The sequence below is a fragment of the Aotus nancymaae genome, unplaced genomic scaffold (genome assembly GCF_030222135.1).
Source record: "Aotus nancymaae isolate 86718 unplaced genomic scaffold, 86718_ANA_hifiasm-v0.15.2.pri h1tg000088l, whole genome shotgun sequence".
Classification (NCBI taxonomy): Eukaryota; Metazoa; Chordata; class Mammalia; order Primates; family Aotidae; genus Aotus; species Aotus nancymaae.
Window position 1 is genome coordinate 1,495,612 of NW_026988503.1, and position 288,358 is coordinate 1,783,969.

Consider the following 288,358-nt stretch of genomic DNA (forward strand, 5'->3'; position numbering starts at 1 on the left):
TGAGGCTGGGCAATTTATTTAAAACAGAGGTTTAATTGGCTTATGGTTCTGACAGGAAGCATTGTACCAGCATCTGCTTGGCTTCTGATAAGGCCTCAAGGAGTTTTTGCTCAACACAGAAGGCAAAGAGGAGCAGGCATGTCACACAGTGAGAGAGAGAGAGTAAGAGACAGAAGGGGAGGTGCTAGGCTCCTTTGTAAATAACTAAATCTCACATAAACTAATTACTGTTGGGAGGGCACCAAGCCATTTATGAGGGTTGAGCTCCTATGACCCAAACACCTCCCACCAGGTCCCACTTCCAACACTGGAGATTACATTTCACCATGAAATTTGGAGAGGACAAACATCCAAACTATATTATTTAGCCCCATCTCCCTGAATCTCATGTTCTTCTCACATTGCAAAATACAATCATGCCTTCCCAACAGCCCCTGAAAGTGTTAACTCATCCTAACATTGCTCAAAAGTACTTGACAGAGCAGGAGTATCTCAATCTTAGACAAGCCCCTCATTCTAAAGTCCACCTTAATTAAAAAACCACCTAAATCCAAAGGGCATTAGCCTAATGGCTAAGGTCAGCATGACCATAAACCACAAATAACATCTCCAACCAGAAACATTCTAAACTCCTTCCAAATTGGAGACATGTTAGCCCTGAGATAAACCCCCCTCCAGCTGGGAAGATGGTAACCACAAGGTAACCCCACTTCAAGCCCTACTCCAGACCAGAAAGATGTCTGCCCCAAGATAACCTCCCCTCCTCCCAGAGAGATTCCAAGCCTGCCAAAAACTTCTCCACACACACATAAACATTCCAAGCTTCTGATAAGCTCTCTCACCCAAAAACCAATATGTACACTTAGTCTGTAAGAGAAAGTGCTCCTTTCTGAAATTGGCCAGAAGCACCTCTCAGGTTTTTGTCTGAAGAAAACCTGTCTTTCATTGCAAGCTATGTTTTGTGTTTCTTTTCTCTTTCTTTAACTTTTACAGTACCAAGTTCAAAGTCTTATCTGATATTTAAGTCAAATTCCTTCTGTCTATGAGCATATAAAATAAAAAACAAGTTATTTACTTCCAAAATGCAATAGGGATACAAGCATTGGGTAAACATTTCCATTCCAAAAGGGGATATTGGCCAGAAGGAAGGGGCAATAGGTTCCACACAAGTCTGAAGTCCAGCAGGGCAGACATTAAATTTTAAAGTTCCACAATAATCTCCTTTGACTCTAAGTCCCACATCTAGGGCACAGTGGTGTGAAGGGTGGGCCTCAAGGCCCTTGGGCAGCTCTGCCTCAAAGGCTTCACATGGTACAGCACCTCCAGCTGTTCTTGTGGGTTGGAGTTGAGTGCCTATGATTTTTCCAGGCTTAGAGTGCAGGCTGAGAGTGGCTCTACCCTTCTTGGGTCTGGAGTGTAGAGACCCTCTTCTTCCAGCTTCACTAGCAGTGTCCTGATGGGGACTCTCTGTGGGGGCTCCAAATCCTCATTTTTCCCAGGAACTACCCTGGAAAAATTTATCTGTGAGAACTGAGGGACTGTGTTAACTTCTCTTCCCAGGTCCACAAGGGGTGTGGTTTCAAGGCAAGAACTTCCCAGTGCCATGCCTCCATCCACCTCCCCATCAGGGAACCTAGAGCTCTTTGTCTAACTGTCCCTTCGTGGGCTAGGTAAAATTCCAGGTGAGCTTCCTTTGTTCAGAAAGCCCGCCAAAAGCCCTAGAAGGAGGGGCTCTGCTGTGGGCCCAAGCAACCAATCTGGAATCAAAGTCAAAGATCAGTCACTCCAGAGGAAGTTTGAAAGAACTCCTCTTATTGGACAAAAACATGAATGGGGCGGGAATAACTTCAAAGTTAAAACTCCACTACACCTTACCTGCTGCGATTTCCCTCTCTGGGATCCTCTTCCACAACAGCGTGAGAGCTTTCTCTCTACTTCTCTCTCTTTCTCTCTCTGCCTAATAAATTGCTCTCTGCAAAACTCTTTGGGTCAGATATTTACTTGAGTGTAAGATTTAAGCTTACACAGCCGCCAGGTCCTCTTCCCCATTCCTGAGGCCAGGGAGACCAAGAACCTGTGACACATCGGGAAAAGAATTGGACTGGGAGGGAACTGAGTTTATCCCCTCCCTATCAGGGAATTGGGAGCGTCTTCGGGAAGCCTCTCTGCTCTACCCTGCGGCCCGCCACCCAGTTACAGAACTCCATCTTTATGGCAGGCTTCTCCTCAAGCACCCAGATTTTTTCAAACTTCCTCTGAAATGTAGGGAGAAGCTGCCAAGGCTTCTTCACTTTTTCATTCTACACACCTTCAGGCTTAACACCGCATGAAAACTGCCAAGGCTTACAGTGGCTTGGCTTTCCAAAGCAGCAGCCTGGGCTGTGCCTGAGGCCCTTTGAGCCATGGCTGGAGTTGGAGCATCTGGAATGTCAGGATCAGTTCGCTGAGGCTAAGCAGGCAGTGGTGCCCTGAGCCTCGGCCTTGAAACCATTCTTTCTTCCAAGGCTTCTGAGCCTGTGATGGGAGGGGCTGCATCAATGATTTCTGATGAAACACCTGAAATGCCTTTAGGTTTTTCTCCATTGTCTTAAATGTTGGCACATGGCTCCCTTGCAGTCATGCTAATTTCTCTAGCAAGTGGTTGCTCCACAGCCTGCTTGTATTTCTCTCCTGAAAATTCTTTTTCTTCTTCTGCCACATAGCTCTGCTGCAAAATTTCTCAAACATTTAAGCTCTATTTCTCCTTTAAATATAAGTTCCAACTTTAAGTCATTTCTTTACTGTCATATCTGATTGTAGCCTATTAAAAGTAGCCAGATAACATCTTGAATGCTTTGCTGCTAAGAAATTTCTTTATCCAGATACCTGAGGTCATCAATCTTAGGTTCAAAATTCCACAGATTCCCTAGGGAACAAATACAAACAGTCAAGTTCTTTGCAAGGGAAGAATGAAGGTCACCTTTACTCCAGTTCCCAATAACTTCCTTATTTCCATCTGAGACCTCATCAGTCTAGCATTCACTGTCCGTATTTCTGTCAGCATTTTGGTCACAACCATGTATTTATTCCATAAGAACTCTCTTTAATCCTTCTATTTTCTTCCGTTCCCTCAAAATTCTTCCAACTTCTGCCTGCTACCCAGTTCCAAAGCCACATCTACACTTCTAGGTATCTGTGTAGCAACACTGAACTTCCTGGTAGCAATTTTCCGTATTAGGATACTTTATTGTTATGAAGAAATATTTGAGGCTGGTAATTTATATAGAAAGAAGGTTTAATTGGTTTGTGGTTCTACAGCCTGTACAGGAAAAATGGTGTCTGCATCTGCTTAGCTTCTGATGAGTCCTCAGGGAGTTTTACTTATGGCACAAGGAAGCAGACCTGTCAAATGGCAAGAGAGGAGCAAGAGAGGGGAGGGAAGTGCAAGGATTCTTTTTAAACAACCAGATCTGGCATGAACTCATTACTGTGGGAAAGACAACAAGGCATTCATGAGGGAATCTACCCCGATGACCCAAACACCTCACATCAGGCACTGGGGATTACATTTCAACATGAGATTTGGTGGGGACATACATCTAAGCTATATCAGTACAATATGATGAAAATCATGATGTAGAAACATTTATTTAAATGCATTTTCAGTTATTAAAAAAATGTATTACGTATTAATCATATTGCTAAGTATTTAACTTAGATTAGTATATCTCATGTTTTATTTAGGTTGGCATATTAATTTCCATATTATCAAGAAATTATGAGGCTCAAGGATTTATTATTAAGAGGTCATAAAATAAACGTATTTGTTTTCTGTTGCTGCTGTAACTAATTTTCACACTTTGTCACTTAAAACAACATGCATTTATTTTCTTACAATTCCATAGGTAAGAAGTAGGGTTGCAGGGATACTTGCTGGACTGCCTGCTTAGAACCTCACAAAATTGTGTTTCCTTCTGAAATCCCTGCTGCCAAATCTGCTTCATTTCTATTGTTGGCCAAATTCAGTTCCTTGTACAATTGTGTAACTGAGGTTCCATTTCCTTGATAACTGCCAGCTAGGAGCCTTTCTTAGAATCTTAAGACATTTTCATTTTTTGCTCAACCCATTTTAAAATCAGTAATGATGGGTTTACTCCTCATTCCAAATCTCTTTGACTTTTCTTTTTTTATTTTATTGTACTTTAGATTCTGGGATACATATGCAGATCATGCAAGATTGTTGCAGAGGTACATTCATGGCAAGGTGGTTTGTTGCCACCATCCCCCAATCACCTATACTTGACATTTCTCCCCATGTTGTCCCTCCTTTCCACTATCCTTCCCATAGCCCCCCCACAACAGACCCCAGTGTGTGATGCTCCCCTCTTTGTGTCCAAGTGTTCTCATTGTTTCTTTCTTCTCATCTCTCTGACTGCAGCCAAGAAAGTTATCTGCTTTTGAGAACTCATGGGATTAGTTTGGGCCAGCATGAATGATGGATAATCCAGGATAATCTCCCCATTTTAAAGTCTATAAATCTAATTATATTTTCCAAGATTCCAGGGATTAACATGTAGATTTTTTTTTTTTCTGGAGTCATTCTGACTACCAGAATTAGTACATAACCTAACTGGAATTTTATTTTGCTTTCTGAAAAGTACTGGCCTCAAAATAAAGGGAATATTTTCTGAAATTTTAGGAGCCATCTAGTTTTGCTTATTATCATGAAGAAATTAATCCTTCACCTTAAATTTCTGGAACTAAGCAGAACAGCAATGTTGCAAAATAGCTTTGGGGCTAGCTACATTTATCTACCTTTCATTCTTCTTGGCTCACTTTTGTGTTTCAAGTAAATTATCCTGGCACTGAGAAAGTGCAAGAAGCCAATTGGATAAATATGAAGGAGGGGAAAAAGATGAAAATGGAAACAGAGATCAAATTTTATCATTTCTCCCAACCTTGGATTTACAATTTTGTGTGTGTGTGTACATATATATATATATATATTAGCTTACGATCATTATTTTCCCACTATGGATAAAGATAATTCACAATAGAGATAGTTTTGGCTTGGTTTCTTAGTCCTAATTGTTATACTTAAATTCAGTAAAGTAGGTTTGGGTTTCAAGTTCCATTATCCCAGAATGGATGTAATAAAGCAGTAGCACCAATGTGGAAATTCATTTCATTTAAGTGCTATGCCTTACCACCTGTAGCTAAGATGAGGGATCGATTTTTCTGCTGAACTTCAAATCAGGGATACTTATTTTCTTTCCTTGGTTCATCTCCTTTTTTCTGAGACATGGTCATAGAAAGAATCGCTGAATTATTATTTTATCCAAAAGAATATTAGGCCCAATATTCAACAGATTAATAATTAGAAAATGTAGTATGGTTTGAATTTGTGTCCCCACCCAAATCTCATGTTAAATTGCCCCAGTGTTGGAGGAGGGGCCTGGTGGGAGGTGATTGGATCATGGGAGTAAATTTCCCCCTTGCTGTCTATGTGATAGTGAGTGAGTGCTTATGAAATTTGGTTGTTTAAAAGTATGTAGCACCTCCCCCTTGTCTCTCTTCCTCCTGCTCCAGCCATGTAAGTCCCACCTCCTTCCACTTTTTCTTCAGCCATGATTGTAAGGTTTCTGATGCCTCCCAGCAATGCTTCCTGTCAGCCTATGGAACTCTCAGCTAATTAAACCTCTTTTCTTTATAAATTACTCAGCCTCAGGGAGTTCTTTATAGCAATATGAGGACAGACTAATACAATATGCTTTAGTGGAATCTTTTTAATCAATAGAAAAATATATTTTGTTTATTATATATTTAAAAGAAAAACATGTACACTAATCCCTAATTACTAATATAGCTATTGTTTACATTTTACATGTAGAAAATATGATAAGAATGTTTGACAGAGACAAATTTCAATTTAGCAGAGTTACTTATTTATGCTTGAACTTCTAAATTTAGATGAACTTTAAAACTATTTAAGATACAAAATGCAGCTTTTGATCTATAATATAATCTCAAAGCCAGGACTAAAACATACATTATCACATACAGAAATTAACTAGAGATAAAATATACTTTTAAAAAGTTGTATTGTTAATTGACCAAAAGATGTACATATTTATGGTGTACAATGTGATGTTTCAATACATGTACACATTTTGTAACTACCAAATCAAGATAATTAGTGTATTCATCACCTTAAACATTTGAGACAAAATGATTTTTTTTTGAAAACCATATTGTGAAATTTTTGCCCCAAATCTAGCTATATCACTTTTGGAACATATGAATAACCTTAGTAATTCAACAAAAATAAAGTATAAAAGGGATCTAAATTACTTTCAAATTCATGTATATATAGCAAAAATGTAGAAAATACATACTATTCAAACAGCATAAAAGAGCTAGAGTATACTGATAACAGACAAAATGGATTTTAAAATATGAAATGCTAATTTCAAAAGAGAAAATTCTTAATGGTAAATGAATATATAGTGAAAGATGATTTAACATTTATAAATGCATCTGCAACTAATTACAGAGTGTCAAAATTCTTGAAGTAAACCTCACAGAGTAGAAAAAAGAATTATAGATAATTATAAACCATATTTCAATAGTTTTATTTCATAACTAAAAGAACAAGAAGATAATATTTCTAAGAGCATAAAAGATTAAAACATTTATAACTAAACTGACCTAATTAACATTTATAAAATATTCTATCTAACAACTTCAGGATATATATTTGTCCAAGTGATCATGGTTCATTAACAAATATAAACCACATGCTGTCATAAAATGAGTTGTATTAAATTTGAAGGATTTGGAAGACCAATTAATAACAGGGAGAAATTTAGGAAATCCACAGATATGTGGAAATCAAAACATTTATAAATAAAACATAGGTAAAAAATAGAAGAAATTAGAAAATATGTTGAATTAAGTAAGTAAAGACAACTTGGAAACTTAGAGCATTTAATGTTTCTATTATGAATAACAGTAACTTGAAGTCAGTGTTGTAGGCTTCATCATGAAAATTTGAAGAAAGAAGGACAAATTAAGCCCTAAGATAAGCAGATAGAAGACAGGAAATAATAAAGATCAAGTTAGAAACTGATAAAAAAGAAAAAGAAGCAATTTATAAGACAAACACATACCACTGAAATTCAAAATGGTTATTTAAAAAAATCAATAAATTAAATAAAAGTTTGACTGAATTTTATCAGTTATTTTACTGATCTCAGAATAAAAGCAAGGACCTCAGCACAGAGCCGATGGCCGTTAATTGGTAAATAAATATGGTAAAAAAGCTTCTCTGCTAATTAACATTACAACAACTGCTTCAAGAAGAGAGAGAAGACATAAATAGTCCTATACCAATTAAATCAATTTAATTATTCAACAGAAAATCACCCCACAAAGTAAAATCTAGTTCTAACTCTATCACTGGTGAATTTTTCAAATCTTTTAAATACAATTTTTTTCCAATCTTCCCTAACTACTATTTTCAAATACTAATGGAGAAAGAAACACTTCTTACTTAGCTTAAGAGAAAAATGTTACCTTGATGTCAAAACCAGTGAATGACATCACACAAAAAGAAAATAGAGTCCAATATCTTTCATGAGAATAGATTAAGAATCATTAACAAAATATTAAACAATAAAATTGATTCATACATGCAAAAGAAAAACAGAACATAATCAAGTGGCATAGGATAACATTTGTGGAAGAGAAGTGTTCTAAAAGATAATTTTGGTGTTGTTGCATCACTGTACAAATATGCAAAATACAAATGATTGTTTCTTTAGAATATGTGGTTTTGGTTTTATATAAATTACATTTCAAACTAATAAAAATCTTTGTAACTACCTAGTCAGTAATTATTTTTATTTATACATTTTATGTATTTATTGAGACAAGAGCTTGCTCTGTCACTCAGGCTGGAGTGCAGTGGTATGATTATAATTCACTACAGCCTTGAACTCCTACGCTCAAGCAATGCTCCCACCTTAGCCTCCCAAATAGCTAAGACTACAGGTGCATGCCACTATGCCAAGGTAATTTTTATTTTATTTTATTTTGGTAGAGATGAGGGTCTTGCTATATTGCTCAAACTAATCTCAAACTCCTGGCCTCAAGTGATCTTTCTATCTTGGCCTTCCAAAGTGCTGGGATTACAGGTGTGAGTCACAGTGCCCAGCCCTAATAATTTAAATAGTTTTGGACTTATCATTTTGTTAAGAATTATGGTTGACAGCTAGGATGCTTAATGTCAAAACTTGCCCAACCTTATAAAAAGTACAACTTGTATAAATGTTAATATAAACATCTGCCATTTAATGAAACAGATACTTCAATTAAAAGACATGATTTTTTTTCAGCCAAACAAAGCAAAATAAAAGATATGCTTAAAACAAGAGAAAAGCTTATAAGACACAGAAAGATTAAAAATAAAAGAATAATGAGGTAGATTACAATATTTTTAGCAAATATTTATACTCCTTTCCCTTAAGCTTTATAATGATATTATCGTTCTTATCTCAATGATGTCAATATTGCCATATTAGTTGTCATGATCAATACAATGTGCATGAATATGACTTTTACTCCATCCAAACAGTGGCTTTAAATACTTTTGACAAATGTAATCTAATATCAGGCAAAGCAGGTTTTAAGGTATAAGAGACAAAATAGATAATTTACAATGATTAGAGTACTATTACACAGAAAGTTATAAAACTCTAGATTTGTAAAATCTAATAATATTATTTCACTAGATATGAACAGATTCAGCAGAGTTCAAATCTAGGCCTACTCTACTTTCATAATGGATGACATTAGCACCTATCTTTCAATTAACGATTAAAAGAGCAGGAAAATTTAAGGACATCAAAGTTGTCACAAAGTTGATTAAGAATATTTATGTCATTGATCTAGATTAACAAAATAGAGCATTCAGCAATGACCAAATGCATCTTTCTTTCATCTAGTCAAAGATCATTTAATAATATTGATCTTTTCTGGATCACAAAGCAGGACCTGGCATATCTCAGAGGATGTACATAATTCACAGTATATTTTCTGACTACAGTTGAAATCAATCGTACATAAATAACAAGAACAATGATAAGTAAAAACGCAATATCAATTAAGATATACACTCTTAAATAACTCATTGGCCAAAGTAGAAATAGAATGGAAATTAGAATATTTTAAAACTGAATAAAAATAGAAGATGCACAGACTTATGAAATATGATTAAAACTGTATTAATAGAGTAGAAAGAAAACTATGGTCTTCAGTGGATATATTAGAAGGAAGATGCATGAATATCCCTCTCAAAATATTAGAACATGAATATTATGTTAACCAAAGTAATAAGAATAAAGAACAGCCTGAAGATAAAAGCATAAGTAAATGAAAAAATTAAACTATGTTGAAATAATTAACAAAGCTAGAAGCAGTTCTTTGAAATAATAAAATGTTTGTACCTCTAAGACAAGTAAACAAAAAATGCAGACAAAATATGCACTAGTAGTGTTATGAAAAGAGGGGCTCATCATTACAAATCATTCAGATATTAAGAATAGTTTAAAGTATACCATTAACAACTTTATCTCAACTAATTTGACAATGACTGAAATGGACAACTCCCTAGAAACATACTAATTACCCAAAGAGACACAAGATGAAATTAAAAATCTAATTACTATCAAATATATTTAATTAATTAGATGTAAAATAAATATATTTACCAATATACACCTCCAGAATCAAAGAGACTTAATTACTGAACAATCCAAAATATTCTAGGAAAAAAATACAACAAAGCTTTGAACAACTCTTCCAGGTGTTCAAAAAAAGAATGCTACTAACTTGTTTAATGATGCCAGTACAAAACTTAACAAGGAAGCATTGTAATAGAAGGAAGATTATAGCACAATATCCTCATTATTTTAAATGCAAGAAAACTAAACACAATTATTAACCAAATCTAGTAACATATGAAAGTACAATACATCATATAAAGTAGAATTAATCCTTGAAGTGTAAAGTTGGTTTATATATAATTCATCACATTATTAATCCTATCACTTTGGGAGGCTGAGGTGGGAGGATTGCTTGAGACTAAGAGTTTGAGAACAGCCTGGGCAACATAGCGAGACCCCCATCTCTACCAAAATAATTTGCTACTCCATAGGCTGATGTGGGCTGATTGCTTCAGCCCAGGAGTTTAAGGCTGCAGTGGGCTATGATGGCACCACCACACTCAGCCTGGGCAACAGAGCCCAGAGTCTGTATGACAAAGAAAAAGTGCATGCCCTTGCACAAGAGAGAAATCATATAAATATGTAGTGTCCAAATAGGCTCCAAAAGGTATCCATGTAAGATTCATGGAATCCATGAATTTTACTTGATACAGGAAAATAAATGATTAGGTTCAGGTTGGTGAGAGAAACAAACTGGATTATCTAGGTGGGCCCTAAATCCAATGACATGTACCTTATAGGAGATAAGCAGAGGGAGATCTATAAAGAAACAAAGAGGAAAAAGTCATGTGAAGATGAAGGCAGAAATTGGAGTTACATAGCCACAAGTCAAGGAATGCTAGGAGCCACCTAAAGCTATAAGAGGCAAGGAAGAATTCTCCTCTGGACTATTTCAGGATATACAGCCCTAATGATACCTTGATTTCAAGAAACTTCTGGACACTAGAATCATGACATAATAAACTTCTGTTGTTTTAAGATACTAAGTTTGTGAAAATCTGTTATGGAAGCCCTAGAAAGATAATATAATACCGAGGATCTTTATAGACACAAACATTTGCTGATAAAATTTGGTACCCATTCATTACAAAAATGGGTGCTGAGAAGACTAGAAAAAAAGTCAACCTCCCTTTCATGAGTACCTAAGAAAAAACCTTGACCAAGCAATGTATTTAATAATAAAATAGTAAAAATGTTTTCAAGTTAAGTATAAATGGTCTATTATAACAATTCTTGACCAACATTTTTATCCTACACTAAATTGGCTGTTCTAACCAGTGCAATAATATAAAAAGTAAATAAGAATTGGAATGGAAAAAATAAATTATAAACATTTGCTATCAACATGATTGTGTATATAGAAAGTTCAAAATAATTAACAGACATCTATTAAAATAGATACATGGATATAGCAAGATCAATATAAAACAATCAACTGCAATTTTATTAAGCAGCAACTAACTAAAAGAACATTCAATTTAAAAATAAAACTGATATCATCACTTTGGAAAGTTTTTTTAACAATGTTCATTAAAGTTGAACAAATAACTTATGATCCAGTAATTCCATTCTTAGCTTTATGTGCAAAAGAAATGCATACATATATTTGCCAAAAATGCAATAATTATCATAGAAGCACTATATTCAATAGCCAAGGACTAGAAATAAACTAAATTTTCATTATTATTTTAAAATTATGGTTAATTTATAAAATAGAGTATCTGAAAGTAATCATAAATAATTATCTATTGTTACTTACAAAAATATGTATAATGTATAGGAAAAGGAGTCTCACATAGAGCAGTGAATGTTGTTTGTGAATATTCATTCATAATATGTTCCAAAGCAGGCAAAAGTAATTTACAGTGATTGGAAATAGCATAATAACTGCCTTGGGGTTGAGCAGAGAACAGGAGGGGACATCAGAAAGCTTCTGAGTTGCTGATAATACTCTTGATTTGTGTGTTGTTTAAAAGGACTTTCACTTTTATGAAATTCCTGTGTCCTGAAGGAATTAAAGCATATGATATTATGTGATCAATAAGGGCATACATTAATTCTACAACTACTAAAAATATATTACAAGAATTTAGGAGGTAAAATAGACTAAGGGGAACCTTTATGTTTGTTCAAATTGTGCTACTACCTTGGGGTGAGGGCTAAGAGAATGGGGAAATAAAAAACTTTAAACAAGCATACAGAGAATGTGTGTCCCTAGATAGAGACCAGGGGGTTCATAGGACCACAAAATTAAATGTCTGGGTTGGTTGTTGTAACCGAGTTTTTTGGGGGTGTTGAGGCATGGTTCCCCCGAAAGAATGCTGTGGATTTTTGGTTTTTGCTTTTTGAAGAATAAGAGAAGGGACTACTGCAGGTGCACTGTACTCTTGTAAAGTAAATACCGAACCCAAGAAGTGATGCATAAAGGTGATTTTATTTAGGTAGAGAAAAGAGGAAAAAAGAAGGAGAAGAGAGAAAAGCTTCCACGAGAAGTGTGGAAGGGGATTCCAAAGGGAAAATCCAAGAAGGGAAAGAGAGCTCCCACTATGTGGGAGAGGATCCCAGAGAGCTGGAAATCCGGTGTGGGTGAAGGAGCGGGGAACTTATCCTGGGAAAAATTCCCACCTTCCCAAGTTCCTCTGGCCAATGAAAGGAGTTCCTTTAATCTTCCGCTAGGTGATTGACTCTTAGTTTATTCCCGCGCCCGAGAAATTCAAACATAAACCATTAAATCTGCCCGACGGAGAGAGATGGGAGGGGTGCATGGTGCTGGGAAATTCTTGCCCTTAAAACTACGCCCCCTCATGGACTCAGTAAGAGAATACATTCTCTCACCGTGACAGCACATTATAGAACTTCCACGTAGCCTTCCTTGGTGGGGAAGAATAGTGGGAACAGCATGATTCTCTTATTCTGAAAAATCATGAAGTTATGAAAACGTATTAGTTCTTACACAAGTGTATCAAATGCAATCAAATCATTGGATTTCAATGAGGCAATGCTTTTGTTAATTCGCTAGTCTTCACCACTCCACATCCTTTAAAACATAATGTTGTACATAATAAATATATGATTTTATCTGCCAATTAAAAAAATGTCTGTGTATTGTCAACAACCATAAATTCATAAACTCCCTGAGAAATCAATGTCTGTCTTGTCAACTATTTTAAATCTGGAGTCTGGCTTGGAGCTTTGCATCAAGTAGAGAGCAGATCCCACTGACTTTTTTGCTCCATATCTTACTGGCTCACCTAAGTTTGTCTAGAACTAAAGGCTGCTCATAACAAGAGCATCTGTGTGTTTCTCTTCTCTACCTAAGAACTTTCTCTAGTAGAAAGGGTGCTTCCTGGGATAAATACAGGCATACCTAAAAGGCAGAAAAATGTGACACCTCTCAGGTGACCCTCACCTATGGGATGAAATCAGTGAATAAATGACTCAGCCTTCCACTATCATTAGGCTCATTCTAAGACTTGTTTTACATGTTATCTCAGAGTGTCACTAATCAATACAGCCTTGATACCCCTTATTGGAAAACAGATCATTACCATACACCTTACAGTTTAGCTTACTTTTACTAATACATTATTTATATTTCTCAAGATATCAAATGAACTATCGTGACTTAAGTCCTTGTCTCAGAAAATACTTTAAGAAGTGATCCAACTAAGATAATAAATATGATGGCATTCAAACACAGAAACTCATTGCTATCATCCCACTTCGGATGCTATTACCAACATAGTACTTCTGAAACCAGAAGCAACCGTCAGAGTACCAGTTATAAATGGGGGAAAAAAAGGAGAGAGGGATGTGTACAATAACATAAAATAGGTATTTAAATAAGGCAAAAGAGACAGACTTTTGTATTGTCAATTGTGCTCTGGATTAAAGAAGAAATTTACAGTGAATAAAATGGGGAGATAAAGGAATGCATGACAAAGAAAATTGCTTTAAAGTTTGTTTTTAAGTGATCCTCCCTGTTTTAGTTGTGACAATTTTTGTGTGGCACCTGTTTAAAATGGTTATCAATAGAATGCTTAGTAATAATCAACAACTTCCCTTTTCTCTAGATTTGCTCTCTTTTTCCCAAAGAAACGACAAAGGAGGAGAAAAGAGTAAAAAAAAATCTTTGCATTTCAGCAGTTTTCTGAATCACTACATTATATTACATTTGTAGCAGTAGATGTTAGCTAATTGCATATTGAGGTTATTAGTTTTAACATGGATAATTTTAATTGTAATATTGCTATGGCAACGCTAGCAAAGGTGACATATTAACTTAATCATCATGGTTGGCATCCAAATATGAATATTTAATCTAGGCATAGCTATGATTATGCAGGCTCCTAATTGCTCATGAAAATTAGTTAGTTTGGTGTTTCCTTAAATCTGACTGTGCAATCTGAAAATTACTTGGACTCCTTGAAAAAGTGATAGTGGTGGGGGGATTAATATTACTAAATCAAAAATTATGTTCTTTAAAAAGACAAAAAATGTTAATGACTGTGTGGAGTTGTTTAATCCTATGTTGAAAAAGTGACTATTTTTAATAATCATTTCCCTTTTTTTCTTACCATTTAACTAGGAGACTGAAAAAAGTAATGATATTTTTTTGAAAATCATCAACATATTTTACTGAAATATGACAATTTTACTGGTTTCAAAATGTGCTAAACTTACAAGCTGTTGTTTGTCTCTCACAGAAGAACAACAAATTTTCTACATTTTAATTAATCTTGCATTTGGAGAAAACTGATTAAATGCTAAAAACAATTGATACAATAAATTTAGAATTTATAAATAAAATCTATTAAAATATAATGATATTTAATCATTATATTTTTATCATATTCTAGTAAGTTGAAATTTAAAATACAGCAAATTTTCATTGCTATTTTTATTACAGATAGAATTTGAATGATACTCTGAGCAGTTAACTGCACAATGTAATCTGGGAGAAATTTCAAAACCAGCTCCAATATCTGATCATTGGAATATGTAATAGGTACAGAAAAATATATATAGATGTTGAAATATTCATATTCTTCTACCATCTCTTTACCTCAAAAAAAATCAAACAGAGAAACTAGATTCCAATCTTTCGTTGAAGTGATACAACTGATGATGAACTTACTGTCTAATATACTACAAAAAATATATTATTTGTTTCATATATTCTTACTTACCATTTTATTTAAGCCAGTACTGGAAAGATATTTTAGTTTTTTCTAAAATCTTCAATGTTTAGGTAGAAGATAAATTAGTCACACAATTTATCAAAACCATATTAAAATAGAGTTGTCAAATTATCAAGGCAAGAACAGAACATGTTTAAACTTGCCACTTTTTTATTTTAGTCTTCCGTATTGCTTTTTTCAAATTCTTTTCTTTTTGTTTTAATAATATAGACCAACATTTAGAATATATTAAAAATTTTATTCTGATATCTAAAGAAATCAAATAATATATATTTGAGATTATACACTTATCAAATTGTTTTTGCTGTCATTATCAGGTTTATTAGACACAAACTTTCAATCCTATGTTCTTATATGTTCTCAATTTTGAATTTTGCTCTCCACCCATTTTCTAGATTGAATTATAAGTGTTTATTTCAAAAACCTTGTTTTGTTGAATTGTTTCAATTTTCATTATTTAACATAAACTTACTGGGATACAAACTACGTCTAAAGTTTACTTTTGAATCTCCTCAGAAGCTGTTCAATTATTATATGATTCTTTGTACAGAAGAAAAGGCTAAAGTAAACCTGAAATTAATGTATTTACTTTTAAGTTTGCCTTTTTATATGTTCCTTCTTAGGTTTAGATTCAAATATATATATTTGAAATAAACCACAAAGATGTGTGTAAATATAAATATTTTATTCTACTACTGAAATTGGTAAGAAATTTTATTACTGGCATATGGGGATTTTTTTGTTTTAGATTTGATACATTTTCTTCTATCATATCTGCACTTTAAAAAATAAACTACAGTGTGGAAGACTCAATGTTGTTAAATAGAAATAGTATGGACATTTAACACCTAAACATGAACTATTAACCATATGAATTTGAACAACAATTTAACCTTCCTGAAGCTCAAGGTTCTTGGAAGTTATGATATATAGGGATTATATACTTTAAACAATGCCTGACCCTGCATGTATATGTTTGTGTGTGTGTGTGTATATGCATTATATATACATTGTACATTTATATATAATATACATTGACACACAGCTGTACATATGCACTATATGTAAATACATGACTGTAATATATAAGTGTACATATAGATATACAAAAGTCATGTGTTGCTTAAGAAGAATACATTCTGAGAGATGCATGTTTTGGTGATTTGGTCATTGTATAAACATCATAGAGTATACTCACCACAAAGCTGGTTGATACAGCCTACTACACATCTAACCTAGAAGATATAGCCTCTTGGTCCTAGGCTACAAACCTGTATAGCATGTCACTGCATTGAATAATGTAGGCATTTGTAACACTATGACAAGTATATGTGTATTTGAACATATCTATACCTACAAAGGTACAATAAAATTATAGTATACAAGATTTTTTTAAATGGTACACCTGCATAGTGTGGTTACCATGAAAAGAGCTGGACTGGAAGTTGCTTTGAGCGAGAAGAGTGGTGAGTGAATTTGAAGGCCCAGGACATTACTGTCCAGTAGTACTGTAGAGTTTATTAACATTATACACTTAGGGTACACGAATTTTACTAAAACTATTTCATCAATGATAAATTAACCTCTTACTGTAACATTTTTGCTTTATAAACTTTAAAATTTTTAAAACTTTTTTACTCTATTCTAATAATGTAGTCTAAAACATAAACATTATATAGCAGTACAAATTTTTTAAATTTTTTTATTGTATAAGCTTTAAATATAATATATTATATTTATATTATATATCATTATATTTATATTATATATTATGATTATATATAATATTTATTATTCATTATTATATTATATTTATTATTATATTATATTATATTATTATTATATTATATTATATATTATTATTATATATTATATTATATTATTTATATTATTATATTATTATATAATAAATATATTATTATATTTATTATATTTTATTATTATATTTAGTATTATATTTTATTATTATATTATATTATATTATATATTATATAAATATTATTATATTAATTATATTATTTATTATTATATTATATTAGATAATATATAATATATATAATAATATATTATAATATAATATAATAATATTTATGTAATATATAATATAATATATAATATAATATAATATATTATATATTATAATATATAATTAATATATTATATTATTATATATAATATATTATTATTTAATATAATATAATAATATAATTATTATTATTTTTATTTTTTAAACATTTCCTTTTCAAACTAAGACACAAACACATACATTAGCCTAGGCCTATGCAGGGTCAGGATCATCAGTATCACTGCCTTCCACCACCACGTCTTGTCCCACTGGAGGGTCTCCAGGGGCAATAACACACATGGAGCTGTCATCTCCCATGATAACAATGCCTTCTTCTGCATATCTCCTGAAGGACTTGCCTGAAGCTTCTCTTGAGAGGTATCAACTCGTTTTAGAAATATGTTTATGGTAGTTTGTTTGGTTTAATTTTTTATCATATATTTGCCTGCAAGCAGATAATACACCAGGAACATTCTCTATTAGTGAAATCCTTTCAGAGTTAACGCTCATGCTTTCAAACCCTTCATGTAGCTTGTTGAGATCTGTGAAAGCTCTACTAAACCGTTCACTGTGAATTTTCTTTAGGGCTCTTATATTTCTTCTCTTGTAATTCCATTTTCTCTTGACTTTTCTTCTGTATTTGTTTCTGTTCCAGTTCCACCAACTTCTCCTTAGTTAATTCCTCAAGAACCACATTTAGAAGCTCCTTGATGTCATCCTCAGGCACTCTCGAGTTGAAATTATTTGCGATCTCAACCACAGCCTTGTTGATTTTTGTAATCTCCACATCTTTGGCAAATCCATTGTACTTGTGGACAAACATCTTGAATGTCTTCTTCTGGATGCCATTAGTAAACTCCTGGTGACATCACCCCAAGCACAAGTAAGGCTCCTGATGCAGTCACAGATGTTGTAGTCCTTTCAGAATTGCTTCAGTTTCTTCTTCCTCAGTGTCAGCAATAGTTTGCGCAAAGATGCTCCTGAAATTGTAGGCCTTAAAACAGCTGCTACAATTCCTTGTTCCATAGGTTGGATCAAAGAGGTGATGTTTGGAGGGAGAAACACCACTTTGATATTGGAATGAAGATCACCAATAAAAAGAAGATGTACGGGAGCATCCGTCAACAACAAGCAAAATCTTAAAAGGTAAATTTTTCTCCAAACAGCACTTCTCCATTTGGCTGGCATAGCAATTCAGGAGGGCAACTTGAAAGAGAAACTCAGTCATCCATGATTTCTCATTGCTGCTGTAGTACGTTGGCAGTGTGTTCTTATTAATATGCTTGCAGGCCCCGAGGGTCTCACTGTGCCAGAGCACAAAGGGCTTCGATTTGTATCCTGCAACATTTCCCTCAAACAAGACTGCTATCTTATCTTTAAAGTCTTGAAACCTAGCATTGACTTGAATTCTTTATGGGCAACAGTCCTTTCACACATTTGTTTCCAGAATAGAGAGCTCTTACCACGTACTGAAAGATCTGCTCTGGCAAGTAATATTCCTTCAAAATCAGCTTAACTAGTTTCCAAAAGTTCTTCAGCTACCTTCACATTGGCACTTGCAGATTCACCACACACTTTTATATGAAGTAGGAAATAATGGTTCTTGAATTCTTTGAACCACTCAGATCTTGTAGTAAATCCAACATATTATTTGGGGTGAGTCTTTTCTTCAACATAGCAAAATTTTTCTTTTGGCCATGATCATCATGATGCTGAAAGGGACACACTTCTGTGTCTTGTCTTCAACCAAGGACATTAGAAGTTTCTCCATATCTAATACAGGCCCTTCTGAAATTTTTGTTAATCTCCTTGTTCTAGTTCTTCAAGATCATTGCTATCATGGAATGGGACATGTCTGACTGATGAGTAATAACTATCACTTCATAACCCTTAATCACTTTAAATTTTGTGTCCAGATCTGTCACTCAACTTGACCTCTTACTGGGAACATTAACAGTGGATTTTTTTTTATATTTAGGGGCCCTGATAAAATTACAAAAGATTAAATCAAGCACTAGAGAAATAATGCCATCCAGAGGTGAGTTAAACATGAGATGTTTAAGGCTGCTGCTGGGGTAACATGACACACTTTTTACAATACACTTTTTAAAACTCAGGCCAGGCATGGTGGTTCATGCCTGTAATCCCAGCACTTTGAGGCCGAGGAGGGTGGATCACTTGAGGTCAGGAGTTCGAGAACAGCCTGACCAATATGGTAAAACCCCATATCTACTAAAAATACAAAAACATTAGCCAGGCGTGGTGCCATATGCCTGTAGTCCAAGCTACTCTAGAGGCCGAGACAGGAGAATTGCTTGAACCTGGGAGGTGGAGGTTGCAGTGAGCTGAGATTATGCCACTGCACTCTATCCTGGGTGAAAGAGTGAGACTCCATCTCAAAAAAAAGTAGTACACTCTAAAATAATGATAAAAAGTATGATAATGAATACATAATCCAGTAACATAGTCACTTACTATCATTATCCATTATTATGTACTGTACCTGAGCATATGTGTTATATTTTGTTTTGTTTTCGAGAAAGGGTTTCACTCTGTTGCCCAGGCTGGGAGTGCAGTGGTATAATCATAGCTCACTGCAGCCTCGATCTCCTAGACTTAAGCAATCCTCCTACCTTTGCCTCTCTCCCAAGTAGCTGAGACTACAGGCATGCGCCACCAGGCCTGGCTAATTTTAATATAGTGTTTATAGAGATGAAGTTTTGCTATGTTTCCTAGGCTGGTCTCAAACTCCTAGTGTCAAGTAATCCCTCGGCCTCCAACTCCCAAAGTGCTGGGACACAGGCATGAGCCACTGCACCCAGCCTGTGAAGAAGGCTTATGTCTGGCAGAGATATCAGTTTGTTTACATCAGCATGAACACAAACACGAGTCATATGTTGCACTATGAAGTTATAACAGCTTTGCTGTTCCTAAGTGATAGGAAATTTCAGGTCCATTATTATCTTGTGTAGTCTGTCATTGACCAAGATGTCATTATGTGGCACATAACATGTGTGTGTGTTTATGTGTGCGTATTTACAAGACATAGATTAGGTCTTTTAATATAAGGTAAAGACTGTTAAGTACTACACTGGATAACTACACTGGGGGGTCACATAGCTTAAGATTTGTTTAGGTACATTATGATATATCACTCTGCTCAGCTTGATAGTGACAATCCAATTCAAATCTGGGCATCCTCTCTTTGCCTTAGTTATAGTGCTGAGAGGAGATTTTGGAGATTTATTTTAGTCATTGACCCTTGATCCTGTAACCCAAACCTCTCTTATACTGGCTGCTCAAAGGGTACCTAGGCCAATGCATATTCCTAGTTTCCACAAACTATTAACAGTGAGGCAATTATTTTTTTTTTGGTTAGAAAAATAATGAATTGTGAGATGTTTGATTTCTTGATGCTTGGTGGTTCTAATGGAAGGCAGAAAGAGGGGCAAGTATCTTGTAGCATATCCTGGAGATCCAGGCAAAATTCTTTCTCCATTTGTGGCCATATTTGTGTCCACATCTTCATTTCCTTCATTAAATTCCCCATCATTTTCAAACTAGAGTATCAAAACTAGTTCAAAACTAGCTTTACAGAATTGTCTTAGACATTTAATTGCCTATTTTTTCAGTATATTTGTGGGAATTTTTTATTTTTTAAAAAAATTCTGGATATTTTCTTAAATGGGCTATATATTTTATTATTTCCTTCTTATTGGCATTAATACATTTCCCATCAGTTGTTATTTTTCCCATTTTCCTGTATTTCTTCTTTTAAGTTTTTATTTTTTCATTATAGAATCTATTACATATATTTTTGCAGGAAATATAAATTGGGCATTTTTCCCCTTTCTCTTCTACTGCAGAAAAATTCATACTTTTTATGAAGATAAAAATATGGCAAGAGAAAAAATTATGATTACAGTTTCTTTATTTCTATTAAAGAAAATATTTTATAATGTACCTATAATTGAAGGCTGACTATGTCTTTATATACTACAGGGATTACCAGGAAAATGGTCACTTTTTAATATCATTCTTTCTAAGTTTGTAAATACATTAAGACCTAAATGATTTTTATTTTTCAGAGTAAAGAAAGAACTTGCTTTTTTTCAGTTTCCAAAAGAACCATTGAATATGTTTAACTTAAAGTGGCTAACAAGCCATTCCTATATCACAACTGCTCAAAAGTCTTCATCCTGCTTTTATGTTATTTTCAGATCTTGAAGAACATGGAAACATATTTTGGGTGTTTATTATTTTATACCAATATAATTATATTACATATTTGTGTATACTACTGCATTCTATACATACTACCCCAGTTATGCAAAGCTCTGGACAGTGAAACGTGGAAAACAAAAATACAAAAATATTTTTAAAAGTACAAAGAAATCCTTTGGGAGGCCGAGGCGGGTGGATCACGAGGTCAAGAGATCGAGACCATCCTGGTCAACATGGTGAAACCCCGTCTCTACTAATACAAAAAATTAGCTGGGCACAGTGGTGCGTGCCTGTAATCCCAGCTACTCAGGAGGCTGAGGCAGGAGAATTGCCTGAACCCAGGAGGCGGAGGTTGCGGTGAGCCGAGATCGCGCCATTGCACTCCAGCCTGGGTATCAAGAGCGAAACTCCGTCTCAAAAAAAAAAAAAAAAAAAAAAAAAAGTACAAAGAAATCATCACAGATAAATCAAAGCATATGTAATTATTCTGGAGGAAAAAAACCATTTTATATTATTATCTCTTCCTGCCCATCTAATGTGTTTAGGTAATCAAATGCTGAGCTTCAGTGGATTGGATGGGGGTAGAGCTTTGTTAAGAATGGATATAAACCTTAATGATAGAGGAGAAATGGTATGAAGAGTTTGAAGATGTTTAACAAATATTAGCATTTACTCACGTGTTCTGCCATGTGAAAATAAGAGAACAAAAAAACCGTGTGCCTAGATTGCCTGTTAGCTAGTATTCTGTGTGGCAATTAGTTTCTACAAATCAGGTGCACTTATGTAAGATTTATGTGGTGGAAATGAATCATAGCCCAATTGTCTGTGATTATTTTTTTCTGGCAGTTAAACTTGTGATGATACAAAGTTTTGCTTCAAAAATATTTTAACGTGTAGTCTCCAGTTTTGTGGATGTCTTAGATTCCTGATTTTTGAATTGATTGACGTTGGTGATTATGGGGTTTTTAATATTCATCTTTCTAATTTTATACTGAATGCACACAAGATATATTCTGAATCAGAGGCAGATTTCTTATTAACCTGTCATACGAAATAATAAGTGTACTGGTTTCCTCTTTTTGCCATTGCTTACCCCTAGGGTGATACAATGGAGTCAGTGAAAACTTGTCCTATCCCAATATCTAGACACTCCATAGGCAAAGGGTAAATAGAAATTATTTGTCCCTCCTCACAAAGGAAGAGGAGGCAGCTGTCGCCCTCCCTTCCTGAAAGGATCTCCTTGGAAATGCAATGGGGCTAAACTCTAACTCCAGCTCTTTGGTCCCTCTACTTCTATGGCCTAGTGTTCTGGCGTTTCAACCCTTTTGAAATATAAATACATAGATAACACTTCAATCTTTCTGGCAACCTGGGGCTTAACCTAGGGACCTACTCTGAGCTGCAACCAACTAATCCTCTCAGGGAACTAAAAGTTTCAGTATCTTTTATATCTGACATATTAACCACATAAATGGTGGTTATAGATCTAATTCTTTTGACCCATGAAGAATCTCAAGAGGCTAGGGATTTTTTAAAGTGGACACTTGAAAATTTCTCCACAATGGTTGTAAAATTATAAAGCTGATTAAAATGATTTTCTCCAGAGAATCCTTTTATATGTAGGATAATATATTTAAATTCATCTTATTATTACACAGTTGAGAAATGACCTATTAACCAAGCTATTCTTTTTAATTCCATTAAAACACTCTCGATTTGTAAAGTTTTTCGCTCAGATTTTTGACACCTAAATATTGGACTATAAACAACACAGGAAATTTCTAAAATGCCTGATGCTCTTTTCTTTTTCTCTCTTAATATTGGCTATAAACATATGCCATCAGTTGCCTACAACTGGTGTTCTCTGAGCTGTAATTTTAAGGAAATATTTTAAGATATAAATATTAACAAATATTTTTACTTATTGACAGTAATGTTGAATATACTACTCCTTGTAATTCTTTTTCATACCATAAGAACTGTACATAATTAGTAAGTTCGAATACCAATTGCTTTACTGTTTACTTTATTCATTTCTTAAATATAGAACAATTATTGTGTATTAGCTAGAACTAATGTAATAAATAAAACAGATACATTGACTCTCCTCATTGAGCTTACTTTCCATCAGAATAAATGCATAAATTACATGACACTATAGAAATCATGTCCTATGGAGAAAAATGTAAAAGATGAGCAAGATAGAAGATGCAAGGAGAGTCCCAGCAGCCAGAACAACTGACCAAAGCCTTGAAAAGAGAAGAGGGAGGGATTATCTAGAGGAAGTATCTAAAGGAAGGATATCTCATGAGGAAAAACATATCAAGCCCCAAAGCTTCAAGGTGACTTATTGAGTTCAAAGGCAGAGAAGTGAGTAACAGTTTTAATGTCTGCCAGTTGAAGTCAGAGAGGATTTCTGAAGCTTCAGGTAAGATCTGGTGCTTGACCTTTACATAAGTAAGATGAAGAGGATTATGAACAGAAGAGTGACATGATCTGGTCATTAGTTTACAGATAATTACTGTGTTGACAATAGATTATAGCATAGAGGTGGCAAGGGTAGAAGTAGAAATACTAATTATGAGGGGACTAAAATCATCAGAATAAGAGTTTGTGGTGACTTAGACCAATGTGATAGTAATGGAGTAAGAAGTGGTCAGATTCTGTATACATATTCATATCATATACATATTTCAAGCCATGAGACTGTGTGAGAAGACTAAATGAGTAATTATACAAAGAGAGAAGAGAATAGAAAAAAGTTCTGGGTCCTGGGCAGCCAAAGGGCATGGGAAACATTTTAAGAGAATTTATCTGTCAAAGAGATGAGAAAAATATGCCAGAAGCTATATGGAAAAGTGACTTCAAGATACATATTTAAAAATGTGGAGGTAATAACAAGACATTTGCAAATGGATTCTTTCTTTACCCACTTGCAGTGGAAATTTTTCTTGATTGCTTTTAATTATACAGCTGATGCAACATTTTCACTTTATGCTTTATTCCATTTTGAAAGAGTGGTGTTGCCAATGGAAATTTTATTTAGAATTTTTTTTTTGGCCATTTATACCCATACCCTCTTACAGGAATGGTTTTATTAGTTTATTTTCATGGTAGTGTGTGGTTTTCTTAGATTTAATAATTTGTTCTATGAAGTAAAAACAAAAAGAGGAGGTTATATACTAAATAAAAGACATTATAAACATCACATTGACAATATTATAGACTTAGAAACTTTAAATTTATTCTGTAAAATGTGATATATCTTTTTCAGTTTACTAGTAGTGTTTCTTTGCAAACTGTTTAATACTGAAGATGTCTGCTTCAATAGAAAAACAAAACTGTGTTTCCATAACAGACAAGGTAATTGTTAATTTGTTAACAATATTATGCAACTCATTTTCAATGTTCAATTGGGTATTTTCGATACTTTTCAACTTGTTTTACCTTGTGAAATAATTACTAAATAACTATATTATATTATTATAATCCTAATACACATTTAGGATTTAGGATTACAATAAATGTAACAGATATAAAAGTACATTTGTACAGGCATGTTTTGTTGGTGTATCATTAGTGTATTGACATCATTAGTGTATTGCTGTCAGCAATAAAATTTTTTACAAAACACTCACATTGGCACATAACAATCCAAGAGACTGAGTCATAAAAAAAGACAAAAAGTATCATCAGTAAAAAGAAGAAATAAAAGTTATTCCTGATATAAAGAAGCCAATGTGTGGAGTCGTAGAAATCAAGACACTTTGATGCAAGAACAAATAATGCAATATAGCAAGAGTGATGATGTAGGGATTTGGAGACTGAAAAGCTTACAGGTTTGTGATAAGAAACCATGGATAGCTTTAATGCAAGGAAATGATAATATCACACTATAAGTCAGAAATATCACTCCAACTATAAGAAATGAACTGAAATATAGCATGACTAGATGCAGAGAAATAATTTATCCATCTACTAGACTAGTCCAAGAGAGTAAATGGAGGCTGAGATTGAAAAAATTTCACTAAGTTTTGGGGATGGTGCAGATCTTAGGGCGGTTACCCACAAGTTGAATTTTGACTTTCAGTGCTTCTCCTCCTTTTATGTCTTATAAAAAAGGTGACTATTCATATTCACTAAAAAAATCACATTGTTAGACCAAGTCATTCTACACAGGGAATTATAAACTCAATTTTGAGTTTCATATTTATGTGAAAAACTTCTAATAAGACCCCAACTGACACAAAAGAAAAGCAATCAAATTATCTTTCGACTGAAGCATATAAACTGGAAATGAAGCCTACATAGCAAGATCTTGCTCCATGTAGCATATAAAAAAGTTATTTAGAGAAAATTAAATTGAAGTATATTCAGTATAATGTTAATTGATATAGAAAATGTCAACATAAGTTGCTCATAATAGTTAGAGATGAGCAAATGATTCAAAGTAATTTGGGTTATGATGATATTGATCACTCAATTTTTTTTTTTCACTTCAATTCACTTTATACTGTGTCCTTGGGAATGCAGTAAAATAATAATAAAAAGAAGGAATTTAAAACATACTTAATCAAGTCTTTATTTTAGGTGTTCTGGATTTCTTTTGACCTTATTAGAAGGAAATATACTTATAATCTTTTAAAGTTAATATAGGTAACACTGTCAATTCTGCAAAAAGAGATAATGATTTTTATTTGCTGACTACCTTCAGCTTTTCTTTTTCTTAATGAAAATTATAACATGTAATGTAAAAAAACCATAAAAATAAAGACATACTATATATAGGTATTATATATTAAATCTATATAATAGGTATCAAGGTTAGTCTGAATACTAATGTGTTTATTAAGTTCAACATTTCATATCGATCCTAACATACTCTTCAAGGTACTGACAAAAAAAAGAAAATTTCATCAAGACAAAAATGCCTGAAAATAAGTCTTTTAGTCAAGTTGTAGGAAAAAACAATAATTATTAAATACTTTACACTTTAGTAAAGTCACAGTGGCTGACCCATAACGGCAGCATGCAAAATGAGTGAGTTAAAAATTTATCTGTTGTTGAACGTTTGCTATTGCAGCACTGCTAACAGACCCAGAGAGGTTGTGTAAAGGGAAGAAACAGAAGGTGCATTTCAGGCAGAAGAGAAGGAAAATATCAAAACTCAAGGCTATGACACCTTTAATGTCTGAAGACCTAAAGGCAATTAAGACAGATACAAATCTAGTACAAGAGGTGGTGTTGATGAAGGAGCATTTGCCTGAAGTGGTCAGTGGTAGTAATTGCCTAACCATTTCATAAATTTTTTGAAATAAGAAACACCCTATCAAAAGATCTGAAGTAAATACAATAGCCAGATTATACAATGCTAGGTAAAGAATTTCCAAGAGGGAGACAAACCTAAATACAGACGGGCTATTACAGTAATCTAGATGGACCTAAAGGAGAAAACCAACCATCAAAACAGAGAAAAATCAGATTTAAGAGAGTGGAGCATTTAGTAACTAAGTGCCTTAGTATTTGAGGTGAAATAAGTGAAGGAGAAAGGAGTCAAGCCAATGTAAATCCTTGACTCTCAGGCTTCTTTTAGATAAATGTTGTCATCTAAAGAACAACGGAGAGAAATGGAAGGATAATTTTGAGGGTGGAAGGGCAAAGGTTAGGAGCACAGTTTTGGATGGGTTACTTTCGGGCCACAATTATGACCTTAGTGAGATCATTTTTATGTGTGATCTGAAACTCAGGAGAAAGATACTGGAGGAAATATAAAATTAGAATCTATTAGCCCATGAATGCAACATGAATGCAACATGCTAGACAGTGTATGTAGAGGAGAAGAGAATAATAGGGTTAGGCATATGGTTCTTATAACACAAGCATTTGGGAAAAGGCAGAGTAAAATATTCTGTGAAAAAAACAAAAAGTGCCTGAACCTCAAGTGTAAAATGAGAAAATAACAGTATTATGGTAGTAAAGTAAATAACAAAGCAAATGGTATATTCAGTGCCTCAAATGATATTGAAATATCAAATATAATAGGGAAAACAAAGGGCCATTGCTTTTTATTATAAAATAAAGCTTATATAAGTGATGCAGAGAAAAATTATGAGTGGGTTTAGAAGTAGGAAGTTAAGACTAGAGGACTGTGATTTCATAAAATATTTCAATAAAATTGGCTCTAAAGAGAAGTCAAATAACAGAACGGTGTAATAAACGGGATTTGGGTGTTTTGTTATTGTTTTGAAAATGATTTGATGCTAATAAGAAGGAGGAAATAGAGACTAAGAAATTGAAGATGTAAGAGACTACAAGGAAAATTAATGGATATCACCAAGCAAATCAAGGAGATAAAACGCAAAGCACAGAGAAAGGAGCTTAGATTGGACGGAGGTGTGCAGAAATGAGGAAAAGCACCTTCTAGGGAAGAAAGGGTAACCATAGTATAATGAAAGGCTAATATGAAGTAGAAGTAATTAGCTGAGAGTAGGGGGTGGGAAGGGGCAGGGATGTCCAAGAAGGCCTAGCATTTTCCCTCAGCTTTACCAAACTTTAGATAGATTTCTTCCTATGTGCCCTGGAATGAGCATTTACTCAAGAAGACTTTAAATTCTAAATCCTTTCTCTTACCTCTTTGGGATGGAAGGCTTCTCCCAAGCCTCTTGGCAGTTTTACATACCAGGAAAGTGTTTCCCAAGAACCTGGGAGCCACCACTTTGTCGCAGTCTCTCAGTCTCTGTGAAAGGTAGGAACCTAGCTTCAAGGAGCACCATTTAGCAAATCAGATGGCCCAATCACATTCACGAATCTCCTACCTGACATCCTGCAGTATTTTCCTCTATCTCATCCCACTGCTTAAGGACCCTCATGCCTTTTGTTTCTTCAAAGTTAACTTCAATTCTCTCCTCTATTTTAACGGTCTTAAATAAAGTTTTCCAGTTTAACAGGCTTAAATAAAGTTTAACACTCTCTGGCCCATTTTTTCTTTGACAGTTTAATCAGGAAATTAGAAGATGCAGATAAAGAACTGATTGGGCCTGCCTTTGTGGAATACTAGAAAAAAAGTATTCCTAAGGAAACGAAGAAAGCTCAATGATGAAAACAACTGGAGTTACACAGATTTATTATAGCACTTATCTCTACAGTCTTATAATACATTAAACATAATATCTATCACAGGTATGAAGAAGTCAGATAGCTGGATTTACTTAGGATTGGTAAGCTGCATTTCAGAGGAGACAAAATAAAAATAGGAAATAAATTAGAAGGTTTTAGCAAGATAATAAAGTAATAGACCCTGGTAATTCTGTTGAAGGAATGAAGATAGGAAGGTATTGGATCTTTGAATTCTAGGATCTTTCGCAATTGAAGTAATTGAGTAAGAATGCTAGAAAGATAGAAGGTTGGTTCCATCGAAGTCTAAAAATCCCATGATTTAAAAAAAAAATTCTTAAATCTGGTTGCTATTTTCAAACCCGTCATTACTCCTTAACTCTCTTTATGCTGTTGAGCTGTGTGTTTTTTACATTTTATTTTATTTTGTTGTGTTTCTTTTTTATTACTAAACAAGATGTTCTATGACTCAAGCAGTTTCACTCCTAGTCGATTTTTCCTTTTGACGATTTCACTGCTGCCCTAATCCTTTTCATTGCAATATCTTGTACAGATTTAGCAATGTCTTTTGGTAGCTCAGCACATTACTGTCTTTCAGTTATTATTTCTTCTTTTATTTATTTAGAGAAAAAAATTATATATTTTTGGCTATTGCTGGAGTTTGCCTAAATATTTGCCTGATGTTCTTTTCTCTTGTAGTGTTGTGGTAATTTTTTCTTTTGTTTTTTTGAGACAGAGTCCCATTCTGTTTGGAGCACAGTGGCACAATCTCAGGTCACTGCAACCTCCACCTCTCAGGTTCAAGTGATTTTCGTGACTCAGCCTCCCAAGTAGCTGGGACTACAACTACACGCCATCACAGATGGTAATTTTTTGTATCTTTGGTAGATACGGGGTTTCACCATGTTGCCCAGGTTGGTCTGAAACTCCTGAGCTCAGGCAATCTGCCTGCCTTGACCTCCCAGAGTGCTAGGATTACAGGTATGAGCCACTGCTCCCAGTCATATTATGGTAATTTTTAAAGAGGACACAAATACATAATTTTTATAAACTTGATCAATGTTGTTGATGGTCTTGTTATTGTGGTTCATATTTTTCTTGTTTACTTATTTGATTTTTGTGATTTTGTAGCCAGTAGTGATGAAGATAATTTACTTACTTCTACAATCCAGTAAATGTACCACATTGATGTGCACTTAGGTTGATTCCAGTCTTTGCTATTGTGAGTAGTGCTGTGATGAACATATAAGTGCAAGTCTTTTTGGTAGAATAATTTGTTTTCTTTGGGCATATGCCCAGTAATGAGATTGCTAGGTGAAATGGTAGTTCTAAGTTCTTTGAGAAATCTCCAAATTGCTTTCCACAGTGGTTGAACTAATTTGCATTCCCACCGTGTATAATAAATAAGAAATAAAGCATTCCCTTTTCTCCACAGCTTTGCCAACAGTTGTTGTTTACTGACTTTTTAATAGCAGCAACTCTGGCTGGTGGGAGATGGTATCTCATTGTGGTTTTGATTTGAATTTCTCTGATAATTAGTGATGATAAGCATTTTTTCACGTCTGTTGGCCATGTGTATGTTTTCCTTTGAGAAGTCTCTGTTCATATCTTTTGCCCAAACACCATGGAATACTATGCAGTCATAAAAATGAATGAAATGCCGATCTTTGCAGCAACATAGATGCTGTTAAACGCCATTTTCTTAAGCGAATTAACACAGGAACAGAAAACCAAATACAGCATGTTCTCACTTATAAATGGGAGCTAAACATCAGGTATTCATGGACTTAAAGAGGAGGAATTACTATATGATGGGAAAAAGGGGGGCTAAAAGTTCAAAAATTGTTGAGCACTATTCCCAATACCTGGGTGATGGGTACCACAGACCTCGGCATGCTTCATACACTATACCCAGGAACAAACTTTCACATGTATATCCTGAATCTAAAATACAAGTTGAAAAAAAGAAGAAACAAAATAATCCCTGACTTGCAAAAACAAAAACAAAAACAAAAACAAAAACAAAACAAAACCCATTATCTAGTAAATATAAAGAACTCACATTTTCAACAAGCAATACAATTGGTCCTCCACATTTGCAGGTTCCACATCCATGAATTTGACAAAATGTGGATCAAACGTATTTGGAAAACAATAAAAATATGACAATAAAAATAATATAAATTTGAAAATACAACTATTTCTAAAGCGTTTACCTTGTACTAGGTCTTATCAGAAATCTAGACATGATTTATAGCATGCAAGAGGACTTGCATAGGTTATATGCAAATATTACACCGTTTTATATAAGAGACTTGAGCATCTACAGATATCATATGTACTGAAGAATGACTGTATTGTTATATTTTTTTCAGTGAATATCTGCCATATATGCTTTTTTTTTTTTTTTTTTGAGACAGAGTCTTGCACTGTTGCCAGGGCTGAAGTGCAGTGGTGTGACATTGGCTCACTGCAACCTCCGCCTCCTGGGTTCAAGTGATTCTTCTGCCTCAGCCTCCTGAGTAGCTGGGACTACAGGCATGCACCACCATGTCCAGCTAATTTTGCATTTTTAGTAGAGATGGGGTTTCACTGTGTTGGCCGGGATGGTCTCAATCTCTAGAGCTCATGATCCATCTACTTCAGCCTCTCAAAGTGCTGGGATTACAGATGTGAGCCACTGTGCCTGGCCCATTTATGCTTATTACAAAATAACTGTTGGATGTGGGAGTGAGCAAGCAGCAGTTTGGTTTTGATAACTCAGAAGGCTGTTCTCAAAAGTCTTAGTCAATTTCATAGCAAAGACAGGACAATGACAATTATTTATTGGCAAAATTTGCAAACCCAGATTTAGCTTTTCAATAAATCTAAGGAATTAAACACTATCTCATGATAACTCACTCATGCAAATCTCACCTCTGATCATACACTTAAATCAGGGAAAAATATAGCATTTAGGCAAGGTAGAATTTTTAAACCTTTAACCTCCTCAGAACAGCAAGTTTGATTAAAAAAAAAAGTCTCTTGGCAATTAGAACTGGGCATTTAATTTGCAAGGCTCAATGCAAAATAAAAATCATTTTGTTTTTGTTGTTGTTAATAACGTATGGTAAAATGTGGTAATAAAGATACCAAAATTGTAAGCTTTTTTCTCATTTTCTACAACCTTTAAATTTGTTACGTTTTTTAATTTGCTAACTAATGTTATTCTAAGTAAAGAAAAAATAAAATGTTACTTTATTACCATGAAGTTTACTGTTCATCTTTATATTGTATAATGTCAGTATCAAAATGCAAATATAAGAACATTTCACTTGGTTATGGATTCAAGGAAATTACACAGTTTATATTTTGTAGTTCATATGTGCGTATGTATTTTGTTATTACCAGAAGAGTGAAAATGCTGCAGAAAACTAACTCAACTGTCTTACTTTGTGCTGTGCCCACAGACGACCAACACTCCACAATCTGCTTACTGATGAAATGGAAGAGCCCAAAGGAAAGGACTGTCCTGTCTTTGACTTTCCTTCTCTATCATTTTCAGTGTAATTCATTGGCTAATACAGTAAACTAACATGAGTAAGAAAGTTTATGATATTGTTTCTTAATCGTTTGTGTTTCTTAGAACATCTTTTCCTTCTGTTTGCATTCAAAGAAAGTTGTGGTTCAAATAGGAATTGTGCCATCTCAGGGCAGTAGGGCTGTCTACATTCTCATCCTCCATATTCCAACATAGACTTAACTCTCTTACTTTGAATGAACGCTTGGGAGTTCATTTTGACTCTTACTGAACTCCCAAGCATTGTGGTTCCACTGGAATTCTGTGCTCATGGGGCATTGAAAACATTGTAGGTAAATGAATGGCAATTAATAACGGTAAAACATCATATTATGCTTATCTCTCTACCAACGTGAATCCTTCATCACCCTTTTAGGTTTCACTTACAAAATGCAAGTTCAAAGACAACAGTATTCAGAATTTTAATATGGCAAAGGCAAATAAACAAATCCCAGTCTCTTCTGTGTACATGCCTATAAAGACCCCTTGCTAGAATCAGGTAATAAAAGGCTTCATAATGAGTTAGAGACAAGGTTCCCTACCAGAGGCCCCCAATGATCAGAAGTGTATTCTCTGGCATCTTCTCTCTTTGGCTCTTGTAAAACCTTCCCAGGATCTTTGTCTTTACTTAGAAAGCTAACCCAGGTTCTTTGACAACATGAATCCTTGCCTCCACACTCTCACGTAGAGCTTGTATCCTTCCCATGCTACGTGTCCTAACTCCATTATCACCTCCTTAATGCGGTACCTCCATAAAGGAACTCACTTATCCCCGATTATCTTTATTTTTATCAAAATTGGACAATTGTTCAACCTTCACCACAAACCAATGTCAGAACATTTTAGTTACCCCAAAACTTTGCCTGGCAATCATGAATCTACCCTCCCACATACCCTCAGCCTCATACTGTCTTTGATCTTTCTTTCCATCACTGTAAATTTGCCTCTGTTGGACAATTTAAGTAATTTGAATTAAACAATATATAGTTTTTTTGCATCTGACTTATTTCAGTTAGACTAATTTTGAGGTTTATCTATGTTGCAGAATGTATCCATTGTTGCTTTTTTTTGTATTGTTTTATTATTTTATTTTCTATGTTCCAGGTATATGTGCAGGATGTGAAGGTTTGTTACTCAGGTAAACCTGTGCCTTGGTGGTTTGCTGCACCTACCAACCCATCACCTAAGTAGTAAGCCCAGCATCCATTAGCTCTTTTTTCTAATGCTCCTCCCTTGCCACACTTCTCCAACAGACCCCAGTGTGTGTTATTCCCCTCCCTGTCACCACGTGATCTCATTGTTCAGTTACCACTTATAAGTAAGAACATGCTGTGTTTGGTTTTCTGTTCCTGTGTTAGTTTGCTGAGGATAATGGCTTTCAGCTTCATCCATGTCCCTGCAAAGGACATGATCTCATTTCTTTTTATGGCTGCATAGTATTCCATAATGTAAATGTACCACATTTTCTTTATCCAGTCTATCACTGATGAGCATTCGGATTGATCCCATGTCTTTGCTATCGTGAATAGTGCTGCAGTGATCATACACATGCATGTATCTTTATAATAGTATGATTTATATTTCTTTGGGTATATACCTGGTAATGGAATTGCTGGGTCGCATGATATTTCTGGTTCTAAATCTTTGAGGAATTGCCACACTGTCTTCCACAATGGTTGAACTAATAACATTTCGACCAACAGTGTAAAAGCATTCGTGTTTCTCTGCAAACTTGCAAGAAACTGTTGTCTCTTGACATTTTAATAATTGCCATTCTGACTGGCATAAAATGGTATCTCGTGGTTTTGATTTGTATTTCTGTAATAATCAATGAAGTCGAGCCTTTTTTCATGTTTGTGGCTCCATGTATGTCTTTTCTTGGAAATTGTTCGTGTCCTTTGCCCACTTTTTAATGTTGTTGTTTGTTTCTTTGTTGTGAATTTGCTTAAGTTCCTTGTAGCTTCTGGATATTATACCTTTGTCAGATAGACTGCAAAAGCTTTTACCCATTCTGTAGGTTGTTCATTCACTCTGATGATAGTTTCTTTTGCTATGAAGAAGCTTTTCATTTTAATTAGATCCTATATGTCAATGTTTGCATTTGCTGCAATTGCTTTTGGAGATTTTATCGTAAAATCTTTGCCCATGATTACATCTTAAATGATATTATCTAGATTTTCTTCTAGTGTTTTTATAGTTTTAGGTTTTACATTTAAGTCTTTAATTCATCTGGAGTTAATTTTTGTATAAAGTGAAGGGAATAGGTCCAGTTTCATTTTTCTGCATATGGATGACCAGTTCTCCCAGCACCATTTGTTAAATAGGGAATTCTTTCCGCATTGCTTGTTTTTGTCAGGTTTGTAGATCAGATGGTTGTAGAAGTGCGGTTTTATTTCTGAGTTCTTTATTCTGTTCCTTTGGTCTATGTGCCTGTTTTTTTTACCACTACCATGCTATTTTGGTAACTGTAACTTTACAGTGTAGTTTAAAGTCAGGTAGTGTGATACCAAAAAGGAGCTTGTATAGCGAGGACAGTCCTAAGCAAAAGAACAAAGCTGGAGGCATCAGTTGTTTTTTATTGCTGAAAAGTATCCCCTTATATGGATATTCCACAGTTGTTTATCCATTCATTCATTTTTTATTTGTCATCTGGATTTTTTCCAGTTTTTGGATATAATTAACAATGCTGTTATGAATACTGTGCACATACCTGAGTATGGTTTTTTTATTTTTTTTTATTTTTGAGTCAATTCCTAGTAGTGTAACTGTTGCGTCAAATGGTAAATTAGTGATTAACATTTAAGAACTTGCCAAAATATTTCCCAAATGAACTATACCATTTTATATTCTCACCAATAATATATGATGGTCCTGACTTCTCTGCATCCTTGAAAACATATTATTGCCTGTCGCTAATTCTAGCCACTTAGTGGTATATAGCGATGTCTCATTGGAGTTTTAATTTGCATTTCTCTAATAATGTTGTTGACTGTTTTAATGTGTTTATCAGCTATTGATATTTTTTGGTAAAATATCTATTCAAATTTTTTTCTACTTTAAAACTGAGTTGTTTGTTTTCATAATTTTAGTGTTATGCAATTTTTTATACATTCTGATTATGTTCTTTATCACAAATTATTTGAAAATACTTTTCCTCAATGTGGCCTATATTTTCATTTTCTTAATGGAATCTTCTGAAGAATGTTTTTATTTTGATAATTTCAAATTTATCTTTTTTGATAGAACAACGTTCTGATGTTATATATTAGACTTTGTACCCTAATTTATGGTCACAAAATTTTCTCCTATATTGTCTTCTATATGTTTTAGATCTGTGTTCCATTGTTTATTATGGTACAGGTTAAAAGTATAAATTCAGTCTGTTTTAATGTGGACATTTACTTGAACACACAGTTTGCTGAAAAGACTATTTTTCACAGTTAATTTTGAAACATTTGTTGAAAAATCAATAAAAGTAATGGTTTATTTCTGGATCTCAATTCTGTTACATTGATCTATACGTCTTATCTTTATGCCAGTATCACACACTGCATTAATTGCTATTGTTTCATAGTAAGTTTTGAAATCAAGACGTTTAAGTCCTCCAGCTTTGTTCTTCTTTTACAATATTGGTTTTTTGCTATTGTAAGTGCATTGGATTTTGATATAAATATGAGCATCAACTTGGCAGACTTTAAAAGGAGACTGAGGAGACGACTGGATTTTTGTAGAAAGAAGAAAAAATTAAAATTAAATATGAAAATTGTCATCTTGATAATATTGTGTCTTCCAATTTAGGAACATGGAATGTTTCTCCATTTATTTAAATGTTCTTTAATTTCAGCAATGTTTTGCAGTTCTGATTATAGACTTACAATTTTTGTTAAATTTATGCATTTATTTTCCTTTTTGGAGCTACTGTGAATGGAATTGCTTCCTACAATTTTTTTTTGCCATTTTCTCGTTACTAGGTTATAGAAATACAGTTTATTTTCATGCTAATTTTGAATCTTTCAATCTTACCAAACTTGTCTTTTGGTACTAATAGTTATTTTTTGATTCTTTAATATAGTATTTTCTTCATATATTATCAAGTTATCTGGGAATAAAGAAAGTTTTAATTAATTTACTTATGCCTTATTGTACAAAGTAGAGTCTCCAGGACACTGTTGAATAGAAGTAGTAAAAGCAGACATTATTTCCTTTTTCTTGATCAGACAATGTATCCTGTTGTTATCATTGCATAAAATGTTTGCCATGAGGTTTTTGTAAATGTTCTTTATCAGAATGACAAATTTTTCTGCTTTTTCTAGTTTGTTGAATTTTTTTGCTGTGTATGAATATCTGATTTTGTCCATTTTTATGCATTTATTAAGATGATTATGCAGTTTATTTTCTGTACTCCTTGTATTAATATGGTTATTACATTGATTATCGTATTGCAAAAGAACCTGTACTCCTTGGATACCTTCCACTTGGACTTGGCATATAATTATTTTGCGAGTATATTAGTGCTTATGTGTTTATATTCATAAAGGATATTGATGCTCAGCTATCTGTTCCTGTGATGTCTATGTCTATGTATCAAGGTATGAGATGGGAATTGTTCCCTTCTCCTATATTCTCTGAAATAAATGGTGAAGGAATATTATTATTTAACTTTTGAATATTTGAGAGAATTCACATGTCAAGTCATTTGGGCATTTCTTGTGAAACTGGACTCATCAAATTTTATGCCCCAACTCATTTAGCTCTTCCACTTAAATTTTATTAAACTCACAGGACTTTCCTTGTCTAATTTCTACCTGCCTTTCAAGTCTCAGCTTAAAAGGCACGCCCTTGTAAGAACAGGATTTAAAACACTTTGCAGTATTACAGAATAGTTTTTCCTTATTTCCTAATGATGCTATGAATGTTTATGCATATGAATAATTTAATTTTTATTCATTTAGTAATTTAAAGAAATCTGAAAAATTGTAAAGTTTGTGTTTATATTGCATTTTAACAGTTTCGTCAAGAACTATTATTTAATTCATCCACAAATCACATCTAATTGTGATCTAAATGAGATTTTTTTTTTCGTTTTTTTTTTTGTTTTGAGATGGACTTTCACTCTTTTTACCCAGGCTGGAGTACAATGGCGCGATATTGGCTCACCGCAACCTCCGCCTCCTGGGTTCAGGCAATTCTCCTGCCTCAGCCTCCTGAGTAGCTGGGATTACAGGCACGCGCCACCGTGCCCAGCTAATTTTTTTGTATTTTTAGTAGAGACGGGGTTTCACCATGTTGACCAGGATGGTCTCGATCTCTTGACCTCGTGATCCACCTCCCTCAGCCTCCCAAAGTGTTGGGATTACAGGCGTGAGCCACCGCGCCTGGCCCTAAATGAGATTTTTTAAAATGACTTTCAATTGATACTTTCTTGATTCATTTAGAATTTGCTCCCCTATATTTATAGGTGACATCTGTCCTATTGCTCACCAGCCAAGTTTACCAGAAACCAATCAGAGGTCTAACAAAGACCAAACATTATAGGGTTGGTAGGCATCTTAGAAAGAGGTGCTTTTTATAGGATTTGGGGATGTATTAGACGATTTTAGGGATGATTCAAGGAACCAGGTACTTTAGGATTGAGTGCAGATAAGAAGCAGTGGTAATTGTACTATCAGGATTGTCCAAAAAATAAAAATTTACATCTGACATAGTTAAACAGGCAAGAGAGACTTTATCAGAAACAGTTGCAGTTTGGGTCAAGACTATTGCATTAGAAGAGAGAGACAGAACTCAACTCCACTGAAACAAAAGATGGAAGCCTTTTTTTTAATGCTGAGGTGATCTATCTAAAGGTACTGGAGGACATTAGGGAGAAAATTGGTCAAGGTGATTAGGCCATCTGTGTTTGCTAATTAGTGAAATTAGGCTTTACACTCCCACAGAGACAGGGAGATAGGGGTGCTATCTTTCTTAATTGCTCTCAGGTCCTTAAAAAAGACACTTCTGGGTTATAGCATTGGTAAGAGGCTGGGAGAAGATTTATATCTCAATGGGTCAAAAAAAGAATGTAAAATGGAAAATTTTCTGAAGTAAATTCTCTGAGAAAAGTGAGATCAGGGCCTATAGTCAGGAAGTAGCCTGTCTAAGCTTTAGTCAAGCTGAGCAAAACCTTAAGGAAGTTTGGGTTTTCTAAAAAGATGAAAACAAAAGAGCAAGACTAAAACCGTAATTTGTTAAAAAGCAGTAGGCACTCATGGAAGCCTGGAAATGAGGCTATTTGGCCTTTTTTGTTCCTTGGACAGTGTTTTTTGTTTGTGCTCGGAAGTGATTACAGATAAATGATTGTTTGTTTTCCAACATCGTTATAGAGTGGCCTTATCTGATACTGGGAATTTGTGAAATTATTCATGTTCAGTGGAACACCTAACAGTTGTTACACCAGCTATGAGCTGACAGCTGTCAAATATGTTTATTTCTGTCTGTAACTTGATATTTTAGTGTTCGCTTTTGTTTTTGGAAAGAAGAGACATGTATTTCTGTAGATTTGGAAAAGTATATATATTTTAATTTCTCCTGCATTTTATATAGATTATATATTACCTGATGATATTTTGAATTCCCCTTATAGAAACCAAATAGAACTAAAATTTTATGAATCACCCCTATAAAAACCATACAATTTAGAGTATATTGTTTGACAATTTCTTTTTCTTTTCTATTGTTAGTATTTTCTCATTTCTTTTCTTAAATTTCTTTCAGTATTTAACATTATCATCACAATAAACATTTTATCCAGAATTAGAGTAATATGATAATTCAAAAAGCATTTAAATATAGTTGTAATTATTTTCTCATTTCAAATAAGTTGCTAATGTTTCTCTCTCATTTTTACTTAATTATGTTTATCATACATTTATTTTTAACAAATAAACAATGCTGCATATAAAGCTTTTTTATGTTTTTATCATTCTCTCTCCAGTCCTCAAGTTTGTTAAAAAAACAACTCATCACAGGACTGAGTGCTTTGCAAAATAGACTTTAGTTTTATACTTGGGCTGATTATTTGCATGAAGTGCAGCAACAATAATTATTTTTACATACGTTTTTTTTTTTTTTTTTTTTTTTTTTTGAGACGGAGTTTTGCTCTTGTTACCCAGGCTGGAGCGCAATGGCGCGATCTCGGCTCACCGCAATCTCCGCCTCCTGGGTTCAGGCAATTCTCCTGCCTCAGCCTCCTGAGTAGCTGGGATTACAGGCACGCGCCACCGTGCCCAGCTAATTTTTTGTATTAGTAGAGACGGGGTTTCACCATGTTGACCAGGATGGTCTCGATCTCTTGACTTCGTGATCCACCCGCCTCGGCGTCCCAAAGTGCTGGGATTACAGGCTTGAGCCACCGCGCCCGGCCTACATACGTTTTTTTGGATTGGATTTGATGTAAGTTGCTCCCCTAGGAATCTCAGATAAGACCTTTTAAAGCCCAGCCCAGCTATGAGTTGATCCTCAAATACCTGTGAGTTGGGTGATCCTCTCCTCTTAAGGTTCCATAATAAATTTGGAGCTCCTGGACCTGTTAGAAAGCAACATTCTTCGCTGACCACAGGTCAGGGACCCTGTACAGGGACTGTGTAGACAAGAATATGAGGCCAGTTTCCCCACTGGGCTTTTATTGGCTCTGCAAGTTGAAATTGACTCCTTAAAGGGAAGTATACCCTTCCAGTCAAAGACTTGATAAAATAACAAGTTTGACTCCTTAAAGGGAAGCATACACTTCCAGTCAATGCCTTGATAAAATAACAAGTTTCTCCAATTGTGTCCTGTTGCAAAAGAAAAATGGATTCTTATGTACTGGTACAAGTAACCATATTGCTTTGTTAAAAATACTCAGTTTCAAAATTCTAGAGGAATCAGGCAGCGAGAAACAAACATGCTTCAAATTTTGTTCATAGGAGTATAATTTACTCAATCATTAAAAGCTGTAAGTAGTTCAAAATAAGTTTCCTTGACTATGAAAAATCAAATGAGGATCAGCAATATTCCAAGCAAACGTCAAAAAGTTTGCTTCAGCTTTCTGAGTTCAGTCCATGTAGTTAATTCTTGTTTTGCTTGATATTCATGAGAATTTCACCTCTTCATGAGTCCCATATATTTTCCTTTATTCCAATGTACAACCTCTAAAGTTATCAGAAGCCTGTATTTGAGAGCATCTGTTAAAATTCTAAGGCTCCTTATAAATTATCTTTGAAAAGGATTAAAACAAGACAACAATTGTCTGTTAATAGCAACATGTCCAGGGTAGTTACAGTTAGAAACTCAATTGACAAGGAAGTCTGATTATCTCTGTGATTTATAATAACTTAACATAGCAACCTTAATTATAACATATACTCAGATATTAGAATTTTAGAAATCCCTTACAATTTGTAATATATATTATCATTATTCATCAAGATATAACCTAAAGAAGATTGAACATTATTTTGGCAATCCCATGTACCAAAACATGTCAAATAATCCTGTTTTCCTTTCTTGTCTGGACACTTCATAGGCCCTGAAGTACTTGAAAAGCCAGATGCGAGGAAAGACAAATTTGAAACCAAAGTTTGATTTTGGGAAGGCTTTTTATATGTTCAAGGTTTAAAACACTTGATATTATGAAATAGAATTCCAGGTTGCCATATTACTTATTTTGCCAAAATGAAGACTCAGAAATTATAAAGAGGCAAAAACTTTTATAACCCTTTACAAATTTTGCCAAAGAGCGTATTAGCATCTTTAAAAAGCCTTGTTATATTTTTATTTCAATATCCAATTTACAGAAAAAGCATATAATATCCTTTCTTGAGTTTAGTCAATATGTTCACACAGAGAACCTCTTCTAGAAGATTAATTTCCACAATTCTTCCACCACTTCCTTGAATCTTCAGCTTCTTCTTACATAACTTAACTCAAAACAATCCTTTAATTCTAGGCAAGTTTACATTTCCATGCCTTCTTATAGCCTTTTACTAAAAAACACATTATACTGTTCTTACACACCTTGTATGTAAATCTATTTCTAGTAGTTTCAATTAACTCCTGGCAATTTTTAAGGTGAAACTTGGTAAATTGTTTTGTGTGCTAAGTGCATGCAAGGTTTGCCTTCTAAATTAAGGGTATAGTTAGTTCCATATGTCCCCAGGCCTTACCAGTTGTGAAGCTGGCAAGTCAAATGGTTCTCAAAGCTCAAAAAGCAGTTTGTAACCTCAAAACATTTAGCAAACCTTGCATCTGAGCTGCATTTTACCAATGGTCTTTAGGGCAATTTTTATTTCTTCAAGATTAAAGTCATGTAAACTGTAAAGGTACCACAGCATTTACCTTCCCTTAAAAAAAGTATTTGATCCAAGCACTTGTCTTTCTTTAGGCCAAATTAATTAGAGTTCTTTTTATCGACATCACACACAGTATATACGCAGGCAGAAGAAAACGCAGCCACTGGGTGGGGCCCTTTAAGAGACAGGACTAGAATACCGGATTGCTAAACAAAACCTTGCCAAGCAGTTATCAACCATGCTTTCAGGATGTAAAGCAAGATGGAGGCTTGATTTCAAACCAGAACCTTTCAGAGAATACAGCGATACTTAGGGGAGAGGGGTGGGGGTTAGTGCTATCCTAGTAAAACATCTTCTAAAAGAAAAAAAAAACTTCTAAAAGTTAACTTGCTGATGGGGTAGAGAAGGGGAAATAAAAAGTGCTTGGGGAAGAACCTCTTATTCTTACGCAAGTGGTTCGTCCATCAGGGAGACAAATTTAAGCTTAATTACGGTCCAGTAGAATTAAACCCCTTTGCCAGAAAAGGGGAAGGCTGGGGCAGCCCTGAGTGGCTGGGAACCAGCCAGCCAGCTGTGCTGCACCATTAGGCCATGCGTCCCAGACCCAGCAGAGAGTAGGGAGCAACTGGGAGCTGCATCTCACTGGTCCTGTCCCAAAAAAGAAGGAAAAGACCATGAAAAGACCCTAGGAGAAAGGCCCCGGGAGCTGGTCCTGTCCCAAAAAGGAAGGAAAAGACCATGAAAAGGCCCTAGGAGAAAGGCCCCGGGAGCTGGTCCTGTCCCAAAAAGGAAGGAAAAGACCATGAAAAGGCCCTAGGAGAAAGGCCCCGGGAGCTACAAGGGGTGGGGCATGGTTTCCCAACCCTCAGCAGTCCAAGAACAAAAAGGCTTAGAAACAACAGTGAGAGGTTTGAGTCCCCATTTCACTTATCCCTCTCAAGCCCCCACGTTGCTGCCAAAAGTGTTGCAGGACTTTTCTTTAGTTCAGCAAAAAATGGGGTTTTTGTCTGTCTCAAGGCCACAAAAATTTAGACTCACAGACCATTTAAAGGGTGAATAAGACAGGATTTTATTGGGTGAAAGGGGGAAAAAAGTGGAAGAAACAAGGAGAGTCCCTCTGCTAAAGCCTTCCTGCCAACTGTTCAAATCCCAGGTTCCACCCAGGAAGAGGAGGGCCTAGGCTCCTTTTTGCTGCAAAGAGTGTGAACTTCCCTAGGCTCCACCCCAGTGGTCAGGCTGGTTGGAGTTTCTCCAGGGACCCCCTCCCACCTGGCTGTCACAAAATGTCCATAATGAGCCAGTGTGTTTCCATTCATATCACCTTCATCCAAGATGCAGATTAGCCAGTCATTCTTCATGAGCATTACTCTTCTAAGTGGAAGAAGGGGAAGAAATCATGACCTGTCATGTGCTGACTCCTAAATAGCCTTCAACATATTAATTTTGGTAAAGCAAGTCACATTGTGGCAGGCCAGGTCTCACTAACACAGGCCTCCATAACAACTGTTTTAGTACTGACTGAGTGGCTAAGTTAAATATTAAAAGCAGAGAGAGTTAGTGCCATTACACAAAAGCTGGAATGTAACAAAAGCCCACCAAGAGTTTTGCCTAGGCCTTTCCTGGGCCTTGAAACATGACAAGATAACAAAGGAATTCTTAACAGGACCCATTTAGGATTAAACAGGTTATATTGGGGGTCTGAAGAAACTCCCTAGGCCTTCACAAATAAGTTTATTGGTACTCTAAAGGAACTCCTTATATCCCCATGATTTAGCAGGAGACAAGAGAAGGGTAATCACCCAGCACCTGGACCCATTTAGATTAAGTAAATTTACTGAGACTCCAGAGGAAGGTCTTCAGGACTCAGACCTTTGTTATAAATTAGAAGAAGTTAATCACTTATGTCTTTAAATGAATGAACACTTACATGTAGACATATAGCTCAGAAGGTATGTAAGCCCTGTAAAACTTTGTAATTTTGAGTTTCTGGTGGTATTTCTCAGGCCTTCTCCCTGTAACTGGTTGAAGAAATAAAAACTCTTTTCCTCCTCAGTTCATCTGCATCTGCTTTAGCAACCCAATCCTCAGTTTGGTCCAGGAACAACATGACCAATCTTGAGGTCAGTCAATAAGACAGGTAAGCATAATTTTATCACAGGAAAAGGAAGAAATAGTGATAAGTAATAATAGTATGGCCTAGCCTCGAGTAGCATATTTAAGCCACAATAAAAATAAATCATTTGCTTTATTTCTTTATTCCATTTATATGCTTTCAAATTTGGATTGTTCCTTGTTATTTCCTCTTTAACTTTTTTGATATATAAAATATAATTTTTCTGCTTTCATCATCTCTATAATTTTGGTATTTGGAGATAATCTATCAAGCTTTTAATAAGCATTTTTTATCATATCTTCACTAAAAAATAAAGAGTATCCTATTTTGGATACAGATTTTATTCATTATTAAAATAGCTAATCCTTAACTATCAATAATAAAAAGTATATAGTAATTAAAAATATTGCTGCTATTCAAATAATCTAGCAATGAGTCACTTATGCCCAAATAGAACACTAGTGAAATGGTAATAAAGGGTTTGGTAGAGTTGAGCTATAAGCAGGAAAACATATGGGATATTAATATTGAATAGATGATTTAGAAACAAACAAAGAATTTGAGTTTTATATTGAGATTCATAGCCTGGAATTTTTGTGCTCAAAGCTACTTCAATTAGAACTGAGGAGTCCTTTTGGGATTCACACACTGAGGGAATCTAGTTTCACAGCTGTCTGGACAATATTTCTTTCTTTTTAACTGTTTTCTTGAATTAGATAAAACTATGGGCTTATGTCATGCATCTTTTAATGTGGGAAATGAAGCCACAATAAAAAATATTTAAATTCACAGGTTTTGAATCTTTTTTTTTTTTTTCTTTTTGAGGTGGAATTTTGCTTTTGTTGTCCAGGCTGGAGTGCAATGGAGCGATCTCGGCTCACTGCAACCTCGGCCTCCAGGGTTCTAGTGATTCTTCTGTCTCAGACTCCCTAGTAGCTGGGATTACAGGTGCATGCCACCATGCCTGGTTAATTTTTGTATTTTTAGTAGAGGTGGGGTTTCATCATATTGGTCATGCTGGTCTTGAACTCCTGACCTCAGGTGATCCACCAGCCTTGGCCTCCCAAAGTGCTGGGATTACAGCCCTAAGCCACCACACCAGTCCTGAATCTTTCAATTCTATACTAAGTGGCTCGACCATTTCAAGTTATCATGGACAAATTACCTAAATTCTCTAAACTTCCGTTTTCTGTCTATAATTAGGGAGTCATTACAGTTTATGTGAAAATTTAATAAATTTATAAATGAAAAATGTCTCAGTCCCTGGAATATAAGGAACTTTCCATAAATATTTCCTGTTCTTATTATACAAGCTAAACAAGGTAAAGCCTGTGATGTATTTTGCTGAAATTTCAGATTCTTAAAATCATATGATCTATTCATAATATAGAAGACAACCATAATGTACAACAAAATGTACATAAGGGCTAAATGCTGAGAGTGTATAATGAGAAGAAGTGAGGCATCCTCTCAGCAGGGTACTGAGACTTGGAGAGTATACAAAATTTCAGAATACAGATTGATTTGAAATTATATTTGAGATTTATTTTATGTTTCATAACTACACAATTATTTTTTTAAAATGTATCTACTATGAAGGCACTAAAAATTTCTTAAGTAAGTGACCTACTGCTCATGGGATGGAAAATAGAGCTTCACTGACAAAATCATGAAGATACTGCAAGCCAATTCAGAGTCTTAGGGCCATTCAAAAGGCTGTTTCCTGACAACTGAGTATTTTAACAGTACATTTTTACAATTAATCACATGGGGAATATGCGATTTTAGTCTTTATTGAATTGTATGACATTTTGTGTGGAAAGAAGTATGGATTTGACCAACACCTGGAAACAGAACCTAGGTTAAAAAGTGACATTTTCAAAATCAAATTGAGAGTTATTTATAAGATTTGATATTTACAGCTATGGAAATACTGAATTCAACTACCTTTTTTTTTTTTTTTTAAGGAAAACAACAAGACAAAATTTAAAGAACAATGTTTTTATTGATGAGATGACTCTCTGGAATCATGTTGAAAGGAAGTAAATGAATCAGGAATATGCCCTGTTATCTGCTACCATGAGGAAAAATGGCTTTAAAAAGGAAAGTAAAATGTGGAGAGATAGGAAAGAGAAACCAAGATTGAAAGATTACAATTTAGCTGACATTAGTATTAGGTGCTTAATGGTTTCTCAGAAGAAGTAAATTTTAATAGATTAGCAAATTAAAAAGTGAGAATGCAAGGTCATGTAATCAGAAAATAGAGAATTCAAAATATAAAGGCAATATATGTAATTATTGGAAAAAAGTGATAATTGATAGCAAGGAGACCTTCATTTTCTATTATTTAGCAGACTGTTATTCAAACAAACATTATACTGAAAGTAACTAAAACTAAGTTGCCACAAAAGCCAAAATTCACAAATGGAATCTGATTAAACTAAAGAGCTTCTGCACAGCAAAAGAAACTATCATCAGAGTGAAGAGGCAACCTACAGAAGAGTCTTAAATGAAAGTTAACAAGTGCTAAGGGAAAATATTTTTAAAATTCTAAGAATTCTAAATAGAAAACTATAAAATATAATTTGAATAAAGGTAAAAGATTAAAAATAGTGATATATATGCAATGGTCAATGATTCAAAAATACATATTGTCAAGATGCCACTTTTCTTTACATCGATAGAGTCTATGAAATTCCAATCCCAGTTAGCATCACAACATGCTGTAAAAGGAAGGTTGATCATTTTTTATTAACAAGAAAATTAAAATCATAATGAGGTAGACTGGTAATTAAATGAAATTAGAGAAATCTCATCTATTGTGTTGAAACTGTAACTTGTACTAAGCAGTTTAATAAATAGTATTTCATTAGCTACTAAAATGTCATGGGCCTACCTTGTGACACACAAACACTGGTCTAGAGAAACTCACCAAGGAGCATGTATTCCAGGAGAAATTTAGCAGAATATTTGTAGTAACTGTATTGGTAATTTAAAAAATAATAATCATTCACATGTAAATCAATGATGGAATCAGCATTGGCTTCATGAGCATATAACCTATGCAGACTTTCAGGTGCCCACACTTCAGTATCCTCTACTTGATGTAAGGCTCTGCTGTTACCATCTTAAAATTTTTAATACTTTGGAACTGGGGCTTTCATACTGTCATTTTGAACAGAGCTTCACAAATTATATAGCCAGCCCTGATAGAATTGAAAAAAAATTGATATGTTTATGCAGTGGATTATTACAGCAATGAAATTAAATGAAGCACAGCATTGTGCATCAACTCAGATGTAGCTCAGAAATTAATACATCCAGTATGACTCCACTCTTATAAACTTGAAAAGCAGAAAAAGAACTAATATTTTTCAAGAATTCACAGATAAGTTACATATATACATATATATATGTATATGTATGTATGAATGAAGATAATTTTATCCAATAAGTTATGTACTGATTATATCTAAGGAGAAGAGAATGACATGTGATCTACACAAGAGTCTTCTAAGATTTGGGACAATTTTTTTTAAACCAATGTTACTGTAAAGTAGGTTTTTATTGATTCTCCATATGTGGTTTGTACACTCTTGTTTATGTATAATTTATTCCAAAAAAATTAAAATGAGATTAATGCAAAATATGTGTTGATTAGAATTAAATGACATCCATCCTTGAATATGGGGAGCAGTAGCTCTTAACTTTATGTTTGAGTGGAAGGGAAGTTAAGTGAAAGAGAAGTAAAAGTTCAAGACAGAAGAAGCAAGTTAAAGAGGGTTCATTTAAATTTTACTTCTCAACTGATTCCCTAGAACTGGATTCTTCAGTTAGTATACTGTATTTTAAGTGATGGATTGGGAAAGTATTTATAACAGTGGTTTGGGGAGAACTGATATCAAGTAAACTTTTGTTTTGCATTTTTTAGGTTTTCAAGACTAGAAAATTTCAGCAAACTTTAGACAAAGAACAAGAAACCAGTAAAAAATGTCAATATGGAGCATATATGTCAATATGCCTTGGGCTTGTGTTTACCTATTTTATTTTTCCTCTAGTAATAGCCTAGAGAAATTTGTTCTGCTCCTAATGATACTGAAATTGCCAAAGTCGACCAACTAATGAAATGTTTGAAGAAATTCTAGCAAAGTGAGCATTCTAGCAAAGTGGGCTATTAGTAGCTATGCAACCCATAGTTAGATTTTTTTCTTACCTCAGTTTCTCCCAGGATGTAACTATTTGCCTGCAAACCATGTCCTGATAACCAGGCTAATGATAATGCATGCAAACTAGAGACTCTCATAGTGTCAACTACCTCAGGAGAAGAAGCTAAGTAGTTTAAAGCTGGATTCAATTTTTCATACCACAGGGTACTATTTATTCTGCTGGCTAAATAAGTATGAGATAAATGTGTGTTTACCAGAAAAAAACACTATGATGATTAAAACTATTGCTTATCATTCTAGCTACAGGGCTTTTATGATTAACAGCCTCAATCATCCTAACTTCTTGTAATTGCCTATATGGTAGCAAAAAGACTGCATTATCAGTACTCAAGCTGCATATTATCCTACAGCACTATTGGGGATAACTGAGAAAAAGATATAGACCTTGAAAAGACCTGGCTTAAAAAGTAGTAATTGTATAAATTGAGTTCACTAATGTCTTTAATGAAAATATTTTAGGTCAAAATCCTCCAGAGAGAAGCAGACAACAAATTAAAAGCAATATATTTTAACTACTCCTTCTAGAATACCCCAATAGTAAATTGTGCTGCTCTGGTGTTCGCTAAATCATTGTTTTCTTCCAAAAGCTGTCACACAATTTTCAAAATTATCTCTTGAAATTTACATTTGCATTTATCTGATAGTGGCATTTATAATATGTGAACACCTTGAGCAAAGTTTTCTGTCTGCCAGCTTAGTAATTTACCTTTTAGAAACTTTGTTTCACTTCAGATATTCAAATACATTTTGCCATTCATTATAGCATCATGTCCAGAGGTATATTGTTTTCTGGAATGTGTCAAACATCTCAGCAATCTTACTTTAACTCAAACAATACTCCAGTACATTGTAACATAGTATGATTTGGAGGATGTCAACATCATTTCTGCCTGCAAATATCTTCCCCTTCCAACTTGTTCTAAAATTCTAAACTTACTTATGTTTTCAGACCTTGAATGTCTCACCATGAGACTGAAAAAGTGCATTATCTAGATGGTCATCTTGTAAACAAAACTGTTACCCCAAAAAGCTGCAAGTAGATTCCCTTTGTGTGCTTTGGATATTTTGATTAAATTTAACAGGGATGATTATATTCCCTCATTTAACAATTAATGTTTAAAAATTGAGTGAACTTTTCTAACAAGACATTTTCCAGAAAACCAGTGTCCTGCTGAGACTCAGTTCTCTTAAATCTGAAGGGATGAAGGAGAATGAGAGGTTGTGATGAGAATGCATTTCTTTGAAGAATACATCATAAAGCAGGAACCATTTAAAAAAGTAAAGACAAATATCTTATTTCTGTAACTAAGCAATATAATCATCTCCTAAAGTTTATTAAGCACCATAAAATTATTGTTAAATAACATTTAACCATCCCTATCTTAAGAAGTTACCTCAATTAAGAGAGGAGACAGCATGTTTACTAAATATAATGTTATATTTTAAAAATCTAATTGTTCAACAGATTACTGAGAAATAAACATGTCTTTATCATTATAACTTTAAAACCCTGTAACAATTTTCAGTATTTTTTAAAATTGTATTTTTCTATAACTTACAGTTTTATGTTTAATTAGAGCTATATGATAAATATTTTAGCACTAGATCTACTCTGCTGGATACAAATTTGATTGTGTCAAGCTGTCCACTCAGAACACTCAGTTCCCAGGATCAATGTGATTGATTCAGGATTAAACACATTACCCAAGTGAGGAGAAACAAGGGCCCATGTGAGACTTCAAGGCTATTGGGGAAGAATCAAACTTGCTTCAGGAATTGATGACCTCTAAGTAGAAAAGCCTGAGACTGAAAGATAAGTTTTTTTTTGCAAGTTTTCCTATTGCAATCGTATATATGTGTATGGAACTACAGGAACAGAGTTTTGTATGCTATTGAAATTTAGTTGGTATTAATTAGAACTGGATTATTATAAGTTTAGAATGTTAAATGTAATCTACCTGGTAATTAGAATTAGGTAAGTGTAAGTTTGAAATGTTAAAGGTAATCTACCTGGTAACTTGTTACTTAGTATTTGCAGGTAGATTACATTTAACATTCCAAACTTATAATCTAGTTTCAATTAATGCTAACTAGTACTCTGCTTCTATACAGTTCTGGTTTCCCCTCCCACCTTTATGTTGACTTAAATTATAGTTGTATCTATTCTGTGCTCAGTAACATGGACTGATACTTATTTATGCATTTGTCTTTTAAATCCTATAGGAAATAAACTGTGCCTTACAGACAAATATACTTTTGATTGTCTTGACTTTTTTTATTATTTAAGTGGGAAGAACTTGCTATCAAGGTCTAAGTGCTAAACTGGAAAAACTGGTTAAATTGGTTATCATTTTATGAAAAACAACACATGCTTGGAGCACATGCGGATGCTAAAAAGTTATTATTTCTAAGCTAAATATTTGTTTTCTTAATTTAGAAAATTTTTTTGAAGATTATCTGTATATACATACAATGTAAATACATGTGTGATAATTATAATTATGTCTGTTATTTTATTGTAAACAGAGAATATGTGTCTCTGTTTTCAGTTAATTTCAGTTTATTACCATGAATATGTATTAAAGAAATTACATAATATTTTTCCAACCTGTCTCACGCTTTCAGATCACTTATTAAATCAGCAAACATTTACTTAATGCCTATTTCACACTTCCTGAGGACTGTGTGTATTCAGACCCACTCTTCCATGGTTGTGCATCCCAGATTGGCTGCATTTACCCAAAGACGTTCTGTTTTCACATGAGGCCTGACCCATTCACCAGAAAAATGTCTGTCAGGTTACATATTAAGAAGCATAACACAGAGGTTGCAGATGAGGCAAGACATGATAAAGAATTAAGTCATTGAAGCAAGCTTTCCTCCGGTTGGGGTAGTCAATACGTGGAAATTTTCCATTAGCAAGAAATTTGGAAAGCAGAAGAAAAAGGGTATTTCTCTCCATTCCTGTTTCACATTACTAGGATCTAGATGACTCCTGCTTCTCCTGGACAGGCCCATCAGAGTTTCAGCTCCTGCCAGGTGTTACTGTCATCTAAGCTCCAATGCAAGATGGTGTTGCTGAATTTTACAGGAACTATTTTGCTGAAGAGATATAGAAGCCATGTTTGAGATCAATAGCATAGAGAATAAAATACAAAGAACTAAAAACAAAAATTATAGATAAAAGTTATGGGGAATTTGGAAGTAGTGGAGAGAAAATTTGGGTGGTAGCTGGCTTGTATAATAGGGCTGATATGGTTTGGCTGTGTTCCCACCTGAATCTCATCTTGGATTGTAACTCCCACAATTCCCACATGTTATGGGAGGAACTCAGTGGGAGGTGATTGAATTATAGGAGTGGGTCTTTATTGCACTGTTCTTGTAATGGTGAATGAGTCTCATGATATCTGATGGTTTTAAAAACAGGTGTTTCACTGCACAAGCTCTCTTTTTGTCTGCTGCCATCAAAAGATGTGACTTGCTCTTCCCTGCCTTTGTATAAGACAAGAAAAATAATAGATTGTATTTTGATAAAGATGATCCAGTGAAGAGAGAAAAACCAATAATTTCAGTAAAATAAGTAGAATTTCTAGGGGGAATACTCTTTATTATTCAAGGGTAGAAGCAATCTACTGCAACGTGGAGGGATTAGTCTTGGCCAAAGGCATGAACAGTGTAAGCTCTGGAGTACTAGGAGGGGAAACAGAGCATATGGACACTGATATGGGTAGGTGAGTTATCAAACTAAACATTTTCTTTTGGCTTTTCTTTTTATTTTCTCAGTGGAAAAGATACAGGGATACTAAGATTCCAGATAAGGTGAGACATGATGAAGGTTTGAGGGAAAAGGGTCAAGTATAAAGTAGTCTTAAGTGTAAGTAAATAACTGAAAAGATTTAAGAAACACAGTACATTTACCTGGCAGATTTAAGGGTCATTGAAATTGTAGTCAGGCCAGCAAGCAAAATTGTGTGTCATATGAAGAATTAGAAACTCAGGCACAGCAGCTCATGCCTATAATTCCAGCATTTTAGGAGGCCAAGGCAAGAGAATCACTTGAGGCCAGGAGTTTAAGACCAGTTTGGGCAACATGGTAAGACTCTGTCTCGATAATAATTTAAAAAATTAGCCGAATGGTAGCACACACCAGTAGTCAGATACTCAGGAGCCTGAGGTGGCAATATCCCTTAAGCCTTGGAGTCTGAGTTACAGTGAGCTACAATTGTACCACTGAAATCCATCCTAGATGACAGAGCAAGAATCCATCTCCAAAAAGAAAAAAAAGAGAAAGATGGTGGAGTAGATAATATAAGACATATTGCCCCAAAGTAACAAATACGTAATTATACATGAATAATAACAATCTTGAAGGGTTCATTTAAGAACTTGCTGCAACACTATAAAGTAAAAAAGCCCAGAATAACTGCACAGAAATGGTGGCTGGAAAGACTGGCAGACATTAGATGTGTGGAAATGTCTAGGAACAAAGAAGTATGGGGGTTATCAATATCAGCCACATGAAGATGACCATTGAAGTCCACAGTGACGTGCTTAATAGAGGACATCATCAGCTTTTGTCACTGAGGTAACCAACAGCCATCCTCATTGCAAACCATCAGGAAACAGAGATGCTGCTGCTTCCCACCACCCTCGCGTGAAGGAGACATTGCTGTGCCCACCCTTCCCAACACTGCCTCCATACCCTGAAGCCATGGTTGCTCCATGCATGGCCATACCCCTGACCCAGGCTTCATGGCTGCCCCATATTTGCCCATGTTCTAGGTCCCCACTCACAGGACTGTATTCCTGTGTACACTTGCACAATACATGTTGGCTCCACAGGTGCTCCATGCATGCTCACATCTCTGATATAAGAGCCACTGCTACAGCAAGCTAGTCTCTCAAGACCTCAGACTCACACTTGTGTAGCTTCTTCCATATCCACACTCCAGATCCAGCTCCATGGCTGCACTGTACTACGTGCTACCGCCACTTGCTGAACGCCAGAGTCACTGCTGCAGCAAGTTAGAATAACCTGAGACTTTGGAGCTTCTGTAGCTCTGGATATGCCCATGATCCAGAACACAGCTTCTTGGTTGTTCCACAAGCACCATGCCTTGGACATCATTACCAAAGTGGCAACACGGAGACCTGTGCCCCAGGCACTGGTGCCGCCACCACCCAGACCCTGGAGACTTGGTTCATCACCCTGTGCCTGTGCTTCAGACCTCAGGTCTATGGTCTTCACTGGCACCATGAATCAGACAATGACAGTGCTGCTGCCACTGCAAACATGCCCAGAAGTTGGTTCTAGTGCCGAAAGGGATTCCCATGGTCGTGAGTTCTTCAATGGGAGAAAAAGATATCAGGAGCACCCTAGTAACCTTTGTCATTTTAAACCTCAACTGCCTTTGCTGCCACTAGGGACACCTAAACCTTTTACTGCTGAGGACCCCTGCAATCTTAGCCAACAGTGACCTCAGCTGACAGAACTACAGAAAAACTATGCTGTTGAATCCTCACTGGAACCTAAACTACTGCGCTGCTTACAGCCAACATTCTCAAACCCACTCATAGGATAAGATCTTTGCCTGCTGAAAACAGTATGAAAAGTCTGGAAGAAGTGACTGCTTCATATATGCACAACATCAAGGCAAGGCAACAAAAAATATGAAAAACTAAGGGAATAGACCACCAAAAGAACACAATAATTTCCTAGTAAATGACCTCCCCAAAATTGAAATCTTCAAATTGTCTTACAAAAAGTTTAAAATAATTATTTTAAGGAGGCTCAATGAAATTTAAGAGGGCACATTTTCTTGATTTAATGAAATCAAGAAAACAGTAAACAAACAAAATGAAAAATTTAACAGCAAGATTAAATTTTTTTTTAAAGAGTCAAACAAATTTTGGAGCTGAAAATAATGAATTACATGAAAAAATGCAATAAAGACTTCTGAATCATCAGTGGAATTAATCAGCCAGAAAAAAAGAATCTGTGAATTCAAAGACAGTTTATTTGAAAATATATAATTGAAGGAGAATGAACAAAAAAAAAAAAGAAAAGAAAAAGGGATAAAGAAAGCCTATGGGACAGCATTAAGAAAGCTAACTTTCACATCTCGAGAAGGAGAAGAAAGAGAGAAAGGAATTGAAAGCTTCTTTAAAAAATAGTAAGTAAAAAATTTTCAAATCTGGAAAAGGATATAAATACACAGGTACAGAAAGCTGAAAATTTTCCAATCACAATCAAGCCAATGAAGACTAAACGGAGGCATATTATAACTATCAAAAATTAAAGAATTTTGAATTCAACAAATGATTCTTCATATACATGAACAACCACAAGGTTACCAGAGGATTTCTCAGCAGAAATTTTGCCATGCAAAGTCAGATAAGGATGATACTTTCAAAGTGCTAAAAAAAACCCCTGCCAATTAATAATATCATAAACTGCATAACTGTTGTTCAGAAATGAAGGAGAGATAAAGACTTTTCTAGATAATAAAAGCTCAGAGAGTTCATCCTAGAAGACCTGCCTTATGAGAAATGGTAAAGGGAGATTTTCAAGCTGAAACAAAAGGAAACTAATTAGTAACATGAAAACATGAAAAAGCTCAGTGGTAATGGTAAGTACATGGTCAAATTTTAGAATACTTTAATATTGAAATAGTGGTATATAAATCACTTATGTCTCCAGTATAAAGGTTAAAATACACAACACTATTAAAAATTCCTGTAGCTGCAGTAACTTCTTGGTGGATAAACAATATAAAAATTTATAAATTGTGACATAAAATGTGTGTCTGGGAATAAAAGTTTAGAGTTTTCATATGTGATCAAACTTAACAGCCTAAAATAGCCTGTTACATCCATAAGATGATTTATGTAAGCCTCATGGTAACCCAAGGAGCAAAGATCTGTCCAAGATACATAAAGATAAAGACAAAGAAATAAAAAATCATTAAACTGTAAAGGAAGACAGAGAGAGAAATGAAAAAAGATCAATAAAACAACCAGAAAAGTATAAACAAAATAGCAGTAATAAGGACTTACCTATAAATAATTGTTATTACTGTCAAAGGGTTTAAATTCTTCAATCAAAAGACACAAAGTGGCCAAATGGTAAAAACAAACAAACAACAACAACAACAAAACCAAGACTCAATTATATATGCCCTATGAAAGACTCATGATTCAGTTCAGCGTTAGTGACACAGATAGACTAAAACTGAAGGGTTGGAAATTATGTATGCTTTATGAAAATGTAACCCAAAAAACAATAGGGGTAGTTATACTTATCAGACAAACTAAGGTTTATTTCAAAAACAGTAGAAAGAGGCATAAAGGGTAATGTTATAATAATAAAGGGTCAATTCATTAGCAGGATATAACAAAATTATAAAATATTTGCACCCAATATCAGAGTACCTAATTACAGGAAGCAAATATTAATAGATCAGAAATGAGAGAAAATAATGCAATAATAGTTGGGAATTTCAATGCTCCACTTTTAACAGTGGCTAGGTCAGCTATCGAGGAAACAGCAAACTTGGACTATACTTTAAATCAAATTGATCTAAAAGACATATACCAATGATCCCATCCCACAGCAGCAGAATACAAATTCTTCATCAAAGGATATAAAATATTCACCAAAATGAATCATATATTAGGCCACAAAATCAGTTTTAAGACATTTAAGAAGATGGAAATCATATCAGGTATCTTTTTTGACCACAACAGGATTAAACTAGAAATTAGCCAGGTGCAGTGGCTCACGCCTGTAATCCCAGGACTTTGTGAGGCTGAGGCGGGCAGATCACAAGGTCAAGAGATGGAAACCATCCTGGCCAACCTCATCTCTCCTAAAAATACAAAAATGGGTTTGGTGGCGCTCGCCTGTAGTTCCAGCTACTTGGGAGGCTGAGGCAGTAGAAACAATTAAACAATTAGCAAAGTTTGAAGGAAACCTAATGAATGGAATAAAATATGTGCAAGCCATATAATATGATTTGAATATTCATGTCATATCCAAAATTTATGTTGAAACTTAATCTCTAAGGTAGCAGTATTGGAACATGGAGATTTTGTGAGGTGGTAAGTCATGAAGACTCCACATTATGCATGAATTAATGCCTCATAAAATAGGCTTCACACAGTGTTTTTCCTTTCCACCCCTTCTGCTATTTGAGAACACAGCATTCTCCCTTCTAAACAATGCCCCAACAAGGTTTCATTTGGGAAGTAGAAAGCAGCCTTGACCAGAAATTGAATCTGCTGGCACCTTGATCTTGGACTTTTCGGCTTCCAGACTATGAGAAATATGTTTTAATTGTTTACAAACTGGCTAGTCTGTGGTATTTTGTTACAGTAGATAAACAAACTAAGATATCATAGATCTGATAAGATGCTAATACCCCAAATGTTAAGGCATTCAAACAACTCAACAGCAAGAAAACAAATAACCCAATATTAAAAACAGCCAAAGGACCTGAATAGACATTCCACAGAAAGAAGTCACACAAATGACCACCAGGTATATGAAAAGGTACTCAATATGATTAATACTCAGGGAAATGCAAATCAAAACCACAATGAGACATCACTCATACCTGTTAAAATGGCTATTCTCAAAAAGACAGAAGAAAACAAGTGTTGGTGAAGATATGGAGAAAACAGAACCCCTGTACATTGTTTTGGGAATGGAAACTAGTACAGCCATTATGGAAATGGCTGTACTAGTACAGATGCTCCTCAAAAATTAAAAATATAGCTGCCATTTGATTCAGCAATCCACTTCTATGTATATATCCTAAGGAAATTTAATCAGTATGTTGAAGAGATATCGGCACTCCCATCTTTAATACACATATAGCCAAGATATGAACCTAAGTATTCATCAACAAATGAGTAGATAAAGAAAATATGATATATAAACATAATGAAATACTATTCAGTCTTTAAAAAGAAGGAAATCTTGTCAGGTACCACAGCATGTATATACCGTTTTATCCATATAACTTTTCATATACCTGTTGGTCATTTGTATGATTTCTTTTTGAAGAAATGTCTATTCAGGTCCTTTGGCCATTTATAAAATTGGGTTATTTGTTTTCTTGCTCTTGAGTTGTTTGAAAGACACAAAAACAAAATTACTGCATGATCTGACTTATATATGGAATAAAAATAAGTTGATTTCATAGAAGCAGAGAGTAGAGTAGCTGTTACCAGAGACTGAGGAGGGTATGGGTGAGGATGTTGGGGAGAGGCTGGTCAAAAGGTATGAATTTACAGTTAGATAGGAGGAATTCATTCTGGTTCCTTGGCACAGTAGGGTGACTATAGTTAACAATACTATATTGCATATCTCAAAATAACTAGGAGAGAGTATTAAATGTTTTCAGCACAAAGAAATGTTTGAGGTAATGGATATACTAATGTTGCTTATTTGATTATTACACAATGTATACATGTGTCAAAACACCACAATGTACCTATAAATAAGTATAATTATTATTTGTCAGTTGAAAGTAAAAGATAAATAAAAATAAAAGACCTCATTTTATAAGTATTTCTTCAAAACATTGTTCTCAGTTTTAAGATATCCTTTGAAGTGGCAGGTGAGAACAGCTAATTAATAGACCTTATCCATCTTGAAATAATTAATAAATGTATATGTTGAAAGCTATTATTCTAGGATTTTGTTTTATACACTATTTTGTACTACATTTCTTAAATTGTTAATTGCTGTATATTATAGTATTGATTCTTTTTGCTTTATTGTTCTTTATCGTTATTATACAATTATTAGATTTGTGTAAAACTATTGATCTGGCTAATTTCAAAAATAAAACAACTACATTTACTCTGAATTAACTGGTTAGCCAAGGAGAGTTTATGAAGCCTTCCAGAGAACCAATCAGATTTATCACTATTAACTATTAGACACTAAGAGTAATTCTTAATGACAGTCCAATGCAAACCATTTTTTGAGATACAATTACAGGTTTATTGCCTGAAATAGTAACAGTTTATTGACATTAAAAGTCTTTGAAAATGTCAAAATGTTATATATATTTATATGTTACTTTTATTTGTATACCAGCCATACATTCATGCACATATACATGGTGCCATGGGGTTTAAATACTCTGCAGTTAATAATCCTAACTAGTATGGAAAACTTTGATTTGGAAAAATTGTTCTTGGTAGAGATTCAGAATTTTACTCAGCAAAGCATTTTACTACTTGTAAATAACAAGTGTTGCTATTTTAAAAGAATTAATGAATAATGAAATGTCAATATATAAATTATATATTATATAATATATAACATATTACTTATAATATATATACTAATATACATATTATACATACAGAAGTTTTATATATTTGTACATCTACTAGCCATATCCATGGGTCCCACATCTGCAGATCCAACCAATCAAAAATATGTACACGAATAAAACTGGTGATTGTGTCTGTACTGAACATGTACAGGTATTTTTTTTGTTATTTCCTAAACAATACTGTATAACAAATATTTACATAGCATTTACATTGTATTAGATATTACATATGATCTAGAGATGATTTAAAGTATACAGCAAGATGTGTCTAAGTTGTGTGCAAATATACCATACTAAGTAAGCAACTTGAGCATCAATGGATTTTGGTGTCCACAGGGAGGTCCTAGAACCAGTTCCTCAAGATTACCAAGTGACAGCATGTATACAGCAATGTAGGACTTCTGGTGGCCTTAGTCAGTCAGAAGAAGACTATGAGACTCTTGGAATAGTGGAGGTGAGTGTGTGTTTGCATATAGGGTAACTAGACTTTGACCAATAAGTGTCCTGGGAACCCAAAAAAGGAGGACACTATCATAGCAATATATTGTAAATTGACTTATTGTAAGTCCTGTAATTTAGAGAAACAGCCCATGTACTTCTGGTATGCTTTGGAAAAATCAGAAAGTTTAACTCAGACAGTAAGTATTGATGGTTCATTACTTCTTCCTGGATTTGCTTTGTTCCTCTTAGATATTTTTCATTCTGGCTAATAACTAACAAAATAAGTACCTAAAAATAAATACCAAAAAAAGAGAGGCCATTTTATTATCCTTTTATCTTAGGAAATAAATGTCTCTAATATGCAATGTCTTTTTATGAGATAATGAATATATACACTAGAACAAAGGTTTTAAAGTAATATTTAATGAGGTACAAGAAATTGTGCTTAAGTTAATAGTTCTGTAATTAAATTTGAGAATAATTGCTTTGGGTATATAGCATGGTATTTGAATATTATATGTTATCAGTAAATTATATAACAGGCTAATTACAAATAAAAGTAAATAGCTTCTGAATTTTGTGAATCATTACAGTTAGTCTATACATCTCATGAGTAACTTAATCATCTAAAAACTTTGTGTCACCACATAAAAACCAAATTTGTTTTATATTATTTTAATAGGAAATCACTATTATCAGTTTAATAATACATCCTAGAAATAATTTTCTTGTTTATGATGATACATCGGTTTGTCTACTTTATTACAATTTTACTTTATTTTAGTTACGTCCTCTTCCCAGGAGCTTTCTGTTGTCAAACTATAAAAGATGTATGCTCTGAGACTTAAGCAATAAAGACTTTATATGAATGAATATATGATAGATGTGAAAACCTACTTTTTAATCTTTTTAAAATAGCTAGTAATAGGAAGATTAGTTAAATAATGTGTTTCTGTGTTTTAAATTCTTTAATTATCTGACAATTTGAAAGAAAGATGAACGAGAAAGAATATTGAGACTGTTCTTTGTTAACCATTTTACATTTTATAAGAACTCATGCATTCATGTCTATAATCTGTGGTATTTTTGCAATTAACAAATTATGAATTTTAAAAAATAAATTTCATTAATTGTTTTCTCTTCCTTTACTAATTGCAATAACAGTTAGCACCTACATACTGATCACTGTCAGTTACTGGTTGATACAGTTTGGGCCTGTGTCTCCAGCCAAATCTCATGTTAAATTGTAATCCTCAGTGTTGGAGGTGGGCCTGCTTGGAGTTGATTGGGTAAATAGGGGTAAATTTCCCCTTCGGTGCTGTTCTCATGAGTTATTTCAAAATCTGGTTGTTTAAAAGTATGTTGCACCTCTCCCCTCTCTGTCTTACTCCTCCTCCTGCCATGTAAGACATGTTTGCTTCCAGTTTGCCTTCTATCATGACTGTATGTTTCCTGAGGCCTCCCCAGTTTCACCTCCTGTACTGCCCAGGGAACCATGAGCCAAATAAACATCTTTTCTTTATAAATTACCCAGTCACAAGTAGCTTTTTTTTTTTTTTTGAGATGGAGTCTTGCTCTGTTGCCCAGGCTGGAGTGCAGTGGCACGATCTTGGCTCACTGCAACCTCCGCCTCTTGGGTTCAAGCAATTCTTCTGTCTTCAGCCTCTCAAGTCTGGGATGACAGGAGCTCACCACCATACCCAGCTAATTTTGTATTTTTGTAGAGACAAGGTTTTGCCATGGTTGCCAGACTGGTCTTGATCTCTGACCTCAGGTGGTCCACCTGCCTTGGTTTCCCAAAGTGATGGGATTACAGGTGTGAGCCACCCCCTCCTGGCCACAAGTAGCTTTTTATAGTAGGGTGAGAATGGACTGTTACACTGGTGTTAGCACCTTACCTGCATTAACAACTTTAATCTTCATAACAGTTGTTTAAGGTATGTACCCCTTAATATATTATCATTATTTTTCAGATGATAACATTAAGGCATAATGAAGTTAGGTAACTTATTCCACAAGACCCAGCTAGTAAGTGACAGGAGTGTGATTCTAGTCTATGTGTTTTATTTGTGAAGTCTTAACTACTACTTAGTATAAGTTTTAAGCCTAATAATATCCTTTATTGCAAGCACATAAGACCTACATGGTAAAGAAATGAGAGGAATAACCAGGAAGGAACTAAAACACTCAGTTGAGCAACCCTTAAAGGATTGAGTCCAAGATGTGAGTCAGTTTGGAAGTGGCACTTCCCTAAGTTGAGCCTTTACATGAGACCACAGCCCATACTGACACTTAGATTACAGACTTGTGGTAGGTCCTGAAGCTTCCTGACTTATAGAAACACTAAGATAAAGCCATGTGTTTTTATAGGCTACCAGGTTTGGGGGTAATAGTTTATGTTGCAATAGATAATACACAAATCAACCTTGATACTACAGGGAGGTAAATGCACAAGGTTGTGAAAAACAGAGGTAGAAACATTTGGGGTCATCTTGAAAGCTGACTGCCTCTCTCCCCTAATCATCGGTATCACTCATATTCAAAATAAATCCACTTTCACTCAGAGACTGCAGAAATCTCCAAGACCTCCATTATAGGATCAGCTCAAAATTCACAATTTTTTTATCTAAATTAGGTCCAGGTACAGATGAGGCTTTTTGGGTGGAGTTCTATTAGGTATAGCTGTATAAATATTCTCTCTTTACTTAATAAACTACTGAGACAAGTTATCAAACCTCCATACACCCAACATACAAAGAAAAGAACAGAACGAAACAGCTAACATAAAGATTTCCACTCACAGAACGAACTGCCATTCACAATTGCTACAAAGAGAATAAAATACCTAGGAATACAACTAACAAGGAATGTAAAGGACCTCTTCAAGGAGAACTACAAACCACTACTCAACGAAATAAGAGAGGACACAAACAGATGGAGAAATATTCCATGTTCATGGTTAGGAAGAATTAATATCGTGAAAATGGCCATACTGCCCAAAGTAATATACAGATTCAATGCTATCCCCATCAAGCTACCAATGACCTTCTTCACAGAACTGGAAAAAACCACCTTAAACTTCATATGGAACCAAAAGAGAGCCCGCATAGCCAAGTCAATTCTAAGCAAAAAGAACAAAGCGGGAGGCATCACACTACCAGACATCAAACTCTACTACAAGGCTACAGTAATCAAAACAGCATGGTACTGGTACCAAAACAGAGATATAGACCAATGGAACAGAACAGAGGCGTCGGAGGCAACACAACATATCTACAACCACCCGATCTTTGACAAACCTGATAAAAACAAGCAATGGGGAAAGGATTCCCTGTTTAATAAGTGGTGTTGGGAAAACTGGCTAGCCATATGCAGAAAGCAGAAACTGGACCCCTTCCTGACACCTTACACTAAAATTGACTCCAGATGGATTAAAGACTTAAACATAAGACCTAACACCATAAAATCACTAGAAGGAAACCTAGGCAAAACCATTCAGGACATAGGCGTAGGCAAGGACTTCATGACCAAAACACCAAAAGCATTGGCAACAAAAGCCAAAATAGACAAATGGGACCTAATCAAACTCCACAGCTTCTGCACAGCAAAAGAAACAGTCAATAGAGTGAATCGGCAACCAACAGAATGGGAAAAAATTTTTGCAGCCTACCCATCTGACAAAGGGCTGATATCCAGAATTTACAACGAGCTAAAAAAGATTTACAAGAAAAAAACAAACAAGCCCATTCAAAAGTGGGCGAAGGATATGAACAGATACTTTACAAAAGAAGACATACATGAGGCCAACAAGCATATGAAAAAATGCTCATCATCACTGGCCATTAGAGAAATGCAAATCAAAACTACATTGAGATACCATCTCACACCAGTTAGAATGGCAATCATTAAAAAATCTGGAGACAACAGATGCTGGAGAGGATGTGGAGAAATAGGAACACTTTTACACTGTTGGTGGGAGTGTAAATTAGTTCAACCATTGTGGAAAACAGTGTGGCGATTCCTCAAGGACCTAGAAATAGAAATTCCATTTGACCCAGCAATCCCATTACTGGGCATATATCCAAAGGATTATAAATCGTTCTACTATAAGGACACATGCACACGAATGTTCATAGCAGCACAGTTTACAATAGCAAAGACCTGGAACCAACCCAAATGCCCATTGATGATAGACTGGACAGGAAAAATGTGGCACATATACACCATGGAATATTATGCAGCCATTAAAAACGAGGAGTTTGCGTCCTTTGTAGGGACATGGATGAACCTGGAAACCATCATTCTCAGCAAACTGACACAAGAACACAAAATCAAACACCACATGTTCTCACTCATAGGCGGGTGTTGAACAAGGAGAACACATGGACACAGGGAGGGGAGCAGTATACATGGGGGTCTGTTGTGGGGGAGTGGGGGGGACAGCGGGGGGGTGGGGAGTTGGGGAGGGATAGCATGGGGAGAGATGCCAGATGTGGGTGAGGGGGGGAAGGCAGCAAATCACACTGCCACGTATGCACCTATGCAACAACCTTGCATGTTTTTCACATGTACCCCAAAACCTAAAATGCAATAAAAAAAAAAAAAAAAAAAGATTTCCACTCATAAAAAAGGAAATGAGGTACATAAACAAGTCACCAACTCATCGCAATTTTGAAATTAATTGGAATAAATCTTGGGATTATCTCGATTGTGTTCTAAATTCTGTGAAAAATTCCCCATGAGTCTGCCTTCTTCTGGGCTTTTAGTATTCTCTGATTCATCCATCTTTTTTCATAAAAGGGAGAATGTGTTTGCAACTGAGTAGTTTTCTCACCAGCTGCCTGCCTATAGAATTTTGGGAATCCAAATTCCTTTTTAAAATTTTGTACTGTTTCTTCCACTTTAGTCTAAGCTTATGATATTTATGTAAAATATATATATTTATGTATATTATCCTCCTAAAATCTTGTTACTATTCACTCCATTAGACAGGATTTCCCAACTTCAGCACTATTGGTATTTAGGTTTTGAGCCGAATATTTTTTTATGTATGTGTGCATTTTTTGCAAACACATTATAAGGTGTTTAGCAGCATCTGTGGTCTCTAACCGTTAGATAATAGTAGCACTTCCCCAAATTGTGATAACTCAAAATATTTCTAGACATTGCCAAATGTCCCCTATGGTTGAGGAAGCAGAAATTCTCCTAGTTAAGAATTATTTGCACTAGACTGCGATTCTTCAACATAATCGGTTTTATACATTGAGACCTTGAGCTCCTTCTAAGGGTTGAGAGACAATGTCCTTAAACTGCTTATGAGCTGTACTATAGTATGATAGATCTCTGAGATGTACTCCTATCTTTTAGGGAAACTTTTATCTGACTGAATGGTTCTTCAGTTCTTCAGTGATCTGAAGAAAGATGTTGGAGTCACACCCTTGACACAGTCTTGGCTTCTGCTTTCCTGGCAATTCCCTGGATGCGAGCCTTGCTTGGAAGATATTCTTAATGTTAAGGTTGTTCGCTACCTGGGAAGGCTGAGAATTTTCAAAACTGTTAATCATTATTCTCTCTTTTTTCATTACCTCTTCCTTAGTGTAGCTCTATTTTCTTGCATTTTATTATAAGCAGCAAGAAGAAACTGGGTGGCATGGTTCATTCAATATTTTGGTTGGCAATCTTATTATCTAGATCATCAAGTTCATTTGAGACATTTTCTACTCTTCACATAATTTCAGAAAGTGATGTTGCTAAACTTAATTCTGTTACATAGAAAAGCTTCTCCTTCCCTCAATTTACTGTAGTATTTACCTTAATTACTAGATTCCCTCACCCACAGTCTTGTCAGAGACCAGGAGGATTCAAGTAACAGTTTCTTCCAATTACTTTTGTCTTTCACCAACATTTGCTGCAAAGCCCTCATTCCAGTTCCAAAACCAATCCTGTTTTTGTTATAACAGCATGCCACTTTCAGGTACCCAAGCATTCATTATTTATTGTTGCTCAACAAACACAAACTTGCAGATTAAAACAACAAACATTTACTATTTTAAAGGTTCTATATGTCAATGGTCTAAGACCTTCTTAGCTGATTGATTCTGGCTTAGTCTTGCCTAAGGCTGCAATGGAGACATCAGCTATGGCTTTGACCACCTGAGGGTTGACAGTGTCTGGAGGATCCTCTTCCAAGCACGCTCCCAAGGGCTGTTAACAAGATGCTCTAGTTCCTTGCAACATGGGCCTATGCATGACTGCTCATATTATGTCTTCCACTAGAGCAAAGGCTGCACAAGAGAAAATGATTTCAAGATAGAAGCTGCAGTGCATTATAACCTATATATTGAATACACCATTACTTCTGCAGTATCCCATTCACCAAGCACAACACTGGAACAATATGGTTGAACATTATATAGGGGAAAGATTACCAGCAGGCAGGGATCACCGAGGTATGTTGAAGTCTGGCTACTCCATTAGTATAGGGGAAAATTATTCAACCCCTAGAGACTACCACATTATAGCTATTAAACAAATATTGACTGAATAAATTCTTGATGGCAGAACAGTCAGTGAGAATTTCATTTCCTTCTGAGTTTTATTAATATTGTTAGATAAAACACCTTTAAATGATATTTCCTAATTTCTTTCACTAGATGATGACTTATCCTTATAGTAATCATAGTAAGTTTGTGAAGCACAATTTCTACTAAATTTATTTTTTGGTGCCTAGTTACTGTCAATTATAACTTATCTGATTTATGTTCATTTAACTGTATTTCTTTTATACTTTCAAATATTTTAAAATTTTTCAAGGCAAAATCCCTATTTTATATGATTATTTATTCATATATATATATATATATATATATATATATGTATCCCCATAATAATTGAAATCAGGATCTCAAAGAAATATCTGCACTCTTATGTTAATTGCAGCATTAATCACAATAGCTAAGATATAGAAACAACCTTCATTTTCATTAAGGAATGAATGAATAAAGAAAACATATACGCATACAACTGAATATTATTCAACTTTAGAAAAGAAGATCTTACCATATGAAGCAACATAAATCAATCTGCAAGATGTTACGCTAAGTTAAAGTCAGTCATGAGAGAACAAATACTGCATGATTCCACTTTTATGAGCATCTAAGATAGTCAAACTTATAGAAAAAGAGAGAATAACTGTGGTTTATAGGGATGACAGCAGGGAGACCCAGGAAGTTGTTCAACAGGTATAAAATTTTCATCATGCAAGATAGATAAGTTCTAGAGATCTGCAGTACAACATGGTTCCTATAGTTAACAATATTGTATTGTACTCTGAAAAAAATTTGTAAAGAGGGTAGATTTTAAGTTGTGTTCTTATTGCAATAAGAAAAATAAATAAAATAGAGAAAGTATATGAAAACAGAATATATGACAAATCTTAGTTCATAGAATCTGAAAATACGTTTGTGTGTGTTTATTTTCTGCGTAGGAAATTATTTGCCCTAACTTTTTTTAACAAGCAGACTGTAAAGTGTTCATATGATGTGAAGATATTAAATATGCTTTCATAAACAATCCCAGGAGTCTTATTTAAATATATCTATACAAAATAAACATAAATGTAGTTAAATAAATAACTTTGAAAAGGAGAGCATTAAAAATTCTTACTCTCCAAATCGACAAAATTTAAACAAGAAATTCTTTAAAAACCCAGCTTTGGACTCCAGTGTTGATGAAGCACCACAAAAGGATGCATAGGAAAAAATATTTTTATGTAAGATATTTTACTGATTTTTGAATGAAATTTCCATATTTCTACCAGATAGCACACTTATGCATTTGTAGTAAAATTGTGACTTATGCTTTTTATCAATTGCTGCATTGATCATAAAGTGTTGTCCATTTTCATTCAAAGACAGCTATACTAAACCCTAAGTAGGATCAAATAAAAACCAGACAACCTTGAAGGTGGAAAGAACAGAATTTTCTCTAACACAGAACTAAGAAAATTAGATTCAACTTAATGGACCGAGAAAACACTTACTAGAAGTAGAATGGTATTGCGATGCTGTCTCAAAGAAATTAGTCAGATTATTCAGTGTGCCCATTGTTTTGGATTAGCAATTCTACATTTTACCATGTTTCCCTTACTTATTTCTAGAGTAAAATCTAGTTTTATTGTGGCCAGTTTTTATGTGTATAAAATTTGGATTAAAATGATATATTTTATATTAGGCTAACACACAACACTGAACCAAGATTTATATCTGTAATAAAAAGAAAATACACACAAACTCATAGATGATGTATAATTATATCTTAAAATGTATCAATTATAAACAGGAATCTTCCATTTTATTGTTAACCAAGTAAGATGAATTCTATGTCCTCATATATGAGAAGGCAGAACATATTGGTGTCTTTTCCTTTCAGTGTGCTGAACCTTTAAGCCATAACTCAGTAGGAAGGGGGATAAAAATCAATGGTGCAGATATGTGCCAATACAGTATAACTATTGAGAAATGGAAAAAAATGTGAACTTTTTCTATTACTTGTAAATAGTGTCTGCTTATTATATATTTTTTGACAATTTTCCCAAATAAAATATTTTAAAAATGTTTCTTAACTCAAAGAAGCATTTTTTGCGGTGTGAGGGGAGGTGATGTATTTTATATTCTCCACAACAGTTTTTCTATGGAATATTATTTAGGCAATTCATGAGAAGTGAAAGAAGTGACTTAGAGAAATGATGAAATGCATTTTTGTTCTGTAAGATTAAATCTGTTTGAATAAAATCATGTTAATTAATCCACTCTGTTCACATAGTAAATTTAAACAAATTATAAAGTCAGTCTAACACATAACTCATTGTACTGCATAAGACAATAATTAAATAAGTAAAAAGCATCATTTGGTACTAATCATGGACAATTTACAGTGCAGAATGCACAGAGCAATAGTTGTACTCGCCCTCTTCATAACAATGTCAGTGACTCACAAAAGACAGTTCAACAGCTCTGCAGAGGCTCATTCATGAGGAGCAGAAGCAATGTACTTATAAGAGCTTGTTCTTTTAAGAGAATGAATTAAATGACAATGCCTGTGATTATATCATAATGATTAACTTAAGGGAATATAATGAAGCATGTAGTGAATTTTTAATATTTGTTTCAGAGCAAGTGGTTATCCTAGCCTCCTTTAATCTCGGTTATGTTCAAAGTGTATTCTACTAAAAATGTGTGGTTTCAGGAATCAAAACATTCAGGCATCATGTGGAACAAACATGAGAAGTGTAAGATAAATGTTTGCTGGCATATTCATTAAGGTTTCCAAAGTAGACAGTTTTCTTATTCTCTGGCAGTTTTTTCCTCCACATTTCATTTTATGGCATCATCTTTCTTGTACAAAGGCACATTTATTATACACATGAATTGAATAGACATGGCACTTCTTAGCTCCTTATTTCAGCTGTTACCATGACTGACATAGATCTCTGCCTGGCTAATTTGGTGAGAGCAGTCACAACCATCGTGAAGGTTTTAAAGGAAAAAAAAAAAACATGAACTGAATAGACATGGCACTTCTTAGCTCCTTATTTCAGCTATTACCACGATCTCTGCCTGGCTAATTTGGTGACAGCAGTCAGTACCATTGTGAAAGTTTTACAGGAAAAAAAACTGGTCAGTGGGGATTGCAACCTGTCTGACTGCTGTGAGAAGACAATGGTTTAATATCGCAATAACTCACCCCTAAATATACAGTACTCCTGAGGTTTATGTTGCTATTATTTCTAAAATAGTCAATATTTTGAATTGTACATGAATATATAAGCTTTAATGCTTAATAAAATATTAAGAGTAAATATAATGGCATTCAGAGCATGTAAAACAATCGAAGTTTTTTCTTGCATTCTTACTTTTTCATTTTCTGCAGCTGTTATTGACTGCTGAGGTACAGATTTCCATTGCCACAGACTTGGCCATAGTTTTCATCAGCTGGCAAATTAATTGCTGCTTATTCCTAATAATATCAACAGAAATTGGACTAGGAAGTTTCTCAATATTTTTATAGTTCTTCTTTCTTTGTTTTTCATATTTACTTTTACTGAGTGTTAACCTATTTTTTCTAAAAACAGACCAAGTAGTGAAAATGCAGTCCTGGCTCTAGACTGGGATTTTAAATCTAGGAAGTGAAGTGAATGTAAGCTGCATAAATGGTTTGTTTGACCAACATAATGTTTTTAAAAACATTAAATGCATCAATAGATGACATACATTCTTCAATTTCGTCTCCAGGTTTTCATTTCATCTGATCCTGAAATCACTGCAGTGTTTCATATGAGCTGCAACCATCCACATTTCAGAATTACAGTATCTGTAATTCTGAATTCAGAATCTGTAATATCTGTAATTCTGAATGTAATACATTATATATTCTATTCAAATTTTACTTTTAACTACTGGTAAGAAATGTGTAGAGGCTAATAGCTCTAGCCAAATAATTTTCTACTTAGAATAAGCAGATAATTTAGATGGGAATTAAAGGAAGTTTTAATTTTTATCATATTTTGAGAACATTCATTATTTTATGATTAGGGAATGGGTTTTTTTATAAGAAACAAATACAATTATAAGACACTACATATGCATGGGTAGAAATAACCACTACAAAAAGTTATAGGTAATGTCTGACTTCCTAACACAAGTAAAGCCCTGACTCTTTATTCTAGGGTTTACAACAGATATAATCTTTTGTATCTTTTTAAAATATGCAGATGCATACATATGCATGTAAATTTGAAAAGCACACATTTTAATTTATTATGCACACTCATATGTACATGACATTTTCTTAGATTTTCCTACATACCATTTCTTGGTATGCAGGAAAAGAGCTATTTAGTAAATATAAAATGTTTACGTATATGTGATTGAAGTGTTGAGTTCATTTATATTTAATGTAATTAATGATATGGTAGAATTTACCTCTGTCATTATATTCTTTGTTTTATATATGAGTCATGCTATTTTTTTCCTATCTTCCTCCAAAACAGTCTCCTTTTGTGTTAAATAGGTATTTTCTTGTATATTTTATTACACTTGTTTAATATCTTTGGAGTTATTTTCTTAGTGGGTATTAAAATCAAAATTTTAATTTAAAACAATCCATTTCAGAGGTATGCCAACCTAATCTTAATAATATACAAAAACTTGGGGCCAGGTATGGTGGCTTACACCTATAATCCCAACACTTTGGGAGGCTAAGTCGGGGCAGATCACTTTAGCTCATGAGTTCAAGACCATCCTGGGCAACATGGTAAAACCTCATCTTTACACACATACACACACACACAAATACAAAAATTAGCCTAGCATGGCGGCATGCGCCTGTTGTTCCATCTACTCTGGAGGCTTCCTGAGGAAGGAGGATAGCTTGAGCCTGGGAGGTGGAGTTTGCACCACTGCACTCTACAATAGAACCAGACCTTGTCTCAAAAAATTGTTTCTTCTAATATTTACTTCTGTAGTTACTTGTATTGGTGCTCCGTATTTCTTTGTATGTATTCAAGTTACTATCTAATGTGCTTACAGTTTAGCCTTAAAGACTCCTTCGGTGTTTTCTGTAGGGCAAATTTTCAAACAGCGAATTCCCTCAGTTTAGTTTATCTGAGAATATGTCTGTTCTGTCTTCATTTTGGAAATATAATTTTGCTTCACAGAAGACTCTTAGTTCATTTTTTTCTTCTTTCAGAAATTTAAGTTTACATGTCAATTTAAGGGAAGCCCTGCTGTGTGCAGCCTCAGGTTTGGTGCCCTGCATCCCAGTCACTCTAACTCTGGCTAAAAGAGGCCAAGGTACAGCTCAGGTCATGGCTTCAGAGGGTATAAGCCCCGAGTCTTGGCAGCTTCCATGTAGTGTTGAGCCTGTAGGTGCACAGAAGTCAAGAATCGAGGTTTGGGAACCTCTGCCTAGATTTCAGAGGATGTATGGAAACACCTAGATGTCCAGGTAGAAGTTTGCTGCAAGCATGAAGCTCTCATGGAGAACCTCTGCTAGGGCAATGTGGAAAGGGAATGTGGGGTAGAGCCCCCACAAAGAGTCCCCACTGGAGCATTGTGTAAAGGAGCTGTGATAAAACAGCTACCATCCTCCAGATGCTAGAATGGTAGATCCACCAACAACTTACACTGTGCACCTGGAAAAGCTACAAACACTCTATGCCAACTGTGAAAGCAGATGTGATGGGGGCTATGAACTTCAAAGTCAAAGAGGTGGAGCTGCCCACCTCTTGCATCAGCATGACCTAGATGTCAGACATGGAGTCAAAGGAGGTAATTTTGGAGCTTTAAGATTTAACTGCCCCACTGGATTTTGGACTTACATGGGGCTTATAGCTCCTCCATTTTGGCCAATATCTCCTATTTGAAATGAGTGTATTTACTCAATGCTTGTATTACCATCATATCTAGGAAGTAACTAACTTACTTTTGATTTTACAGGCTCATAGGAAGAAAGGATGTGCCTTGTCTTAGATAAGACTTTGGATTTGCATCTTTGGGTTAATGGTGGAATGAGTTAAGATTTTGGGGGACTAATGGAAGGGCATAATTGTGTTTTGAAATGTGAGGACATAAGATTTGGGAGGGGCCAGGGGAAGCATGATATAGTTTGGCTGTGTTCCCACCCAAATCTCATCTTTAATTGTAGTTCCCATGATTCCCACATGTCAAGGGAGGGAGCTGGTGAGAGGTAATTGAATCATGGGGTGGTTACCTCCATGCTTTTCTCATGATAGCAAGTGAGTTCTCATGAGATCTGATGGTTTTGAGGGGATTTTCTCCTTTTGTTTGGCACTTCCCTCTTGCCTGCCACCATGTAAGACATGCCTTTGCTCCTCCTTCGCCTTCTGCCATGATTGTGAGGCTTCCTCAGGCATGTGGAACTGTGAGTCCATAAAACCTATTTTTTTAAATAAATTATAGAGTCTCAGGTATGCCTGTATTAGTGTGGGAGAACAGACTAATACACTAATCAAGAGAAAAATTCTTCAGCAGAGTGCACTTGGGAGTTGTCTTTGCTCCGACTTTTCAAGAAAAACATGGAGAGAGAGAAGAATAAGCTCAGAGACTTGAATTCCCAGCTTAAGCACCATACAAATATACAGTCTTCTATATTGGTCCTAAGAGAAACCCCTATCTCTTGTAGCCATACGTCTAAGATTACTGAAAAACAAACCCAGACTATCAATCACGCTGTGAGTCGCTAAATTGGAATGCAAATAGAAATCCCAGCCACACAAGATGTCTACTATTAAAGTAAAAGCAAGAGGCCAGGCATGGTGGCTCATGCCTGTAATCCCAGCACTTTGGGAGGCTGAGGTGGATTGCCTGAGCTCAGGAGTTTGAGACCAGCCTGGGGAATGTGGTGAAACCCCATCTCTACAAAAAATACAAAAAAAAAAAAAAAAAAAAAAAAAGCCAGGCATGGCAACATGTGCCTGTAATCCCAGCTACTCAGGAGGCTGAGACAGGAGAATCACTTGAGCCCAGGAGTCAGAGGTAGCAGTGAGCTGAGAGCCCACCATTGCACTCCAGCCTGGATGACAGAGTGAGACTCAGTCTGAAAAAAAAAAAAGAAAAAAAAAAAGTAAGATCAAGGTTGAGAAGGAATGGAATCTTGAAAGTTAAAAAAGAAAATGTGGGAAGACTGTCACGAACCTAGGGACATTGAGTTTCTAAATCTGATAAGTCTTCTTTGCCAGAAAAATCAGCCTCTCTACTTCTAATTAAAGTTGCCTCTCAGTCTCTGAGAGAATTAAACCTGAACTGTCTGAGGAAACTCTAAGTGCCTCCTCTGATACAGTTGCCTTGTAAGACAATGCTGATTCTTTTTAGGTCCCACCTTCACCATCCCTCTTTGCTTCTAGACCTAAAACTAGATTCAAGTCCTGGCAGATGTCCATGAGGTGCAAAGTTTGACCTATGAGGAACTTTACTACGTATCCCCTCCAGAAAAACTGCTTAAGTTTTCTAATCAATACAGACAGAAATCCAGGGTATATATAAGAGTGTGGCGTAATAGTTGGAGGAAGATAAAATTGGATCAGGTCAAATTCATGGATATGGGCCCACTAAGCAGAAAATATACATTTAATGCTGTGGCCTGAGACGTTAGAAACAACTCTAACAGTATGCTTCATTGGTTGGCTGAAACATGTACCAAAAGGTGGCACAGAATGAGAGAGCTAGAAGTGCCTGATATGCCTGGGTTTACTAGAGATGAAAAGATTCAGAGGCTTAAGGACATTGGAATGTTAAGAGTGGATTTGCCATTGAAGACCTACTTACTCAACGTGAGAGGTCTAGAAGACGCACATTTCACCACCATTGGAAGAAATACATAAGTGAGGGAGGGCCCCAGCATCCTTTAACGGCTCAGTGGTATCTCTTTTCTGTAGAACAGAACTAATGGTGGGAATGGTAGTCACTGAATTAGGAAGCTTAAATACATTGAGAATAATTAGATCCCAGGATAAGAGAGGCCATGTGGCAGCACTCAGCTGCCAAAAGCAAGATGGGCACAGTTATGATAATGAACAGTAGAGTCAAAGCAGTAAAATAATTTGCACAGACCTGTAGTGTTAGCTTTTTGATTATTGTGTTCCCAAAAATAAAATAGATGAAAAGCTGACTAAATTCTTATCTGATCTGTACAAGCAGAAACTTACTACGTCAAGTGAATAAAAATCTAACCAGAATCATGAAAACAGTGTATCATCTCTCAATTCCAAGACGAGCTAGTTTACAGACCCAGAATCCTTTGAATAAAGTGGAGGCTGTGTCCCCTTGAAAAAGGATTCTGGTACACTATCAAAAATGTACATTGTTAATGTTTTTCCAGGACTTCCCAAAAGGATGTTTTGCAAGGTAAACTGTTCGCTGGGGAAAAGAAAATAATCAGATCTTTCAGAGACTGTTGGACACTGGTTCTGAACTGACACTAATTCCAAGAGACCCAAAAACATTACTGTGGTCCACTAGTCAGAGTACGTTCTTATGGAGGTCAGGCGATCAATAAAATTTTACCTTAGGTTCATCTAAGAGGGTACCCAATGGATCTCCAAGTCAATTCTCTGATTATTTCTTCAGTTTTGGGATGCTTAATTGAAGTGGATGCATTCAACAATATGCAGAATCCCCACATTGTTTCCCTGACATGTGGAATAAGAGCTATTATGGTGAGAAAGGCCACATGGAAGACACAAGAACTTCCTTTTCCTAGAAAAATAGTAAACTAAAAACAGCACCATATTTCTGGAGGGATATAAAGGGATTCAAGTGCCACTCAGATATTAGTGCCACTGTCAGAGACTTGAAGGATGCAGCAGTGGTGATTCCCATCACATTCCCATTTCACTGTCCTATATGGTCTGTGTAGAAGACAGATGGATCTTGGAGAATGACAGAGGATTAGCTAAACTAATCAGTTGGTGAAACCAATTGGTTTTATTGCTTGAGCAAATAACACAACTTATAGTACCTGGTATGCAGCTATTGACTTGGTGAATTGTTGTTGGTGTTTTTCATCCTAATTAAAGATCATAAGAAACGTTTTACTTTCAGCTAGGAAATCCAATAATACACCTTCACTGTTAAAAACCAAGGGTTATATAAACTCTCCAGCACTATGCCATAATTAATTGGCAGATATTTGATCAACTTTCTCTTTCACAATATATAGCACTAATCTTATTACACAGACCAATACATATATCACACATATTCTCATATGTAATAACACTATGCTGATTGAACCTAGTGAAGAAGAAGTAGCAAATATTTATGTTTATGTGCCAGATGTGGGAATTAAAACTAACAGAAGTTCAGGGGACTTCTACCTCAGTGAAATTTCCTGGATTCCAGTGTTGTGGGGTGGTGTGGAGCATATTGAGATGTCTCTTCTAAAGCGAAGCTTAAGTTGTTGCAGCTGGCACCTCCTATAGCCAATAATAGAGGCATAGCATGATTCTAATGAGCCTCTGTGGTCTAGTGAACCTCTTTGGATTTTGAAAGCAACATATTTCTCATTTGGATGTGTTGCTCTGGGCCACTTACTAAGTGATCCAAAAAGCTGCTAGTTTTGAGTGGGTCCCAGAACAAAAAAATAGGATCTGCGACAGGTTCAGTCTGCTGTGCAAGCTGTTCTGTCACTTAGGCCATATGATTCTGCTGACCTAATGGTGCTTGAAGTGTTAGTAGCAGATAAAATTACTGTGCAGAGCTTTGGGCAGTCCCCTGTCAGTTAACTGCCATGCAGCCATTAAGAATTTTGAAGCAAAGCCCTGATACCCCCTGGGGATAGCTACTCATCTTTTGTTAAATAATTTTTACAAATTATCTGCGCCTTTGTAGAAACTGAAAGATTGAGCATGGGCCACCAAATTACATGGGACCTAAGTTGCCTATGATGAATTATGTGCTTACTGACTCACCAACCCATAAAGTTGGGCATGCACAGCAGCATTTAATCATCAAATGGAATTGGTATATATATGATCAGACCTAAGCAGGCACTGAAGGCACAAGTAATTTACATGAAAAAGTGACCCAAATGTCCATGGTACCCATTTCTGCTAAACCACATTTTCTCCTTTCACCCTTACCCATGGTCTCATGGAAAGCTCCTTAACATCAGTTGACAGAGAAAGAGAAGACTTAGGTATGGTTTACAAATGGTTCTCCATGATATCCAGCACCGAATGATAGTGAACGGTACAGCACTACAGCCCCTTTCTGGGACATCCCTGAAAAATAGCCGTGTAATTGTTCCAGTCAGCAGAAAATTGAGAAGTGCACCTGGTTGTTCATTTCAAGGAATTTCACTGAGGAAAAAATGGTGATCTTCCTTCAAATGGAAAGAATGTGCAAATAATATACTGAATCATAAACTGTGGCCAATGGTGTATCTGGATGATCAAGGGATTGAAAGGAACTTGACTGGAAAATTAGTGACAGGAAAATCTGGAGAAAAGATATGTGAATAGGCATGGCACAGTGGCTTATGCCTGTAAACCCAGCACTTCGGGAGGCAGAGATGAAAAGGTTGCTTAAGCCCAGGGCTTTGAGACCAGCCAGGCAATATAGTGAGATCCTGTCTATAAAAAAATACAAAAATTAGCTAGGTGTGGTGGTACATGCCTGAAGTTTCAGCTACTTGGGAGGCTGAGCAGAGAGGATTGCTTGGGCCCAGGGGTTGGAGGCTGCAGTGAACTATGGTCAAACCACTGCACTCCTGCCTGGGCAATAGAACAAGGAAAAAAAAAAGATATGTTTTTTAGGCCTCTTTGCATGGTGAAAAACATAAAGATCTGTGTATTTTCTTTCAGTGCCCACCAAAGAACAACTACAGCAGAGGAGGATTTTAATAATCAAGTGAATAAGATGAACTATTCTGTGAATTCCTGCAACCTCTTTCTATAACTTCCTCTCTTTTTGCCCAATGGGCTCATGAACGAAGTAGTCATGGTTGCAGGGATAGAGTTATGCATAGGCTCAGCAATATACACTTCCACCAAGGCTGACCTGGCTATAGCCATTTCTGTATACCCAATATCTGCCAGTAGCAAAGACCAACGCTGACCCCTTCACCTATATGTGGCATTTCTCCCCATGCTCTCTCTCCCCAACTCCCCACCCCCCGCTGTCCCCCCACTCCCCACCAACAGACCCCAGTGTATAGTGCTCCCCTCCCTGTGTCCATGTGTTCCCATTGTTCAATACCCATCTATGAGTGAGAACATGCGATGTTTGATTTTGTGTTCTTGTGTCAGTTTACTGAGAATGATGGTTTCCAGGTTTATCCATGTCCCTACAAAGGACGCAAACTCATCGTTTTTGATGGCTGCATAATATTCCATGGTGTATATGTGCCACATTTTTCCTGCCCAGTCTATCATCGATGGGCATTTGGGTTGGTTCCAGGTCTTTGCTATTGTAAACTGTGCTGCAATGAACATTCGTGTGCATGTGTCCTTATAGTAGAACGATTTATAATCCTTTGGATATATACCCAGTAATGGGATTGCTGGGGCAAATGGAATTTCTATTTCTAGGTCCTTGAGGAATCGCCACACTGTCTTCCACAATGGTTGAACTAATTTACACTCCCACCAACAGTGTAAAAGTGTTCCTATTTCTCCACATCCTCTCCAGCATCTGTTGTCTCCAGACTTTTTAATGATCGCCATTCTAACTGGCGTGAGATGGTATCTCAATGTAGTTTTGATTTGCATTTCTCTAATGACCAGTGATGATGAGCATTTTTTCATATGCTTGTTGGCCTCATGAATGTCTTCTTTTGTAAAGTATCTGTGAAGCAATGGGGAAAGGATTCCCTGTTTAATAAGTGGTGTTGGGAAAACTGGCTAGCCATATGCAGAAAGCAGAAACTGGACCCCTTCCTGACACCTTACACTAAAATTGACTCCAGATGGATTAAAGACTTAAACATTAAGACCTAACACCATAAAAACCCTAGAAGGAAACCTAGGCAAAACCATTCAGGACATAGGCGTAGGCAAGGACTTCATGACCAAAACACCAAAAGCATTGGCAACAAAAGCCAAAATAGACAAATGGGACCTAATCAAACTCCACAGCTTCTGCACGGCGAAAGAAACAGTCAATAGAGTGAATCAGCAACCAACAGAATGGGAAAAAATTTTTGCAGCCTACCCATCTGACAAAGGGCTGATATCCAGAATTTACAATGAACTAAAACAGATTTACAAGAAAAAAACAAGCCCATTCAAAAATAGGCAAATAGTTGTATTATGTTAAGTGAAAGTATAACCTTGTTACTGTTGTTATTTTGGAGATCAATTACTGCTTAAGAAGAGGCATATGGGTGCCAAGTTGACAAGGGGTGGACTTGTGAGGGTTAATTTTATGTGTCATGTTGGAGTGTGTTTGAGATGAGATTAACATTTAAAATAATAAAATCTGGGCAAAGCAGATTGCCCTCTATAATGTGAATGGGCCTTATGCAATCAGTTGAAGTCTTGAAAATAACAAAAAGACCACACTCCTCAAGCAAGAGAGAAAGTCTCCAGCAGACTGCCTTTGGATTTGGCTCCATCAGCATTACTGGGTCTCCAGGCTTCAAGTCCACACTGTAAATTTTAAAGTTTCCATCTTCCATAATCACACAAGTTACATCTATATAATAAACCTGTATAATCTACATAAATAACTTGTAATACATTTGTTAAGTATATAAATATTCTGATTCTCTGAAGAACCCTGACACACTATTCTATTTCCTTCTGCCTCCCAGTGATTCTGATGAGAAGATTAGCTGTTATTCTTATTGGGGTTCATTTGTACATGATAAGCTGTATTTTTCTTGCTGCTTTCAAGATTTTTGCCTTTATTTTTCAACATTTTTATGATGTGTCTTTGCATTTCTTTGAGTTTGTTCCATGTCTTGGATATTTAGATTAATGTTTTTCACCAAATGTGAGAAGTACTTGGCCATTTTGTATCCAAATAGTCTTTCTGACACTTTATGGACCTCTCAATATGCTAATGTTGGTATGCTTAATGATATGTGCAGGTCTCTAATGTTATTCAGGTTCCCAGAAATACAGATTCCCAGAAATACATTGGAGGTTTATAAAACCCACCATGGACATCTCATTTCTTTCTTTTTTTTTAATATTTTGGTCAGCCTGTTGTTAGGTATAATTGATAACAGCAGCTTAGGAAGCTAAAATATGAAAGAATTGTCTCTATTTTTAATAAGCACTCTTGTAATAAGGCTGTTCACATAGAGCAAGTTTTGATTCACATCAAATAAAGACAAGTCCTAAGAATGAAGCTTTTAGCAAGCTGCTAAGCAAACCAAATAGTGTTGATTCTCTGGTGATCTGAGTTTTATGGAAGGCCAGAACCTTTTTGCCTCTTCCAGTGGCTCCTAGGTGCCAGGTTTTCACAGCTACTGCACTCATTAGGCTGTAGGTATTCAAGCCTACAAGGGAGCTGGCAGAGAGGGATGAGATTAAGACAAATCAAAATGCTATAAATACGCCTGCTCTTGTTACTTAGATTTAGCCATTTATCTTATGTAAATATTCTTCATATTGCTGGATCCTTTGATTTCCAAAATTATGAAAAAGTTTTTGACTTTCTTTTCAGTGTTATTGTTATATAATTGTGGAATAGCCTATTGTTGCTTTTATTAAAGCTAAATTTTAAGAGATTTTATTCTAGTATTCTGGAAGTGTTTTCCTCCTCTATCAATGTGTATTTCCTCAGATATTTATTCTAGGGTTATAGTTATTCATTGAGTCCTTAATTTTCCTTACATTATTTCCATCAACCTTTTTATTCACATTACTTCTGTTTGAAAGATAATTGTCATGCTTGCTTTGGCAGCACATATGCTAAAATTGGAATGATACAGAAAGATTAGCATGGCCCCTGCTCAAGGATGACATACAAATTTGCGAAGCATTCCATATTTTCAAAACATCATGGTACTGGTCCCACAACAGAGATATAGACCAATGGAACAGAACAGAGGCCTTGAAAGTAATGCCACACATCTAAAACCATCTGATCTTTGACAAACCTGACAAAAGCAATGGGGAAAGGATTCCCTGTTTAATAAATGGTGGCAGGAAAACTAACTAGCCATGTGCAGAAAGCTGAAAGTGGACCCCTTCCTTACACTTTATACAAAAATTAACTCCAGATGGATTAAAAATTTAAACATTAGACCCAACACCATAAAAACCCTAGGAGAAAACCTAGGCAAAACCATTCAGGACTTAGGCATAGGCAGGGACTTCATGACTAAAACACCAAAAGCAATGGCAACAAAAGTCAAAATAGACAAATGGGACCTAATTAAATTTAAGAGCTTCTGCACAGCAAAAGAAACTATCATTAGAGTGAACCAGCAACCAACAGAATGGGGAAAATTTTTTGCAAGCTACCCATCTGACAAAGGACTAATATCCAGAATCTACAAAGAGCTAAAACAAATATACAAGAAAAAAACAAACAACTACATCAAAAAGTGAGCAAAGGATATGAACAGGCACTTTTCAAAAGAAGACATTTATGCAGCCAACAAACATATGAAAAAACACTCATCATCACTGGGTACTAGAGAAATGCAAACCAAAACCACATTGAGATACCATCTCATGCCAGTTAGAATGGCAATCATTAAAAAATCTGGAGATAATAGATGCTGGAGAGGATGTGAAGAAATAAGAAAGCCTTTACACTGTTGCTGGAAATGTAAATTAGTTCAACCATCATGGAAGACAGTGTGGTGATTCCTCAAGGATCTAGAAATAGAAATACCATTTGACCCAGTAATCTCATTACTGGGATTACACCCAAAGGATTATAAATTGTTCTTTTATAAAGACACATGCACACATATGTTCATCATGGCACTGTTCACAATAGCAAAGACTTGGAACCAACCCAAATGCCCATCAACGATATACTGGATAAAGAAAATGTGGCATATATACACCATGGAATACTATGCAGTCATAAAAAAGAATGAGTTCATGTTCTTTGCAGGGACATGGATGAAGCTGGAAACCATCATTCTCAGCAAACTGACATAAGAACAGAAAACCAAACACTGCATGTTCTCACTCATAAGTGGGAGTTGAACAGTGAGAACACATGGACACAGGGAGGGGAACATCACACACTGCCATCTGTTGGGGGAGTGAGGTGCTAGGGGAGGGATACCAGGGGTTGGGGAGATTGGGGAGGGATAATATTAGGAGAAATATCTAATGTAGGTGAAGGGGGGATGGATGCAGCAAACCACTATGGCATGTGTATACCTACGTAACAGTCTTGCAAGATCTGCACATGTACCCCAGAACTTAAAGTAAAATTTAAAAAAAAAAGAAATAACTACAAAAAGAAAAAGTCTGGAGACAACAGATGCTGGAGAGGATGTGGAGAAATAGGAATGCTTTTACACTTTGTGGGAGTGTAAATTAGTTCAGCCATTGTGGAAGAGAGTGTGGCAATTTCTCAAGGATCTAGAAATAGAAATACCATTTGACCCAGCAATCCCATTACTGGGCATATACCCAAAGGATTATAAATCATCCTAAAAAATAAAAGAAAGAAAGATAATTGTCATGCATGTTGTAACTTAGCTATACCCTCTACACAATCAAATATCAATTTTATTTTTACTTCCTTACTACAAGTATACAATTGTTTCCACTTACCTCAGGATAAAAAAAAAAGTAACTTATCTTAAACACTCTTACAATATGACTTCCAAGACATTTGCTACTAACACCCCAAGATATTGGATATAAATTAGTAGATGAACTTATCTTCTGACTTTGAAATTAGTAAAAGCAACACAATTAATTGGAATTATATACGTCTTGCCAGTTGTGACATATTAATTAACACACCAAGTCTGAATTCACTGAGTAGGTATTTGAACCTTGGGCAAATATTTTGCATTTATTTATTTATTTATTTTTACTTATATATTTTTTGAGATGAAGTGTCACCCTGTTGCCTAGGCTGGAGGGCAGTGGTGTGATAGCAGCTCACTGCAACTTCTCCCTCTGGGTTCAAGTGATTCTCCTGCCTCAGCCTCCTGAGTAGCTGAGACTATAGGCATGTGCCACACACATGGCTATTTTTTTGTATTTTTAGTAGAGATGGGGTTTCACCATGTTAGCCAGGATGGTCTCAATCTCCTGACCTCATGATCCACCTGCCCCAGCCTCCCAAAGTGCTGGGATTACAGGTGTGAGCCACCACGCCTGGCCTAAATGAAATTATCTATGTTTTGTCATTTGTGACATTAGATAACACATAAAATCTGAGTTCACAAAGTGGGCAAATATTTTGCCTTCTTGGGTTCAATTTCCTGAGTTTCAGTGTAGGTAGTAGCACTGCTGTGAGAACCAAGAATCAAGAAAGTTAGAAAACACAACTCAAATGTCAGTTAGTGCTATTTGCTAAATATTATATATTCTAGAAAAGATTTATAAGCAAAAATTTGATGAAAAGTCATTATCTTCCAAATCAAATAAGACAGCCAAAACATTATTACAATTTAATGGAAGAATCTCATACTGTGTCCTTAGAAAAGAGTAACTGGAAATAAGTGATGTGAAAAGCTTTTCAACACATATAATTTTTTCCTGTGCTTTTATACAGCAGACCGGCATACTGCATTCCCTCTTGAAAATGGAGAGTGGATGGGCAAACATTTATCAACATTTTTTTTTTTTTTTTGAGACGGAGTTTCGCTTTTGTTACCCAGGCTGGAGTGCATTTTATCAACATTTATAGAGTCATTTTCCAAGCAAGAATGATACTGTTTCTTCTTCCAATTCTGAATATTTCAAGCACAATTTTGCTGTAAAGCAGTTTATCAGCTTCTTCATATTTTAAATAAAATATCCCTTTAAACACATAATCGCTCTCACCCAGTATCTAGGCTGTTCTTCTCTCCTATAGTAATCAAAAGCCTATTATTTAGATGAACTCACAGCCATGTACAATAAAGGCTATTTAACGCTTTACTTCTTTCTCTGAATGTTGTTTACAACATAATATTCTGAAAATTATTTTATTTCCAAAGTATTAAAATTCTTGGGCAGGTTTATACAATTCTCAGGAAATAGAAGATTTCCAGAGAATTGAGACTACTTATTTTGCTGGAACCTCTGCAGTTAGTGTGTCTTTCTTATGTTCATAAGAACAAAAAAATCGAAGTGACAACCTACTCAACAACTCATGGGTAGTTCGAAGGCACTTTACGTGCAGTATGCCAAACAAATGGATCATCACTCTCCTTCCTGCAAATTAGTCAGTTTCCTACATTATTTAATCAGCGCATAATACTATCATCCATCAAATTGTGGAAGAAATTATCCATTACTTCACTTACTTATCCAATCCACTAAAATTTCAGCTTATGTCACCTCCTAAATATTCATATCTGTTTGTTCTGTTGTGTCTTCACTGACATTATCTTAGATTAAGTTAAAATTACTCATTTCATAGATACATCCCCCTAACTAATGTGTCTGTAGGTATAAATTTCTTCATCCAATTCATTCTTTTTACTGAAGCTGGTGTGGTATTTTGAAAGTGTAAATAATAATGTCCCAGGGAGGCTTAAGTCCAATCAGTGCTTTTCCATTGTTGCTAATGTAAAGCTTAAAATTTGTAAGACAAGGACTTATCATTTATTGTATTTATTTATTGTTCTGGGCTCTGCCTACCTATTATTTAATAATGTTATTTCCTTTCCTTTCTAGCTTTGAAACTAGTGGTGTATTAGGAAACGGTTAACAATTAGTTTTCTGGGATAAATGAAGCCAGGATTTATATTATTTGCCATTATCTGTGGTGTAAATCATCGTATGTGGCTGGTATCAAGTTAACATGACATCAATGAATGTAAGGATGGGAAAAGATGAACACAATTAACTTCCCTGAGCAAGTCCAACTTAACTCCTACACACAACTGGTTCTAAACACTTGAGTCTTTGCGTATGTTATTTCCTAAGCTTAGACCACTGCCCCATCTCCCTGTTTTCATTAATCTTTGTTTCCAGGCAAATATTAAGTTCCTATTTCTTCAGGAAAACCTTCCCTAACTCACAGACTAGGTCAAAACATTTTACAATGTAATCTTCTAACATCTGCATTTTGTAAAATTCCTCTCTTGTATTTTCTATCATAATTTTTAACCTATTCACTAATTATCTAACTAACATATACCTATCTCCCAACAGACTATGCAAACAAAGGCAGTAGAGATCATTATTTTGTTTGTTTTCTTTTGCTTTTCTTTACTTTTGGATGTCTAGACTAAGTCTCTGTCACAGTGTATATTCTCATTAAATATTAGTGGGATGTATAAATAAAATATACAAAGAGAAAAGAATATATCAATGATGCATCAAAATACATTTATTTGTCACTTTACCAGGAAAAATGCATGGAAAAAAAATCAGATTATAATTGTCTTAATAGCTGCTTAAATTCTCAGAAGCCAGGCAGGCTTTCTACAATAAAAGCAATTCTCTGTTAATTACATATGTAATAAGAACTGTGAATTGCCTTTCATAACATCCATTCCATCCTCTTTTAGTTACTGTTTTTGGACCTCTAAAAATTACATATTTGAATCTTCTCTACAGTAAGGGGTCTGCATGTAAATTGCTTTCCTCTAATAAGAAAAATGCCCAGAGAGGAAGTCAAATTGTCTCTGTTTGCAGAAGACATAATTATATATTTAGAAAACCCCATTGTCTCAGCCCACAATCTCCTTAAGCTGATAAGCAACTTCAGCAAAGTCTCAGGATACAAAATCAGTGTGCAAAAATTACAAGCATTCCTATATACAATAATAGACAAAAATAAAGCCAAATTATAAGTGAACTCCCATTCACAATGCTACAAGAGAATAAAATATCTAGGTATACAACTTACAAGGGATATGAAGAACCTCTTCAAGGAGAACTACAAACCGCTGCTCAAGGAAATAAGAGAGGACACAAACAGATGGAAAAGCATTCCATGCTCATGGATAGAAAGAATAAATATCATGAAAATGGCCATACTGCCCAAAGTAATTATAGATTCAATTTATAGTTTACTTTGGGCCATACTGCCCCAAGTAATTTATAGTATCCCCATCAAGCTACCATTTACTTTCTTCACAGAATTAGAAAAAAAAAAACTACTTTAAATTTCACATGGAACCAAAACAGAGCCCATATAGCCAATACAATCCTAAGTATAAAGAACAAAGCTGGAGGCCTCACGCTACCTGATGTCAAACTTTACTACAAGGCTACAGTAACCAAAACAGCATGGTACTGGTACCAAAACAGAGATGTAGACCAATGGAACAGAACAGAGGCCTCAGAAATCATGCCACACATCTACAACCATCTCTGATCTTAAACAAACCTGACAAAAACAAGCAATGGGGAAAGGATTCTCTATTAATAAATGGTGCTGGAAAAACCGGCTAACCATACGCAGAAAACTGAAATAGGACCCCTTCTTTACACCTTACACAAAAATTAACTCCAGATGGATTAAAGAATTAAACATTAAACCTAAAACCATATAAACCCTAGAAGAAAACCTAAGCAATACCATTCAGGACATAGCCATGGGCAAAGACTTCATAATTAAAACACCAAAAGCAATGGCAACAAAAGCCAAAATTAACAAATGGGATCTAATTAAACTAAAGAACTTCTGCACAGCAAAAGAAACTATCATCAGAGTGAATAGGCAACCTGCAGAATGGGGGAAAAATTTTGCAATCTATCCATCTGACAAAGGGCTAATATCCAGAATCTACAAGGAACTTAAACAAATTCACAAGAAAAAAACAACCCCATCTGAAAGTGGGTGCAGGATATGAAAAGACATTTCTCAAATGAAGATGTTTATGAAGCCAACAAACATGTGAAGAAAAGCTCATCATCACTGGTCATTAGAGAAATGCAAATCACAACCACAATGTACCATTAATTTTTAATAAATTCTTGGCCATCTACAATGATCTCTGTCCATATTATCAACTTGCCTGGCTTTGTACTGCTGGCATTTCCCCTTTATTGATTACCTCCTGTCTTTTCTCCAGTTACAGTCAATTCTCATTTTATCACATCATTCACCAGCTTAAAGTCCTTCAATTATTTTACATTGCCAGTAAAATAAAATTAGAAATCCATTCCGCTGATACCCTAAATATGTCCACCAACTTCATCTCTAACAGTTCTACCTTTATTCACTTTGATTCAACAACAGAACTATTCTGATAGGCCTCATAATTTATCCAATAATTGTGTCCTTAAGTATATTGTATTTCTGTTTCTTCTTCCTCCAGTAATTTTCAGAGGGCTTTTTCACAGTTGTACTATCATCCTCTTTCATGTCTCAACATAAATGTTACCTTCTCCTAATGTACTTCTCTCATCCTATTAAATAAAGTTGAATTTTCCAGGGCATTCATCCCAATTTGTAGTTATTTACTTACTTTTTTATTTTTCATATTCCCCAAAAGAATATAAGCAGCTTAAATGCAAGGAGATGCTCTATCTTGTTTCATGTTGTTTTACCTGGGTTGTGCACATATTAGGGGAACCATACATATCTTTGAATGGCACACCATCTTTATTGTATATGTGTTCAAAATATCCTTTTAGAAAAAACAGTCAAATAACAGAATATTAATCTTGCTAAAATGCATAACATTTTCAAATGCATAACATTTTCTTTGTGAAATTCATAATTTTATATTGTTAAAAGCACATGAGATAATATACATAATGCTTTTAAATTTGTTACTTTTAGTATGTAGGACACACTTATTTGGACTTCAGGAAACTGCTATCAGGAAGCCTCATCTACATGGAGGCCTAATATAAATAATGAAACGTTGGGTTTTAAGACTGCAATAATAGGATGAGATTTTTGCAAGTATCAAGAGTGGGTGACTGTATTTTGCACATGAGAATATAAATAGAGTGTAGCTACACGGTATTCTATAATAGGTTAATGATAACTGCACATTCTTTGACACTTTCTATCAAGAGGTGAGATTTACGTCACTTCAACTTCAACTGAATCTGGAAGGGCATAATGACTTATCTGAACAACTAAAACATGGTACAAGTGATTATGTGCCATTCTTGGTACAGATAGCAAGAGACTGAAAGTTTCCACTTAAGGTCTCCTTGAATACTCTTACAGCTTAGCCACAAGCATGTGAAGAAGTCCAAGAATCCCTACAGAGAGCTAACATGAAAAAATAAGCCCCTGGAGAATAGCTAGAGTTGAGCTTCTAGTCACCAACCAGTAATGACTTACCAACTATGTGGGTACACCACCTTAGAAGTGGATTATCCAGATATATGTGAGCCTCCTCTAATAATATCATCAGAGATAGGATGTCCCAGTGGAGTCACGCCCCATTTGAAGATTTGTGAGATAAATAAAATGGTTGTCATTTTTTAAGCCAATATATTTCAATGTAGTGTCTGTTGTAGAAAGAAGTAACTTGAATGATGGAAAACTAAAGGATTATACTATTATAAGGATTGTTAGGAGACAGTATCTATTAACTTTTTAAAATAAAATTCAATTATTCTTATTTACATCTCTGCCCAGAAAATGTAGGGGTCTAATTATTTTCTTTATTGAAAAAAATAGTAATTTATTCAGCAAAGAAGTGTGTTTCCCTAGTATGTATTAGGCACTGTACTAGGAAATGACAGTTGAAAGATCAATGTGATTTGTCCAAAACACTAGTATCCATCATTGTTATTATAAACAGATAAACAGTCCTTGCTGCCTAGGAGAAGGCTTTTTCAAACTCTTTTTCATACACAATGCCAAAATAATTGAAAAGTATAAAATCAGTGATACATGCAATTTGGTATGATGTAACCAAAGTCACAGTTGTCATTGTATAAGCTGAATTTCATTATTTCACTTAGTTGGCAGGTTAATTAACTGAATTGGCCAAAAGATTGTATGTAAGTCCTAACAAAGAAATTATTAGCCCAAATTAATATGTATCAAGATGAAAACAGTTTAACAAACCACTAGATAATATTATTGACCAGCATAGAAATACATGTAGAAATTATTAGCATAAGACATGTTTCACATGTTCAATTCTTATTATATCTTATAGTAGATTTTATTAATGGTATAAACATAAAAATGATAATTTATTCAAAAATATTATCCATCGGGGATAGAGGCAAGATGGCTAAATAGAGGCAGCCTCGGTGTGCAGCTCCCACCGAGAGAGACACGGCAAGAGAGTGATCAAGGCATCTTCAGCTGAGGTACCAGGTTCATTTCAATGGTGCTGGTTGAACAGTGGGCATAACCCAAGGGGGCTGAACCAAGGTGGGGCAGGGTGCTGCTCCACCCAGGAAGTATATCTGGCTGAGGATCGAGGGCTTCCCCTCCTGCCCCACAATCCAGATACAGCACTTCACCAAAAGCCCCTGAATCCCGCAGAGTGAGAGATTTTTGCCAGGCTAAGAAAATGCCGTGAATTACCTGCGCAGAGTTGAATAGCAGCCATGAGCCATGGTTTCTCAGCAAAGATCGGGGCAGACACATTGGCTGGCCAGGAGAGCCAGCGAGATGGAACTGCTGGCCCACTAGAGAGAGGAGGAGCTAAAAGCAGGGAAACAGGCAAAAAGGATGGGAGGTTCCCTCCCCCACAAAACCCAACAGTCTGAAACCCTCCTACTTGAGGGTTTTGCAGACAGTGGCATCCACCATTAAAGAGATGGGCCTAATTTTCCTGTATAAACAAAAGACACAGGAAGCAGGAAGCCTATGCAACAACTGGATGGAGTCCGTGGCAACTCAGCAGCACCTCCACAGGCAGACAAGGGACAGACTCCCTCCTCAAGCTGCTCCCTGAGATCAAAACTAGAAAAACCCACAAAGATGGGAAGAAACCAGTGCAAAAAAGATGAAACCATCAAAGACCAGAATGCCTCTTCTCCTCCTAGGGATCACAACTCCTTGCGAGCAAAGGAACAAAGCAGGATAGAGAATGAGTTTGACAAATTGACAGAAGCAGGCTTCAGAAAGTGGGTAATAACAAACTTCTCTAGGCTAAAGGAACATGTTCTAACCCAATGCAAAAAAACTAAAAACCTTGAAAAAAGGTTTGTGCTAACTAGAATAACCAGCTTAGAGAATAACATAAATGACTTGATGGAGCTGAAAAACACAGCACAAGAACTTTGTAAAGCATACACAAGTTTCGATAGCCAAATTGATCAGGCAGAAGAACGGATATCAGAGACTGAAAAATCAACTCAATGAAATAAAATGAGAAGGTGAGAAAAAAGAGTGAAAAGAAATGAACAAAGCCTCCAACAAATATGGGATTATGTGAAAAGACCTAATCTACACTTGATCAATTTACCTAAAGGTGACCAGGAGAATGTATCCAAGCTGGAAAACTCTTCAGAATATTATCCAGGAGTACTTCCCCAACGTAGCAAGTTAGGCCAACATTCAAATCCAGAAAATGCAGAGAACACTACAAAGATATTCCCCAAGACGAGCAACCCCAAGGCACATAATCATCAGATTCAACAGGGTTGAAATGAAGGAAAAAATGCTAAAGGCAGCCAGAGAGAAAGACTGGGTCACCCACAAAGGGAAGCCCAGCAGACCTCTCAGCAAAAACCCTATAAGCCAGAAGAGAGTGGGGGCTAGTACTCAGCATCCTTAAAGAAAAAAAACTTTCAACCCAGAATCACATATCCAGCCAAACTAGCTTCATAAGTGAAGGAGAAATAAGATCCTTTACAGATAAGCAATTACTGAGAGATTTTGTTGCCAACAAACCTGCCTTACAAGAGCTCCTGAAGGAAACACTAAACATGGAAATGAATAACCAATACCACCTACTGCAAAAACATACCAAATGGTAAAGTCCAACAACACAATGAAGAAACTACGTCAACTAATGGCCAAAACAACCAGACAGTAACAAAATGGCAGGATCAATTCAAACATAACAATATTAACGTTAAATGTAAATGGCCTAAATGCCCCAATCAAAAGACACAGACTGGCAAACTGGATTAAAAAGAAACCCATCTCACATGCAAAGACACACACAGACTCAAAATAAAGGTCTGGAAGAAGATCTACCAAGCAAATGGAGAGCAGAAAAAAGCAGGAGTTGCAATCCTAATCTCTGATAAAATAGACTTTAAACCAACAAAAATCAAAAGAGTCAAAAAAGGACATTACATAATGATAAAAGAAACAATGCAACGAGAAGAGCTAACTATCCTAAATATATACACATCCAATATAGGAGCACCCAGATATATAAAGCAAGTTCTTAATAACCTACAAAGTGACTTAGACTCCCACACAATAATATTGGGAGACTTTAACACTCCACTGTCAATATTAGACAGACCAATGTGACAGAAAATCAACAAGGATATCCAGGACTTGTACACAGATCTGTACCAAGTGGTCCTAATAGACAGCTATAGAACTCTCCACCACAAATCAACAGAATATACATTCTTCTCAGCACCACATCACACTAATTCTAAAATTGACCACATAATTGGAAGTAAATCACTCCTCAGCAAATGCAAAAGAACAAAAATTATAACAAACATTCTATCAGACCACAGTGCAATCAAATAGAACTCAGGATTAAGAAATTCACTAAAAACCAAACAACTATATGGGAACTGAACAACTTGCTCCTGAATGTCAACTGGGTAAACAATGAAATGAAGGCAGAAATAAAGATGTTCTTTGAAACCAACGAGAATGAAGACACAACATATCAGAATCTCTGGGACACATTTAAAGCAGTGTATAGAGGGAAATTTACAGCAATAAATGCTCACATGAGAAACAAGAAAAAACCTAAAACCAACACCCTATCATCAGAATTGAAAGAGCTAGAGGAGCAAGATCAAAAACACTCAAAAGCTAGCAGAAGACAAAAAATAACTAAGATCAGAGCAGAACTGTAGGAGATAGAGACATAAAAGACCCTTCAAAAATTCAATAAAACCAGGAGCTTGTTCTTTGAAAAAAATCTACAAAATAGACAGACCAGTAACCAAACTAATAAAAAAGAAAAGAGAGAAGAATCAAATAGATGCAATAAAAAATGAAAAAGGGGATATAACCACTGAAGCCAAAAAAATACAAACCATGATCACAGAGTACTATAAACAACTCTATGCACAGAAACCAGCAAATCTAGAAGAAATGGATACATTTCTGGAAACTTACCCCCTCCCAAGACTAAACCAGGAAGAAGTTGAATCCCTGAATAGATCATAACAGGGTCTGAAGTTGAGTCAGAAATTAATAGCCTACAAACCAAAAAAAGTCCAGGACCAGATAGGTTCACAGTCAAATTCTACCAGAGGTACAAAGAGGAGCTGGTACCATTCCTCCTGAAACTGTTCCAAACAAAACAAAAAGAGGGAATCCTCCCTAACACATCTTATGAGATCAACATCATCCTGATACCAAAACCTGGCAAAGACACAACCAAAAAAGAAAATTTCAGGCCAATATCCATGATGAACACTGATGCAAAAATCTTCAATAAAATACTGGCAAACCAAATCCAACAGCACATCAAAAAGCTTATCCATCATGATCAACATGGCTTCATCCCTGGGATGCAAGGCTGGTTCAACTTACACAAATTGTAATCCATCACATAAACAGAACCAAAAACAAAAACCACATGATTATCTCAATAGATGCAGGGAAGGCCTTTGACAAAATTCAACAGCCCTTTATGCTAAAATCTCTCAATAAACTGGGTATCTATGGAACATATCTCAAAATAACAAAAGCTATTTATGACAAAACTACAGTCAATATCATACTGAGTGGGCAAAAACTGGAAGCATTTCCTTTGAAAACTGGCACAAGACAAGAGTGCCCTCTCTCACCACTCCTATTCAACATAGTATTGGAAGTTCTGGCCAGAGCAATCAGGCAAGAAAAAGGAATAAAGGGTATTAAAGTAGGAAAAGAGGAAGTCAAATTGTCTCTTATTTGCAGATGACATGATTGTATATTTAGAAGACCCCATCATCTTAGCCAAAATCTCCTTAAGCTAATAAGCAACTTCAGCAAAGTCTCAGGATACAAAATCAATGTGCAAAAATCACAAGCATTCCTATACACCAATAACAGACAAACAGAGAGCCAAATCATGAGTGAATTCCTATTCACAATTGCTACAAAGAGAATAAAATACCTAGGAACACAACTAACAAGGGACGTGAAGGACTTCTTCAAGGAGAATTCCTCTTCAAGGAGAACACTGCTCAAGGAAATAAGAGAGGACACAAACAGATGGAAAAACATTCCATGTTCATGGTTAGGAAGAATCAATATTGTGAAAATGGCCATACTGCCCAAAGTAATTTATAGATTCAACACTATCCCCATCAAACTACCATTGACCTTCTTCACAGAACTAGAAAAAACAACCTTAAACTTCATATGGAACCAAAAAAGAGCCTGCATAGCTAAGAGAATCTTAAGAAAAAAAAAAATCAGGAGGCATCATGCTTCCTGAGTTCAAACTATATCACAAGGCTACAGTAATCAAAATAGCATGGTACTGGTACCAAAACAGATATATAGACCAATGGAACAGAACAGAAGCCTTGTAAGTAATGCCACACATCTACAACCACCTGATCTTTGAGAAACCTGACAAAAACAAGCAATGGGGAATGGATTCCCTGTTTAATAAATGGTGTTGGGAAAGTGGGCTAGGCCTATGCAGAAAGCTGAAACTGGACCCCTTCCTTACACGTTATATAAAAATTAACTCCAGATAGAGTAAAGAATTAAACATGATACCTAACACAATAAAAATCCTAGAAAAAAACTTGGCAATACCATTCAGGACATAGGCATAGGCAATGACTTCATGATTAAAACACCAAAAGCAATGGCAACAAAAGCCAAAATAGACAAATGGGATCTAATTATACTTAAGAGCTTCAGCACAGCAAAAGAAACTATCATTAGCGTGAACCTGCAGCCAACAGAATGGGAAAAAATTTTTGCAATCTACCCATCTGACACAGGGCTAATATCCAGAATCTACAAAGAGCTTAAAGAAATTTACAGCCAGGTGTGGTGGCTCACGCCTGTAATCCCAGCACTTTGGTAGGCCAGGGTGGGTGGATCATGAGGTCAAGAGATTGAGACCATCCTGGCAAACATGGTGAAACCCAGTCTCTACTAAAAATACAAAAATTAGCTGGGTGTGGTGGCATGCACCTGTTGTCCCAGTTACTCAGGAGGCTGAGGCAGGAGAATTGCTTGAACCCTGGAGGTGGAGGTTGTAGTGAGCCGAGATTGCGCCACTGCACTCCAACCTGGTGCCTGGTGACAGAGCGAGACTCTGTCTAAAAAAAAAAAAAGAAATTTACAAGAAAAAAATAAAGAACCCTATCAAAAAGTAGGCAAAGGATATGAACAGACACTTTTCAAAATAAGGCATTTATGCAGCCAAAAAACATGAAAAAGTCCTCATCACTGGTTATTAGAGAAATGCAAATCAAAATCACATTGAGATACCATTTCATGCCAGTTAGAATGGTGATCATTAAAAAATATGGAGGCAACAGATGCTGGAGAGGATGTGGAGAAATAGGAACACTTTTACACTGTTGGTGGGAGTGTAAATTAGTTCAACCATTGTGGTAGACAATGTGGCGATTCCTCAAGGATCTAGAAATAGAAATATCGTTTCACCCATCCATCTCATTACTGCGTATATACCCAAAGGATTATAAATCATTCTATTATAAAGACACATGCACACGTATGTTCATCGTGGCACTGTTTACAATAGCAAAGACTTGGAAACAACCCAAATGCCCATCAAGGATAGTCTGAATAAAGAAAATGTGGCATATATGCACTATGGAATACTATGCTGCCATAATATAGGATGAGTTCATGTCCTTTGCAGGGACATAAGAATCTGGAAACCATCATTCTCAGTAAACTGACCCAAGAACAGAAAACCAAACACCGTATGTTCTCACTCATGAGTGTTGGGCAATGAGAACACATGGACACAGGAAGGGGAACTTCACACACTGGGGCCTGTTGGGGGGTGGGGGAGCTAGGTGAAGGATAGCAGGGGTGGGGGGATTTGGGAGAGATAACATTAGTAGAAATACCTAATGTAGATGGCAGGGAATGGATGCAGCGAACCATGATGGCAAGTGTATGCCTATGTAACAATCCTGCATGATCTGCACATGTACTCCAGAACTTAAGGTATAATAATAAATAAAATAAAATAAAATTCTCCCTTGAAAAAAATGAAAAGAAAAAGAAATATATTATAATGTTAGTGAATACAATATTATGGAATATATTTCACCTATAGCAAGGTGGTATCTCAATGTCACATCTGTGTTTTGGCTAAGGTAAGAGTAAGAAACCAATACTGAATATTTCTTGGATGGTATTATATTCTCTGTGTCATGAGTTCTCCATACCTTATTACAGAATGGGAAAATAAATACAGCAATGATGAAATAAAATTCACCAGGATGAGATTTTTATGGTTTCCTTCCTTCATTGTCTTCTCTTCTCTTCCTTTTTTATTTCCCCCTTTCTTATTTCTTTCATTTCTTCCCTTTTTTGCTTGGCTTTCATTTTCCCCTTCTAAGATTCCATTTTTTTCCTCCTGTATCTTTCTCTCCTTCTTCTGTTCTAATATATCAGGACTTCATCTGATATTTACGGAGAGCACCTGCTGGACAAGCACATGTTCTGTATTAATACCTGACAAGATTGAGGCAGAACTAACGGCTCCAGGGAAAATAGCTCCAGAAGACAAAACTCCGGTTACATCCTAGGTCTAAATTTATTAGGAGAAACGTGACACTTAGGAGGGAAATTTTGGAAACATATTATTGACAGGCACATGGAGAGCAAAGCAAATGAAAAATGCAGGTAAACATTGCCTCCAAGGAAAATATAAATAGAAAGGAATTATAATCATTATATACTTCAAGACTCAGATTTGGATTATGTTTTTCTAGCTTTAAAAACATAAACACTGATTTTAGTGAGATGAGTTGGGGCCCAAGGATGAGAGCTAAATGTTTATATTCTATAATGACTAATTAACAGATGCTTAAAATAACAATAATAAAAAAGTAGTAGGGCATAAAAGAAACTAAATACCAAATTATATATGCCATGTAACCGCATATCTATGAAGTTTAAAGACTGGTGAAAATAACAAATCACAATGATAGGAGTCAGAATACTTGTTACCCTTGTGCAAATGTATTGAATGAAACAGCATATGAGAGAACATTCAGGTGTGATGGAAATTATCCAGATCTAAATCTGAGTGTGATTACACAGCTATATATGATATAAACATTCATCAGCTTTAGAGTTATATACCTTGTGTTATGTATTTTATACCAATAAAAATAGGAGAAAAATAATTACACATCTTATAATGTACTTTGCTATCTTAGTCCACTTTTTATGACCACCTGTGAGCACCGTTAGCTTTAAGCCTAAACTAAAGAAATTTAAGCAGTTATAATGCTTGTTTCATTTTCTCTTACCACTCATGCTTGAAAGAAAAACTGGCATTATTTTGATCTCATTTTCCAAAATTTCAGGCAAGGGTCTGTGTTTAAAGTATGTTTTATCTTCCCTGAGTCCCATCTTGATTGCCCATAAACTTCTAAGTGCAATGCCTTCTTAGCCTCTGTCTTGCCACATCATTCACATGAGAAAATACAAACACAGCATTTAAGAGTAGAAAACAGAAAGAGAAAAAAAATTTTTCAACTTCAGATTCTTTCTTAACAGCTTACATTTCTCACTAAATCTTCTAGGTTCCTCTCACAACATTTCAGTTTACTCTGACTTGGCATCAAATTTTCTGCATAGAGATTGTTTTTCAAAAGTCTATGATAATAACATTATTAGCATTTGTGTGTGTGTGTGTGTGTGTGTGTGTTAGTAAGGTAGTAAGGTACCAGTGACAGTTTTAAGCAAATTAAAGCAAATTAAATGTATATTGTCTCAATCTACCTATGGTTATCTATCCTAAGCACAAGCTTGGAATAAATAACCATATACCTAGAACTTTATATAGCTATGTTTCTCTCAAGCACTGTAAAATTCATGGGGCACATTAATGCCAAAAAACTGCTTATTTGCAAATGGTATAGGATAAATTATGCTAACATTTTCATCTCTAGATGTGTAAGGATCAACTGTTAAACTTGTTCGAAATATGGTTCTGATTATACTTACCCCAACAACTACCAAAAAAAAGATAATGAATGAAATCAAAACTATGTATTGAAAATAAGTGACTTGTGCATACAGCCCTTGTATTTTTCACTGAGCCTTATTTTTGGCAGTAGTGTTATCATCAGTGCAATTGGTATAATCCCCACAAAATTAAAATTTATTTATTTCATATTGCCTTTTAAAAAGAATCATTGTGCTTTCACTTCTTAAGAGCAAAGTGTTACTAGTTCTGCAGTTTTTATCAAATATATACCAGAAATTCTCATTTTACCATTGGGAATATAAATTTCTCAATATAGTAAAACATGGATTTTATTGTATCCTGATCCCTTTGGTAGCATATAAAATATAGCTGAAGATTCTGCAACGCAATAATCTTCATTCCTCTAAACAACAATTGTGTTTTAAATGTTTAATGTTTAAAATAAACGTTCTCTAGGAATACCAACAAAAAGCATGCAAATATTATTTAAGGCCAATGAGGAGCCTAAGGAAACCATTACACACTATTTGTGCAGCATAGTTTGAAAACATTAAGCTTGTGACTCCAAACTTGATACTAACATTTGTGAAAACAGGTGACCTTTAAAAAATAAAAATTAAAAAATAAATCCTCCTTTCCCCTATGTGTGTGTTTCTCTCTGTGTATATGCGTGTGTGTACAACTATCTATTCATGGCATATATACACCTAACATGCATATACAGCTATACAACTATATTAGTTATTAGACTTAATAACTAAGCTAATTTAAAAGTGGCAATAATCCTGACATGGTTTGGCTCTGTTTCCCCAGCCAAATCTCACCCTGTGGCTCCCGTAATTCCCACGTTGTGGGAGGGACCTGGTGGGAGATCACTGAATTATCGGTGGGTCTTTCTCATGCTGTTTCCATGTTAGCGAATGGGTCTTATGAGATCTGATGGTTTTAAAAATGGGAATTGCCCTGCACAAGGTCTCTCTTTGCCTGTCACCATCCTCGTAAGATGTGACTTGCTCCTCCTTGCCTTCCACCATGATTTAAACTTCCTTCTTTTGTAAATTGCCCAGTCTCTGGTATAAATCCTCTCTCTATATATATCTTAGAGAAAGTTATCTCTTTATAATCTAGAGAGTCCCAAAATCAGCATATTTTAAACTAGCATGCAGTATGTTCTCATTCATAAGTGGGAGTTGAACAATGGGAACACATGGACACAGGGAGGGAAACATCGCACACCAGGGCCTATCAGGGGATGGGGGCCTAGGAGAGGGGTAGCAAGGGGGTGGGGGCTAGGGAAGGGATAGCAGGGGTGTGAGGGGTGAGGGGAGGGCTAACATTAAGAGAAATACCTAATGTAGATGTCGGGGTGATAGATGCAGCAAACCACCATGGCACATGTATACCTATGTAACAAACCTACATGTTCTGTACATGTACCCAGGACTTAAAGTATAATAAAAAAAAAAACTAGCATACAATAAATAATGAACATTGAGTATATATACATATATGAAATATATATACCTACTTCAACTAATACATACCTAAATTTGTACACATTATTTTTGCTCACATTCTTTTGGTCATAACTTATTCACAGGGCTACAGCTAATGGAAGAAGTGCTATACAATGTAAGATATAGTTGGAACAACATGCATACAGCTAAAACTCAAAGGCAGGTAGCTTTTAATTACCAAATGAAAGGAGAGAGGGAGAAATGAATCCTAGTGAACAATTTGCTATCTCTTCAACATAAAATGTTCTTCATACCTCAATATTTTATTTTCATCAATAATGTTGCAATGTGAATTGGCATATAAATCTTAAATTTTATAATGACTAATGTGAAACACCACAAATATTTTAAGGATATACTTCAGTTTCTGGATAAAAATCTTACTAAGTCACTTATGGGTAGTTTTTGAGAAATATTTGGCACTCAATACTCTTAACTAAGTTTATAGATGAAGGAATTTTACTTTAAGAAGTTATGTTTATGTACAAAATATGATAATCAGAGAACAAGTAGCCTTGTCTCTGAGTTAAGAATCACCTTTTGGCTTATCAAAATTTATGCTATTGTATACCAGCGTTCAAAAAGAATAGAATTCATTATGCAATCACAGTACTTTCTGTTACACTTGTCAGAGCAAACATAAAATATAGAGTACATATTAGTATTGATGACAAAAGTTTTCTGAGAAACATAAAGTAAGGGAGTGAAATGGTGAGTTTTTTAGTAGTCTTTTCTTGTGGCATTCAGGAAAATCAGTAAATTATACATACATTCCTTCAAAGGAGAGTCTAACTTTTAGAGAGAAGCAAGGAGAACACTTATCTAAGAGATTCCCAAGCATCTGTAATATTTCAAATATTTCTCATATTTTATGTTTGAAAAATAGATCACTCAGTAAAAAGCTCAAATACTTTGTCTGTGGTGGTCAGATGGAAGAGACATGCACTTCAAAGCTGGTTTCTGGTTCCCTAGGAATCAAGGCCATGGTCAGACCAGTGGTCCTGGATCTTCAATCCACTCTATAGACAGGTAGCTTATAGTGGGTATAGGGCTTGGCAACTGTTCCTTTGTTCCATAAACTGTTTGACAGGATATTAAAATTTGAATTAGAAAGATTTACCACAAGAGTATATGAGAAAAGTAAATGATTTTTAAAAAATAAATATCTTTCTTTCATTTCTTTTGAACAAATGAACAAAGAGAATTGTTCTTCATTTACTTTAGATAATAGAATGGAGCCTATGGTGGGGGAAGGGTGAAGAATGGAGCAAAGAGGTCTTTCTTTTTTTAATTATACTTTAAGTTCTGAGGTACATGTACAGATTGCGTAGGATTGTAATGCCCATTAATAATAGACTGGATAAGGAAAATGTGGCACATATAAACCAGGGAATACTATGCAGCCATAAAAAAGAATGAGTTCATGTCCTTTGCAGGGACATGGATGAAGCTGGAAACCATCATTCTCAGCAAACTGACACAAGAACAGAAAACCAAACACCGCATGTTCTCACTCATAAGTGGATGTTAAACAATGAGAACACATGGACACAGGGAAGGGAACATCACACATCAAGGCCTGCTGGGGGTGATGGAGCTAGGAGTGGGATAGCAGGGGGTGGGGGCATTGGGGAGGGATAACATTAGGAGAAATATCTAATGCATATAATGAGGGAAATGGATGCAGCAAACCAAACCACCACGGCATGTGTATACCTATGTAATGATTGTTTTTTAAGCCTGGAAGACTTTTTCATTTTTGTCTTTTCTGTGCAAAAGAGTGTGTGTGTGTGTGTGTGTACGTGTGTGTGCGTTAGAGAGGAGATTGTGAGTGTGTGAGAAAGAGTGAGAGGGAGATATTGAGACACTGTGTATTAGTTCATTTTCACACTGCTATAAAGAAATACCTGACACTGGGTAATTTAAATTTGTTTAGTAAAGTATAGAGGTTTAAAGTAAAGAGGTTTAATCGACCCACAGTTCCACATGTCTGGGGAACCTCAGGAAACTTACAATCATGGTGGAAGGGGAAGACGAAGCAAGCACCTTCATCACAAGGTGGCAAGAGAGAGAAAAACAAAGGAATAGCTTCCAACACTTATAAAACCATCAGATCACCTGAAAACTCGCTATAAAGTGAACAGTGTAGGAGAAACTGCTCCCATGATCCAACCACCTCCTTCTCTGGACATGTGGGGATTATAGTTCCCTCCTTCCACACATGGGAATTACAATTTGAGATGAGATTTGGGTGGGGACACAGAGCTAAATCATATCATTCTGATTCTGGCCTCTCCCAAATCTCATGTCCTCACATTTCAAAACCAGTCATGCCTTCCCAATAGTCCACCAATGTCTGAACTCATTTCAGCATTAACTCAAAAGTTCATAGTCCAAAATCTCCTCTGAGACAAAGCAAATCCCTTCCACCTATGAGCCTGTAAAATCAAGGGCAACTTAGTTACTTTTTAGATACAATAGGTATACAGACATTGGGTGAATGCTTCTGTTCCAAATGGGAGAAACTGGCCAAAACAAAGGGGTCACAGGCCCCATGAAAGTCTAAAATCTAGTGGGGCAGTCATTAAATCTTAAAGCTCCAAAGTAATCTCCTTCAACTTCCATATCTGACATCCAGGTCATGCTGATGCAAGAGGTGGGCTCACATAGCCTTGGGTGACTCTGCCACTGTGGCTTTGCAGGATACATCCTCCCTCCTCTCTGCTTTCATGGGCTAGCATTGAGTGTCTATGGCTTTTACAGGGACAAGGTGCAAGCTGTCAGTGAACCTAGCACTCTGGGGTCTGGAGGACAGTGGCCCTCTTCTTACAGCTTTGCCATGCAGTGTGCCAGTGGGGACTCTGTGTTGGGGCTTGCACCCCACATTTCCCTTCTGTACTGCTCTAGCAGAGGTTCTCCATGAGGAGAACCTGCCCCTGCAGCAGACTTCTGCCTAGATATCCAGGCATTTCCATACATCCTCTGAAATCTAGACAAAGATTCCCAAACCTTAATTCTTATGCACCGGCAGGCCCTATACCACGTGGAAGCTGCCAAAGCTTGGAACTTACACCCTCTGAAGCCATGACCTGAGCTACACCTTGGCCCCTTTTAGCCATGGCTGGAGCTGGAGCAGCTCGGATCCAAGTCCCTAGGCTTCACACAGAAGCAGGGCCCTGGACTCCGCCCATGAAGCCAATTTTTTCTTCTAGATCTCTAGGCCTGTGATGGGAAGGGCTGCTGTGAATGTCCCTGATATGTCCTGGAGACATTTTCCCCTTTGTCTTGGTGATTAACATTTGGCTCCTCACTACTTATGCAACTTTCTGAAGCAAACTTGAATTTATCCTCAACAAAGGGGTTGTTTTTTTTCTATCACATTGTCAGGCTGCAAACTTTCCAAACTTTTATACTTTGCTTCACTTTTAAACATAAGTTCTAGTTTCAGATTCTCTCTCTCAAGTTACAAGTTCCACAGATCTCTAGGGAAGGGGCAAAATGATGCCAGTCTCTTTTCTAAAGCATAGCAAGGGTGTTCTTTGCTCCACTTCCTAATAAGTTTCTCATCTCCATCTGAGACCACCTCATCATGGACTTCATTGTCCATATCACTATCAATATTTTGGTCAAAACCATTCGACAAATCTCTAGAAAGTTCCAAACTTTCCCACATCTTCCTGTCTTTTTCTGAGCCCTCCAAATTGTTCTAACCTATGCCCATTACCTTGTTACAAAGTTGCTTCCACATTTTCTGTATCTTGACAGCAGTACCCACTCTTGGTACCAATTAACTGTATTAATTCTTTTTCACACTGCTAAAAGGAAATATTTGATACTGGGTGATTTATAAAGGAAAGAGGCTTAATTCACTCACAGGTGCACATGGCTGAGGAGGCCTCAGGAAACTTACAAACATGGCAGAAGGCAAAGTGGAAGCAAGCACTTTCTTCACAAGGTGGCAGTAGAGAGAAAAATGAAGAAGGAATGTTCAAACACTTATAATACTATCAGCTCTCATGAGAACTGACTATCACGAGAACAGCATGGGTGCAACCCCCCCATGATCCAATTACCTTTCTCCCCATGATCCAGTCACCTTCCTCCTTCAACACATGGGGATTTCAGGTCATTCCCTCAACAGTTGGAAATTACAATTTGAGATGAGATTTGGGTGGGGACCAAGAACCAAACCATGTACTATGGCTGAAGTATAAAAATTATGTACTTCAGGCCTCAGATTTCAGTTTCCATACAAATTCACATACAATGGTTATTGTGAAGGTCAAATGATAAAATGCATATAAAGGTGCTGGTCAGTAAAGCTGACATGTGGTTTAGGTTAGTTGAAGATGATACAATGAAAAAGTAGCAAATTTGAATTAGGACATGAAACTATAGCTTTAAAAACAAAAGTTTAACCACTGGCATTATTGCTTTTGTTGTTGTTGTTGTTGTTGTTGTTGTTGTTGTATGCTGTTGGTATATAGCTCTGTTTAATTTGTATTTGAAACAATCAGACTGGCCAGATTTGGGAACATTTTTCTAATAATAATTGTTTATATATTTTTGTATTTGCCAAATTAGAAATGAAAAAGCATTTTTATAATAAATGGTGTTTTATTTAAAATAAGTCCATAACGTAGTTACATGGCAGCAGAAGATATTCAATTGTGTTTGTGTTATGTCTATGGGAAATATTTCTACTGAAGTCCAAGTGTGCCACTTGTACTTTTACAGAACATGGAATCTAAGTAATCATGAAAAATTATTGTAATTTGTTCATCTTCATGTCTTTAACCCCCTCATGGCATTATGTTTTGTTGTGATGTGCTTTATATTCTACACTGATAAGATAAATAATTCATTTATTCATATTTAATGACTATAAACTCCCTCTTATTTTTAAGATACAATATAATTTATATTTGTGTTTGAATTAAACCATCAATTCTATATAGATTTGAGTGAAAGCAGGCCTGCATACATTGCATAGCTCTTTTCATTACCTATAGCACATAATTTTTCAGTAATTTATTATGATAACCATAACTAGTTTCAGGCAAGAATCTAACATTCTTTAATTAATCTTGGAGTCTTGGAAGACTAGGTAAAACAGCAACACATTGCCTAAGATTGTCAGGAAAGATATTCACATACAATTACAAACAAAAAGTCATCTTATTTAGTAATTAGATAAGAGTGTGAACATTAGCCTTCTACCACTTCTCAGATCTTTTCTCAGGAGGGATATGTATTACCCTGCCCTCGTTTCTCAGAGAAAGGCTGATTCTAATGCTTGTAGGGTTTCTCTCTCACTGAAAATGGCCCATCAGGCCTACAGCCTGAATATGTCACATTTATACACTTTTCTCTGACAGCAAGTACTTATTTCAAAATTAAATACCCTGCGTCCCATTAATATGAATGCACTGTTTCTCAGACAGTATCTTGACACTAATTAGAGGTTGGAGCTCAAAAACAAATTTAAATTATCTACTTCTGTGGCCATGTTATATTATTTTTTAATGATGGCATTTTACCAAAGTCAGTAATTAGAAGGGCAAGCATACTTCAAGCATGCACAAGATTTAGATAATAAACAACAGCAGTAATTCTTTATGAGCACAATTATTTCCTTCATAAGCAGAATTTGCACACTGGAAGTTTGGACAGGTTGTATATCTCCTACATCTTTTAAGAAGAAAAGCTAGCCCACATGTAGTTATGATATTATTGAATGTGTATGTATGCATTTAATGTAGACAATTGCATTTCTAGGGAAATGGAAAAAGACTGGCTCTAAGAAAAGTTTTAGCTAGGCAATTCTTTTTGCATCTGGGACTGCACTAGCAATAATTCCCATGAGGGAAATTTTATTTCCCTTTGGCCACTCTCCCAGAATCAGCTGCTTTATTCTGCAGCCACATTCTTCATTCTGAAGTGTTAGGCAGCTACTAGCATGTGTGTGCCAACATTATGTATAGGAAAATATCTACAGGGCATTGTCAAGGGTGCTTGACTATTTTCCTGCAGGATGCTATGTTTCCAATCTTGGTTTGCCATTAATTTCCTTCTTTTTGTACTTCCGTGGTCAGTGTTACATACTGCTGCTGTATATGCACATGATGATATAGGGCATTAAGCAAAATGCCATTCTACTCTTGAATAACTCTGTGTGTACTTACCGAGGTTCTAAACTTCACATAATTGTAGACAAGTTTACCCTCCATTTGTGGATAGAAGTAGAGTGACTGATAATCATCATTCTCCCCCTAAATTTTCTATTACTCCCAAAATAATGTGAACATTCCTTTATTACTTCTTTCATTTGCTAGTATTTGATTAAGAACTTACAATATTCTTGGCTCTGTGTTTAGCAGCAGAAGACACCTTTTATATATATTTCAATAATTTTATTCATATTGAATATTTTACCACATTTAATGCATCAAAAATACAGAATAGTTATCCTTTTTTTTTTTAACAATTTTATTTATTTAAGTTGGCAAGTAAAAGGTTTGTATACTTATGATCTTTTCATAATGTATACATTATGGAATGGCTAAATCCAGCCAGTTAACATATGTATTATTTCACATACATTTTTGTGATAAAAATATTTAAAATCTACTCTCGGCAAAGTTCAAATATACAATATATTGTTATTGACTATAGGCACCATACTGTATAACAGATCTTTTGAATTTTTTTCTAACTGTCCAGCTAAAATTTTGTGTCCTTTAACCAGTATACTCTTAAAAATGATACTATTATGAATAAATAATAATAAAATAATAAATAACAACATGAATAGTTTTGGTTAGTGACAAAGACCATATACTAACTTTATTGTTGCGATTTTATGGTGGTTGTTTTTGGAATTTTTAGTATTATATTTCTATTCCTCACAACTTAACAACTTAATTGAAAAAATGCATATATATATTGAGATGGAGTCTCGCTCTTTCACTCAGGATGGAGTGTGGCGGCACCATTTCGGCTCACTGCAACCTCTGCCTCCCCTATTCAAACTATTCTCCTTCCTCAGCCAACTGAGTAGCTGAGATTATAGGCGTCTACCACCACTCTCGGCTAATGATTTTTTTTTTTTTGTCGTTGTTTGTTTTGAGATGTAGTTTCGCTATTGTTGCTCAGGCTGGAGTGCAATGGCAAGATCTCGGCTCACTGCAACCTTTGCCTCTGGGGTTCAAGCGATTCTCTTGCCTCAGCCTCCAGAGTAGCTGTGATTACAGGCATGCGCCACCACACCAGGCTAATTTTGTACTTTTAGTAAAGATGGAGTTTCACCATGTTGGACAGGCTGGTCTCAAACTCCTGACCTCAGGTGATCTGCCTGCCTCGGCCTACCAAAGTGTTGGGATTACAGGTGTGAGTCACCGCGCCAGGCCTAATTAAAATATTATTTGCTTAAACATTGCATGTCCATTAAGAGAGTTATTCTTAAATAATTAGACAAATAAACATTTCAGGTAGTGATGTGTTTTTCATTCTGGCTAATACATTAGGACCTCCAGACATTGGCTAATTTATTTGTTGATGCCTCTGTCTTGTTTTTCAGTCTATGAACCACATTTGAAAGTTTTTAGCTTTTGCTTAGACAGTTAAGAGGCAGAAAACGTATTTCGATTTAATTCCTAAGTATGTTTTACATTTTCTCCTAAGTATGAATGCACAGTTTTCTAAGGCTAGGATTCTGAAGGACTTAGTTTCAGATGGTCCTTTGTGCTTTGAGGATGACAAAGAAATATTGACTTGAGCTTTATAAAAAAATTAATTAAGGATTAGTGTGTGCTTTTTCCTGATCCTGCATTCTTTAGTCAATGTAACTTAAGTGCAAATACTGCCCAATATGTATGGGCACTGATATTACTAAACAGACACTCACTAACTCATAACACTCTACTAGCTTTAGAAATAAATATCTCATAAAATATTTATCAAAAAGTTAATACATTACAACTAAATAAAATGACAATATCAGATTCTGTAGAATTTTCCACAAATACCATGAATAAACAATGTTCATGTTTCAATAAGCTATGGAGTTAGTTTAAAAATAATGAATTTAATTAAAAGAGCTATACCTGATGCCATATAATCTTGTATACATGCAGCTTTGGAGGTACATCAAATTCAATTTTAAATCCATATGTATGAATACAAGTTAAAAATGTATATATGCACAAACAGATACATAAAAAACACATTCTAGAGAGAATAACAATTCTCTAAACTCATTATTCATCCAGTACTTCTTATATGGCATTTGCTTAAAAGAAGATTCACCTACAAAATTAATGAGATCATATTAAATCAATTTTTATTTGTTCACCTTAAACAAAGTAGATGACCTTGTTGAGTCTTGACGTTTTATTTCCACCTTACATAAAAATAGTTAGATTTGATGTCAAAGAGTATTTTAACTAAAAATTACTAAATAACTAAATAAATATTTTATTTTCATTATATTTAAATATGAACTCTAAATAAACTCATTTTATTTATATTTTAGAAAGTAATATAATTAAATATCAGGTTATAGTCTCATATTTAATTGAATATGTTGATTTAGAACTATACATTTTTTTTAAGAATGAAGGCATTTTGAATTAATATAAGAAGAGAAACTATGTACCAATATAATTTTTAAAAGCTCATATTAATTTTAGTACCAATAGTGTAGTATTTTATGGTTTCAATATCTGTTTCAGTGCTGTGTTGAAAAGTCCAACTGTCTAAAATATCTAATAACATGCTTTATTCGTACATACAAACATGTCACACTAAGACACATACCACACATATAATTTTAAAACACACAATTAAAATACATGAGTGAAAAACCTTCCCCAAATATTTATGGCTTTTTAAAATACTAAGAAAAAATTGTAAATTAAAGCATCAGTCAGAACTCTACTAGAAATGTAACTTATGGATTTGGGAACACAGTTTTCCTACCTAGTCATTAAATCTGGTGTCCATGGAAACTATTATGCTTTGATATCAAAGATATGCTATTTATTCATATAATCTGCATGATCAAAAATAATTTAATCATACCCTTACCTACATATCAGTTTTCTCTGCACACACCAAAAATTACATAATATCTTCTTCCTATTTGAAGAAACTTGAAGAAAGTAAAATTTCTTTAAAGTTTTAACTATGCATGCATCATGGATTTTATGTTCTCTGGCATAAAACTCATTTCTCACATAAAGATCCTCCATATTTTTATATATTTATCTTTCTGTGACCTAAAATTTGCAACTAATACTACATGTTTTGAATTCATTACCTTTTTACCTTACTTCTAAAATAATTATCAAGGAAGATATAGGCCAATCTTTTTTCTGGTTTATGAAGTAACTCATTAGACATATAGAACCACACATATATTATAGGATATAATTCTACTTGTAATTATTACCAGAAAAAAACACTGTCATCATTTTACTATATAAGTATTAAAGTAATGCTTATTACTGCCTATTGTTTAAAAGGTAGATAAATGTCAGTAAATTTTGTGATTAAATGTTAATGCCCCACTAAAAACAACAATCCACATTAACTATACATAATGACATAGAATATATACTAATTATTTAAACTATATTAATTTCCTTGTTCCTAACTAGATCTAGCATACCTGAGTTATAAAATTTGCATAATGTTCAATTTTCACACCAAAAAATATTTTGATCAATAAACTAATAACAGTAAAAAGAAAAATCCATCAATTTAGTCTGTCACCTTCAGGTAAGATGATATGGTCAAACTAAAGGGAAATAAGAAGACACATGCTAAATGTATTAGTTCATTTTCACACTGCTGAAAAAGACAACCTAAGACTGATCAATTTACAAAGGAAAGAGGTTTAATTGGACTTAGAGTATCGTGTGGCTGGGGAGGTCTCACAATCATGGTGGAAGGCAAGGAGGAGCAAGGCACATCTTACTTGATGGCGGCAGGCAAAGAGAGGAGCCCTTGTGCAGGGAAACTCCCATTTTTAAAACTATCAGATCTCATGAGACTTGTGTGTTATTATAAGAACAGCCAGAGAAAGACCTGGCTTCATGATTAAATTATCTCCCATCAGTTCCTCCACCAACAAATGAAAATAATGGGAGCTACAAGATGAGAGTTGGGTGGGCACACAAAGCCAAAACATATCATGTACTAACTGTAAAATATATTAAATGTTGTCTGGGTATGCAATACCATATATATTTTTCTCTGTGTTAGTATACCTATTTAAGATTTTACTCAGAAGGAATAGATGTATCTTTATTATGGGAGGAATACCTATCAAATTCTACAATAGCTAAATATGCTGAATGATCCAACCTATAGTACAGATGGGAAGAATAAAAAAACAAAAATGAATCATTTAATAAGAAAACTGGCATTTTAAAAAAAACAATGTTTTTAAAAATATATAATGGTGGGAGGAGAGAACTGTGAATCAGGAAACTTAATCACTTATGCTTTAGTTGGGACAAGTGCTCTGGCGAATAGTAATTAGTGTTACTCTTTGTGTACGACTAAAGAAACTTATGATGGAAGGCAGTACATTGTGTTTTGTCTTTAACTTTGATGAAACAAGAATCCATTTATTAGAGCCTGCACTCATTTTTGGTATAAATATACATGAAAAACATGAATGGCATTTTTGCAAATTCCAAAATGATTTGGTGAAATAAAAATATAACTTTTACATATTGGAGATTAAAAAAAAAATCTTGCCACAATGATAAAGAACTCTCAGGATTAGTCTCAAATTCCCCCAAAATGCAATTCACAATGTTAATATACTTACATAATTATTTTTAAATTTGTCATATTAAACTTACATGACTTTTATTTGTAGAAAGTATACACATTTCATATTTTATTCTTACAAATATAAAAAAATAGAAAATTGTAGTAAAGTAGATTTTCCACCTTTATTGAGGTATCTTGACAAATAAAAATTGTATATATTTAAAGTGTATCTAGTACAACGAGATATTCTGATATATGTATATATTGTGAAATTATTGCCATGAACTAATTAACATATCCATGACTTCACATAATTATGATTTTTTGTGTGTGATGAGAATATTTAAGTTCAACTCTGTTAACAAATTTCAAGTATACAATACAGTATTACTAAATATATATAGTCATAATATATATGATATATATAATGCATATAATCATGGTATATATTAGTTCCCAAAACTCATTTATTCTGCATTATTGGATATTTGTACTCTTTCACCAACATCTCCCCATTTTCCTCACCCTCCTCCTGCTAACCACCATTCTACTATCTGCTCTTATGAGTTCAACATTTTTAGATTTCACATATAAGTGAGATCATGCAGTATTTGTCTTTCTGTGTCTAGCTTATTTCACTTAGCATAATGCCTTGCAGGTTTATCTATGTTGTTGCAAATGGCAAGATATTCTTCTCTTTAACGGTGAATAACATTTCTTTATTTATATATAAATACTATATATATATCACATTTGCTTTATATCTTCAACTGATAGACACTTTGCTTCTATCTTAGTTATTGTGAATAATGCTTCAATAAATATGGGGTGCACATACCTCTTTGAAATAATCATTTTATTTCCTTTGGACACAAACAGAAGTGTAATTGCTGGATCATATGGTAAATCTATATTCAATTTTTGTAGAGACCTCTATACTGTTTTTCATAATGACTTTGTAAGTTATACTCATCGCAAGAGTGTATAAGCATTCTCTTTCTCTACACCCTCACCAACAAGTATCGTTCATCATTTTGGTAATAACTATTCTGACAGGTGTGAGGTGATATCTAATTGTGGTTTTAATTTGTATTTCCCTGATGATTAATGATATTAGGTACATTTTCATATACCTGTTGGCCATTTATATGTCTTCTTTTGAGAAATGTCTCTTCAAGTTCTTAGCCCAGTTTTAAATCAGGTTTGCTATGATCTGAATATGTGTGTACCCCTCAAATTTATATGTTAAAATCCTAACCTCCAAGGGGATGTTATTAGCAGGTGGGGCCTTTAGGAGGTAATAAGGTCCTGAGAGTAAATCTCTTATGAATGAGATTCATGCCCTTAAAAAAGAGGCTCCAGAGAACTTCATTATTCCTTCTGCCATGTGAGGACAAAAGGAAATGACAGCCCCACACCAGACATTGAATTTGTCAGAGTCTTGATCTTGGACTTCTCAGTCTCCAGAATGGTGAGAAGTACATTTCTGTTGTTTTTAAGCCACTCAATCTATAGTATTTTGTTATAGAAGCCTGAATGGACTGAGATGGGATTTATTTATTTATTTATTTATTTATGCTATTGAGTTTTTTAGTTCCTTACAGATTTTGGAAATTAATACTTTATCAGATACATGGTTTGCAAATATGTTCTCTCTTTTCATGGGTTGACTTTTTACTCCATTGATTTTTTTCCTTTGCTGTATAGCTTTTTGATTTGATAAAATCTCATGTCTATTTTTTATTTTGTTGCCTGTATTTTTGGGATCATATCAAAAAAAGAAAGAATCACTGCCCAGACTACTGTCAAAAAGACCATTCATTATGTTTTGTTCTGGTAGTGTTATGGTTTTAGATCTTAGTTTTTAAGTCTTTAATTCATGTTGAGTGGTTTTTATATATGGGGCAAGATAAGGCTCCAATTTCATTCTACTGCAATGTGGATCTCCAGTTTTCCCAGCACCATTTATAGAAGAGACTATCTTTTCCACATGATGTGTTCTTGACACACGTATTGAAGAGTCATTGAGCATAATGCATGGATTCATTTCCAAGCTCTCTGTTCTGTTCCAGAAGACTATGTCTGTTTTTATTTTAGCATCGTATTATTTGGATTACTGTAGCTATATTTTTAAATCAGGAAGTGTCATGCCTCCAGGTTTGATCATTGTTAAAAACTGTCCAAATGTAAAATTTAACAATAGTAGACATACTTTCTCACACCTGTAATCCCAGCATTTTGGGAGGCAGAGGAGGGTGGATTATGAGGTCAGGAGATTGTGACTCATCCTGGCAAACATGGTGAAACCCCATCTCTACTAAAATACAAAAAATTAGCTGGGCATGGTGGTGCACACCTGTAGTCCCAGCTACTTGGGAGGCTTAAGCAGAAGAATCACTTGAATCTGGGAAGCAGAGATTGCAGTGAGCCAAGATCGCATCACTGCACTCCAGCCTGGAGACAGAGCAAGGCGCTGTCTCAAAACAAACAAACAAACAACAACAACAACACAAAACAAAGAAATAAACAAAAAAAAAACACAGTATTTTCTTTTTTTAAAGTAAAAAAGAAATTGAGGTTTGAGTTTTAGATTTCTTAAAATTCATGTCATGCAAAATTATAAAAAGCTATGCTATTTTGAATTTTATTTTTAAAATGTGTTTATCACATTCTCAAATATCATGCAATGGTAGTGAATTTATCTCTCCAGAAAAACTATGAATTGTCACATGCTTAACACAAGTTGGTAAACAGTTGTCTGAAGAGTCTGTCTCAGAAGCTGGAATTCTTATTCTAATCATAGTGTATCAACTTCAGATTTTCTGGGTCATGTTTTATAATGTCAATGAAAGACATGTGGCATGATTCTGCAGAGCAATATGTCAGTCAGATATTCTTAAAGTTTTTGGAAGTAAAGTCAAGGTAATCAGTCAAGAAATTAAAAAACATGTAGGCCATGCAATCCTACCCTTGTGAATATGTTTCACAAAACTAAAAAAATCAGTAAGTATTGGTGTATTGCATTGATTTCCTATTGCTGCCTTAACAAGTTACTGGAAATTCAGAAGCTTAAAGCAACACACATTTATTACCTTATAGTACTATTGATTGAAAGTCTCAAAGGGGTCTTACTGGGTTAAAATTAATAAATTTTGGCATGATCTACATACCCTTTTGGAGGCTCTAGGGAATAATCAATTTCTCTACTTTTCTGAGTCCTACTCGCCTTTCAGATTCCCTGGCTTGTAACCCCATACCTGCTATTCAAAGCCAGCCACAGTGCATCTCTCTGTTTCTTTCTTCAATAGTTACATCTCCTTCAAACTCTTTCTATCTGCTTCTCTTTCTACTTTTAAGGATTCTTGTGATTACACAGGACCCATGTGGCTAACTGAGCTGATTAGCAACCATAATTTCACCTGCAAAATTCTTTTGCCACATAAGGTAACATATTCACAGGTTCTAGGGATTGTTGAAACTTTAATGTGGATATCTTCATACGTAAATATAAGTAAATAAATATATTCACAGAGTAGAATACAGTGGAATGCAATAAGAAAGAATAAAATCATGTCTTGTCAAGCCCATTATATTAAGTGAAACTACTCAGAAACATGAAGTCAAATACCACATGTTCTCACTTATAAGTAGAAGCTACAACATGTACACATGGACATACAGTATATAATAATAGACCCTGGGGACTTGGAAGGGTGAAAGAATAGGAGGGAGATGAGTGATAAATTACTAAATAGGTGCAATATACATTACTCCAACAATGGTTACACTGAAAGACCAGACTCACCACTATGCAATATATCCATGTAACAAAACAGCATTTCCCCCCTTAAATTTATTTTTTAAAAGCTCTAGAAAACTTAGAGCAATGTCAACTTTCAATATAAGATTATTTTTGAATAATTTATAGTATGCTCACAATATGGAGCATTATGTAGCTTTTACAAATAATTAATTATAAATATAACATAAAGTACATGGTTTTCCAAAAAGCATTATTGCATAAAATGAAAATAAGATATAGGGGTAATGTGAAAGCATACACATTTGTAAAAACATATATATATATACTTATTGTAATCAATAAACATTTATATATATATAAATCTTTCTCCCGTCATTATTATCTATGTATCTATCTATCTCTATGTATATGTACACAAACACACACAAAATATCATAAGTACAATGAAGACAATACTAGTTTGTTTACATGAGTTACCTGGTTATAGGGAGTGAGGCTTTGAGTAAGAGAAGGGCACACAGGAATTAAAAGGGAGAGAATGTAAGAAATGCAAGTTTCTCTCCCCAAAATAGGAAATAGTATTAATTATATTTAATTATATAATTACATAATTCTCTACAGTCATGTATTCAAAAATTTGTTTCTGATGGGAAATATGTCCTAGATGTATAGAATATTGAGAAGAGCAGTGTACTTGAAGAAAAATAATCATGGCTTTAATCTTTGTTTCTTCTACTTTATAGCCATGTAATACAAAGCAAGTCCTCATTCTCTCATTGCATATTACCATTGGCAGAAAGTTCTTTGATATGTGTTGAAGGTGTCTATTTCTCCTTCTCTTAAATCCAGGCTGGCAAGTGACCACTTTGACTAATAAAGCACAATAAAAGCCATACTCTACTCTGGATGAGCACTAGAACTTCTGCTGTGACTTTTTTAGAAGGCAGCTACCAGATGAGAAATGTTACCACCTGAGACCACCATGTAGTGAGAAGCCCAAGCTACATGGAAATGTTCTGAGAAATGAAATGTCATGTGGTGGAAAAGAGAGGCAAAAAGCAGAATAAAGAGGTTACTTATATGTATATATTGGGAAAGTCTTTTAAGCTTTCTGTGCCTCAGCTCTTAAAACTATCAAATGAAGATAATAATAGTGCCTCCCTATTACGGTTGTTACAAGGGTTAAATTAGTTAATATCTACAACACTTAGAGTAGTATTTTACACATGTTAAGTCCTATGTATCTTATGCTACTATTTTCTCATCTGTAAAATGAAGATTGACATTATAAATTTTAAAAAATTATTTAGCTATTATTAATCACTACTCATTGATAGAGCAGTTACTATGTGTCAAACACACAGGGTCATCTAGTGCAGACAAAAGAGTGAATAAGATGGGTCAAGACATTCCCTTAAAGATTCTAATTTAATATGGTAAAGACAAGAAAATAAGCTTGTATAATTAGATTTCTTTCTATTTAAGCACTTTCTTCAGGAAGACTTTGCTAAGCAACCTATGCCAAAACATACATTAAATATTTTTCCTTTGGATTTCCAAAGCACACAGAAATTACATCATCTTAGCACTTAATGCAATGTACTGCCAGAACTTAGTACATTACTATGTTGATAACTCCATCTCCAAATACTCTAATGAATTTACACTTATGTCCTAGGGAAAAGAAGCACGTGATGGATGACTTAGGCTTTCTGTTTAAACTTTAGAGTGAACTCCTCTCTTTTTTCCTTGGCTCAGTTGTCCTTGGAACCAGCTTCAGTTGCCATTTCTTGACATCATGGTAATTGTAATTCAAAAGCCAAGGTCAAGAGATGGACATGCCCCATCTCACTCCAGTGCTTTCCCTTCTGCCTAGATTCTTCAAATACAGAAGCAATAAAATCTGGTCATGAAAGTAAAAAGTCAAGAAACAACAGATGTTGGCAAGATTGCAGAGAAAAGACAATACTTACACACTGAGTATAGCCTCTATGGAAAATACTGTAGTGATTTCTCAAAGAGTTAAAAGTAGAAATATCATTCAATCCAGCAACCCCACTATTAGGTATCTACCAAATGAAAAAGAAGTCATTGTTTTAAAAAGACACCTGCATGCATATGTTTATTACAGCACTATTCACAATAGCAAAGTTATGAAATCAACGAAAGTCCCCAACCACAGATGATTGGATAAAAAAATATGGTATCTATACACCATGGAATAATAACTTTTTTAAATCACTGTTTATTATAATCCTGAGTAGCTGGGATTACAGGCACCCACCAGCAAGCCCAGTTAATTTTTGTATTTTTAGTACAGATGGAGTTTCACCATATTGGCCAGGCTGGTATCAAACTCCTGACCTCATGTGATCTACTCACCTCAGCCTCCCAAATTGAAAAATTTGTAATAGTTAAAATTTAATAGTTATTTTACATCTGCTATCCACTATAGCACACTGATATAATTAAATATTTTATTATTTTTAATTGGCTGTCCAAAGGAATGGTTCTCAGCATTCAGACAACAGCAAGTCCCAGTTTTATCACTGTTTATTGTTCCATGGTGTATAGATACCACATTTTCTATATCCAATCATCTGTAGATGAACACTTGGTTGATTTCATGACTTTGCTATTTTGTATAATGCTGTAATAAACATATACATGCGAGTGTCTTTTTGAAATAACGACAAGATGAAATCCTGTCTCTTGCAGCAACACAGATGGAGCTACAGGCCATTATCATAAGTAAAATAACTCAGAAACAGAAAATCAAACATTGCAGTAAGATTATTAGGTAGAAGCTAAACAACAGGAACACATGGGGAATACAGAGGGAAATAATAGATACTTGGGCTACCAAAAGTTGGGGACATGGGAAGGAGATGAGGATTGAAAAGTACCTATTGGATACGATTTTTATTATTCAGGTAATGGCTTCACTAGGAGCTCAAACCCTGCCACTACACAATGTATCTATGTAACAAACCTGCACATGCACTCTTTGAATTTATAGACATTAAAAAATAAATATTAAGGGTTTTGACTCATTTTGCATAATAGGTACAGCTGGTATCCAAATCTCCTGTTTCCCAGATAGATATCACCATGATGTAAAAATAAACAGAAAACAACTCAATTTATCAAAAATTTCAAGATGCCAATCACATATTTGAGCTTCCCACCTTTCCCAGAGAATCTCAGTTCAACTTCCTGAAATGAGAATTTATGTTTGATAACTTCTTGTCACTTTTTTATTCTCCACCTCCATGTCTGTACCATTTGTGTATTTACTTTCATCACCTTCTTTCCTTTGGGTGCTTCTAGAGAAGGATTTTACATCATTCTTTGGCAAGGCTAAAATGATCACTTGTGATTTTTATTCATTATATTTTCCCACTCAGAGAACGTTTATCTATGCTTTTAATCTATCTTGATATTTCTATCTCTACTATCTTATAAATTTTAGCTCCCAAATACATTTATGTCTTCCTAGTTCTAAAAACCTTTCATTAAGATAACTTATCTTTAAACTCTGACAGGACTTGAAAACTTGAAATTTCTACATCATCAACTTCAATTCCTAAGCCAACTACAATATGACTTCTGTACTCATAAGTGTACTAAACAGATATTGATTAAAGCAACCAATACACATTTTCACGTCAAACCTAACAGTCTTTACTATTATGAAATCAAACATTCTGTTCTGTGAAGACAATGATTCTTTTTCTACTTTTCTTATTGAACTATGTTCACTATTACTGTTCTATTTCATTGGGAATTCTGGAAATATACATTTTTATGTATTTCTATCTATAATCCCTCTGCTTTATTAAGCTTCCTCACTATCCAGGTTACAGCTTATGTTCACAATTGTAACATCACTCCCTGAATTCTCAATTTCCTTGTTCCTTGCTTTTTCATTATCCAGTCTGTGATTTTATTGACATAGCCAAGGGCAGCTGGAAAAATTTCCCATATAAGGGTAAATTGTTATCAGTATGCATTTATGATTCACAATCTAAAATAGACCCTTATCCCTGAATATCTGAATCATTTTCATCTCTTTTCAAATGCAGTATTGCCATTATACATCAGAACAAAACTCCTTAACAATGTAACTAACTTCCCAATCTGTCTCCTTCTACATCAGTGTTTTATTCCTTTCCTTTTATAATAGTAAAGAAAATGTTGCTTCCCTCTCTATCCCTAATTTTCTTCACTTCCATTCTCAATAAAATTGAATAATCAATTATTATTTCATTATTCTCTATATTCAATCTCTTTTTAATGGAATCTCTAAATCCTTTCCAAAAACATTTGATAATTTTGAAGTCCTGCTTATCTCTAAAAAAAGGAAAGAAGAAAATTATTATATCACATATTTCACTTCAGCTACTGCTCAGTTTCCCTGCAGACTTTCAGAGCCAACTACACAAAATAGAATCAATAGTCAGTGAAGCCCTTCTCCTTCTACAAACAATCCTCAATCCATTCAAAACCACCATCGTCGTATGGAACACAGCTTTTCCTGTGGTCTACAGTGAATCTGTTTTCTTCATCTCATTCTGTAATTTAGTCTTATCTCACTTGAACTCTTAGCAATATTTGACAATGTTGAGCCCCTGCTTCTTTCTGAAACGTGATCTTTACTTAGTTTCCATGACTACACTCTCACTGGAATTTCTCCCACCCATTTGACAGATCTATTTAAATCTCATCATTTATTCTGACATTAAACATTGGGGATATCACAACAGCAAGTCCCAGGTCCTCATGTCTCCATATGCCCTCTCATTAATTCTATTTTCTCACTTATATAACTAGTCTCAATATTGTATATGCACCAATGATGTCCAGATTTATATCTCCAACTTTCAACTCTTTTCTAAAGTTCTTGAACAATATGCCCAACTCACTACTGGATATTTTTATGTAGATGTTCCAAATAAAACATCAAATCAAACATGTATCAAACAACCTCATATTGCTTATCCAATAGAATTCTCTCTTTTTATCTATCTCAGCAAATGATACACCAAAGACCCAGTTATTTAAAAAAGAAAACTAAAAATTATCATGGTTTCCATAACCCTGAGATTTTATAGTAAATTTATCAAAAAGCCATATCTATTTTATTTCCAAATACCTCCCAAGTTCAAGTAGTCTTTTTCTATTTCTAGTACCTTAATGTAATTAAACATCTCTCACCTAGAATACTTCAATTCCTTTCCACCCATTCATTCTCTAACCAGCTCCTTCAATATAGACTCAAGTCACAAGGAAAGCAGTCTTTTCAGAATTCCAGTTTGATATTATCAAAATAATTGTGACTTCGAAGACTTCAATTTTGTTTCAGATGAATATCAAAATACTTAACACAAACGTCAATGCTCTGTGATGAGGCTGCTGGTTATAAATACGAAGCTTATTCTCAGGTATGCCTTTCCATTTTGGTCCAATAGACTGTTTCCAGTTTCTTAAAGGAACTATGCTTTCTGCTGCCATCAAGCTTTGCACATGTTGTTTTGGTCTGAAATAAAAATTCCTCCTTTTTCCATCTATGCAGCTCTTTCTCATCTATGCAATTTCAGCTCAATAATTTACTTCTTGAGGAGCTTTGTCCTGAAATCCTAAACTAGAAATAATTTGGTGTTATGTATTTTCATAGCAGTATATATTTTTTCTCCATAAAGATTTATAAAATAATTTATCTATATTTACATTTATAATAACTTTATTGAAAATCATAATTCAGAACCCTGTCTTTTGTGCTCAACATTAAAAACCTAGTGCCTGCTATAGTGTCCGGCAGGTTCTAGTTAGAGAATAAATAATTTTTGTACAATTTAATTTAGTAGTAAAACATAAATATCTAAGTTTCTGATTTATAGGGCTAATGTTCATAATTCATAAGATAAATTGATTAGTATGCTTTAAAATGTATGATTTGCAGCAGAGATGATAAATGAGAGAGAGTTACTGCCATTGTGTCTAGAACATTCCTACTAAACTTAATTAATATCTATTATTCCACCTCAGTATTATTCAAAATAATAAACACACAAGGTACAAAATTACGATAAATTTTAAAAAAAGAACTTGCAATTTTTTTTTTGTTTGAGATGGTGTCTCACTCTCTCACCTAGGCTGGAGTTCAGTGGTGCCATCTCATCTCACTGCAACCTCTGCCTCCCAGGTTCAAGCGATTCTCCTGCCTCAGCCACTGGAGTAGCTGGGATTACAGTCACCCACCACCAGGCCCTGTTAAATTTTTTATTAGTAGTAGAGATGGGGTTTCACCATTTTGGCCAGGCTGCTGTCAAACTCCTGACCTCACATGATCCACTCACCTCGGGCTTCCAAATAGAAAAATTTTTAATAGTTATTTTATATCTGCTATCTACTACAATACACTGATATAATTAAATATTTCATTTCCTTATTGTCTGTCAAAAAGTGTTGTTCTCAGCATATAGGAGATTCTCTCCAGTTTTTGCATAGAGTTCTCTCATCTTTAAGTCTAGCAACATAATATCAAATTCTTAAATCCTTCTTATGGTTGAATCTTTCCAGTTTTCTCCCCCTGTTGCCTCTTGAATAACATTCTGCTTATAAAGGGCTCATGTGATTACCTTAGGTTTACACAGATAATCTGTCAAACCAAAAACTTAGTAACATTAATTATATTGGAAAAATTCCTTTACAGTAGTACCTTCTTTAATGTTTTAATAACCAAAGGCCAGCGATCTTAGATGACCATCTTGGAATTCTGCTTACCACAAATATTATACCTATTATTTCAATTTTATTTTTAGTTTAAGCTAATGGACATGTGAGCACAGAAATATGTGCCTGGGAAACAATGTTGAATTGATTAGAATGTAAAGTAGACATAGGTATTCCTAATATGTAAACCTAAATAACTTAATGATTTTTCTTCACTGAATTTCTTAGAATTCATTTTTTGAATAAAATAATTACTTATGCTATGAAAATATTTTAAATACATTAATGCCATTAAGTACCATGAATCTTAGAGAATAAATTGATCACTGTTCATAATCAAGGCTATCCAAAGCTCTGAATAGTTAGAATCAATGAATGAATATTTTTTTTAGGCTTCATGTATTTTCTAAAGGTAGACTTGCAACTTTAAGAGAAGAAAATGAAAATATTCATTAAATAATAATTTTGGCAAAATTTCAGAATTTATTATTTAGTACTGACATCTTTTTAAACATCTTAGTTGTTGGATTCATGGTATATTGCAATATAGCATGTGAAGCTTGGATTTCACCAAGGAAGTTACATAAGAATTCATGTAATACTAGCAAACTCAATTCAACAGCACGTTAAAAAGATCATTTGTCATGTCAAGAGGGGTTTACTCCAGGGATGCAAGGATAGTTTAACATACACAAATATATAAATGTGATATACTGCATTAACAGAATACTGGATATCAATGTGCAAAAAATGTAGTTGGATGCATGTCTCACACCATATAAAAAAATCAAGTCAAAATGAAATAAAGATTTAATTAAAGACTTAAGTATAACCCTGCTACAACGAGCTCTCTCCTCACACCTGTCAGAATGGCTATTATCAAACAAATGAAAGATAACGCATGTCAGGGATTACATGGAGAAAAACCCCACTTTTGGAGTGATTGTAAACTAGCACAACCATTATGAAAAACTTAAATATAATTTTCTTTAAAAAACTACATTAGGTATCTTTTTCTACTCAGAACCTATATTTAGGTAAAAATCTAAAGGATTTGAAATCATCATTTCAAAAAGATATCTACACTTCCATGTTTATTGCAACATTATTTACCATAGCCAATATATGGAACCAACCTATGTGTTTATGAATGGATAAAGAAATTCTGTATAAATGTACACAATAAATACTATTCTGTCTTAATTGAAAGGGAAATTCTGTCATTCAAGAGCAACATGGATGAACCTGGAGGACATAATGCTAAGTGAAAGCAGGCACACAAAGACAATCCAGGCCCACAAAGACAATTATTGCATGTTCTCACTTATAAGTGGAATCTAAAACAATTAAACTCATAGAAGCAGAGAGTAGAATTATGGTTACCAGAGGCTGGGACTGGGGGGGATAAGGAGATATTAGTCAAAGAGTACAATGTTTCAGTTAGGAAGAATAAGTGATGAGCATTTGAGGTGATGCGTATGTTAATAAGCTTGATTCATTCATTCCACATTGTATACATATCATAGCATGACATTGCACCCCATACGTATATACAATGATAGTTTTCAATATTTCAAAAGAAAGAATTCTTGTAAATTATAAAATAATAAATTATGCAACCATTTCTTATATATTACATGCTTCAAGTTTGACAAAAATACCTATGTTCTTCATGTGGCTTGTTTGACCATGTTTTGTATATGAGTATTGAATAAATAAATAGAGTTATGGTAATTCTTTTTTTTTTTTTTTGAGACAAAGGTTCACTCTTGTTGCCCAGGCTGGAGTGCAATGGCGCAATTTTGGCTCACTACAGCCTCCGCCTCCTGGGTTCAGTAATTCTCCTGCCTCAGCCTCCTGAGTACCTAGGATTACAGGCATGCACCACCACACTCGACTAATTTTTGTATTTTTAGTAGATGTGGTTTCAGCATGTTGGTCAAGCTGGTCTTGAACTCTGACCTCAGGTAATCCACTCCCTTGACCTCCTAAAGTGCTGGGATTACAGGCATGAGCCACCTTGCCTGACCCTGGAGTAACTCCAATTTTAACAAAGATACTTAACTTTGCCTTGTAAAGAAAGAAGATACATCTGTTCAAAATGACAGATCTAAAATGACCTTTAAAAATGACATTTTTGGATTCTGGGATTTATAGAGATGATAGTGGCATGACATCCTATTGGTAACAAGGTTTTGGAGGGAAATATCAGTGCAGACTCTGCTGTACATTTAATTATCAGATCAAGATGAGGGGAAATTAAGGAATGCAGGCACATACAAATGCTAAACAAGATTTCTGTTGACCGTAGGTAAATATTTCAGCTTTGTTACAATATTATTAAAGATACAGAATCATAAACTCATGAGAACATATTTACTTGAAATTGCTTTTATATATTTTTAATTAAATATAGATATTTAAAGATATATTTCTTTCCATAATTAAAATAATAACCAAATATGATTCAGTGTTATGGATTTGGCTGTGAAATGCATTCACTGTTTAAACTCCCAGATTATGATTAAGCAGAATCTGAGCAGATAAGCTGCTCTCGGGAATTAGATTGCATATGTTCAACTATAAATTCTGCTACTTAAAAACCATATAACACTGAGAAAAATATATAACATCTTTTCCTCCTTTGACAGGTAGTATGAGAGTTGAAACATAAGTTAATACAAACGCTTACAACAGTGACTGACACAGAGCAGGCACTCAAAATGTGGAGAATATTTCTACTATAACTTATTCAGTGGCAATAGAAAACTCATTACATCTCTCTGAGAAACAAGTTTTAGTTTTGTTTTGCTTTCTGATTTAAAACTTTACCCAAGAGTGGGCTATGTACTCTGATTAAAATATATAAATTCACAAATAAGAAGCAAAAGAGAAAAAAAACTGTCACACTCTCCATAAAAAATAATAAAAAATGGAATAAAATCTTTGAAACTAAACAGACAGCAGAGATTATAATGCTATGTACATAAAACTCAAGGACCTGTAGCTGCAATTTTCACTGGCAAAGCAAGAAGGCAAATCTGCTATAGACATGGATAAGGGGAAAGAAAATGAACATAACTTCTAACAAACGTTTAATAGCTTCATGTAGGCTGTCACAATGGATTAGAATCCAAAAGAGTCAAGCCACAGACAGAATCCTGGAACTAAAAAAGATGAGATTGGAAGTGGATCATTCCCCTAGGACATCCAGAAGAGACAGACTCACCAGTATCCTGATTTCCACTGAAAATCCAAGACATGCTGAACTTCTCACTTGTGAACTAATAAATGGAGCTGTTTTCTACCACTATGCTTATGGTAACTAGTTACACAGCAATTGGAAGCTAAGAAACATCCTGTTACATGAATAGTGTTATAAAATATAACAAATTTATTCTGGTTTTCAGATTATTGATGGAGAAAGACAAGAATTTTGCTTAAGCACAGTGAAATGTTAAAAATCAAGTCATTCATTTTTATATAATTTGGTTTATGTTGCTTGGATGCCAGTAGCTTTGCATTTTTTATCTGTGTTATAGTTTATAGAGTAAAATTAACTCTTTGTGTTACAGTTTTAGGAGTTTAGGCAAACACATGTTGTCATGTAACCACCATTGCAATCAAAACATAGAACAGTTCCATAAATTTAAAAGTTTTCTTGACCTGTTTTAGTCACCTATCCTCAGTTCTCTGGAGGCTACCGATTTGTTTTTTGTTCCTCTAGTTTTACTGTTTCAGAAAGCCACGTAAATGGAATCATAAAGTACAAAGTCAGTTGAGCCTAGGTTTTTGAATTAGCAATACACATTTGAGATCCATCTGTATTGTTTTGTGTATCACTAGTTCATTGGAGATAAGTCTATTAAATGCTGAACAGTATTTGTTTGTCTGGATATACCACCAGCTGTGGAATATTTGCGCCATTTTTATTTTTTGGAGATTATGAATAAAGGTGCTAAAATATTTTCACACGTTTTTATGTAAATAAGCTTTCATTTCTCATAGATAAATACCTACAATTGCTGAGAATATTTGTATGATAAGAGTATGTTTCATTTTGTGAGAAACTGACAAACTGTTTTCCAAAGTGGCTGTGCCGTTTTCCATTTTCACCAGAGAGGCATAAGACACTCGGTTGGTATGGATCCTTATCAGTACTTCACATTTTTCAAAATCACGTTTTTATTCCTTCTTATTACTGAATATTGAGAGTCCTTTGTATATTCTTAGTACGAGTTCATTGTTAGATATTCTATTTTAAAGTAACTGGTGACTTGTCTTTTCATTCTCTGTTTTTCATAGATGACATCTTTTTTATTTTGATGAAATCATATTTCTCTTTTTCTTTTGTGGGATTGTGCTTTTGCTGGTCTATCTAAAAAAAACCTGACTTGATCCAAAGACACGTATTTTCTCCTATGTTTTCTTTAGAAGTTTTATAGTTTTAGAATTTAGAGCTACATCTATGATCCATTTGAGTTAATATTTGTACTTTATGTGGTGTGTGGAACAAAGTTCAGTTTTATGTACATGGATATCCAGTTATTCCAGCACTGTTTGTTAAAGGGACTATTATTTCTCCATTGACTTGCCTTTGCACCTTTTTCAAATATCAATGGAACATATTTATGGAGATCAATTTCTGGGCTCTCTATAGTATTTCACTGGTGTTTGTGTCTATCTCTTGCCAACATTAAACCATCAGGATTACTGTAGTTTTACAGTAATTCTTAAGGACAAGTAATGAGTTGTCTACTGCTTTGTTCTTTTTCAGAATATTTTGACTGTTCTATTATTTCACTTTTTCCTGTAGTTTTTAAAATCAATTTATAAAATCCACAAAAATATTTCAAATTATTCTGCTGGAATTCATTTAGGCAGTTTAAAATTTATTTCATTATTGTTTTGTAGTTTTCAGCAAACAGTTTTCTCATATTTTTGTTAGATATGTAATATGTTTTTGATACTATTGCAAATGTTACTTTTTATCATTCAATTTCCGGTTGTTTATAGTATATAGAAATACAGTTTATTTTTAAATATTGACTTTTAATCTTGAAACTTTTCTGAATTCACTTATTAGTTCAAGAATCTTTTAAAACATTTTTATCATTTCTTCATATTTTCTCTAAAATCACTCATTTCACCTGAAGATAGAGACACTTTTATTTCATCCCTTTCAACTATTATGAACTTTTTTCTTTTGATTTCCATATTGTCTTACCTGCGACTTTCAGTATAGTGTCTGGTAGGAGAAGTGAGATTTGACACCCTTGTTTGTTACTGATCTTACAAGGGAATATTAAATTTTTCATCATTATATACGGCATCAGCAATAGAATTTTTGTAGACGTCTTTTTATAGGGTTATATAGATTCCCTGTTCTTCTTAGTTTGCTGAGAGTGTTCATCATGTACAGATGCTAAAATTTGTGAAGTGCTTTTTTTGTTGAAATGATCATATGGCTTTTCTTTTTTTTAGCTTGGTTTCATTAAGAATTGTTTACACTAATTTTCTGTTGGTGAACCATCTTTATATACCTAGGACATCATTACTTGGTTGTTATGTAGAATCCTTTATACATATTGCTGGACTCAATTTGGCCATGTTTTAGGAAGAATGTGTCTGTATTTATGAGACATTTTTGTCTTTAGTTAACCATTCTTATAATGCTGTTGGCATTGTTGTCAGGATAATTCTGACCTCATAAGTTTGGATGTGTTCTCTTTATTTTTTCTGGAAACAATTTTGCAAATTTGATATTATTTCATTTTAAAATATTTGGAATACTTCTCATTATAGCCATCTGGGTCATTAGTTTACTTCATTTAATTTTATTAATTGCTCTTGAGCTATTCAGCGTATCTATTGCTTCTTGAGTGAGCTTTGGCACATTATTTCAAGGAATCTGTCCAATAAATTTTTCAAAATCACAGGCTTAGTTTTTTTCATATTTATTTTTCCCAGCTTTACTGAGGTAAAATTGACAAATACAAATGGTACATATTTAAGAAGTACAATGTGATAATTTGATACACAGATATGTTGTGAAATGATTGCCACAATTAAGCTAATTAATCTATCCCTCTCATATAGTTCCATATTTTTATATATGTGATGAGAACATTTAAGATCTACTTAGCACATACCTAGTGTACTACATAGTGTTGTTAACTATAGTAACCATGCTCTACATTGGAGCCCCAGAAGTTAACCATCACGTAACTAAAAGTTTGATCAACGTCTGTTTCCCTCATCTCTATTTTTTTATTATTATGTAATGGCTGTAGGGTCTTCAGCAAAGTCGTCTGTTTTTTTTTCCGGAAATTTCTCTACTCTTTTCTTCCTAGTTACCTTGCCTAAAGGATTATAATTATTGACTTTTTTCAAAGAAACAGTTTATTTTCATGTTTTAAATTGTTTTCCTTATTGAGTAACATCTATTTCTGGTCTCATCTTTATTATTTTCTGTTTCATATTCAAAAATTTTCAGAGTGTGATGTTAAGATTTCTCAGTCAAATGGTGGAATATAATCTTGAATCTTGATGGAATTTTAAAGCTAAAGCCAGTAAAATGTTGCTGCTTTATTTCCAAAACCAGGTCACAAAAGGCACTATGGCTCCCAAACAACTCTGTTTCTCTCATTTCTCTTTGCTTAAGAAAGCATGCCTTATAATCCAATCACAGCATTGTGAGAAAGGTCAGGCTATATAGAACAACCTTGTGCCAAGTATTGGTGTTATGTCTGACCTAGGCCTCTAGGTGATCCTCTACATTATCTGCTAGACATGTGAATAAATGAGATTTCACATTACTCTAGCCTCAGCCTTCAAGTATTACTCCTGAGACACTGTCATGCAGGTATAAGACATTCTCATGTGTTCTGTGTGAATCCATGGCTCACAGAAACTAAAGACAACCAGTTTATTGCATTACATCACTAACTTTGGGTTTATCTGTTTTGAAGAAATGGATACCTAATACATATGGCTCATTTATGAAGTTTAGTTTTTTTCTTTTCAGTATCACACTGAAGATATTGCTGGTTGATTTAGTGAGTGTTCATCTTGTATTCTCAGTCTTCTGCAGAGGAAACCCAAACTTGTTTCTCTAAAAAAGTGTTTTCTACAGCCTCGCCTGCAATCTTATACATCTTTTATGTAATGAATATGTACACTTTTACATTTGAAAATTCAAAATCAATAATTCTATAATTTAAAATTTAATCGTACATATTTTCCCAATATTTGCTATTTTTTCAGTTTCCGAATTTTTCTAGTCATTGTATACAGAAACATTTATTTTGATATACTCTTTTAGGTACAAAACAAACTAAATGAATTCTACAACAAAATATGTATAAAGACTTCCTTCTTTCTAAGGCCTTCATTGTCACTCATATAATTTTATTATGGTTCTAGCTTACTAATATGGCTCTGGTATTGAGTTTACTCCCCCCCACCCTATCTGCCTCAATCCATTCTTTTCTTTAAAGTTAGAGAAATCCTAAGGCACAGCTTTATCATGTTACTCCTCTCCTTGATGTTCTTCACAGATTCTTTACTGTCTACAAATAACTTTCCAAGTTCTTTACTTTAAATAAATTAGAATGAATCTTATTCATGCTTTCCCCTATTTTATCATTCTACCTCTAAAGAAAGATCTAAATGTGTGTTAAGTATGAAGTAAGCTCCTTTAGAAGAGATTCAATTTTTCATTTTCTGTAAACTTAGACGAAGGCATTTCTGAGTAGTAAGTGATGGCTGAGTTTGGTATGCCATTATGTATTGTATGCCGTGTGTGTGTGTGTGTGTGTGTGTTTGTGTGTGTATAATTGATATGGTTTGGATTTGTGTCCCCACCCAAATCTCATGTTGAATAAGAGGAGGGGCCTGGGGAGAGGTGATTGGATAATGGAGATAGATTTCTCCCTTGTTGTTCTTGTAATTGTGAGTGAGTTCTTATGAGATGTGATGGTTTTAAAACAGGTGGTACTTCCCCCTTCTCTCCCTGTCCTGCCACCATGTGAAGAAGGCTGTTGCATTGCTTCCCCTTCACCTCCCCCCATGATTGTAGGTTTCTTGAGTCCTCCCAGTCATGCTTCTGGAATTGTGAGTCAATTAAACCTTTTATTCATAAATTGCCCAGTCTCTAGTAGTTCTTCATAGCATTGTAAAAATGAACTAATACAGGATGAATATATATAATTTAATTTACTTAATAGATTTAAATTTTTTTCAAATACTTCTATAATATAAAGTTATATTTTAAACATATATCAATGTTTACTGGAAATATCTAAACAAATATACAAATTCTCCTTGAGCTGATCTTGTATTAGCTCATGCTGCCATAACAAACCACCATAGACTGGGTAGATTAAACAACAGAAATTTATTTCTCAAAGTTCTGGAGGCTAAAATCAAGATTTCAGTTTCTAGTGAGGACTATTCCCGACTTACAGATGGCATTTTTCTCACTGTGTCCTCATAAGCTTTCCCACATATTTTTCATATGTGGGGGCGGCGAGGTAGTGGGTGGTGCGTAGAGAGAAGCTTAGCTCTCTAGCATCTCTTCTTATAAGGACTCTAAACCTGAATTACTTCCTTTGAAGCTCTGTCTTCATATACAGCCAACTGTGAGTTAAGGATACAGTATATATGTATTGGATGGACACAAAAGTAACTTCATAACCTAGGTATCACTTTCTAAATGCATGACTAAAAAGGTTCTACAGGAGTATCATCTCTTTTTTTCTTTATATCATTCTGATTCCTACTTCTAAAAACTTTACTTTTTAATTTTCACTTTTCACTTTTTTGGTTTATGGTAAAATCCACTGGGTCATTGTGTGATGATAAAATGGACTTTAAAAAGTTATTTCAACTTTAAATTCATGGTCTACATGTGCAAGTTTGTTACATTGGTATGTTGCATAATGCTGAGGTTTAGGGTACAGATGATCTTGACACCCCAGTACTAAACATAGTAGCCAATAGATAGCTTTTTAATCCTTTCCCTCCTCCTTGCATCCCCCATTTTGGAATTCCTAATGTCTATTATTCCCATCTTTGTGTCCATGGGTACTCAATGTTTAGCTCCAATTTATAGGAAAGAACATGTGTATGTGGTATTTGATTTTTTGTTTCTGCATTAGTTCACTTAGAATAATGGCTTCCAGCTACATCCATGTTACAGAAAAGGACATAAATTCATCATTGATTTGGCTGCATAGTACTGCATGGTATCTATGTACCATATTTTATACAATTCACCATGGAAGGGCACCTAGTTTTATTCCCTGTCACTCCTTTTGTGTCCTGAACAAATGAACACATGTTTAAATGGTGCTGCAATAAACATATGAATGCATGAGTCCTTTTGATAGAATGATTTATTTTCCTTTGGGTATACTCCCAATGATAGGATTGCTGTTTCAAATGGTAGTTACATTTTAAGTTTTCAAGGAACCTTCAAGCAGTTTTCCACAGTGGTTTGACTAGTTTACATTCCTACTAACAGTGTGCAAGCATTTCATTTTCTTCACAGCTTCACCAACATCTGTGTTTTGATTTTTAAATATGTGTCATTCTAACTAGTGTGAGATGGTATCTCACTGTGGTTTTGATTTGCATTTCTCTAATGATTAGTGATGAAGAGCATTTTTTTTCATGGTTGTTGGCAGCTTGTGTGTTTTCTTTTGAGAAGTGCCTGTTCATGTTCCTTGTCCACTGTTGAATGGAGTTATCTAGATTTAGCTTGTTGATTTAAGTTTCTTATAGATTCTGGATACTAGACCTTTGTCGGATGCATGGTTTATGAATATTTTCTCCTATTCTGTAGATTGTCTGCTTACTCTGCTGAGAGTTTCTTTGGCTGTGCAGAAGCTCTTTAGTTTAATTAAGTCCCAATAGTTCATTTTTTTTCTTTTTTTTTTTTTGCAAAGACTTTTGAGGTCTTAGCCACAAATTATTTGCCAAAGCTGATGTCAAGAATGGTATTTCCAAGGTCTTCTTTGAGATTTTTATACTTTCAGGTCTTACATTTAAATCTTTGATTCATCTTGAGTTTCTTTTTGTATATGGTGAAAGGTAGGAGTCCAGTTTCATTCTTCTGTATATGACCAGCCAGTTATACCAACAGCATTTATTAAATAAGAATTCCTTTCCTAGTTGCTTATTTTTTTCAGCTTTGTCAAAGATCATACCACTGCAGGTACACAGCTTTATTTCTGTGACCTCAACACTGTTTCATTGGTCTATATGTCTGTTCTTGTAGAAGTACCATGCTCTTTTGGTTACTATAACCTTGTAGTACAGTGTTGTAATGCCTATATTACACATTGAATTTGGGTAGTGTAATGCCTCCAGCTTTGTTCATTTTGCTTAGGATTGCTTTGACTGTTTGGGCTCTTCTGTAGCTTTAGATGAGTTTTAGAATAGTTTTTTTCCCCAATTCTGTGAAAAATGATGTTCAAAATGAGTTCAATTGAAATAGCATTGAATCTATAAATTGCTTTGGGCAGTGTGACCATTTTACAATATTGATTCTTCCAATACAGTAGAATGGAATTTTTTCTATTTCAGTCATCTGTGATTTCTTTAAGCAGTGATTTGTAGTTCTCCTTGTAGATATCTTTTATGCATTTGGTTAGATGTATTCCTAGATATTTTACATATTTCTGTGGCTATTATAAAGGGAATTGTGTTCTTGATTTGGCTCTGAGTTTGAATGCTATCAGTGTAGAAATGCTGCTGATTTTATCTACTGAAACTTTAATGAAGTCATTTATCAGTTCTAAAAGCATTTTGGTAGAGTACATTCTTCTCTTGTTCCTGTTCTCAAGAAAAATGCTTCCAGCTTTTGCCCATTCAGTATGATATTGGCTGTGGATTTGTCATAGTTGGCTCTTATTATTTGACGAATGCTCCTTCAAAGTCTAGTTTGTTAAGGGTTTTTATCAAACAGTGATGTTGGGTTTTATTAAAAGACTTTCCTGAATCTATTGATATGATCATATAATTTTTGTTTTTAATTTTATGTGGTAAATCACATTTATTGATTTGAATATGTTGAACCAGGCTTGCATCTTGGGAATAAAGCTTGGTTTTGATGAATTAACTTTCACTAGCATTTTCCTGAGAATATTTGTGTCTATGTTTATCATGGATATTGGCCTGTAATTTTCTTTTTTGGTTGTGCCTTTTTCAGCTTTTTGTATCAGGGTGATGGTAGCTTCGTAGAATGAATTATGAAACCACCTATCTTCCTCAAGTTTTTGGAACAGTTTCAACAGAATTAGGGTCAACACTTTTTGTATATCTGGCAGAATTCAGCTGTGAATTAATCTGATCCAGGACTTTTTTTTTTTCTTTTTGATTCATAGGGTTTCTTTAAATTACTGATTAAATACATGATCTTGATATGTTCAGGCTTCCAATTTCTTCCTTATTCAAACTCAAGAAGTTATGTTTCCAAGAATATAATCATTTCTTCCAGAGTTTCTAGTGGGTGTGCACAGAGGTGTTCTTAATACTCTCTGAGAATGTTTTGTATTTCTGTGGGATTGGTTGTATTGTCACCTTTGTTGTCTCTGATTGTGCTTATTTGGATATATTTTATTTTTTTCTGTTAATCTAGCTAGCTGTCTGTTGATCTTGCTCTCCTTTCAAATAAACAACTTTTAGATTTTTAATACTTTCTATGGATTTTTGGGTCTCAATCTTATTCAATTCTGCTCTGATTTTGGTTATTTATTTTCTTCTGTTAGCTTTGGTATTAGTTTATTCTTGTTTTTCTATTTCTTCTAAGTGTGATGTTAAACCATTAACTTTAGATCCTTCTAAGTTCTCATTGTAGGCGTTTAACACTATAAACTTTCCTACTAACAGTACTTTTAGTAAATTGTTGAAGTTAGATCTCGAATAAACAGTGAACAAAAAAAAATTACCAATCTGGGCATCTATAATGAGTTTAATTTGCTATTTTTTCTATAATTCTAGGAAGCTCATAAATAAATTTATTCTAGAACTTTTTTCTTTTCTGTTAAGTAATTGAGATTTCAGGTTGAACCTAAACTGAATTTAACATTTGATACATACATGTTTTGACCTGCCATAAGTCAGTCCCAAATGAGCTTAGTGCCTAAAGTATCCTTTGAAGTTGTTATTGTTGTTTTACAGGAGCAGGCAATCCCCAGAGGGAAATTACATCAATAAACATCCCCATTGGCTTCTGAGTATTGTTGAATGGCATTATTATTTTATTTGTGTGTGTTGTGTGCTCTAGGGAAAAATCATATTTATACACTGGAACCTATATAGTTTATTATCTTCTCTGAGGAATTTTTTATTATTTTATTGTTAACTATAATTCTCTTCAGATTTCAGTGGGATGCAATGTGAACAAAATGATTTAAGATATTCAAATAGCCATGAATTCAATTCATCTTTTCGAGACTGTAAACTGAACTCATCCCTTCTCACAGTATTTATTTATTTTATATTCCTTGTAAATTTTGCAAGATGAATAGGGATTTTATATTCTAGTATACAGCTATAGGGCCTTTCTATTTAAAAAACCATGATTTATAGCATTTATAAAATATCAGAAAAGAAGCCAAAGCTATGTAGAAAATAAATCTGCTAACTGCATGTTTCATAAATGGTATGAGAGTGAGAAAATATGAATGGCAGATCTGTAATTTAATTAGGGTGTCATAGTGAGTATATAAAAATGAGACATATTTTTATGTTTTATGGTATCACTAGAATTTCACGATGGATATATAGTTCTGTAACTCAGAATAAACTGTTACTGAGTCCATGTTTAATTTTATTTTTTATATAAAGACATTACTATAATAGAAAGTGCTCTCAAAGACAGGAAAGAGCAAGGTAACATTATGCATATGTCGTCATTCATATATCAGTGAAGAGAGAGTAGACATTAGTAGTTTAATCACTAAATTAAAAAAAAAGAAAACCATATAATATATCCTCTTGCTTGAAATTCATTATGTTAAGTGAAATAAGACAGACAAAGAAAGACAAGTATCACGTGTTTTCCTTAGTATTTGAGAGCTAAAAAAAGTATATCTCATGGGGATAGTGAGTAGAATGCTGGTAACCAGGAGCTGGAAAGAAAAGGGGTAGGTGGAATGAAAATAATTGGAATGAAAGTATTTAAAAAATACCTTAAAAACATTTTTAAAAATGATGTGTTGTTAGGTGAGAGAAGGTAACTTTAAGAAGAAAAAAAATGTAAACCCTTCCCAATTATAAAAAATGTTTTGTTCTCATATTTTTGAAACAAATTATAATGACTATTAAATTACTATTCCATCAGGCATTGGAAAAATTATGTAATGCTTTTATATTTAAATTTTAGAAATTGCACGCTTTGACACACTTCCAATTTCTGATGAAAAATTTACATATAAAATTAAAATGTGCAAGACAGCACATGGTTTTGCAAATACTTTTAGGTAGTTTATGAGCAAAAAGTTTGAAAACAATTGGCATTACAGTCTATGCTAACATTTTTAAGGTTATCTGTACAAGTGCTTACTGAATAATTAAAGTAATTCTTCAGAAATAATTAAAATTTTGAATATTTCTTTTAGTGAGAACTAATTAAGAAAAAGTTTTATACCTGTCACTTATCTGCATGTCTCAATTTTATAAGTGTGTAAATATTTATGTACAGGTTTAATCTACATGATGGATACAGGAAAGCAAAGTTCTTTTCTCTTGGCACATGCTATTACAAATGAAGTTTTCTTCCTTGTTTCTATTATGTTGGTGAAAAAGATATTGCAGTTTTTGCAACTAGCTTCAATGGCAAAAACTGCAATTACCTTTGCACCAACCTAATACTGCTTCATTCTTACATGTCTGTGCATGCCATTTCATACTTTGAATTTGATCACTAGAGAAGATATAAACATAGCAGTGTAGGAAAATAATATGTATCAAATAAATTTAAATTCATTTTTTCTTATATAAACACAGTTAAAAATGTCATATTTCTGAAATTTAAAGTCTTTGTTTGATATTTCCAACATCTTAGTCAACTTAAGGTTGAAATCTCTTGATTTCATTTTGACTTGAGAATTTTTCACAGTTTATTGGTTTTTTTTGTAACTTTGGATTGTATCATGGATAATTTAAATAGTATGTTGTGAGTCTCCAGCCGAAGTATAACAGACATACAGAGAGGAGCTGGTACCATTCTGCTGAAACTATTGCAAACAATACAAAAAGAGGGAATCCTCCATAACTCATTTTATGATACCAACATCATCCTGATATCAAAACCCAGCAGAGACTCAACTAAAAAAGAAAACTTTAGGCCACTATCCATAATGAACAAAGATGCAAAAATCTTCAATAAAATACTGGCAAACCAAATACAACAGCACATCTAAAACTTATCCAACACGATCAAGTAGGCTTCATCCCAGAGATGCAAGGCTGGTTCAACATATGCAAGTCTATAAACATAATTCACCACAAAAACAGAATCAAAGACAAAAACCATGTGATTATCTCAGTAGATGCAGAGAAGGCCTTCTACAAAATTCAACAGCCCTTTTGCTAAAAACTCTAAATAAACTAGGTATTGATGGATCATACATCAATATAGACACCCAAGATCACACAAAAAATACAGACCTTAAAAGTGAACTCTTTTCCTATTCCTCCTAATAAACTTATCATGGAGTTGCAAGGGGTGAGAGTGAGGGCATAAGTCACTTCAGAAAGCAAGGATATTTTCAAGTGCTAATATTCACATTGTGTGAACTGAAATATTTGTAGCAGGTCCGTGAGTGAACTCTATAACCTTTGAGAAAAATTTGCTGATTGAACCTTGTAACAGAAAATACTTTTTGAAATATCTATGTGTTTATAAATTAGTAAAAATGGTGTAAAATATATTTTACCAATAAAACTAACAAAAATCTGTCAACTGGCTATTATTTACCAGCAACTGAACATTAGCCAATTGATACTAACCTGACTATTTCAATCTAATGGTTTAGTTAATAAGTGATCACTGACTTCATTAAAAATAATAAGAAAAATTAGAAACTCTACGTTTATCATTTATTCTTGACATTGACATTTGTCTGAATTAAAAAAACCACTAAAGTAAAAGTACAGCTATCATATGATACAGGAATCTCATTGCTATATGTATAACCAAAAGAAAGAATATCAGTATATCCAAAAGACATTTGCACCCCATGTTTATTGCAGCATTGTTCATAATAGCCAAGATATGAAATCAACAACATAAGTGTCCATCAACAGCTGAATTGATAAAGAAAATGAGGTATATATATACAGTGAAAAATAATTCATCCATAAAAAGAATGAAATTCCATGACTTGCAGCAACATGGATAGCACTGGAGGCCATTGTGTTAAGTGAAAAAAACTGGGCACAGAAAGACAAATTTAACATTTTATCACTTATATGTGGGAGCTAAAAATTTAAAAATTGAACCCATAGAGATAAAGGGAAGATTGATGGTTACCAGGGCTAGGAAGGGTGAAAGAAAATAGGGATGGTTGATGGGTGTAAAAATACATTTAGAGTGAATAAGACCTAGTATTCGGTGGCACAAGAGGGTGACTATAGTTAACAATAACTTACATACATTTTTAAATAACTAAAAGAGTGGAATTGATAGATTCATAACACAAAGAATAATGATAAATGCTGGAGATGATGAGGTGCTACAATTACCCTGATTTGATCATTATGCCTTGTATGCTTATATCAAAATATTACATACATCCATAATTTTTATACAACTATTGTATGCTCATAATTAAAAATAATTTAAAAATTTTAAATTAAATAAATATACTTGTATTTGTAAAAGTAATTTAAAAAGCAAAGATGTAATATTTTTAGAAAGCATAATTAATCATAATTTGATTTTATCCTACTACTTTGATGGCCTGGTGTAGTAGTATTTCACATTAATAAGAGCTGTGTAAACCCAATATGGATTTAAGCTAAATACTTCTTAAATTTACATTAAGGAATGATTGACCAACTAAAGATGAGAGAAGTAATTACTTTACTAGGAATTTATTTTTAAATATTGTAAAATAATACAACTTTAAAATTAAAGATATCATAACAGAGTCCAGCAAGAATACAGGGGGATATTTATATTTAACTTTTCTGAAATATACCTTAAGAGATTTAAGATTAAAATAACATAATATACATAAGGTATTTGACATACTAGTAAATTATTTATCATGAAATTGCCATCATTATTTGATTAGTTTGATTATGTTATTTTTAATGCCTCCTGATAAACTTATTATGGAAGTACAAGGGGTGAGAGTGAGGGTATAAATCACTTCAAAAGGCAGGGATATTTTAAAGTGCTAATACTTGATCAGTTTGCAGGGAAAATTGAGTTAGAATGAATATGTACATTAGAAAACTTCAAAATTCAAAGTTTTGAAGTTGTATATCATTAGTACATTATTAAAAATATATTTTTCCTTAGTAGTATGTATTAAATACGTGCAAACCAAAATAATCAGAACAAAACTTGCCATTTAATTATTGTCATATTCTCTTTATCATAGAAATAGACAATATTTAATGTATGATGAACTAATTTGATGTGATTATTTACATAATTTTTTGCTGAAGATCGATACACATCTCTCCCACCACGGCTCTTATTGATTTCTCTATTTGTTAGCCTATCTTTGCTGACCATCTTGTATGTACTTCTTTCAATGGATGTTATCTACCTTTGCTCCAATTATCCACCAATTTATCTATTGTTTAAAGTTTTTAGTCAATCCTAGGTATAGAAGGTGACCTGTAGTAGAGGATGTTGGTGGTGGATTCTCATGCTCCAACCTGTTGTCTATTGTTAAGATGTAGGTATAGTTTTCATGTTTGTTCCCTCCAAATCTCATGTTGAAATGTGATCCTTAGTGTTGGAGTTGGGGCCTAGTAGGAGGTGTTTGTGCCTTGCAGACAGGATGAAAGACTTGGCGCCCTCCTGGCAGTAATTAGTGATTTCTTGCTCTGACTTGTTTAAAACAACAACCGATTGTTTAAAGAAAGTGAGATTTGGTTGCTTAAAAGAGTGTGGTACATTTTGCCCCCTTCTCTCTTGCCTCCTTATTTGGCACATGATATGATGGCTCGTCCTTTGCCTTCTGCCATGATTGTAAGTTTCCTGAGACCCTCACTAGAAACAGATTCCTGCACTGTACTTTTGTACAGCCTGAAATACCATGAGACAAATAACTCTTATTTCTTTATAAATCACCCAACCTCAGTTATTTCTTTAAAGCAATGCAAAAATGGACTAATGCTGGTATCTTAAGTAGTTATATGGCTGGGCAAGAGATGTGGAATACAAAACCAGCCAGAGTAACAATGTCCTGAGATTCATGGGGTTACACTTTTCTGGCTGGAAACCTCTGTGATCAGTGGTGCCTTCGCCCAAGTTTTGTTCATGCCAGCTAGGTTCGTTCCACCCACTTGGTCTGGCAGGCTGTGCTCAGTTTGCAGTCCCAGCCTGAATCCCATGCCTGCCAAGAGTGAGTGGAGAGGCGAGGGGAGCAAGCAAGCATGGGGTCCAACCACTGCAACAGCCAGGCAGGCTGGCTGCAGAGGGGTGGGCAGCTCCCAACACTGGCTCTTTGTGAGGCTACTGCTTGACCAGGTATACTGAAAGCAGCTTCTACAGCTGGCACCGGGGAACACGGTGATGCCTGGAAACTTGGCCTGCCAGAAACTTGGAGAATCCAGGAATGGCAGAGCCCCAAAAAGGGTGTCACAGCCCTGGCTCAGGGAACTCCTAGGTCTGGGTTCCCCAAGGGCTGCAGCTGTTCTCTTCCTCTTTCTTCCCTCCTTCTTGTCACCTGCAACATGGTAAGCAAGGGTCGTGTTTCAGCCCTGATTGTGTTATAGCTCTTTTAGCCCCACAGTTTGGCAGGTTCCAAGTTCTTGTCCTGCGTTCAGGAAGAATGAGATATGTAGACAAGTGGAGGCTGAGCAAGCTGAAGGGGAGACTTATGAAGGGACAGAACAGCTCAGAGGAGACTCCCACTGGGTAGCTCTTCTCTGCAGGCAGGGTGTCCCCACAAGTGTTCAGCTTTCAGCAAAGAGGAGACCCTGAAGTGAGCAGCTCCTCTCCACAGGCAGATCACCAGTTGTCTCTGGGCCTGGCTGAGTTGGGAAGTTTTTTGGGTTTCAAAGGGGAGGAAGTGCATGCTGATTGGTTAATGAGCGGCATGGAAAAGGCACCATAAGTTTCCATTCTGGTCCATCAGCCCACAACCTAGGCTTTAGGCTGTCCATCACTTGAAGGTGGGGCTTCACTGGGGACCCCCCACTTTCTGCTCAGGAACCTGTCTGCCTCCTGCTGTTGCCCAGGCTATTTGTGTATAGGGGCACCCGCAGGCCAGCACTGAGTCACCCTCAGCACCTCCTCAGCCTCCCTCCTGTGCCTGTTGGCACCCAAAATCTGGAGAGGGCTGAGGCAGCAGGGGACTGGCATGTCAGCACTGCCTCAAGCTCGTGCACATCCAGCTGGGTTGCAACAGCTCCTGGGCTCTGCTTCAACTTTGCTCCAAGATTGAAGTGGGCACCAGAGTGGGAGGAGGCCAAGCTGAGGGAGCAGGCAGGTCCAAGCCTGTGGAGCAGGCTCCAGGAGTAGTGAAAGGCCAGGCAGTGGGGGCTGGTGTTTCTGAGAATGTGAAGCAAGTGCCATGAGTGGGGGTAGGCCAGGCAATGAGAGCACGTACTTTGAAGCCTGTGAGGAAAGGGAAGGGCTTTCTGGGTCCCTAAGAGTGTAGAGATGCTTGAGTCCACAGCCATTGATTGGGTGGCTGCAGCTGCACCCAGCGAACATGAGGCTTCTGCCTACACCTGGTCCCCAAGGGGACAGGGATGCCCAGGTCCACAGCCTCAGTTGGGTGTCTGCAGCTGGGCTAGAAATCCTGCCCTGCCAACTCAGAAGGGGGCTGGTCTTCCACCTGTTCCCAGCTCCCACCAACCCCATAGAGTGTGCAGGCACTGCTGTGCCTCCCTCTCTGCAGCAGGTGCTCCAGACAGGTCACTGATGCCATCAGCAAGAACAACTCTATCACTTTTCTCTAATTTTCTTTTGTTTTCTTTTGGTTGGTTAGGAAAAAGCTACAGGGAAAACTTACATGACTTTTTAAAATAAATGGCTATCTGCACAAATATTATTTCTTTACAAACATAAAAATATTTTCTTAAGCAGTATGATAAAAATATCATGCATCAAAGTAGAGTAAAAACATTAGTTACTACTAACTCTGAAAAGATCAATTTAATATTATACTTCCAGAAAAAAAGCAATTTTAATTATAAATCACTCAGAAATATTTAAAAAGGATTAAAATGTTTTATTTTTATTCTCCACCTGATCTTAGTTAACAGGCCAAGAAATGATTTATTTTTATTCTCAACATGACAACACAAAGAGCTAAATTTTAAAAAGGAGGGGAAAATAGAGCCAAATCAGAAGCTCATTCCTTAAAAATAAACCTAGATTTTAGCCACATAAAGTATTGCTTTCAGAAGTAGTAGTATCTTATATGCTTTATAAACTGTTTTGCATACACAATTCACTGTACAGTTACTGTATTGTCCCTGGAAAACAAAAGCTTGGGTATTGTTGAAGGTCTGAAAGTTTGATGTTTATAGTTTCAATTTGGTGTATATAAATTAAATTGGCAATAAATATTGAAAGATGAGCAAAACTTCACATTTTAAAAATTCCCAAAAATTTTCAATAAAATACCGACAAATCAAATCCAACAGCACATCAAAAAGCTTATCCATCATGATCAAGTAGGCTTCATCTCAGAGATGCAAGTCTGGTTCAACATCAGCAAATCTATAAATGGAATCCACCACATAAACAGAACCAATGACAAAAACTACATGATTATCTCAATAGATGCAGAGAAGGCCTTTGACAAAATTCAACAGCCCTTTATGCTAAAAACTCTCAATAAACTAGGCATCAATAGATCATATCTTAAAATAATAAGAGCTATTTATGATAAACATACAGCCAATATGATATTGAATGGGCAAAAACTGGAAGCATTCCCTTTGAAAACTGGCACAAGACAAGCATGCCCACTCTCACCACTCCTATTCAACATAGTATTGGATATTTGAATAGGAAGAGAGGACGTCAAATTGTCCCTGTTTGCAGATGACATGATTGTATATTTAGAAAACCCCATTGTCTCAGCCCAAAATCTACTTAAGCTGATAAGGAACTTCAGCAAAGTCTCAGGATACAAAATAAATGTGCAAAAATCTCAAGCATTCCTATACACCAATAATAAACAGAGAGCCAAATCATGAGTGAACTCCCATTCACAATTTCTACAAAGAGAATAAAATACCTAGGAATACAACTAACAAGGGATGTGAAGGACCTCTTCAATGAAAACTACAAACCATTGCTCAAGGAAATAAGAGAGGACACAAACAGATGGAAAAACATTCCATGCTCATGGTTAGGAAGAATCAATATTGTGAAAATGGCCATACTGCCCAAAGTAATTTATACATTCAACGCTATCCCCATCAAGCTACCAATGAATTTCTTCACAAAATTGGGAAAAACCACCTCAAATCTCATATGGAACCAGACAAGACCCACATAACCAAGACAATCTTAAGAAAAAAAAAAAATCAAGCTGGAAGCATCATGCTACCTGATTTCAAAGTATATTACAAGGCTACAGTAATCAAAACATCATGGTACTGGTACCAAAACAGAGATATAGACCAATGGAACAGAACAGAGGCCTCAGAAAGAATGCCATACAACTACAACCATCTGATCTTTGACAACCCTGACAAAAACAAGCAATGGGGAAAATATTCCCCATTTAATAAGTGGTGTTGGGAAAACTGGCTAGTCACATGCAGAAGGTTGAAACTAGACCCCTTCCTTACACCTTATACAAAAATTAACTCTAGATGCATTAAAGGTTTAAACATGAGGCCTAACACAATAAAAACCCTAGAAGAAAACCTAGGCAATACCATTCAGGACATAGGCATGGGCAAGGACTTCATGACTAAAACACCAAAAACAATGGCAATAAAAGCCAAAATACACAAATAGGATCTAATTAAACTTAAGAGCTTCTGTACAGCAAAAGAAACTATCAGTAGAGTGAACTGGCAACCAGCAGAATGGGAAAAAAATTTTGCAATCTACCCATCTGACAAAGGGCTAATAGCCAGAATCTACAAAGAACTAAAACAGATTTACAAGAAAAAAACAAACCCATTCAAAAGTGGGCAAAGGATTGAACAGACACTTTTCAAAAGAAGACATATATGAGGCCAACAAACATATGAAAAAAATGCTCATCATCACTGGTCATTAGAGAAATGCAAATCAAAACTACATTGAGATATCACCTCACACCAGTTAGAATGGCAATCATTAAAATATCAGGAGACAACAGATGCTGGAAAGGATGTGGAGAAATAGCGACACTTTTACACTGTTAGTGGGAGTGTAAATTAATTCAACCATTGTGGAAGACAGTGTGATGATTCCTTAAGAATCTAGAAATAGAAATACCATTTGACCCAGCAATCCCATTACTGAGTATATACCCAAAGGATTATAAATTGTTCTATTATAAAGACACAGGCACACGTATGTTTATTGCAGCACTGTTTACAACAGCAAAGACTTGGAACCAACCCAAATGCCCATCAAGGATAGACTGGATAAAGGAAATGTGGTACATATACACTGTGGAATACTGTGCAGCCATAAAAAGGATGAGTTCATGTCCTTTGCTGGGACATGAATGTAACTGGAAACCATCATTCTCAGCAAACTGACACAAGAACAGAAAACCAAACACTGCATGTTCTCACTCATAAGTGGGTATTGAACAATAAGAACACATGGACACAGAGAGAAGAACATCACACACCAGGGCCTGGAGGGTGGGGGGCTAGGGGAGGAATAGCAGGGGATCGGGGGACTGAGGAGGGATAGCATTAGGAGAAATAACTAATGTAGATGACAGGGCAATGGATGCAGTAAACCACCACCATAGCATGTGTATACCTGTGTAACAAACCTACATGATCTCCACAACATACCCCAGAATTTAAAGTATAATAATATAAAAAAATCCCATGTTTCCATTTAGAGAAACAGTTAAAATATAATTTTTTGTTAAGACTGGAACCCAATTGTTCCAGAGCTAATTCTTCTCTATAATAAATATAAAACATTATATGTATTAAAACTTGATGTGTTTGTGCATATAAATTTAATTCATAAGAATCAGATCATTTTAAAGAAAAAAATAGTTTCTTTTAATTTTGTCCTAAAATGACATTTACAAAATAATTACCAACAGAAGCCAACTATGTACTGTAAGGCTAGCATGGTGATTATTTGTAGAATGTACTGGTCTAAGACCAGAAATATGTCAACATAAAGTAAGATGAAAGGGAAAGGGAGAAAGTGAGGGATTTCTCTAATATTTGGTAGCTAAAATTTATGGAATCCTTAGAAAATTGTACAATGACAACCATTCTTATCTATTTTTTTCTGTTACTTCTGATGAAGATGTGTATTTCTACTTTGAAATCTACTGGTAAGAGGAATCCGTTCATGGAAAATTTGGTTTGCCTTTTTTCTGAACTTGGCTAACCTCTCCATACATGATACTTTAAAGTGTTGGGATAACTGTCATCACTCTTCCTGTTTCAATGTTTTTGAAACCATTCATTTGCGTAGAACAGAATATATATCTGGTACCATTTTCTTACAGTATGAACAACTTGCTACAACATTTCTTGCTATGCAGATCTAATTGTGATACACATTTTCTGTGTTTGTCTTTTTATAGTTTACTTTCATTTTTCAACTTTTTTCCTGGACATAGAATTCTAAGGGGACAGTTTGGCTTCATTTCTCCCTTTGCTGTACTGTTGTCTGTTGGTTTGTATAAATTCAGACAAGAAGTCTGAGGAAGCATTGCACAATGTTACTCAGCACAAATTGTTTTTCCTGCATTCCCTTTAATTTTAAAATTTTATCACTGATTTTTGGAAATTTAAATATGATGTACCTTGGTTTGAAATTTTTATGTTTATATATCTTGGGAATTGTTGATTTTCTTAGATTCATAAATTTAGATTGTTGTCCAATTTAGAAAATCTTTGGTAATTTTTTTCTTCAAATACTTTTATGTTCCCTCAACCAACTCAAATCTAGAGATTGCTTGATATTATCTTCTTCATCCCTAATGATCTGTTCATTATTTTTTAATCTTTTTTCTCTCTGTGTTTTATTTGAATAGTTACCATTGCTGTGGCTGCTGGTGCACTGATTTTTTTCTTCTTCTTCTAAAATTTATTTATTATAAACCATGTCTGGTAAATTTTATTAAATTAATTAAAATTTTTATCTCCAAAATTATTATTTTTAATACTCTCCAAACCTTACCTCATTATTTTAATGTTTTACTTTAAATCATTAAGCATATTTGTAATATTCAGAATAATTGTTTAAATGTTTCTCTGTTAATTTTATCTCTACATATTTGTATTGATTTTTTTTCCATTCATGGGACATATTATACCATTCTTTTTCATGTTTACAGTTTTGAATAGAATAATGTATTGTGAATTTTACATTGTTAATTGCTGGATTTGGTTGATATCTTTTGTAGTGTTGGATGCTATTAGTAGCAGAAAATTAATTTACTTGTGGATCTAACCAATATTTACTAAATTGTTAGGTGTAAGACATTAGAGTTACAAACATGAGGTACGTATTTCATAACTTCCAATACCTAGGGAGGAAACAATGATAAAAAGCACGTGACTAAATATAATATAATATTTATTATCATGGAAATTTGATGGGGTTTGGTAAGGGTATCTGAGAAAAATATTATGTTTCTTAGTGAAAGGCAGGGAAGAACACAGAGGAACTAATTCTGAAAATAACCTCTAAAAACCTCTAAAAAAATAAATATAAAGCTTCCAAGAAAGGAAGAAGAAAAAGAGTATATATTTAAGGACTCAAATGTATGAAAAAAAATTGTGTGGTGAAGCAACTGAAAGATAAAAGTGAGAAGAGAAAAACCATGGAACAATGAAATGTGATAGAAAATCTAAAAAAAAGATTGATTATAGTTTTAAAAGTTATGTTTTGTGTGCTGCTTACTTATATAAAATATTGTATAAAATTAAACTGAGAATACTTCGGAGGGAAGGAAATGAATAAAGTTACAATGCTCAAAAGTCTTTAGTGAATGTTCTAATATATGCTAGACTTTATAAGATGAGGATATATGTTGTAGCCTTTAGGGTACCCACTAAAAGAGTATTAAAATATTGTGAAAATAACAAGGATGATCACTTCAGAAGCCTGGAAGTATATGTATATAATATGAGTAAAGAAATTTATTTAATGAAGTGCTCTATCAATTAAATATTTGCAGAAAAATAAAATTTGACTTATCTCTAAGTATGCCACAAAAATCAGTTCTTGGTAGACTATAGATCTAAATGAGCAAATAAAACCATAAATCACATGTAATTTTTTGCAAATCATATAAATTTTCATTTATATAATTACATATTACATAAATAATATCTTCAGTATCTTAGGTAAATCTTTGTTTTAAAACACACAAAACATTATCCACAAAGTAATAAATTTTATTATACTACTTATAAAGATATTCATTCATTAAGAAAACAAAAGGGAAAAGACAAGAGTCTGAGAAGTTACTAATATTTGCAGTGCCTATAACAACCAAACTACTTGCTTCTGGAATATAAAAAATAAGTGAATTATTAACAAAGGAAGAAGAATAGAAACTCTAATATACATATCTCTTACTACTATTATGGCAAGGAACATCATTCCTGAATCACTGAATATATGTACTATGAAATGATTGTATTTAAAAGGCGACACTAAACTCTAATTTTAGAGACTTTGCATCAATTAAAAATTCCATCATTTGTGACCTTCGTTAACATTTGATAATGTTGAATTTAAATTTTTGCCAAGAAAATAGGTATAGAATTTTATTTTTGTGGTCTTGATTTGCATTTCCTTTACCAGCAAATATATTAAACATTACTTTACATATTTATTGGTCATTTCCGTTTCTTCCATGAAATATCTGTTTAAGTTTCTTGTCCATTTTTCTGTGGATTCTTTATGCTTTTTACAGGTGAAACTTAATTGCCATTGAGAATCACAGGCTCCTTAACTGCTATTAAGAAATGGTAAACCAGCAAATATAATATTTACTACATCCCTTTAAAGTAGGAGGAGCCTGTATAGGGGAAGATTCTTCTCTATGATAATATCTTAGGTTCTTTATGCTAGCTGCATCTGCTTCACCCTGCACATGTGTTGCAGTGAGAACTCTGAAGTCTGAACATTCCAAGGCTGTGCCTGTGCCTTGTTGAAACTGTGCAAGGTTGTCCTGGCCTCTATGAGTCAGCCATCCCAAAGCCAGGACCACCTACATTTGCTAAGGCTCATGACACTCTTGTGTTTTAAACTTTCTTAAGTCCTTTGTGCTTAAGACCATCAAGTTCCATTTTTAAACAGTGACTGTCTACAGTGTTTAAAGTCACCATAGGAATCCATGACCCATTGGGGGAAAATTCCCAAGTCCTGTGTGGTATAAGGGTGAAAATCTCACATAAGGGTGAGAGAAAACCATACAACTGTAAAAAAATATATTATCAAAAACTAGTTGTATTTTGCAATAATAAAGTACTTCAAATCACAAGCCAGGCTCTCCTGGAAGTCTAACTCACTAAAAATTCCACTTCTTATATGTTTGTCAGTGTTCCTTGATCTGGTGCAAGATCCCAATATTCCTCCAAATTTAATTCCTCCACAAAATAGAGACTAATCCACTAGAACCCACAAAAATTCACCTTGAGGAAGACAGAGAAGCAGAGTGACCAATGCATATGAAAAAGATGGATTAAAGTGAGAGACGAAAGTGTCATAATCAAACAGCTTCTTAAAATAGGGTAGATATTCAGAGAAGGCAGTGATAAGATACTGAAAACTGTCATGACCTTGCTTGCAAATAAGGAAAATTATGCTGTCTTTTGGAGTAAAATAGGATGTAAACCATTGCTCTTAATGTAAACATTTAATATATAAATAGAAAAAAATAGACTAAGAAAATATTTCTCAGCTAAAATCTGAGAAGAATCTCTAATAGACAAAGGCTGAAGAACCAAAGTTCCTGAGGTCTGATAATCAACATTTTTAAAGATGGCTGCCTGCCTGGAGATGAGGCAGAGGATCCATAGTCCCATTAATTTTTTAGTTGACAAATTAAAGTTGTAAAATAAGAACTGTAGATAAGCACACACTGAAACCTTCTATCATTTGTCTCCTTGTACAGAAAACACAATACTCTGAGGCCTTGGAATATATTTCTTTTTAAATGGCCCCACCAACCAGAAAATCAGATATGATAAAGAGGCACTGGATCCTGAATATCTGTGAAAATAAGCAGAAAGAAAAACAGAACAAATAAAATATTGCTTACTACTAATACTAGGGCAGCGTTATTTCCACACAACACTGATGAAACACTACAGTTACAAACTACTCTGTATGTGTGTGTCCTGCCTTTGTTGTTTTGTTTTTTTAATTGCCATCTCCATTCCTGCCATATTTATCATGTATCTCGAAGAAAGATACAGGTATAAGCATACATAGAAACAACAGGAATCAATTCTAAAAACTCTATGTTAACCCCATCTAAGTGAAGTTCTTTTCTTGCACTGATGAGAAAAAATATGAACATCAAGTATGTATGAAAATAATCTGTGGTAGAAAAGGAGATGACTAACATTTTCTGAATAACTGAAGCACTGCCTTTCCTAAATTTACTGGCTAAAAATTTGTAACATTTTAGGATATCTCATTTATCTTTTAAAAATTGCAAGGCTCTCTTATATCTGTGAATTATAACAAAGCCTTAAATTTTCAAAGTTAAAAACAAACATAAAATTGAAGTTTTTGTATTAAACAATGTAATTATTGACTTAAGATCAATACATTTAGGAAAATGAATGGTTGTTGGAAATAAACACAAGTGAATCAAGGACTGAGAATTCCCACCCCCCACAACAAAGACTCTCCCATACACATAAATGAATATAACAGAAAGATAAAATATTAAAAATGTTAAGAAAAATGAAGATTAGACCCACATATCATAATAATTTCCAAGTTGAGAAGAGATTAGAAGGTACATAAAAGACACAATATATTTAAAAATTTTTTTTCTTAAAAAAAAAAGCCCATTCTTATTATTGGGCATTTACATCAGTTCATCTCTCAAACTTAATGAAAAGAATCCATATTTAGATAGAAATATTTTTGAATTTTTGAAAGTTACACATAAAATATATTTTAAGTAAGAATATTAAAAATATGAGGTTACTTTAGGAGAATAAAAATCATATTGGTCTCATTATTTTCTATACTAATGCAAAATAACAAACACTGATAGAACAAGTGCAACAATTTGAAAGAGAAGAGTGTGACTTAGACACATTAAATTTAGTCAAGGTGTCCATATTGTGACAGAGGATAAATACATTTTCAGACATTTTGCAACTCAGACAATATATGTTGAAGATAGCTTCATATAAACACTGTTAACTCATATTCCTGAAATATGGGTTAAGACAAATGGAACTGAATAATTATCTACATTGATTCACATTAAAATGAAACATTTCTGAACTGAAAACAATTGGTCCATTAATCATAATTTCAAGGGCTGGGATATTTTCAAGAATTTTTAAAAATACAAGTAGCAGCCAAAGTAGAAATATTCTAAATTTGATGTGTTACATGTCTCAATTTTCCATCCACAGTGTACTTTCATTTAGTTGAAAATAAGAAGTAACTATTTCATGGCAGGCAATATTCTAGGGTTAGTGATAACAGTGGTAATCAATGCAAATAGGTTCTTATGAAGCTTGCATTCTACTGAGGGGTTAAAGAATCACTCAAAAAACAGATAAGCAATAATAAATGTTTAAAGAAAATAGCTTCCTTTACTATGCTAATATGATGTATTTAAAGTCAGATAAAGGCCTCAGAGCCAGGATGAAAATTGTGAATGAGAAAATATTTAAGGTAAGTATATTATTCAGGACAGGGTAGAGTATATTTCTGGAACAAAGGACTCTAATTCAGGGTTCAATATTACAAAATCTTGTTTCTCACTCATGGTTTCTGTCTCAGCAGGGTCAATGGGGACTATGAAGTATAAAATCATACAGGGACTAGACTGGTACATGCTAAAAATCTCATAGATGCACTATTTGGAACATTCAACTTTCTATTAAAAATAATAGAGAATCATATTATATGACTTTTCACTGAGCATATAAGAGACTCATATTCTTTCCACAATATATTGGCCAGAATCTATTACATATGAAAATGTTCTGGAAATGTAATGAAGTACTTGGAAAATTTAGTAAGCATTACTACTTCTTCTGATCCATCAGAAGAATGTAATGTCACAGAAACAAAAGAAAATTTTTAAAGAACATGAGATAGATTATATTTGCATGCTGCTACTGATTTATGGTCCAAATTAAACTCTATATGATGATAAGGATGCCATTGGTGGAGTGACATATATAACTATTATGTATCTTAGAAACTTTGAGAGTGAAAAAATGAATCATTAGCTAGTGCAACAGGGGTAAACCAAGACTCTCCCATGAAAACTGGGAAGTATATTCACACTAGTTATCAATGATCTATAAAAGTGCAGTTTCAGCAAAATAGGGCCAAAGCCTTGCTCTAGTAGATTGGGTTGAAACTAGGGGATGAGACAAGCAGCCCACTTGGTAAGTTATTTTGTGAAGAGAATCAGAGAAGCAGGAAGATTTGAATTATAGATTTTTTTTCATTTTATTTTATTTTTATAATGCTAGAGATACTAGAGAGTGTTTTTAAGGGGAATGATTCACTTAAGAACTGACACACACACACACACACACACACACACACACACCCTAAGATGATGTAAATGGAATGTAATAGAAGTGAAATCCTTAAGAAATCATGGGTAAGTAGGATCCTGAGCTCCAGGTAGGGGTGAGGTAAGGAAGGGTAATATGTGTTTGATTGAAGCAACAACCTCTTTTGTAACAGGAGAGAAAGTAGAAAGCAAAGGTTGAAATCAAGGTAGATCCATAAATTCTAGAATTTTCAGATTAAAGTATTTTCTAAATGTGCCTTCTGTTTTCTCAACAAGAAGAAGGCAAGGTTATTAGTGGAAAGAATTGTAGAAAAAATATGTAAACAATCTATAGCAGTAAGAAAGCCAGTTATACAGTTATATTGACATTAATTCCAATTTCCCAGTTTCTCTAGAATACCCAATGATATGCTTTCCAGATCCTGTCTTCTTTCTTTTTGTAGTATATTGGCTTGAATTTTGTAAAATGCACCTTATATTTCTGAAAATGCAAGCCTATTTGCATATTGTCATAAATTGGACTCAACAGAGCCGGGACTGTACATATATTTCTAAGCCATTTTGTCTCCACAGGGGTGAGTTTTGAGGATGATAATCTATTCCATTATTGTTTTCCAAGCTGTCCCAGTGGTGGTAAAAGGGGAATAATGATGGTCCTTGATATCAAAGATTCTTTTTGTGATGCCTTTGAATTGAGTCTAGGCATCCTGCTGTGTTTGCTAAGCACTGAGATCCTGGGCAAACATTACCCTCTACAAAGCTTCTTGACTCTTAGAAGGTTAAAGTTTTAATAATTTATTCTTCAACTCAAACTTATAGATCTTTTCACACAGGCACTTGCATACATTGAGTTTCCTGGGAAAAGATGAGTTTTGGTATTAGCTGGCACACACTCTATGCCAAACAGTATTTCCCAGGAAAGGGAATGAAAGAAGGCTGCCAACCTTTTATTGCTCCAGGTAAGTGTATCAAAATGTTATCATTCATAGTTAACCTAATTACATGAAACAAGGAGTATTTTAACACAAAATCAGAAAACACAAAATCTATCATTGTTCTAGATTGAATACATTTAATTATTTCAAACTTACCACAGTTTTTATTTTGGAAATCAGCCCTAAACTATACCTTCTCCAATAGTTTGACACTTTTGTTTTTAGTCTTCTATACAGTATCTCATTTCACTACTTTCAATACTAACATTTTATGATGGTTTTGCCTATCTCTTGTGCCAGTGTGTAAGTTCCTTGAACGTGTAGAGTTTTGTATTGTAACATTGAACTACCCTGCTGCATAAATGACCCTCATAAATACGTTTTGAAAGAAGAATGGGCAACTACAAATTAAAATCAAAATTTTAATTAGCCATCTAAATGACTCTATTTGCTTGCTTCTTTTCCTTCTGAGAAACAAAATGTATGAAAGAGATTGATACAGAGTTTACAACTTTTTCTTATGATTTGTTTTCCTTATTTATAGTTTCTTTCATAGTTTGAAACATGTTAGTCATATGCCATATATGTTTGCCCCTGTCACCTTCTATTACCTGAAGAAAAAGTTTTTAACTTTTGGCTCATGTTCTTCAGATTTTATTAACAAGATTTTTCAGTAGAACTAGCACATTTTCCATTGGTAGTTATTAACACAGATGCAGTGAGTTCTCTTTTGTCCAAGTAGCACAGTCATTGCTTAAATATATTTGGCAATTTGTTGAGGCAAATGTCCACATTTCTCAAAGTGAGATAAAAACCTGATCTTTCAAAAATTACAATAGACTACGGAATTTTTTACCTAATAGATGCTAAATTCCTATAATGGCATATATTATGATAACTGGCTTACAGAAGCAATCCTTATCTTCAGGAATCTTGGGTTGACAATTGACAACTGTAATTATATGATTTTATGCTTTTGCATTAACTTTTGCTTGAATCATAACAAAAAACTATTCTAATTAATTTAAGACAATGCCTATCATACTTTTATTTGATTTGAGAAAATAAACCAATTTGACATTTTTCCACAGAAAATTCCATGAATTAAAATTAATGCATGCTATTTGAATCTGTTCTTGTATGTTTATTTGATTGTGCTTCTTCCTGACTTTTTTTTACATGTTCTTGACTCTTTATAAATGCCTAATGTTTTTCTATCTTAATGCTGGGACCAGAAAACAAGAGTACAGATTACAGGCCTTCAATCCATCATAACTGTGAAGCAGACTCACTAGTAAAAAAAAATTTAAGAAAGGAAACTCACTGCGTGGAAGATAGCAAATATCATCACCATGCCAACCACCAGGAACAGGAGTCAGAACACTTCCATCCACTGCATCCTGGGCTGCAGTTTCACCAATTACCTAAGTCTGATGAGACAAAACATACTTACATGAAACAAGTTATATAAAGCAGATTTACTACTTACAGATAGGCATCAAGGGGTAAAATAAAAAAAACCTACAATCCACTGTGTGCTGGTCACCCAAGGCTCAGAAAAGCTGCCTGGGGTGGATTGAGTTTTGATTGTGCATGACCCAATTGCACCACAGCTGAGGAACCTGGAAAGGCAGCCTGCTGATATAACACAGGGGTCACAGGACTCACTGCACAAAGCTTTGTCCACCTTACTTCCAGAGGTGAGAAGAACAAAGCTTGGGCTATCCCAGGATGTTTCCTCTAAATTGGAACAGGAAGAAGGCTTGGACTGTTTGGGACAATTTCACCTTATATCAGGATATTGCATTACCAGCACATTCCACAGTTATTCTGAGAATTACAGGCAAGAAGAAGACAGGAGAAATACTGAGTCAGTCAAGGTTGTCCAGGGACCATCAGGCAATAATCACTTTGAAGTACTGGCTTCATGCCCAGGTTCACATGGTCTCACAAGGGCAGTGGCTTGGCTCTGCTTAGCGTAGCTCTAACACAAGAATCTGACAAGACTGAGCTCTCCCAGTAGGTTTATCCCTCCTGCCTGGGCTCATTACACAGGTATTCTTTCTCAATTGCTGGCACCACTCAGAGCATGGCCAGGAAGCAGAACAGAAATACCCTGGCCTTAAAGCATTTTAGTATATCAGGGAAACTAAGAAGTGGAACTATGATCATTTTGGAGTTAATTCTATTGATGTTAACTTGGGGAACATCTTAAAGGAGTAAATGACTCCAGCATAGATGTCGTCTGTGTTTCATTTTCTTACCATCCCAAATGCATTTGGGGTTTTATATTTAATAGCTTCATCCTGAAACTCTGTTAAAAATTACAGAAAATTATACTCTTCTGCACAGATACCAAAAAGAAACTGGGAGAGTGCTGCATTTTGAAGATTTTTGACAGTTTTTAGCACTCTTTCAAACATCTGTATTACAACACTATGTAGATGTAGAAAACTGTTCTTTGTTTCCCATGTAAGTTATGTAACCTGGATATTTTAGTGTGCAATGAGTTTTTAAGTTATTTGATCCTAAAGTATTTACCAGTTTTATTTTGTAAGCGCCTGTACTTTTCTAATGAATATGCTTAGTGGATTCTAGACCTTGGAAATATTCCATTAAAGGAAATGACATAATTTCCTGAGTGGGATGGAGTGCCAGGTTGATAAATAAAAGCAGCATGCTCTTCTTTATACTGGCATTTTCATGAAATTATAAAATTCCATCATAAAAAATAAAATATAAATTTTGTTTTTCTTAATTATAAAATATTTTCTGCTTCGAGCCTTTCAAAGACTCCAATATTTTAGTGTAGTTTACTTTGTTTCTTTGTTTCATAAGTTTCAAGTATTGGGAACCCAAAATATCTAAGACAGGTCTCAGTTAATTTTGAAAGATTTTTTTGGCCAACGTTAAAGGATGCAATTGTAACAGAGCCTCAGGACATCCTGACCACATATGCCCAAGGTGGTCCGGGCACAGCTTGGTTTTATGCATTTTAGGGAAAGATGAGACATGGATCAATATAACTAAGATGGACAGATGTTCAGTCACGAAAGGTGGGACAACTCGAAGAGGGGAGGGGGCTTCTAGGTCATAGGTAGATAAAAGACAAATGGTTGCACTCCTTTGAGTTTCTGATTAGCATTTCACTGATTATGCAATTTACAGAAATAGTCACTTATGCCTTAGTCTGGGTTAGTGAAACAATACAGCAAAGGAAGAGATCAGATAACGCATTTGTCTCATGTGAGCAGAGGGATGACTTGGAGTTCTGTGTGTTCTTTGTCCAAGAAGAATTGCCTTGTGGGCAAATTGTGAGGAAGGTGGCTTTTTTATAGTTGTAGCTATCTTACTTAGGGGTAAAGTTGGAGGCAGGTGTGCCCTAGGCAGTTCCCAGCTTGACTCTTCCTTTTGGCTTAGTAACTTTGGGGTCCTGATTATTCTTTTCCTTTCACAGTATAAACCTCAAAAACATCACACTAAGTAAAAGAAGCCAGACACAAAAAAACATAATATTGTGCATTTTGTAAGATTTTATTTACACAAAATGTTCAGAAAAGGAAAATCTATAAAGACAAACGATTTTTGGTGGCCTACGGCTGGTGGCGAGCATGAGGAGGGACTACAAATGGGCACTTCATTTCTTTCTAGGATAATGAAAATATTTTAAAATTAGACTGTTGTGATACATTCTGTAAATATAATCAAAAATCATTGAATTGTGTAGAACAATAAGTGTTTTTTATGGTATGTATATTATATATAAATAAAAAAATATACAAAATGCTAAATATTTTATCCAAGACTCATATGTTTTATAACAAGGAAATTTGAGTTGTTCTTATAATATGAAAACTATGTAATAAAGTCCAAATCTCTCTTATTTTGTCAATGGCTACCTGATATCTTTCAAAATTATCACAACGTTGTAGAATAAATACATCAATACAGGGCTAGTATATCACTGACACACAAACAGCTTTTATTAATATAACAATCACCTCTGATACTGAAGTAAGACAAGGTTTCCCTTGTAATTTTGGTTCTTTCCTAATGAAGCTTGAAGCGCTCTGTGTAAGGAGTAGACGGATGATATGGTTTGGTTCTGTGTTCCACCCACATCTCATCCTGAATTGTAATCCCCATAATCCGGGCTTGTCAAGGGTAGAACCTGGAGGGAAGTGATTGGATCATGGAGGCTGTTTACCCCATGCTGTTCTCCTGATAGTGAGTTCTCATGAGATCTAGTGGTTTTCTAGGTGTTCGATATTTCCTCCTACAAACACTCCTTCTCTCCTGCCACCATGTAAAGAAGGCTCTCGCTTCTCCATCACTTTTCTCTGTGATTTTAAGTTTCCTAAGGCCTCCCCAGTCATGTGGAACTGTGAGTCAATTAAGCCTCTCTCCTTCATAAATTACCCAGTCATGGGAATTTCCTTATAGTAGTGTGGAAATAGACTAATACAACCAATCTCGGATAAACTTCTCCAGCTGGTTAAGTAAATGTTGAAGGTTTTGGAAAATCATAGGATATATTAAAAGTATACCTCTCAATATCTCCATTGTACTAGGCATCCAGAAAACTGGGATGTGGATCTGTGGGGTTTATTATTTAAGTTACAGATGCACCAAGGTGACAATACAATAGAGCTTTCCTCCAAGGGATGTAAAGAACAATAACAGATGAGGTATCTTGGAACATCAGACAAATATTAATCACATATACTTTAGGAAAAGTAATTTACCATACATATAACAGATATAGGGCTAATTAATTTTACTTACAAATAGGTTAAAATTAATAATTAAAAATAAATGATTTAAAAAGGGAAACAATAATTCTGTTTTATTTTGTGTGCCAGGTAGTTACCCAGAACTTTATGCAGTGGGATTCTGAGCTCTGGTCATCTTGTTTTTGTCCAGCTATGATTGCTACATTTTTTTCCTCTTACTAAATATGACAGCACAAACACACCCCTATGGACACCTTTTAGTTCCATATATAATCTTCCCTGCCTCCATTCTGGTAGTATCAGCTGTCTCTTTTCATGATATTCAGGGTTGACTATTTTCAAAGAAACAGTTATGTACTATAAAACAAAATTTCAGCCAATGATGGACTGCACAAATGACAGTAGTCCCATAAGACTATACCACATTTTCATTGTACCTTTCCGATGTTTACACACGCTTAGATATGCAAATACTTACCACTGTGTAACAACTGTCTACAGTATTTAGTACAGAAACAACTGTACAGCTTTGTAGCCTAAGAGCAATAAGTTATAGCATATAGCCTAGGTGTGTAGTAGGCTATACCATGAGGTTTATATAAGTGCACTCTATGATATTTGAACAATGATAAAATTACCTAATGATGTATTTCTCAGAATATTTTCATCTTGTTAAGTAACACATGAATGTATAGTGATTTACTTATTTGCCTACTGTGCACTGGTTTGAGGAGTCCAAAATGACCATCTGGTATCACAGGTGAGGTTCAGTGCAACCTGATGAAAACATACCATCTCTTGATTCCAGCTCCTCTTATTCTGCTAACCCTAACGTTTTAGAAACAATGAAGATCAAAACAATAAGTGAATCATAGACAATAAAGATGACAAAGGTCACTATTAATTCTACCATTGTTTCATAGGCTCAGTCTTTTATTACATTAGGAGACACAGTACTATATAAAAATAACTTTTGTTTTAATTTATGTACAGATTCTAAATGATAATGTTCTAATCCTACAGAATAACATCGTCAATGATATGTTATTTCAGTCTGGAAGAGGCCATTTCAAGGTGCCATCAGGCCAGACATTTCCAACTAAAACAGTATATGGTGGATCCTGTGAGTAAGTAAGTGCTCATTTTTATATCTATAAGTGGGTCTTTTGTTCTGAAGTGAGGTTATGTGAGATATTATGTTAAATCATATGCTATTTACCCAAAGATGTTAGTATTGATATAGACTGTGCAGGCAGATTAGACAAATCCTTTAAAAATACATGCATCAATCTAGCAATTATTATTTCCTTTAGAATTGAACAGGCCCGATGTAATCAAGTTTCCAGTAAGACATGGGTTGTTACCCTTGAAACATGTTACTGTATTAAGGACTCAGCATTGATGTCTACTGCTGGTAGGTTACATATTCACCACATGCAGAAGATAGACCACCCTTAACCAAAAGAAGCTCACACTGTTGGACCCATGCATAGCTTTCATCTCTAATAACATGACTGTGATGTTCTTTTCTTATTATGAATACACTTAGGATGGCTAAGGGCAGAGACTGAGTGACATCTATTGGAGAAGAATTCTGTCTTCCTATTTGTGGAACATATCCTCTACAGCAAATGCTATCTGGTGAGCACTGCACTTCCCTAGATTTATCTATATTCTCCTATTGCAGAACATTCCTTTTTTGGTTGCCCTATTCTGCTCTCCCCAGACCCTGAACCATCAATGGTCAAATGTGTTGATATTCACCAAAATCATTTTCATTCATTCTTTTGGTTAATCTCTACATGGGGCCAGTCATCTTTTGTTCACAGTTAGATAGTTCCCACCCAGGGTTTTCTAGAAAGACAGCACTAATAGGATAGATGTATATATGAAGGGGAATTTATTAAAAAGTATTAGAAAACACAATCACACGGTGAAATCCCACAATAGGCCATCTGCATGCTGAGGAGCAAGGAAGCCAGTCTGAGTCCCAAAACCTCAAAAGTAGGGAAGCTACCAGTGCAGTCTTCAGTGTGTGGCCAAAGACTCCAGAGCCCCTAGTAAACCACTGGTATAAATCCAAGAGTCCAAAAGCTGAAGAACTTGGAGTCTGATGTTCAAGGGCAGGAAGCATCCAGCACGGGAGAAAGATGAAGGCTGGAAGACTCAGCAAGTTTAGTCCTTCCACGTTCCTCTGCCTGCTTTTATTCTAGCCACACCGGCAGCGGATTAGATGGTTTCTACCCAGATTGAGGATGGGTCTGCCTCTCCTAGTCTACTGATTCAAATGTTAATCTCCTTTGGCAACACCCTCACAGACACATCCAGGAATAATACTTTGCATCCTTCAATCTAATCAAGTTGACACTCAATATTAACCATCACTCATACTCATTTGAATTTTCTTTAAATCAGACCTGGATTTTTTTTCTTCTTCACTAGTTTTCCAGGGAAACTACACATGAGGCTGTATGTGGGACGTGATAAAGAGACTTGAGTGTAATAGAGGTCAGTAAGAGTCTTGATCACCATTTGATGTTCTCTCAGACCTACTGGACTTGATCTTGCATACACTGTTTTCATCATATAATGAACTGTTATTCAATCTGCTGACCTAATAACTTGGGATAATTTATAAAACCCAACTCATGATGAATAACTCTGGCCACAAAAGCACTCATATTTTGTGATAAGACTCTTAGTTTCTAACCAGGCTCTGTAGCATAAGAGAAGTTGCTTTTTATTTTTAAATTAAACTTTTTATTTTGATATGATTGCAAATTTACATAGAGTTGTAAGAAATTATACAGGAAGATCCCCTCTACTCTTTTCAAAGTTTTCCTCAGTGATAACATTTTGCAAAACTCTAGTACAGTATCACAAGAATATGGAGATTGATTCAATCCACCAGTCTTATTCAGATTTTGTTAGTGGCGGGAGTTATCTGAATCACATGGCAACAAAATATGTTAGCTGCGGCAAATATATTCTTACAGGTCTGCAGGAATCTCAATTCTTGCCTCCTCAGAAGAAAGAAATCAATCAAGGAGCATAAGGCAGAATGAGAGACCAAGCAAGTTTTTGAGTAGGAGTGAAAGTTTATTAAAAAGCTTTAGAGCAGGAATGAAAGGAAGGAAAGAACGTACACTTGCAAGAAGGCTAAGGAGGCAACTTGAAAGACAAGTGCAGGGTTGGACCTTTTGATTTGGGGTTTTATATGTTAGCATACTTCTGGGATCTTGCATTACTTCTCCCCGCTCCTGAGATTTTATTGGGAAGCTGCTGATCACCAGTTTCAGAGGCTTTCTATCTATTAGAAGACTGCCTTTCCCTGGTGCTGGCTGTGACCAGTTATTATTTAGAGAGACATTTAACAACCTCCTGATCATCACCTGATGGTCGCCGGTCACTCCTGGTGTGTGTCAGGGGGAGCCCTCTCCTGCCCTGTTGATACCTAACTAGCTACCTGTGACAATTTTATTAGTGGACTCTTCATTAGTTTATTGAAGGAATGGCCCAGTGTCCCATGGGACATTGTCATCCAATGGATTCTGTCATCTTACATAATAAACCTATTCTAATATGCTTACTTCTCTAAGTTTTCTGAAATGTTTCTTTATATAGTTCTAATATACTCATGAAAATTTTTAACCACAGTTAGTGTAGTCCACAGATGATTCAAGACTTCAAGAAACCATTCTATAAATGTATTAGGGTAAACTCCTTGTCAGCAAAACTGACAGAATTTGTTACATCATCTCAGACTCTTTTATTAACCCATCAGAAAGACATAAATAATAAAATTTTTGAAAAAAATATGTAAGCATGAATTTGATAGATATCCTTCCAGAACATATTGTTATATATATATATCCCATAAATATGTACATCCAAAGAAATGTTATTTTATATTTGCTATTAAATTGACATAAGCCCTATGACACTCATTCATTCCATATAAATTGTGTTATGCATAAGAACCTGACACTGGGAAAACAGCAGATAGCAACACAGACAAATCTCTCTACTTTTATGCACCTTACATTGAACTGAGCAATAGTCCATTAAAATTGATTAACATATGCAGCATAATACATGCCAATAAGTACAGTAGAGAAAACCAACTGTGAGGGAGAAGTGTTTCTAGGGAAGGTTTTAGTGAAATCATGTTTCCAGGAAAATTAGTGTTACCAGGGAAGGTTTTAGTCAAAAGACGACATTCACAACAATCCTGGGATGAGCTGAGAGAATGGTCCTTGTAGATACCTGGGGCAAAGTGTGTTGCGGTCAGAAGAAACAGGAGGTAAGATAACTCTGAGGAAGTAGTGGTTAAAAGAGGAAATGAGGCCAGTGTGTCAATCCTGGGATGAATAGCAGGGAGGACCATAGGAGATAAGGGTCAGTGAGGTAATGCAAAACCATATTTCCTAGCAGGTTGTGGGTCATTGTAAGATGTACATACACAACTTGGAGACCTTACCCCAAGTGAGATGAAAAAGAAATACATAGGTAGGTATTATATGGACAAGTGAGATTATCTGACAGTAGTTAAGAGGATCTCATTCATTCTGTGTTGGAAAAGATTATAGGTCAGAAATGAGGAACTATTAAAGTCATGAAAGTAATCCAGGTATGGATCCACAGGTTAGCAGTGACAGGACTAAGAAACCAGCACTGGCTATCATGTTACAGCTGGACTGCAGCTGCTGGGGCACAAAGCCAAAGGCACTCTTTGAGATTGCTCAATACAGCAGCTGTGTGAGGAGTGGCTACACAGATTGTTCTACAGTGTGATTTGTTGCTAATATTAAGTTTTTAAGAACTACTCATGTTGATTCATAAAACTCCAGTTCATTTCTTAAATGACTGAATATTATTCCATGGGATGGATCAATATATCTATCTATCTATCATCTATCTATATTCGTGTATATATAATATATACATATATAAAACAAACTTGGTAAATATTACATAAATATTACATTACATTACAATAATAGTTAAATGAGTGGCTTCTAGAGCATATTGAGAGTAACTTAAATCTTGGCTTCATTTCTGACTAGTTTTGTGATCTTAAACAATTTGCATAATTAAACTTTGTATCAGTTTTCTTATCTTCAGAATGGGATTAATAACACCTGCTTTCTTTTCAAGGTTTTATACAAATTAAATAACTTAATACAAGTAAAAAATGCAATTTTTTAAAGAAATGCAATTGCTTAATTGGACTAGATGCTATTATTATTATTATTCCACTGATGGTGGTGTTATTAATGTATACCCTCTTGGAAGGGCTTTAAATATTATCATTTTTTCACTATTCTAAACAGCACTGCCATAAACACTCTTTATAAGTGGCAATAAACATTTTATACACTTTTGAACAAGATTGTTTCTCCTGGGTATAAATTCCTATATATTCTATGCCACAGGGTAAGTCTATCTTCAATTTTCTGAATACTGTAAAATTGTTCTTCTACAACAATATAGTAGTAATTGTTTATACTCATACCAGCAGTGTATAAGACTTCAAAGGTAAACTGCAACATTACCAGCATTTGGTATTATCTCACTTGGCACCACAAGGTGGTAACCCACTGTTGTGTTTCCATAAATAGAAGTAAGGCCAAACGCCTCTGCAACTTCTTGTGTCTTCTATTTAGAAATGTCTGTTTATACATTTAGCTTATTTTTATTATTTATGAATACATTTTTATATATTACAATTGTCATTTAAACATTTTACTTATGTTATAAACATCTACTAAGTTTCTGTGGTTTGTCATTTAACTATGTTTATATTGTCATGCTGTAGAACAGATTTGAGCTATAAGTAAAAAAACTAATAATATTAGAGTATTATATTTTTCTTGTATTTCAAATTTTAATTCACCTCACATTCATATCTGTCTATAGAGTCATGTATTTATTTATTTTATGTAATTTAAGTTTTGGAGAAAGATAATTTTATACCCTGTTTACAGAATAGTCTATTTTTTATCTAATATGAAATGTGATACCATCAAATTCCCAAATATGTTGATTCTATTTCTGTACTCCTGGTCTGTTTCATTTATCTGCTCATTGATGAACTCACTGGTTAACTCCTTTGTTAGTATGTCAATCTCAAATATTTTAATTGGTATGGTTTAATTAATAAGTTTTGGACCTGGTACACCTTTTTTTTCTGAATTATCTCAAGTTTTCAGGTGACCATAGCCCCTTAATATTCCTTATATATTTATTTTGTCCTATTTTTTTGTTCTCATCACTGGATTTTCTATTTTAGAGTGCCAGCTACTCTTGCTTTTTAATATATAAGTTGGGTATTTCCCTGTGAACAATGTCAACAACAAAACTAACATGGTTGACAAGTACAAGTAAATTTATTTAAAGCATATAAAAGGGCTTACACATTTTACAAAAGGCCAGAAGATGAGACTGAGGAATAATCATGATCAAAGAGATCTCTATGACTGAGACAGCTTGAGGAACAGGCTGTTGAGTCTCTGCCTCTCTGCCAGTCCCACCAGGCCCAGTGAGATGTGTTCCATCATGTCCTTTATTTCCTGTGCCATGTGCTTGAAGTCTGGTCTCATGGAAGAGCATGTTATTTGCTGGTCTTTGGCTTCATTCTCTCTTTCTGGCTTTACAGTAGCTGGTAGAAGAAGGATTCAACACCTTCTGTAGTTTCTGTTGCTTCTGTAGCATTCTCTGCAGGAGGGTTGAGGATGAGGGAGAGCTCAAATGGGACCTTCCGAAGCTTTTGTTGTGGCAAATGAACTTATTTTGTCTTTTGAAATTCAATATCCTGTTTCAGGTCCTCTGCACAGAGTCAGAAATGTATTTTATATAGTTGGAGATATAACCTGGATTTCAGATTCTATCCTGTTTTTATCCACCTTCTGTCCACTTTATTTACAAACACTAAAAAAATTTCTCCAGTCTGCAACTTCCTCCATAGTTAGTGTTATCATCAGTTTTACAACCTCTCATCTTCACTCATGTGGACTTCTGAAATAGTCTTTGAACTGACCTTTGCGCTTTCATTCTTCTTTATTCTGAAACTTATTTTCCACGCAGCCTTCAAAATGCCCTTTTAAAAATGCAAAACACATCCTATCACTCTCCAATTTTTAATATTCCTATGTCTTCCAATTTCACTACAAATAAAGCGCTAACTCTTCCGTGACATGCATCAGCTGGACTGTGAACCATCTCTCTCGGTTTTACCCTTGCTCAGACCAACTTTGACAGAAAACATGGTCACCTGTTTTCTGCTCAGGTCCTTTGTTCTTCTTCTGGCCTCTGCTTGGGTAACTCCCACCTGATCTTTGCCCACCTGGTTCCTCCTCATCATTCAGGCTATAATTCAAATATCTTTTCCTTGGAGACACCTGGCTATCCAGTCTAATGTGTCCATTTTCTCACCCAAGTTACTCTTCATCACATGACTCTTAATGTTATTGTTCAATCATTTATCATGACATGAAGTAATTTTATGTTCTATATTTTTATGCTGTGTATCTCTCACACACTGGAGTTTAAACTACAAAAGAGTAGAGGCTTGTGCAGCAACATTTTTATGCGTAGTGTTAATGTCTGAAATAGTTGCTACTACTTAGAAAGCACTCATTAATGCTATGTTGAATGAATAAATGAATGAATGAATGAATGAGTATCTGGAGCCTAATTCTTATGCTTCTGTTATGGGCAACCCTTGTCTTTGTTGACACCGCTTATTTGGCATTACTCTTTTCAGCTGATAGTTCCACTAACAGACCCCACTAGAACTCAGAAAAGAATCACAGAGGAGAAAAAGGCATAATTTGTTCTTATATCACCCTCCCTACCCCTATTATACTTTGATCTAAGTAGCAAGGAATTTCTGATAATCATGAGTATTTATTTATTTACCTTTTTTTTTTTCCTGACAGTACTCAATATTCTGTTCAGAGCTAGGTTGACTGCCTTGACAGACTATGCCAGAATGTTATTTTTCTTTCTTAGCTGTGATATCTTTTTTTTATTTCGCAGCCTGCAATTTTGCTCCTGTTTATTTGGCTGGTTGATATTTTTTTGCCTTTGTATGAATTTCAACAGTTATTGGAAGAGAAAGTTCAATCTGTTTCATTTTACCATCTGTTGATAGAATCTCAAATTTTCTTTTGAAGTTTAAAAGATATTAAAGCTGAAGATATTTCACTATATGAGAGGGTGTGTGTGTTTATATGGATGGAAATAATCTTGAGAGAACGTAACTCAAAATATTAGTAGTCATTTTCAGATAATAGAATTGTTCATTTTAATTACTTTAAAATAATATATGTTTTATTTAAAAATACATTAGAAACAGTTTATTTGAAAAAATAACAATATTGTTTAAACATTTAAAATCTGACTATGACTCTAAACGCTTCATATAAAAGTTAATATAGCTGTATTGTGTTCTTTTAAGCACTTAAGCATGTAAGTGTTCCAACAATAACTCAACACAAAATAATCTTTCTAACATTAGAGTTAGTTGGTTCACAGAGGGAAAAACAAAAGTTAACGTTCATATGTGACAATAATTTCACAATTCTGATTACTTGGAAAAAAGGTATTATTTCAAGCATTATATAGTAGATGTAAAATTTAAATTAGCTCTGATTATACTTTTAAGATGCATTATTATCTATAAACATGTATGCATTAGAGGAACTATATGGTAAAACTTCTTAAACAGACATTATTTCTTCCTTTTTATTTGAAACTGAACGCTATTTCAATCACATTCCGGATATTAGAATAGGAAAATAAATGAAGGATATTGATAGAGACTGAGAACACGTGGCCACATATAATTGTATGCTGAGAAGATGAAATTACCAATAGCTATACACTTTAAAAGAGACTTTTTGGAATTATTTCATCTAGTTATGAGGAACACTGCAATTGAAAAACTATATGCCTCATTATGTGTACTGAAATCTGCTCTTAAAAATACAATAATTTAAATAAGAAAGTATAAAAGTGATTTTCAAGAAAATAATAGAAAATAAATTAGAAAATATTAAAAAGCACACACAAAAAACAATATAACTGAGTATCTTGCAACGTCTTTAAAAATTTGCTTATATTGTATTATGTCTTAAATGATTCCTAAGAAAGAAAAAAAACAGAGTTAGTAAAAGTTTCACAAAAAGGAAATTACAAGTGATGATAAACACAAACTGAAGCCCTGATTTTGAAATCTTGGTATGTGAGGTGTCTGGATCTTACTACGTATTGAATTTATAATTTTTTTTCTATTTATAAAATTAGTACAAATAATAAAGATAATAAAATAAAAATAGTTTTATATTGGTATATTTTAAGGACCTTATTATCTTATTAAAACCTGCAATAAACTGCAATATAAAAGTTATACAACTTGATAAATAGCTAGGTAGTTTATATTTTCTAAAATTATATATAAATGGAATCATATCTTACATAGTTTTAAAAATCTTTTTTTTTTTTTTTTTTTTTTTTTTTTTTTGAGACGGAGTTTTGCTCTTGTTACCCAGGCTGGAGTGCAATGGCCCGATCTCGGCTCACCGCAACCTCCGCCTCCTGGGTTCAGGCAATTCTCCTGCCTCAGCCTCCTGAGTAGCTGGGATTACAGGCACGCGCCACCATGCCCAGCTAATTTTTTGTATTAGTAGAGACGGGGTTTCACCATGTTGACCAGAATGGTCTCGATCTCTTGACCTCGTGATCCACCCGCCTCGGCCTCCCAAAGCGCTGGGATTACAGGCGTGAGCCACCGCGCCCGGCCAAAAATCTTTTTTTAATTCAGCATAATTATTTTGAGATTCAACCATGTTATTACCCATACATATGACATGTAGTTTTTTGTTTGCTCATTTTTTTTTTTTTTTAATGCTTATATGCCCCAGTGTTGATGCCCTGGCTGGAGGCTGGTTGGTGCCCCTTTTCAAACAGCAAAGCCCATACTCCACAACTTTCTTTCTGGAGCTCGCATACTTTGGGTTCACTGTGTATCTGCCCCAATCCCCAAAGAGACAAATTACCTGGTAGTGAGTCATATGGCCCTTATGCCTTGAAGCTGGAGAGTTTATTCAAATTAACCAGTCCACAGAGGTCCTAGGAAACCTAGTTGGTCTCACCCTGCTTGTCATATGTAATCTGTTCCCCAGAGCCCCACCTTGCTGTTACTTCATTCCTGATGTATCCCTGTGTATAGCCCTGGTTACTGCCCTTCTCTTCTTTGGAACTCTAAGTATTTTCCCGGAGGATAGTAAAATTTTTATTCATGCAAAGATTTTTAGTATATATTCATAGTAGCTTTGTTAATAGTAACTGAAAGCTAGAAATCACCCAAATGTGAATGGATAAATCAATTAATGGTATATTCACACAATGGAGTACTACTTAGCAATAACAAAGAATGCACTATTTATACACTCAAAAACTGCATGCAATAGTTGAATTTCAGTAGAATTATACTAACGGAGTGAACCCAGATTCTCAAATGTTGTCAATCAGACTTAAAGAAAAATATATTTCAGCACTTTCTAGTTATTCTTAGTGAGGGTGTTGCTTCAAACTTTCTAATCAACCATTGCAAGAATTTTGCATAGTTTTAAAAAATGGTTTTCTAATTTAATACATTCGATTTTTATCTTTGGGTATATATGCATATACTGTAGAATGCATGAGTTTCTATAGTAAAATGGTTAGAAAATTTAGTAGACAACATTAAGAACAAGGATGTAATGCATGCAAAAGCACCACAGTAAACACAATTATATGTAGTTATTATTATGACTGTAGACATAGGGAATCATATGTGAATAAATAAAGAAATGGAAAAAATCTGTGATAGCTAAAGAGAAATAACAATCGAAGAAATGATCATAACTTTTGCAGATCATAAACAAAATAAATCCCAAATAGGGTGAGGACAAAATATTATTTTTCTGAGAATTACAATTTTAGAAACTTAAACTATTACAGTTTTTTAATGATTTTATCCAAATACCTGCTATATTAATTGAAATGTCAGTTCTCATGTACATTTTCTATACATTAATACAACTATGTTAATTCATGTTACATTAACACTGAGCAATGCTTAAAGATAAATGAGACAATACATTTCTGTTCAATTAAATGGAAAGTTTTACTTTAAATGTAATAAAACGTATTGTATTGAGAAGTACGGTATACTTCATCTTCATTTGATTGATTAATTGATTGATTGTTGAGACAGGGTCTGGCTTTGTCACCCAGGCCAGAATGTAGTGGCACCATCCCGGCTCACTGGAACCTCCACCTCCCAGGCTCAAGCTATTTTCTCACCTCAGCCTCCTGAGTAGCAGGGACTACAAACGAGTGCCACTACACCTGGGTAATTCTTGTATGTTTTGAAGAGACGGGCTTTCGCCATGTTTCCCAGGCTGGTCTCGAACTCCTGAGTTCAAGCAATCTGCCCTCTTTGGCCTCCCAGGGTGGAGAAATATGTAACTTTAACTTCGCATCTTATTTTCCCTTACTCTTTCTGCCATAAGTATTTCATAACCGATCAACCAAGTACTTATTATGTATATAAGATGCTCTGTGAATTGCCTTAAAATCTGGAGACACAAGAGGAAAACTATACAAATATATTCCGTTCAAGAAAAGTTTATAGAGGATAAAAATAACTATGTACTTAAAGATTCCTTTGTGACAAATAATTTACATGTTATCTCATTTAATCTTCAAATTTTATTTTAAATTAGTACTATTATGTTTGTTTCTCAGAAGAGGAAATTGCAAATTCTTGAAATTTTTTTAACTTCTGAAACCCACATAGTAATGTCAGAGACAATTTTAGAATTGAAGTTTTTCTTACTCTAAAACCAGTGTGATGATGCTTGATAATTAACTTTTCTTTTCCAGCTTAACTCCTAATTAACTGATATTATTCTCTTATTTAATGATTTATGTGGAAGAATATGTTTTTCTAACTCATAGAATGTCATTTACCCATCTCAATAAATAGAATTCAAAGGAATATATTTGAAAATATTTTGTTTTGTTATTGCAGTCCAGTTTAGTTTTAATTATATCAGACAAATGAAGCATTTTTCTCTCTGTTACATAGGATTTATGTAGTCTGAAAAAATTTTGTGTGAAAATCTGAAACACAGCAAGTACATGGCTGCCTGAAAGGGGACTTATTAGTGACTTTCATGGATTAATATTAGTATGATGGTGGTTTAAAGATGGCAAAATCCTACCAAAAGCTGACCCCCTGATGATACTGTCCTTACACAAAACATCTTTAAAGTAAAGATGAGAATTAGTTTTAAAGTTTTTTCTTGTTATATATCCTGACATGATTTGTTTGTGAACTTTGAAATTGTTTAGGAGGAGGCTGAAATGGAAAGAATTACAAGTCATGGAAGATGTTTTTACCTGTAATTAAATCTTTACAACTACTTACAATTTTGAGATATGTTTTAAAAATCATTTGTTTACATTCATGAAACTAACCTCATAAATTGAGAGACCAATAGTCTCTTCTTTATCCAACTCCATAAAAATTAGAAAACTTGTGTTTGCCCTGAAAATAGTAACATAAACATTGATAGAATATAATGTTACATGATAAATGTGAAACAGTAGATAATAAAGAATTGATTTACTGACATGAGTTAATTATCTGCAAGAATATTGCTAGCCACTTACCAGTATTTAAAACCAGTTTGTAAATACCAAATACATGATAAATTATAGTTGTCTGTATTTAAAATTTATTCAAATTAAAGAGTTTATCTTTCTTATCTGTAGGAAGAGTAAGTTCAAATCTGAAAATAGAACTTTTTTTAAATCAAAGCTTTTCCAAATAAGCATGATAAAAATATTTATCATGACTAATAAAATCTTAAAATATAATAAAATTACATAAATATTTTTAACAGATATTTAAAATTTTTAAATACACACTTTATAGGAATTATTAAGTTTCCTTTTAGCTATGTAGTGTTTATTTTCAGACATCATCAGAAATATTTAAATATCTCCTCATATACATTCATGTATTAAAAATCTCATATATTTTATGTATTTATTTTATTTTTTCTGGCTTTTATGTGATTTTTCAAGTATTGTTGTGTTAGGGCTAGGCGCCATGGCTCACGCCTGTAATTCCAGCACTTTGGGAGGCCAACTTGGGTGATTACTTGAGATCAGATGTACAACACCAGCCTGACCAACATGATAAAACTCCATCTCTGCTAAAAATACAAAAATTAGCTGGGCATGGTGGCAGGCACCGGTAATCCCAGTAGGTTGAGGCAGGAGAATCAGGCTTGTACCTGGGAGGTGAAGGTTGTAGTGAGCTGACATTGCACCACTGCACTCTAGTCTGAACAACAAAGTGGGACTTTGTCCCCACCACTGCAAAAAAAATTGTTGTGCTAGACCATAAGCTAAATGATTACTACAATCTCTCTTCACCTAAAATATTTGCTGTCAACGTTTATATGAGTTTTTTAAATACTTCAATTTTTTAAATTTACCTTGGCATTATTTGTATGGAATTTTATAACCCTTTCTTTCTTCTTGAAATAATATTATTTCAAGGCAAAAACTTGAAATTTAAATGCTCATTGTTTGAGTCACACAATCTTAAGTATTGGGGACCTGGCTTTAAATAAAGACATAAAGTGTATAAATGCTCAGTCAGCTTAGCACTAAATACTCTAAGGCTCACAAAATTATTACTCGTAACTAAATCTGGCTTCTTTGGTATAGCAATTAAAAATTCTAACTTTTACAAATTTGGCATGTTATATAATGTGGTGGTTAATCATTTTCAAGTAAAAACAGTTCTTTTAAGTTCAAATGTTACAAATCTTATGTGAATTTACCTGTAAGAAAACATTCTAAATTATTTATCTAAGTGTATAATAAAATTAGGCAATAAAAATGTGTCTGCTAAAATAAAATCATACCCAAGATTTAAAAACTCATTTTAGACTAATTGCATTCATAGCCTCAATTGTTTTCCTCTTTCTGTGCCCATGACTTGTGATATGACTTTGCCATTCATCATACTGAAGAATTAGTGTCCTTCATTCCTTCAACTTGGACTGATTTTGTGACTGACTTTATCACAGAGATTGTAATGGAAATGATATGCCAGCTCTGAGCCTATCCCTGAAGAAGTTTTGAGTATTTTCTCTTGCATTCCTATGCCTCCCCTATTCTTATGTATGAATATTATGCATCAACTTGTCGGGCCATGAGAAGCTGCAGCATGACCTCCATTGGCTCTTGGAAGCCTAACCTGCAGATTTTGAACTTGTCATCCTCCATAATCATGTGAGCCAATTCCTTATAATAAATTGTTTTCTCTTCATATATACATATACATGTCCATTGATTCAGTTTCTCTGGAGAACAGTAATTAAGACACGTGAGAATCTACTGGATGATAAAATAGAAGTTGAAAGGAGCTACCACATTGGCCCTACCCAAAGCCAGTATAAACTATCAGTAACCAATTCATCCAGCAAAGATGAGCAGGATCTCCTGACTCTTGCTGATTTTAAATGAAAGAGCAAGAGATATTTTTTCTGTAAGCCACTAGAATTTTTGTGGTTATGAAGCACTATTATAACAATAAACTACTTCGAATTATTAAGATTTTCTTAAAACTTAAAATTTTGGGTAGGGTATTTCAACAGAACATTGTTTACTAAATGAGTAGCAGAGTTATATTTTGTTCACTTTTTTTATTTGTTTAATGAATCATTATTTTTTCTTTTTTTTAATTATACTTTATGTTCTGGGAAACCTGTGCAGAACTTGCAAGATTGTTACATAGGCATACACATGCCATGGTGGTTTTGCTGCATCCATCCCCCCTTCACCTACATTAGGTATTTCTCCTAATGTTATCCCTCCTCAACCTCCTCACCCCCTGCTATTGCTCCCCTAGACCCCACCCCTCAACAGATGCCAGTGTGTGATGCTCCCCTCCCTGTGTCCACGTGTTCTCATTGTCCAACACCCACTTATGAGTGAGAACATGCGGTGTTTGATTTTCTGTTCTTGTGTCAGTTTGCTGAGAATGATGGTTTCCAGATTTATCCATGTCCCTGCAAAGGACACAAACTCATCTTTTTTTACGGCTGCATAGTATTCCATGGTGTATATGTGCCACATTTTATTTATCCAGTCTATCGTTGATGGGCATTTGGGTTGGTTCCAAGTCTTTGCTATTGTAATCAGTGCCACAATGAACATACACGTGCATGTGTCTTTATAATAGATTAATTTATAATCCTTTGGGTATATACCCTGTAATGGGATTGCTGGGTCAAATGGTATTTATATTTCTAGATCGTTGAGGAATTGCCACACTGTCTTCCACAATGGTTGCACTAATTTGCACTCCCACCAACAGTGTAAAAGTGTTTCTATTTTCCCACATCCTCTCCAGCATCTGTTGTCTACAGATTTTTTAATGATCGCCATTCTAACTGGTGTGAGATGGTATCTCAATGTGGTTTTGATTTGCATTTCTCTAATGACCAGTGATGATGAGCATTTTTTCATATGTTTGTTGGCCATATAAATGTCTTCTTACGTAAGCATATTTCTGAAGTTTTGCCAACTCATTATTTATGACAACTAAATCTTTGAAAATTATTACCATATTTATAATTTAAATATGATCACTTAGATAGAAACTAGAGAAGTCAAGTTGCTTACTTTTAGTTATAGATATCTGAAAGCTACTTAAAATTATTTAGAACTGGATTTAAACACTTTTGACTACAGTTCTAAATAGATATACAAGAGAATTTTTGGTAGAAAAAAAGGATTCCTGATAATATCAACACTTGTTTTACTCATTGCCATGTTTTATGAGATCTACAACACATAGATCTAAAATTTCAAGAAAGTAATTAAGCATTTAGATACTGCAAGTTTTTTACTTCTTCCTAATGACTAAAGAGAGTAAAGATTATCATAACTAAAAGTATGCATCAAGAATATCTTTAGTGAAACCAAAAACTATCTGAAGCTAAGGGAAAACTTTATGAAAACAAACTTATTTATGTTAACATAAAATCAATTTTAATTTTTTCATCAGCTTACACACACACACAAACATACACACATTCTGATATATATATATATAGTATTTCAGAAAATTTGATACACATGTCTAAAAAGATAAAATTTTATCTTCTATGTAAATGAAATATAATCCCAGCAATTATCTAAATCTCTTTCTTTTCAGAAAGTTCTCTACCCCTTGGTAAGACATTTATAAATAAATATGTTTCCAAGAAGCTGACACTGAACTGGTAAACTTATTTTTACTCTGTGTAATTTACGTCCTTACTTATTTATTATGAGAACTTTTTTTTTTTTTTTGAGATAGAATCTTGCTCTGTCACTAGGCTGGAGTGTGGTGGTGCGATCTCAGTCCACTGGAACCTTTGCCTCCTGGGTTCAAGCAATTCTCCTGCCTCAGTCCCCTGAGTAGCTGGGATTACAGGCACCTGCCGCCACATCCAGCTAATTTTCTTATTGTTAGTAGAGACAGGGTTTCACCATGTTGGCCAGGCTGGTCTTGAACTCCCGACCTCCAGTAATCTGTCTGCCTCAGCCTCCCAAAGTGCTGAGATTACAGACATGAGCTACCATGCCCGGCCAAGAACATTGTTTCGAATGTTTACCAAGCACCATATAAAGTTTCTTTCTTTGGAAATTTAAACTTAGACACAGTCCCTTCCCACAGCTGCTTCACAGTATAAAGGAGGCAGACTTTATAATGTACTCATAATAGGATTTAGCATAAGAAGACTCATGATACATAAAATGGACAAAATTCAGATACAAGTGGCAATGGACAATTTCCTATAGGAGATTATAACTAATTCAGCACAATATGTTGAGATGAATTGGTTAAGAACTTCAGAGAGAAGCATATTTCAGACAAGAAGAAAAGGCATGAAAAACTAATAAATCAAGGTTTATTACCATGATTATCTGCAAAACTTGTTCAAAATATAAATGCATTTTGTATCTGCTTCTAGGCAACTGAAAGTCAAATTCAATACATGTCAGGTTTCCTCAGATATTTTGAAAAAAAAAATAATGTGTTAAGTGATTCAAAGATGTATCCTAGGTTAAGAATAGGTGAGCTAGAGCAGATGGTGTTAGAGGTGGAGCAGTAAATGTCAAAACAAGAAAGAATGCCTTAAAGGATAAGATCCTTAAACCATAATGGAATTTCTATTACAGCTAAGGCATTTGGAGTTTACCTAAAGAATACGCGAGATCAATAGGATAAGAGTGCATATGTTAGCCTGAAACAGTGATCTCTCAATAGATAGATAGAGATAAAATGGGTATATTCAGCTCCCTGCTTGTTTAGCACTCTTTCCCTCTCTGTTTCTCTCTCTCTCTCCCTCTCTCTCTCTCTCTGTGTGTGTGTGTGTGTGTGTGTATATATATATATATATATGATTTAAAAATTTTTTACAAATTCTGCAATAATCTTTTCAATGGAAAATTGTTTTTGTATCACTTCTAATTCACTTCAATGATTTAAGCATAAACCTTGTTTACATTAAATATAAACAATAAACTAAACTTTTTACTGCTATAACTTATACTCTTTCCATATATATTATATATATATATTCATACACACGTATACATATTTCAAATGTAAGATCAAGAAACATTTTTTCTACACTATAATTTTTTGTTGTTAGCAGCATTAGCAGTATTAAGATAATAAATTACTTCCATTTATTAAGCCCTTCTGAAAACTTAAAATATATATATGGGATTTCAGCAGAAAGAGCACTAAACAAGTAAGGAGTGGAATATAGCCATTTTATGTGTATGTACAAACATATCCTCTTCCCTCAGATATACTACATTCTTGCCCTCACTCTTAGTCTTTTTCACTATAGAATTTTTAAGGAATGTCCCTTCAAGGCTGGATGAGGTGGCTCACACCTCCCAGCACTTTGGGAGGCTGAGGCGGGTGGATCACCTGAGGCTGAGGCAGGTGGATCAGGAGTTCAAAACCAGCCTGACCAACATGACGAAACCCCGTCTCTACTAAAAATACAAAAATTAGCTGGATGCGGTGGTGGATGCCTGTAATCCCAGCTACTCGGGAAACTGAGGCAGGAGAATCAATCACTTTAACCGAGGAGGCAGAGGTTGCAGTGAGCAGATATCACACAATCACGCAATCACACTCCAGCCTGGGTGACAGAGCAAGACTCCATTCAAAACCAAACAAAAAAAATGTTCCTTCAATGTACAAGAAACTTACCTACACCCTCATCCTCTTGAATGAAGCTTTCTTAGATACATTAATGAAAAAGAAAAAAAGACTTGTCTTTTTCTCGGGATGGTATTTACTTTTCATTTCTTGATTCCAGACACCTATTACTCTTGCTTTGAGGGAGTGCAACCAGTAGCATTCTGTTTATCCCCATTCCCAGAATATCTCTTTTACACTTCCACAAAATAAATGAAAATTTATGACTTTGAGGCTCATGCCTGTTAACATTCTTTATCATTATCATTTACTGCTATAAATTAAAAAAATAGACTTTGCTATCAGATTCACCAGTTTCTTCCTCATCTTGGCTCTTGTAGTCATCCAAAATAACATCAGAATTATTATAGCTTACCTAATGAATAATCTTGCCTTTAAGTTCTTTGACATTCTCATTTCTATGTTCTCCATTCTTTGAGAAAAGAATGGAGAACATAGAAATGAGAACAAAGAATGTTCTCCATTCTTTGAGAAAACCTCTATACTAGTTTGGAATACCTTAGAAGCAGAAACTTAGACAAATATTTGAGTTGGAATAGTTTTTTAGAAAGTAATTTTAGGAAATACTTATAGAGAAATGAATAAGTAAGGCAGAAAATGGAAAAAGACAAAAAAATATTTTCATTAATTGTTTTTATACTGTATGTAGCAGCTCAATTCCTCTGGGAAATGTCACAAGATAATTTTAAATATTTCTGAGTTATTACAAATCAAATAGGGGATAAGAAAGCTATGGTATTTATGTACCAACATCATGAATATCATTGGTTGAAGGAGGCTTCCAGAGGATTAACTGAGGTACTTCTAGCTTACCCTATACACAGGGCAGGAGTGCATTGCAGAACAAGGTAAGACTCTAAGTCACATGGTTACAAGGGTTCAAAGAAAGTAGCCTTCAATGTGTAGAGATCGATAAAAGATCAGGAAAAAATAACTATGGGTACTAGGCTTAAACCCTTGGTGACAAAATAATCTGTCCAGAAAACCCACCATGTTACAAGTTTACCTAACGTGCACAATTACTACTGAACTTAAGTTTAAAAAAAAAGAATAAAAGTTTTGTTTGAGGTAATAATAGTACATGGTACAAATTCCAATTTCTGCCTCTGGATCTTGTTAAAACCCCAAGATTCTATTATTTCTTCAAAAACTGTTTGATCTCACTGATGAAAATATTTTTTGGTTGCATTAGGCCCTCCAAATTGTGGATAACCCATTAATTTATAAGTGGCTTATCCACAAGTCTCTTATTTTTCTAACTTATCTTCTACCTAATATAGATTTCATGGTTCATCTTTTTAACCACTACTAGCCTATTTCCGCACATTTCAAAAGTTGAAAAAGAATCTGAGCTGCTTCTGATTTTTGAGGTTCTAGTAATATACAAGATATAAATGCCAAATATTGAGTAAAAATTTTAACTTATTGTTTATATTCAATATAAATAGTTTATGCTTAACAAATTATTGAAGTGAACTAGAAGTGTTACAAAAACATAATTTTTCATTGAAAATATTATTGCAGAGTCTGTAAAAAAAAAAGTATGTCCCCAGCAGATATTATAGTCTGTAGTGAGATTTAAAGTTTAAACTATTTTTTTAATATATATATTTTATTGCACTTTAGGTTCTGGGGTACATGTGCAGAACAAGCAGGATTGTTGCATAGGTACATACATGGCAATGTGCTTTGCTGCCTCCATTCCCCCATCACCTATATCTGGCATTTCTCTCCATGTTATCCCTCCCCACTCCCTAGCTCCCGTTGTCTCTCCCCCAGTCCCCTCAATAGAACCCAGTGTGTGATGCTCCCCTCCCTGTGTCCATGTGTTCTCATTGTTCAGCACCCACCTATGAGTGAGAACATGCAGTGTTTGATTTTCTGTTCTTGTGTCAGTTTGCTGAGAATTATGCTTTCTAGATTCATCCATGTCCCTACAAAGGACACAAACTCATTGTTTTTTATGGCTGCATAGTATTCCATGGTGCATATGTGCCACGTTTTCCTTGTCCAGTCTATCATTGATGGGCATTTGGGTTGGTTTCAGGTCTTTGCTATTGTAAACAGTGCTGTAATGAACATACATGTGCATGTGTCTTTACAATAGAACGATTTATAATCCTTTGGGTATATACACAGTAATGGGATTGCTGGGTCAAATGGAATTTCTATTTCTAGGTCCTGGAGGAATTGCCACACTGTCTTCCACAATGGTTGAACTAATTTAAACTCCCACCAACAGTATAAAAAGTGTTCCTATTTCTCCACATCCTCTCCAGCATCTGTTGTCTCCAGATTTTTTAATGATTGCCATTCTAACTGGCGAAAGATGGTATCTCAATGTGGTTTTGATTTGCATTTCTCTAATGACCAGTGATGATGAGCATTTTTTCATATGTTTGTTGGCCTCATATATGTCTTCTTTTGAAAAGTGTCTGTTCATGTCCTTCCTCCACTTTTGAATGGGTTTGTTTGTTTTTTTCTTGTAAATCTGTTTTAGTTCTCTGTAGATTCTGGCTATTAGTCCTTTGTCAGGTGGGTAGATTGCAAAATATTTTTTCCCATTCTGTTGGTTGCTGGTTCACTCTAATGATTGTTTCTTTTGCTGTACAGAAGCTCTGGAGTTTAAATAGGTCCCATTTGTCTACTTTGGCTTTTGTTGCCAATGCTTTTGGTGTTTTAGTCATGAAGTCTTTGCCTATGCCTATGTCCTGAATGGTTTTGCTTAGGTTTTCTTCTAGGGTTTTTATGGTGTTAGGTCTTATGTTTAAGTCTTTAATCCATCTGGAGTTAATTTTAGTGTAAGGTGTCAGGAAGGGGTCCAGTTCCTGCTTTCTGCACATGGCTAGCCAGTTTTCCCAACACCATTTATTAAAGAGGGAATCCTTTCCCCATTGCTTGTTTTTGTCAGGTTTGTCAAAGATCAGATTGTTGTAGATGTGTGGCATTGCCTCCAAGGCCTCTGTTCTGTTCCATTGGTCTATATCTCTGTTTTCAAACCAGTACTATGCTGTTTTGATTACTGTAACTTTGTAGTATAGTTTGAAGTCAGGTAGCGTGATGCCTCCAGCTTTGTTCTTTTTGCTTAGAATTGACTTGGCTATGTGGGCTCTCGTTTGGTTCCATATGAAGTTTAAGGTGTTTTTTTCCAGTTCTGTGAAGAGGGTAATAGGTAGCTTGATGGGGATAGTGTTGAATATATCAATTACTTTGGGCAGTATGGCCATTTTCATGATATTGATTCTTCCTAACCATGAGCATGGAATGTTTTTCCATCTATTTGTGTCCTCTCTTATTTCCCTGAGAAGTGGTTTATAGTTCTCCTTGAAGAGATCATTTACATCCTTTGTAAGTTGTATTCCTAGGTATTTTATTCTCTTTGTAGCAATTCTGAATGGGAGTTCACTCTTGATTTGGCTCTGTCTGTTTGTCTGTTATTGGTGTATAGGAATGCTTGTGATTTCTGCACATTGATTTTGTATCCTGAGATTTTGCTGAAGTTGCTTATCAGTTTCAGGAGATTTTGGGCTGAGATGATGGGGTCTTCTAAATATACAATCATGTCGTCTGAAAATAGAGACAATTTGACTTCCTCCTTTTCTAATTGAATATCCTTTATTTCTTTTTCTTGCCTGATTGCTCTGGCTAGAACTCCAATACTATATTGAATAGGAGTGGTAAGAGAGGAAATCCTTGTCTTGTGCCAGATTTCAAAGGGAATGCTTCCAGTTTTTGCCCATTATGATATTGGCTGTGGGTTTGTCATAAACAGCTTTAATTATTTTAAGATATGTTCTGTCGATACCTAGTTCATTGAGAGTTTTTAGCATAAAGGGCTGTTGAATTTTGTGGAAGGCCTTCTCTGCATCTGTGGAGATAATCATGTGGTTTTTGTCTTTGGTTCTATTTATGTGGTGAATTACATTTATAGACTTGCATTTGTTGAACCCACCTTGCATCCCCTGGATGAAGTCTACTTGATTGTGATGGATAAGCTTTTTGATGTGCTGTTGCAATTGATTTGCCAGTATTTTATTGAAGATTTTTGCATCTATGTTCATCATGGATATTGGCCTAAAGTTTTCTCTTCTTGTTGAGTCTCTGCCGGGTTTTGGTATCAGGATGATGTTGGTTTGTGTTCTCCCAAAATTTATATGTGGAAACCTAATCTCCAATGTAATAGTTTTAAGAGGAGGGCCTTTTAAGAGGTCATTAAGTCATTTGGGCAGAGCCCTCATAAATCAGATTAGCATCCTTATAATAAAAAGGTTCAAGGGAGATTCTTTTTCCTCTTCCACCAAATGAAGACACAATTAGAAATGCCATTTATGAGGAAGAGGCCCTATTCCAGACACTAAATCTGAACTCTTCAGCCTCTAGAACTAAAAGCAATATATTTCTCTTGTTATAAGTTACTTATTTCTAAGGCATTTTGTCATATCAGGCTAAGATAGGTCCAATTATTATAGCATTATATAAATTATTATAACATTATAAATAAATAAATTCAATGTAATTATTTTTTGATATTGGGTAAGATACTGTTGATGACTTGCCCAATTTTTTGTTTGTTTGTTTCCTGGAATAACACCCAAATAAACACTACACTAAAATTTTGGGCTGCTTTTGGAAAATTCTAATCTAAGGCAAATCACAAGATTGATAAAATTCTTCTGAACTATGATGTGACAAAGAGAGGTAATGTAATAAATGTTATGCTTATATTACAAATGCAGCCTGCTTCGGATTTTTCTAGTGAGTTAGTAGCTATATTCTCTAAGTATTTGTAGATTTACTCTAAAAGAGGTAACAGATCTTGAATTATAGCTGTTTGACATCACCATCTGATTATAGTTCTAATAATTTATTATTGTTATCTGCCCCACAAATTATTTTTTTTGGGCAATGGGGCTAAGATGGGAGTCATCACCTCTTCATCTCTCAGAATTTTCACAGTGGCATTAACCTTCGATGTCTTCTCCAAAAGGGGTTAAACCAATATCTTAAATTTGAAATGAGGGTGGGAAGTTACTAGGCCTTCTATTAAGCCTTTACTACCATAGGAGCCCTCACATGAGTCCAGCTACTATCAATGGATCCATAATTCCACTAGAAGTAGTGTTAGATGGACTTGAGCTCTCTATTTAATCTCTGATTTCTTAAAGTCTCCATTGTTACTCCTGAACATTTTGAGATTCTCATGATAAATGTATGCTCAGTTTATATCTAATATAGATATAAACAGTCACCCAGAAAATGGAGGATAATCAAAGAAATATTTATGGAATACACATGTGACTATGAATCAGGACTAGCTTAGTGCTAGAAACTGTGTTAAAGACATAAATTCCCACTACCATGAATTACAGTGCTTAAATTTGTCTTTTGATGTATGTCAAGCAACACCTTAACCTGGTGTATATTTATTTCATTTCTAGAGACCCCATGATTAATTAGACATCACTGGAGATAGCTCATTAAATAGCATTTTGCAACTATTTTAATCCTGTGGCTTACTGTGATTCTTGTGCTTATCTAATCTCAGGCAGTTAACACAAATCAGCTTCTACTCCTCTAGGATCATGTCATTTCTACTGAGATGATGGAATAGAATTCTATCCCAGTATCCCATACATCATCTCTGACCTACAAAGGTGAGGCACAAAAGCCTTCAAAGTTGCTGGTGCCCCCCAACCTAGAGAATGGAATATCCTCTAAGGCTTTGTAGGATTCACTAAGCAGTTTGCACATAGTAGATTTGATCTAAGAAATCTATTTTCTGCAACCTAAGATTTTTTTCTCTATAGTAGACCTAGAAACTTTGGTAATTTCAAATTCATTAAATGTGGTCCAATATTTAGTTTAGGCTTTGATTACACAACCTAGCAGACTATTAAGACCATTCCAAGGAACTCAGGTCAACATATTGAATCTCACTTTCTAGAACAGTACATATTTGTAAGGAATTTTATTCATTTAAGCCTTATAGTTACTCCTCCTTAATCTAATGCTCTTAAATACCATTTCCACATAAAGAAAATAACTGGAAATTTGAACAACTGGAATATTATCTGATATATTTTAATAAGAAACTCATCTGCTGTGATTATCAATTTGCTAAAAAGAATAGTAAGTTGAGGATGATCTCTCAGGAAACTCATAAAATCTAGATAAGAGATGATAGAGACTTACACCTGAGATATATCAGTAGTGATGGTAAGAAATGGTTGAATTTTATACATAATTTGGAAATAAAACTGATAAGATTTAATGGCATTATTAGTTTGAATTTGTTATTTAATATAGAAGGTCAGGTTCAAGAAATTTGAGCAACAGAGTGAACAGCAACTTATAGAATGGGAGAAAAATTTTGCAAAATATACATCTGACAAAGGTCTAATATCAAGCATCTATAAGGAACTTGAACAAATTTACAAGAAAAAACAAACAATCCCGTTAAAGAGTGGGCAAAGAACATGAACAGAAATTTCTCAAAAGAAGAAATATATGTGACCAACAATCATGGAAAAAAACGCTCAGATCACTTGTCATTAGAGAAATGCAAATAAAAACCACAATGAGATACCATCTCACACCAGTCAGGATAACTATTATTAAAAAGTCAAAAAATAACAGATGCTAGAAATGTTGTGGAGAAAAATGAACACCTTTACACTGTTGGTAGGAGTGTAAATTAGTCCTACCATTGGAAGACAGCATGGTAATTCATCAAAGACCTAGAGACAGAAAAAACAACACAGCAATCCCATTACTGGGTGTCTACCCAAAAGTATATAAATAATTTTATTATAAAAACACTTGTACATGTATATACATTGCAGCACTATTCACAATAGCAAAAATATGGAACCAACCTAAATACTCACCAGTGATAGACTGGGTAAATAAAATGTGGTACATATACACCATGGAATACTATACAGCCATAAAAATACGACAGCATGTCCTTTGCAAAAGCATGCATGGAGTTGGAAGCTGTTAACCCAAACAAACAAATGCAGGGAGTTACTATTTACCTTATTTACTAATTCAAGTATCTCATGTTATCACTATAAATGGGAGCTAAATTATGAGAACACATAGATATATAGAAGGGAACAGTATACAATGTGGTCTACCAGAGGGCAGAGGGTGGGAGGAGGGAGAAGATCAGGAAAAATAACGAATGAATATTGAGTTTAATACCAGGGTGATGAAATAATCTGTACAACGAACCCTCATGATGCAAATTTACCTATATGCCAAACCTGCACATGTACCCCTGAACTTAAAAGTTAAAAACAAATAACTTTTGTTGCTGAATTTGCCTAAAATATTTCAAACATTTTTGGCCTACAGTCACTTTACTCTTTATAAAAGCTATTGAGGATTCCAAAGAGATTTTGTTTACATGGGTAAAACATATTGATATTTATTGTATTAGATACTAAAACAAAATTTTTTTCAAATATGTATTTGTTAATTCACTGAAAATAAACAATAGTAAGCCAATACAAGAAGGTTATCATGCATAATTTTATTTGAAAATCTGACTAAAATTTCCAAAAATAGTGAGAACAGCATTGCTTTACAATTTTTCGTATCTCTTTAATATCTGGACTAATAGAACACACTTGAATTTTCATAATCAGTTACATGCTGTTTGGGTTAAATTATGTAAAGACTATCTGGTCTTACATAGATATGGTAAAATAAAATAGAGGCATACATTAATAGCTTTTTCAGAAAATTGTGTTTCTACTTAATATTACAATAAAACTTAAAAAGAGGTAATTTTTTTAAAGCTTAGTTGCAATATGGAAACTGAAACCTTATTTATAAATTGCATACTCTTTTACATTAGCCCATTTGAACTTTGAATGGATCTTTTATGCCTGCATGATTTTGTAACATCATGCACTTATCATTTGGAAAATATTAATTCATGGTGTTGTACAAACCATTCCAATTCTGACACATTTTATCATGCAACTTCAAATATCTCATTCATAAATACCAACATGAATCTTATTTGAAAAGACTTGAAGTATCGGGAAACTGTCAAGCTCATGGTGGCAGATACAAGCTTTATGTAATTCTAATTTTCCACTTGAAAGCTAGAATGTTATCATTGGCAACAAATGCTCTCAATTTTTTGAAAAGACAAACTTGCTTTATTTATTTTCAAGGAAATATCTGCCTAATGCCTAAATCTTGACTACTATAATTTTTGTGCCAGCAATTATTTCAAGTGAAAACCTTTTTCCATGAAATAAGTAGCTAGTTCAGCTTGTAACTGAAAGAAGTACACAAGTGCTTTTTCTCTAGGAAATCACCGAACATTGATATTCAGCAAAAATACTTCTCAACATACTTTCAATTTTGTCACATATGATGAGGAATTAAGAAAATTAACAATTTGTACTACTTCATTAGGACATTCTTAAGTAAAGCTGTCATTTATGTGTATGTGAGTGTGTATGTATGTGTATGTGTGTGCCATAAATGCATGGCAACGAAGAATGTGATGATTTGCTAGTACTGTCAGTGCCACTGTTTTTATTTGTCCTAAATTGCTAGCAGGTCTATGCACTGTTGCTTTTGCTTCAACAGTGCAAATCCTAGCCCAGTTTTTAAAAATATATACCAATTAAATCTCAATATTATTTTTTAAAAATTATTTTAAACAGAAACATTCGTCAGATTTTGAGATCCACTGGCTTGGCAACTTTATGATTCAGGAGCTGGAGAAATGAGCACCGGGTGAATGCAGGGATATTCTGAGTCCACTGTGTGATGGAAATTGGCAAACATCACTTTTATCACACAACTCCACAGGCCCTCTCTAACCCATAAACGACAGTAACATTCTATGCATCATCAAATATCTGATGGTTATCCAGGGGTTAATGATGCCTCAGAGCCAGCGACAAGTAACTATACAAACATCTCAGTATATTCCTTTCTCCATATATTATATCCTTGGAAATGACTCTGAGTGCCACTGGCACTATACAAACATCTCAGTATATTCCTTTCTCCATATATTATACCCTTGGAAATGATTCTGAGTGCCACTGGCAAATAACAGAAAGAATATTAGTAGTATATCCTTGTGCACTGTCATGCAATATTTCTTCAAGAGTCCTGGGTCTATTCTTCCTCTGAGTCTGTGAACTAACCCATGTCTGTTTGCAGAAGAGTTACTCTATAGCAGTGGGTAATATCTGGACCTTACTTACTAAGTTTAAAGTTATAGATATGTAACTTTAGACGCGCGTGTGTGTGTGCGCGCGCCCGCACGCACGTGCATGCTGCATCAAAATTGTCTTAAGAAACTCAGCATCTGTGATATATATGTGTGTGTATATACATATACATATATATGTGTATATATATACACACATATATATATATGTATATACACAAAATAGGATTTGGAAAGACTGGCTGCATATTTTTCCCCTAGGAATTCAATGACTGATTAACCACCTTCCAAAGATCTTACTATATCAAACCATTTTGATAACCAGTCAGCATAGCTCATTTTTATAGAAAAGTATCTGGTAATCATATGTTGCCTTTTAGCTTCTGCTGTTTCAAAATCATGTTTTTCTTCTAGTATCTTTCACAGACTATGAGTATAGCCATTGCAGATCTTTCTAAGGATGCCGGTATTCTGTTCTCCAATCTACTTTTCATCACCTTGCAGAATTATCTGTTTAGGCTCTCAAGAAGTATATAGTTAAGAAGAGAAAGAAGACCTTGTACGATAATCTACATGAACCTTTATATTTTATTAAATTCTGCATTTCCTTTATTAGAATATAAGAGGAATTTCTGGTCTTCTAATCTCCAGCAGTCCAGATTTCAGTCAACCATTTGGGTAATTTTCAAAACCACCTGAATATATTCAAATTAATTATTTGAATGGAGATCATTGTTTTTAATACACCCTTATAGTTAGATATTTTTGCCTCATCTAAAATATGTTTCTTCTTTATGGTTGTAACAAATGAAAAAAAAAACAATTTCTACAAATATTACTCAGCTATAAGTTACAATAATGCTACAATATTTTTGACATATGTAATATCTTTCAGGTAGAATTTTGCACTTGTCTCTCCAAGGATATGTTGAGGTCTGGGCTGACTTATGGATGTGATGGCAATTGGAACAATTTGGTGCAGTGTGAGGTCAACTGGCATTCCCTTGCAAGTTAACTCCCTGAAGAGCAGTCACTATATTGTTTTTAAATAAGCCAAGACTAGCCCATTACGCAAGTCTGTCACATAATTATACTCATGGTATCTAAATTCATCTAAGGATCTCATTCCAATTCTCACAGTTCCACTTTATTCCAAAATTTCCTAATTTGAAACAACAGATATGACAAGAATATGAATTAACGTATATGGCAACTTGGCCAGGTACAGTGTCCCACACCTGTAATCTTAGCACTAAGGGAGGCAGAGGGGTGAGGCTTGCTTGTGCCCAGGAATTCGAAGCCACCCTGGGCAAAATAGTGCTACCCTGTCTCTACAAAAAAAAAAAAAAAATTTAAAATTAAATAAAACTTACATGGTAACTCATCAACTCAAAGTATCAGATTCCAGAATATATTGTGTGAAAACAGCTCTGCAATTACAAGAAATAAATTATTTTGGATAGTTGAATTTTCCTGACTTTTTGTGCTTTGAGCCATTAATTTCAGTTTTGTGTTTATTCTCTACTCCTTATAGTACAGATTGAAGGAGATAGACCATGCACAATTTGTGTTACCATTAATATGTCTCATTGCAGCAAACATTTGGTTTTTTGGAGAGTTATATTAATTGGCTATTCACTCCAGGTAATCAGATAATATAATTTATGCAACTATTTTGCATATGCCATGATCTACTGTGGCCCATTTTCCAAAAATAGCTATATGATAATTTATTTAATGATATCCAATCAAATAATAAATTTTTTTTTTCTTTAAGTGTCTGTAAAATCTTCTGGCTCCAATATTGCACCATTCAAAATGAAATCAGAAAAAAGCAAATACTGTTAATATTTTAGGGTAAAATTATTAATATAAGAGTATAATTGATACAATCTTTGAGCTCCGGAGAAAGGGATTCAATAGGCAATTCTTATAACTAGCGAATTCAAGGTAAGAACAAACAAACTTCAATTGCTTAAGTTCAGGAAAATCAAACTGAAATACACAGCCACTCCTCTGCTCCCATATCTTTCTCTTGCTGTCCAAGAAGAAAGAAACTTGACATGGGAACACTAAGTACAAACTCCACCATCAAAATTGTCTCAAGAAACAGCATCTGTGATTTGGCTCATTAGAAGGTTTTAAAACAGGAAAAATATATTTGTCCTTTTTTGCATTCAAATATGTTATGAATTCAGTCAATTGAGATTTAATTTTCTTCCAGAACTCCAAGAGTCTTTTCCAATTTCTATATTAAAAAGAGATACAGAAGAAGTTGTAAATGAATACAAGTGTGTATCTTCTATTTTCAGTTCACTATGTCTGCATATTGCTTATACCTTCAGCAGCTTCCTACAGTCTTCAATTTTTAAATATTAAGTAACCATAAATTATGTTCTAGGCACTCTAACAGTTGATAAGAAAATGCAAGTTTATAAAGCCTAACATCAACAAGATAAGGCCAAAATAAAGTAAATAATTTGAACAAGTGAATTGAATAGGGAAAATATAGCATAGTATGGCAATGAATGGGGAAGGGATGTAAGGTGACGTAGAGTGTGAAGGAGTGAGTTGTAAACTGATAAAGAAAAAACAAACTGGTTAAGCTATTCTATGTGTGGAAGGCAGGGCATAAGGGAGGGAAAACGTATCAGAGAAAGATAAGAGAACAGATGATATACCTAAGTCATGAGAGAATGTAGTGTATCATATAAATAAAGGATAAAATATCACGGAGAATGAGAAGGAGAATGGCTCAAAATAAAGTTGAAAAGGTAGAAGCTGTATACTTTAAGCCAGGCTTAATTTATAAAATCATAAAGGTATAATTTTAACTTGAGGGCAATGGCATTCCATTGAGAAATTTAAGAAGGAAAATGACATAATTATACACTTGAATTTTCAAAAAAATGATGAATAATATGGGTGCATAATAAACAATATAATTGAGAAGACAGGGAGATAAATAGGACCTTTTGCCAAAAAAGAATACTTCAAGCAAGAATGGCTATTTCTTAAACTGGACTGAGGAAACTAGAGATAGAAGGAAAACATTAGGTTTTTGGTCATGATAATCATTCATTCAAGCAGTTATTCATTCAGACATTTGACATGGATATAAACAATAACTAAGATAAACTATTAATACCAGATTGTTCTACATATCCTGTCATTTCAGGTGTTCTTAGTATAAGTTATAATAATACAAGGTGACTTTAAATGCCGATATACAGGGGAGTAGGATCTTCATGCTTCCATCATCAAACATGTCAAAGTCATTAAAAAGAAATAACCATTATCTTATATTTGAAAATTATAGAGAATCTATAGACGTTGCATCAAAGTAGACTGATATTAGTTTTTATACTAAGACCTGCCAAAATTATACTAATTAAAAAATTGGTATTTGAGGTATTTATTTATAAAATTAGCTATCCCTAATATTTAAATATTTTACTTATCATTGCAGGAAAGAAATGAGTTTAGACAAATAAATTCATATGTGTATATATATGTGTGCATGTTTTATTCTTATCTGTATATATTATTTAAGTTAGGATACATTTTCCACAGTATTTAATATATTTTATAAACTTTTTCAGAATCGTATTCTTTCTGAATATTCTAATCAATCTTTTAAATGTAAATAAAGATTTTCATTTTTTAGACCTTATCAGACTCCTAATGATTTTCAAAAATAACTTCAACTTGTATTTTAGATTCAAGAGGTCCATGTGCAGATTTCTTGCATGGGTATATTGCACGGCAAGGAGGTTTGGGGTATGAATGATCCTATTGCCCAAGTAGTGATTTTCACTCTTATGAACATAATAATAAGTCTTCAAACAGATGTGATTTCTTTCAACATATTACCTGACCCAATGTTTATTTTTTTAAAAAGAAGCTAAATTGAATTACAACCTGTAAAAGGAGAAAAACCATCATGACATTGGGCTTGGTAATGATTTCTTGAATATGACACAAAAAGCACAAGCAACAAAAGTAAAATTAGACAAATCAATTCAATTATATCAAACTAAAAGTCTTCTGAACAGCAAAGGAAACAATCAACAAAATACAACCTAAATAAAAACCATATAACCTAAATAATGAAAATATTTGTAAATGATACATCTCATAGTGAGATAATCCAAAATATGTAAGGAACTGCTACAATATACAGCAAAAACACCAATAATCAATTAAAAAATGAGCTAAGTACTTGAACAGATATTTCTCTAAAAAGGAAGACCTACAAATGGCCAACAGGTATATGGAAATATGGTCAACATGACTAATTATCAGGAACATACAAATTAAATCATAATGAGATTCCATCTAACATTTGTTGGCACAGCTATTATGAGAGAGAGAAAATGAGGAATAAAGAAACAGAGAAGAAAAACGTAATGGTAAGAAGGTGGAGAAATTGGAACCCTGGTACACTATTGGTGGAACTGTAGAATAGTGTGATGTGGAAAAAAGTATGGCAATTCCTCAAAAATTAAAAATAGAGCTACCATATGTTCCAAAAATCCCACTTTTGGATATTAATCCAAAACAATTGAAATCTGTTTCTTGAAAGGATATAAGCACTTCCATGTTCATTGTAGCAATATTTACTATAGTCAAGCTATGGAAACAATCTAAAAGTTCAACATGTGAATAGGTCAAGAAATATAGATACACATACAGTGAAATACTATTCAGCCTTGGGAAAAAAAAAAAAAGAATTCTGCCATATGAGACAACATGAATGAAGTTGGGGAACATTATGTAAAGTGAAATAAATCAGTCTCAGGTGGACAAATACTGCATGATTGCACTTATATAAGGTATCTAAAATAGTCTCATAGAAACAGAGAGTAGAATAGTCATTTCCAGGGGTAAGGAGAAGGGCAAACAGGAAGTTGCTTTTCAGGGAGTATAAAGTTTCAGTTATGTAAGATGGATAACTTCTACAGGCCTGCTGTACAACATTGTGCCTACACTTAGCACTACTGTATTGTACACTTAAAATTATGTTGAAGATAGATCTCATGTTAAGTGTTCTTACTGCAATAAAACAATAAATACAAATAAATTATAAAAATAAAATCAGTATACTATGCAAGTAATTAAATGGTTACTTTTTATTCTGATAGTTCAAGGGTCTAGACTGAGGGTTGGTTTTAGGCCCAAAGAATGGTTTAATCTTTTTACTGTTTTATTTTACAAATGATCCTAGACATTTTATGTAACTGGTTACACATGACTTCACGTCTCAAGCCCTTTCAAATGTATGTGCATTTATAATGTACCCAATACCTTTACACTCACTTGAATGCCATATTACAGTCATTTGTTCCATGAGAAGATAAGGATTAGATCTTGCATAATACTACATCTAGAATTCTAATTCCAAATGTAATACTTTTTTCAATCATTCTTACTATCTCTTAATAATATCCAGATAACTGAATGACATGATACTGTAGTTAAATAATGCCTTTGTAACTGGTCAGATAATTTGAGAGAAAATAATTTTCCTGTAATTTCTCTAAGCAATTTACTTAATACTATATTGATTTTTATTTATGTAAAAATAAATGGTTGAATACTATTGATTTGCAGGCTACAGAGAGTTTAACAGTTCATAAAAATACTTGGATTCAAATAGAATTTGATTAAATAGGAAGACTTTTGAATCCTACCATTCTCTACATCGCTGTTTTATCTTCAAAGCACAAAAGTCACAAACACATGAGAGATTTTTTTTGCTGTTTCTACAGTTTATTTTGCATACAAACTAATTGCTTTAGATTAGCACACAATTGTTCACATACCCCTAGACAGTAACATGTACAATTTAGATAATGTGATATACTCAGTGTTACATTGCTGAACTTATTGCTGATGTTCTAAATCAAGCAATATCAAGAAAAATGTACCCTGCAGTGTTAAGGCTTTTTGGTTTCATTTGTTATGCACACTGCTACAGAAATTCAGATATTATAACTTGGCATAGTGTAAGGAAATTATTATAACATACAGGCTTATAAAATTCTCCTCTTTACTCCAGAATTGCCTGACTTCCATATTGTAATGGAATCTATGTGGACAATAAAATTCTGGTAGATTTTGTATTAGTTTTAGTACCTTGGATATAAGTAACAGAATCTGATTTTTGCCACTTACACTAAAGGGTAAAGCAAAATGTATGGACTAAGCTAGAACACTAGGCTTCACAATACTTAGAATAAAAATAAATTGTGGTGTTCTCATGAAGGAGAATCAATATCAACTGACCAAAAATAACTACATATTCTAAGGCAAAATCATCTATGTCATAGTTTACCTTTACCTGGGACTCCTAGAATCTCTACCACAACCACACACACACACACACACACACACACACACACACATCTTACTAGGTATCTTTTTTCTATTAATTTTTAAAATAAAAATATTTGGAGAAAAAGAAGCTTATATCTATGCTTTAATTTATAAATAATTATATGTAACACTGGAGAATTGTATTTAAGTAGAATAATTTTGAACTACAGTGTTTCTCTTTTTTTTTTTTCTTTTTCTTCTCTTTGTTTTCCTTTCCCTTTAGTCTGAACAGGTAACAGACAATTTAATACACTGCTGAATATTTAGAACATTAGTTTTTTAAGTAGCAGTAGGTTCCTCTTTTCCCATAGAACAAGGCTGGGTTTTACACACATAAAAATAAAAATTTATCATGCTAAGTGTGGTCCAAACAAAGTGTAAATAATGATAAGAAATTTCATTATACACTTTTTTGACTGATTTGGAGAAGCTTGATTAGAATGCATTTTTTCACTCTTTGATGTTTTGAATGCTTACATATTATGGATTTGTTAGCATTTCTGTGATACATTTGCCCTTTACAAAGGTCAAGTTGTGTGTCATTGCTATTCTAGCTTAGTATACTGTCACTATAATATTGAAATCTATTCATAAAGTAATGAATGGTCCAAAAACTTGCTACTCTGCAAAATCTAAACTGAACCTCATAGAAATAGTCTCTTTCTTAAGCAAAATAAGCTGTAAACAATTTATTCTTGTTATTTAATCAGGGAACCATATCCCAGTAACAAGACGAATATAATCTTATGAAAAATCAGTTGCTGTCTGAGAAATGTCATACTGATGATTTATTTCTGGAAAATGGAATTTCAATTTTGGTACTCTGAAGTCCTTAAAAGAGTTCTCTAAGAGGGATGGTTTCATTGTAAGCTGAGGTAATGTCACCTTAATCGTCATGACCCTTCCTTGAACAAAGAGGATAAAAATGTTTCTGTTATGTAAAAAGGACAAGTGACTACAGAGAGATTATTGATTAATGGCTTTTAATTTTTTTCAGGGGATGTTGCAACTAAATTCCTAGAGAACAACAATAATGATAGATATTTCACGTCAGGAATTAAGGAAAACAGATTAAAAATTTGTAGTAATGCCAAATTTATAAATTTTTAAATCTATTGTACACTTATTTCAACCAAATCACTATCTTTGGCATTACACATATATAATCTTATTTTATACCCACAACCATATTAACTATATGATACTATTGAATAGATGAAGGAACTATCCCAAAGAGACGCAAAGTCAACCTCCAGTGTTAGCTAATAAAAGATTTTAATAAAGGTGTTCTTTGTTGAGGCTTTCACTCTCAAACATATAATATTAACTAGGAAGGAGCTAGTCCTTAAACACGTGGTCTGGCAAGTAACAGTTAGTATAAGTGAGAAGCTTTGAGCTTTGAACTTAACCAGCCTGGCAGCTTGGTCCTTAGTGCCTACAGCAGTGTCCAGAGTGGCCCAGGTGCAGGTCATTAAGTATGTAGCGGTGGGAGCAGGGATTTTATGTAAAACTTGGCCACAGGGATTTTAGGTAAAAATTGACCACAATTACATACCAATGTATTTTGTGTAGAATATATGTCAACTGTTTTTGAAAACTCTTCTTTCAATATTATGATAGATAGAAAAATAGTGAATCTGAGTTTATAGAATACAGCTAATTTAGAAGACTATCTGAGATTATGTCCCTTATCCTAACCTATCCTATCCTCAGACAGATTTTGTTTTTTCTTTATGAGTCCTGCATTATTTGAAAATGTCTGTGCTAAGTGGTAGCCTGAAGTGTGACACCATTGTCCCAACACTCCCGTTAACCTAGTATGAGCCAAATGATCTTAGAGATGATAAAGACATATTAGGGAACTAAAGTCAAGAAGCTGACTCCTATCACCTGTCCACAGGGATTAGCCATGACTAAGGAGATGAGGACTGTAAAACACCTATAGTGCTTGAGCTGTGAGGCTTCAAGAGAGTGTTTAATGAAGTTATCCCACCAGCCCACCCCATAAAGAAAAGGAGAAAAGATGCCTGCTGTTGATATTCTTGTCCTGTTTCACCCTTGTACAACTTCACACAAAAAATTGTGGAGTATTGAAACTCAATGCCAAGTTTTTGTTACAGAGTATTTTTTCTGTACAGTCATTTTGAGCCAATAAGTAATCTCAAAGCTTTATTTGTTTAAAGTGTAAGAATTAAAAGTTTCGTTCTATTAAAACTCAGCCCTAAAATGGCAAGTCTTCTTCATCACTCACATTTGTTTTTCAGTAGTCCCAGTCCTGCTCAGATTGAGTTGCCAAAATACCCTAAATTGCACTGTGCACTAGGAGGAACACTAAACATGAAACCGAATGACAATTGTTTTCACGAAAACTCTAGCTTCTGATGTGAGGAAAGGTAGACACTTTCTAACTAGTTTTCAGATAAGTAAAGCAAAATAGCCTCCTTAAGAAAATGGTGCCGTTTAATGCATTTAATAATTTGTAAGCCCGATGTTCATTACATAACGTTGTGCTGTACATCATAATGGAATGAGTATAACAACTCAGCTCTCTGGATCAATCGTTTTAATTCTATAATATAGAAATGTTAATAATTTATTAGCATTTGGTGATATTTTGAAGAGAAATTTTATTCATGTGTTTGTTTCCTCCAATGATGTGTGCTAGTCTTAGCCCAATATGTACTCGGAGGGGTGTGTGAAACACTTGATACGATCAAATGATAAAGAGAATATTTTGGCAAAAAAGTGGAGAGATTAATTTATACTACGTTATACACAGAAGAGTAAAACTGAATAAAAGTACCATGTGTACAATTTTTAAAAGATTTATTTTTGTCAGATTCAGTAGATGATGAAGAAAGTTGGGAAATATCAGTGTTTCCTTAAACTTTTTCTTTTTCTTGCATCTGCCATCCCTCTTCAAATTGGGCATTTAATTCATCTTTGAACTTGTCATTCTCATAGTTGCTAGCTTAGTAAATGTTTTTCATATAAAATCCCTTCTTTATGATAATATATCTCCATGGATTATAATATCTTTCTTATAAAACAACAGAACTTTGTGGTTTGCTCATTGGGCAGATTAGTAAATGTGTATTATTGTTTTCATGTTACCTTAAATAAATACGTGCTTTCTTTAGTTTTCTGGTAAGTATAAAAATCATATATTTCAGTTTACAGTTTATAAACTACTTCAGGTATTTTTCAACTATAAACCTTGATATGGCTTGGCTCTGTATCCCCACTCAAATCTCATCTCAAATTGTAATCCCCACATGTAGAGGGGAACTTGGTGGGAGGTGACTGGATCATGGGGGTGGTTTCCTCCATGCTGTTCTCATGATAGTGAGGGAGTTCTCATGAGATCTGATGTTTACCCTGTGTTCTCTCTCTCCTGCTTCCATGTAAGATGTGCCTTGCTTCCCCTTCACTGTCTGCCATGATTGCAAGCTTCCTGAGACCTCTCCAGCCATGCAGAACTGTGAGTCAATTAAAATTCCTTTCCTATAAATCATCCAGTCTCTGGTGGTATCTTTATAGCAATGTGAGAATAGACTAACACAAACATTAACATCATTGTGTCAGATTACTAACACTGTAAATTGACATCACTAACACTACTCTTTACCTTAGCTACAAAGATAAATGCTTTATATTGCTGCTTTGCTTAACAATGCTACTTTGAGTCTGTGTGGTTCTGTAATACAGTGCTAGCTCTAATAATGTTTTTTATAACTTACCCACTAGTAAGGTTACAATGTTGAGCCTTTCAGTCACTAGAAGAAAATGTTTTGAATTAATAATTGCAGAACTATGGAGTGTGTTTACATTGACTTTGCTAATGCAATTAGTAATATGTTTTACATAATGACAATAAATTCTTGAATCATAAAACAAGATTCTATTAACACCTCTACTCACAAATTAGATAACATATTAGATAGAAAAAAATTTGAATTACATAAATCATCAAAATCCACGTAAAGAGAATATGCAACCTGATTACCCTGTTTCTATTAAGAAAATTGAATCAATACTCTTCTACAAAACGAAGTATCAGAAACCTATGGTATCATTTGTGAATTCTACTTAACATTTAAAGGAAAAAAATAGACACCAATTTTCAACAAATTGATCTATAAACAGAAGCAGAGGGAACACATCTTGATTTGTTCTATAAGGTATACATTACTCTAACACTAAAACTAGTTAAAGACCTTGAAAGAAGGAAAAAGTTATAGATCACTATTTCTCATGAACTTAAATGCAAAAACTCTCACTATTAGCAAGTTCAATCCAAAAAATTTGTAAATTATACACCATGACCAAGGATGGACTCCTTTTTAGTTTAAATACAAATGCTTCTATATAGAAATACATATGTATATACACTAATTAGAATATGTATATTCTAATTATATATACATATATGTGTGTGTGTATATATATGTATATACACACATAAACACACACACACACAATTGTTTGTTAGCTGCGAGGGTCAAAAAACAATGACATTCCATTAGCAATAAGCACATCTAGAATCTATGTCTTAGTTTCTTATGCCTTTCTAATATGATAAGTGAAGGGTCATCATATATGATCTATATATAGCAACTTTTTCCTAAAAAGTACAGTATTGAAAGGCAAAAATAAGTATTAATCTTACAATGGAGAAATCTGACAAATACTAACTCATACAGGTATTGTAGGTCAGCAGGTAGAGTGATAAATCATGTCGATTGTATGCAACTTTGATATATAATGGAAATCGCAACTTACTTCTGCCATCTTATGCCAAAAATATATATAACATAATTTAATCATGAGAAAAGTATCAGCAAATTCCAATGTAGGGATATAGTACTAAAACACCTGACCAGTAGTTCTCAAAATGGTCAAGGTCATCAAAAACAAGAAAAGTCTCTCACACAAGAAAATGCTAAGAAGACAAAAAAAATGAATAAAATATGGTGTTTAGGATGGGATGCTGAAACTGAAAAATATCACTAGGGAAAAATGGGAAAAATTTAAGAGACAGGAATGGAAAAAATAAAATCTCTCCCAATAAAGAGAGAATTCATTTTTAAGCAGCAACCCCTGTGTATGTCAATAGGATCCCATCATATGGTACTAACTCAGGTGAGAAGTACTTCTTAAAAGTGCTTAAAAGTGCTCATAAAATAACCTTACATGCAACATCATACCAGTATGATCTTTATTTAAAAAATAAATATCACCTGCTATTATGTTTTCTTGGACTTGGAAGAAAAAAATTGATAGAAAAATGTATTATTAACAATGATTTATCAGATGAGAAGAATGTCAGCTATGTTTTTTGTGTAACATCAACTCCCAGATTAAAAAACAAAAATAAAACCACATACAAAATAAAATTTATCGACAAATGCTTTCTTAATGGTTGATAAATGACTTATTCAGAAAACCTTCACACTTCCAACTATACACCCAATTAATTCTTTTAATGAAAGAAACTAGTAATTATAATTCCTCAGAATAACAAATCAAAAAGCTAAATCTCATATCCTTTATCCTAAAAGTGTTAATGCTATTCAGTGCAAAATCACCATTTTGTTAATTTGCTTCTATTTTTCTTATAAGTTGCATGTTTATTGAGGTCATGTAAAACTATGACCTCAGGTACTCACATACAAATAGATTAGCAAGTGCTAGTTTTTTGTGAAATACATTGTCTTAGAATATTTACAAAAATACTAAAATTTACATATATGTTAATTTAAAATCTTGTATCAATTTTATATCACCAAAAAAACTAAGTAAAATAAGTTAGTAATATTTAATATTAAAATGATGAAAATATTAATGGAAAAGGTTAATTTGATATATTGATTTAAGAATTTATTTTATAGTTATATATTTATACATTGTAACAGATTTCTTGATTTGTGAATAAAAGAATTTCTCTTTTTTCTTTAGTTGAATCATTTTATTTTGATAACTTTAACTGTCTTAAAAAAATAGCAGTTTCCTTTCCTTTTAGTTTATTAGTTAACAACTCTGGTATTGAATATTCCTAGATATATCAATATACTGATCATATTAACTACGTAAGTTGAGTACCACCATGTATATAATATATCCTGAATTTAAATGAGAATACAAAAATAAATGGCTATTATGAATAAATCAAATATGATTACTTATTTTAGGATGAGTATCTGAAAGTGGAATTGCTGAATAGTTTGATAACTTTAACTTTTGAATATAAGAAATTGTCAAACTGTTTTCTATAAAAGCTATTTTCAGCCTGAACAACCTAGCTGTATCCGTTTTTTTCAGTACTTGCCTTTATCAGTTTTTATGAAACTTGTTAGTAACTCTAATGTTAGTGAATATATGTGTTTCATATAAGTCATCCAATTTTTGCATTTTTAGAGTTAAGAGAGAATAAATTCTGTCCCTGTTAACTTGGTCATTGACAAACATCTTTCAGTTTGACTTGTAAAATAATGTACCAGCATTTTTAAATAAAAAGTAATTTAAGAAGGTAACAGTCTGAGAATAGAAAATATTGTTTTAATCAAAAGACAAAACAAGATTACTAAAATTATATTTGTATGTGTGTGTGTTTAGATAGTAAATGGAATCAAATTGCCAAAACCAGAACTAATTTTTTGAAAAATAATAAAAGAAAAAGCAATAAAACATGGAGGGAAATTAACAAGAATATATGCTATTAGAACAAATGTAGTGCAGCAGGAGAAAAAAGACTCAAGGACTTACAACAATAATTACACAAATAAAGAAAATCGAATTATTTGAGCTTAAGAAAGAAGTAGTGGTTAAGATGGGAAAGATTACATCACTAAGACCCAAACGTTCCTAGCACTAAAGATTTATGTGTAGGGGTATTTTCTTTTTCTCCAAAATAGCAAGATTTGTTTCTGCTGTACTTCTTGATAATTCTCTGTAGGTTGATAAAAATATACTTAAAGGTGATTTCTAAGAAATTTTCAGAAAGAACCTTTCCAAAAAGAACAGGAAACTGAGATCCCTATTATAAAGCATCTAAAACTGCCATTTGTTGTAACTAGCACACTATAGGAATATTTATTGACACATAATATATACCAAGCACTGTCTCTCTTAATTTTGACACCTATGATTTTTTCTTAAATATTTAACACTTAAAAATTTCAACTTAGAAAATTTGAATAACTTGTCCAAACCCTTAAAGCTAGTAAGCACCTTTCCAAAATGTGACCTCTAAGCTCACTGACCCTACCGCCAAAGTTTCAACCTCTCTACTTCATAGGCAGTGTATTAGTCTGTTCTCATACTGCTAATAAAGATGGTATGCCTTTGTCAGGTATCAAGACTGGGTAGTTTATTAATAAAAATAAGTTTAATGGACTCACAGTTCCACATATCTGGGGAGGCCTCACAATCATGGCAGAATGCAAGGAGCAAAGGCATGTATTACATGGCAGCAGGTAATAGAGACCATTTACAGTGGAACTCTACTTCATAAAATCATCAGATTTTGTGAGACTTATTCACTACGGTAAGAAAAGCAAGGGAAAGACCCATCCCCATGATTCAATTACTTCCCACTGGGTCCCTCCCACAACACATGGGAATTATGGGAGCTAAAATTCAAGATGAGATTTGAGTGGGGACAAAGAAAAAACATATTCTGTCCCTGGCCCCTCCCAAATCTCATGTCTTCACATTGCAAAACTAATCATGCTTTCCCAACAGTCCTCCAAAGCCTTAACTCATTTCAGCATTAGCTCAAAAGTCCACAGCCCAAAGTCTTATCTGAGACAAAGCAAGCCCTTCTGTCTATGAGTCTGTAAAATCAAAAGCAAGTTAGTTATCTCCTAGATACAATGGGAGTACAGATATTGGGTAAATACACTCATTCCAAATGAGAAAAATTGTCCCAAATTAAGGGACCACTTGCCCCATGCAAGTCTGAAATTCAATGGGGCAGTCAATTTTTTTTTTTTTTTTTTTTTTGAGGCAGAGTTTTGCTCTTGTTGCCCAGGCTGGAGTGCAGTGGCACAATTTCAGCTCACTGCAACCTCTGCCTCTAGGGTTCAAGAGATTCTCCTGCCTCAGCCGTCCAAGTAGCTGGGATTATAGGTGCCCATCACAATGCCCAGCTAATTTTTTGTATTTTTAGTAGAGAGAGGGTTTCACCATATTGACTAGGCTGGTCTTGAACTCCTGACCTCAGTTGATCCATCCACCTCAGCCCCCTAAAGTGCTGGGATTATAGGCGTGAGCCACCATGCCTGACTGGCAGTCAAATTTTAAAGCTCCAAAATGATCTCCTTTGACTCCATGTCTCACTTCCACATCATGCTGATGCAAGAGGTGGGCTGCCATGGCCTTGGGAAGCTCTGCCCCTGTAGTTTTTCAGGTTAGAGCACCCACCCCTAGCTGCTTTCTCAGTCTCACACTGAGTTTCTGCAGCTTTTCCTGGCACATGGGGCAAGGTGTTGGTAGATCTACCATTCTGGGGACTGGAGTATGGTGGCCTTCTTTTCACAGCTGCACTAGGCAGTGCCCTAGCGGGGACTCTGTGGAGGCTCCAACCCCACATTTTCCTTTCTGCACTGCCCTAGCAAAGGTTATCTATGAGGGCTCTACCCCTGCTGCAAGCCTCTGAAATACAGGCACAGGTTCCCAAACATCAATTCTTGACTTCTGTGTACCTGCAGGATCAATACCACATGGAAGCTGCCAAGGATTGTGGCTTGTACCCTCTGAAACCATGGCCTGAGCTGTACTTCAGCCCCTTTTAACCATGGCTGGAGCAGCTAGAACATAGGGCATGTCCATAGGCTGCACACAGCAGGGGGCCCTAGTCCCAACCTAGGAAACCATTTTTTCCTCCTAGGTCTCAGGCCTGTGATGGGAGGGTCTACTGCAAAGGAATCTGACATGCCCTGGAGACACTGTCTTGGTGATTAACACTAGGCTCCTGGTTACTTATGCAAATTTCTGCTGTGGGCTTGAATTTCTCCCAGAAAATAGATTTTTCTTTTCTGTCCTATTGTGAGGCTGTAAGTTTTCTGAACTTTTATGCTCTGCTTCCCTTTTAACCATTAATTGCAATTTCAAACCATATCTTTGTGAATACATAAAACTGAATGGTTTTAACAGCACACAAATCATCTCTTGAATGCTTTGCTGCTTAGAAATTTTTTTCTGCCAGATACCCTAACTCATTTCTCTAAAAGTTTCACAGATCTCTAGGGAAGGGAAAAATGCCACCAGTCTCTTTGCATAGCAAGAGTAAACTTTACTCGAATTCCCAACAAGTTCTTCATCTCCATGTAAGCCCACCTCAGCCTGGACTTTATTGTCCATATCACTATCAGCATTTTGGTCAAAGCCATTACACAAGTTTCTAGGAAGTTTTAATCTTTTCCTCAACTTCCTGTCTTCTGAAAACTCCAAGTTTCTAAGAAGTTCCAAACTTTCTCACATTTTCCTATTCTCTTTTGAGCCCTCCAAACTGTTCCAACCTCCACCTATTATCCTGTTCCAAAGTCGCTTCCACATTCTCAGATATTGTCATATCAGCACCCCACTTCTTGTACCAATTTACTGTATTAGTCTGTTCTCACACTGCTAATAAAGACATACCTCAGACTGGGTGATTTATAAAGAAAATAAGTTTTAATGGACTCACAGTTTCACATGGCTGGTGAGGCCTCACAATTATGGCAGAAGGTGAAGGAGGACCAAAGGCATGTCTTACATGGAAGCAGGCAAGAGAGAGAATTTGCAGGGGAACTCCCCTTTATAAGACCATCAGAACTCATGAGACTTATTCACTATCACAAGAACAGCATGGAAAGACCCCACTCATTATTCAATTACCTCCCACTGGGTCCCTCCCACAACACATAAGAATTATGAAGGCGACAGCTGAAGATGAGATTTGGGTGGGAATACAGCCACATCATATCAAGGGTAATCAAAATAATAAATTTTAAATCAACAAAACCTATTTTTATTTTTCAAATATGCTATCCAGGCCAACATGTATTTTAAACAAAATGAGTGGAAAAATGTAACCAGAAAAAGTGCCCAGATTAAATGCCTCTCACATCTAATATTTTTGAAAACACAGTTACAAAAACCTTTTAAAATTACTGTGGGGGTCAAAAAAGCCTCTTAAATCAATTTTTGAAAGATTAGTGATTGAATTACTTTGATATTTCCCTTGATATTATATATATATATATATATCAGCTATTTATATATATGATTAAATATACCTCACCTAATTTTTATATGTATACAAATAAAATCTCTCCAGAGAAAAAGAAAACTCTTTTTTGTATGTGTAAATACACTTGATTCGTATATTAATAAATTTATCTTTACAATGATGAAATTTTCTCATTTCTCTCTTTTATTAAAACATATGTTCCTTGTGTTAGGATCACCTAATTGTTGAATAAATTTTCAAATCATTTATTTAAGCCTTGTTATAACCAAAGTTGAATTAGAATACTCAGCACTTCCTATAAGGACTGTGAATTCTGTTCCATTAAATCAGTTAAAATAATTGTCCTTAACCTAAGGCCTTTATGAATAGGTCCTTTGATTATCAGTATCTCCACAACTAAATTAAAAGTTTTCTAATGACATGTATAAAAGTATCTTGAGAAGATCAACAATTTTTTTTCCTTCCTTCCTTCCTTCTTTCCTTCCTTCCTTCCTTCCTTTCTTTTCTCTCTCTCTCTTTTTTTTTTTTTTTTTTTTTGGTTTGAGACAGGGTCTCATTCTGTCACCCAAGCTGGAGTGCAGTGGAGTGATCACAGCTCACTGCAATCTCCACCTCCTGGACTCAAGCCATCCTCCTACTACAGCCTCTGAGTAACTAGGACTACACCACCTTGCCTGGCTAATTTTTATGGGTTTTTCTGGAGGGGACAAGATTTCGTCATGTTTTTCAGGCTGACCTGGAACTCCTGGGCTCTAGCAATCCACCCGCCTAGGCCTCCCAAAGTGTTGGGAATTATAGGCATGACCTGCAGAGACTGGCCCAATAATATTTAACAGTAAACAGGATATAAGCGATAATATATAGCCTGTTCTCATTGAACACAATTCCAATCACCCCCAAATTTCCATTTAATATAACTTTCTCTTTTATGCTGTCTTGAATGCAAATGAAATAGAATTTTTGCATATCTTCGGAATATAGTCTCATACCAAATGATGTTGATTTTTCTAAGTTAATTCTTACTTTTTCATGTACTTTTTGATTAGAAAGCAGTATCTTTCTATTAATTTACTCTATTTAAAACAAGTAATTTTCCATTTTATATAATTTTATTACATAGTTTCTCATTTTCCTGAAACTCATTGGCCAGGGTAAATAAAAAATATTTCTCCCTTAACTGAAGGTGGACTGACATTCCACCCAATAAGACCAGTCTGGTATTGAAGAATAATTTAACTTGAAACTTCCAAAGAGAAATCAATTATTTTCTCACCATTTTAAAAATATAAACAATGATCCCAAACTGTTTTTATTACATAGTCAATTAATTTAAATTGCAAGTATTCCAGTAACAAGAACCCTTGCCAAATCTCTTGTCTCAATTCAAGCTGCTAGGAGATGGAGTCTTATAAGCCTTTTGTTTCCTGACTGAACAACAGAGGATTTTCAACTTTTGCTAAATTTTTAAGAAATATTTTATATTAAACATTATGTTTTGACATAATAAAATCCAGAACAAATTATGACAAAATATTTCAACACAGTTTATAAACTTATAGAAACTAAAATTAGTAAACTATCTTTTTTCTAAATAATTTACATTATTTACATATACCAATAGTTCTTTTTTTTCTTTAACTTCCCTGTAGTAAAAGAGAGTACAAAATGCACGTGTTTTTCCTAAGTTTAACAGAGTATAAAATCAGTTGCAGGAGCAAGTAAGTACAGTTGGGGCCAAAAAGACTGGCTCTCCTGCTTTTAACTGAAATATATGACAAGAAAATAGTAAAATCACTTTCAAATATGAGGTAATCAAAATCAATTATATATATATAAATACATACATGTAACCTCTGTAGAAAATTTGAGCTTGAAGAATATGTAAACTTTGTTTATATTTTTTCTTAAGTTTCATTAACATTCTTTAAAATGAAATCCCTAAGTCTTCTCAACCTATATTTTTTAAGAGCAAAATTTTCACCTGATCCAACTCCTGTATTAATTGCATATTATTTAGTCCTTCTTTGCCAAATCATACACATCACTTTGGTTAAAGTTATCTCTATAGAAAAAATATCTAATATGAAAATAAAACATGCTACAAAAAGCACAATACTACATCATTTTTCTGGACTGTAGAATCCAAAGGCTTTATTTTGCTTTTTAGACTTTCTAAAACTTTCTTTAAACATGCACAGTCAGATTTTTACATTTGACCCAAGACTTAGAGGTTTATCTGTAGATATTACTTGGAAATAAATTTATAATGAAAGCAATAATGTACACCCATGGGCATTTGGAAAAGGAATTATATTTTTAGAAAGAAAGTTGCTCTCTATTAATTTCTCATGTTTAAGAACATGACGTCTCATGTCAGTACTGTTGTACAACAATGACCATGAAATATGAAGTCAGGTTTGTTGCACACCTACCTTCAGTGATTTAATTCCTCATGTAGCAACAGAACTCCCGAGGGCAGCATCGGGTATTCCTCCTTTTATCATAAGTGTTCTTATATTGCACCTCATGCAGTTTTATTTTGTCTTTTTTCCTCTGTGATACCTATTTGAGATACTGTGAAGACTCCAATGGGTTGGGTGTTACAGCTCTGCCAGTTCACGGATGACATTTTGATTTATGTTACTTTTCCCATTGAGCTGAAAAGGAAAGAAACATTTTTGGTGATTTTTTTTCCCCACTTACAGGAAATTATTTTTAGATACAGGAGAGTGTAACATTTTAAATTTCATTACAACAAAATTTTGATTTGTAGTACTATGTTGATCCCTTTAAATTTTATATTATGATTCATCATTTATGTATCTTATGCTGCTTGTCAGTCACCATTTTGTCACACTGCTATACTGAGTCTGTATATGAACACTGTGTCCTTCAGTGTTCAAAAATCACATTCTTAGAATTATTTTGAAGACATCTGTTCTTTGAAAAGTATTATTAATTTCATTGTGCTCAGTGGTCCCTTATAAGAGTCACAAAGACTTGGAACTAACATGTTAGACTTCAAAATTCTCCTTGTTTGTTATCTTAATCACAAGATTCCAAATGATGTTTTCATAAGTTTGAGCTTCTGCCAGTTTAGTGATGCATAATACAAAAACACTGAAAGCTATCTTTCATTATATTAAAGATCTTTCTTTCAGGCATCTATAATGCAATAGCAAGTGGTTCAATTTCATGAGAATGACCCTTAAATTTTTCAAAATATAAAAATATGTTATAAATAATTAAAATTTGTTGATTGTGTTCAGTATGGTTTTATTGTCTTTGCATTATATGCTACCTGAAAAAAATTAATCAGATCTTGTAAATATTTATGGATTGCCCATCATATATTAGACTCTTTCAACATTTGATTTTCATTTACACTTCACAGGAATACTTAGTGCTTGACATTATTTTCATTTTTAAAAAATAGATGAAAACAAAGAGGCACAGACAGTTAAGGCAAGCATGATAGAGGAGATTCATTTTTGTTTATGTGGGTAGTGGAGTTGATTTTTAATACCAGCTGTTGAAACTTGAAATCTGCTTCTCTACAGCAAACCATAGCTATGCAAGATTTCTAACTTTTTGGGTTAACTAGAACTTGTCATTTCTATTATATAATTATTTTCTAACCTATATGTGGGGTTATTTGAGGGGGCCAGATATAGCTAATTGTAGTTCAAGGCATGACATTTTTACATAAATCTATATTTTATGTTTAATACTTTTCTGCAGTTCTTTGCATATTGTATGCTAATTAGAATAATTCTGGCACAGTTACAGTTCTGCCATTGGTATCCTACGAGGCCAAAATGCAAGAAAAAGAACTGAGCTGACATGTTGATACTTGAAACTGCAAGAGATGATTTCTTTGCTAAATTTATCCTTCTGTGGCTTGTATTTACCTTCAGAGTGTTGTATTTACATTATAATGGCTAATCACTTTTATCTTTTAATATCACTCATTAGGTTATAGAGAATTTAATATTTTGGTTGAGTTTACCATTTGTAAATAAATATATTTTCTCTAGGAATGCACACATGGGAAGACATAAATTATCATAAACTGCTTTGTACTTTGTAAAATAATAGCTTTATTGAGATATAACTCACCACTATAAAAATGTACATTTTTAAATTGTAATTCAGTTATATTCCCTGAGTTGTACAACCATCACTATCTAATTCTAAAGCATTTTATCATGCCTGCAGAAACTTACCTCATGCCCATTAGCAATCACACTCCATTTTCACAGCCTTCAGGCTCTGGCATCCAGGAATCTACTTTTTATCACTATGTATTTGCCTAATATGGACTTTCTACATAAATGGAATTACATAACATATGACTTTTGTTATTGGCTTCTTTCAATTAAAGTTTTTAATGCTTATCCAGAGTGTGTTATGTATCCATATTTGGTGTTTTTTTTTAAGGCTAACTATATTACACTGTATTTAAAACACCACACATTGTTTACTGTGGTATTTCTTCATATCACATTTGAGTTGTGTTCACTTTGTCTTTCATTTTATTTATTTATGTTTTTGAAACAGAGTCGTGCTCTGCCACCCAGGCTGGAGTGCCATGGTTCGATCTCAGCTCACTGCAACCTCTGTCTCCAGGGCTCAAGGGATGCTCCTGCTTCAACTTTGCGAGTAGCTGGGATTACAGATGCATGCCACCATCTCAGGCTACTTTCTGTATTTTTAATAGAGATGGGGGTTCACCCTGTGGCCATGCTGGTCTCAAACTCCTGGCCTCAGATGATCTGACCACCTTGGCCTCCCAAAGAGTTGTTTTCACTTTGAGCTGTTAGAATATTGCTACTATTGACATTTATGTGTAAGTGTTCACATAGACAGGTACTAACACCTACTATATTCAGAGATATACCTAAAAATAGTTAATTCACTGGGTCATATGTTCAGCATGTTTAGGAACTGTCAAACTGTTTTCCAAAGTCACTGAACCATTTTATAATTTTATTAGCAATGAGGGAGTTTTCAAATTCCTCCACATCTTTATCACCTTTTTTTTTTATTGCCTGTCTTTTTGTTTCAGCCATTCTACTGGGTGTGACATTGTGTTTCACTGTGGTTTTGATTTACACTTCCCAAATAAATAATATGGAGACTCTTTGAATGTGTTTATTGGCCATTTGTGTATCTTTAAAGAAATATTTATGCAGATTCTTTTTTCTCCATTTTCTAATTGGGTTACTTGCTTTTTTATTGTTCAACTATAAGTGTTCTTTATATATTTTGGATGAAAGTCCCTCATCAAACATACAAATTGCAAATATCTTCCCCATTCTATGAATTTTCTTTTCAATTATTTAGTAGTGTCCTTTTATGCACAAAAGATTTGTCTTTGATGAAGTCCAGTTTATCTATTTTGTCTTTTTTATTGCACATGTGTACGCGTGTGTGTGTGTGTGGGGGGGGTGTTTCCATAAAGCTGTTGCCTTACATCATACATACTTTTTTTTCTATGTTTTCTGCTAAAAGTTTTGTACTTTTTCCTTTTGCATTTAAATCTATGATCCATTTTGGCTAATTTTTACATATTAGTGTGAACTCAAAATATTTGAGACAGGTCTCAATCAATTTAGAAAGTTTATTTTGTCAAGGTTAAGGATGCATGGATGACACAGCCTCAGGAGGTTCTATCAATATGTGTCCAAAGTGATCTGGGAATAGCTTACTTTTATACATTTTAGGGAGACATAATACATCAATCCATGCAAATAAGATATTCATCAGTTGAACATGCAAGGGCAGGGCAACTCAAAGCAGGTGCTTCCAGGTCATAAGTAGATTCAAAAATTGGTTCTAAGGGTTATTATCTGTAGAAAGAATGTCTGGGTTAAGTCAAGGGTTGTGGAGACCAAGGTTTTATCATATAAACAAAGCCTCCAGGTAGCAGGCTTCAGAGAAAATAGATTGTGAATGTTTCTTATCAGATGTAGGTGTGTGTTGATGTTAATGCTAGAGAGATGTAACAAGGCATACCTAACCCCCACTTGCATCATGGCCTGAACTAGATTTTCAGGTTAACTCCATAATGCCCTTTGGGGAGAGGAGGAGTCGATTCAGATGGGTAAGTGGCCTTAGAATTTCAGTCGTGATTTAAATTAGTGTGATAGCAGTCCAATTTATTATCATTTTCTTTGCAGGTATATATAAACAGTTGTACTGAGGGAATGTGTTCTCTTTCCAGGTCCACAAGGGGGTGTAGTTTTAAGAGCAAGAACTTCCCAGCTCCAAGCCCCCCTCCCAACTCTCTCCATCTGGGAGATTTAATGGTTTATGTTTAAATTTTGTGGGCATGGGAAGAAACTAAGAGTCAATCACCCCAGTGGAAGTTCTAAGGAAATCCTTTCATTGGCCCAGGGTCTTAGAGCAGGTGGGGGTTCCTTTCAGGTTAAAAGTCCCCTTCTTCCACACCCCTTCGGACTCCATGTTTAGATCCCCTTCCACAAACACTCTCATAGAAGCTGTTTTTCTCTATCCTGGATTTTCCCTCTGGAGTCCCCTTCCACACTCTCTCATGGAAGCCTGTCTTCCCCTCCTAAACTCCATCTCTCTCTCTCTGTTCCCTTCCACACAGTGTGGAGGCTGCTTTCCTCTCCTGGATTCCATCTTTCTGGATTCTCTCACTCAGTGTGAGAGGAGTTTTCCTTCTCTGGTTTTGCCCCTCTGGGAACCCTTCTCACACAGCGTGAGAGCGGCTTTTCTTTGTCTCACTCAGTCTGAGAGTTAGCTGTTTGTCTCTCCTTCTCCTTTTTCTCTCTTTAAATAAATCACTTTTTACAAATACTTTTGAGTCCAACATTTACTGCACACTGTGCCGTGGTCCCCTCTCTCATTCTTGAGAAGGCAGGAGACCAAGAACCTGGAGAAACGTCCTCTTAGGGGAACTAAGGGGGCACCCCTGGACCCCAATATTACAGTACCAGTATCATTTGTTGAGAGGAATATTTTTTTCACCATTGTTTTGGCACCCTGCTGAATATCAATTGACCATAAAAATAAGGGTTTATTTCCAGACTCTCAATTCTAGTTCACTGATCTATATGTCTAACTTCACCATTACTACACTGTCTTGATTACTGTACATTTGTAGTAAGGTTTGAAATCAGTAAAATTTTGCTGTACCTCACCTATATTGTTTTGATTAATCTGGGTCCCTTGAATTTCTCTATTAATTTTAGTATTAGTTTGTCAATTTCTGAAAAAAACACAAGGTAGCAGATACTGGAATAAGGATTTTGTTGAAACTTTAGAACAACTTGGGAGGTTAATGTCATTTTAATATATATAGATTTTCTGATCCTGACATGTGATGTGTTCCATTTATTTAGTTCTCATTGAATTCATCTCAACAATGCTTTGCAGTTTTGAGTATACACGTCTTGCAGTTCCTTTATTAATAATAATCTCAAGTATTTTATTCTGTTTGATGCTATTAAAATGGAATTATTTTCTTACTTTTCACTTGTGAATTTTTCATTGCTAGTGTCTAGAAATACAGTTGATTTTTGTATATTCATTTTGTATCCTGAAAATTGCTAGGCTCAGTTATTAGTTTTAATAGTTGTTGCTGATGCAGCTCTATATTCAAGACCATGTCATCTGCAAATAAAGATAGTTTTAATTTTTCTTTCTAATCTGGGTACTTTTTTTATTCATTGATAATTCTCCTTGCTAGATTCTCTAGTACAACTTCAAATATCAGTGGTAAAGACATTAATATTTTGTTCCTGATTTTAGGCATACAGGCTTCCAGCACTGAGTAAAACATTTGTATGATTTTGTTATCAGGCTAATATTCGTCTCATAAAATGTGTTGAATTCTGTTCCCTCCTGTTCTAATCTTGGAAGGGCTTATGAAGGAAAACATGTTCATTCTTTTAAAATGTGGTAGAATTTGCCATCAATGCTGTTTGGGCCTGAGCTTTTCTTTGTGAGAAGTGATGGCTTACTCATTTAATTTATTTGCTTGTTGTAAGACCATTCAATTTTTACACTTCTTCTTTTGGATACTTTATGTCTTTCTAGGAATTTGATATATAATTTATGGTCAAATACTTTCTAATTATTTCATTTTGTAAGGTTACTCGTGATGTTTTTTCTTTCGTAGATGTTTTTCTTCTGTTTTTTTCTTGTTTTATTTTTGTCAATCTGGATACAGGTTTATCAGTTTAGTTACTCTTTTCCAAGAACTGACTACCTATTATATTCCAAATAAAAGTAGAAAACACAACATCAAATATGATGCTACACTCAAATGGACAAATACATAAATAATACAAGCAATAACAAACAAGTACTTCCTTCAGGTTCTCATGCACTTGTCTTATGATTAAGCACCAATGTACACCAACATAGGAAAAATAAAGAAGAATCATAGTGGGTCATGTACTGGCCTAATAATTCAACTTCATAATGTGGTGATGGAAATACTGCTGATTCAATAAATCTGTTCATTATTTTTGTTAAGAAAAATAAGTTAATATTTAATAATAAATATTTTCAAAGATGTAGTTCAAATAATTTCAAAAATACAGTATTCCCTCCCTCATGGTAAATGACTAAGATATTTAAATTTAGTATTGCTTTAGCAACAGCAACAATCTAATGTTGGGTACTGTTTACCATAAAAGTAACACTATTTAAATTCTTATATTTGATTGAAAAATCTTTAGATATATGTAATAAAACTGACCAATGTTACATAGCCTGAATTTGGATGTATTTTTGAAGGGAAATGATGTTAAAATTAAATTAGTGAGTATTAGTTTGATAGAAATTTTTTATTATTTGTCATAGTGGAACATATATTATTTGAAATATTAATGAAGGTAACAACTGAGAGTTTTCTTAAATAACTTTGAACTACATTTTATTTCTGAAAGCTTCCCTCTCAAAATACATAGTATTTACCCAATTAAATGTTCAGAAACCTATCATGGAAAAGATTGTGAAACATCAAAAATTCTAACTGATGTATTGTAGCTATTTGAAGGTGTCAGTGATTCTAATTTAGAAAACTGAAATCAAAGTAATCCTAAGTGATTTTTTTTTTTTTTTTTTTTTTGCTTTTTATTGTACTTTAGGTTCTGGGGTACATGTGCAGATCATGCAGGATTGTTACATAGGTACATACATGGCAATGTGGTTTGCTGCCTTCATCCCTCCATCACCCATATCTGTTGTTTCTCCCCACGTTATTCCTCCTCACCCTTCCCAGCCCCTGCTGTCCCTCCCCTAGAACCCCCTAACTGATTGCATTGTGTGATGCTCCCCTCCCTGTGTCCACGTGTTCTCATTGTTTAGCACCCACCTATGAGTGAGAACATGTGGTGTTTGGTTTTCTGTTCATGTCAGTTTGCTGAGAATAATGGTTTACAGCTTTATCCATGTCCCTATGAAGGACACGAACTCATTGTTTTTTATGGCTGCATAGTATTCCATGGTGTTTATGTGCCACATTTTCTTTATCTAGTATATCATTGATGGACATTTGGGTTGGTTCCAAGTCTTTGCTATTGTAAACAGTGCTGGAATGAACATATGTGTGCATGTGTCTTTATAATAGAACAATTTATAATCCATTGGGTATATACCCAGTAATGGGATTGCTGGGTCAAACGGTATTTCTATTTCTAGGTCCTTGAGGAATCGCCACACTGTCTTCCACAATGGTTGAACTAATTTACACTCCCACCAACAGTGTAAAAGTGTTCCTATTTCTCCACATCCTCTCTAGCATCTATTGAAACTGAACACCACAGCAGATCAAAAAGCTTACTCATCACGGTCAAGTAGGCTTCACCCCAGGGATGCAAGGCTGGTTCAACATATGCAAGACTATAAATGTAATCCATCACATAAACAGAACCAAAGACAAAAACCACATGATTACCTCAATAGATGCAGAGAAGGCCTTCCATAAAATTCAACAGCTCTTTATGCTAAAAACCCTCAATAAACTAGGAATCAATGGAACGTATTACAAAATTTTAAAAAAAGCAATTTACAACAAACCCACAGCCAATATCATACTGAATGGGCAAAAACTGGAAGCATTCCCTTTGAAATCTGGCACAAGACAAAGATGCCCTCTCTCATCACTCCTATTCAATATAGTATTGGAAGTTCTAGACAGAGCAATCAGGCAAGAAAAAGAAATGAAGGGTATTCAGTTAGGAAAGGAGGAAGTCAAATTGTCTCTATTTGCAGACAACACGATTCCATATTTAGAAGACCCTATCATCTCAGCCCCAAATCTCCTGAAACTGATAAGCTACTTCAGCAAAGTCTCAGGAAACAAAATCAATGTGCACAAATCACAAGCATCCATATACACCAATAACAGACTAACAGAGAGCCAAATCATGAGTGAACTCACATTCACAATTGCTACAAAGAGTATAAAATACCTAGGAATGCAACTAACAAAGGATGTAAAGGACCTCTTCAAGGAGAACTACAAACCACTGCTCAAGGAAATAAGAGAGGACACAAACAGATGGAAAAACATTCCATGCTCATGGTTGAGAAGAATCAATATCACGAAAATGGCCATACTACCCAAAATAATTTATAGATTCAATGTTAACCCCATCAAGCTACTAATGACCTCCTTCACAGAACTGGAAAAAAACACTTCAAACTTCATATGGAACCAAAAGAGAGCCTGCATAGCCAAAACAAAGCTGGAGGCATCAGGCTGCCTGACTTCAAACTATACTAAGTGACTTCTTATGCTTGCTCACTATTTTAAAGCTAGGAGGATATTAACCAGTCAGAATGTATCAGCATTTCCATAGCACTGCCAGGAGAAAGACCTTGGATTCCTATAATAGTGTGTGTGCACAATTACTGGAGGGGTTCCCACTTGTAGAGTACAGATATTTCATCAGTTATCAACATGTTCTCCCTGGATTTTAATAACTTTCTCATGAAAAATGTGATTACTAACTTGATTTGACTAGAATCTTCATATTGGAAAATGGACAAAGAATATTAGTGAGGGAATGTGTTCTCTTTCTGGGTCCACAAGGGGGCATAGTTTTAAGGGCAAGAAAGAACTTCTTAGCACCATGCCCCGTTCCCATATCTCTCCATCCAGGAGATTTAACAGTTTATGTTTAAATTTCATGGGCGCTGGAAGAAACTAAGAGTAAATCACTACAGCAGAAGTTCTAATGAACTCCTTTCATTGGCCAGGGGTCTTAGAGAAGTTGGGGATTCCTTCCAGGTTAAAAGTCCCCTTCTTCCTCACCCCTTTAGACTCTGTGTTTGGATCCCTTTCCACGAACACTCCCGTGCTCATGGAAGCTTTTTTTTCTCTATCCTGGATTTCCCCTCTGGAGTCCCCTTCCACGAACACGCCCTTCGCGGAAGCCTGTCTTCCCCTCCTAAACTCCATCTCTCTCTCTATTCCCTTCCACTCAGTGTGGAAGCTGCTTTCCTCTCCTGGATTCCATCTTTTCTTTTTCTCACTCAGTGTGAAAGTTAGCTGTTTCTTTCTCTCCCCTTCTCCTGTTTCTCTCTCTTTAAATAAATCACTTTTTACAAACACTTTTGAGTCTGGCATTTACTGCGCACTGTGCTGTGTTCCCCTCTCTCATTCTTGAGAGGGCAGGAGACCAAGAACCTGGAGAAACGTCCTCTCAGGGGAGCTGAGGACACCCTGAACCCCTGAACCCATGAACCCCAATATTACATTTTGGCGAGCCAGTCAGAAGAGGGGTACACCAGAAAGAGGGGTACAGCCAGGAAAGACGTACAGCTGGAGAAGAAGACTTCAAAATTGTGAGTAAAACCGGCCTCATTCTGTCCTGTCTCTTTAAGAACAGCTGACACGGCCACAGCTAGGCAGGGCTGTGAGGAACCAGAGCAGCGGCTGTGGCTCAGCCCCTCTGAAGCAGCAAGGGCCAGCTGGAATTAAAAGCACAGTTTTGTTTTGTTTTTTTACCTCCAGTCTCTGTCTCTGCTTTCCATCTCCTTCTCTGTCTTTTGAGTATTATCTCTGGGACCAAAACCTTCGGGAGCCTGTGGGGCAGATCAGGTGAGCACTGCCCCTAGGCCTTTTGCTCCCTGCCCGCCAGAACAGCCCAGCCCCCCGGAGCGGGCAGCTGTCAGCTGGAGAAAACAATGGGGCGCGCGAGGTACAGCCCGAGCCTGCAGGGGACCAGGGAGCTCAGCAACCTGGCGCATGGTTCTGGCAGGCCTCTCCAGTGTTCTCCAGTTCCAGGCAGCAGGGTAAAAAGGCTCTCCAGGATGCGTGGGTCCCCGTGAGGGCAGCAGCTTCAGGAGTGGCCCACCCATGCAGGTGGTTCTGGCAGGGTCAACATGGCGACCAAAAGCCGCAGGGGTGGGGGAACTCACGCAGGCCCAGTAGCGGCTTTGAACGAGGCTTTTAAACTGACGCGGCAAGCGGCTTTTTTCCTCCGCCAGTGAAGCTGAGGAAAAGGAAGCGGCTGTTGGCCGTCAGCCCCGCCCAGCTTTTAGGCAGGCCACACCGACTCAGGGTGCAGCGTTCTCTTTCAAAATATGGCTTAAGAAAGCTTTCTGCCTTTCCTCAGTGGAAGTGGCCTGTTTGCACAGTTGGTTAAGGTGTTGGGCCTGAAACTGGAAGGTTGTTGGTTCAAGTCCCTGCTGGAGTCAGCCTGGGATTGGTGAGGCCTTTTGGGGAAATTCAGAAGCTGAAGGCTATGGGACCTTGTATTTGGTGTATGACTTGTCTTGCTTAGGATTGGCTCTCTCTATGGCAGAACTTTTCCATCTAGAAAATCATAAACTGGTTCCAGGCCCCTAATAGTCAACGACAGGTCTGACAACCTTAAGAGCATTTTCCTATAGGGAAGATGGGTTAGGGGAGAGGAGGCCCGGGTCCTGAGGGTATTGTTCCAGCCTTAGCCATGCCCGGCCTGCCTTCTTTGAACTGTGTGCTCTAATGGCCCCTCCCTAGAAGTTTACCCTTCTGTGGCAGTTTTATAAATTGACCTCTGTAAATTGGACTTTTGCTGGGAAATATTGTTACCCATCTCCTGAGCCTCCCTGGCCTCATTTGGGGCTCACTGGTACAATTACTACCCAACCCAATAGCCCCCTTTGGTTTCATGTGTCTATGGTAGTCATTGGAGGTCATGCAGGCAGTCAGAGTGGTCACCCCAATGCTGGTAGGTCATGATTCAAATCCAGTACGTAGGAGGCCCTCTGATAAGATGGATCATGCATCTTGGGCACATGAAATGTCTGGGTACTGACTGAAAGACGTTTCATTTTAGTACCAATTTTACCTGGGGCACACCTCAGGTCAAAGCAGCTGTAATTTCTTTAACCAGAGATGCGGGCATCTCTTGTGTTCGATTGCAGATGGGTGCTTCTATTCCCAAGCTCAAGTTCCCATTAAAGTGTATACTGGAAAATTGGGACCAATTTGACACACAGTCTTTAAGGAAGAAGCAGCTCACTTTTTCTGCCAAATAGTGTGGTCAAATTACCCTCTGCCAAGTGGAAAATCTAGCCCCCAAAGGGAAGGGAAGAAAACCCCTACAGCTTTCCTTGATTGCGGGAGGCTTTAAGAAAGTACACCCCCCTGTCACCAGACTCCATTAAGAATCAGTTAATGCTAAAGGACAAGTTTATTACTCATTCAGCAGCAGATATCAGGAGAAAGCTCCAGAAACTGGCCTTGGGGCCAGAACAGAGTCTAGAATCATTACTGAATCAGGCAAACTTGGTGTTTTATAATAGAGAACAGAAAGAACAGGCTGAAATTAACAGGAGAGATCAGAGAAAGGCTGCTGCCTTAATTATGGCCCTCAAGCAAGCAGACCCCAGGGAGTCAAATGAAGGAAAGGCTTGGGTTAGACGCCAGTCTGGCTGAACTTGTTACCAGTGCGGTCTCAAGGGACATTTTGTAAGAAATTGTCCCCAGAGTAATGGACCACCATCTGATCCATGCCCACTGTGCCAAGGGAATCACTAGAAGGCACACTGTACCAGGGGACAAAGGTCCTCAGGGCCTGAGGTGTCTGACCAGATGACCCAATGGCAGGACTCAGGGTGCCTGGGACAAGTGCCAGCAGGAGCTGTCACCCTCACAGAGCCCTGGGTAAAGATGACCATAGAGGTCCAGGGAGTTAATCTTCTCCTGGACACTGCATGGCCTTCTCAGTATTTCTCTTCTGCCCTGGAGGCTTGGTGCTTGTTAATTTTCTCCCGTCAGACTCTCCCTCCCTAGGCCCATCCTGGGAAGGATTTTTTGGTCATTCTGTCCACTCCAATGTCAGTTAAGGTAGTGGAAATTAACTCATGGATTCATCACACTCAGCTGAAGCCTTGGACACCTCCTGAAGAAAGTCATAGACCCTCCACTCCACAGCCTGAAGTTCCAGGAGACAACACTTAATCCACCTGCGAGCCCTTAGATGATCTACATCTGCTTTTCCAACAAGATCCTCAGGGAAGTAACCAAACGTAAGTCTAATTTATATACTGGCATTAACAGGACTATAACCCTCAACTTTGCTATTGCTCAAACTCTGGTTATCCTTTTCATAGTGGGAAAGGAACCTGTCTCTTTCTAGGTAAAATGCTGCTATTTTGTAAACCAGTTAAGTGTTGTTTTGAACATAGAACTCAGGAATCAATCAAACACAGGACTAAAAATCTTCCAGAAATGGTATTATAAAGCTTGTTTAACAACTGACTGTCCTGGCTCTATTCTCTCCTAGGCTCATTTATAACTATTCTATATTTGTTGGCCTCTGGCCTCTCATCTTTAACCACCTTGTCACAACCGTTTCTTATAGAACCATAAGGTCACAATCCTACCACTAGAACACTGGATGTCCTTGGCTCATGGACTCTATTGTGGACCTCTAGATCAATTTGCACCCCTGAAAGTCTCCCCTCTGGAGGAAACTTCAACTGCAGGGCCCCTTCTATGCCTCATTTCAGCAGGAAGTAGTTAAAGAGGATTGATGTTCGTAATTCCAACAGAAGTTGGACTTTCCTGTTAAGAGCAGGGGAATGAGGGAATGGGTCTACAGGGGGGTGTAGTTTTAAGGGCAAGAACTTCCCAGTGCCATACTCCCCCCGCCATCTCTCTCCTTCTAGGAGATTTAATGGTTTATGTTTAAATTTCACATGTGCAGGAAGAAACTAAGAGTCAATCACCCCAGCAGAAGTTCTAAGGAACTCTTTTCATTGGCCAGGGGTCTTAGAGAAGGTGGGGGTTCCTCCCAGGTTAAAAGTCCCCTTCTTCCACACCCCTTCAGACTCTATGTTTGGATCCCCTTCCAGGAACACGCTCATGCTTGTGGAAGCGCTTTTTCTCTATCCTGGATTTTCCCTCTGGAGTCCCCTTCCACAAACACTCCCTTCATGAAAGCCTGTCTTCCTCTCCTAAATGCCATCTCTCTCTATTCCCTTCCACTCAGTGTGGAAGCTACTTTCCTCTCCTAGATTCCACCTTTCTGGATTCTCTCAATGTGAGAGTTAGCTGTTTATTTCTCTCTCCTTCTCCTGTTTCTCTCTCTCTCTAAATAAATCACTTTCTACAAACACTTTTAAGTCCGGCATTTACTGCCCACTCTGCCATGGTCCCCTCTCTCATTCTTGAGAAGGCAGCAGGCCAGGAACCTGGAGGAACATTCTCTCAGGGGAACTGAGGGCACCCTGAACCCCTGAACCCTAATGTTACATTAGCATTCCAGCAACTATAATAAAATGTCATCACTGTAAATCAAGAAATTGCATTTTGTTTCGTTAATCAGAAAATAATGTCACTTATTTTATCGTTAGTCAAGTCAGCTTCCTGAAATCCATACTTATATATTAAACACTGCATTGATAATTTCAACTGTATACTTAATATAAGTCAGACACTTAATTTGTTTAAAATTGAATTTTGTTCTTCTCTCTCAGCTCTGAAACCATTCATATTTTTTCCCGTCATTGTTGATAGTAATTCTATACTTAAGTTATTTAGGTCAAAAACTTTGACTTTTCTCTTACACCTAATATTACATTCAATAGGAATTTTATAATTCTAACTTTGAAATTTATGCAAACATCCAACCACAGTTCCACAAGCCTCCTGTTATCAACATGAGCCAAGCTACACTCATCACTCATGTGAATTTTTGTAATAGGTTTCAACAGGAATATCTGCTTCCAAATGTAACCCCAGATGGTTATTATCAAACTAGTGGCCAAAGAAATAATGTAATATCAAGGTAACATTTCACCCTCCTGTTCAAAATCATGTGAGGTTAACACATTTATAAAAATATTATGCATCATGACCATGTAGTGTTTTTTGTGAAAGCACAAAATTGATTTGATACTAGAAAACCAATCGATGTAAGATACCATATTGAGCATATAAAGAGAAAAAAGTAGGATTACATAAATAGATGCAGGAAACAAACAGAAAATCATTTGGCAACATTCAATACTGATTCTTATTAAAAACTCTCGATATACAAGTAGTAAAAGTCAGTTTCCTCAACTGATAAAGGGCACCCAAGAAAAAAATACCAGTAACATAATACTTCATTATGAGAAATTGGACATTTATCCCTTATTCTGAGAAAAAAAGATGTTTTTTGTCACCATTTCTATTCAACATTGTTCATAAAATTCTAACCAGTGCAACACAGCAATAAATAGAAATGAAAGGTATATATAGATCAGGAAGAAAGAAATACAATTTCTTTTTCCATAGATGATGTGATTGTCTTCATGGAAAAGGCCAAAGGAAGCCATGAAAGTTTTTTTAGAGTAAATAAGCATGTTTGTACTATATAAAATTAAGTAGCAAAAATAATCAGATGGCTAAATAAAACAATGAACATTTGGAAACTGAAATTTTAAAATAGCACAATATACAAGTGTACCAAAAACTGTAAAATATTTAGCATAAATTTACAAAAAAGCATAATGGAAAGTACTAATCACAAATAAAATAAATAAGACCTCTATAAATAGACAGATTTGTGAATTGGAAGATAATATTTTAAATATAACAATTAGCTCTAGACTAAACTATAGATTCAATGTAATCCTAGTGATAATTCTGGAGGAATTTTATTCCCTAGAAATCTACTGGTTATTTATGTATGCAAAAATAATTAATTATTCTAAAGAAATTAGAAAAAAAGAAAATGGACTGCTGATATTACCCGACTCCAAACTCACCATATACCTTTAATAATAAAGGCAGTATGAGTTTAGTATGAAAATAGTTATGTAGACCAATCAAATAGAATAGAGACTCAAGGGTGCTGGGAATATTTGATAGCTGTCTATTTATCTCTTACTGTATACTTCAAACTATATGTATAAATTAACTTAAAATTACATGGTCAATTTTAGAATAAGTACTATGTGGTGCTGAGAAGAATGCATATTCTGTTGATTTGAGGTGGAGAGTTCTGTGGATGTCTATTAGGTCTGCTTGATTCAGAGCTGAGTTTGAGTCCTGAATATCCTTGTTAATTTTCTGTCTCATTGATCTGTCTAATATCAACAGTGGGGTGTTAAAGTCTTCCACTATTAATGTATGGGAGTCTAAGTCTCTGCAGGTCTCTAAGAACTTGCTTTATCAATCTGGTTGCTCCTGTATTGGGTGCATATATATTTCAGGTAGTTATCTCTTCTTGTTGCATTGATCCCTTTACCATCATGTAATGCCTTTCTTTGTCTTTTTTGATTTTTGTTAGTTTAAAGTCTGTTTTATCAGAGACTAAGATTACAACCCCTGCCTTTTTTTTTTTAAATTTTCATTTGCTTGGTAAATCTTCCTCCGTCCCTTTATTTTGAGCCTATGTGTGTTTTTGTATGTGAGATGGGTCTTCTTGGGTCTTGACTCTATCCAATTTGCCAGTCTGTGTCTTTTAATTGGGGCATTTAGCCTGTTTACAGTTAAGGTTAATATTGTTATGTGGGAATTTGATCCTATCATTATGATGCTAGCTGGTTATTTTGCCCATTAGTTGGTGCAATTTTTTCATAGTGTCAATGGTCTTTACATTTCAGTATGTTTTTGCAGTGGCTGGTACTGGTTTTTCCTTTCCACATTTATTGCTTCCTTCAGGAGCTCTTGTAAGGCAGGCGTGGTGGTGACAAAATCTCTTAGCATTTGCTTGTCTGTAAAGGATTTTATTTCTTCTTCACTTATGAAGCTTGGTTTAGCCAAATATGAAATTCTGGGTAGAAAATACCTTTTTTTTAAGAATGTTGAATGTTGGCCACCACTCTCTTCTGGCTTGTAGGGTTTCTGCCAAGGGATCTGCTATTAGTCTGATGGGCTTCCCTTTGTGAGTAACCCAACATTTCTCTCTGGCTGAGCTTAACACTTTTTCCTTCATTTCAACCTTGGTGAACCTGAAGATTTTATGTCTTGGGGTTGCTCTTTTGATGAAATATCTTTGGGGTGTTCTCTGTATATCCTGAATTTGAATGTTGGCCTGTCTTGATAGGCCAGGGAGTTCTCCTGGATAATATCCTAACACTGACCTTTCTCACTTTTTCCATAGAAGAATAAATATGTGCACTTTTGAGTAATTAGTGACATCAGTGCTATGTCTTCTTGATTATAATCTTTTAACAACAAAATATTTCCTTGAAACACTGTAGATATTAATGGAGCTATTACTAGGGTTAAAATATGAATATTATATGTTAAATACCCTAAGATTAGATAAGCAGAAAATAAACATGGGCCTTCTATCTATGTTCCTATGAATATATTGAGCTGTAAGTCACATTAAGGAGAATTCCTACAGAGTTTTTAAAATTGGGGGTAGCAACTTTAGAATGTTGGTGGTGAATCTGGACCTTTTTATGCACTGATATTTGATAATCATCAGTGTATCAGATATATTTAGAATGTAGGCAACATTGTCTATATATGTGAAAATATCATGTTTAAAAAATATTAATGTTTCTACCTGAAGGTGTTTGTAGGACACATGGAAAAAATAGGTATGACAAGACTCACTATTGTTTAGGAAGTTTATTGATAACAGGATTTGAATGAACCCATAGGCTAGAAGTAAATTGTTTCTATTGCTATACTTCTTAAAATATTATGGTGAAAATTATAGAAGCAACAAAACAGGGCTACTTTGAATTCAAAAAGCCTGTGCAGAAAAGACAGAAAAAACTAAACCATATATAATCTCAGAAAAAAATGTGCAGAAAAAAATAAACTATATATAATCTCAAATCATATACTTCGAGAATGTTACTGAATTTCTCTTACTGTGTTAGAATGACCTGCTACATGCTAATACATATACACTTTAGTAGAATGGTCTTATCTTTAAAAGTTTATTTATTTAATGAAATACTTTTATAAACAGAGTAATTCTATTAACTAATAAATTCACAGCTCTGATTTAATAAAATACTTTTTTGAGGAGGATATTAAGCAGAAACTTGTCCAATGATTTGTTATTCATGAAATGCTAAATGTTTGTCCAATTATTTTGCTAGATGTCAGACTTGTAGTTGGTAATATTGTTTCAACCAAATATGCAAAGCAGAAAAAATATTTCAAAATAATGCATTAAAAACCTTGCTGCAATATAATATTTTTCTTACATCTTATAAGCTGGATCATGCTTAATGAAACTAGTCTCTTAACTATTGTCTGAATGAGTATCTTTGACAATAATTTTTAGGTATCTGTTTGCCTAAAGAGCTCATTGAAGAATCACCTTTTTCTTCTGCTAGGCAACAGTAATTTTAGAGCTGATCCTTTCTTGTCTCCAAGAATGGTCTCAACTTCATGACTCCATATATTCTGTATACTAGAAAACATGATTGACTCAGATGTAAGTGAATGATCCAACTTACACCAGTGTAAATCAATGTAGGTACTTTGGTGGGAAATATTTTCTAGTACAAAGTTGGTGATTTGTAACTCTGTAGGTATGGTGCTACATTTACCAAAATATATTGTCCAAATGTCCATTAATTATTCCATTATGGAGAAAAAAAGAGTCTTTAGGCTAGAGAGACATATTTAGTAGCAGTAACATTTTTAAAATTATTTTCGTTTACTTTAAATTTTTAATTTTTATAGATTTAGGGGGTAAAAGTACAGATTTCCTTTTTTCTCTTTTTGAGTCAGGGTCTCACTATGTCATTGCAGCCTTGACCACCCAGTCTAAAGCAGTCCTCCTGCCTTAGACTCCCAAGTAGCTGGGACTGCAGGCACATGCTACCATGCTCAGCTAATCTTTTTTATTTTATTTATTTTATTTTTTTATTTGTACAAACAGAGTCTCATTGTGTTACCCAGGCTGGTCTTGAACTACTGAGCTTAAGTGATCCTTCTGCCTCAGGTTCCCAGAGTGCTGGGATTACAGGTGTGAACCACTGTACCTGGACTGCAGATTTCTTACATGAATATGTTACATCGTGGTGAAGCCTGGGCTTTCAGTGTACCCAACACCCAAATGGTCAACTTTGAATACCCAATATGTAATTTTTCAAACCTAACTCCCCTCCCACCTTCCCACCTTTTGAAGTCTCCAATGTCTATTATTCCAATCTGTGTGTCAATGTGTATTTATCATCGGTGAGCTCCCACTTATTAGGGAGAACATGTGGTATTTGATTTTCTGTTTCTGAGTTATTTCACTTAGGATAATGACCTCCAGTTTTATCTATGTTGCTGCAAAATACATAATTTCATTGTTTTCCAGGACTATGCTGTGTGTGTGTGTGATATATATCACTTTTATTTACCTAATTATCTGTCAATGGACACCTAGGTTGAACTTCTATCTTTATTATTGTGAATAATGCTTCAATAAACATATGAGTTCAGGTATCTTTTTTATATAATGATTTCTTTGCCTTGGGTAGCCACCCAGTAGTGGGGTTGCTGGATCAAATGCTAGTTCTACTTTTAGTTCTTTGAGAAGTCTCTGTACTGTTTTACACTGAACAGAGCTTACTTGAAGTCAGATGTACACAAAATCTTTTAAACTGTGCTTTTATCACATGAAACTAATAATATTCAAGTATGCCCATGTAGATAGAAAAAAAAAAGTGTGACATTAATTGGACTATAATAATTAGAATAGCCTGAGTCAGGAGAGGTTGAGGAGCAGTGAGGATGCCTGCCTCCCCGTGGAGAAGGAAATGTTAAGGGGTGGGGAAATGGTTATTTAAACATGCAACTGAAAGCATTTACCTGTCTAGGCTGGAAATGGAAATAATTTTAAAATAAAGTATATTTCATCTCCCATAAACAGAGCAAATAGCTTTTAAATATTAGAACACTCTGATAGATCCAAATATCCATTTAACGTTATTAAAGAAAGGAAAAGTAATACAATGTAAAGAAATAATAGTAAATCAAATATTAAAGAAAGGAAAAAGTAATACAATGTAAAGAAATAATAGTAAAGCAAACAACATCAAAACCTTGAGAAAATTTACCAGAACATAGTGAAGAATTTGTAGATACAAAGAGTTGGTACAGTGACAAGCAGATGAAAGAAAATAGATTTATACAAATGCACACTATCCTGAAATATTAGAAAACTGGGGACAAATGGGAGGGTCTAAGTTTCTGGGGTAAAAACACCCATACACACTTTCAAATATATACCAATTGTCATTGCACTTCTCCACAGTGACACTGGAAGCCAGAGAAAAATGAAAAAAAAGTCTTCAAAATTTGGAATGAAGATGATTCGAAATATTATAATCTGTACCAATCTAAATATAAATGAAGTATATTGATAAAATAAATACATTTATGCATGCAATTTTGCAAACTTTTTACCTTCCTTAATTTTCTTCTGAGGAAAAGATGAAGTAAATGGCTTAGCAAAACTGGGTAGTAACAACAACAACAAAAGATATAGAATTCAAAGCAGGCCAAAAGCATCCAGTCCACTTTGGAAAAGTTCAGAAAGATGCTCTAGAGATGTATCCAGAAAACAAAAAATAGATTTCCAAAAAGATGACATTGACAGAACAAATTGATGCTATTGAGTGTACTAAGAATAGAGTTACTTTTCTGGAAAAGTCTGGAAATTATTTAGAGATAAATACATATGCTTGAGCAAACAACAAACCAAACCCACTAATTCCAGTTAAAACAAATAGTTGGGGAAAGGGAGAAATTCATTATTTTGTGCTATATGTTTTATTTCTGAATAGCATGTATTTATTGATAATATCCCATGTCAAAAGCTGTAGTTTAACTTTTGTGGCACTGCTCCAGGCTGTGAGTCAAGTTCACATCTTCTCCACCTACTTTCTCATTCTGTATTTTGGGATGAAGGAGCTCCTATCTGACAGGCAGAGAGGAAAGAAAGCTGATATGGGTTAGCTCTGCATCCCCATCCAAATCTCATCTTGTCATTCCCATAATGCCCCCTGTTGTGGGAGGGACCCAGTGGGAGATGACTGTATTATGGAGGCAGGTCTTTCCCATGCTGTTCTTGTGATAGTGAATGGGTCTCACAAGGTCTCATGGTTTAAAAGCTGGGAGTTTCCCTGCACAAGATCTTCTCTTGTCTGCCACCATGTGAGACATATATTTTGCCTTCTGCTATGATTCTGAGGCCTCCCCAACCATATGGAACTGTGAGTCCAGTAAACTCCTTTCTTTTATAAATTGCCCAGTCTTGGTACATCTTTATCAACTGGGACACTGGGTACCAAGTTCCTAGGATGCAGACAGCACAGGGAGCCACATGATACAATAAACTCCTTTCTTTTGTAAATTGCCCAGTCTTTGGTACATCTTTATCAACAGCATGAAAACAGACTAATAGTCAATTAGTAGTGGTAGAGTGGGGCTTGCTGAAAAGATATCTGAAAATGTGGAAGCGACTTTGGAACCAGATAACAGGCAGAAGTTGAAAGAGTTTGAGAGCTCAGAACAAGACAGGAAAATGTGGGAAAGTTTGGAACTTTCTAGAGACTTGTTAAATGGCTTTGACAAAAAATGCTAATAGTGATATGAACAATAAGGTCCAGGATGAGGTGGTCTCAAATGGAGATGAGGAACTTGTTGGGAACTGGAGCAAAGGTGACTTGTTATGTTTTAGCAAAGAGACTCATGGCATTTTGCCCCTGCCCTAGAGATTTGTGGAACTTTGAACTTGAGAGAGATGATTTAGTGAATCTGGTTGAAGAAATTTCTAAGCAGCAAAGCATTCAAGATGTGATGTGGGTGCTGTTCAAAGCATACAGTTTTATAAGGGAAGCAGAGAATAATAGTTTGGAAAATTTGCAGCCTGACAATGTGATGGAAAACAAGATCCCATTTTCTGAGGAGAAATTCAAGCCAGCTACAGAAATTTGTATAGATAACAAGGAGCCAAATGTTAATCCCCAAGACAATGGGGAAAGTGTCTCCAGGGCATGTCAGACATCTTTACAGCAGCCCCTCCCATCACAGGCCCAGGGATCTAGGAAGAAAAAGTGGTTTTGTGGATCAGGCCCAGGGTCCCTGTGCTGTGTGCATCCTAGGGACTTGGTACCCTATGTCTCAGTTGCTCCAGCCATAGCTGAAAGGGGCCAATGTAGAGCTTGGGCTGTGGTTTCAGAGGGTGCGAGCCTCAAGCCTTGGCAGTTTCCACATGGTTTTCATCTTGCAAGTGCACATAAGTTAAGAATTGAGGTTTGGGAACCTCCACCTAGATTTCAGAATATGTATGGAAACACCTGGATGCCCAGGCAGAAGTTTGCTGCAGGGGTGAGGTCCTCATGGAGAAGGGAAATGTGGGTTTGGAGCCCCTACTCAGAGTCCCTACTGGGGCATCACCTAGGGTGGTTATTCAAGTTTTTCTAAAGCCCCTGGTTTGGAAATTTTGCTAACATTGGTTGATTTGAGCTGTAGGATTTGACTGCCCTGCTGAATTTTGGACTCATATGGGGCCTGTAGCCTCTTTGTTTTGGTCAATTTCTCCCATTTAGAATGGCTTTATTTACCCAATGCCTGTACCTTCATTGTATCTGGGAAGTAACTAACTTGCTTTTGATTTTACAGACTCTTAGGCAGAAGGGACTTGCCTTGTCTCTGATGAAACTTTGGACTGTGGACTTTTGAGTTAAAGCTAAAATGAGTTAAAACTTTGGGGGACTATTGGGAAGGCATGATTGATTTTTGAAATGTGAAGATATGTGATTTGGGAGGGACCAGTCAGGGAATGATATGTTTCTGCTCTGTCCCCACCCAAATCTCATCTTGTAGCTCTCATAATTCTCATGTGTTGTGGGAGGGAACCAGTGGGAGATGACTGAATTACGGGGGCAGGTCTTTCCCATGCTGTTCCTGTGACAGTGAGTGGGTCTCACAAGATCTGATGGTTTTAAAAATGGGAGTTTCCTTGCACAGGCTCTTCTCTTGTCTGCAGCCATGGCTTTCACCTTCCACCATAGTTGCTGGGCCTCCCCAACCACATGGAACTGTGGGTCCAAGAAACGTATTTCTTTTGTAAATTTTCCAGTCACAAGTAAACCTTTATCAGCAGCATGAAAACAGACTAATACATAAGCCCAAACTGAACTACACAATAACCTTTAAATCTTCTACTTAAGCCTAGGCAAGCCTCTTCACATTCCATTGGCCAACACAAGGCATGTAGCCAAGTTTAAAGTAAATAACAAAATGGGCTAAAGATGTGTTCTTATCCACAAGAGAGGAAAGAGGAAAATATGTGGTACATACAATTACCAAAATTACCAAAATTTTAGGGAAACAGTTATAATGGAGAAAATATGCCTATCTACAAACTAAACTTTCTACTTAACTCTTTATTTCCTAAAAAAGTATAAAAACTTATTTTTTAAATAATAGCAGAAAGACTAGAAGACTACATAACTAAACTAGGATACATACATTCTAGAGAATACTTAAGAAAATTGAATGAATATAGGTTAATCTCAAAAATATAAGGTTAGAAATCCAGCATACAGATGTGGAAGTAGTATATCTACATGGTCCCAGCAGCAGCTTGCCTGACCTGGAAGAGAGGTCATAGCATGGAGCTGCTGCCACCACCACTATGAGGTTAGACAGCTGGCTGCAGACAAGGACTATTGCCAGCAGAAAGATCGATGCTGCTGCAGGGAGACATTAACTGGAACCACCTGTGTCTTCAGGCCAGAGGCCCCTGACTGAAGAGTTCAGATCCCTTCACTCCTGCTTCTACTGCAGCCCAGAGAAAGTCAAAGGGTTCAGCTGTGCAGACCAGTTCTAGGCCATGTAGAACACCTGGTCTCTATTCTTAGATGAGGGAGGAAGAGGAAGAGGCAAAAGAGCTAGCAAATTAGGGAAAAAAAGGAAACTGCAGAAGCTACACTACAACTAAAAAAGGAGAGAATAAGCGAATAATGACTATAGGCACTGGATTGAAATCTCTCCATTTCTTGGAGATAGAAATGTCTTACAAAATGTCTGTTCATGTGCCAAGAAAATCTCTTCTATTATCTTGTTCTGAGCACTGTAATACACAAAATACAGTATACTGTATGTAACTGTACATATAGTAACACACTATATGCACAAAATAATTTATACTGTAACATAATGTACAAAATAGTTTTCATAACAATTGTTTCCAAACAAATACATTGGAAAGGATGGGAGTTGCATGCGTGTGGATTCCATGTGGAACTATGAGTCAATGTAACTATCACTTTTGAGTTGTTTCTCCAGTTCATCCTGAGTTTTATCACTTTGAAATAATGTGCTAGATATTTTCATCATTACCCAGGAGTATTTCTTGTGAGTGAGCTGATTTACTCTGATCCATTTTCCTTTAATACATTTCCAATCCTCTTGGGAAGTCAAAAAGAAACAAACATGTTTCTTAAACGTTTCCAAAGTGGGCGCATTCTGGCGAGAAGAGGCCAAATAATCTGAGAGGTTCTTTTTTAATTTAAAATCTTTGAACATTAAGTCATTTCTGATAAAATATTTAATTCTCATTGATATGTTAGTTCTACATTGCCTACATTTGAAATGTATAGATTTAGAACTTGTCATGTTCTTCATAAATAAAGGAAAGGGTAGTTATGTAGGTTTTTCTAAAGCCCCTGGTTTGGAAATTTTGCTAACATTGGTTGACTTGACCAGTTCAAGTATAAGACTTTTACTCTTGGATGTAACTAGAAGTCAACAAAATAAAGCCACAGAGGAATTGGTGTCATTTAAGTTGTAAATTAAAATGTTAAAAAAAAATTGCATTTGGAAAAGTGTTTTTAAAAAATCAAATATATAACTGATCACAAAGTAGTATGTGACAGAAGATCTCATACAGTATAATTATATCCTATAAGATCAAAACAATAAAATATATACTCAGGGATATATGGGGTAGGTATGATAATTACTCTTGGTAGAGAAAGAGAGAGGGTATGGGAAGCATATAGGCAAAGTCCAAGATATCAACAGTTGTTCTTGTCATTTTATACAAATGAAATATTTAATTTATCTATTTTATAGTTTAAACATCAGTTTTGAAGATTGAAAGAATGACATTTGGAATACCTCAAGTAAGAAATCAACAACCTTCTGAGTTTTCACATGGTAGCACACTTATTTTTCTTTTGATAATTACAGAGACCAAGATGGACATTTGTAACTAGACAGTTAGGGGAATGGGCAGAATAACAAGTCATATTTCTAAGAAAGAAAATGTGTAGCCTGAAATTTAACCTTACAAGATCAAAAATGCACATTATCCCTAAATTGGCTCTTGGCCATTTTGTTCTGCAAAATCTCCAAATCATTTCATTTAAAGTATTTATTGCATTTGCAACAAAAATGGACAAGTGGGACCTAATTAAACTAAAGAGTTTCTGCACAGAAAAATAAATTATCAACAGAGTAAACAGACAACTTAATGAATGGGAGAAAACTATGCATTCCCAAACTATTCACAAACTATGCATCCAACAAAGGTCTAATATCTAGAATCTATAGGAAAATTAAATAGATCAACTAGCTAAAAACTCATTGATCTAGTTTAGTAACCCTGTTAAAAAGTTGGCAAAAGATGAACAGATATTTTTCAAAAGAAGACATACAGTCAACAAATATATAAAAAATGCTCACTATAACTTATCAGAGAAATTCAAATCAAAACCACAATGAGATATCATCTTCTCCATATCAGAATGACTATTACTAAAAAGTCAAAGAACAACAGATACTGGTGAGGCTGTAGAGAAAAGTGAATGCTTTATACAGTGCTGGTGGGAATGTAAATTAGTTCAGCTACTATAGAAAGAAGTTTGGACATTTCTCAAAGAACTTAAAAATCAGAAATACTATTCTACCCAGCAATCTCATTACTCAGTATATGCCAAAAGGAAAATATATTATTATACCAAAAAAGGCACATGCACTCATATGTTCATTGCAGTGCTATTCACAATAGCAAAGACATGGAATAAATCTAGGTTCCCATCAATGGTGGAATGGATAAAGAAAATGTGGTACATATACACCATTGTTACACCTAATGTTACTGGCCTCTACTTATGAATATAAAAGAAAGCATTATCACCCTATCCTCACACTTGGTAGTGGCTTAGATCCTCATTCATACAAGACCTGATTCAAAATTGCTCTTATTATTTTAAAACACTTGGAGGATATTTTGCAACCTACTTCACAGCTCGTAACTCTTTACTCTTTCTGCTTTCTTGCCCTTTCCTAATATTGGAAGTTTCTGTTCCCTTCATGTAAACTAGCTCTCTTAAACTTGTTCAAACATGTCTCTTTTCCAGTACCTTATTATTCCAGAGATTTTTTTTTCAGATCACATTAGGCTTTTATTTGCTGTTACACACATTTTTGATTTTTGATTTATTTTGAAACATTATTTTAGTATAAAAATTAGTCTTCAAAAATAGTTGTATGCACAAACTCTTTGAACTATTTTACTGAAATGCAGTTTGTAAAATAGGAGATATACACATTCGGGGAGTGAGAGTGACTAAGACAATCATATATTTATTGAGCAAAGCATCAGGGTGCCTATGGTTTATCAGAAACTGTGGCTCAAGAAAAGATAGTCCTGCTTTTTCTCTATAGTTTACTGAAGAGACATACTATTAACCATAATGGCACAATATTCACAAATTACTGTTTGTACCAAGTTTAAAGGGATCATAGAAGAAGGTGAGTTTTTGTCTGCCTGAGTGCAAAGGGAAAGCTTCACAGAAATTAAAAAGATATCAGGGAGAGAAATTTTATGATAATTTAGTTCATTTTCTCGAAAAACACAAGCATTGTATTCCTCAGACTTACTGATGAATACAGGGCTTAAATATGCTGATAATATTTACCCCGTTTATTAGTGATAGTTCAGAAGTATGCTTTGGATCAGAAATCAGTCTTAATACCTCAAAAGTTGATAGACACAAGGCAAAATGAGGGATAATTAAAATATCCAGCCTTATATTTATTCTTTAAGTGGAGATACTGAGATGAGCTGGAGAGAAAGCAGAATCCAGGAATCTAGATTATTATGGGAAATGTTAGCTCAGAACTTTTTCATTTGGTAAAGTTATCCCAAACAACTATCTCTCCATAGACTAAATACATGGTTAATGGTTTTAGCACTAATAAAGATTTTCAGACTATACTGTGATTCAACACTTTGCTACTCCCTGAGACTTTATCAAGGACAGGTACTAACAAATGCATATTGATAAAGTTAATAAAATAGAAATTAATGCTTTTTGTTTTTTCTTTCATTAAATATCATTTAAGAAAATGGTATTTTGTGTATTTACTTTCATAATTTTACCCATTTTTTAAGGGGAGTTTGTGAGCAATTCCTGGGTATATTTTGTCCCATACACACTTCTATGACTTCAGCATAAAAGAATCCAACCCAGTCTAATGTTACAAGGAATTTGATGATCCTTTGCACAAATGTATTACATTTTCTTATTAGTAAAATTATACCATTTTCACATGTATTGTTCAGACAGTACGTAGACTGACAGACAACTATTAAGTAGTTTTCTGAGATTACTGATGAGGAACAAATTATCACATTCTATTAGAAGCCCTACAGTCAACAAATCAAAGACTATCTGTGGCCCTCAGATTGAGCTGAGCCTCTTAAGGTTAATCAAATGTCTATAAATCTCTCTTCATAAAAAAGAGCTGATTGATTCTGCTTCACTTTGAGAAATAACTAAGAGTTCACAAATTCATCACTCAGAACCAATATATAGTTTAGTTGTGAAAGGGCTTCTTTCTTTCCTTTCCCTCTCATAAAGAAAAAAGGGGAAAAATCCCATTTGACTGGTCAAGGATTTTTCATTTCAAAGGCAATTTGTCCTTTCAGGGTTATCAGTAATATGGCTTTTTAAATATCCACCTTTACCTTTGACTCAGCAGTCTTGTTTTATAGGATGTTCACACAAATTCTAGCTGAGAGGACAAAGTGTTTCCAAATTTCTAGGGGAAGTAGTTTATCTTAGTTATCTCTAAGTTATTAACTTAGTTGTTGAGTGCTGTTTTAAATTACCTTTTAACATCCCTGATAGTAACTATATGGAGTTTTTTGTCTATGTTTTTATATTATTCTAATTACATCTAAACTTTTTTAAATGGAGGAATTTATGCTGCAATTTACAAACTGACTTGATTTTTATAAATTCTGACTTGCTACTTTCTACCTGTTTTTTAATAAATAACACAGAGATCTCAGATATTAAATTCTAAATATTTTTACAGAATGTTAAAATTATGAAGCATTCTTTAAAATATATGCCCTCTTAAAATAGTTGTACATACCAACATTGTATTGATAGACTTACTGCTTTTCCTTAAACATCTAGAAAGCTATAGAGAAACAACCATTATTTCCCCAATATGTTCTTTTCTTTTTGGATATATTCCCATTTCTTGTCAATCTAATTCATTTTGACATCTTAAAATATTTTATTCTCTGATGTCTTAGTCAGTTCAGGCCACTAGCACAAATTAATACAGACTGGGTGGCTTAAACAATAAACACTTATTTTTCTTACAGTTTTGGAGCAGGGGACATTGAAGATCAAGGTGCTGACAGATCCTGTGTCTAGTGAGGGCTCAGTTCCTGACTTGTAGATAGCCACTTTCTCCATACGTCCTTCCATGGCTGAGAGAAAGATCAAATCTCTGTGTCTCTTCTCATAAGGGCATTAATCCTGTTGTAAGGGCTCCACTCTCATGACCTAATTATGCCACCAAAGCCCCATCTTCAAATATTATCATATTGGGGATGATAGTTATTGTTTATTTTTAAATGGACTTGATTATTTATAACAATTTAGGCTTATAGCAAAATTGAGTAGAAAGTATGGAGATTTCCCACATATCCCCTCCCTGACACATAAATAACCTCCTTCATTATCAACATCCCCAGCAAAGAGGTACATTTGTTACAGCTGATGAACCTACACTGATACTACATAATCATCAAAAGCCCATCATTTACATTAGGGTTCACTATAAATATCACAGATTCTATGGGTTTGGACAAACATATAATGACATGTATCCACCATTACAGTATCATACAGAATATTCATACTGCCCTAAAAATCTGTGCTCTACGGATTCACTCTACCCTCCCCCGAGCTCCGGGCAACCACTGATCTTTTTACTATCTTCATAGCTTTGTTTGTCCAGAATGACATATATTTGGAATAATACAGTATGTAGCCTTTTCACACTGGCTTTCTTCACATCGCAGTATGCATTTGTTTCTTCCATATATTTTTATGGTTCGATAGCCCTTTTTTTTTTTTAACATTAACATTCCATTGTTGGTATGTACTGCATGTTATTTATCCATCCACCTACTAAAGGGCATATTGTCCATGCAAGTTTTGACAGTTATGAATAAAGTTGTTATTATAAACATCAGGTGCAGGATTTTGTGTGGACATATTCTCAACTCCCTTGTATAAATACCAAAGGGCATGATTGCTGGATCATATGTTAAGAGTATGTTTAGTTGTGTAATAAGATTAGGGTTTTATGTATATATTTTGTGGTGAACACAGAAATTCACTCCATAGTACCTGGTAAAAATTTTTCTTCACACTATATTTGTGTGTGCAGTTATTCATTTTTTTTTGTCAATTTAAAGTGCTGTTGTTGAATATAATATCACTTCTGTTGGGTGATATTCAGCATTTTTTATTCCTTCTGTTAGCCTATAGGTAGTACTCCTTGGAGGCATGTAAAAATAACAAAAGTTCTTGGTGTACATCAATAATTGACAAGGAATCCCTTGTTTTGCAAAGCACTTTTGCCCAGAGGCAGATAAAATGGATTTATTGAATATTTATTGTTGAGTCTATGGGGATTTCAAATAAAATGTGAATTTATTGCAAAGCATCAGGAAAAACAGAATTGCGTTTCCAATGTGTTTCTAATACAACAAAGAATAAATGTCAAATAATATGAAATTGACATCTCCACAAATGGAAATGTAGAGTTTAAATTTTTTTGAAAATTCAGCATGGAGATTATAAACACATAAATAGATACAAGCAGTGTGATACTAATGGTAGATTTTAAAATAACTTGAATCAGACTTTCTTGTATAAAAATGATACAAAGCTGAATTCATAAATATATAACATTCATCTAAATTATGCCTGAGGCAACTCTAACATTATTCAAAAATTCAACTCCTTAGCGTTTACATTACCATATAATATAAAGGTATATTGTTTCAGCTTCTTACAATTACCCAACAGGATTAGATGTAAAAGTGTGTGCATGTGTGTGTGTGTGTGTGTGTGTGTGTGTGTGTATTTTTCTCCAAAATTAGAAGATGTAGTTTACATTGCTGATTAATTGTAAAATCAAAGTTTACTGGACACTTCTACAGATATTAAAGAAACTTTATATTCATTATGTCCAAAACAGGGCTATTCTTATTACACATCAACAAGTCCTTGGACATTCTAATTTTTTTATTGGAGCCATAAATAATTATCAATCCATTCATATATTCAAGCCAAAAACTTGCAAGCAGTCAAAACACCCTCTTATTCATTCCTAATTTTTACCCATTCCCTTTTATTTATTCAACAAGTCATGATGCTTTGTCACCTATCAGTAGTCTCCCCTCAAAATGCAGAAATCTTAATCAATTCTGATCAAAAGATACACCTGTTTTTTTTTTTTCCACACCCTATGAAGTTATCAAGCTAGAAAATTCCATAATGTACCTTTCTTCATCTCTTCAGAGGAAATTGCTATGATCAGGTACAGGTGTCAATCAATCATTTATCCTCTGCTTGCTCTAGAAATTTATATAAATGGAATCATACAATACACATTTCAGTATGTGGCTTCTCTGACTCAGGATCATATCTGCAAAAGTGGCTAATATTGTATCATGTATTAGTTTTTTTACTGAGATTTATATACCATTTTGTGAATACTACAGTTTACCCATTTATTCTCCTATAGAAGGAAATTTTGGTTGTTTCCTGTGTTGGCTGTTATAAATAAAGTGATGCTTTTTGTTTCTCTTGGGTAAATCTATACACACTGCCTTGCTAGGTCAGAGTATACAAATTTATTTCAATTTATAAAGAACTGACAAAATGTTTTTCAAAGCATTTGTATAATTTTATTTTCCCACTAACAAAATATGTGAGTTCTTCTTGCTCTATATATTCCCTAATATTTGGTGCTATAAATATTTTTAATTTTTACAATTCTAAAGGGTATACAGTAGAAAAACATTAAGATTTAAATTTGCATTTCCTTAATGACTATTTAATTTTTGTTGGTCATTCATTTATATTTGTTAAGTATCTATTCAAGTCTTTACTGTTAACTTAAAAGAGGTCATTATGTTTTTATGTTTTCTGGTATATGGCTTTATCTATCACAAATATGTGATTTCCAGTTATTGTATGTTCTTGCCATCTCTGACATGCCTCAGTTTTCTTAAATGTGTACTTTTTGAAATTCAGCTTAAATTTTAAAATTGACATATAATAATTGTATGTATTTATGGGGGTATATAGTATGTTTTGATACATATAATGCAGTGACCAGATCAGGGTAATTACCATATCCGTAATCTCAGATTTTATCATTTCTTTGTGTTGGGAACAATCAATGTTCTTCTTCTAGATATTGGAAACTAATATTGTTGTTAACTATAGTTTTCTTATAATGCTATGGAACACTAGAATTTCTAACTAGCTATAATTCTGTGTCCTTTCACAAATCTTTCTCCTTTTCATAGTCTTCCAAAGGCATTGTCAAATATAGTATCTTCAAATAAATGAAATAAAGAAATTGCCTTATGTTTTACTTTTCTTCTTTTTTATATAATTTAATTTATTGTTATAAATGAAATGCCTATCCTCTTTCTGGGTTTTTAAAGTAAAAACTTAGAAAATCCATATTAAGCCTTTATTTAAGGATACAAAATCTCTTCAAATAACTGTTTCGGTTTTATTTTATGGATTTTAATGTTTTATTTTCCTGTTAATTTATATCAAACTACTTTTTAATTTCCCTTTGGAGTTTTTGTTTAATGAATTATTTAGCAGTGTATCATTTTCCAAATATTTAGAGTTGTCTAGAGTTGCTTTTTATTTCTAATGGATTTATTATAGTCAAGGTGCATAACCTCTATGATATTCAATATTTAAAGGTATTAGATATTAGGACCATAATATAGTCAGCTTGGGTCATTGAAAATAAAAGCACCTGCCCTTCTGTTATTGCATTTAGATTTCTATAGATAGAAGTCAATTAGATCAAGCTGGTTAATGGTTCAAGTTTTCTGTGTTCTTTCTGGTTTTCTCTCTATACATATTAACAATTGTTTGGGTAGAGGAATTGAAGTTTCTAGTAATGACTAGATTTTTCAGTTTCTTTTAACAGTTTAATTTGTTTAATGTATTTTGAAGTTCTGTTATTAGTTGTATAAGTATTTGGAATTGTTTTATTGATGAATGGATCTCCTTATCACTATAAAATGAGCCTTTTTATCCCTGTGAATATTCTTTAATATGAAATCTACTTTGTCTCTTAATAACATTCTACCTTTATATCTGCTATTATTTTTCTTCCTTTCTTTCTTGTAGTGTAAGTATACGTACAATATGATTTTTTCAGCTTTTTTCAAGTCTGAAAATGTCATTTTATTTTCGTGTTGGAAAGATATATTTTTGGGATATAAAATTTTAGTTTAATTTTTTTTCTTTTCAGGACTTAAAATGTTACTTCCATTTCCTCTCATTTTCATTTCATTGTTTCTGTGTGAAGTCTATTGTATTCTCATCTGCTTTTCTCTGTAAATCATGTGTCCTAAATGTCATGTTTTTCAGGATTTTCTCTTTATAATGGGTTTTAAGAAATTTAATTATGATGACCTTAGCTTTGTTATTGTTGGTTTTGCTTGGGTTCATTGAGCTTCCTGAATCTATGAGTTCAAGATTTTCATCAAATGCTTAATATTTTTTTTTGCCATCATTTCTTCAGATACGATCTTTTCCCTTCTCTCATCACCTGTCAGGATTCTAATTACATGAATACCTTAAGCTGCCTGAAATTTTTTCACAGGTCACTGGTGCTCTATTTAGCCCTTTTTGTTTCTTCCATCTCTATTTCATTTTGGTAGTTTCTATCTCTGCACCAAATTCACTAACATTTTATCTTCCATGCATGTGTTATCTTCTGTTAACACCATTTAGGATATATTTAATTTTAGCCATTGTAATTTTTACTCATATATTTTAAATTAAATAATTATCTATGCCTTACATATATCTAATTAGTAGGATTACTTTTTCCTCTGTCTTCTAAAATATGTGAATTTAATTATAAGAACTGTTTTAATATCCTTATATACTAATTTTATCGTCATTTATTTGTCTGTTTATATTAATTTTTCTCCTAATGAAATTTTTTTGTTTATTTGTATGCCTTGTAATTTTTGATTAGATGTCAGATTTTATGTGCTTTATTCTGTGGACTAGATATTTTTGTTATTCTTTTATTATTATTATTGCACTTTAGGTTCTGAAGTACATGTGCAGATCACGCAGTATTGTTGCATAGGTACATACATGGCAAGGTGGTTTGCTGCCTTCATTCCCCCATCACCTTGTTATTCTTTAAATATTCGTATAGTTTATTTAGAAAAATTAAATTATTAGAAAACAATTTTATTGTTCTAGGGCATGCTTTTAAGTTTTTTATGCAGAACTTTAGTCCAAGGTTATATTCTCTGATTACTGAATAATGTCCTTCTGTTTATTCTACCGAATTCTCCCTGTTGTATCAGTTTTATTTTTTTTCCAAGCTAGTTTGTGAGAACATAATCTTTCCTTACCCTATGTGAGCAACCAGAGTTTTTCTCTATTTCATTATGGAGGTATTCTTTTCCTCCTTATTCTTCTGTAATTTCTCACATGCATATAGTATTCAAGACTTTTAATCAAAGAAAAAGTTTTAGGGAAGTGTTTTATAGACCTCTTGATCTCTGTCTTTGTTTAGCTTCCTTTTTCTCAGGAGCTTCCTCTTCTTGCGTTCTTTTACCTGTGAATTTTAACTGACTTGACTTCCAGCATAACTCAACTTTATTGTTTCAACTCAGAGTTTCAAGATTTCTTTGGACTCCTCCTGTCTTAAAACTCTCTCCAGGAAGTGAGATGGAGCAATTGCAGGGTTCACCTCATCTATTTCCCTTCCTAAGGGGACATTTTCTTTGTCAGTTTCTATTGCCTGAAAGCTGGAGTTTTGTTTCTGTTCTTGCTCTATATGCTTTGGATTTTGTTTGTTTGGTTGGTGTTTTCATTGTTTATAGCAGAAGGGGAATCTGGTCCCCATGGCCTACAGTAAAACTCTCTTCTTTATTTTAAAGGGTTGTTTTGCCCACTTAGAGACTTGTGCATTGTCATGTATTTATATTTCTCTCTGTATTGAAAAATGTAATTCCATGGTCTTCTTGCCTCCATTCTTATGTATTTATTTATTTATTATTTATTTATTTATTTACTTTTTTAACCTGTTTGTTTTTAATATGTGGACTTTCACTGAACTGATCTCATGTCATTGTACAGGTAAGCCCCGGCTGCTTCCACATCTCCACTAGGGAGACAAAAAGCCTTTATACATCTCAAGTTGGAGGACAAAAAAGAGGGCGATGAACGTTGACCATTCAAAATAAAAGCCAATTAAGATCATATAATTTATGCAAAAGCAATATTGTCATCTCTCCTGTGCGGAATTAGGAGAAACCTGGGCCATTTTTCTCAGAAAGAAGTGAGGTGGCTATTGAAAGGTCAAGGGACCTCCTATAACAGTACATCTCAGATATTTGTAATGTCTATTTAAAAAAAAAAAAAAAACCCAAGAACAAAGTTGCATGCAGAACCAACCTAGGAGCTTCAAAATCGGGATTCCTTATTAAGAAAGATGTATAGCATAAACCAGTCAACAGATCCCAGGGAAGCAGCAGCCATCGAGGCTAAAAGAAATCGAGAAAAAGAACGACAAAACCAATTCTTCAATGTGCGGAACCGAGTCATAGGGGTGGATGTCCAGGCCCTAAACAACCAGGTGGCAGAGCGAAAGCGTCGGGAAGCAGCAGAAAAAAGCAGGGAGGCAGCTTATGGTACCAGCCAGGTGCAGTATGATGTGGTAGTCCAGATGTTAGAGAAGGAAGAGGCAGAATGAACACGTCGGCTGGCCAACAAAGTCCAGGATTTTCGGGAGCAGAAGCAGCAGCTCAAGAACGGGCGTGAATTTAGTCTTTGGGATCCAGACCAAGTCTGGAAGGGGCTTCCGACCTATCTTAGTTACAATAATACCTATCATGGTCCATCCAGCCTGCAGTACTTCTCTGGAGAAAACCTAGACAGGGCCACACACCTGAGAGTGCAGCAGAGGCAGTTCAGGTACGACTTGGAAAGGCAGCAGCAGGAGCAACAGCAAGCCAAGGTTGATGAGAATTGTGCAGGCAGCTGCACAGTCTGGGCGTCAGCGCTGTGAGCGTCAGCGTGAACAGAAGGCCAATCTTGTGGAGGTCAAGAACCAGAGCACGAGTGACCTGCTGATTGAGAACTCCCAGGTCGCCCAACACCGTACAGCTCCCCACCGGGTCCTGCCCTATTGCTGGAAGGGCATGACTCCAGAGCAGCGAGCTGCCATCAGGAAAGTGCAGGAAGTACAACGCTTTGAGAAGGAAGCGCAACGTCAGGCCGAAAAAGCACTGAATACTGAATGGAAAAGCCAGACCATGAGCTCGGCCCAGGCAATGCTGGAGCTAGAAGAGCAGGAGAGGGAATTGTGTGCTCAGTTTCAGAGGGGTCTAGGCTCCTTCAACCAGCAGCTGGCTCACGAGCAAAAAGCCCAGCAGGATTACCTGAACTCAGTAATCTACACCAATCAACCTACAGCCAGTATCACCAACAGTTTAACACCAGCAGCGGCTGAGTTCAAGATGTTTATCTCTCCCTTCTCGTCCATCAAGCTCACAAGTGGTCAGGAGTTAAAGAGAAAAATGTTGCATACTCCCACCTTCTAACCTAGGTAATAAACTTCTTCACTCAAAAAAAAAAAAAAAGAAAGAAAGAAAGAAAAAAAAGAAAAAGAAAAATTGACAGGGCAGATTGGCTCACATCTGTAATTCTAATGCTTTAGGAGGCTGAGGCAGGAGGATCATTTGAGACCAGAAATTGGAGACCACACTGGGCAACATAGGGAGACCTTATCTCTACAAAAAGAAAAAAGAGAAAAATATAGTGGGATGTGGTTGGCGCATGCCTATTTTCCCAACTACTCGGGAGGTTGATGCTAGAAGATTGTTTGAGCCCAGGAGTTAGAGAAGCTACAGTGATCTATGACTGTGCCACTGCCCTACACTCGAGCTTGGGCAACAGAATGAGGTCCCTATCTGAAAAAAAGAAAGAAAGAAGAGAAAAGAAAAGACAAAAAGAAGAAAAATGTGCAATTGAAGTCCTCCATGGCTACATTATAGAACTTTAGGGATGCTCACTCCAAACTACTGCTGTCACCTTCACCATTCAAGTTTTAAAATCCTGAGTCGAACAAAAATAAATAAAATAAAATAAAATAAAATCATAGCAATCTCATCTTGTTTTCTGTGTATGTTAGACTTTGTTAATAAAAGGTATACCACAATTAAGTAACTGTCTTCTTCTTCCTGTCTGCTGATCCACAGATGCTGGAAGGTGGACAGCATGGCCAGGATGGAACCATCTATCCACACAAAGTAGTTGATCTCACAGGTAGCCATCTCGCTCTTCATTATGCTAGGAGATAGGGCAGTGTTTCGAATTCTGCCTGTGATAACCTGGGTACACAGTAGTGCCACCACACAGCACTGTGTTATATCGACATACAGGTCCTTGCAGATAGAATTGAATTGAAAAGAGATAAACAAATTGATAGAATTGAAGACAGTTTCATGGGTGTCTCAAGATCCCATGCCCAGGAAGGAAGGCTGGAAGAGAGCCTCTGGGCAGCAGAAACCCTTGTTGCCAGTGGTGATCACCTGACCATTGGGCATCTCACAGCTCTTCTCCAAGGAAGACCTGCAGGCTTCTGTGGCCATCTCCTGCTTGAAGTGCAGGGTGGCATAGTACAGCTTCTCCTGGATGTCATGCATCACTTCCCACGGGTCAGTGGTGGTGAATCTATAGCAATGTCCCCTCAGGATCTTCATGAGGTAGTCGGTCAGATCCCTACCAGCCAGGTGCAGACACAGGATGTTGTGGGGGAAGGCATACTCCTTGTAGACACTCACAGTGTGGGGGACCCCATCACCACAGTCTATCATGATGCCAGCGTTACAGCCAGTGGCATACAGGAACAGCACAGCTTGGATGGCCACATACATGGCTGGGGTGTTGAAGGTCTCACACATGATCTGGGTCATATTTTCAGGACTGGCTTTGGGATTTGGGGTGGGGAAGCACTCAGGCAGCAGCACAGGGTGCTTCTGGGGAACCACACACACCTCGATGTAGAAGGTAAAGTGCCAGATCTTCTTCATGTCATGCCAACTGGTGATGATGTGGTGCTCCATGGGCAACTTTGGGGTCAGAATGCTGCACTTGCTCTGGGCCTCATTGCCCATGTAAGCGTTCTTCTAGCCCATGCCCACCATCATGCCCTGGTGCCTGCAGATGCCCCACCATGTAAGAAGGGAAAACTGTATGGAGTGGGGCAGGGGACACTTGCCTGCCAAGCAGCCCTAGTTCTCACTAACTGCTAATGATGAGCTCAGCAATAGCCTCATCCATGGTAAGCTGGGTGGCCGGTGTGGACCGGTGGGAAGTGGTAAGGACAGAGGGTCTTTGCTCCTGGGGTCGATAAAGTCTCCCCCCTGCCTCAATTGTTTTTGATGAGTAGTCAGATGTCAAATATACTCTCTGAATGAATCATTTTTCTTTGGATACTTTCATGCTTTTGTCTTCGTCTTTTAGATATTGGCTGCATAGTTGTGATTTGCCTAGGTGTATTTCATTTGGATGGATTTGTACCTCTCTTTAGAATTATTAAATTTGCTGAATATATAAGTTTGAGGTTTGTACCAATTTGGGGATACTTTTGCTATTGATTATGAAATATTTTAATCCATCAATTTACTGTCTTTTTGGGACTCCAATTACAAATATATTTGATGATGGATATTTTTTCACATATCAATGAGTCTTTATTTTTGCTTCTTCAACTTTAGACTCAATAATTTAAATGATTTATTTTCCAATTCAATGACTTTATCATCTGCCATCTTTGATCTGCTATTAAGAACATCAAGTAAGTTTTTCATGTGAATAAATTTTTAAACTCTAAAAGTATTATTCGATTATTTCCACAGTTTCTACATTCCTTCTGAGTTTCCTTTTTTATTCATTTATCCCTTCTTTTATGTTTTCCTTTAAGTCCTTCAAAAAATACACACACACACAAATACACTCACACATATACACACTTATATACTGCTTTATAGCTCTTATCTGCTAATTGCAATATCTTGGTAATTTTAGATTCATTCTCTATTGTCTGATTTTTCTCTCAACTCTGGCCACATTGTTCTGTTTCTCTCCAGATTTAGTAAATTTGTAATTGTATGCTAGACATTATGAATGGTACATCTTATTGGTTCGGAATTCTGTTATGTTCTTCTGAACTGTATTTATTTTTCTTCAGGCAAGCAGTTAACTGTCTGTAATTAAACTTCAAACTATGCCTCCCTTAGGTGGTCAGCAGCTGAAATGTCTATTCAGTGATTTTGGCTTTCTCTCTCTGCCTTTTGTCTGATCCTTCTTGTGTCTCTCAAGAACTTGCATAATTTAGCAACCAGCCACATATTTGGGGGAGTTTATATGCATATCTGCAGCTGTGACTTTCTTCCATTACTTTAATTTTTGACCTGCTCTGTTTGGCCTGACAGGTGTCCGTTGACCTCTCAAGTTAGTAAGGTTGCAGGCTTGCCACTGCTTATAGCAAATTTTGTAAATCGAGAATGACCTGAATTTTTTTTTAATGGCAACCTGGGGAAATTTACTCACTGTCCCTCTGTCCTCCAGGCTAACCTTGTAAGATTAACTCTTCTCTAGCCACTCTGTTATTTATGTCACTCATTAGTGCCTTTAAAAATTTCTTTTTATCTAGCTAGCTAGCTAGCTGTCATATATCTGAGATTCTATAGTTGTTGTCTGTAATAATTGGTCCAGCCAAATCGTTGTGCCAAACATAAAAATCAGAACCTCAAGTTGAAATAAACTTCATTGCCTCATGTATATTCTTCAAATGGCCCCAAACTTACCAAAACAAAAATTGCTACTTTTTTTTTTACAATACTTTAATAAGGCTGTATAGTTTTTCCTGAACCATCATATGTTTTATTCTTGTCACAGATGCTTTGTGATTATTGTTAATTGTCTCCTCTCATATGGTATCTTTTATTAGATGTCTCAAAATCTCAACAACAACAAAAAACCCCACATAATCTAATTAAAATATGAGCAAAAGAGCTGTACAATTTTTAAAGAGAACATAAAAATGGCCAACCAGTATATGAAAAATGCTTCTTCGTTACAAATGAGAGCTGCTTTCTTTCTGGCATTAAAGAATATATGCCACTCTCCTTCAGAATTGTACCCTCTTTCTAGAATAAATATAGAGTTTCAAACAATTCTTTAATTGAGGTTAGATGCAGTTATTTAATACTGAGCAGTTACAGAGAAGTTGAGAAATTACCTTATGAAGAAAAGGTAACAATCAATATGGTAAATTACTAAAAAAAATGTTAATCTAGTCTTCTTAAATTATCAGATTTTGCCATAAAAATAATAAAATACATGATAAAATAATACCTAGGAGTAAAATGGTCATATTCATATCAGACAATATATTGGAATCAGGTATTAATTCATATTTTTATAATCAAGAAAAATAATATTTCATGGCATAATTCTTGTTTTCTGCCATCTGAAGACATCATTGAACTAGATTTTTACAACTTAAAATTATGACTCTAAGATATTCAGTCTTAATGGTTGCCATGTAGCTCTCAAAAAGAAGAAACTAGATTTCTTCGTTTGCAAGGGGGGAGAAAATTGGAGACATTGTAATTGTTCTTGACCTCCAGATTCATCTGTGCCAACAAAACTTACTTTTTGGAATTTAATTACTCTTGTTTCATTTTCTTGGGTATCAAGTGAGCAGCACTGACACTGAGTTTGGAGGGTATATTATTATGAATGCATGGCTTTGACTGGAGGGTTGTAAGAGGAAGCCTGCACATAACAAACATATTGACTGTCACTAGCTGCTTTGTAAATATTGTTTATATTTGATATTCAGTTTTCACGGGTAAATTGGGCTTTGAAAATTAAATTAAAATAGTTGATATTTCATTTCTTAATTCTACAGTGTTTATTCAACTCATTATTAACCTTGGCAAGTACTGGGGAAAAAAGTCTCCACAGTATCTGAATGAACAATTTGCACCTAGTTACTTACACATTATTACATATTATCTTCTCCTTGCAAGCAGAAGCTGAAAGTTGACAGTAAGATAATTTTTAAAAATTTATTAAATTGTTTAAATTTTGCTTAAAAAATAATTTTGAATAACTTTTATAAGTTGGTTAAATTATTATTATTGTTTATATTACTTGCCAATTTTCACATGTAATTTCATACATTCCAATTTATATATAGGCTATATTAAAATTATGTAGCAAATTCAGTTATAAAGATGTTTGATGTTACTATCTTTTACATTTTAATTTTGCTTTTAGCAAAATTTTATTTTATTGTTCTTAATATTAGTCTTTTTTAACATCAATTTTTACTGTGTATACTTGAGGGTTACAATATGATGTTATAGGATACATATAGAGAGTAAAATAGTTACTATAGAAAGACAGATTAACAACTCACACTACTTATTTTGTGAAAAGAGCAGCTAGAATGTACTTATGTAACAAAAATCTCTCATAAAATGCTATTTTATGAACCTTAATTCTAATGCTGTACATTATATCTCTAGTCTTGTTTATCCTACATATCTGCTATTTGGTATCCTTTGACCTACATCTCCCTATTTTCTGCCCCCAACACTTGCAGTAACTACTGTTTCAAACTCTCTCGGTGCTTTTAGGCTCTTTTTAAAAAATATTCCACAGATAAGTGAGATCATGCAATATTTTTCTTTCTGTGTCTGGCTTACTTTACTTAGCATGTCCCTCAGTTTCATTCATGATATGACAAATAGAAAAATCTACTTTTTTAAGACTGACCATTTGCTTTATCCATTTGTCATCAATGGGCATTTAAGATGTTTCCATATTTTGGCTATTTTAAATAACGTTGCTATGCACATGGGAGGGCAGTTTTTTTTGTTTGTTTTGTTTTGTATTGTTTTGTTTTTGAGATAGAGTCATGCTCTGTCGCCAGGCTGGAATGCAGTGGCACCATCTCAGCTCACTGCAACCTCTGCCTGCCAGGTTCAAGTGATTCTCCTGCCTCAGCCTCCAGAGTAGATAGGACTACAGGTGCGTGCCACCACTCTCCGCTAATTTTTTTGTATTTTTAGTAGAGACGGAGTTTCACCATGTTAGCCAGGATGGTCTTGATCTCCTGACCTCGTGATCTGCCCTCCTCAGCCTCCGAAAGTTCTGGGGTTACAGGCGTGAGCCACTGTACTGGCAGGAGGGCAGATATTTTTAAAAGGTGATTTCAATTCCTTTTACTATGTGCCTGAAAGAGGGTCTGCTGGGTCACATGCTATCATATTTTTAACTTATTTAGGAATTTCCATTCTGTTTTTGTAATGGCTGTATCAGTCTACCTCCCCACCAACAGTACCCTAGGGTTCCTTTCTCTCTACACTGTCACCAACACTAACCCTTATGGGTGTGTGGTGATAGTGCACAGTGGTTTTAATTTACATTTCACTTATGATTAGTGACTTTTGAGCACCTTTAGTTATACCTATTTGTCATTTGTATGTCTTATTTGAAGAAATGTCTATTCAGTTTCTTTGCCTGTTTTTTAACTGGGTTGTTTATTTGCTATTGAGCTATAAGTTTTATATATATACATATATACACACACACACACACACACACACACGCACATTTTGGATATTAACCTTTTACCAGATATATGATTTACAATTATTTTTCTTCAGTCCGTAGGTTACCTTTTTATTTTGTTGGCTGCTTCCTTTGCTGTGTAGAAGCTTTTTAATTTGATGTAGTCCTATTTATTTAATTTTGTTTTTATAGCCTGAGATTTTGATGTGATTTTCAATAAATCAATGCCAAAGCCAGTGTCACAGAGTTTTCTCCTAAGTTATCTTCTAGAAGTCTTATGATTTCAAGTCTTTATTTTTTTCTTTTTTTTAAATTTTTTATTTTTTTTAATTGCATTTTAGATTTTGGGGTACATGTGAAGAACATGCAAGATTGTTGCATAGGTACACACATGGCAGTGTGTTGTGCTGCCTTCCTCCCCTTCACCTATATCTGGCATTTCTCCCCATGCTTTCTCTCCCCAACTCCCCACCCCCTACTGTCCCTCCCCTATTTCCCCCCTACAGACCCCAGTGTGTGATGCTCCCCTCCCTGTGTCCATGTGTTATCACTGTTCAACACCCACCTGTGAGTGAGAACATGTGGTGTTTGATTTTCTGCCGTTGTGTCAGTTTGCTGAGAATAATAGTTTCCAGTTTCATCCACGTCCCTACAAAGGACACGAACTCATCGTTTTTTATGGCTGCATGGTATTCCATGGTGTATATATGTCACATTTTCCCCGTCTTACATCTAGCTCTTTTATACATTTTGAGTTGATCTTTGTGTGTGGTTTAAGATAAAGGTCCAATTTTGTTGTTTTGCATGTGGAAATCCAGTTTTAGAAGCATCATTTATTGAAGAGACTAACTGTTCCCCTTTGTCTTCTCTTGGTGGTCTTGAAAAAAATTAGTTGGCCATATATGTTTGAATTTATTTCTTGATTCTCTATTTATTTGCATTGGTCTATACATCTGTTTTTATGCAGCATTATACTATTGTGATTACTATCACTTTGTAATACAATTTTACATCAAGTAGTGTGATGTTTCCAACTTTGTTTTTCTTTTTTTGGCTACTCAAGTTTTCTTTTTTTGTGTGGTTCTCTATAAATTTGAAGATCATTTCTTCTATTTTTGTAAGGAATATCATTGCAATTTTATAGGATTCCATAAATCTGTATGACTGTTTATGGATATTTTAACAATATTTATTCTTCCCATTCATAAACACAGGATACCTTTCCATTTATTTGTGTTTTCTTCAATTTCTGTCATTAAAGTTTTATAGTTTACAGTGTACAAATATCTACCTCCTTGGTTAATTTATTTGTTGTTTTTTGTCATTTATAAATAATTTTTTATTTCTTTCTCAGCTAAGTCATTTTTGTGTATAGAAATGCTACTGATTTTTGCATGTTGATTTTGTAACCTGCAACTTTGCTGAATTTGTTTATTGGTTTTAACAAGTTTTTGTTAAATCTTTGAGAATTTTTACGTATGAGATTATGCTATTCACAAACAGAAATAATATTATTTCCTTTTTTCTGATTTGGATGCCTTTTATTTCCTTTTATTGTCTAATTTCCCTGGCTAATCCTTCCAGTACTATGTTGATGGAAGTGCTGAGACTAGGATTCTCTGCCTTATATGAGAACTTAGTAAGAAAACTTTCAGTTGTTCTCATTGATTATGTTGTTAACTGTAGGTTATTCATAAATGGACTTTATTCTGTTAAGGAAATTTTCTCCTATACCAAAACCGTTAAGAGTTTTTTTTAATCAAGAAAAGGTCTGAACTTTGCCAAATGCTTTTTCTGCATCAATTGAGATGATCATGTAGTTTCTAATCTTTCATTTGGTTTATGTGATGTATCACATTGATTGGTTTGCATGGTAAACCTGCCTTTCTTGCCAGGCATAAATTCCACATGGTAATAATGTATAATCTTTTTTATGTGTTTTCAAATTCAGTTTGCTAATTCTTCATTCAGGATTTTCACAATGGATGTTCATCAGAGCTATTGGCTTATAGTTTTATTTTCTTGTGATGTCGTTGGCTTACAGATTAAGGTGATGTTGGCCTCATAAAATGTGTTTGGAAGTATTTCCTCTGGCTTTGTTTTTGGAAGAGCTTAAGAAGTATTGGTAATAACTTTCTTTGAATGTTTGGTAGAATTCAGCTGTGAAGCCATCTGGCCCTGGGCTTGTCTTTGTTGGGAGGTTTTTAATTACTTCTTTAATCTCTTTATTTGTTATTGGTTCATTCAGGCTTTGTATTTATTCTTGATTTAATCTTGGTAGGTTACATTTTTCTGGAATACATCTATTTCTTCTATGTTGTCCAATTTGTTGGCACATTAAGTGTTTATAATAGTCCCTTACAATCCTTTTTATTCCTGAGGCATTTGTTGTAATGTCTCCACTTTAGTTTTCTAGTCACTCTTAACTATGCATTGAATTAAAGATTATTATATTTGTTCTTTTTGCTCACAGATTATGGATATATTAATACATACAGTACATAAACAAATATTCACTATACTTAACAATAAAATTTCCTGAAGGGGCATTGGAAAAAAAGTTGTTTTAACAGGATTTTAGGGAATTATAACAAAAAGAAAAAAAGTCAAAAATAGCCACTTAAGAAAAAAAAGTGAATCACTCATGGTTTTTACATTTATTTATTTATTTTTGACACAGGATCTCACTTTGTCATCCAGGCTGGAGTGCAGCGGCATGAACACAGCTCACTGCAGCCTGGATTCTTTTATCAAACAATTTTCTTCCATACCTAGTGAAGGACTGTATCTAAGGAACACTACTCACTTAATAATTCTTCACTATCCCATCATCTTCTGTAACCGTCTGCTATTTATTTGCAATTCAAATTCAAACTACGGTGATACCAGGGGAAAGTTACAGGTAACTGGTTTTAAAAGCTGAATTAACATATGAAGTCTTAAGGTAGATGAGCAAAAGAGCCAAAAAATGTTCAATGCAAGTTCCAGCTGAGTTCATTAGGGAATAGACTACAGAGGAGTTGGCAACAATGTTTCTCCGTAAGATAAGTATGTGCATATGTCTGAGGTGCCTTCTGTGCACCCATCAGCCAATAGAGTTACAGAGCTGGCTGTGGCCACAGCACACAGCTGGCTGACAATTCAGGGGTTGAAGAAACTGGCCAAATCTTTTTCTCAGGAGACATGACTGACATCTGGTACAGCCTGGCAAGCTGAAGGGAGCATCCTTGCAGTGTACTCATGCAGGAACTTCAAACTTCAAAAGCAGCCGCATCTCTTAAACAGCCAGCCCCTTACATAGAGGAAGGTGCCTGAATTGCTAGACCATATGTTTCACTTCTTTTTCTTAATGATTCCTTGTTATTTTAGGACCAGGGAAACTGATTTGAGACTTACAAATTATACTTAGTGAATATTTTCATATATCCCCAGAAAGTAAATAATATATAAAGCCATATCAAGATCAATTTTGACTAAATAGCAAGAACATTTGCATGACTAATGGATCATCCATGATTGTAAGCAAGTAGAATATCATTTGGAAAGATGATCATACCAGGGAAGGGGTTAGTGATCTCAGCACATGTGAATGCTGATCTAGCATGATAGACCTGGAACCAAGGTACTATGCCATGTCTTGTGGCTATGATAAGATATCACTGGCCCCTGATCATGTTAGGGAAGGGACCCGTGTTTCCTTAATCTTGCAGCTTCAAGGACTGGGACATCTTAGAATTGATGTCATGTATTTTCAGATCTCTGTTAACTCTCATAATAGGAAAGAATGGCCATGAGCTGCTTCAAATTATTCCTTCTGATCAAGTCCCCAGTGATTTAATGTTGTTCCTGATTGTCTGGAATGTCTGTGTTCTCTCTGGCTGTTAAGTCTTATTTACACATTTCCTTTCTTCCATTTTTCTTCCTGTCTCTTGATTTATTTACAAGAGGTTTCCAATAATTGGCAACAATATACAGTAGAAAATGATAAAATACGAAAAATAAGGATGATGTGTGAAAATAATAAAATTATAAAAGGAAGACAATATAACCGAGGGTCTGTGAGTTTTTGGGTATGCACTATGAAAAGATACCTACTTGTAACTGTTGTACCTTGAGTTCTTATCATTTCAAAAAGTTCCCGGAAGAAGCTCAGACTCAGAAAAGCAGAAATCAGTTGCATCCAGAGATGCCTGAGTTGAAGATGAACTTCAGCAAACTTCCCTCATTACCATGCTAAAATTCCTGCCCAGGGAGGAAGTTATTCATAATTTTCTATATATTGGATGTATGTAGAAGCATGACCAGTGACTGAACTTGGGATGCCTTTTCTTTTCCTCTCCAAACAAGAACTCAGCTAACAAGCCCAATAAAAGCATTGTTTTTTCTATGATTCGAAGAGGAACTCCTTTGGGGACTGTCTTCAGTATCCTCCTTACCTCTTCAAGGTAATAAAACACACTTTTTAAATTTTCACTGGTTGTGGTCATTAAACTGCCACCTGCCAAGTGATCAAACCCACCCATTGTGTGGGTAACAATAGGGTTAAGATAATACACAAATACACAGATATAACAAGCACATTTAATCAATTTTACTATTATTTTAGTACTCTACATGTGTTCATTTAAAAGATTCAAGCACAGAAAATATAAACAAGAATAATTTAGGGGAACTCAGATTTTTAAGTGTACCTTTTTTGTGGGTATTAAAAGAGGCATAGTGTATAATGACAAGTTTCTAAACTATATTATTCAAATAAATGCAACAGTGAATTACATAGAGAAAATCAGTGAAGTATAATTGCCCAGGTGTGGGTAGAGGATGGAGAACAAGGCAAGTGAAGAAATGTCATCATCCTTGCGTATAGTATAGAATTTCCCTGCGTATAGTGTAGAATTTCCAGAGAATTCAGTCGACTATATTTTTTCAGGTAATTTCTAGTAAATATTATTTTTTCTAAAGCATTCTTTTATTTAAGTGTTTGGGACAAGTCATTCAATTTCCTTTTATCTATGATAATTCAGAGTTTAGATGAAAGATGGTAAAATATAAATACTTTTATTTAAATTAATAATCCTTAAATTTAGGAGGTAGTTTTTTTCATTTTAAAAAATAATATTGAACAATTTAGCCAAGCTGTCTTCTAGATGCTTGGCATATATCCCTGTAAATCAGCCAAATTATTACCTGTGAAGAGAGTGAGATAGGTAAATGGTTAATAGAAATTACAAGTTTCTCTACCAAAATAGATCAGATTATTTTAGCCTAAAAATGTTTGGCCTATATGGAATATTTATACAAAATGACCTATGATATATACTCATAATAATATTGTCTAAAATCTTTTTTGAAAACATTCCAAGACAAAATATTTATAAAATGGATGTTTGCAAACCAGCTAAATTGGCCCATTGTTAAATTTGAATATCTGCCAAATGTTACTTGGAAAATATTTTCTAGAGGATTTTTTTTGTTATTTTCTATTTTGAAGAAGTTCATTTTTTTCTGATACTGCAGGTTTTCACTGGAGCCACTCTAGGTTTAGATTTTTACAATGATTATTTTTGTCTTATAAGGCCCATGTTTTCTATGTTTATTTTACAGTGGAATTGAGAGAAAGATATACATTCAACTCATTTATAAGTCATTGAATTCACCAAAATATTTTTTAAAGGAGCACAAAATTAAGTACCATTACAATAGTTCAAAACCATTTCCTCAAAACTCTTTCTGCTGACTTTGGAAGGCTTTTTCATGAGAGGTTTTTTTTGATGGGGGAGGGGACATTTGTGTGTAGGGGCAGCTACAAGTATATATACTGCTTTTAATACTCTCAACTCAGCTATTTCATTATTTACAATCAGAGACAAAGTCTAATAAAAATTCAAATGAAAACTTTTTCTTAACTCATACAGGCTTTTCAATACTGATGAAGATCAAACACAGTTATGATTAGAGATAAGCCCATTGACTTATTATATATTAAATTTAGATAAGAAATACCATCCTCAAGTGTATTTTATGCACTCATAATTTATTAAGTACCTATAGCACATAACTGGAGACCTCAACTGTTAAACGATAAAGAAAATATTAATGATATACAGATTTGTTTTAAAAAACGAAACATATATGTAGTTAAGTTTAACAAAAACATCCTAATTTATTAAATTTTCTTTTTTCTTTCTAATTCTACTAGATTATTTCCTCACTGAAGTCCTTTCATTGTCCTGAGCACAGTCTCACCCATAAGACTTTTCCACATCTAACTAAACACATTGCATTAATTGTGGAAGAAACATAGATCATTGTATTGTGTTTACATGTTCTACCTATGTTTGTTAAATGGATTACTGTAATGAATACATGGTAAATAGATACATCAATATGACAGGAAATAAGTGAATAGGAATTAAGAACTTTATAATCTGTGAGTCACTAAGTAAGCTCCCTTACAACTACATTTAAAATATTCAAGAACAGATAATTTTAAAAAGATGGCAATTCAAATGTAGTGCTTTACACCGATGCCTCTAAGTCAAAATTTACCATTACTTCAGTTGAAATAGAGTCATACATAATTTCTCACAGCTTCCAATAAATGGTGACTCACAAACAGGTCATATTTATACTACAACAAAGTAAAGAACACAGTGCCTATACTTCTTTTTGCCAGAAATCTGGCAGAAAAAGAGATGGAGTTTAAATTCTACTGTTTTGATTTAATGGAGGTGGAGGTAAGGTAATATTTAATTGTTTCTCATTTATTTGTGTGTTTTTTTTTTTTTTGAGGGCGTTAATGGAAAGTTGGAAATTTCTAGGTCTACTAGAAGACCCATGCTCAGAACTATTGAGAGTGATCTCTAAATTGATGTTTACCTTTCACTGAGCTTCAAAGTCTTTCTGCACAAATATTTTTTGCGCTTTTGGATTTTTCATGGTTACCAACAGTTAGAACTACTTTGTCTAACAATGGAAGCAGACTCCTTTAAGCATGATTCAATTACACATTCTCATTTTCAGTTCTTATTAAAAACTGAATATAAAATATGTGAACATGTGCCTTGAAGTCAGAAACATGCTACAATTAATTTTCTCCATGCAGAAAACTTAACTTCTAAATCATTTTTTACTACCTGTTTAGGTAAGTTGTTAACACAAAAGCAAATATTTACTTATTTTCCACACCATACTAAGAGAGAAATGAGATTCATTTGTTTCCTTCAGTTACATCTAGAAACACTTTTACAAGACTGGAAAATTGTGTTTACATGAACTGTTTTTGTATTCTGATCTTATAAAAGCTAACATTTTAACTGCAGACCCTGGGACACTACATAGCTAATTGCATTTGAGTTCTTTATGTGAAACTTGTTTTGTTTTGGGGTCATTGTAAAAAGTCGTGATCTTTGACATTGTTGTTAATGTGTTCAGGGATCAGAAAGTGATCTAGTATAGTGGAAACCTATAGTTTTGGGACTCAGAAAACTTTGAAGAGAAATTTTGGTTTATTCATTAAGTTATTCATTATGTCATCCTAGGTACCAAGTATATAACGATGAAAAGGTTAATGGCATTTGATCTCAAGGAATTTCGTGCTTTACAGGAAAGACGGACAATCAACAATTAAATCATACTGGGGATATTTACTATACTTTGTAATGAAAAAAACAGGTGGACTTTAAGAATGAAAATAATGGGAGAAACTAGCCTTATATTAGATGGTTCAGGAAATTCTCCAGGGAAAAATGTTTAAGCTGAGAACAAAAAATAAGAAAGACCCAGCCATGAGATGAATTGTGAGTTTACAATTTCAGGAAGAGCGATCATATTGTGCAAAATCTTAGTGACTCAGTCAGAGTGGGTAAAGGAAAAATGACATGTAATAAAGTTGAGGAGGTTGAGAAAACAGAGATAGACAAAATAAGGAAAGGAAACAATGAGAGTGAGTTAGTTATGCGATATTTCTATGACATCAAAGTGTCAATGTCACGTAGTCAGGATTTGAGTATGAGCATAAGAATACAATAGACAAGTATGAAACTATATGATTTTAAATCTATGGAAATAGATGTCATAATTAAATGAGAAAGATTTAAGTGTCATAATTATAGAGAGATCAGAAGACTTATGACAGAATCTGAAGAATTTCAGTAGTTATAGTTTGGATCAAAATCTAGTAGACAACTTGGAAAAAAAAACAGTAACTGTGGTGTCAGAAGAGAAGGAAAGAATTTTAAAAATTATAACATTTTTAACAGCTTGGAGTAGTGATAAAATGTCAAGAATGATAAAGAATGAAACAATTCCAGGATTTTTACACATTTATAGTTAACATTGACAAGAGTAGACTGGAATGTTAAGAAGGGAAGTTTTGTTAGGATAAATTGGATAAGAACGACATAAAGGGTGACAAAGGTAAAAGAAAAGATAAAGACAATGTTTTCTAAACTTTTATTTATAAGAGAAGATAAATAGTATAATAGTTGAAAGAAACTTGAAGTCAGAACAGGATTTTTTTTTAATATAGGAGTTATTGGACAAGGCTATATGTTCTTAGAAAGAAAGAATGAAGATATAAATGCTGATTGTTGAGTAAAATCTGTGAGATAAATGTGAAATAATTCAAAACAGAAAAAAGAGAGCCTTTGATAGAAAGAGGAACGTTCTCTATTAAAAAAAAAGATAAAGAAGGTGGGTCAAGAAACATGGGGATTTGTATTTTTTTTAATAGAATGATGAAGGAGCTCTATTTGGTAGTTTTTATTTTTTAAACAAAATATGTTGCAAATTGTCTGCTATAGAATAGTTCCTGAGAAGATATGAGATAAATGTAATAAATTATATGAGTCTCAATTATCTTGTTTTTCAAACATTGTACTAACATCAAGTAGCACTCATATATTTGGACTATAATAATAAAACGTCATCTAAATTTATGCCAACTGAATCAGTTTTTTTAACTTCCAGTACTCCTCAACCTTCACATATATGTTGGTTTCCACTGAGTTGCCTTCAGATCTATACAACTTTTTTGTCATTTTAACAAATATATTTTATTATTGGAAAATTATGAAGCAAGTTAAATTATTTACCCTAATAATTCACAGTAAACCTCCAATAAACTAAAAATCTATTGAACATGTTGGCTATAGTTTTAACTTTTTATTTCTCTGCTGGACAATGCCAGTAATAAAGTTTAACTGAGTACCAATTTACAGTACATAGAAAGAAAATTAAATATAATCTACTTAGGTAACAATTGCTGTCACCAGGTTTCACAGATTCTTCCTTTTATAGATGAAAAAAGATAAACACGGGAAAGGTTTGTGATTATTTTCCAAAAGTCTTCAAGTAGTGAAAAGGAACACTACAATTATAATTTAGGGCTTCTGACCCTCAATGAAGTATTTTCATGATAATACATTATCCTTGTCTACGTGCAGTGCCTCATATCTTTAATCCCAGCACTTTGAGAGGCCAAGGAAGGAGGATGGCTTGAGCTTGGGAGTTCAAAGTTGCAATGAGCTATGATCATGCACTACATTTCAGCCTGTGTGGCAGCAAGACCATGTCTAAAAAGAACAAAAAAATAAACATTTCCTTCTATTTTTCAATTGTGTGTTTAGGAGTAAAGGAGATACAAAATTTTAAGCAATGTTCATTTGGAGATTATTGTCATGCAATTGATCTATCTGAAAGGCACCATACAACATTGATAGTATTGGTGGTTATTTTGCTAATTTTACCTAATTACTAAACAATTATGTCAACATGTGAATCCATATTTATTAATGATAGTGAGAAATATAAAAAGAAAATTGATTCATTACATATTTAATGATAAAAATGGTATTACTTTAATGGTAAAAATCAAACTACTAATATAGTGAAAATTATTTTAAAGCAGATTTTATAACTTGAACAATACATTTTCTTTAATTGACTTGATAGGTATAATTTTCTAGGTCATCTTCAAAATACACAAAAAATTAGTCATTTTTCTTTATACACTAAAATAATAACTAAATATACCACCTACTCTGTAATCAAAGCTTAATTCTAAATTGCCATAATAAACTTCAAGAAAAAGTAATGATAAAGATGATCAAAAGAAGTTTATGAGCCTGAAGGTCAAATTGAATTAGATTTCAGACTACACAAAGGCTAATAAAAATGAGAGTAAAAAAGTATTTGGATTGTATTTTTAGAATTATGGAACATTTTCTCCCTAGAGTAGAATAGTTTAGAATAAACCTCTGAACAAATTACTTTATTTTTATTAATAATACAAAATTTAAGAAAAGTTCAAATGACAACATTCAATGATATGCTGTAACCTGTCTGAAAAGTTGGAAGATTAACAAGTGGTTGTGATTGTACTTATAAATAAAGCATTTACTTAGGTGAGCATTTTAAATGTTCTACAAGTAATTTAATATGCAAAGATCACAGTTTGGCCTGTCAGTCACTGCAAAAAAATATAAATTCCAACAACATCAATGGCCACTACATTTTGACTTTTACAGATTAGTTCTCTATTGATTACAATAATAATATCTTAATTTTCCAAATGTATAGCACAAGTATTCACGGAGGTTGTAAGTATGATATATATAATCACCTGTGTACAGAAATCTGTGAAATATTAACTCCTGCATTAATTTTACCTAAATTCCAGCATTGCAAGCTCTTCTAATATTCCTAGTCAAAAAGCATCTACTTTTTGTGACAAGAAAAATAAAATATAAGATCAATATTTTCAACTGACAAAGGAGCATAGAACTTGAGGTACTCTATTGACCTCCCTTGAAATAACAATATCTATGTGAATCTGATTCTAATCCCCAATCCTGCTGAATGAAATCCCAGTCCTGCTTACAATGCAGCACAAGAAGTTATCACAAAGTATGAAGCAAATATCAGGAAGAACATACCTTGCTGTCATTGGATTCGTACCATCACATTTTACCCCCTGGGACAGCTAGATATTGTAGCAAGAACATAAGCTTTGGAGATGTACATAGCTTTGCTTGAACAATGTTCTTCCACTAACAAGCTCAGTGACCCTAACCACACTGGACACTCAATAGTTCTTCACTGATAAAATGAAGACACTAACAAACTTGTATCCTGAATCCATGTGATTTAGATAGCATATACATTGTGTTTAATGAAGTGTCTGGCTCATGACTTAGCATTTTCATCTTATTTTAAATAGAAACATGGTTATACTTTTACATTCAGGTGCATACATAGATGAGTGAAAATAATGTAATGAGAATATACAAAGTAAATGAATTATTTGTCTTTTTTCTTTTTTTGCTTTTGTTTTTGTTCTTAATATTCTTAGTGTTTGGTATAGGTAATTCCTTTATATATCCTGAATCTGGCATTCAGTCCAACAGAAAATAATGCTTGGAAAAACAGATTATGGCCGAGCAATTTAATCAAAATAAGCTGAGAAAGTGCCAGAAATGTTCTTTATTTCTGGGATTGGGTTTTTCTTTTCTTTTTTTTTTTTTTAATTGCATTTTAGGTTTTGGGGTACATGTGAAAAACATGCGAAGTTGTTGCATAGGTGCATTCATGGCAGTGTGATTTGCTGCCTCCCTCCCCCTGGGATTGGGTTTTTCTACCAGTGAATGTCACCTATTAGTGCTGTAAATGAACAGCCCTGTGAGTTCTGTGAATCTATTGAGGATCTCACTTTTTCTGAGAACTGTGAATCCTTTAAACTTGCATGAAAAATATTCTAACAGACAGAAAATCAGCAAGTCCAAACTAAAACCTGAGCTGAAGAAAGCACCTCTTGATACACTCTCAGATCACAGAATTTTGAGCCTGAATGTACCTTAGACTATTCTAGTGCTCTGGAGAAGAAAATCATAGGGCTAGGGCCTAAAGGTTTGGATAAAAGTCATCAAGCCACCTTGATCAGATTCTGAGCAGCAGGCAGGTGTCCTGAAATCCAAGTGAATAATTTTATTTTCTCTAACACCCAATTGTCTTGTCTCACCTTTTGTTATGGGTAAAAACTCTCTTAATTTTACCAATATCTGGGGATTTCTCAAGAAATGCTATTAGGTTATGGTAAGGGAAGGGAAATAAGACCTAATTGAAGAATAACTTACGTGAGAAGTCTACACTTATATCAAGCAGAGCTTGGAATTCAGGGTAAAAACTATTTTGGAATAATTAAATAATATTTAATAGTATCCTAACATTCCCCAGCCTGTTTGAAAAATGTTCTCCCTGTTTCATAGTTGATGTACAGTTCTACTAATACTCATAAGCCTACACACTATTTTTAACAATGTATCTACATAAAGCATATTATGAGAGCACTAGCAGTATCATTTTTGTTCTGCCCTATCAGTCCTTTCACAATCATCAAAATTGTAAAGGAGGCATCTCACTGTTTTTATTTACTATTGGTGGTTCTAATGATAATAGACAAGGGATGAAATTAAATTTGGGGGAAACAAAATATTTCTCAAGTAATTAAACTTATAGCCCATTACCATAATCCTCCAAAAATCAACAGCTTTATTAAGGACTATGTTGAAGGTCATTTCTTATAAGTCAGTTATTTACACAGGAGAAAAAAACACAGAATGTTTAACAGTTATTTTAATGTATGTTATTGTTATAAACCTAACTCAGACTGTTTTAGATGCACTATACTAACTCATAAATTTGAGAGTCCAGGAATACTTTAGGATCAGTTGGAGCTTGATCCAGAATTCAAAAGGACTACCAATATTTTATTGTAAATTTGTTCTCTCTTTCTCTCTCTCCCTCTAATATCTTCCTGTGATGTAATATTGACCTCACTTCCAAATCCAGGAGGGGCTTCTTGGAAGTTTTGAGAATGAAATAGGTCTCAGGCTCATATTTTATGTTACCGTGTTAGTTGGAGAAAGCTAATGTATTGAATCATATTTCTAGTAAATAATATACATTCAAGTTGGAATAACTTAGGTCATTTGTCAAACTCAACAGATCATTATGGACAACCTATTCAGAATCCATCCTGGATTTGGGAATGGGAGAGTCAATTCTACCCAAACTGTACAATTTGAAAATTTAGTACTGTTAAGAAGAGAAATAAGGGCATGTGTGTTGATTAAAAAAAAAAAATCAAGAGACAATCTTGAAACCTCTACTTCAGTTCAAAATAACCATACAATCTGTGGTTTCCTAGTTTTTCATGCAAATACCCAAGAAAGCAGTTTAAATGTTTCACATTTTACCAAGCATAATATTTAACAAACCAAATAATATGGGGCATCTTCCTCAAATAAAGATCCAAATTTATGGTATCAATTTTCAAAATTAAGAAAGATGGCACTAAAAATGTTATTATTGAATCAGGATTGACTGAAAATGCCTGGTCAAATTGTATCTTTTCAGATCTATCTACAATGCAATAAGCCTCTTATTTCAAAATGTATATTTATCTATAATTCTGAAAATACTACTTAACATTTGCTTTTCTTAATGTATTTGTGGAAAAAACAATGCTTACAGAAAATAAGTTTTCTAAACAGTAGTTCTTTTTTCAGAAGCCTTTAACTATGAAAATCATTTTAAACTTGTTTTAGGAAGGTAGCCTGTAAAGTCTTCAGATAGAGACCTACATAATTATGCATTATTTTACGTTTCTATTCTCCAAATGTGTTAGAAAAGACACTTTTATGTTTTTAATTAGTCAAGTGAAAGGCTTCAAAGTTTAAACATTTGCATCATCAGTGTATCTTGACATTTTTAAAGAAAGAAACATAGTAAGAATGTGTACAAATAGAATCATGGGAATTGACAGGTCAACAACTCTTAAAAAATAAATAATTATTTAAGAAAACTTATTTTGCTAGCAGTAGAATCAAAGACAAAAATGTAATAGTCACAGCGTATGAGGCACTTTTTAACTTTATTATACTCATCTTAATCTTGATACACATACATGACAATCTTCTGAATAGCACCAAAAATAAGCCATTAGTACCATATTTTACAGATTCAGAAAGAAAAATGACAGAAGAAACTTACAGTAACTTGCCTAAAATGTCAGAGTTAAAATGTGGTAACTCCAAAATAGCAGTCTAGCATAATGTTTGAGAGCACAGACTCTTGAGAGGAATGTCCAGGATCCTAATTCTGGTTCTGATAACACTAGCTATGTGCCCTTGGGATATTGTTTCTCAGTTTCTTCATTTGTAGAATGAAGATTATCATAGCTAACATAGTGCTATTGTGATGATTAAATGGATAGATGTAGACAATATATTTATAACAACATCTGAATCATATTAAGAGCAATGTGAAAAATTTTATTAGAAAAAAATGAATTTTACTGTACTGCATTGACAACAAAGTTGTAATTATAATAGGATTGGTATAATATATTGGTAAATTGCTACAACTTCACAAAAATTCATTTGCTTATGAAACTTAAGATATATATACATATATATAATAGATATATTTTTATTTATTTAATTACACAATAATGTATCAGGACACAGAAACCCAGGGAAAATGTAAAACATCTTCTTAGAGCATCACTGTTTCTTTAAAAATATATATTTGAGAATAATTTTCTTTAAAAATATATATTTGAGAATATAAAATTCACATTTTAAAGGTATAATGCAGTAACCCAATAAAGTTCTAATTTTTAATAAACTACTATGGGTTCTGCCTTAAATTTCTGAGAAATTTGTTATTTTCATTATATTATGGATAAAAAGTTGGGACAAACACTGACTTCATACTCTCTGTGAGACAGAAAACAACTTTTCTATTAATTTGTCCTTCATTATTGACTTAATTAAAAAAAATCTATTATCATGATTCTCTGTATTATAGAAATACCTCATGAGAAACTGAACTCTGCACCGAAAACTCTGAAGGAGAATGCAATTGGTAACCCTAGGATCTATTAGTATGACACTATCTTTTCTTGATGAATTTATGCTCAGATATGGTAACATATCATACAGAAAACTTACAAAGAAGTTTTTGAATAATATATTCATACTAACTGGATTCAAAGACAAAATAAATACACCAAACCCAGGAAAAACGCAGTAGGAAGTAAAAAATAGTGTATTTAAAGATATACAATTTTTATCTTAAATTTAGATTTTTTTTTCCTTTTTGGAAATGTAGAACAAATAAATTATAAATTTCCTAAGCATGGAAAACTGTCTTAAAGTTCTATTGTGTTCTATGCTTTCAAAAACACAAACTTGTGAGGCTTCTCTCCACTATTTTTATAAACACATAGTGTCTGTCAAATCAAACAACAAAAATTTTAATGGACATTTTTAGAGAATGTAATTTCCTTCAATCTATTTCAATAAAATATAAATTTTTGTGTTTTTCTTAATTTTTATCAAGCACTCTCAAAGTAAAATTTAATATACATCTTTTTCTTTTCTTAGTCTATATTAATAATATTGAGGACATAGATAAATAGAGGAAGGAGTGAGATAGAGAGAGAGAGAATGTTCTATATTTTTTAAAAAGTTCATATTGTATCTGTCAGGATTCCACTTAAATAATTTTTTGTGGGCTCTGTCTTCATTTTAAGATGAATATAAAATTCAAATCAGTAAAATAAATTGAATGAGATGTTAAGTGAGATAAATACTATAAACTTAATGTTCAATCCTAACAGAATCCACTTCTCCTAGGGTACCACTGTATATCATTTCTGATCTGAACTTCAGTATTTCCAGGAATCAATTGTTATTCCAAGACTGAGTGAGAAATTGAAAGGATACAATTCATTTTCTAATATAGTGATGTTAAGCAATTTTTGAAGCATTCCTTGAGTGATATTTATGTTTTAATGTGTTCTTTGATCAAAGGTAGCATAAGAACTATAATTCTTTACATTCCACTGTATAGCATCTTGAAAATCATGCTATTTATTCCTATGATCTAGGAGCAGTGCTTCTTACTTTCCAGAACATATTAAGTTTGTGTCTGAATGATATGAGTTTCAAAATTCTACTTTCATATTGTAGGCTGCCAAAGATAAATGGTCCATTTTGTTTTTAAGTACTTTAAAACTGTAGACTGATTGCCTAGTGAAAGGTAACTTCTAGGTACATTTTGTAATTATTGCTATATTTTTGCAAATGTATTTAGTAGTTCTCTAGTTAACAGCAACTTATTGAAGGTGTTCCCTAATTAAGACAAATCTTTCAATCCTAACATTGACATTTCTAAATATATTGGGATACGGAATGAATCATACTTAGGAGTAAAGTGCTACATAATATAAATCTCCTTAAACAAATACACTGGTCAAAATATAATTTATGCTGCTTATTTTTTCTTTGTATTCACAATTTTTATATTATACTCACATTCCTGTGACTAGGAGTTATCTAAGATGCTTTACAAGCAATAAAATATAGGCATGAACCAATTCACATGGATGCATAAACCAAGCAGAATGAATGCTGGTCAAAAAAAGAGTGGAACTGTGATGTGTACCCGTTGACTGTCAGCCTTGTCTGTGACCTGGCTTAAATACACATTAGTCCGAATCTCTGCCAAACTGATTGGAAGAAGTTTAAAAATATATTACATTAAAGTAGCATTAAAATGTAGCTGGGCACTGTGGCTCATGCCTGTAAGCCAGCTCTTAGGGAGGCAGAGGTGGGAGGGTAGCTTAAGCCCAGGAGTTCGAGACCTGCCTGGGTGATATAGCGAGACCCCATTCTCCACAAAAAGGAAAAAAACAAAAAGACAAAAAAAAAATAATAAGTGTAATATGTAATAAAAATCAAACACTACTTAACATAGCAACAAAATATAAAGTGTTGCATAATTCGTTTTATATTGTCGTGTAACTTGTTAACACAATTTTAGCAACTGGAAACAATATAACTCCTGTTATCCCTCTGTTTTTATAGTCCAGGCACAGCATAGCTAGATCTTTTGCTTAGTGTCTTTTCAGGTCAAAATCTAGGAGTCAGCCAGGGCTGCAATCTGACCTAAGCATGTGTGTCCTCTTTGACACTAATTCAAGTTGTTGGCAGAATTCAGTTCCTTGTGATTGTATAATTGAAGTTCCTGTTTTGTCACTGGATGTTAGCCAAGGGTTTCTCTCAGCTCATAGAAGCCTCCCTCAGGTCCTAGGCACAGGGCATTCTCATGATAAAGCAACTGGATTCTTCAATTCCAACAGGGGTATCTCACTTCAGTCTTAATAACAGGGTCTTAAATAACATAATCGAATAAAGGAAAATACTATCCCAACATATTCACAAATCCCATCTACAATTAGGAAATATGCCACAGGACAGGAATCCTATAGGGCATCTTAGAATTCTGTCCACCATATTTAGACAACAACTATGTGGTGAATGTGTAGTCTGTGTTGTATTTATGCAATTTCAGTGAACTGTGATAAATAAAACATAATATAAAGACATATTTTCTCAAATTATTGCAGAAATTGGTTCAATATCTCCACAAATTTGCCTTGGATTTTTAAAGAGGTCTTCTTTATAGTTCTATGTTGCTAAAAATATTAAAATGTAAGTATTAAAATGTTAAAAAACAAAATTCAATGAGTCTCCTATACAAAATCATAAAAACAGATACATCAAAAAACATTAGTTAAACACAAAAGTTAGAAATTCCAATTATATAAAGATGTAGTATGAAATTCAAATAAGAAAAATAGGATGTATATCAAATAATATTTTTGGAAACATTAAAATTGTATTGAGGGAAAAATGAGACTTGGTAGTCAAGAATTACTCATGTTTTGGAATGAGAAACTAGAAAGATGAAGTTGTTATTTATTCAGATGAAACAAGGCTATATGTGGTGAGGGTTTGAGGAAACATTTTAGACATAATTGTTATCTCTTTCAGAGTAAAAATTATCTTTAAATACAACAAGTGTTTAATAAGAATTTATTATAGATCTTAATGATGCTTAGATGTAAGAGTAAAAAGAATGAAATGTAATCATTGCTTTTTAGGTTTATTTATCTTCTGTATTTGTGGCTGAAGTCATCCTAGATCTACTATCTCCTCCTGTTCTCGTCAATCTTTCAGAATAAATTATCTTTAAAACTTAAATGTTCATTGTCTCTTTTCTCTTTTCCATCACTACCCATTAATTTTATTCTAATGCAAACCGATTTCTGTCCACAGATCTACATAAACAATGTTTATGACTATGAGACCTGTAAGTTATGAGGGAAAAGAGAAAGGCCATAAAAATGAGGAAAGAATTGCTTCACAAAAATTAGCATAGACTTTTGAAGATAACCAAAATTTACATGTAAACATTGGAAATACAGACAGTGATGGCTGGCAATTATATGAGGAACATCATACAGATAAATCTTAGGAACCACTGGATTCGCCGAATATAAATAGGTGAATTTTGTAACTCATTGCACTTTTGAATTTTAACTGTCTTTTCTAAACCTTATTCCATGAGGTTACACTTGTAAAATCCTCCTTTTTCCTGTTGGTATATTTCTAAGTAAGTAGAAAGTTGTTGCTTTTCATAAGATCTTAAAATTCTTCATCAGTTTTGTTGTTATATTTGATGATGGCAAATAGCATCATTGACTGTATTTGTATTAAATTTATAAATGTTAAAGAAGTGCAGCACAATGACATTTAAAATGAAGTCCTGAATTGAAAGGTGGACAGAACACAGAAAGTGATTGATATTTGCTAAATAAAAATCTCTTTCAGGATGAAAATAATGGTATGAGGAACTAGTAAGTTTGCTTATTAGAAGAGAAAACCCTATTTTTGCTCTTAGAATATCTCATTCAGCAATTAGGCAAATAAGGACAGTTTTGAATGGCAGGACTTCTGAAGCACATCCTAACAAGTAGTCTTGTTCAAGTTTTCTTACGATTTTTTGATTATTTTTTCTCTTTACATCTATAAAATCATCTGATTAGAAACAATTTACAGGTATTAGCACTAAAGAAGAAAGGGCAGAACATTTTAGAACACAGTAAGTCCTATTTCCCATGCTCCCTTTTTAAGAAATGACAACTTGTATAAAATGAAATTCTTCATCTTTACCAAAAATGGCTCTTCCTCATACTTTTAATATTTTGCTAAAGTTCTCTCATTTTTCCAGTTTTTAAATTTCAGAAATGAATTTGACAGCTACCTGTTTTGTATTACATATAAAATTATTCCCTTAATTATATCAATTATTTCTTTGTAAGTTTTATAAAAATGTGGTCCTTCTTTCCATTTTAATTGATATCATTCTAATTTTGTTCTTATACTTTCTTTCTTTTTTTTTTTTTTTTGAGGTGGAGTTTCGCTCTTGTTACCCAGGCTGGAGTACAATGGCGCGATCTCGGCTCACCGCAACCTCCGCCTCCCAGGTTCAGGCAATTCTCCTGCTCAGCCTCCCGAGTAGCTGGGATTACAGGCATGTGCCACCATGCCCAGCTAATTTTTTGTATTTTTAGTAGAGACGGGGTTTCACCATGTTGACCAGGATGGTCTCGATCTCTTGACCTCGTGATCCACCCGCCTCAGCCTCCCAAAGTGCTGGGATTACAGTCTTATACTTTCTTTTATACAGGACTTCACTAATATCCAACTGATTTCCCTTCTCCCTTCCTTGAATTCTGTATTTCTTCCTTCCTTGTTTCCTTCTGTTCATCTATCTTTCCTTTCTTGCCTCCAAATTTATCTTGATTTATAATTACAATGTTATTCACACTGTTCTGTCTGAATTACATGGTTTTACTATCATATTCATTATTCTGGTTGTATATGTGTTCACTAATCTAAAACAACCCTTTTCTAGTCTTTAAATATCAAATTTAATATTCTGTTCAAAGAACTTTAACAATTTTCTTTTTTTTTTTTTTTTTTTTTTTTTTTTTTTTTTTTTATTGCATTTTAGGTTTTGGGGTACATGTGAAAAACATGCAAGGTTGTTGCTTAGGTGCATACGTGGCAGTGTGATTTGCTGCCTTCCTCCCCTTCACCCATATCTGGCATTTCTCCCCATGCTATCCCTCCCCAATTCCCCACCCCCCCGCTGTCCCCCCCACTCCCCCACAACAGACCCCCATGTATAGTGCTCCCCTCCCTGTGTCCATGTGTTCTCCTTGTTCAACACCCGCCTATGAGTGAGAACATGTGGTGTTTGATTTTGTGTTCTTGTGTCAGTTTGCTGAGAATGATGTTTTCCAGGTTCATCCATGTCCCTACAAAGGACGCGAACTCCTCGTTTTTAATGGCTGCATAATATTCCATGGTGTATATGTGCCACATTTTTCCTGTCCAGTCTATCATCGATGGGCATTTGGGTTGGTTCCAGGTCTTTGCTATTGTAAACTGTGCTGCAATGAACATTCGTGTGCATGTGTCCTTATAGTAGAACGATTTATAATCCTTTGGATATATGCCCAGTAATGGGATTGCTGGGTCAAATGGAATTTCTATTTCTAGGTCCTTGAGGAATCGCCACACTGTTTTCCACAATGGTTGAACTAATTTACACTCCCACCAACAGTGTAAAAGTGTTCCTATTTCTCCACATCCTCTCCAGCATCTGTTGTCTCCAGATTTTTTAATGATTGCCATTCTAACTGGTGTGAGATGGTATCTCAATGTAGTTTTGATTTGCATTTCTCTAATGGCCAGTGATGATGAGCATTTTTTCATATGCTTGTTGGCCTCATGTATGTCTTCTTTCGTAAAGTATCTGTTCATGTCCTTCGCCCACTTTTGAATGGGCTTGTTTGTTTTTTTCTTGTAAATCTTTTTTAGCTCGTTGTAAATTCTGGATATCAGCCCTTTGTCAGATGGGTAGGCTGCAAAAATTTTTTCCCATTCTGTTGGTTGCCGATTCACTCTATTGACTGTTTCTTTTGCTGTGCAGAAGCTGTGGAGTTTGATTAGGTCCCATTTGTCTATTTTGGCTTTTGTTGCCAATGCTTTTGGTGTTTTGGTCATGAAGTCCTTGCCTACGCCTATGTCCTGAATGGTTTTGCCTAGGTTTCCTTCTAGTGTTTTTATGGTGTTAGGTCTTATGTTTAAGTCTTTAATCCATCTGGAGTCAATTTTAGTGTAAGGTGTCAGGAAGGGGTCCATTTTCTGCTTTCTGCATATGGCTAGCCAGTTTTCCCAACACCACTTATTGAACAGGGAATCCTTTCCCCATTGCTTGTTTTTATCAGGTTTGTCAAAGATCAGGTGGTTGTAGATATGTTGTGTTGCCTCCGATGCCTCTGTTCTGTTCCATTGGTCTATATCTCTGTTTTGGTACCAGTACCATGCTGTTTTGATTACTGTAGCCTTGTAGTAGAGTTTGATGTCTGGTAGTGTGATGCCTCCTGCTTTGTTCTTTTTGCTTAGAATTGACTTGGCTATGCGGGCTCTCTTTTGGTTCCATATGAAGTTTAAGGTGGTTTTTTCCAGTTCTGTGAAGAAGGTCATTGGTAGCTTGATGGGGATAGCATTGAATCTGTATATTACTTTGGGCAGTATGGCCATTTTCACGATATTAATTCTTCCTAACCATGAACATGGAATGTTTCTCCATCTGTTTGTGTCCTCTCTTATTTCGTTGAGCAGTGATTTGTAGTTCTCCTTGAAGAGGTCCTTTACATTCCTTGTTAGTTGTATTCCTAGGTATTTTATTCTCTTTGTAGCGATTGTGAATGGCAGTTCGTTCTTGATTTGGCTCTCTTTAAGTCTGTTATTGGTGTATAGGAACGCTTGTGATTTTTGCACATTGATTTTGTATCCTGAGACTTTGCTGAAGTTGCTTATCAGTTTCAGGAGCTTTTGGGCTGAGATGAGGGGGTCTTCTAGATATACAATCATGTCGTCTGCAAATAGAGACAATTTGACTTCCTCCTTTCCTAATTGAATACCCTTTATTTCTTTTTCTTGCCTGATTGCTCTGGCTAGAACTTCCAGTACTATATTGAATAGGAGTGGTGAGAGAGGGCATCCTTGTCTAGTGCCAGATTTCAAAGGGAATGCTTCCAGTTTTTGCCCGTTCAGTATGATATTGGCTGTCGGTTTGTCGTAAATAGCTTTTATTATTTTGAGATACGTTCCATCGATACCTAGTTTATTGAGGGTTTTTAGCATAAAGGGCTGTTGAATTTTGTCGAAGGCCTTCTCTGCATCAATTGAGATAATCATGTGGTTTTTGTCTTTGGTTCTGTTTATGTGGTGAATTACATTTATAGACTTGCGTATATTGAACCAGCCTTGCATCCCCGGGATGAATCCTACTTGATCATGGTGGATAAGCTTTTTGATGTGCTGTTGTAATCGGCTTGCCATTATTTTATTGAAGATTTTTGCATCTATGTTCATCATGGATATTGGCCTGTAGTTTTCTTTTCTTGTTGAGTCTCTGCCAGGTTTTGGTATTAGGATGATGTTGGTCTCATAAAATGATTTGGGAAGGATTCCCTCTTTTTGGATTATTTGGAATAGTTTCAGTAGGAATGGTATCAGTTCCTCTTTGTATGTCTGGTAGAATTCGGCTGTGAACCCATCTGGGCCTGGGCTTTTTTTGGGTGGTAGGCTCTTAATTGCTGCCTCGACTTCAGACCTTGTTATTGGTCTATTCAGGGTTTCGACTTCTTCCTGGTTTAGGCTTGGCAGGAGGCAGCTGTCCAGGAATTTATCCATTTCCTCCAGGTTTTCTAATTTATGTGCATAGAGTTGTTTGTAATAATCTCTGATGATGGTTTGAATTTCTGTGGAATCTGTGGTGATATCGCCTTTGTCATTTTTTATTGCATCTATTTGGTTATTCTCTCTTTTCTTTTTTATTAGTCTGGCTAGTGGTCTGTCTATTTTGTTGATCTTTTCAAAAAACCAGCTCCTGGATTTATTGATTTTTTGAAGGGTTTTTCGTGTCTCTATCTCCTTCAATTCTGCTTTGATCTTAGTTATTTCTTGTCTTCTGCTAGGTTTTGAGTTTTTTTGATCTTGCTCCTCTAGCTCTTTCAATTTTGACGATAGGGTGTCAATTTTAGATCTCTCCTTTCTTCTCATGTGGGCACTTATTGCTATATATTTTCCTCTAGAGACTGCTTTAAATGTGTCCCAGAGATTCTGGTATGTGGTGTCTTCATTCTCGTTGGTTTCGAAGAACGTCTTTATTTCTGCCTTCATTTCATTGTTTATCCAGTCAACATTCAGGAGAAAGTTGTTCATTTTCCATGAGGCTGTGCGGTTCTGGGTTGGTTTCTGAATTCTGAGTTCTAACTTGATTGCACTGTGGTCTGAGAGACTGTTTGTTATGGTTTCCGTTCTTTTGCATTTGCTGAGGAGTGATTTACTTCCAATTATGTGGTCAATTTTAGAGTAGGTGTGATGTGGTGCTGAGAAGAATGTATATTCTGTGGATTTGGGGTGGAGAGTTCTGTAAATGTCTATTAGGTTTGCTTGTTCCAGGTCTGAGTTCAAGTCCTGGATATCCTTGTTAATTTTCTGTCTCGTTGATCTGTCTAATATTGACAGTGGTGTGTTGAAGTCTCCCACTATTATTGTGTGGGAGTCTAAGTCTCTTTGTAAGTCTTTAAGAACTTGCCTTATGTATCTGGGTGCTCCTGTATTAGGTGCATATATATTTAGGATCGTTAGCTCTTCTTGCTGCATTGATCCTTTTACCATTATGTAATGTCCTTCTTTGTCTCTTTTGATCTTTGTTGCTTTAAAGTCTATTTTATCAGAGATGAGAATTGCAACTCCTGCTTTTTTTTGCTCTCCATTTGCTTGGTAAATCTTCCTCCATCCCTTTATTTTGAGCCTTTGTGTATCCTTGCATGTGAGGTGGGTTTCCTGGATACAGCACACTGATGGGTTTTGGCTTTTTATCCAATTTGCCAGTCTGTGTCTTTTGATTGGGGCATTTAGTCCGTTTACATTTAGGGTTAATATTGTTATGTGTGAATTCAATCCTGTCATTTTGGTGCTAGGTGGCTGTTTTGCCCTTTGGTTGATGCAGATTCTTCATTGTGTTGATGCTCTTTACCTTTTCGTGTGTTTTTGGAGTGGCTGGTACTGGTTGTTCTTTTCTATGTGTAGTGCCTCCTTCAGGAGCTCTTGTAGAGCTGGTCTGGTGGTGATGAACTCTCTGAGTTCTTGCTTGTTCACAAAGGATTTTATTTTTCCTTCACTTATGAAGCTTAGTTTGGCTGGATACGAAATTCTGGGTTGAAAGTTCTTTTCCTTAAGGATGTTGAATATCGGCCCCCACTCTCTTCTGGCCTGTAGGGTTTCTGCTGAGAGATCTGCAGTGAGTCTGATGGGCTTCCCTTTGTGGGTAACCCGACCTTTCTCTCTGGCTGCCCTTAGTATTTTCTCCTTCATTTCAACCCTGGTGAATCTGATGATTATGTGTCTTGGGGTTGCTCTTCTAGAGGAGTATCTTTGTGGTGTTCTCTGTATTTCCTGGACTTGAATCTCGGCCTGCCTTGTTAGGTTGGGGAAGTTTTCCTGGATAATATCCTGAAGAGTATTTTCCAGCTTGGATGCATTCTCTTCGTCACATTCAGGTACACCTATCAAACGTAGATTAGGTCTTTTCACATAGTCCCATATTTCTTGTTGACTTTGTTCATTCCTTTTTACCTTGTTTTCTCTAATCTTGCCTTCTCGTTTTATTTCATTGAGTTGATCTTCGACCTCTGATATCCTTTCTTCTGCTTGGTCAATTCGGCTGTTGAAACTTGTGCATGCTTCACGAAGTTCTCGTGTTGTGTTTTTCAGCTCCATCAATTCGCTCATATTCCTCTCTAAGTTGTCCATTCTTGTTAGCATTTCGTCAAGTCTTTTTTCAAGGTTCTTAGTTTCTTTGCATTGGGTTAGAACATGTTCTTTTAGCTCACGGAAGTTTCTTATTATCCACTTTCTGAAAGCTGATTCTGTCATTTCATCACACTCATTCTCCGTCCAGTCTTGTTCCCTTGCTGGTGGGGAGTTGTGATCCCTTGTAGGAGGAGAAGTGTTCTGGTTTTGGGTGTTTTCATCCTTTTTGCGCTGGTTTCTTCCCATCTTTGTGGATTTTTCCACCTGCTGACTTTGTAGTTGTTGTCTTTCTGATTTTGGTAATTTTAAGTCTGCTGTGGCAGAACTCATAAACCCCCTGCTCTTCCCCCGAGGTGTTCTGTCCCAGGGAGTTACTGTTTTCTGATGTTCCCCTGTGCGGTTGCTGTTTTCCCTGCCCACAAGGTGGCAGCCTAGTCACACTCAGGTTGCAGAGGCTTCGCTAAGCTGCTGTGGGCTCCACCCAGCTTCCGTGTGAACTTCTGGGTGTAGTTAGAACTGCTTCCGATATGTTGGCCCGCCCTTGTAGTGACGGAGTCTCTGTAGTGGTGGATTGCCTTGGTACAGAACAGCAGGGTGCCTATGGAGAACGCCCCTCCTCCACAGAGCTGGACCGTCCCGGTTTCAGTTGTGTTTCAGGTCTTCTTGCTGGGTAAGAGGGGACACCGTCTCATCCGATCTGCCTCCGGAGCCGCTGCGTTGGCTAAAGCCGCGGCTCTGAGATTCGTGGCGCTGGCCTGGCTCCCCGTTTCAGCTCCCCTTGCTGGCTTATAGGGGACTCAGACTCTCTCACTTTATACAGTGAGCCGTTGCCTCAGGGTGCCGGCCCAGCGGCTGCGCCGTTCAAGCCAGCGGCGCCAGCGGCGCTGGCGACCCGTGTGGCTTCTCTGCGTGTGAATCTCCTGTTCTGTGGGCAGTAAAAATCAGTCTGGAAATACGGCGTCCACTCACCCTCTGTGCTTTCTCTCGGAGCTGCATTCCCGAGTTCCTCCTAAGCGGCCATCTTGGATCTCCCAACAATTTTCTTAATATAATAATTAGCTTTATTATTTTTTCATGAATCTTTTTTTAATTTACTTTGTATCTATTACAGAAGATACTGAGCCCTTTCCTAGGTTAGTTCTATATCTGAAATATAACTGGTTTTAGGTAAATATGTATTAAATAAAGTAATGTTTAAATGAAAAACCTTTAAATATTGTACAGCAGATTCAAGACTATCTCATTGTCTAGATGATTAATGAACAACCAGGATCCATAATCCATGGATCATGATTACCTATGGATGCAAAGAATTTTTTCTATTGGTGACTAAAATAAACACCTGCATACTACTATGTTCATTTCAGGGAAATAACTTCATAAGAAGTTCTATAAAAAACATTATTTTATATTACTTAAAAATAGTAATATGACGAATTAATGATTCAGAAAATTTCAGGATACTATTAAATTACTTCCTTAAGAAAACATAAAAAATTACATATAGAGGAAGGCTAATCCTCTTTGAAAGATAATTTAAAAGAATAGAATAAACTAATGCAGTACACTGACGCTGAGTTTTCCCAGATTATGGGTAGACTAATTCTTTGCTTATAGCCAATTATGATATGTATAAGGTAAAATGTAAATCTCTATGAAAAAATCTTTATGCAGAGGCCACACAGTTATGAAATGCCTACTATTAGTTTCTCTCAGAAATCCCTAGTATTTCTGCTGGTCAGGAGTATGAAAGGATTGCAACTTCATGGGCTGATGCCATGAAACTTTCTGAGGGCTCTTCAATATGGATCACTCCTTAATGCTAATTCCGGATCATTGAGCCTTTGATTAAATGAAGCAACACTAGCAAATCTGTGATTAAAAGCAGCAAACCATTGTTGCAAGAAGTTTGCAGTACAGAGTTTTCTTCTCCTTGGTGTTTCCACAAGGCCATAAGGAGATTTAGCTCAGCTGTCAAAATGAGTGCAGTGACAAATAACTTCAAGACACTGAGGAGAAATCTCCATGTTCTGTGAGTAATCCAGGCAGCCTGGAGCTCAACATCTGTTGTAACTCTCCTTAGGAGGACTAATCTCTCGGAAAATAAAACACTATTTTGAGTTTGAGATTTAAAAAAAAAAATTGTATGCTGTTTTCAGATGCAGCTTTACAGTGCTAGTAATGCTGGAACATAAACAATATGCAGAGCATGGATTTGCAAACCTATCACAAGTGCCTATTTTGGCCATCCTGCTCTATTGCAAATGACTAATTTGTCAGTCAGCGAGAGAAATGACAACAGTGCCATGCTGCATTTGGGAAAAATTTTTTATCTGAATTGACTTTGCCTTTTAGAAACCACACCTCATTATAATTTATACTATTTAATCCCTCTTCACATAATTTTTGTTTGATTATTTTACTTATGAGAAGTCATATCCCAAAGACATGACCTTAAAATATAATGTAATGGCCTGGCAGTAAGTAATGGCTCTTCTTATAAGAGGTGATTAAAGTCACAAAGTTAAAAAAAAGAAATTCAACAATTTCTTTGAAATCAATTTTTCTTTTAAATTGTTACCAAATTATATTTATCTTATTTGTATTATTTATGCATTTTTTAAAACAAACTTTTGATTTGGATATTAGGGTGACTGAAAGCAGTTTATGTCTCTAATCATCTTGTGAAAGAGATAGCAAGAAGTGGGTGTGAGAAGCAAAAAAAAATTGTATGAAGGTCTTTTCAGATCTGCTAAGTTACTTAAAATAACACAGAAGAATGGACAATGTTTACTTTGGTCCCAAACTAGTGTGACAACTTTTTGTTCCCTGTAACCTAATTTAGGGACTTAGGTTTTATGAACAGTTTCACATCATATCATCATCTGCATAATATAAATATAAGAGGAAAGCTAATGTTTCAATGTTTAAATAGTGTTAAGAAGCATAATTTTGACCTGACTCATGAATTTGACAGCATATTATTAAAATAATCTTCTGATGAAAATAATAAAAATAATGCCAAAAGTTCTATATAAAGTACTACTATTATTATTATATCTATAGAAATACCAAATAGTTGGAGAAGCACCAAGGATAAATATACTCTATGTCATTATATCACAGTGCATTCACAGATACTAAAAAGTGGACTTAGTTATAATCTAGTGATATTCAAGAAACATATTATTTTATTTGAAAAACATAGTTCTTCAAAACTTAGCACAACCCACAAAAGAGTAAATACAAATATCCAGTAAACATGTGAAAACATGCTCAACCTTATAATTTATTAGATAATTGGAAATTTAAATCATAGATATACACCACTTCACATATACCAGAATGGTAAGTGAAAAAGAATTTACCAAATGTTGCCAAAGATGAGGAATGACTAAAACTTTCACATATTGGTGGTGAAAATGTAAGCTGATACAACTCCTTTAAAAAGCTTTTGTTAGTAACTTCTAAATGTGAACCTATACATACACTATGGCCCTTCAATTTCATTCTTAGATAAATCCTAAGAGAAATGGATGGATATTTGCACCAAAAGGCACACAATTTAATATTTGGAGGAAATGTACAAATATTGACTCAACCTTATTTGTTGGAAACAACCTTAATGAACCTTCTCCAGTAAAAATGACCTTCAACAGTTTAATTAATTTAAAACTATATGAGTAAAACCAAATTCTACAGAAAAATAAATATAAGCCATTGTTATACAAATCTTACATATGAATATCAGAAATATACAAAAAAGTTCTCATGATTTTATCTATATAATTATACTGTTAGGCAATAGTAATATATGGTAGTAAAAGTCAGAATTGGAATTTGCTTTGGTGGATAGTAACTGAAAAGGGCTTCAGGAGTTCTGAGGTGCTATAATGATCCACTTCCTGATCTGGATTGTGGTAACACATCTGTGTTCAGTCTTTGAAAAAAACATTGAGCCGTGCATATATGATATTTGCACTTGTCTTTTACACATGTGAAACTCTAAAAGAAATGTTTTCTTACAAAATAAAAGAACCATGAATTTAAATTACATTTAAATATAAAGTATAGAACTCAGGAGAGGACGCTGAACTCTGGGATGCTGAGCACATAGAAATTGAACTCCTAAAGGAAAATATAATTCTTATGAAGAATATGCAGAATTAAGAGACAAAAAGGCAGCACTGTGGGATAAACTAATCCTTAGAAGGCAGAAGATAAAGCAGCAAGACTAAAAGGGAGTGATCAGATTTAAGAAAAATGTAAGGAGTGTGTAAGACCACATAAACCAGAGGAAAGGAGTCATTGACAATGTTAAATGTGGAAAGATGTATAATTAATTTAAAAAAGAATTAATTTTTGAATTTAACTACAAATATGTCATTAGTAACCTTCATGAGAGTAATGACATTGTAAGTATTGAAGTTAAAGCTTTATTACAAGGAATTGAGATATGGTTGGAAAAAGTAGACCTAGTGACTGTAAATGAATTTTGACATGAGGTTTGCCTATGAGAAGATAGAACAGTACTGAAAAGAGATGTGTCTTCAAGGAGCAGATACAAAAAAGTATCTTTACTGGTTCTACAATATCAAGCAATGTACTGAACCACTCAGATTTTAATCCTTATTAGGCAAAAAGCATAACAAAACCCAAGTAACATTGTGAAATATTATGATAATGACTTGTAATTCTGTAAAACACTCTGCAAATGTCGCTAAAATGCTACATTCAGTAATAGAAAATAGAACATAATAAAACTATATTTTATCACATAGAACCTTTTGTCAGGCATAAGAGTAAATATGAAGAACACTATATCGGAATAGTTTATGTGGCACTATATGATTGTGAGCTCCATTCAGTTTATGCTTTTTTTCTTTTCCTATTTACAGGTGGCATTTGTAGTGATGTTATATCATTTTAAAAAGTAGGTTAGTGTCAAGGTAGCATGATCACATATTAAGAGTTGCTAGTTTTGAATTATGTGAAGAAATCAAGAAAGTTAATGAAGCAAGTGGGTGCTATTATAAATAGCTCTCTAGAGAAAGACTACAACTATACTGTAGAAAGAGTATCTTAATCTAAGAATACATATATGTGATCTTTTCATTATGAACCACAAACTTTGTGGTTTATTTTTCATGTTTTATGTAAAACAATAAACTGCATACAAAATTCATCCAACTGTTAATCACACAGCTAGGAATGAGACAATCTGCAATAATTTTTTATGACATTATAATCACCAATACTAATTCTATTTGGTTTTTCCCTTAATTACATTTTTATTTAAGTTGGATTTTTTTACTACGGGTGTTTTTGTATTAATGCACAAGAGATTATGTAACCCTTGATGTGGAATGTTCCAGAGTCTGTATAAAAGCCCTATTTTTATCTAGTAGTCCAGTGACTGCTGATTCTGCTTCTTCCTTCTATTTTATGATTCGCTATAATGCTGATGAATTTGTAGTAACTGCAGCCACCAAGTGTAACTGAACACCCAAAGGTAATAGATTTTATCATAGACGTAAGAAAAATTCAGGAACCTATATTAACTTAAATATCGAATTTCTTCTTATTGAACATCAGTATCTTATCTTTGTAATATGTTCTACTAGTCATTTTAAATTAAACAGATTTGTTAAAAATGTGATATCTTCTCCACATTAGAGGCCTCATGATGAATTGATAAACAGTAGTACAATCACTAATTTTATCTCTCTGCAGTATTAGCTGTTCCAGCTTTATGGATAAATTTGGTGCAAACGTATTTCAAAGTCTCTTTCCAATGGATTTATAGCTGGACAAAGTCTCATAAAAGAGGGCCTTTGATTATTTAAAGCAGATTCTTGCATGAATGGGGGGAGCTGATTGTTCTTTGTGATTGTGTTTTTGTGGTTACTTTGAAAATGCCCTTAGGTTATCAGTAAGAGCTGCAGGCCATTGATCTCAGTTAGTTAGAAAATCTGACAGCAGTGGCAGCAGTGTGCAAAAAGGAATAAAAGCTGAGTACAAGATCATGTTCTTTTCACAGCCAACAGTCTCAGTGTCAATCTACACTGTACTGTTAGATTTAAAACTTAAAATAGTTATGGCATGTCACATGCACACTGCAGCATTTAGTGCTTTTCAGTTTTGGAGTCCATGACTCTGGCATAAGATTTTTTTTCTATCATTAGAATGGCTTAAAATATTAATGCATACTAATGTGTAAATACATAACAGATAGCTTTTAAACATATTTTATTAATTGCTTCTAATTTAGTACTTTTTGTAAGAGATAATATAAGAAAGAAGGCAAATAGACATATAAAAGCAAAGTATAATATTGGTATTGAAACTTCTGCAGATAACCAAAATATTGATTTTCTTCAGAAGTAGAGCTTTCCCCTTAAGTAGGATTCTTCACTATCTTTTGGCACATCTCTATTCCAGCCTATTAGTTATTGAAACAGTATCACTGATTAAAATTTGTTTTAAAAAGAGGAATGTATTGTCATGGGCTAAATATGCTCTTTCTAAAATTCATATGTTGAAGTCCTAGCCCTGTATAATTCAGAATGTACGTAACTAGTATCCTTAGAGGAAGAGAATTTGTACACAAAACATACATGGAAATAAGATGACATGAAGATACAAGATGAAAACGGCCAAGGAGAGGAGCCTAGAGAAGGTCCATCCTTCATGATCCTCAGAAAACAAAATTTTGACAACACTTTTATCTGGTACTTCAAGTCTCCAGAAGTGGGAAAAAATAAATTTCTGTTGTCTAACCTACCCAATTTCTGATACTTTTTATGGTAGCCCTAGAAAATGCATACAGTTATCAATAATGGAGTTATAATTCAAAACACAAGTGTGAACCTATGCATTCAATTGTGTTATTCTGGACAAACTTAATTAAAATAATCAAAAATAAAAATTATAAAAGAAATTCTATATCCATTCTGGAACATAAAAAGTTCACCAGAGATGGTCTAGCAATATTAAGAAAATTATTTGATACATAATTAAAGAAGGAGAAATTACTGGAAAGGCCAACCAATCTAATATTTTTGACTAATAGAAATATCTGGATGGATGAGAATGAAAATGAACATCCCAGGGAATTAAATTAACATCTAAGTAGAAATCACTGAGGATCAGTGTAAATGGAGGAATGAGGCAACGAAGAAAGCTATGGTGAAGAGATGCTTTTCTTTACAATTGTTCTTTGTTTCATAACTATAATTTATATGCAATAAATTTATCTGTTGTTAGGACAAATTTAACAATTTTAGTAAGTGTAAAGAGTTAACCGCACCATCCAGTTTTAGAACATTTCCATCCATCTTAAAAGATCTCTCACCACGTATTAAGTTTGATCTCAAATGACTTTGGAAGGAGAAGTCGGTATTAGGATGCAGAGGCGTAGACTGAGTATTTGTTCTCATGGGCTGCCTGATGGCCTCACCTACCTTATACCGTCCTCTTACCTGAAAACACTGCCATCATCCACTATACATACATGTGTTTATTCTATCAATGGAGCTCATAAGGTTGTCAATGGCCTTGCCTTTATTTATGACACACATGCCACACAATTGAGTCATGGTACCCCATTCTCCTAGACAATCATGGTTCAAGGGTGATGACTCCTTTAGAGGATAATGCTATGCCCAGTCTACCAAAACATCTTCAGTATCCCAGTAAAAGTCTCATTAAGAACAAAACCAATTTATAGGAAGCAAAGCAGACTGATGGAGACATAGAATTCCTTACCTGAAGCAAGTCAATTTCTTAAAATCCTCCATAATGTGAGCCAATAAATGACTCCCTCTTTATTCCACTAATTTGGGCTTCAAATTTACATTTTCTATGAATTCCAGGACATCTCAATCATTGAAACTACTACTATGAAACTAAGTCGTCCAGGGTACCTGGCAGAAGCAAGTACAAATTTCTTTGAAAGGTATATGCTCAACCCAGGATGAAGACCCAGATGAAGCATGGACAGTGTAAATTCACTAACAAAACAAATATGAGAAAATAAGCTACTTTAAATGCCAAGGGAAGCATGCACTATAGAACTAGGGCCATCCACATTTTTGGATAATGGAGATGTAGATAGGAATATAACCTAAGTATTTTTTAAAAAAAAAATAAAAAATGAAACAAGAGGCTGTCAAAAATGACATTGTTTCTCCTTTATCCTCATCTGAATGCTTGTCACAAGAAATTATGTTTGTTCAGAGACAATCCTTAAGTAGTAAAGGGAGCCAACATAAACATGTATGTTTCAGGAAAGAAAATACCTTTTTCTCTAAAGAGTATTGGTGACCAATAGCCCTAGGCAGATAATCTATCTTGATATTTTTGTTATTTTATTTTTTATTTATTTATTTTTTGAGACAGAGTCTCGCTCTGTCGCCAGGTGCCAGGCGCCAGGCTGGAGTGCAGTGGCTCAAGCTCAGCTCACTATAACCTCCACCTCCCGGGTTCAAGCAATGCTCCTGCCTCAGCCTCCCAAGTGGCTGGGGCTACAGGCATGCGCCACCATGCCCAGCTAATTTTTGTATTTTTAGTAGAGGCGGGGTTTCACTATGTTGGCCAGGATGGTCTCGATCTCTTGGCCTCGTGATCCACCCACCTCGGCCTCCCAAAGTGCAGGGATTATAGGCATGAGCCACCATGCTTGGACTTATTTTTATTTTTATTACGATATTTTATTATAATATAGCCCACAAAATAATAATGCTTCTGTTTGACAGATGGGCTTAATTATACCATTTATTTAAAATTAGTAATTTGCTTATAGCTCAAATTTAAGAAACAAGAAAAAAATAATTTTGGGGGAATTTCTACTTTTGTTCTTTATTCTAGGATAAATATACTTCAATATGACTTCTGTTTTTAGAATGTGATATGCAGTGAACATTATTGACTTCTGAATAACATATGAAGAAGAAAGAATAATATATTATCACAAACGAGAGCAATGGATGAGAAGCGAGGTTAAGTTAAGAACCAATGAACTTTTCTTTAGCTATGAGCTGTGAAAAGTACTTACTCTGAGTAAATTCATATTTATTGGAGAATTGGTTAATGCAATCCAAACTATGATGTGCTCCTCATTGTGAGTCCTCCAAAAATTTCAAAAGGACTGTATTCTAGTATAATGACACTTGTGAAATACTTGGTTTAATTTTCAAGTCACAGTTTATATCAGTCAAAACAGGGTCAGGCTATAAAGTCAAGGATAGCATAATAGCTGACATAGGTGTTACAGAAAAAGCACAAAGAAAAAGCTGCATTAAAAAATAAAAAACTAAGAGAAAAGGAAGTTACAGGAGACTTTAAATAAAATAATGTTAGTAAATATGATAGGCACATGGCTAATAGAGTTACAAATATTTTTATTATATTTTCATTGGTACATGGAATACCTATACAAGATATCTTTAAATATTAATCTTTGTGATGTTTCTCCTTACTCTTTTGTGTTTTATTTCTGAATGAGAGTTGAAGTCATTCCTATTACTCAAGTGTAACTGGGGTAATTTACAAAAGAAATCCAAAGGAGAAAACCAGTCTATGTTGTCTTTGGCTTCCACAGCAAAATTTTCCTGCTGCTAAAGAGCAAAAAGATTTTTAAATTCTAAATTTTTGATATGCAAGGGCTGGAATTTCTTGAGTCATGCTAGCAATTGAGGTGGGAGAAAATTGAAAAAATGAACAGTAAGACACTGAAAGAGATACTATGCAGAACTTGTGCAGTAACAACGAATTAGAAAGAAAAGCGAGGAAGACCCAGATAGCTTTATTTCCCAGGAGAATTAAATGAGTGACAATGAAATGGGAGAAAAGAGAGAAGGTGGAGATGTTGATAGCTAAGCAAATGCAATTAGTCCAGAATGTGGAGTAATTTATGGACAAAACACAAATATACACCTCTTGAGGTTATGATAATTAAGTGAATTAATATTCATAAATGCAACAGTGTCTGGCCTCAGTAGGTACTCAAATATATATTCATAGGAAAATTTTATACATTATATTTGCATGTTCACTTAATAAAACATGTTTTAAAATTGAGTATCATATGAGTAAAGCTATGACTGATCTTTCTGAGCTATTTTTGGGGACTTTGATAGTGAACTAACAAGTGATTACTTTTTAATCATGGTTTCCTTTCAGCTCAGGGTGGGTCTACAAATGCTATCCAGGAGCTAGGGCCTGGAATTAAGAACTATGCACATCTGGCTGGTGCCTTATTTTACTGTGGCTGAGTTGGTGCCCAAGTTGCAAGACAAAGTCCTCTTTACTTTTTCTTCCTTTTTACCTCAAGCTGGTGTCGCTCCCTGTTGTCACCACCACCCCAAGCCCATAGTTACTACTGCTTAGTTGCCACTGATGTTTATCCAATGCCCAAGAATCCATTAGTAAGCAGGTAATGAAGCCTGCCAGGCCTGGGACTCTCCCTTCAGGGTAGCAGTTTCCCTTCTGGCCCAGGGCAGGTCTACAAATACCATCCAGGAACTAAGGCCTAGGATTGAGGACTTTAAGACTGTGCTTGGTGCTTTATTTTATGGTGGCTGAGCTAGTTTTCAGGTTGCAAGGCAAAGTTCTTTTAACTCCTCTCTCCTTTCCTCAAGTAGACGTCTCTCACCATGGCCACCACAGCTGGGAATGTGCTAGGTCACACCTGAAGCAAGCACGGTACTGGGCCTCATCCAGTGCCATTACTGCCTAGCTACTGCCGATATTTATTTAAGGCCCAAGGGCTCTTTAGTCAGCTGGTGATGAATCCTGCAAGGACTGGGTCTCCCTTCAGGGAAGAGAGTTCTCTTCTGGTCTAAAGAAGGTCTAAAAATGTCATACAGGAGCTAGGGCCTGGAATGGGGACTTCAAGCCTCTGCTTAGCACTTCTATGGCTGAGCTGGTATGCAGATTGTAAGAGAAAGTTCTTACTCTTCCTTCTATTTTCCATTAGCAGAGGAGTTTCTTTTGAAGCTGCAAACTATGCTGCTTAGAATTCAGGGAGGGGTAAAGTAAGTACTCCCTTGGCTGTCCTGTCTGGCATCTCACTGGTCACACCCACCCCAAGTCCACTGGCTCTGAGCCCATCACAGGAATATAACGTGCCCAGGAATTGCAGTCATTGTGGCCTAGACTGCCTTTCAAATTAACTTAGTACACGGGAGCACTTTATCACACTAAGTGCTTTAGCATACCAAGTACTTAAGTATTTTCGGACTAGCCAGAACTCAGATTCCAACCATTGGGAGGGATGGATGATTACCCTTTTGCTAAGGCTGCTCTAAATGCTCTAAGAGTGCCAGCTGAATTCTGCTTTGTGTTGTTTTCCAGTGTGACAGAGCACCACAGAGTTCCAATGTAAAGTCCCAAGTCACCTTACTCTCTCTTTCCCAAGCACACAGATTCCTTCTTTATGCCAGGCTGTGCTTTCAGGAGATGGGGGAGGAGTAGCATAGACAATTCAAAACTGGCTTTCCCACCCTCTTCAGTGCTTCTTCCCCTGATACCATGTTAAAACCAGGTACTGTGATCTCTCACTTGATTTTTTTTGGTTCTTAAAAAGGTGGATTTTTGTGTGGATAGTTGTTCAATTTGATGTTGCTGGGGTCACTGGAGGGTTCTATATAGCCATCTCGCTCCACTTCCACCCTAAATATTTGTTATTAATCACTAAATATTTAAAATTTCCCAATAAAATTTTTAATTTATTCAAAATCATCTGATTTATAATCTTCAACGAGTTTCTTATTTCAATGTGTTTATTTCCCCTAATTTAAAATTTCACGTGAAATATATGCTTATTGTCCTTGTTCATCAGGGCAAGAAATAATATGTATGGTAATAGGTACACAGTGGCTGTCTCTTGGGTAATAGCCAGAAATAAATTATATAAAGACCTTTTACTATGGTTGCTTTATTTTTAACCCTCAGAAAATGGTAGCAATCAGTGTGGCCCATGGGAGTAAATGAAACAACGTATGTAAAGCACCATGTATAATTCACAACACAGGATGAGTAAAAAAAAGTTGTAGTTTTATTATCATTATTAAAAGTATTTCAATTGATATATTAGGTGGTATTTTAATCTCCATTCATCTAAAATAAAGAAAAACATTTAAATAATACTTTTCAGATGCATATTAAGAATATTGGGCATAAATTTTATTATTCATAGGGAAACAATATAGTTCTGACCTACTGATATCTTATAATGTCAGAAAAGATTTTAGACCCTTCCAGCCAGTGTCATTGGTGGTCAAGATCAGTGTTGGAATTGCCACAGTCACATTCTTTAAATGTTTTAACAGAATGCCTTCATATTAAGCAAAAAATTTTGAAACCAGAACAAATAAGTGAGATTTCTACCCTAAGCCCAAGTTTTATCATCTGAGAAAGTTCAAATGACTTGCCAAAGAATCTATAAGAAGGAGTTCCTCAATACTTCACTGAATAATTTTTTTTTTTTTTTTTTTTTTTTTTGAGACGGAGTTTCGCTCTTGTTACCCAGGCTGGAGTGCAATGGCGCGATCTCGGCTCACCGCAACCTCCGCCTCCTGGGTTCAGGCAATTCTCCTGCCTCAGCCTCCTGAGTAGCTGGGATTACAGGCACGCGCCACCATGCCCAGCTAATTTTTTGTATTAGTAGAGACGGGGTTTCACCATGTTGACCAGGATGGTCTTGATCTCTTGACCTTTAAATTGTAAATTCTAGCCTAAAATTTGTTCTAGACATATGAAAATTTAGAGAGGAGGCGGATCAACTGGAATAAAGTCTGTAAAAAATATCTGAGTTGAAGTAGAGAGTTCGATGGAAGTATATAAAAAAGAAAGGTGGTAAGTTGCAATTATTTAGTGAAGCTTTATGGTTTATTTAAATACTTAGTAAAAGTCAGTATTTGCATTATGGATCTTTATTATGTTATAGTATCTTTAATTTCTCTACAGCATTTGCTAAACATACAGTTTTTCAGTCTTTGGAATATTGATAATGCATCAAAATACTAAAAATTAGCAAGATATAATTCTTATATCACTCACAGAGAAGCTGAAAGAAATGAGTAAATCTTGTGTGGAGGCTAACTTTAATATTTGTCCATTTTCCCAATCACATGAGAACATTAAAAGAGCTAACATGGCCAGGCACGGTGGTTCACACCTGTAATCCCAGCACTTTGGGAGGCCGAGGCAGGTGAATTGCGAGGTCAGGAGTTCAAGACCAGCCCGGCCAAGATGGTAAAACCCTGTCCCTGCTAAAAAGAATATTAAAAAAAAAAAAATTAGCCAGGTGTGGTGGTGGGTCCTTGTAATCCCAGCTACTACGGAAGCTAAGGCAGAGAATTAATTGAACCAGGGAGGCGGAGGTTGCAGTGAGCTGAGACAGCGCCACTGCACTCCACTGCACTCCAGCCTGGACAACAGAGCAAGGTTCCATCTGAAAAAAAGAAAACAAAAAAAGCTAACTTGTATTTGCAGCTATGTACCAGACAGAGGGTTTAGTATATTTTGGTCTTGTCTCATTTAGTCCTGTGCAATCTTGAAATTTTAATATTGATGTGTTCATTTATCTATAAACTATGAAGTAACTGACATCCTAGAATCTTACAGCAGAAACAAGTATTTTTCCAACACCTAAAACTGTGCTGTGTGTGGCCAATAAATGTTATTCCTCCCTAGCCCTCGAGGCAGTGTATGTGGATGTATGCGTGTGGATGTTTACATATGTTCCCTGCACACATGAATGTATGAACTGGAGGAAGTTACTATAGTAATAACCAGGTCTATCTAACAGAGTATTTAACATTCTCCCACCCCTTAAAAATATACATTTTTATAAAATAAAAACCATAATAAATGTTTTGAATATTTAAAAAAATTAACCTACAGAAGAAAATTAATGGAGAAAGCTATTTGCCTTGTACTGTTTCCACAATTGTTGCTGCTAGTTGTACACATCTCCAGTTCAGCTCTTGCCCACAGGACACTCATCAATTAAGTTTTATTTTTATTTCTCTCCTCTACCCCCAGAAACAAGCCTGTTAATTTTCTTCCCTTTTCCTCTGGAGACTGTGTGATGAATCCTTTCTTGAGTGATCAGGTTGCAGACAGACTTGCAAGGGTGTTTGCTGCATACAGTGTAAGCATTGTGACCACCAATTAACTTCAATGATGTCTACTGAGAAAAAAAATTATCGTATTGTCTTTCCACAGTATTTATAAATGTATGCACAAAGTGTATATATTTGTTATAGTAATGCTGAATATAAATTTAGGACTTTAAATTCTAATGTACTCACAAGATCATCTTTCTCTAATCAAAAATTAGGAGCTATATAATCTACCATGGATAAAGACTTTTGAAATCAAGACCTACATTTATAATTGTCCAGATGCTGATCACAGATATTATGTTGGTTTTGTTTCATAAGATCGGCTGTTATTCTACTACAGTGATGTGACATTGTCAATGAAGCCGTGCACTAGAATCATGTAATAGAAAAAATAATTATTTTTTCTTAGCATATGTGCCATTTTGCAGAATATCAGTACAAATAACAGTCTAATAACAGTAAAATAAAATTAGAATGAAATAATCCTTCTTTTCTACCTTCCTTCCTTCAATAAAGAAGATACATGATATTGCAGCTTCAGGTCCAATTTTCACATCTTCCCTTGAGTTATTTTTTTATTGTGTGGCTACAAATTTTCACATGTAGAAAATATGGATATCCCATAAGGGAATTTGAGAAGACACATATTTCTACCATATATAGTTAGTTGTGCATCATAAATGTGTTCTTTTTGTTTAGATTGAGAAAAATAAACAAATATTCTGTGTACTCACTGCTCATCTCAAAGCAACAATGCAGCATCTAAGCTCTTATGTTCCTAAACTCACAAGAGAAAAACATGTTCAGAAAATATAAATGAATTATTGAATTCACATTGAATTATTTTGATTTCTTAACTGGAAAAGACCTTTTCAATGTATTCATCAAATTAAATGAAGATTTTCAACATTTGGAGAAACATTGCCAGGAGGGTAAAACTTTTTCTCTATATTTATGTTGGCCACACTAGAGACTTATTTGTAAATGTTTCTATGTTATAAAGAGCTAAGCTGCAATGTTGCTTTGTTGATATAGGTCAAGGTTCACAAATGATTCTAGTAGGTAAGAATGGAACAAAGAGAATTTTTGAATAAGAATCACTTGATGATCAGCTTGCCCTACATTTGTGGCCTTAAGAAAGTTATGCATATTAAGGTATCCTTCTGAAGCCTTAAGTGGCACCTAGTCTCCTGTACACAAATATTACCAACTGGCAGAATGCAGCAAAAATAACTCATTTCCCCTCAATCCTAAAGGTCACTTTTGGAAAACATAAAGCTGTTTAACTCATTTTCAACACTGCAGATATAAAGTACATTCAGATATTACTGTCTATATTGGCTTGTTTCAATGCTGGTTTTATCCAAAAGCAGCAGTGCCTGAGGGCATATAAATAGCTTTCAGTAATTTTAGCAAATGTTTGACATTTTAAAAGATATGCTTTGCTAAACTATGAAGGCATGTTTTAACAGTACGTTCTAAAACTGCTATAATTATGAGGTTTGTGGAATTCTAATGTAAATCATGCTTGGCAGCCTCTTATGTTTTAAGAAAAAAAAAATATGTTCCTGGGAAAAATGTAAATTAAATGAAGCAGAGTTTTTTTTTTTCTTAAATGCTCCCCTGTAAGCTACATATTTTATCAGTAAATGTTATGTTCAATATTTGTGACTGGATACAATTATCAAAAGTAATTGTGAAGTTAAAACATTTTAAATAACGTGGCCAGTTTTCAATCCTATCAGACTGAAAGAAACTTGGCAAAATTCTAACAAATAGTAAACTTCTTATCTACTGAACTTCTGGTTATCTAAAGAATAAGTTTGGTGGATAGTAAGAGAGTTGATCCTATTACCATCATATACAAAGTCTGCCTAATACAAGCGAGTTTGTGTCATAGAATCCACATTCATTAATCCATTTAGAACTGGAAGGAGTAAGTTAAGAGTGAGAAGACCAAGTTAGGTAGTGAAGATATAATCAGACACTTTAGAGATACATCCTCAAAAGAAACATTGCTAAGAAACTTAAAAAGGCAATGCTTTGGCTTTTTTTTTTTTTTAACAGGGCACAGAAAACATTTTTTCAAGTTTTTCTTAAGTGACAGTTCCATTTTCCTAAGTCGCAGATCATCTGGTCTGCATATGAATACATATGGCAACAACAGTAACATTTTTCCATGAAATAAATGCCAGCACAGAAACGTATGGTCCAGGAAGTACGTCCCCTCTCCAGGGTACATTCAGGATTTCTCTTCCTCATTGTCTGATATCCTTTCACACAGGGTCTAAACTGTGCCCTTTTTGGCTATTGTGTTGTTCTATTATGGATTCTGCATTACTTACATACTCCTAAGGCCTGTTCTCTTCTATCTGGTTCTATTTAACCCACTACTATAAATTTTCAGGGTCTGCCTTATTTCGCATTATATACTACCATTTCCAATTTCTAGTCTTTTGTCAAGACCCTACAGTTTCACTCAGAAACTTCTCTTGTGCTAACAGAATGTCCACTTGAAATCTTTATATGACACACTCCGATAGTACTAGTGAATGAAACCAAGACAAGAAAATAATATCAAGTCCCATCAATAGTCAATCTTTTGCTGCTATTGTATCTAAGCTATTCCTAAAAATAATAATTTAATGAGATTATAAGGAAAATTTATTTGGTAAACTATCTCATAGAAATAAGACTTGAAAATCAAACAGTTTCTTAAACAACAGACAGCATAATCCCGATCACCCCCCATGAAAAGCCTACTTCATAACTGAAGTACCAAAACCCCATGAACTGTATTACTAGAAGAAAAGACATTTACTAAACTTCCACAGGAAGACTGTATAAATCTGCAAGTGGTTAAGTACACATCAGCCTGTATCCAAGAATAATACTCAGTCTCAAAAATTAACTGAAAATCTAAACTTAATATGGATACTTCTTTGTTTGTAATAAGGCTCAGAAAATTACCATCTAATTAAGTACACATGGTACTAGTTACATGTCAACTGATATAATAAAAAAGGTTAAGTGGACAATCTGTATTTCAAACCCAATACAGGGAAATCACTAGTTGCAAACAAGAACTTTTAAAAGCCATTCTTGAGCTCCAATTTAAAACAAACATTCAGGACTGGAATCTTCAGAATTTTCTAGTATCTTGAATATCCCCATCTTCTCTTTAATTGGTCCTGAAGCATTCATTTGATCAATAAGATCACTTTGATCTAACAACAATTCTAGATCTTTATCACTAATGACCTTTTCTCTTGATCCTTTTATTTCCCTTTCATAATCTCTAGATTTTAATAATTCCATTAATTCCTTAGGATCTAGGAAATTCTTAGACAGATTTAATCCAGATTGACCACCTTTGAAATGATTTTTATTTTCAACTTTTGATCAACTTTTCCAGTTTTTTATGATTTTTATGATCATAAAAATTTTTCCAGATTTTTATGATCAACTTTTACAGTTTCCTTTTAGCAGCTGCTCTTTCCACAATTTTCTGATCAATAGTATTTGCTGTAACAAGGCGATAAACAACAACTGGCTTTGTCTGACCAATTCTATGACATCTATCCTGGGTCTGGAGATCTGACTGGGGGTTCCAATCACTATTATAAATGATAACTGTATCTGCTGCAGTCAGATTAATGCCCAGGCCACCAGCTCGTGTACTCACCAAGAAGATAAACACCTCTGGATCTGTGTTAAAGCTGTGCATATTTCTTTCTCTCTCTGAATAAGACATGGACCCATCAAGCCTGCTAAAGTTGAAATTTCTAAGATGGCAGTAATCCATCAAAATGTCCAACATGCTTGTCATTTGTGAAAAAAACAGCAACTTATGACCTCTTTTTTTTTTTAGTTCTGGCAGCATTCGATCCAAAATTAAGAATTTCCCAGAATTTATTACCAATTCTTCATCGATCTTAAACTCTTGTGTAACACGGTCTATAGGATATTCAATCAAATATGGATGATTACAACATTTACAAAGTAGCATCATTATATTCTGCAGCTTCAGATTAACTTCAGATTCTACAGGGATATTCACTTCCACAACAGTTCTTTCTCGGTCCACCTCTGGCTGTATTTGACTCATCAATTTTTCCAATTCATTAGGGAAATCATCTATTTTGCTGTAATTTATTGATTTTCTAGTTCGCCGTTTTGGTCGACCAGTAGGACTTAACTGAACTGTTTCTTTCTCACTGGATCCAAACATGTTTGCAATTGTACGGTTCACAATGGCTGTATAAAAGATCTCTTGTTTCTTTGAAAGTGGCACATAAACAACTACTTCTCATTTAGGAGGAACCTCAAGAGCAACATCAGACTTCAGTCTTCTCAATAAGAAAGGTGTTAAAATCTGGTGCAACATATGCAATACATTATGTTCTCTTTCTTTAGCAATAGTATCTTCAGCAGCTTCAGAAAGACTGGTGATATCAAACCAAGACTCAAAGCTTTTCAAGTCATCAAATACATCTGGCAACAAAAAGTTTAGCAATAAACAAAGTTCTGATCAATTGTTTTGTAAGGGAGTACCAGTCAAAAGAAGTTTGTTATCAGCACTGAATCGTTTTAACTCCCTGATTAGATGGCACTTCATATTCTTAATCCTGTGTCCTTCATCTACTATTAAGTATTTCCAATAGCAATGTTGTAATGCATTTCTGTCTCTCATGGCTATTTCAAAGGATGTAATCACCACAGGATAAATCTGCAGAGTCCCTTGCCGTTTGTGAATATTCCTTACCAATTTTTGACGTTCCTCCTGGGTTCCATGATATAACATAGTAGGGATATCTGGTGTAAATCTTTTGAACTCAACCATCCAGTTAGGAAGTGTAGATAATGGGCCACAGACAAGAAAAGGTCCTGGCACTCCTCTCTCAATCATCAATGCAATTGTAGCAATGCACTGAACTGTCTTTCCAATCCCATTTCATCTGCTAAAATGCCATTAATTCCATTTTCCCAAAGCATCCTAAGCCATTCCATGCCTTCTACTTGGTACCATCGCATCACTCCTCCTGTGAAGTGCTTTGGTTGTTGAAAAGGTACTGGCTGACCATTACATTTCTGAACTGGGTCAAAAATGAATTTCACATTCTGCCTAACCGTTTGAGACAATCTACCTTTAATTATACTATTCGACTCTTTATTTTTCTGAAGATCTTCTACACAGAGATTAGAAGAGGAGTTTTCATCCTCATTCTTTTTATTTTTTTTGACCACAGACAAAATTTCCTCTTTTGACATGACCTCTGAAATAGTGTATGATTCATCTTCTCTTCCTTTCTTTCTCATGACTGGCTTCTCTTCACTTGCGTCAATTGAATTTTTACCCTTTTTAACTTTTAAAGACATTTTTTCTCTCCAATTTTTCTTTCTTCTTCTGTTCCTCTAATTGTTGCTGTTCCATTTTCGTCAACAAAAATTTGGAGTAGATACTGCTTTTTTCAAGTAAATGTTGAAGTCGACGGTACCGAATTTCTGTCGACTCTCTATCCCAAGACATGCGAGCCTTTTCCAGCATCTTCCGCTCTCTCCCTAGTCCAGCAGCTTCGAGCTGTTCTTCCTCTTCTAGCATGGCTAGGGTAATCACGGCAGTGTCTAATTGTTCAACCATTTCTGGAGTTTGTGAGCCGCCGCTGCCCGCGGGCCGTTCCGCTGGCATGCCTGGACACTCACCCGGGAGCCAGGGCCCCTCCTCTCAGAGCCTGCAATGCCGCAAGCTAATACCTCACAGCAACTCCGGGCCCAGCTTCCTCGCCAAATCCATGCTTTGGCTTTTGACTCACTATTTTAAAAACTTTCAAAGTTATTACTTTTTTACTCCCAGTCTATATCTGAAGCAAATAACTTTACTTCAGAAAGAATATTTCATTGTTCACTAAATAATCCTGGTCTCTGCCTAGCAATGTAGAACAAAGTCGATGTTATACAAACAAATAATTTGCTTTTTCATGACCCTTAAATTGGTCAAGGTGCGAAAATAATCCAGACCAACATGATCATGAGACATAGTGAATAAAAGAGAAATGTAGTCCAATAATTTAATTGAAAAATGTAGATCAGAATACTTCTATTGACTACTTAAGGAACTATATGAATATGATATTCAAAGTTAAAGCTAGGTTAAGTTATAGTTAGATGACTGTGGAATCAAAGCAAAGCCAGCTTCAGTTATCATAATATAATTATCATTAATTTATTGGAGGGCAATGGACCCATCTCACAAGACAGCATCAAGCAGTTTGGTTACCCTCTCTTTGGGCAGAGCTAATGACATTCACAAATTCTAACTTAAGTGCCTCCCCTACCCATTCATTTTTGTTCTAGACATAAACTGCTTTCTTCAGAAAACATCATAATGATTAGAAGTTAAATACAAATAATGCTGATTTTATTTTTCATATAGCCATAACAATTTCTTACAATTTCACCCTGGAAAACATTATCAGAAGTAAAAATGGTCAGATGTCCACAGACACTTATTTTAATGTAATCTTTTGGAGGAAATGGAGAAAGTAGTGTGCAACAGAAAAGTAAGTGCTAAGTAGATACCAGATATAATAATATTACCCTTAAAATTAAGTTACAGCATATCTATATTATTAAAAAATAAATGCAACCTAAAACATGAAACATTAATTTGATATTATGTGGCTGATAAAATGTATGCTTTCTTGTATAATGTTAAAAATAAGCTTTAACCATATTCTTGCAATAACATAAACTATGTTTATAGGCAGAATACCAGAAGAAAAGAAACTATTTTAACTATTATTAATTTTAAATAGTTGAAATTGTTACCTGTGTGACTTCACTTTTCTGTTTTACTTTTTAATATTTTCAATGTATTTACTTAATGAGAAATTAACTTTAAGTAATTATTGAGCATGATTTTGCTTCAGGTTTTGTATTTGTTTATAAAAGACTAAACTTACAACCTACATGTGTCTCATGCAGGTTTATTCACATAAATACCTACTTAATTCTTACATGTGGATTTTCACTGTATGGTAACTAAATTGGGTAGGCTTATGCGACAAGAAATAAATAAAAAATACAGTATTATCCATTGTTTGACGAGTATTTTTTTAGATACTTACACGATTTAGAGTCATCTTAATACATATACTTGTATAAACAATTCAACTAAATATGAAACTGTAACATTTACTTTTTGAATAAGGTTTCATAAAATAGGGAGCTGATATTCAGACCTCAGTTGTTTTGTTTACATTACAAATAATGAAAAGAGACTAATAGAATGCCCTAAAGCTACTGCAGTGGTTAAGGACAAAAGGATGGCTAACAATACAGTATAATTTTTTTTTTTCTAAAAGTTTTTTTCAAGCCCTTATTGAGCTTTGAAAAAAGCATCAACAAAGCATAGCATATGCACTGGTATTCATGAAGAGTTTCTGTGTCTATATGCCTAACATTGTCAGAAAATGGCACTGTTTGAAAATTATCTTAAGTATAAAATGTCATACATAGTAACTGTATGTTGTTACCAAGGCTGTTTTATTTATTATAGCCTTATAATATAGTTTTTAAGTCCAGTAGGGTGATGCCTCCAGCTTTTTTCTTTTTGGTTAAGATTGTCTGGGCTATGCAAGCTCTTTTATGATTCCATATAAATTTTAAAATAGTTTTTTTTTCTAATGGTGTGAAGAATGTCAATGGGAATAGCATTCAACCTATAAAATACTTTGGGCAGTATAGCCATCTTCACAATGTTGATTCTTCCTATCTGCGAGCATAGAACGTTTTTCCATTTGTTTGTGTCCTCTCTGGTTTCCTTGAGCAGAGATTTGTAGTTCTCATTGAAGAGGTCCTTCGCTTCCCTTGTCAGCTGTATTTCTAGTTATTTTATTCTCTTTGTAGCAATTATGAATGGTAGTTCATTTGTGATTTGGCTCTCTGCTTGCCTGTTGTTGGTATATAGGAATGCCTGTCACTTCTGCACATAGATTTTGTATCCTGAGACTTTGCTGAAGTTGTTTATTGGCTTAAGAGCTTTTGGGCTGAGATGATGAGGTTTTCTAGATATTTGATCATGTCACCTGCAAACAAAGACATTTTTTATTTCTCCCTTCCTATTTGAATACCCTTCATTCTTTTCTCTTACCTAATTCCCCTTGCCAGAATTTCCAATATTATGTTGAATAGGAGTGGTAAGAGAAGGCATCCTTGTTTTGTGCTACTTTTCAAGGGAATGCTTCCAGCTTTTTCCCATTCAGTATGATATTGGCTGTGGGTTTATCATAAATGGCTCATTATTTTGAGGTATGTTTCTTCAATACCTAGTTTGTTGGGAGTTTTCAACATGAAGGGATGTTGAATTTTATTGAAGGCCTTTTCTGCATCTATTGAGATAATCATGTAGTTTCTGTCTTTAGATCTGTTTCTGTGATGGATTATGTTTATTGATTTGTGTATGTTGAACCAACCTTGCATTATGAAAATGAAATCAACTTGATCTTGCTGGATAAGCTTCTTGATGTGCTGCTGGATTCAGTTTGTCAATATTTGAGATGTTATGCATTGATGTTCATCAGGGATATTGGCCTGAAGTTTTCCTATTTGTTGTATTTCTGCCAGGTTTTGGTATTACGATGATACTGGCCTTACAGAATGTGTTAGGGAGGAGTCCCTCTTTTTCAATTCTTTGGCATTGTTTCAGAAGACATGGTAACAGCTCCTTTTTGTGTTTCTGG

At 34.7% G+C, this 288,358-nt stretch overlaps 1 protein-coding gene, 1 long non-coding RNA gene, 1 other non-coding gene and 1 pseudogene across 3 annotated transcripts; 2 read left to right on the forward strand and 2 right to left on the reverse strand.

Moving 5' to 3' along the window:
• Positions 1-2,573: 2,573 nt before the first annotated feature.
• LOC135271623 (uncharacterized) lies at positions 2,574-149,490 on the reverse strand. Its single transcript, XR_010339749.1, has 3 exons — positions 149,434-149,490; positions 93,545-93,751; positions 2,574-2,905 (listed from the first exon to the last, which is right to left on the reverse strand). It is a non-coding gene; the product is annotated as an uncharacterized LOC135271623 (long non-coding RNA).
• Positions 78,787-78,888, forward strand: LOC135271631 (U6 spliceosomal RNA). Its single transcript, XR_010339757.1, has one exon. It is a non-coding gene; the product is annotated as a U6 spliceosomal RNA (small nuclear RNA).
• An 83,981-nt stretch (positions 149,491-233,471) lies between the features above and the next one.
• On the forward strand, positions 233,472-234,533 carry LOC105710469 (RIB43A-like with coiled-coils protein 1; annotated as a pseudogene).
• Positions 234,534-282,574: 48,041 nt separating this feature from the next.
• LOC105710470 (lymphoid-specific helicase-like) lies at positions 282,575-285,306 on the reverse strand. The gene is given in 5 exon segments (XM_064369106.1): positions 282,575-283,023; positions 283,091-283,992; positions 284,383-284,564; positions 284,567-284,994; positions 284,996-285,306. Coding segments are annotated over 5 exon segments (2,115 nt in total). The 3' UTR covers positions 282,575-282,731.
• Positions 285,307-288,358: the final 3,052 nt, after the last annotated feature.